At 45.9% G+C, this 210,373-nt stretch overlaps 46 protein-coding genes and 1 pseudogene across 47 annotated transcripts in view; 26 read left to right on the top strand and 21 right to left on the bottom strand.

Moving 5' to 3' along the window:
* ART4 (ADP-ribosyltransferase 4 (inactive) (Dombrock blood group)) overlaps window positions 1-3,067 on the top strand; it is a gene marked incomplete at both ends in the record, with an annotated part of 7,076 nt that extends 4,009 nt beyond the window's left edge. The window contains 5 exon segments of the mRNA XM_079532926.1: window positions 603-654; window positions 1,607-1,610; window positions 1,613-1,872; window positions 1,876-2,332; window positions 2,979-3,067. Coding sequence (XP_079389052.1) covers window positions 603-654; window positions 1,607-1,610; window positions 1,613-1,872; window positions 1,876-2,332; window positions 2,979-3,067 — 862 coding nt within the window.
* A 639-nt stretch (window positions 3,068-3,706) lies between these two features.
* Window positions 3,707-4,528, bottom strand: LOC306944393 (uncharacterized protein C12orf60; the record flags this gene model as incomplete). Its single annotated transcript, XM_079532896.1, has 1 exon — window positions 3,707-4,528. The coding sequence occupies one exon, from the start codon at window positions 4,526-4,528 to the stop codon at window positions 3,707-3,709; it is 822 nt and encodes a 273-aa protein (XP_079389022.1).
* Window positions 4,529-7,423: 2,895 nt separating this feature from the next.
* Window positions 7,424-8,101, top strand: SMCO3 (single-pass membrane protein with coiled-coil domains 3; the record flags this gene model as incomplete). The annotated part of the gene is made up of 1 exon (XM_079547932.1): window positions 7,424-8,101. One exon carries the CDS (start codon window positions 7,424-7,426, stop codon window positions 8,099-8,101), a length of 678 nt encoding a protein of 225 aa, XP_079404058.1.
* A 3,915-nt stretch (window positions 8,102-12,016) lies between these two features.
* WBP11 (WW domain binding protein 11) lies at window positions 12,017-20,463 on the top strand (the record flags this gene model as incomplete). Its single annotated transcript, XM_079549743.1, has 11 exons — window positions 12,017-12,080; window positions 12,906-12,937; window positions 13,450-13,543; window positions 13,743-13,939; window positions 15,066-15,199; window positions 15,724-15,923; window positions 16,684-16,878; window positions 17,492-17,593; window positions 18,233-18,544; window positions 19,151-19,333; window positions 20,030-20,463. The coding sequence occupies 11 exons, from the start codon at window positions 12,017-12,019 to the stop codon at window positions 20,461-20,463; spliced, it is 1,947 nt and encodes a 648-aa protein (XP_079405869.1).
* A 2,058-nt stretch (window positions 20,464-22,521) lies between these two features.
* Window positions 22,522-22,983, top strand: LOC306958113 (histone H2A-IV; the record flags this gene model as incomplete). Its single annotated transcript, XM_079549531.1, has 1 exon — window positions 22,522-22,983. One exon carries the CDS (start codon window positions 22,522-22,524, stop codon window positions 22,909-22,911), a length of 390 nt encoding a protein of 129 aa, XP_079405657.1. The 3' UTR covers window positions 22,912-22,983.
* Window positions 22,984-24,783: 1,800 nt separating this feature from the next.
* On the top strand, window positions 24,784-25,440 carry LOC306953069 (histone H1-like; the record flags this gene model as incomplete). The annotated part of the gene is made up of 1 exon (XM_079543906.1): window positions 24,784-25,440. The coding sequence occupies one exon, from the start codon at window positions 24,784-24,786 to the stop codon at window positions 25,438-25,440; it is 657 nt and encodes a 218-aa protein (XP_079400032.1).
* Window positions 25,441-26,541: 1,101 nt separating this feature from the next.
* LOC306958135 (histone H2B 1/2/3/4/6) lies at window positions 26,542-26,922 on the bottom strand (the record flags this gene model as incomplete). The annotated part of the gene is made up of 1 exon (XM_079549559.1): window positions 26,542-26,922. One exon carries the CDS (start codon window positions 26,920-26,922, stop codon window positions 26,542-26,544), a length of 381 nt encoding a protein of 126 aa, XP_079405685.1.
* A 3,465-nt stretch (window positions 26,923-30,387) lies between these two features.
* Window positions 30,388-30,699, top strand: LOC306958070 (histone H4; the record flags this gene model as incomplete). The annotated part of the gene is made up of 1 exon (XM_079549472.1): window positions 30,388-30,699. One exon carries the CDS (start codon window positions 30,388-30,390, stop codon window positions 30,697-30,699), a length of 312 nt encoding a protein of 103 aa, XP_079405598.1.
* A 799-nt stretch (window positions 30,700-31,498) lies between these two features.
* Window positions 31,499-31,909, bottom strand: LOC306951099 (histone H3.2; the record flags this gene model as incomplete). Its single annotated transcript, XM_079541515.1, has 1 exon — window positions 31,499-31,909. The coding sequence occupies one exon, from the start codon at window positions 31,907-31,909 to the stop codon at window positions 31,499-31,501; it is 411 nt and encodes a 136-aa protein (XP_079397641.1).
* An 828-nt stretch (window positions 31,910-32,737) lies between these two features.
* On the top strand, window positions 32,738-33,148 carry LOC306945496 (histone H3.2; the record flags this gene model as incomplete). Its single annotated transcript, XM_079534217.1, has 1 exon — window positions 32,738-33,148. The coding sequence occupies one exon, from the start codon at window positions 32,738-32,740 to the stop codon at window positions 33,146-33,148; it is 411 nt and encodes a 136-aa protein (XP_079390343.1).
* Window positions 33,149-34,029: 881 nt separating this feature from the next.
* LOC306958219 (histone H4) lies at window positions 34,030-34,341 on the bottom strand (the record flags this gene model as incomplete). The annotated part of the gene is made up of 1 exon (XM_079549660.1): window positions 34,030-34,341. One exon carries the CDS (start codon window positions 34,339-34,341, stop codon window positions 34,030-34,032), a length of 312 nt encoding a protein of 103 aa, XP_079405786.1.
* A 7,469-nt stretch (window positions 34,342-41,810) lies between these two features.
* On the bottom strand, window positions 41,811-42,200 carry LOC306949815 (histone H2A-IV; the record flags this gene model as incomplete). The annotated part of the gene is made up of 1 exon (XM_079539846.1): window positions 41,811-42,200. The coding sequence occupies one exon, from the start codon at window positions 42,198-42,200 to the stop codon at window positions 41,811-41,813; it is 390 nt and encodes a 129-aa protein (XP_079395972.1).
* Window positions 42,201-42,548: 348 nt separating this feature from the next.
* On the top strand, window positions 42,549-42,929 carry LOC306948618 (histone H2B 8; the record flags this gene model as incomplete). The annotated part of the gene is made up of 1 exon (XM_079538271.1): window positions 42,549-42,929. The coding sequence occupies one exon, from the start codon at window positions 42,549-42,551 to the stop codon at window positions 42,927-42,929; it is 381 nt and encodes a 126-aa protein (XP_079394397.1).
* A 1,162-nt stretch (window positions 42,930-44,091) lies between these two features.
* Window positions 44,092-44,502, top strand: LOC306949229 (histone H3.2; the record flags this gene model as incomplete). Its single annotated transcript, XM_079539023.1, has 1 exon — window positions 44,092-44,502. The coding sequence occupies one exon, from the start codon at window positions 44,092-44,094 to the stop codon at window positions 44,500-44,502; it is 411 nt and encodes a 136-aa protein (XP_079395149.1).
* Window positions 44,503-50,373: 5,871 nt separating this feature from the next.
* On the top strand, window positions 50,374-50,685 carry LOC306948034 (histone H4; the record flags this gene model as incomplete). The annotated part of the gene is made up of 1 exon (XM_079537494.1): window positions 50,374-50,685. One exon carries the CDS (start codon window positions 50,374-50,376, stop codon window positions 50,683-50,685), a length of 312 nt encoding a protein of 103 aa, XP_079393620.1.
* A 247-nt stretch (window positions 50,686-50,932) lies between these two features.
* On the bottom strand, window positions 50,933-51,395 carry LOC306958134 (histone H2B 7; the record flags this gene model as incomplete). The annotated part of the gene is made up of 1 exon (XM_079549558.1): window positions 50,933-51,395. Exon 1 carries the CDS (start codon window positions 51,311-51,313, stop codon window positions 50,933-50,935), a length of 381 nt encoding a protein of 126 aa, XP_079405684.1. The 5' UTR covers window positions 51,314-51,395.
* A 468-nt stretch (window positions 51,396-51,863) lies between these two features.
* On the bottom strand, window positions 51,864-52,175 carry LOC306957804 (histone H4; the record flags this gene model as incomplete). The annotated part of the gene is made up of 1 exon (XM_079549118.1): window positions 51,864-52,175. One exon carries the CDS (start codon window positions 52,173-52,175, stop codon window positions 51,864-51,866), a length of 312 nt encoding a protein of 103 aa, XP_079405244.1.
* Window positions 52,176-57,212: 5,037 nt separating this feature from the next.
* Window positions 57,213-57,602, bottom strand: LOC306953619 (histone H2A.J; the record flags this gene model as incomplete). Its single annotated transcript, XM_079544581.1, has 1 exon — window positions 57,213-57,602. The coding sequence occupies one exon, from the start codon at window positions 57,600-57,602 to the stop codon at window positions 57,213-57,215; it is 390 nt and encodes a 129-aa protein (XP_079400707.1).
* A 333-nt stretch (window positions 57,603-57,935) lies between these two features.
* On the top strand, window positions 57,936-58,316 carry LOC306948629 (histone H2B 1/2/3/4/6; the record flags this gene model as incomplete). The annotated part of the gene is made up of 1 exon (XM_079538282.1): window positions 57,936-58,316. One exon carries the CDS (start codon window positions 57,936-57,938, stop codon window positions 58,314-58,316), a length of 381 nt encoding a protein of 126 aa, XP_079394408.1.
* Window positions 58,317-59,667: 1,351 nt separating this feature from the next.
* On the bottom strand, window positions 59,668-60,333 carry LOC306957139 (histone H1.10-like; the record flags this gene model as incomplete). Its single annotated transcript, XM_079548523.1, has 1 exon — window positions 59,668-60,333. The coding sequence occupies one exon, from the start codon at window positions 60,331-60,333 to the stop codon at window positions 59,668-59,670; it is 666 nt and encodes a 221-aa protein (XP_079404649.1).
* An 11,526-nt stretch (window positions 60,334-71,859) lies between these two features.
* On the top strand, window positions 71,860-72,171 carry LOC306945267 (histone H4; the record flags this gene model as incomplete). Its single annotated transcript, XM_079533982.1, has 1 exon — window positions 71,860-72,171. The coding sequence occupies one exon, from the start codon at window positions 71,860-71,862 to the stop codon at window positions 72,169-72,171; it is 312 nt and encodes a 103-aa protein (XP_079390108.1).
* Window positions 72,172-73,468: 1,297 nt separating this feature from the next.
* Window positions 73,469-73,879, top strand: LOC306957787 (histone H3.2; the record flags this gene model as incomplete). Its single annotated transcript, XM_079549101.1, has 1 exon — window positions 73,469-73,879. The coding sequence occupies one exon, from the start codon at window positions 73,469-73,471 to the stop codon at window positions 73,877-73,879; it is 411 nt and encodes a 136-aa protein (XP_079405227.1).
* A 3,482-nt stretch (window positions 73,880-77,361) lies between these two features.
* On the bottom strand, window positions 77,362-77,772 carry LOC306955155 (histone H3.2; the record flags this gene model as incomplete). Its single annotated transcript, XM_079546396.1, has 1 exon — window positions 77,362-77,772. One exon carries the CDS (start codon window positions 77,770-77,772, stop codon window positions 77,362-77,364), a length of 411 nt encoding a protein of 136 aa, XP_079402522.1.
* Window positions 77,773-79,478: 1,706 nt separating this feature from the next.
* Window positions 79,479-79,790, bottom strand: LOC306946835 (histone H4; the record flags this gene model as incomplete). Its single annotated transcript, XM_079535936.1, has 1 exon — window positions 79,479-79,790. The coding sequence occupies one exon, from the start codon at window positions 79,788-79,790 to the stop codon at window positions 79,479-79,481; it is 312 nt and encodes a 103-aa protein (XP_079392062.1).
* Window positions 79,791-87,499: 7,709 nt separating this feature from the next.
* LOC306957115 (histone H1.03) lies at window positions 87,500-88,177 on the bottom strand (the record flags this gene model as incomplete). Its single annotated transcript, XM_079548491.1, has 1 exon — window positions 87,500-88,177. The coding sequence occupies one exon, from the start codon at window positions 88,175-88,177 to the stop codon at window positions 87,500-87,502; it is 678 nt and encodes a 225-aa protein (XP_079404617.1).
* Window positions 88,178-93,348: 5,171 nt separating this feature from the next.
* On the top strand, window positions 93,349-93,660 carry LOC306951713 (histone H4; the record flags this gene model as incomplete). The annotated part of the gene is made up of 1 exon (XM_079542241.1): window positions 93,349-93,660. One exon carries the CDS (start codon window positions 93,349-93,351, stop codon window positions 93,658-93,660), a length of 312 nt encoding a protein of 103 aa, XP_079398367.1.
* A 1,013-nt stretch (window positions 93,661-94,673) lies between these two features.
* LOC306958110 (histone H2A-IV) lies at window positions 94,674-95,063 on the bottom strand (the record flags this gene model as incomplete). Its single annotated transcript, XM_079549528.1, has 1 exon — window positions 94,674-95,063. One exon carries the CDS (start codon window positions 95,061-95,063, stop codon window positions 94,674-94,676), a length of 390 nt encoding a protein of 129 aa, XP_079405654.1.
* Window positions 95,064-96,243: 1,180 nt separating this feature from the next.
* Window positions 96,244-96,654, top strand: LOC306957907 (histone H3.2; the record flags this gene model as incomplete). The annotated part of the gene is made up of 1 exon (XM_079549257.1): window positions 96,244-96,654. The coding sequence occupies one exon, from the start codon at window positions 96,244-96,246 to the stop codon at window positions 96,652-96,654; it is 411 nt and encodes a 136-aa protein (XP_079405383.1).
* An 811-nt stretch (window positions 96,655-97,465) lies between these two features.
* On the top strand, window positions 97,466-97,855 carry LOC306958083 (histone H2A-IV; the record flags this gene model as incomplete). The annotated part of the gene is made up of 1 exon (XM_079549486.1): window positions 97,466-97,855. One exon carries the CDS (start codon window positions 97,466-97,468, stop codon window positions 97,853-97,855), a length of 390 nt encoding a protein of 129 aa, XP_079405612.1.
* Window positions 97,856-98,859: 1,004 nt separating this feature from the next.
* LOC306946137 (histone H4) lies at window positions 98,860-99,171 on the bottom strand (the record flags this gene model as incomplete). The annotated part of the gene is made up of 1 exon (XM_079535093.1): window positions 98,860-99,171. One exon carries the CDS (start codon window positions 99,169-99,171, stop codon window positions 98,860-98,862), a length of 312 nt encoding a protein of 103 aa, XP_079391219.1.
* Window positions 99,172-108,863: 9,692 nt separating this feature from the next.
* Window positions 108,864-109,523, top strand: LOC306948503 (histone H1.01; the record flags this gene model as incomplete). Its single annotated transcript, XM_079538142.1, has 1 exon — window positions 108,864-109,523. The coding sequence occupies one exon, from the start codon at window positions 108,864-108,866 to the stop codon at window positions 109,521-109,523; it is 660 nt and encodes a 219-aa protein (XP_079394268.1).
* Window positions 109,524-110,514: 991 nt separating this feature from the next.
* On the bottom strand, window positions 110,515-110,904 carry LOC306948459 (histone H2A-IV; the record flags this gene model as incomplete). The annotated part of the gene is made up of 1 exon (XM_079538097.1): window positions 110,515-110,904. The coding sequence occupies one exon, from the start codon at window positions 110,902-110,904 to the stop codon at window positions 110,515-110,517; it is 390 nt and encodes a 129-aa protein (XP_079394223.1).
* A 344-nt stretch (window positions 110,905-111,248) lies between these two features.
* LOC306947261 (histone H2B 1/2/3/4/6) lies at window positions 111,249-111,629 on the top strand (the record flags this gene model as incomplete). The annotated part of the gene is made up of 1 exon (XM_079536530.1): window positions 111,249-111,629. The coding sequence occupies one exon, from the start codon at window positions 111,249-111,251 to the stop codon at window positions 111,627-111,629; it is 381 nt and encodes a 126-aa protein (XP_079392656.1).
* A 5,385-nt stretch (window positions 111,630-117,014) lies between these two features.
* LOC306958080 (histone H2A-IV) lies at window positions 117,015-117,404 on the bottom strand (the record flags this gene model as incomplete). Its single annotated transcript, XM_079549482.1, has 1 exon — window positions 117,015-117,404. The coding sequence occupies one exon, from the start codon at window positions 117,402-117,404 to the stop codon at window positions 117,015-117,017; it is 390 nt and encodes a 129-aa protein (XP_079405608.1).
* A 354-nt stretch (window positions 117,405-117,758) lies between these two features.
* On the top strand, window positions 117,759-118,139 carry LOC306958133 (histone H2B 1/2/3/4/6; the record flags this gene model as incomplete). Its single annotated transcript, XM_079549557.1, has 1 exon — window positions 117,759-118,139. The coding sequence occupies one exon, from the start codon at window positions 117,759-117,761 to the stop codon at window positions 118,137-118,139; it is 381 nt and encodes a 126-aa protein (XP_079405683.1).
* A 7,720-nt stretch (window positions 118,140-125,859) lies between these two features.
* On the top strand, window positions 125,860-126,537 carry LOC306953106 (histone H1.11L; the record flags this gene model as incomplete). Its single annotated transcript, XM_079543954.1, has 1 exon — window positions 125,860-126,537. The coding sequence occupies one exon, from the start codon at window positions 125,860-125,862 to the stop codon at window positions 126,535-126,537; it is 678 nt and encodes a 225-aa protein (XP_079400080.1).
* Window positions 126,538-127,181: 644 nt separating this feature from the next.
* On the bottom strand, window positions 127,182-127,571 carry LOC306948450 (histone H2A-IV; the record flags this gene model as incomplete). The annotated part of the gene is made up of 1 exon (XM_079538084.1): window positions 127,182-127,571. The coding sequence occupies one exon, from the start codon at window positions 127,569-127,571 to the stop codon at window positions 127,182-127,184; it is 390 nt and encodes a 129-aa protein (XP_079394210.1).
* A 354-nt stretch (window positions 127,572-127,925) lies between these two features.
* Window positions 127,926-128,306, top strand: LOC306947252 (histone H2B 1/2/3/4/6; the record flags this gene model as incomplete). The annotated part of the gene is made up of 1 exon (XM_079536518.1): window positions 127,926-128,306. The coding sequence occupies one exon, from the start codon at window positions 127,926-127,928 to the stop codon at window positions 128,304-128,306; it is 381 nt and encodes a 126-aa protein (XP_079392644.1).
* Window positions 128,307-129,700: 1,394 nt separating this feature from the next.
* Window positions 129,701-130,111, top strand: LOC306952588 (histone H3.2; the record flags this gene model as incomplete). Its single annotated transcript, XM_079543309.1, has 1 exon — window positions 129,701-130,111. The coding sequence occupies one exon, from the start codon at window positions 129,701-129,703 to the stop codon at window positions 130,109-130,111; it is 411 nt and encodes a 136-aa protein (XP_079399435.1).
* A 1,001-nt stretch (window positions 130,112-131,112) lies between these two features.
* On the bottom strand, window positions 131,113-131,523 carry LOC306958059 (histone H3.2; the record flags this gene model as incomplete). The annotated part of the gene is made up of 1 exon (XM_079549460.1): window positions 131,113-131,523. One exon carries the CDS (start codon window positions 131,521-131,523, stop codon window positions 131,113-131,115), a length of 411 nt encoding a protein of 136 aa, XP_079405586.1.
* A 1,384-nt stretch (window positions 131,524-132,907) lies between these two features.
* On the bottom strand, window positions 132,908-133,288 carry LOC306950151 (histone H2B 5; the record flags this gene model as incomplete). Its single annotated transcript, XM_079540308.1, has 1 exon — window positions 132,908-133,288. The coding sequence occupies one exon, from the start codon at window positions 133,286-133,288 to the stop codon at window positions 132,908-132,910; it is 381 nt and encodes a 126-aa protein (XP_079396434.1).
* Window positions 133,289-133,614: 326 nt separating this feature from the next.
* Window positions 133,615-134,004, top strand: LOC306958114 (histone H2A-IV; the record flags this gene model as incomplete). Its single annotated transcript, XM_079549532.1, has 1 exon — window positions 133,615-134,004. The coding sequence occupies one exon, from the start codon at window positions 133,615-133,617 to the stop codon at window positions 134,002-134,004; it is 390 nt and encodes a 129-aa protein (XP_079405658.1).
* Window positions 134,005-134,529: 525 nt separating this feature from the next.
* Window positions 134,530-135,213, bottom strand: LOC306945859 (histone H1.03 pseudogene; annotated as a pseudogene). The gene has a single exon. The product of its transcript is annotated as a histone H1.03 pseudogene (transcript).
* Window positions 135,214-148,837: 13,624 nt separating this feature from the next.
* APOLD1 (apolipoprotein L domain containing 1) lies at window positions 148,838-149,578 on the top strand (the record flags this gene model as incomplete). The annotated part of the gene is made up of 1 exon (XM_079539085.1): window positions 148,838-149,578. One exon carries the CDS (start codon window positions 148,838-148,840, stop codon window positions 149,576-149,578), a length of 741 nt encoding a protein of 246 aa, XP_079395211.1.
* A 7,359-nt stretch (window positions 149,579-156,937) lies between these two features.
* On the top strand, window positions 156,938-164,660 carry DDX47 (DEAD-box helicase 47; the record flags this gene model as incomplete). The annotated part of the gene is made up of 12 exons (XM_079549402.1): window positions 156,938-157,027; window positions 157,331-157,424; window positions 159,320-159,508; window positions 160,184-160,255; window positions 160,724-160,842; window positions 161,357-161,428; window positions 161,559-161,675; window positions 161,834-161,980; window positions 162,272-162,409; window positions 163,739-163,809; window positions 164,312-164,441; window positions 164,538-164,660. The coding sequence occupies 12 exons, from the start codon at window positions 156,938-156,940 to the stop codon at window positions 164,658-164,660; spliced, it is 1,362 nt and encodes a 453-aa protein (XP_079405528.1).
* An 18,954-nt stretch (window positions 164,661-183,614) lies between these two features.
* Window positions 183,615-186,397, top strand: LOC306958197 (retinoic acid-induced protein 3-like; the record flags this gene model as incomplete). The annotated part of the gene is made up of 3 exons (XM_079549631.1): window positions 183,615-184,539; window positions 185,557-185,609; window positions 186,305-186,397. 3 exons carry the CDS (start codon window positions 183,615-183,617, stop codon window positions 186,395-186,397), a joined length of 1,071 nt encoding a protein of 356 aa, XP_079405757.1.
* Window positions 186,398-202,502: 16,105 nt separating this feature from the next.
* On the bottom strand, window positions 202,503-206,725 carry HEBP1 (heme binding protein 1; the record flags this gene model as incomplete). The annotated part of the gene is made up of 4 exons (XM_079534156.1): window positions 202,503-202,674; window positions 203,919-204,099; window positions 205,959-206,097; window positions 206,648-206,725. 4 exons carry the CDS (start codon window positions 206,723-206,725, stop codon window positions 202,503-202,505), a joined length of 570 nt encoding a protein of 189 aa, XP_079390282.1.
* Window positions 206,726-210,373: the final 3,648 nt, after the last annotated feature.

Below are 210,373 nucleotides of genomic sequence, written 5' to 3'. Positions count from 1 at the left end.
GGTGGAAGATTGGCAGCACGCTATTAGGAACTGGGAGAAGCTAAAGAGGAGAGAGACATTTATGTTATCTCTGCCTCCAGATGGGATCCCAACCTACTGTGCATTTCTGGGTAGTCTTTATCAGAGCTCTGCACATCACAGACCGAAAATGACTTTCAAAACTATCAGCCAGAGAGTACTCTCCACCCCAACTTGACTTATACTTCTCAGGAGAGAACTGTCTTAGATCTCTCCAAGTCAGTTTCCTTCTTTTCGCAAGAGCAAGAGTGCAACATACCTTGGAATACAGAGAATCATCAAGGCAAAGGGCAGCTGCACTGGCTGAAGCTGGAGTGAAGAAACAACTCATAAAGTCTCAGTGCATCCAGACCCTTGTTTGTGGATTGTGTGCACACTTCTACCAGTAAGCTGACTGTTGGGCTTGATCAGGGACATCTGAATTGCTTGAAGACTCCACTGGGTGATCTTTGGTTAAAGAACTGTCACCAAAATTGCGGAGTAGAATACAAACTCCAGAACCCAAGAAAAAAGCGAGAAAGAAACAAATGCAAGGGTTCTCTGCTTGAGCTCAGTGTTTTTACAATGTCTTGGGAGGACTCCAGGACGTCAGTACTTCTGCTGGCCAGCATTCTGTTGCTGATCTTGCAAAGACTGGTAAGAAGAGTAAATACTGTGTTTTATTTGAAATGATGAAATCATTTATCCTACTGAAAAAAAAAAAATTAAATACAATCTTTTAGGAGCTTTGGATTAATTCTCGTGGAATTGTTCCTCTCCTTTTCCAGCCTGTCTCAGTTGAAATTCTGCCAACAGCAGTGTGCTGTTGTATGGGACCATACTGCTCTACTTACAACTTGTGAATTTTAGCTTCCCCTCAAAGAAATCACAGTATCATTAAGAAATAATTGGAATTCTCATATGGTTTGTGGACCAGACTGACTTTGGACGCTAGGAAGGGTATTGGATAATTAGTGTGTCCTTTCACAAATAAAATATATTAGAGATTATTTTCTTTTTATAGCACTGGGTTATGTAAAACCTTACTCATGTTTTTAATGTTTATTTACATGACAAGTCTATTTGGCCTCACTGAGACAGAATGGACAAATAAAAGTTTTGGCACAGAGCTGCTGTTTTCTCCTTACTGAACATCCTGCTCTGGAGCCAGAATATGTCCATGGGACATAAGACAGAAAGAAGAGATTCTCCTGTGAGATGTGTCCAGGCTGCACTGACATAATGTTCTTATTCTTTCTTTCTTCAAAATCACTCACAAACCATTAACAGAATATTGAACTTCATGCACTGTAGGTCTGTCCTATGGGCCCCATCCCCTTGACCTTTGAAGGGAAACTGTCCATAAGTCTTCAGTGCCATTGATCTCCATAAAATAAGAACTATAGCATTCTGGTTGTTATTTGCTGAAATGGAGCTTGAACCAAAGGTTGCTCATAAAGGGCTTGTCAAAGATGCCTTCTTTCTATGCCTTTGCTGTCAATAATGAAAAACTGAAGGGAGAAGGTAGGGGAAAGCCTGGCTTCCATTTACAGAGATATAGAAAAAATCACACCTATGATGTTAACTATCATTTGCTTTTGCAATACAGGCAGCATCCACCTTATGATGGATATGGCTCTACATTCCTTTGACGACCAGTACCTGGGTTGCGGAGAGCAGATGATGGAAGAACTGGAGAGGGGAGACTACTTCCAGAAGGAAATAGCTGCTAGTAAGAACTATTTGAACCTCTGGAAGAAGGCTCAGGAAGCTTTGCTGAAGAGCCCTGTAGGTCTCCTGAGGGAGATGCATGATAGTCACGCCACCGTCCTCATGGCTTACACCATGAATTCTTCCCTGCACTCTCAGCTGAACTAGGCCACATCCACAGCAGGAAGGTCTCCAGAGCATTACAGACACAACTTCAGCTACAAATATTTTCACTTTTACCTAACGACAGCTATCCAGATAATGAAGCAGTGGCAGAGCAGCAAGGATGGCGTGGGGAAACGTCACTGCTACCGGGTGCACAGGGGTGTGAAGGACTTATATATTGAGGCTACAGTTGGCAGCATGGTGAGATTTGGCCGTTTCACCTCCACTTCTCGCCTCTGGAATGAAGCCCAGAAATTTGGGAATGAAACTTTGTTTACGGTGACAACCTGCCTGGGAGCAGCTATGCAAGGCTTTTCTTACTACACGTCTGAGAAGGAAGTCCTCATTCCCCCTTATGAGATATTCCTTGTCAAAAACTTCTTTCGGACACAGCATGGCAACCGGCTCCACCTGCATTCCGTGGGGAACTACAGCAAGTACCGCTGCCAGCTCTTGGAAGGTACTGTATATACCCCTTTGAGCAGGTGGGATGCAGGCAGCCTGGTCTCCAGTAGCTCCACCAGCTCACACCAGATGTATCTACAGGGGGCCACCTGCTGCACAGCAGGCCTCAGGGCACTTTGCAGCCTCTGCTTATGTTATCTGCTATTGCAAGGATGCTGCAGGACACATGCATTGTGTCCCCAGCCTCCCTTAATGCAAGGGCAGATGAGATTTGCTGGCAACTTGAGTTCAGACACATCAGGCCTCAGGACTACGCAGGACTTTAGTGCAGTACTACTCTGCCAAGCTCAAATAAATGTAAACAAAACTACCCTGCTTCATTCCTGTTCTCCTTCCTATGGCAGAAGACAGGAGAGGTATTGACTGGCAAAACACACAGTATCAGTTTCCTGGCTAACGAGATAACTCTTCTGTTGTATGACCTCAGTGGGTTTGTTCCACAGCCCTGTCCTAAGAGTGCACCACTAATATGGGATCCTGCTTTTGTCCCTTTGGAATGAGAATTTTTGCTCAGCACTAAGCCAGAATAGTAGGTAGATTTGAGGAAATGCTTTTTTAGGGCAAAGGTGCTTTTAGAAAGGGCAGGAAGCCCTAGGCAGTCAAAGGAGATTTAAATGACTGCTCTCTCAACTTTCTTTCAGCTTCAAGAATCAAGAACAGTGGATCTACTGCCTCTGCCTCCATCATTCTTTTTATTGTAGTTGGCGTTTTATTGTGCTGGGCCAGGTAATGACTGACTCTCTGGCTACATCCAGAAATATACACTTGAATAACAGACAAGAAAAAACAGTTGGATGAACTGCTTGGCTTTCTGAGCATCTCCATGAAAGCTTGATGCTGCCATTCCATTGGAAATCCTGTGTCAATAAACACAGAACCTTAGAAACCTGAGAAATGCTAGCATTAGAAATGAGAGCACTTAGGGAATGTGAGTGTCTTTGTTTTTTGGGAGGACTGAAATGAGTTGTCGGACACTCAGTATTTCTGACGTCCGATATAGACACACGCAATGGCAGAGATCATCATGTAATTATTTAAATGTAGTAGCATGCTCTAGCAAACTGAACAGCTGCTGCTACAGAAATCCTGAAACATGTTTGCCTGCACAGTTTGAACAGATTTTATGATTATTATTTTACGATTAGCTTGTTTTGTATGTATATTTCACACCACATTTTTGTTTCCTTTGCTTTACCATTAATTGCAAATAATTGATTGACAGAACTTTATTATTATTCCTAATTGCTCAGAGACACTAAGTACACATTTCAAAAAGGACTGGGAAGATTAGAAACAGCTGTCACAGGTATGTCTTGAATGTGTGCAGTCAAGCTTGCTCGAACTCCTTCCTATGTGAAAGTTAACAGAATCAAGGTGGACAAGGTTGGCACATTTGTGTCTCTTGCAACTTTTCTGTTATTGCTGGGATGCAGTTTTCAATCATTTTAACAAAGATTTGGAACGCTTCACACGGTGGCCTCAGCACCCTGCAAGCCTCCTCTAAGCAATCAGCTGCTACTTTCAGGCTTTTCTTTACGGACCTATGTCCTCGGAGGAGGGTCTGTATGAAAGCAAAAAGCGAAGAGTTGGAGGATACAGAACGAAGCTTGAGCTGTTGTGATGTTTCACCTGAGGAGGAGCTGTCTTCTGCAGTACTTGGTGTCCCATTCTGTTGCAGCATCTTAATGATATCAGCATAGTCCATGAGAAGTTCTGATACATGGAGGGATAAAGCAGGCGAACTCAGTAACTGCTCCATAGCAGACTCGACTGTGCCAGGGAAATTATCATGTTTTAACAACACTGCAACCAGTGCGCCCAAGATACTTCCTATAATCCCCTTATAATGATCATAGATATCTTTTACTGCAGCCATTTTTTCCTGTAGAGAGATGATGCGACCGGTAATTTTAGCACACAATCTTTGCTTCATGCTTTCCTGTACATCTCTGTCTCTTGTTTCCATTGTGGCTTGCATCTCTTTTAAAGCACTGACAAGGAACTGCAGGTTCTCTTTAATGCTGAAGTTTTCTTTTACTGTCATGGTGGGGAAGTTGGTACCAAGCTGGTGATTGAGGATCTGGAATATTGTATTAGTTGAAGAGACATAAATGTACACTAATTCATACAGATTCTGGCAGGCCTTCAGCAGCCTTTCTTTGTCACTGCTAAAACCGAGGTGGGCTAACATTTCTGAAGGAGGTGTCTGGCTCTGAAAAGCAAACAGAGGAAATACAGGTGACAAAGAGGGGGAAATACAAATATTTTCAGCTAGAATGTCACATTTTTGAAATCAATATTACAAATTATCAAACCACCTTACTCTCCCCACAAGACCTCAGTGTTAGAAAAAAAAACAGAAAAAGCTCTTAGTCAACCTTACCAAAATGGACAGCAAAATACGGTTTCAGAAGCTGCAGGTGTGGTTATTCTTATGGATGCAGGAGTTCTGAACCTGACCCTCAGCATGTCATCTGAAAAGCAATAGTAGAGGAGATGAAATAGCAGATGAATTATTTTCACCTTTGATATTTATTGGTAAAGTTGTCTAAAGTTGTCTAAGTCCTCTCAAACAATCTACATTACATCATCCTCAGAACTATAATCCTTCAGTTTGCATATAGTAGTGGGTATACACAAAATTAAACATATTGCAGGAGTCTTCACATGTCCTACACTTTGGGCTTTTTTTTGTTGTTCTGAGAACAGTAAGTTATACCATCCCCTTACAGCAATGGCTGTAGATTCTTCTGCCATAGGCAGATGGATTCATGCTGTCCCTATTCTCTTCAGGAAAAAAAGGCCTTTGTTAGGAGGACCTAACAATTGTGAACTAGTGTGAAATAAATTGTAATGTGTTAAAATTAAAAGGAAAGGAAAATGAGGAAGAAAATGAGGAGAACTCAGATAAACATCACATAATAAAATCAATGGCTAACAGGCAGGCAGCAGGACCCAGCTGAAGCCCAGGCTCTGGATCCCTGACTCATCACATGCCGCTGGAAACCACCAGAGAAACACAGTGGAAACAGGATGAGATCACTGCCCTGTACACATTCAGCTGTTTGAAAGAGCACTTGGGCACAACCAGGTAGGCAGTCTGAATGTTTAACTCAAAAAGCCTGTGGGAAAAAATATGCCTGGAGTTGGAGAAATAGACAGAAATATGGAAATGTGTGTGGCCTGTCTAACTCTAAAAAGTGAATGTGAATAAAGCGTCAATGTGAAGAATAAGAGATAAGTTACGTTTAAGGGACATAAAATCAAAAGAAATCATTGGAAGCTGAAAGAATCATGCATAAAGAATAGATGCTATCAGTATTCTCCATAGCTTTCTAGTAGGTAAAATGTTCATTGAAACGCTCTTTCTCTTAGAACATTTTGTCTTTGCAGTTTGTACAAATGGGGATTAACAAATGATCTTTCAACCTAGCATCAGCAAAGTGGAAGGTATTAATATCACACTGAGCCAGAGTACAAGCCAACAGCATCCCAGAAGCATGAGGAATCGTACCTTGAGCTGGCAGGACTTTTTGTTTCCCTAAGTCAAAACCTTTTACTGTATGTAACCTTTGCTTCCTCTAGCCTTAAGAAAGATAAGTTAAAGAGCTTATTCTCTTAGCAGAGCTACAAGGTAAGTGTCTGAAACAACAATGTACTGTGCAAAATACTGTGGGAAAAATCATGAGAGAACTGGCTTGTAGTTCAACACTAACACTAAAAGTTGGCTAGAGGAGTGTTAAGATCATTCTGCTTTTCCAAATGATCTTGCTGGGGAAGATGTGTTTAGTGAAATACAGCTGGGATCACAGTTAACTAATAAGACAGGAACTACAAAGGAAAAAAATGGCACAAATGTATCTTTCAACAAGAAAAATCTAGCTAATCTCCCACACTTGATTATTTGTAGCTATAACTCTGCTGTGTGGGCACTGAGAACAAGAAGAGATTTATCTTGGAAATGTCTGAAAGTGGCTCAATAAAAGTGGTTTGGAATAAAAGGGTTGAGAAAGCAAAAGCATCACCAAAGAAACCAATCATCCTACTCATTCATTGTTTGGCTCCGTTGCAAAGTAAGATGCATGTGCTAAAGTCAAAATCATTTTTACTTTGCAGCTGGTGATGGCTTAAAAGATGGCACAGAGAGGGAGTGTGGCTGCATGAGCAGGGCAGACCCTGCAGGTTGCTGCCTGCTGCTCCAAGGCAGTCTGTCCTCCCAGGCATCCTGCAGGAGTTGACATGGCACAATGAATGTCAGGCAGCTGCCTGTAGCTGCTTGACGTTTGGCAGTGTAAAATCAACAGGGTCTTCATGGTATTATTAAGGGATGTGATTAGGAATACTGAAGAAAGAAACAGTGAAGGGAGAGGGGCTACATACCAAGAAAGAAAACACAGTAGGTGTTGTTTGCAAGTGATATGGGTAGAGATGGGTTTGTTATAGACAATTTTGCTATTTTCTATGAATTCCCAAATGTGATTTAGCATGCATATAAAGTTCCTATATTCCTCTTGAATGGGATAAGAAATAAACTACAGTGGCTTAAAAACACCCTCATGCTGACACAGACTGCACAGTCATTATAGTCATTTAAAAGTCGGATATCACTAATGTCACTAAAAAAAAAGTATTTCAACAGAAAAGTTTATCTAGAAAAGGTTTTTCATTTCCACACCTTATTTTAGTTTTTACTGACTAGATGAGCTTCTCCTGTTCTTTAGTGAACTAGTTCAGTTTCCTAAAGAGGGAAGACTCATGTTCATTTTACCTATCTACTAATTGCATATCATTTTACCAATCTACTATTGCATATGCATAATTGCATATTGTTAGCTGGCTTTGTTGCTCTGAGCATGTTCATAAGTCTCATAAAGTCCTTTTTGAATAATTTGGTTAAGGATACATAACAGTGTTTAAGATTTATGGATGTACAAGCTATGTCTTGGGATTTGATTTGCCAAGCATAAGAACTAGTGAGGCAGAGACAAAGCAGTCTACATTTCACTGCTTATTAAGGGATGGGATTATGGGTATTAAACAGAGCAAGAACCTTCTTTTCTCTCTTGAAGTAGTTTATTCCTGAAGAATGGCACTGAGTGACCTCCTTTACCCAGAAAACCCCAGGAGACGACAAGAACTGATCCATCTGCACCGGGAATTGCTTGACTGCATGTCTATGAATTTCCATGCAACAAATGAGCTGGCTGGAGTTTTGAATGCACACCTGGGGTGTACTATCACCCATATCAAGATGAGAGAGAGCAGCACTGTCAAAGAAAACTGTGATATTATCATTCAAGCGATGCGTGAGATTCAGTGTCAAGTACAGAAGATTGATAGTGACATGAGGGAGAAGCTGGAGCCTGTGCTGTACCAGAAGCTGTACGATATCAAAGAGCCTGAGTTGGAGAAAATTGCAATAGCCCATAAAGTTTTTTCCATTGTTCTTGGAGAAGTGACTTCAACTGCTGGGATGGTAGCTGTCAAACTGCTTAGCTCCAACCTTATCACTATCACTGTCTGCAAACTCGTCAGCCTCCTTGCGCAGATCGGGGCATCTGTTCTTGGAGGAATCAGCATTACCATCCTTGGGCTCGGCATGGAAATGATTCTCCATGCCATTCTGGGTGCTGTAGAGAGGAATCAGCTGCTGGCAGCTGTGAGGAGCTATGAGGAGCACCTGGCTGAGTTTAAAGAAGCATCAGAAAAATACCAGTGTGCCATACGTGAAGTGACTTCTTTGGTCAGACATCAAGTTCAGTGAATGGAAAGGCAACACTTTAAATACACGGCACTTTTTCTTCACCTGTTTTCCAGAATGGATTGTAGATGAAATGCTATTGGTACTACTGACAGTAATAAGCACTGCTGGAGCAGAAGTGGTGAGAAAGTACAGTTTTTCTCTTCCAGAGTTTCTCCATCAAAATGACATCATAACAGAAGAATACGATTTCAGCAAAACAACCATATAATCACCTGAAGAATTTACCAGGATGGCTGTTACCATGATCTCTTGGTGTGGATTTGTACTAAATCTGACAGGCTGAATTCCCCATTCATAGAAGCGCTTACAAGGACTAGCTAAAGCACATGTAACTCCTATTTCCTGTGCCTTCTTGCCTGAGAAGCCAGCCAGAGATCTTTATATAAACTCTAATGCCAGCAGATTAACAGGTAGAAAAATCATGGGTCTACAGGCCCAACAGTTGAGAGAACCCAGCTGTAGTTCTCCTGATGTATCTAGCTGTGAGAAACATCATGTTATCAGTATTGTCCTGCTCCTGCCCGCTCACAAGTAGATGCTTCTGTGCACACTGGCTACTTTGTTGATCAAATGGCATTATATGCTTACACAAGGATTTGTAAGATTACAGCCCTATTAATGCGCTAAATTTACTTACAAGAGCTTCACGAGTCACCAGTGTGGGACTGCCAAAAATACTCTAATCCTATATTTCACAACTTGCCACCAAATGGCCTTATTTTGCAACCTTTCAGAACAAAGCTAGAAGCAAGAGCATGATTTGCTGTCAATCTCTGATTTGCTGTGGTTTGCTTTTTTTCTTTGAAAAAAAAAAAAAGTATATATATATATAGAATTAGGAATTAATAAAAATATATCTAAATATTCTCAGTGCTCTCTTTCCTGCACTTGATTTTTTTTTTTAAATTATCATAAGAAATCAATCTCAAATCAAATCAAGAAAAAAATATTGAAATCCTTCATTATGGATGCAGATTATAAATTCTTCATACATGCTTGTTAACATTCAGCATCAAATGCTGGTTAGGTAGTGCATGCAAAAATGAAGAGGCGGGTGAGATTACATCAAGGAAGCTGTCCACTGTCGTCTTCCAATCTGTTTTGGTGTTGTGTATATATATATATGCATATATATATACAACTTTTTTTTTTTTTTTTTTTTTTTTTTTTCCTACTATTCCCACTTTATTATTTCTTTTTTCCTCTTTTGTTTTCACTAACGTGGTAGCCACTAGATGGCAATGCAGCTGCTGGCTCTCAAGAGACAAAGTTCAAATGCCAGAGAGGCCACTGCTGAAATGATAAAACTGGGACCAGCACAAGCCACAGGCTGGGCAGTGTGACCCAGGAGAGGCAATTTAGAGGAAGCAAAAAAACCCTGCCTTACCAAGACATAAGCTTTTGTGTTGACTTGGTGACCCAAAGCATCTTGTTTAATGTGTGATGTAGCCTCACTCTTGACCTGCACAGCAATCAGTTTAGGGGCAGCTGTTCAGAGGCAAGAGGCTGTACAAACTGTCCAGCTGCAGAAGCAGTGCCATTTTGAGCGTTGCAGAGGCAGGAGTTCCTCATTCCTGCTGTTTTCTGTGTGCAAATCTACACTCTAACTTAGGGAGAAAAAGAATGAGCTCACTACGTATCTCTGTGAGATTGTCAGCCACTGCTGTAGTAGAAAAGTGGAGTCAAACAGAAGCAAATCCATTGTACTTTTCAGAGAGCTTACCCACATTTTCTTGAAAGCAAATTCTAAGCAGTGCCAGTGGAAGCAGGATACATAATGAAGAACCTAAAAATACAGTTTCTATTCACCTTTTGATTGATCCTTGATCCTGCTGGGCTTAGTGGAAGGATGACTTCCTTGAAAAAGCAGGTGCCTGAGATGTCCTCATGTCCATAAGATGCTGAAGGTGCTGGAGCCCAGCAGGAGGGAACCTTTCCCTCAGCGTATGGGGCAGAAGGCCGTGAGCCCACAGAAGCCTGGCCAGAACCCCAGGGAGCTGACCTCACAGTGGGGTACAGCACCTCCCACCCCCACAAGGGAGCCCTGAGGTTAAAAAGAAACACATGCTCTTTTCCCCTAGTCCAGCAAAAAAAGAATCTATGGGACTTGCTGATATCACTGGCAGTTGTGTAGTATATTTTTCTACTAGTCAGCAGACATCCCTAGGAGAAAGCAGTTGTGGTCGTCATGGTAACGCTTTGCCCGAGCTGAATATTGCACAGTGAGAGACCCAGCCTCTATGTGGAGCGGGCAACCTGCAAAGGCTCAGCAAGCTCTCTCTCTCCAGTGATATGGCACTCGTCAAGGATGCTCATGGTGGAGGTGTTCCCACCACATCCCTCGTGTATTCCCTCCCTGCTCTGCGTGTGGACGCAGAATGAAGAATTAAATCTGCATAGTACAGACGTGTTCTACATAAGCACAACCCCAATGAAGAAGGCAGCCAAAACGAGGCACTGCTAAGCAACCAACTGCCTCATGTGGCTGCTGAAGGTGTCAGTAAACATCACCTGCTTCCTTCTATCACAAACCAAAGACAGGGACAAGATTTAAATTATTTCCATTTATTTCTCACAGCATCTATTAAACAGTGAAAAAGTCTCACAGCAATTCAGATTCTTCAGAGTTTTATTTCCCAACCCTCCCCCAGACCGCCGCCGTCCCGGCAACCCCCGCGCGTGCCAGAAAGGCAGCGAGATCATAGAGTTGGCGCCGTGCTGCACTTGTGCTTTTACGACAGTCGTGCTTTACGACGGTCGTGCTTTACCGCGGCGCGCCACTCCGTCCCCGTTCAAGATGGCGGCGCAGCAGCGGCGGGTAGCGCGGTGGTGGTAGAGGCCGCGGCGGCGGGAGGGAGCTGAGCTGCCTCGCCTTACCCCGCCGGGCCGAGTGGTGAGAGACAAGGGATGGAGCTGGGATGGGGAAAGGGAAAGGGAAAGGGAAAGGGAAAGGGAAAGGGAAAGGGAAAGGAAGCGGGGGGAGGAAGGCGGTTGGCGCTGCCGCCTTCTTCCTTTCCCCCAACATCCCTCGAGGTGGGGAGGCCTTCGTGTGCTTCACTGGAGACTTTATGCCTCGCTCCCCAGTGCTCACGAAGCATACGTTGGGTCGGTTGATTTTTTTCCCTCCTCCTTCACCGGTTATCTTGTGCGGACCCTCCTTTTTTGCCCTAAAAGGATTTGGGATCAGGGTTTGAGAACGTTTTTCTCTTTGAGAAAGGCAATGCCTCTGACTGTAGTTCAGCTATTACAGTTGACTGTAAGTTAAAGAAGTGCCCAAAGGTGCGAAAGAACTCTTTATTAGAATAATCTTTCCTTTCTGGTCATTGTGATGCAGCTTGAAACAGATGCAGATTGAGATAGCATAAGGGTAGTGGTCTGTGAGGAGAAAAAGAATGCGTACAGAGTGCTTCTTGATGGATGTGGTGGTTGATGGTTGGTAGGGGAGAAGTCAAGGGCAACCTAAAAGTCTAGGAGGAAAAAGGATATATATGGGAAACATTTGAAGTAGAGGTATCTTAGGCGATTAAGTGGAAAGCTAGAAAGGCTCTGACATGCTTATGTTATGGAAGGATACAATAAGATACAAATTTATTTTTCTAAAAGCAAGAAGCTTCCCAGTTCAAGTCATGAGGTGAAGAACAAACTGACTTGTTTAAAGTCTGCACTTAAAGTAGTTGTATGTAAGTAGTTAAGTGGTACTTAATTAAAATAGGATGGTTTTGATGTGAATACCTGAACTTGTGTAGGATTTGATGATCTTAGAATACTTGAGGTTTTCTTTGGTTTGTCAACCTACTCATACAAAGAGGACGAATAAGCACATGTGTCCTACTTATGCATAGGACCTGAAATTATGGTTATCTTTTCCAGGTCTTTTTCAGTTGTTTTATTTTGAAGCAGAAGAAAAAAGCCAAAATGGGGCGGAGATCTACATCATCCACCAAGAGTGGGAAATTCATGAATCCCACAGATCAGGCTCGTAAGTACCCATAAAAACTAAGCAAAAGGGAATGGGGAGTCCCAGGCAAGCAGATAAAGATCTTTCTCTGAGGATAAGATCATCCCTTCTGTCTGGGAACTGAGTTTCCCAAGCCCAAAAAGTACTGTTTCCATTTTGGCTGTAAAAGTTTCCAAGAAGGCTACTAGCTTGCATGCTGTTGCTGTTCTGCACTATCTTTCCCTTAATTTTTACTGTAATTATCAGTGTTCTGTAGTTTTTATACTTAACTATTGGCTGAGCTGCTCCTTGAGGTGGAGGTAATCTACTTGAGGCTAGAATTTATGGAATGTCACATTTTGCAAAGGCTCAGTTTACAGGAGGGGGTTTTCCCTTTTTTGTAACATACTGCATTTTCAGTGCTACATAGAAACAGAAAAACCAGACTTCCACTGTGAGCATTTTTTGTTTCAGATGCATGTTCAAAGCCTGCATATTTTTAAAAGGCATTGTTTCTTGTTGACGCTACATTTCAGCAGCAATCTTTTACAATTGCATGCATCACTGTGCCTTTTTTTTGTCTCTTATTCTTTTCAGTATAAAAACATTGCTGCTTCTAGAGGCCTGAAGACTGCTATGCTGCATTTTCTTTCTACATGAAACATACAAAATAGATATCTATTTCATACTGTGTTTGTCTATCAGTGGGAAGATGAGCTTTAAAATTTCCTTTTATTTAATGAAAAATTCAAAATGAATGAACTGTTGAGAAATTGTGCTTATCCCGAAGAAGGAAAGGTTGTTTGCGGATTTGAGCCACTGTTTCAAGTTTTTTTTTCTCTCTTTCTTTTTCTTCCCTCTCTCTAGGAAAGGAAGCTCGGAAGAGGGAACTAAAAAAGGTACATAAAGAGATCTGGAACATTTACTTGGCATTCCCTGTGCTTTGCATGATGTTTGTGATTATAAAGGGCCACGAATGGTGAATAGACTACAGTGTTTCAGTTGATCTTGTAAAATTTAGTTAGGAATATACTGTCCAAACAGTTAAGAAAACACAGACAGAAATCTGGATTTGAGTTAAAACAAAACAAAAAAAACCTTTATGTATTTGTTGGCATGATTCATTTTACTGTTTTTGTCAGTTGATTTATTTTACTGATTGTATGTGTCTTCATTGGAATGTATGAAGTATAGAACCATCTGTAAATAGTGAGATAGTGGAATTACAACTCCTAGAAGTTTTGAATATCTCTCCTGCTGATTTGTGCTGTGGTTAATATCTGCAAGGCATTTTGAGGTGCCTTTTTCTTTTTTCTATTAGATTGGGAGTGTTGACAGAGGATTATTTAGCAAAAAGCTTTTCTTTCTCCTGTGTCACTTTTCTGATCTCCTTGATTTCTGATCTTCTTAGAACAAAAAGCAACGAATGATGGTACGAGCAGCTGTACTGAAGATGAAAGACCCAAAGCAGATCATCCGGGACATGGAAAAATTGGATGAGATGGGTGAGCAGGGGAGGTACTGGGTGTTGAAGATAGCTGTCAAACACTGAGTACTGAGTGTGTAAGTGACTTATAATTGGTCTTGATGCGGAAGACTTCCTGAAAATAGGAACTGAAAGTGGTTTGAAGTTGTTTCATTAATTGTGGTTGTGGAGTAGAGTAACTTCTGAATCTTTGGCTTGCTCTTGCTGTCTTTGATTAGAGTTTAACCCAGTGCAGCAGCCACAGCTTAATGAAAAAGTGCTAAAGGATAAACGCAAAAAGCTCCGTGAGACTTTTGAGCGTATCTTACGGCTCTATGAGAAGGAGAATCCTGACATCTATAAAGAACTCCGCAAGTTGGAAGTGGAGTATGAGCAAAAGAGAGCACAACTCAGCCAGTATTTTGATGCTGTCAAGGTAATGCTTTTAATGTTGAGGCTTGTAACTGTGTACTGTGTACTCTTCATTTTCTCTTTAGGTGCAACAGTTTAAAAAGGGGTCTTTATAAGAGAGCAGTATATATTTAGTTAATATTAAGCACATGTACTAGGTTTCTTAGTAACTCCAGTTAGAGTATTTCAGTGAAGACAGTGTGGACGATGACTAGTCCGTATTTCTCCCTCTTACATAGATTTAATTTAATAATAGATTAGATTAAAGGAAAACTTACATTGCAGATCGATATTGGGATCTATTTTCTGTATTAAGGAGAGAGAGAGAGAGCATATGAGTGTGTGCAGTTGGTATTTCTGTTAAATCTTGTATGGGGACTGCTAAATCATGGCCTGAACCTCTGACCACCTGAGATGAGCAATGAGTCAGACCTGGGAGCACAGGTGAAGGCAATTCACCTGTGCAACTGGAAGGGGTGGAACCTGGCTCCACCTCTCCTAGACCCCATTTAAGAGCTGACTACCACTGGGGAAGGATCTCTTTTGGAGATCACTCCCCCGGAGTCTTCTCAGTGAGCCCAGGACAAGGGTAAGCTTTCCATCCTTCCTTCTTTAGTGTGATAACCTTTTTGGCCTAATTTTCCTGTATATTTCTTAACTGTAACATCCGTACATGCATTGATTACACAAATCTAGATCTGGAAACGGTTATTTGTCATTCATTAAGGAACTTTCTGTGAAATTGTTCCCAATTGTACAGAAAAATATAATGTTGCACACGTGCAAGTATTTTAAATTTTCTTTTTCTAGGGCATGCCGAGCCTATGATTGAAGTTTTTTGGATGCTCAGGAGGTGTAGGCATACTTGCCTGCATTTTTTTTTTGTTTTGTTTTGGGGATAGAAGGTTTAAAGCTGATGAAGATGTGGTTGGGTTTGACTGAAAGACAAAAGCTTTTCATGTGTGCTCTGTGTGTGTGATTTGTTTTGTACTGAAAGCATTTACTGCAGCATTGACTGCTGTAAGGCAGCATGCCCGTGTAACAGATTTTTGGCAAGTGATGGTAGGTCCCATGTGCTGAGTGTTCTTAAAGGTAATAAGGCTGTACAGTAGCTTCTGTGGAACTCAATTATTATTTTATTCTTCCCCCAGAATGCTCAGCATGTTGAAGTGGAAAGTATCCCTTTACCTGACATGCCTCATGCTCCCTCCAACATCCTTATACAAGACATTCCCCTTCCTGGGGCCCAGCCACCTTCTATCCTCAAGAAGACATCAGCCTATGGGTAAGAGGAAAAGGATGCTTGGAAGGGGGGAAAAAAAACAGGAACGCTTTCTCTTAGTATGAAAGAGCTGGGGTTGGAAGCAGGAGTAATATTGAGAAGCAGAAATTGGAAATTCTGTGGGAGTGAATTGGTTTTTTGTGGTTTTTTTTTTTTTTTTTTTTCTGTTTTGACTAAAAAACCTCAATCTTTCCTTCCTATTAGACTTTCTGTTTAAACTGATTTGGGTAGTATTTTGTACCTTTTTGTCTTTCTGTTTACTGATCAAACTTAAAGCCCTGCCTCATTGTTTGAACGTGAATACCCCTTGATCTGTCAGGCAGGCTTTTTTTTTTGTCTTGCTAGTATATTCAGTTTAAACTCCTAGTTTATTTGTGTATCTGGCTCTCAAGCTAGTACTAGTTCTTCCTATGCATGTATATATATATATTTTTTTTTTTGAGTAGAATAATTTCACCAACTTGTTGCATAAGCAATTTGTTTCTTGTTGTGATTTTTCTGGTTTTCATTTTCTGTCTTATTTCCAGACCACCAGTTCGTTCTATTTCTATGCTTCCTCCTCCTGGGCTCGGTGTTCCACGTTTACCTCCTGGCAGGAAGCCCCCAGGACCTCCTCCAGGACCACCCCCACCACAGGTCCTACAGATGTATGGTCGTAAAGTGGGTTTTGCTTTGGAGGTGGCTCCTCGAAGGCGAGAGGAAGACGTTTCTTACGGTTCCGAACCAGGCAAGGACTTTCCTGTCTCTTTCTGGGTTCTTGACCTCTTTGTTTTGCTGTGAATAGTACTGCTGTGAACATGGTGCACTCTAGATAAGGTGTTGTCTGGATAATGTGAGTGTTTGTACTACTTGAAGAACTCTTTGAGTGATTTGCAATCCTGAGGTGATTCCAATATATTTCATAACATTTGCAGTTTTGTTGTTGAATGTATTTCTAAATGCTGTATTTTTTAATTTTAGCTTGCAGATACTTTTTCGTTATATTGGGTAAACTGAGTTTTCCCATGTAGTCTTAGCGAGGCTGAAATGTGTTTTACTCTATTTTTAAGGAGATAGTGTGTGTATTTGCAGAGAAAGTAATCTTCCCCCTGCCCCCCACCTTACATTAAAACCCGAGAAAACAAACAAAAAAGGTAACACCAAATCTGAGGATGCATTTTTAAACAGTTACTGTATTTTCCATAGAAACTTCTACAAATGGGAATGTCAGCCTCACTGCATACCAAAAAGGACTGAAGTATTTCTAAGGGGGAAGTTGTGTAATTCAGTTCCCTTCACTTATTTACTGTGCCAGTTAATCAACTGTTAATAGGAAACCTTACCAATATGCTCCCCAGAATACATTAAGAATGTGTTAAATAGCAAATTTTGACAATACGTTCACTCTGTTGCTAGGAAGATTTTTCTTACTATGATCTTATAATATTCTGCCTTTCACACCAGCGTGCTTGGAGTTCATGTCTTTCTTAATACTTTGCTTTTCACAGGGCAGCGAGGGCATGATGATGATATGTCCAGTACAAGTGAGGATGAAGGCTATCCTGAGGATATGGATCAAGACAAGCATGATGAGAGTAGTGATGATAGTGACAGTGATAGGTCAGATGCAGACAGTGAAGGTGAGGACTTCCCACATCGTGATAATGACAAGGAGAGGGAAGGTGGAGAAGAAAAGAAATCAGGTATGATGGGAATTCACGGACTGGGCTTTTGAGTTTTCAGAAGAAAAGTACTACTAAACAGTGTTTTGTCTGTTCTCCTTACTGTGGGGTAGGGGAAAAAAGTAGTCTGTTTAGCCAATGACCTCTGTTCTAGGTCACTTAAATTCCACCTGAACAATTTTATTAATGAATGGAAACTACCAAGAAGTTCACTATCTGAATGTGCAACATTTTTCACCTGAAGCATTGAAATAGCAAAGGACTCCATGAAAAATTAAGGCTTACTGTAAAATATACTCACTCTTTGGTGACTTGAATAGTACTTCTGTGATGGCTGCACTGTTAATGCTTTTGGATGATTTCTCTTGATTGTTTAAAAGGATTCCAATTGACAGAAAATCCTAGGTTACCAAATCTTGAGAAGATTGGGAAGAAGATGGCTCTTAACTCTTATTTAGGAGTATCATTATGTCATAATGATGTATTTTCTGTGTCAAGTGGAAGACTTCAATGTATTTCATACACACATTCATTTTTGTGTTTTAATATATGTGTATTTTATTTTTATATTTACTGATTTATTCTGTTCCCTCTGCCTTTTTTTTTTTTTTTGTCTGTGCTTTGCTTTCCCCAGGTCACAGCGTACGGTTTGCAGACATGCCTGGGAAATCACGGAAGAAGAAGAAGAACATGAAAGAACTGACTCCACTCCAGGCCATGATGTTACGAATGGCAGGTGGGTGATATGCTTCCTCTCAACGTATCCCTACCATTAGATTTGCAGATAAGGTTTCCTGGTGAACTTAATTTGCACAATTCCGTTTTATAGAGGTAAATGCACTACTGCCATGCTGTAAAATCTACTAAGAATGTAAAATGTGGTTGGTTTTAATTTAGATTATTATTTTTAGCCTAGTGTGCTCAGCGTGTAATCTGCAAGGTTCAATACTTCCTAAAAATATCCTTTTGAAGAAAGGTATTAACCCACAGAGTCCAGATTTTTCATTTTAAATAGACACAAAGACACTCATGTATTTTTTTGGGGGGGAAGGAGAGGAAAGGAAGCTGGGAGAAGATGGGTTTCTTAGAAGTGGTGATTATGTCTAGTTTGGGGGCTAAATATAAAAAACAAACAAACAAAAAATGTATCTCCCACAAACTCAAATAACTGGTGTTCAGATTTATTAATAGAAGTTTCAGTACCCCCAGGAAAGCAGAACTATGTAGTACTTTTTTGCATTTTGTGTGTATTAATATCATCAGTTTTCTTTCCTTTGAGGTGAACTTTTCCTTTTTTTTTCTTTTCTTATTTAGTGTTTTATGTTGACAAAGTTGATACTTGTGGACTGATATTTATAAATGTGTCTGCTTTCAGGTCAGGAAATCCCAGAAGAAGGGAGAGAAGTGGAGGAATACTCAGAAGAAGAAGAAGAGGAGGAAGATGACTCAGAGTCTGAAGACACATCACAACAGCAGCAGCAACAACAGCAACACAGTGAGGAAGCTCTTGCAGAGACTGGGTCATCTACTGCAGCCTCAACTCAGCAGCAGCAGTCTTCACAGGCCGTTGCTTCGGGTCAAATACAGGCACCTCCTATGCCTGGGCCACCTCCACTAGGACCACCTCCAGCCCCTCCACTGAGACCCCCAGGGCCACCTACTGGCCTTCCTCCTGGCCCTCCACCTGGTGAGTATTTAATTTGATTTGTTTTGAAGAATGCAGGCTCTTAGTATTACAGATGGTTTATCGGTGTCGGGGTTATGAAGCTGCAGGGCGTATTACACATTAAGTACAGAAGCCCAGTGTGGTATTTGCTGAGACCTGTGAGGTTTCTTCCATGGTCAGTCTGTGGTTTTCTTAATGTCTTCCCCCAGTTTTGTTTCTGACATCCCCTAGAAGGGGAACCTCAAACCTCAAAGCAGCTATTTTCAATAGAGTGAAATTACTCTGTACTTCTCAGGCCAGAATCACAGCCTGAAGAGACTAAAATACTTTCATTTCTAGCTGTTTAAGTTCGGATAACCATACTTTATTCTCAATGTTGTTTCAATACATGGGGAAAAGCCTTTCTTGAAGATGGAGAAAATATTTGTATTTGAATATAACCAAGAAGCTTTCTTGGTTCTACAACTGTTGCCTTTTCCTGAGACATCTTAGAAGATTTGGTTTAATCAGGCAGCTGGCTAGTGTGAGAACACCTCTGAAGTTCCTGTTGAGAATCTTCAGTATTAGCAGGTGGGATTGTTCTTGTATCCACGAACCTAAGTTCTTCTCCTACGTGTATGCTTTCAGGAGCTCCTCCTTTCCTGAGACCTCCTGGTTTACCAGGACTGCGTGGGCCTTTACCTCGACTTCTACCACCGGGTCCCCCGCCTGGGCGACCCCCAGGCCCTCCCCCTGGTCCCCCACCTGGTCTTCCACCAGGCCCTCCTCCACGTGGACCCCCTCCTCGCCTGCCACCTCCTGCCCCCCCAGGTAAAGTGCTGTGCTTCGGAGCCAGCTTTTTCCCTACTTTGTCTTCCCAGTTCTCTATGATGTTTGTTTTGGTGATCAAGGCAGTATATCTAATTGGAGTATCAGATATTCCTTTAGACCTTAAATAGTTCCCTACTGCCAGTTTGCCTTCGTTCTTGTATGTGCAGCTAAAGGTATGCCCTTAGGTTCTTTCTGGTTTGCTCCTTGATGCCATTTCTTTATAATAACAAATAATTCCATACTGCTATGCATATTTTGGTAGTGAGAGATCTGGCACTTTTATAATAAAAAGTTTCAGTGTTTAAACGTGTGCTGCATTGTTTTTGAACAGGAGATAGTGTGTTGTGATTTTTTTGTTTTGCTGGCTAGTGCTTCTGATTTTGAAATTCCAGTGGGATAAATCATTAAGGAAGCTTTTTAGATTTTAACTTTGAAAATTGAAGGAGAGCAATACACAGGCTCTCGTGGCTTCCCAAGTCTGCTGAGCATTTTTCTTGTCTTAATTCAGCTTCCTTCTACCTTCTTGTTGGGAGCTATCAAGTGGTGCAATACTTGTCCCTGTTTCCCCTTCTCTAAAGCCAGCGGCTCTGCACTTTGTTGACAATCTTTGGCTTTGTGAGCCTGTGCATTATTTTTGTCCAGAGATTTTAGGAATCCCAGGTAGAGTCAGCTCACCTTTTCTCTTCTTCTTTACAGGTATCCCTCCTCCTCGCCCAGGCATGCTGCGGCCACCTCTGGTGCCTCCATTAGGACCTGCCCCGCCTGGGCTTTACCCACCAGCTCCTCTTCCAAACCCTGGTGTTCTGAGTGCCCCACCCAGCTTGATTCAGCGTCCCAAGGCGGATGACACCAGTGCAGCCACCATTGAGAAGAAGGCCACGGCTACTATCAGTGCCAAGCCACAGATCACTAACCCCAAGGCTGAAATCACTCGCTTTGTGCCCACTGCCTTGCGAGTGCGCAGGGAGAATAAAGGGGCCTTGGCTGCCTCTCAGAGAAAACAGGATGATGAGCCTGCTCTCCCGTTAACCAAAGCTGCCCCTAAGGCTGGATCGTCTGCCCCTATCTCTGTACAGACAAAGGATGATGTGTATGAAGCCTTCATGAAGGAAATGGAAGGTCTTCTCTGACCTGTCCCAATCAGCTTTCCTGCCCTCTGAGCACAGATCAGGCCACCACAGAGGAAGAAGGAGAGGTCTTTCTGCAAGCAATGAAAGGGCTCACATGACAGGGAAAGGTTCCCTACTACCCATAGGTTAGCTTGCCAGTATGCTCTGAGTAGAGACTGCTGCAGGTGAGGTGCAGCCAAGTATTTCCTTTCAGAGCTAGCGTGTCCACTTGGAGCAAGGGAATTACAGTCAGTAAGGCAACTCTGCTTCCCTTGAGTCCTCCCAGTTCCTTGGAGGAGGTGATGGTGCTCTGTGGAGGGGGCATAGGAGTTGGGGCTGACTTTGCTCTTCCTTAATCCTTTCACATCCTGAATGCTCTGGTGAGGGTAGTGGAGCCAATTTTTAAGGAGCCAGAAAAGCGTTAGCAGAATTTCATACACACGTGGTTGTCCAATTTTTATTTTCTGTACTGTTCCTTTCTGTAAATATTTTATAATCCTGTTTTGTTTTGTTTTTAGTTGCAGTGAGATCAATCATCTTTCTTCCGGGGTAGTCAGGGCGGTCATTTGTTGCGTATACTGTACACTGGAATTTTGCACCCTGTCCCCTTAACCGTCATCTTGATGGCTTTTCATTGGCAGGGGAACCTTCATTTTGTCTTGTGAAAGACAATAAATATTCAGTGTATCAAAATATTGGCTTCCTTGTGGTATATGTAAATCTAGCGTATAGGTGGAAAAGAAGGTGGTTCTTATTTTCTAGTATTAAAAAATGTTTTACTTGAAATACTGCTTTAGTTCCATAAACTATACTGACAGAGTCAATATTCCAGAAATCGTTGCAAGAAACAAATACTTGCAGTCTGCATCAAATGGGAACAAAACTTATTGGGTTCTTGTAGACAAAACCATTGTTAGACCTGGGGGATGAGCTGTGTAGGCAGTAAGACTTTCCCAAATGCTTCCTCAGAGAGGGAACTGCGTTTTCAAAATACTTAAGTTCTGTCTGAAGCACTGAATTTGAGCACAAGATTAGGAATTGGTTATTTGTGAGAGTGCCTTTATCTTTTCTTTAAAAAGGCAACAAAATGGGTACTGTTACGAGAGCATAGAAGAGAGTGGGAGAACTTTTGTCCCTGTTCAAGGGCTTACACTGAATGACTTCTAGTGAATGATTTCTATCCAGACTGGTGGCTGAATATATAGGACATAAATGCTCCTGTTCTTAGTCAGCCAGACTGGTGAATACCTCAAGCAATACCTTTAGTTGGCTGTAAGCCTCAGGCTGATTATTAATGACTCAGCCTTACCCTTTGATTTTGTTTTCCTGGATTCTGGAAGCAAGCAGAAGAGCTGGATTTGTCTATGCAAAATCCTCTAGGGACTACTCCATTCATTTTCTGCAAAGGGTCTGAAGCCAGGCAGGGCACTGCTGCATCCTCTGTGATGCTCTCCTACAGGACTTCTTTTTTGGATGAACTGCAAAGGTACTGTATGTGGAAACCAGATGCACGTAGGGCTGACGCTTTAGCAGAAAGACCCTGTCTCTGATTCGCCTTAAGCTAAATCAGTGCGGGGGGGGGGGGCTTCTCTTCTTTGCCTTTAGTGCAGATCTAAGTGAAAAGAGCACAAAGAGGTGACTTCTTCCCATTGCTTTTACCAAAGCAGCGAGAGCTGGGGCTGCTCGTGCTTCAGTCTATTCATTCACGTCCTCGCCTGGCTCCTCAGCATCGTGCAAGCGGTGGGCGATGGCACGGAGGTCAAATCCAGAGCCGCGCGCTGCTGCCAACCCCGATATCAAACCGCTCGGAAACGACAGCGAAACCAATTGCCGGGGACGCCACGCCCACCCCCGCGGAGCGCTGATGAAATGGGGGTGCGCGGAGCCGGGCAGCCGCCCGCCGCCCATTGGGTGGATTTGGATCCGCGGCGCCATTGGTCAGAGCGAGAGAGAGAGCGCGCCAGCCAATCGGAAAGCAAGCCGGGCTGCTTCGGGAGGCTATAAAAGGGGAAGGGGAGGGAGCTTAGCAACACGTGAGTCGCGTCAGCAGGGCGGTGGTTGGAGGTGCTGTTAGGAGCGATGTCTGGCCGCGGGAAGCAGGGCGGGAAGGCGCGCGCCAAGGCCAAGTCGCGCTCGTCGCGGGCCGGGCTGCAGTTCCCCGTGGGCCGCGTGCACCGGCTGCTGCGCAAGGGCAACTACGCGGAGCGGGTGGGCGCCGGCGCCCCGGTGTACCTGGCGGCCGTGCTGGAGTACCTGACGGCCGAGATCCTGGAGCTGGCGGGCAACGCGGCCCGCGACAACAAGAAGACGCGCATCATCCCCCGCCACCTGCAGCTGGCCATCCGCAACGACGAGGAGCTCAACAAGCTGCTGGGCAAGGTCACCATCGCGCAGGGCGGGGTGCTGCCCAACATCCAGGCCGTGCTGCTGCCCAAGAAGACCGACAGCCACAAGGCTAAGGCCAAGTAAAAGCTGAGGAGTGATCCTACGTCCAAGGAACCCAAAGGCTCTTTTCAGAGCCACCCACTTCCTCGTAAAGGAGCTGCAGATCTCAAAAATATTTGTGTTGGTTTTGCTGCTAAAAGTCAGGTGTTAGCATGAAGATAGCATATTAGGTTAAACACTAGGTGTGATAAAATAATTTACTTAAAGTTGGATGTGTGCTAGAAGACCACAAAGTTAGATTTTTTGTTAAAAGAATCTGTTTGGTAGGGGTGAGAAAGGCAAAATGTTGAATATTGCTGCAAGAACCATCAGCAAGGTTTTTCCAGTCTCTGTCTGAAAAACAAAGCTGAGAGCTCGCTGGTCCCCCTGGGGAGCTTGGCCTGCCCCAGCAGTGCCTGGAGGCTCAGTCATTTCTTTGGGCACTCCAAGTTAATTTTTAATGCAGGTCTAAGCTGTGCCTCTACTGCATTACACCTGGATGAGAGCTGTGTGAGCTAAGGAGAAATGCTGCCAGCTTTGGCTGCACTTTATTCACACCAATGAACATTGTAATAGAGATGTTGAGACAGAAACAGACATCACCATTCATAGGTCAGAGAGCACATTTTAATAAAACAAGAAATTACAGGAAGCAAAATGATGTTACGTTGTAGTGCCACAAATGGTTACAGGTGGCTGTGGGAAAAACAAGGGTTGCAGACAGCAATGGAAACAGCGCGGAGAAATAGAATGAACACTTTCTGATATGGGGAAAAAAAACAGAATTGGAATGAGCACTTTTTGATATGAGAAATTAAATGCGTTTATTCCATGGCCTTGGTGATGTCTGCCAGAGGCTCTCCCCCTCCTGCTGGCAGAGTAACAGGGCCTGCAGAGCTGCAGATGCTTCTGACACTGCTTCCAGGGTGGGAGATGGGCTCTGCATGGTAACTGTGGGGTATGCAGGGTGCACTCTGCAGGGAGAGCCCTGATGACAGTGCAGGGGAACGGGGAACCACCTGCTGCAGCGTCTGCCTTGGTCACGCTGACTCAGATGTCCACCAAACCAGACCAAAATAAAAACACATCTGAGGGATGGAATTTGGAGTACTGACCGCAGTGATCAGTGAGATCTGCTCCCGTGTCAGCCCCTTGGCTGAGCTGCTCAGTGCCTCTGTGGAACAGCAGCAGGGATGGATCCCTGTATGCAGGTGCACCAGCAGTGCAGTGCAGTGCTCTGAGGCCATCTCCTCCCGGGGCAAGAGAAGTCCTTCAGGGGATGTCAGGCTGCTCCTCACCTTGCAGCATCAGGCACTCATTTAATTGATTTTTATTATTTTCAATGGGTTAAAGGACTGGGGACAAAGGAGCTAATTTCTAATCCATATTCAGTGCTCTGTATGAGCCTGTGTTACTTCCTCCTCTTGGAAATCAATTTGCGATGAAAATAATGACTCCAGCTCCTGGGTTTCGGCTCAGATTAAGAGAAGACCCTTTAAAGAACAATAATTCATTGCTCTGGGGGTGCAACTTCCCACGGTGCGGATTTTATTTAGAAGGAAAAACAAAAGTTTCTGTCTCCCGAGGTCTGCCCAGGTCCAGGACTCGGGGTTTATCGGCTCTTTTTTAACTCACCCTTCGCCTCTCCGGAGAGAAACTCCGCCCGTGGCAGCAGCAGCCTTTGCCCTCCGCGCCGCTGTGACTTGGGGCGAATAGGTGGCGGAAATTGTAGAAAAAACGCGCTTTTTCGCCTCTTAAGAAACACAAAATGAGCGGGGAGAAGGGAGCTCTGCGCCGTGCGGCGGGGCGGGCTCTGCAAAGCACCAATCACCGCGCGGCTCTGCTCTATAAATACGAGGCCGCCGACTTGCTCCAGGCCCAGTGGTTCCCCCCGATCTGTGGACGACGGCAGTCACCATGTCGGAGACCGCGCCCGTTGCCGCGCCTGCAGTGTCTGCGCCCGGCGCCAAGGCGGCCGCCAAGAAGCCGAAGAAGGCGGCGGGCGGCGCCAAAGCCCGCAAGCCTGCGGGCCCCAGCGTCACCGAGCTGATCACCAAGGCCGTGTCCGCCTCCAAGGAGCGCAAGGGGCTCTCCCTCGCCGCGCTCAAGAAGGCGCTGGCTGCCGGCGGCTACGACGTGGAGAAGAACAACAGCCGCATCAAGCTGGGGCTCAAGAGCCTCGTCAGCAAGGGCACCCTGGTGCAGACCAAGGGTACCGGCGCCTCCGGTTCTTTCAAGCTGAATAAAAAGCCGGGCGAGACCAAAGAGAAAGCGACTAAGAAGAAGCCCGCGGCCAAGCCCAAGAAGGCACCGGCCAAGAAGCCCGCGGCTGCTGCTAAGAAGCCCAAGAAGGCGGCGGCAGTGAAGAAGAGCCCCAAGAAAGCTAAGAAGCCGGCGGCTGCTGCCACCAAGAAGGCAACGAAGAGCCCCAAGAAGGCTGCCAAGGCTGGTCGCCCCAAGAAGGCTGCCAAGAGCCCAGCCAAGGCAAAGGCGGTGAAACCCAAAGCTGCCAAGCCTAAGGCGGCCAAACCCAAGGCAGCCAAGGCAAAGAAGGCAGCAACCAAAAAGAAGTAAGATGACAGAAGAAATTCGAGTCTGCTCGTTTAAATAAACCCAAAGGCTCTTTTAAGAGCCACCCACTTACTCTCAAAAAGAGCTGGAATGCTGCGGGAACCGCGGCGGCACAACTAATCATCTCAGTTGCGGAGATTCAGATTTGGGCGCGCTAGTTGCAACTCACACGGGAGATAAGAGCCCCTTCCGTTATGGGCTACGTGCAGTTCGGGAGCGAGGCGCCAGCAGCGGCGCTTCCCAGCCGGGCGGGGCGGAGCGGTGCCAACCTCGGGCTCGTACTTGGGGAGGGGTTTAAAGAACCCGCGCTAGGCTGTCATTGGTCCGCTTCAGCACCAACCCCCTCCCGGCACCGCCCCCGCTCCCGTCCCGTACGTCTACGGAGCCGCTCGCTCGTCCCCGCCTCATCCCGCCCCCGGGTCCCGGTGCGGGAACCGCCGCCTGCGCGGCTCTACGGCTGCTTTTGCCTAGGGGAGAAACAGCGTGCGGTCCTTCCCCGTCCGGTGATGGAGTGCGCGACAGGGGAAAGGGAAAAGAAAGCGCTGCTGATTCGAAACAGCGACGCCTCAGGGACTGTTTTTCATCCGTTTATTAATGAATTAAATAGGGAGAAGTAAGATTATTCTTTAAGGGTGGTCTGCTACAATGTATGTAACGCGAACTTTTTTTTTTTTTTTTTAACAGAAACGCCGATTTTCTATTAGGAATGCATTTCTAGAGTAAGTAAAAATATTCTTGGGATAGCTTTTATCACAAGAATCAAAAGCAAAACGAAGCACTCACCTTCCCGACGAGGTCCTGACAGCAGAGAGCAGCAGTGGCTGCTGCTGGAATACCGTGTACCCTGCTTCAGCAATAGCACAGTTACCGAGCAACCCCGTTAACTCCATGAGTTGCTACTGCTCAATTAATTCGGAACTGAGACCTCCAAAATGCTCAGTTAAGCGATTATTTTTTTTGTTATTTATACCTCAAGCACTCGCATTCGTTTCACTCTATTAAAAACCTACGCTACACCCATCAGAAGTAACACAGCCCTTTTACTAGAATAAATGGTGGCTCTGAAAAGAGCCTTTGGGTTAAAATCGAGTAATCCGCACCACTCTACTTGGAGCTGGTGTACTTGGTGACCGCCTTGGTGCCCTCGGAGACCGCGTGCTTGGCCAGCTCGCCGGGCAGCAGCAGCCGCACGGCCGTCTGGATCTCCCGCGACGTGATGGTCGAGCGCTTGTTGTAGTGCGCCAGGCGCGACGCCTCGCCGGCGATGCGCTCGAAGATGTCGTTGACGAACGAGTTCATGATGCCCATGGCCTTGGACGAGATGCCCGTGTCGGGGTGCACCTGCTTCAGCACCTTGTACACGTAGATCGAGTAGCTCTCCTTGCGGCTCTTCTTGCGCTTCTTGTCGCCCTTCTTCTGGGTCTTGGTGACCGCCTTCTTGGAGCCCTTCTTAGGGGCGGGCGCGGACTTGGCCGGCTCAGGCATAGCTACTCCTCGACAATCCTTTCGGCGCAGCGGAGTGCCGGCTGTTGGCACTGCTCACCTCTTTATAGGGGCTGTATGCAAATCTACGGCCTTCGCTATCTGCGTTCTGATTGGATAACGGAGCCCGTGACGTATCGCTCCGTACGAGCAGCTCTCTAATTGGTCCATCGCAAATCCCACTGCTACTGGCTAACAATTGAAATCCCATCAACCAATCACAGTGAGCTCTTTCAATCTCAGCTCAGCGGCGAAGCTCGGCCTCCATCCGCGGCTAGTGTGGGTGCAGCCGGGGCCGCGCTGTGCCTCCCGCTGCCTGGGCGGGGGTAGTAGGTACAGACAGCAGTCTCCGAGGGGAAAACAAAACAAAACGCCGGGATAAAGCCGAGAGTTTTCTCCACCTTTTTTGTTTTCCCCTCATCAAAATGAAATATACCTGAATACTTATGGAATAGCCTACACTCACAGCAGCTACAAATACATCCTGAAAAAGTATACTGGCTCTGGCATGGTCATCTTTGTTATGTGTTTTAAATGAGATCTTCTGACCTATATGGCTTGGTTTCCAGAACATTAAATAGGATGAAAGCTCTGATTTAATCAGCAAATTGAAAGAACATTGACTTTTTTTTTTTTTTTCTTTTTTTAAACTGTAACAAATATTGGATTCATTTCTTTCAAAGACAAAAAATAATCAGTAATGAAACTAAATCTGGACTTATAACTGAGTTTTGAATTCAGCATGAATCAGAAAATCAAGCCCTATTCTTGCTGAAGTTATTTCACTACCCATGAGGAAAATACAATTGTTTAAACTGGTTGAAGTGATTTTGTGGTGTGTAGAATTCTGATGTGCTTGTATACACACACACGATGACAGAGAAAGTGTTATGCACTATAGTTGTAGCCTGTATTTTCAGAAAAATCACACTTACATTTTTTTCTTTAAATTGTTTTGTACAAATATAAATTTTAACTATAGACTGATCTTTGGTAAAGTTATAATAAATTTTCAAAATAATTTATTTCTGATTGGAGCTAGGACTACAACACAGTTCATATCATTGCTATAATAATGCCTTTTTCTTTTGCTACCTCTGAGTCCATTCAAAGCCTAGAATTTCTGGGTATCACATGAGACAGTTGGCATAGGCCTACAGAAGAAACCCACTTGGCATACCTAAATGGAGATGAAAAGGATTAAACTGTGAAAATCACAACCAAGCTTTATTCTTTAGGATTTCTAAAGTTTTCTAAAAAATTCTGATGAAAACAACACAACTGTTACCTTTTCACACTACGGCCCATTTGAATACCTACCTCCTCACATGTATGCCTTTCTTTTGGCATAAAAATAATGCAGGAAAGCACTGAGATCAGCTCTGCCAAGCTGTGGCTGCTCTCTGAGCATCTATGAACTCCTCTGTGGTGCAAACATGGCTGCGCCTTCACAGACCAGTATACATTGGGAGTGCTAAGGGTGGAATAGCAGGAGAGAGCTCTGCACAAATGCTGCTGGACAATACTCTTATTCTGTGGTCTCAAGTCAGAAATACAGTTCTGTCAGTGTCTATTGCCTATACACCTGAGCATCATCTTGGAATTCAAGTTTACCTTCCCAAGACCAAGAGCTCCAGAAAAAACGAACAATCAGAGTCCATTAATTTACAAGTAGAGACAAAAAGACTGAAGTGCAGTGACAAATGTTGGAGATATATCATAGAATGGCTTACCTTGAAGGAGAACTCAAAGCCCACCCGGTCGTACCCTGTGCCGTTGGCAGGGTGACCCCACCAGCTCAGGCTGCCCAGGACCCCATCCAACCTGGCTTTGAACCTCCAGGGATGGGGCACCCACAGTTTCTCTAGGCAGTCTGTGTCAATGCCTCACTGCCCTCTGAGCAAGTTATTCCCCAACAGCCAATCTAAATCTCCCCTCTTTTAGTTTAAAGCCACCCCTTCCTTGTCCTATCTCCATCTACCCATGTAAAAAAATACTGATCTACTTTCTGCTTATAAGCTCCTTTTAAGTTTAGGAAGACTGCAATATGGTCACCCTGGAATGTTCTCTGGGCAGAACTAGCCAAGCCTCATCAACCTGACTTTGTTTCTGAACTTCATTTCATTTAGTTGAGCGTATTTTCATCTTGAAATACAAAGACAACAACCAAGATGTTCTGGGGACTGTTACAAAATAAGTAGATATTGAAGAGGAATACCTAGTACACAGCATCAGAAGTTATTAAAATATTGGAGAAAAAGCACACCTTAGAATCACATTTTAAAAGCCTACTTATAAAGTTAACGGTAGCAACTATACTTCAAGAGCTTCTGACTGAAATACGAAGCATAGCTCCATTACTCTGTACATACGGCCATTTACAGGGGCAGATTTTCTATCTTGATAAGATGCCATAGCTCACATTTCCACATCATGAAAAAACTGTTGCAGACAGATAGACAGACAGAAGAAAAAGATGAAAGAACAAAGGGGCAGTGGGAATTTTTCAATCATTTTCAACGTTAAGAAATGTTTACTCACTTTAGGTCTCAAAAACTGAATAAGGTGATAAAATTCATTAAAGTGGTGTTTTTTAAAAATGCAGAATAAAAACTATAGAAATAAAATCACAAAAGGGATAATTTGGGAGGCTGTGGATCAACAGAACACAGCTACTTGAAAAGAGAAAACATAGAAGTAACCAATATCACATTCTCAAAAGGACATGCAACAACCCATTCATTTTAATGGGTGCGTATAATGAGCCCCAAACCTCTGCCTTCATCAGCACATCAGTCCTGTAAACAAAGCCCCAGTATCTTTCGGTGAGACATAGACAAGGCAGAGACAATAGATTTAACCCAATCTCTCCTCCCAAAAAGAGCGGGCACCACAAACCAAAAAAAGGAAAAAACAAACAAGCAAAAAAACCCCAAAAGATGTGGACATAATGCTGCTGTGCCTTCCCTAACAGCGACGGATTTGCACCAGCGCAACCCCCCAACTGTACAAGCACCGCGAAATGGCGGCGGCGGAGCTCCGGGGAGGAAATGGGAGCGGCGCTCCGGCCCCGCCGCCGCCGCCGCCATTGGTTGGCATTTGCTGCAGAGCCGCAGCCGGCGGCGGCCCGCTCTCACGCCGACAACAGCGATGGGGAGCCAGGCAGCAAGAGAAAGCGAAGAAAGGCAGACAAGCAGCAGCGAGGCCAGACCGTAAAATCGACTCCGCAACGCACAGAGACGGCCAGAAGCGATAACTGGGCCGACCGGAGACACGGAGCAACACCCGCCCTCCGCCCAAAACCGGGAGAAAGACCGCAGAAGGCCCCGCCCCCTCCCCGCCGCGCCCCGCCCCAGCCCTCCCATCCCCTCCCCGGCGCAGTCCTCAATCAGGTCGGACCGCCGGCAATATAGAGGCGCGCCGTCGGCCGTTCCCGCCACAGCTGCTGAGGAAGATCGCTGTGTGATCATGTCTGGCAGAGGCAAGGGCGGGAAGGGGCTCGGCAAGGGGGGCGCTAAGCGCCACCGCAAGGTGTTGCGCGACAACATCCAGGGCATCACCAAGCCGGCCATCCGCCGCCTAGCGCGGCGCGGCGGCGTCAAGCGCATCTCGGGGCTCATCTACGAGGAGACGCGCGGCGTGCTCAAGGTCTTCCTGGAGAACGTCATCCGCGACGCCGTCACCTACACCGAGCACGCCAAGAGGAAGACGGTCACGGCCATGGACGTGGTCTACGCGCTCAAGCGCCAGGGACGCACCCTCTACGGCTTCGGCGGCTAAAGTGATCTGACGTTAGACTGTGCTTTTAAAACACCCCAAAGGCTCTTTTCAGAGCCACCCACGCTGTCAATAGGAGAGCCCTTATCACTGTGTTATAGTAACGTTCTCACTTGAATTCGTGTACAAGTCTGTCTACTTTTACGTCCAGGTAACGTCCCTTAAGTTTCTTAGTAATGGAATACTTGGGAAGAGTAGTAAGGGCTAGTAGTAACGAATTTAACAGCCTTCTTGGAGGATGTAGGGAACAGATCCCGGAGATCGGGACCCTGGTGAAAGGTGCTACTGGCATGAACAGCGTCTAAACCAGGGCAGCCTCAGGCAGGAGGCTCATGAAGTGCTATTTTTTTCTCCCACCTTTAGGTCCGTTTTGTGCTCGGGGAAAAATAGAGGAAGGAGTGGAAAACGACCGTCAGTGCACGTAGCACCCCAGGGAAAAGAGGGAGGGGCAGGTCCCTGAAGAATCTGTTTAGGTTACCCCTCCCTCCCCCTGCTGACGATGAAACCTTTGCTGGCGTTGTCCAACCCCGAACTCACCCCCCTTCCCTGTCTTGGATCCTTAAGATCGTGAACCTCGCGAGCACTGCCTTTAGAAGAGCAGGGGACTCTAAAAAGATGCAGCTTAGAACTCGAGACTTTCCTCAATTTCCATTTCTCAATAATCGGTTCTGCTAAAAGCACCAAAAGGAGCACTGGGCACAGAGTGTGCATTCGCCACCAGCACAGTGATACAGCGCTCCCCAGTGATAATATGGTGGCTCTTAAAAGAGCCTTTGGGTTTGGCAGAGAAAGGACAGCGGCCTCAGGCGCGCTCCCCGCGGATGCGCCGGGCGAGCTGGATGTCCTTGGGCATGATGGTGACGCGCTTGGCGTGGATGGCGCACAGGTTGGTGTCCTCGAAGAGCCCCACCAGGTAAGCCTCGCTCGCCTCCTGCAGCGCCATGACGGCCGAGCTCTGGAAGCGCAGGTCGGTCTTGAAGTCCTGCGCGATCTCGCGCACCAGGCGCTGGAAGGGCAGCTTGCGGATCAGCAGCTCCGTGGACTTCTGGTAGCGGCGGATCTCGCGCAGCGCCACCGTGCCGGGCCGGTAGCGGTGCGGCTTCTTCACGCCGCCCGTGGCCGGCGCGCTCTTGCGGGCCGCCTTGGTGGCCAGCTGCTTGCGGGGCGCCTTGCCGCCCGTCGACTTACGCGCCGTCTGCTTCGTGCGCGCCATCTTCCACAGCTGCCTTTCAACCAGAGAAGCACGCCACGCCCGCACGGCTCTTATTTATAGTAGATGAAACCCCGCCCATTCGTCTCTGATTGGTTAACAAAGCAATGAATTTTATTGGCTAACTCTAAGCCTTCCGCAAGTACCAGGCTGCAAAGAAGCTTGTAAGCTTTTTAGCATTAAGTATTTTCGATTTTTTTTTTTCCTCACCATAACCTTTTCTGGTTAGCTGTGGCGCCATAATGTAGGATATTTGCTTCTAGAAACACGGACTTGTATGACAGTTTTAAGGTTGAAGTGGAAACAAAACCTTTGACTTTTTAGTAAGCCTTTCCCTAAACTGAACATGACATCAGAAAGCAAGACACTTGGTAGTCTCGGAGTAAAAAACAAAGCAGAAAAAGCCATCTTTCAATTACAACAAGGCTTATGACTTTCTGCTTGATTGATGACTAAAAACGAAACAAAAGAAAGTCCTGTAGGCTTGTTTTCACTGCATGCTAATATCCTGCTTCTTCTACAGGTTAAATGAGGGGTATAAGAATGCTGTTTATTGCTGAAGGTGGCAACGAGGAAAGACAGCTAAGATAAAAAGAGAAAAAGTTTTATGAACCACTGGAAGCCGAAAAGTGAAACGCTGGGTTTTAACTACCGAGGAGTAGCATTCAGGACAGCAGGGGTTTAACGCGGGATTTTCAAATTGACCAATGATACTTGTCCTTTCTTCAGCCAATGGCAATGCAGCGATAGATATAAAAGCGAGTCTGGAACACGCAGCAGCTCAGAGGTTCTTGGCGGTTTCTCTGTGCAAGAGCAAGGGAGATTTGTGTGATGGCGCGCACGAAGCAGACGGCGCGTAAGTCGACGGGCGGCAAGGCGCCCCGCAAGCAGCTGGCCACCAAGGCGGCCCGCAAGAGCGCGCCGGCCACGGGCGGCGTGAAGAAGCCGCACCGCTACCGGCCCGGCACGGTGGCGCTGCGCGAGATCCGCCGCTACCAGAAGTCCACGGAGCTGCTGATCCGCAAGCTGCCCTTCCAGCGCCTGGTGCGCGAGATCGCGCAGGACTTCAAGACCGACCTGCGCTTCCAGAGCTCGGCCGTCATGGCGCTGCAGGAGGCGAGCGAGGCTTACCTGGTGGGGCTCTTCGAGGACACCAACCTGTGCGCCATCCACGCCAAGCGCGTCACCATCATGCCCAAGGACATCCAGCTCGCCCGGCGCATCCGCGGGGAGCGCGCCTGAGGCCGCTGTCCTTTCTCTGCCAAACCCAAAGGCTCTTTTAAGAGCCACCATATTATCACTGGGGAGCGCTGTATCACTGTGCGGTAGTGCACTACCAGATAGAGATCGAGTACTGATGTGCCCAGTGCTCCTTTTGGTGCTTTTAACAGAGCCAATTATTGAGAAATGGAAGTTAAGGAAGGTTTCGAGTTCTGTGTTGCGTTTTTTTCCCGTTCGCAATTTCTGTGTGTGGAAGATTGGTTTCAGTTACTGTCTCGTGCCAGAAGCGGCGTAGTAGGGGGGATAAGGGCGGGGACGGAGAACAGTGTGCGGAGTTGTAGCCTGAAGGAATGTGGGGGGGAGGGTAGTCAGTTCGAATGGGCCCTTCCTCTTCCCTTCATCTGAGGTGCTATGAAGCGCTTAAGGCCGTTTCTTCCCGCGCTCGGAACAGCGCTGATAGAAGTGCTGCCATTTCGTGAGTCTCCCGCCAGAGGCTGTACGCTGCAGCCGCGGGCTCTGACGTGATTCTCGGAACAGAACATCTGTCGCCAATGCCCTGGTTTATCACGTGACTGCACAATGTTCTCGGACCTACCAGCGGCCATTGGCTGGGGAGATGTTGGACGGGACCGGAGCCGCCTATTTCTCCTACGACCCCCCCAATGAACCGCTTCAGGGTATGATTCTCTACAACTGTTCCCTAATGCTTTTTCCAGTGTAATGAAGTCACTTCATCTTTGAACAACTTATTACACACAGGGAACACGATGAAAACAACGAAGCCCCCAAGCTCAACTATCATCACTCGACCGCAGTGATAAGGGCTCTCCTATTGACAGCGTGGGTGGCTCTGAAAAGAGCCTTTGGGGTGTTCTAAAAGCACAGTCTAACGTCAGATCACTTTAGCCGCCGAAGCCGTAGAGGGTGCGTCCCTGGCGCTTGAGCGCGTAGACCACGTCCATGGCCGTGACCGTCTTCCTCTTGGCGTGCTCGGTGTAGGTGACGGCGTCGCGGATGACGTTCTCCAGGAAGACCTTGAGCACGCCGCGCGTCTCCTCGTAGATGAGCCCCGAGATGCGCTTGACGCCGCCGCGCCGCGCTAGGCGGCGGATGGCCGGCTTGGTGATGCCCTGGATGTTGTCGCGCAGCACCTTGCGGTGGCGCTTGGCGCCCCCCTTGCCGAGCCCCTTCCCGCCCTTGCCTCTGCCAGACATGATCACACAGCGATCTTCCTCAGCAGCTGTGGCGGGAACGGCCGACGGCGCGCCTCTATATTGCCGGCGGTCCGACCTGATTGAGGACTGCGCCGGGGAGGGGATGGGAGGGCTGGGGCGGGGCGCGGCGGGGAGGGGAGGGGAGGGGGCGGGGCCTTCTGCGGTCTTTCCCCCGGTTTTGGGCGGAGGGCGGGTGTTGCTCCGCGTCTCCGGCCGGCCCAGTTATCGCTTCTGGCCGTCTCTGTGCGTTGCGGAGTCGATTTTACGGTCCGGCCTCGCTGCTGCTTGCCTGCCTTTCTTCGCTTTCTCTTGCTGCCTGGTTCCCCATCGCTGTTGTCGCGGCACTCGGTGTCGGCGTGAGAGCGGGCCGGTGTCGGCGTGAGAGCGGGCCGCTGCCGGCTGCGACTCTGCAGCAAATGCCGCTCCCATTTCCTCCCCGGAGCTCCGCCGCCGCCATTTCGCGGCGCTTGTACAAAGGTGCCCAATCCCCCCCCCCCCCCTTTTTTTTTTCTCTCATGGGTCCCTACTGATATACTACTACTTTATCTTTAACATTTTTCTGAAGTAATTTTTCGGTGCTTTTCCATTGATTTATCGTATTTACATTTCATTCTTTGTTATTTTTCATCCCCTTCTTTTGAACTCAACTGTATCTCGGATACTGTGAGACTTCTTGCTTCTTCCCACGTTTTCAAATTGCTCTGCAAGAATGTTCTGAAAAGCCATTAAATCGTGTCTACTTTGTTAAGTTGTGTTGCATGAGACTGCATATTTTTCTTACATCCCATAGGTTTTTTGGAGTCTTTGGGATTTCCATTAAGTTTGGAAAGTTACATACATATTATGTAATTTACCTATTAGTAGATTTAGTCTTGCTTAATAATTTGATTTATAAAATTTGAGAATAAAAGTATTGATTGATACATATTTTTCCCCTCGTTTGCTGTTTACAGAATAAATGCAGTAGAACAGAAAGCTTCATAATGTTTCTGTGTTGAGTGTATTGTTCCCCACCTATCATTCCTCTCACTATTTCATATCCTATACTTTTCCCTGCATGTGGTCAGCGTGTTTCTCCCTACACTTGTGCAGGCACAAAATAAATCTTTTGTTCTTCATGGCTGCTGAAAATATTTCTTTTTCCCATCTCACGTGGTATAACTCTTTTCAATCATGACTGACTTGTTTGTTTCTCATTGCACATCTTTTTTTTTAATAGCTTTTCTTTCATTAACCTAATAACCTTGAACATTTTAGATATTATTTGTACTTCAGGTACGCATGTTTCCAGGCAAACATTTTCCTGCACCTGTTTTGAGTTAATGGGAACACGTGTCTGCACCACAACCCACCTTACCCACTTTTCATACCCAATGTGGCTGAATGCTTCTTGGCCAAATGGTTGAAATCTCTTTTAGCGTCAGTTTCTTACTTCTGTTTGGTTCATTAGAATCCTTTTCTCTCCTCTCTCTTCTGAACATTAATTTTGTGTATTATTTTCTTTTTTTCAGGAAGTTTAACCTTTTCTTAATTTTGTATTCTTCTTCTCAGTATCAAATTTCCCTAAGGAAATTGCCAACTTCTTATCCTTGTCCACATTTTGATTTTGACAACCAAACTGCTAACAACAAAATTCATCCCTGACTTACAATAACTAATTAAACAAAACAAAACACAATAGTTCAACTACTAATGCATGGATTTTTGTTACAATCAGTTTTAAACAATCTGTGCAGATATGATAGTTTGATAGTACTGTGGAGGGATGTACAACAGATTGCTGTATTATGCAGTTGAATAACTTGAGAAGTATTTTTTGTTTTTCTTATTTGGGAAATTCAAGTTTTGTCCACCCAATTGTATCCATACACTGTGACATGAAGTTTCTGTTTTTGCTTCAGTAGGATGTATGTGCACTGTGTCTTTCTTTCACTGCCAGCTGTAGTTGCAGAATATAAATGAATACTACTGATGTGTTAGGACACTGCTTGCCGTAGCTAAAGTCAAACCAAAGGGAAGGGCATACTCCCTACTTACAGGAGCTCCAGTGTCTCAGTGTTCTGAAAAGCAGAATGCATTGCTGAGAAACCTGCATTTATCACATTTTGAAGTATCGCTTCACCTTGTCTTTGTTTTATCCCACAGCCTGTGTTTATCTTTTTCTCCTGGTCGCTCGTTTGTGTGGATTTTTATACTCATAAAACCAACAAATTTCTATTAAGCTTATTGATTACTTTTACAATTAATCTTTTCCTATTAGCTGAGACAGAGTGGAAGGATGATGAGTGCTGTTCTTTTCCTCCTAATCTTCCCATGTGACAACCAACATTTCAAGGAGACTTAAAATGAGGTGAAATTAAAAACTTGTTTTCTTTCCACAGATCTACTTTGAGGTTCTGAGGAAACTTGTTTAGGTGTTGCCTTCAAGGAGGTAAGGATCTCCTAGGAGATTTGTTCTCATATGTCTTTTCAATTTGTTTGGAGAATTAAAATCAACTTACACAGTCTTTGTAGCGAGTTGCTGTTTTATAATCAGCTGAGAAAACTGTTATAGAAGAGTTGCAGTCTGGAGATGATGGATTTGCCTTGCACTAAGGTAGAAGCTTGTGATAAATGTGCTACAGTGCTTTCCTGATAAATCTGTCAAGGAAAGAAATAAAGGCTGCAGCACCTTCCCAGGGAAATGTGAATGTTCTCAAAGTATAATCACATTAAATGTGGAGGGCCAAGTAAACATGGAGATCAACTTTTGCCTGAAGTAACAATAACTGTGATGAAAAACACCGCAAAATACCTTAATGCATGCAAACAAACAACAACTATGTCAATTAAAGAAGCACACAAAAAAATTAATGTTCTGTGAATCTCAGTGGAGAACCAAAGATGTCATTCTCCCTGCAGACCATCAACCTCCACCTGTGCACAGGTCGTCTTCCATGGAACAGATCTGCAGGCAAGGGTGGTGGTTACCCCTCACTATAAAAGAGAATCCTATATGTTGAACCTGGGAGCTCAGTCATCTCCTAGATTTCTGCTAGACTGAGTTTTGGTCAGCTCAGCCCTTGTTTCTGTTCTCATTCAGGTGCAGAATCCTGATGGACCTGGTGCATGGACTGACTTCTCCTTATGAGTCTGTTTGTCTGTATGGGTGCACAACAGCATTTCTTCTCAGGTGAAAATTTACCTTTGGCCTCTACCTGAAGCTGTGTGCTGAAGACCTTCACTGCTACATTCTAATTAATTTCCCTTCAGGTGAAAAATGCAAATTCTTATGCCATGTGGATCATGTCAGCTTCTACCACAAGGATTATGCAATCCATCTCTGGTAGGTACTTACAAGCCTCACTAAAATCTCTCTGTGCTGGTCTGTCTTAATAGTTCTTTAGGGACTGCATGATGATCTCAGGGGTCTTTTCCAAACTTTATGATTCTTAGATTCAAAACGTGCTCAAATCTAATATGACAATTGCTGTTGGAATTCTCCCCGTTCTAAAAAGCCTAGAAACTTCTCCAATGTAGCTGTAAAGTCCTTTAGCATTTGGCAGCCTTAACAAAAACAGCAGGTGTCTGGAACCAGTGAGTTGTGTGAACTTCATTGCCCACACAGACTGAAGGACACAGTTCATAGAAGCACTGGGTTGGAAGGGACTCTTAAAGGCCATCTGATCCAACTCCCCAGCAATGAACAGGGTCACTACCACTAGGTCAGATGCTCATAACCCTCCCAGGCTGACCTTGGGTGTCTCCATGGATGGGACATTCACCACCTCTCTGGTCAACCTTGTCAGTGCCTCACCATCCTGACTGTGAAAAAAAACACCAAACAACCCTCTTTCTTCTATCCAATCCAAATCTTTCCTCTGTTAGTTTGGAACCACTTCCCCTTGCAAACCCTGCAGAAGAGTCTGTTCTCTTGTTTCTCTGCATGACCTTTACAGCATTCATATCTTGGGCTCTCCAAACTTGAGGTGCTTTGGCGGTTACTATACGCAAAAATGTTCAGCTTCTTTAGACCATAGCTTTCAGTTTCGCTGTCTGTCCTCCCACCCCTGGTCCCTGATCCTTCAGATGCATAATGCTGCTATATTTCACCATCACTGCAACCTACAGGTTGATCATAATGAAAGCATCCTGTCGCACATGCAAACCATAGATGGTGATCTGTTTCTTCAATGCTCCAGAACCACTGCAAGGAAACTCACTGTCAAGGATCGGCAGAAGAGGAACAGAACGCTCAATGTAGGATACTGTATCTCTGTACCATTGCAGCACTGTGTAAAATAGTTACAGCGTGAGTGCTGTGCCTGTTGGATGGAATTTTGTCTCCACTGACTTCTTCCAAATGAAGCGCTGAAGGTGATGAGCGAAAAGGTGAGGTTGGCTCCATCTCTCCCCTCTACAGAAATGACTCCTGAAGAATGCATCCGCTTGCATAATGGTGACAACTTTGTAATGCTGAGGTTAAAGAATTATTGTAACTTTCAAACTTCCAGGTTGGTCTCTGGTGCTGTCACCTGCCATCCTATGTACATTCTTGAAGGTTTAGTGTGCAGTCAGGCATTGAGTTTTCTCGTACAGAAAGAACAAGGAAGAAATGCTTTGATGAGAGCAGGCTCTTTGGAGAAGTGGTTTATCAGGCAGCTTGCACTGCTATTCATTCCCAGCTGTGGAGGCCACGGTAAGAAAACAATATTTGGTAACAGGGAAAAGTGATAACGCTGATTGCCCCTTGGCTGTTTATCCCATACAGTAGCCACAACGTAGAGAAACTGCAGATTAAGTAACACCGACAGCCAGTCCCAACAGCACTGGAACTATTCAGAGAGAATTTTTTGAAGATGCAAAGAGTGAAGAAAGAGGCACAACGAATCAGCTGCATTTTACATCACTCAGCATTTTTGTTGCCATTGCATATGTTTTTAATCAGCCGAGATAACTGTTACAGAAGCAGAGCTTTTTTATTTTCCATACCAATGCAGTTTCTGCTGCACTTGTACAGCTGTAAAGTAACTGGCTCTGAGACACCAATCTCTCCATTCATATTTCATGAATGTGGGCATCTCAGCCTCTGAAGTTGTGTGAATGGAGTCATGTGATTTTCTTTCATGTTTCCCTATGTCTAATTTGATCGTGCACTATGTACCTGAGAGTAATCAACAGCAATGTCAGTGACTTGTTTTCGTCTCCTTTGGTGCCTAAGCAGTTGGCTTTCAAAGGAGCTTGAGCAGGAATGTACTGATGATATCATCCAGGAAGTTTCTCCACATTACACCAGATTTGAAAATATTTGTAATTGATTATATTTTTACTTACAGAAAGGTAATACAGGAAAAGGAAATCAATATTTATGTGAAGGGGCTTGAGAGTAGCCTATGAAAAGATTGATGAGCATTTATCCATTGCATAAAATGTCACAGTCACAGAGTCAAATAAGTTTTACTCAATTTAGTAGAGTTACCCTCAACAACAGAGAATTCATTCTCTCTCTCTCTCTCTCTCTCTCTCTATCTCTCTCTATGCATACACATATTTGAATTAGGCAAATGATCTCACTTACATACTTGGTAAATACCACAACCCAAAGGAACTTTTCCTCCTGAAAGGCAGTAGAAAAAAAAAATCATACCTGCATTTAAGACCATGAAAGATGGCTTAGTAGCACAGAAATTTGGAAAATATGCTCTCCAGAGGGGTCCCTATTACAGAGTAATCAAGCAACTTTTTCGATAAAAGTGTGCATCTTTCTGAAGGAAAAGACTAGTCATATGTATAGTCTATATACTATTGTCACTGTGATACTTAACAGAAATGTGAATATTCCTTTATTACTTCACTGTTGGTTTTTTTGTTTGTTTGTTTGTTGTTTCTGTTGTTGTTTTGTTTTTTTTTTTGTCTGCATTCTAGGTAATGTTTATGTAACTGTGTGTAGTTTCTTTTCCTTTTTTTTTTATTTTGACATAATTTCAATTATTTTCTTTATGAAAGAAAACAAAAATCTATGAAGAAAGTACAGGGACTGATGCAACAACAGGTTGAATAACATTCTCTGAAGCCAGTCTATCTGAGAGAAAGCATCACCCAGGTGAGCACATTTGAACAGAAGGTTATATTTTGTGTGGACTCAAGGGTCTAAAGACTTGGTGTGTTTGTGACATGACATGCTTTTGTTCCATGACTACCAACACCTGTGATGCACTCTTCTTAAACCAAAACATTCCTCTTTTATGTAGAAAAATGTTTGATATGTAGCACTATGTTTTGACCCAGGCACACTCCCATCATTCAGCAACCAAAACACTGGTGTGCGATTAACACTGTTTTGGCTGAAACTGGGATGTTTAAATAAATAGCATTTTTTAAAATGCCATGAAAATCTGTGGCACAGAAAGCAAGAACAGCTGGAAGGAAGCCAGGCTCTTTACCAGGCAGAAAGATGGCTGTAAGGCAGAGAACAACACATCAGTTGGTGAATAACCCTGACCAAGCAGAAATAGCTTTTAGTGAAGATGACAGAGATTACGTTAAGAAATCATAGCACGGAGCTTCTGCTGGGGGAGACGTGCAGCGGCCACTTTACTTTCCTTCCTTGCCCTATTCCTTGGGAGGTGCCTTCTGAGAACAGAGATCCCGAGCCCCTAGCAGCAGTCTCCAGATGGCCCCTCCTACGGGCACAGAGCATAGGATGGCTGCTAGGCTTGAAGTGGCCAAGTAGAAATGTAACGATCTGGAGGGCAGAAGACTTGCAGAAAAACCCAGCGGAGCGTGGAACAGCCACCCATAGTATCATAAGAAAAGACAGCCAGTAGTGTCCGGTTCAGAGCGGTGTATGAAGAGCCTGTAAAGTGCATAGAAAATTACGCAGTGAGGGAAAGTGCAGCACATTTATTACGAACTCGTGATCCACCGTCACCTTAATGTTTCTGTGCCCATTACCACCCGAGCAGCCTATGCTGTACTTGGTAAACACACTTGCGCAAGGGGTGGAATGGCAAGAAAACACCACCCCGCCCACAGGGCACCGGGAACCGCTTTCCGCGCGGACCCAAACGAGATGCGCGCAACCTCCGAGGCGGTTCAAAAAACGCGCGCTCCGCTCCGATTGGCCGCCACAAGAGAGGGGCGGGACTTTGACCCTTGCGAGTCGCGCGGTGCGGGCGCGCCGCCTGCCCCGCTGCTTCCAAGCGTGGGGCAGCGGCAGGGGAGGCGGGGGGCAGATACCGGCTGTACTTCATCAGAATCTTTACTTTTATTGATTTTCAGTAAAAAGTAACTGTAGCTTCCAAGCAGAATAGACTTATGTTATCAATAATGAGAAGCTGGCACTTGGTGATTGCTATAAATACGATTCTAGTTAGAGTCAGTTTCCAAAGAAACAGCAAAGCTGGTATTTACACTGACGTGTTCCTGCTCTTTTTAGGAAAGTGTAGGTGGCTCTGAAAAGAGCCTTTGGGTTGTTTACTTTCACAGCTTCACTTGGCCTTAGCCTTGTGGCTGTCGGTCTTCTTGGGCAGCAGCACGGCCTGGATGTTGGGCAGCACCCCACCCTGCGCGATGGTGACCTTGCCCAGCAGCTTGTTGAGCTCCTCGTCGTTGCGGATGGCCAGCTGCAGGTGGCGGGGGATGATGCGCGTCTTCTTGTTGTCGCGGGCCGCGTTGCCCGCCAGCTCCAGGATCTCGGCCGTCAGGTACTCCAGCACGGCCGCCAGGTACACCGGGGCGCCGGCGCCCACCCGCTCCGCGTAGTTGCCCTTGCGCAGCAGCCGGTGCACGCGGCCCACGGGGAACTGCAGCCCGGCTCGTGATGAACGCGACTTGGCCTTGGCGCGCGCCTTCCCGCCCTGCTTCCCGCGGCCCGACATATCGCAGTCTGCAAGTCAGCCAAAAAATAATCGACAACGCAAACTAGACGCCAGGAGAGTCGGAAGAATTCAGGAGTAGCTGAGTACCGTCCTTTTATCCCTTCCTGCTGGGGTCGTGCGGCACTTTTGATTGGAGGAGACGGCGATTGTGGAGTTAGCCAATGGGAACAGCGATAGAAAACCGACCAATTGAACACCGCGAGTGATTTTGACGTCACGGTCCAAAGATGTCCAATGGGAAGGAACGACCTCGAATCCCCTAATTTGCATACCGCCTCTATAAGTAGGGGCTGCGGCGCCATTGTACCTGCGTCAATCCTGCGGTAGAGGCAGTGGCGGGCGTGTGCGATGCCGGAACCAGCGAAGTCGGCTCCTGCCCCTAAGAAGGGCTCTAAGAAGGCGGTTACTAAGACCCAAAAGAAGGGTGATAAGAAGCGTAGAAAGACAAGAAAAGAGAGCTACTCGATCTACGTGTACAAGGTGCTGAAGCAGGTGCACCCCGACACGGGCATCTCGTCCAAGGCCATGGGCATCATGAACTCGTTCGTCAACGACATCTTCGAGCGCATCGCCGGCGAGGCGTCGCGCCTGGCGCACTACAACAAGCGCTCGACCATCACGTCGCGGGAGATCCAGACGGCCGTGCGGCTGCTGCTGCCCGGCGAGCTGGCCAAGCACGCGGTCTCCGAGGGCACCAAGGCGGTCACCAAGTACACCAGCTCCAAGTAGAGTGGTGCGGATTACTCGATTTTAACCCAAAGGCTCTTTTCAGAGCCACCCATGCTTTCAGTAAAAGAGTGGTTCACAGATACGTGGTGGTGAGTGGTGCTGCTATTTCATATTGTCTTTGGTTGTCAGAGTGGGCTGATCTGATTAATGATGGGGAAAAAAAAATGCTTACTGCTTATGGTTCACATGTTAAAATCTGAATGTGGTGGTTTTTTTACATGACATAAAGGGACCGCGTAAGAGAAATATGTAGATTTTATGATATTCAAATCAATTTATTCGCCTAATAAGCATTCCTCTGACAATCATTTCAATTCCAAATTTTAAGCAGGTAGAGGCACATACATGTGGATGTTGTCTTTCTGCTTTGAAATAAAGCAGCCTTTGTTACAACTACAGTCCTATGCTGCATTCACATCATTCCTATTGACGTCCCCACTAAGCACTGTCACCTTTTCCCAGGGACCTGGTCGTGGGTAACAGTAGTTGTGTGACCCAAAGAGTCTCCATGGAGACAGCGCTGTGTTCATGACTTCTGCTAGACAATGATGCTCCATGTTTATCATCTCTTATGTAGGGCTGTGCAAATGGTACTGGGTATTACTTAAACGAGTCGGAGTTTTGTAATGATGTGGCGTAGTTTGCTTTCCTCTCTAAATAATATAACAGAAGATTGGCTGGATACAGAGGGGTTCATTAATCTAGTGCACACAAATATATACATGTATTATATACTATATACATGTATTTAAGAGAAAAAGTGAGAGAAAAAGAGAGCGGCTTATGAAATGCGGGTGATAAGGAGAAGGCTGGTTTCGGAGAGAGCCTTTCACGCAGGCGCTCGCATCCTGGCTGCGGGACAGATGGCCGTGTTCCGATATGCTGACGGAAGGCTGCGATCGCGCCGCTCCCCGAGAGCTTCGCCGCAGGGGGGGAAGGGCACAAACCGAGGGCGGCGCTGCCTGCGGAGGGGCGGGGACAGCGGAGCGGGAAAGTGCCGTTACCTGCGGAGCAGCGCGGGCTTTTCAAATCCTGCCTCTGCCCAATGGGGTGGCAGTCTCCACTCCAGCCAATCAGAGCGCGCCCTTGTCTATAAATACGGGGTCTCGCAGCCGCTTCTGCAGAGTTTCCTTTCTCACTGCCGAGGGGCTGTTTGGGGAAGATGGCGCGCACGAAGCAGACGGCGCGTAAGTCGACGGGCGGCAAGGCGCCCCGCAAGCAGCTGGCCACCAAGGCGGCCCGCAAGAGCGCGCCGGCCACGGGCGGCGTGAAGAAGCCGCACCGCTACCGGCCCGGCACGGTGGCGCTGCGCGAGATCCGCCGCTACCAGAAGTCCACGGAGCTGCTGATCCGCAAGCTGCCCTTCCAGCGCCTGGTGCGCGAGATCGCGCAGGACTTCAAGACCGACCTGCGCTTCCAGAGCTCGGCCGTCATGGCGCTGCAGGAGGCGAGCGAGGCTTACCTGGTGGGGCTCTTCGAGGACACCAACCTGTGCGCCATCCACGCCAAGCGCGTCACCATCATGCCCAAGGACATCCAGCTCGCCCGGCGCATCCGCGGGGAGCGCGCCTGAGCTCGTGGAAGAGAATCTGACTATCGAAAACCCAAAGGCTCTTTTAAGAGCCGCCACAGGGCCAGTAAAAAGAGCTGTAAACTCTTAAATCTTTTGAGGGTTTACTGCTGCACGTGTTGCGGGTAGCCTTTTGTTGACCAGTTTCTAAGGTAAGTGCCAAGGGAAGTATTGCCGTGTTTTTAAGAGGTTGAGAGGGAAGTTTGTGCCGATTAAATGCTGCTTTGTCAGTGACGGTGTGAAGGTCCATTGGTAAGAAAAGCTCAGTTTTATGGATCTAATGAATAGACTTGCTTTCCTGGTACCATTGGAAAAGGTTTAGAGAACTTTGATAAGCTAAAAGCAAAATGCCTCGCTTCTAAAAGCCGGTATTCCTTAACGTAATGGTCGCTTAAAACGGTCACGTATGTTTAAATGCAATTCTGTATTCACTGTTTCCTTCCTCGATTGCAGTATGTTGCAAGTCAAGTATGTAGTTCATTGCCTACGTTATTCTGTAACTTTTATTTCCTTGTGCTCAAAGCGTTAAGAGTTTATTAATCCTACAGTTAAAAACAGTGCCTTTAATTGTGAAGTAGCACAAAGTCCAGTTTTCGTAGCTGCCCATTCCTGCATGGGTGCTTTGCCACACATAGGCTGACCATTCTTGTAAGCAAGTCCCTCTCGTCAGTCTCTGGCCCTACTGAAGTGCTTTTTACGTTTGAATCCAACACAACAATTCCTGGCAGAGCATGGTACTCAATGACTCCCGTACACCTACATGTGTAATGAGGTTTCTGCCTGACTGCCACTCTGCCATGCAGCTCCTTCACATCCTACCCAAAAGTCGTATACCTGTTATAAAAAACACAATTTCCCAACCCATTTCTAATTTCCTGTTGCATCCTGTGTTTCTTGCTTAACACAGCACAGCCCTCCTTATGTCCATGTAATGCTGGGAGATCCCTGCTCTGCCTGATCGAATTGGTTCTGCAGTGCTGCATGGAAGTAGGTGAGATGCAGTTCTCACTTCTGTGAACGAACACAGACGAGGAGGATTGCTTGGAGGGAATAGATATTTTTTCAAAGCTTCATGCAATAAGTCATGGGTTTTGTGGTGTGGTTTTTTGTTTGTTTGTTTGTTTGTTTGTTTGTTTTTCCCTTCTGTGTAATTGCTGATACATTTTGTTTCAGGAAATATTCCTTCCTCTGTTTCAGGAACTTTGGGCTCTGCAGCAAAATCTGACCAATCACATTCCTCGGTGCTCCATTTTCTTTCCTGTTTTTTTCCTTCCTTTCAGCCATTTTCTGTTTTACTCAGCGCAGTAACCTGGGGGTGGGGGTGGGGTGGGATTGTGGGGTAGATCTCAGAGTAACACTTTGGAAAACTTGATCAGATAATGAGCAGTTTCATTATCCCCCCCCATATTCATTGACATAAGATCTGTGCTTTCTGAACAGATTTATATATGGTTTTTTTTTTTTTCGTGGATAATTCCTATCATGCTTGTAGAAGTGAACTGTAGCAAAACGCAATGAATTTCCTGTTTCTCTCTGTTATACAAAGGGATCCATTAGTTACCAAAATCTCTATCAGAATGTATTTACAGTAAATTCCATGGTAAGACTGAAGCATGGCAAGCAGAGTGCATTTCTAATGTGTAATGGACACTGAGTATGTTATACAGGCTGCATAAACAGTTACATTTTAGTAAGAGTTTGGGCAAAAATGATAAAAATGATGCTTTTTTTTTTTTTTTTTTTTTTTTCTTCTCCCTTCTTTTGTGTGTTTGAGGAGAAGGGAAGCTGGGTTTTATTGACTGGGATTACTTTGAGTCTGATTCTGAGAGTTACATTTCTAAATAATAATAAAAAATACTTAACACTTGAGCAGTTGACAAGGAAGTAGACATGCAAGGGTTTTGCAGGAAGAGTAAAATCATATGATCCCTGGATTTGCAATTCCTGGGCCTGAAAAAAATCTGGTATTTAACACAGAAAGGCATTGATGACAATAATAATCTGTCAGAGATTCTGTCTCCAGAAAATCAAACTGGCAGTCAGGAAAAATTTACTGCATGGAATTTGAAGTCTGTAACAACTGCAGTGGTGATACCAGGAAGCACAGCAGGCTGACTGCAAATCTCCAGTGAGCTTTGCTCTTTCCTCCTTACATAAGTGATGAATCCTATCAGCTTGTGTGTGATGCTGATTTAGTAAGCTGTAAAAGAGCAGTAACAGATCAGACAAAGTTAGGATAAAAATACATCTGCTCAGTGCAATACTTGGCTGAGAGAAATCCTGGCTGTTTTGCCACTCTCTGTGAGTGGTCCAGAGCCCTGCTGATATGATGAATTAAATCACTGCTGGGATAAATCAGTCCAATGGGCAGCATCACCACTGAGGCCTTCCTGGTGAATTTTTTCCACTTTTATTAGAAATGTATAAGCTCAGATTATATAGATATATAGATATATAGATATGTATTTATTTATATATAGATATTCGAATCAGCCATACTTCAGGTGTTTATTAATTTAGAAAAAGCTCTAAACAAAAGCTTTTTCTGTATGAAAAGAGTGGTGGGTTTTGTTTTTGTGTTTTTTCTTTTTTTAACTGAGCATTGTAATGTAAAATTAGTGCAAAGGGTGGTATTGTTTCTCTCCAAAGAATCAGAAGTAACTTCAGCTGAGTGGAAGCATCTTGTAGATTGTAGATGTAACAAATATTGAAGAGGTGCAATATAGGCTGGTTTGTTTAGCTATGTACTGTGCTAAGTCTGTGCTGAAAGTGCTGATGCACACGTGCAGATGAAATACAGACAAAATATCCAACAAGTTGTTAAGTTTACCATATATCCTGCTCTCAGCTTTCTTTACGCTTTATCCCAACTCAATGTTATGCATCTTTGAGGGTTCCAACATCTTTGCATACCTGCCCCATGTCATGAATGTTTGAGAAAGTTATGAGCATCTTGTTCTCTCCGCATTTTTGCATGTTATCCTGAGCACAGCACACATCCAACAAAGCTGTACAAAATGCTGTTCTGCAGTAGCATCATCCTACGAGGCATCTAAGGAGGAAATTGTTTCAGCAGACATCAGAGATAACTTTCAATAAATGTTGAGCTTTAAATAAAAACTGCAGGACTAAGATATATTCCCATAGATTAGCATCTATCCATGCATTAGTATAGCATGGATACAACCTTTTTTTTTTTTTTTTTTTTTTTTTTTTTTTCTTCTTTCCACTAATTAACATATGATGTCTTTTGAAATTGAATGTCATTTTTCTTTGTTGTGCCAGTTTTGATCTTCCCATCAGTTCTGAGCAGGGCTACACAATATAATTTTTGTTTTGTTCATAAGGAAAACAACAGTTCCAGAAAACAAACTATGCTCATTTACATGAACTTGTTCCTTTCCAGTCCCTGCAGAGATGGTTTTAAAAGTTTGCGAGGGGTAATGACACAGGTGCCAAAGGAAATGAGTGGAACATCAGTGTTTTTCTCCCTGAGACTACTGTGATAATCTCAGTGCAAGACAAGACAGAACAGAAGCCTCACCAGACAAAACAACTCTGCATCCAACGCTAGAACTGTGGTTGTTCAGTCTGGAGAAGAGAATGCTCAGGGGAAACATTATTCCTCTCTACAACAATCCAAAAGGAGGCTGTGGTGGGGAGGGTTCAGCCTCTTCTCCCAGGTGACAGTGAAAGGCCCAGAGGGAATGACTTTAAGGTGCTCCAGGGGAGGTTCAGATTGGATATTAGGAACAGTTTCTTCTCAAAAAGAGTGGTGCTGCAGTGGCACAGGCTGTTCAAGGAGGTGGTGGAGTCACTGTCCCTGGAGGTGTTACAGAATCCTGTGAATGTGGCACATGGTTGGTGGGGATGGGCTGATGATTGGACCAGATGACCCCAGGGCTCTTTTCAAATCTAATGATTCTATAAATCTGGACAATTTATTCTTTGCCCAAATAGAAAGTTGTGCTGTTAATAAACTTCATGAAGTTGGACAGCCCTGGGAATTGCACTAAGACCACAGAAGAGACATTTGAGAATACACTGTATTTGGAAGACTAGAGTACTTCCAGTTGCTGCTACTTCGTATCCATCTGCTCCCCCCTCTCCTTCTTCCCTCCCTTCCTCCCTCCCTTCCTTCTTTTTTGTTCTTTTAAACCACATCTTAAATAACATGTAATAGTTACCATTTACCAGATACTTAATTGAAATTACAGTTTAAACTTTCCTGCAACTCCCAGTACTGCCCTGGTATGTCTGCAAAACTCCACTCCCCTGCTGCAGCTCAGATCCCACCTCTGTCCCCTGCAGGGGTACAGCAGAGCTCACACAGCTCCCTGAGATCCTCCCAGGAGCTCCTCCCGGTGTTTTGCTGCTGTGGAGAAGGTGATTTCTTATCTTCTCTCTTTTCTGAGGCACATTTCCATCACTGCTGCATGAATGTATCACTGTTACAAATGGCTTCATATACCTTGTTCCACTCTCTTGGCAATGTGGGAGCATTGTCATGCAGAAAAGCTGTATATGTTTCTTTACAAACTCTGTGGAAGTTATATTTTTTGAACAATTGGACTGAAAAAAAATTATATATATTTATGTATATATATATATATATATTCAACTACAGCCAAAATTCTCCCCTCAAATCCCATTATTGTGGTTCTACAGTGAGATAAATATTTTCTGTGTTGGGCAGTAAGTTCATTAGTTTCTGTAAGTCATCTTTACCCATCAAAGTCAGTAAAATTAAAATAATATAATACACTTCTGTATTTTATTGCTAAGTGCATGCACACGCACACACACACAAAAGCAGAAAAAAAAAAACACAAAAACATTACTGTATTAATCAGCGTATATTTAGTGAGGAGATAAAGGATGTATGTGGTAATGTTCTGAAAACTCTCTGCCTCCCCTCACATGTTAAGGAGCAGAGCGGCACGGGGCTCTCGTGTCTTCAGCAGGAACAGCCCTGAGAGAAACGGCTCCTCTCACACTGCGATCCCTTCTATCTGGGAGGGGGGTTCTGGAGGCTCTGTGCTTTACTCGCTGCGGCCACGTACAGGTAAAAGTATGACAGGTATATAAATGCGTGTTATATGCTGGAAAAAATACCCATCGCGTTCTAACCCACACAAAGGAAATTCATAGAACATTTGAAGAAGAAAATAACGTTTTTATGCGTGGCTAAGGATTTCTGTCCCTTGGTCTCTTAAGAAATACATAGGATTCACTGACAGGAAGAAGCCGAAGGGCGAATAGGAATGAGCTGGCACAGATTAATGAATCTGAGAGATAATTCTTTCCAGAAAAGCATTAACACGCGTTCTTAAAGCATAACGTGAGGCAGCCAAAGCAGAACAGAAGCCGGAAAGGACGATCAGGGGCGGGGCGGCAGCGTGGAGTCTGATCCCCGATTGGCCAAATTTTGCCGCAGACCCTGGGGCAGCAAAGGCGGGGAACGGGATGGGGACGGGAGCGCCGGACCCCGAAGCGCGACTCCCGCAACAGCCCCCCGTGGAGCCCAGGATCCATCATAGAATCATCACCCTCACGGGGGGGGGGGGGGAGGAAACGGGAAAGGAAGGAACTGGGTGGCAGCTCAAGCCCAGCTGATCCTGGCCGGCGACAAGCACAGCCGGAGGCACGAACTGGGTGAAGCACCTTGGAAAAATAGAACCCTGCCGCCTCGCTGCCACCCGTCCGCGGGAAGCGCTCGCTGGGGCGCGCGGGTGGAAAGGGCGGAGATTGCGGCTGAGCCCCGCCTCCCTTCGCCCGCTCACTGCAGTTCTCAACCAGGTCGGCTCCCGCGCCATATAGCGCCACTCGGCGGAGTCCACGGCGCGCAGTGTGGTCTGCGGCGGGAGTGGTAGTATGTCTGGCAGAGGCAAGGGCGGGAAGGGGCTCGGCAAGGGGGGCGCCAAGCGCCACCGCAAGGTGCTGCGCGACAACATCCAGGGCATCACCAAGCCGGCCATCCGCCGCCTGGCGCGGCGCGGCGGCGTCAAGCGCATCTCGGGGCTCATCTACGAGGAGACGCGCGGCGTGCTCAAGGTCTTCCTGGAGAACGTCATCCGCGACGCCGTCACCTACACCGAGCACGCCAAGAGGAAGACGGTCACGGCCATGGACGTGGTCTACGCGCTCAAGCGCCAGGGACGCACCCTCTACGGCTTCGGCGGCTAAACACCCGTTGCAAACCTAACACTGTTAAAACACCAAGGCTCTTTTCAGAGCCACCCACACATTCACAACGAGAGCTGTTTATTACTCAAGCATCATTAGTGAAAAAAAAAAAAAGATCTTGCTAATTTGTTCTGTGTAATACAGCTCTTGTCCACAAGAGGGGGAAAAAAAAAAGCCTGCAATTGCAGCTCTTTATAAGAAAACTTGGGGGCTCTGAAAAGAGCCGTTTGGGTTATAGTTTAACACCTTATTTGGAGCTGGTGTACTTGGTGACCGCCTTGGTGCCCTCGGAGACCGCGTGCTTGGCCAGCTCGCCGGGCAGCAGCAGCCGCACGGCCGTCTGGATCTCCCGCGACGTGATGGTCGAGCGCTTGTTGTAGTGCGCCAGGCGCGACGCCTCGCCGGCGATGCGCTCGAAGATGTCGTTGACGAACGAGTTCATGATGCTCATGGCTTTAGACGAGATGCCCGTGTCCGGGTGCACCTGCTTCAGCACCTTGTACACGTAGATCGAGTAGCTCTCTTTCCTCGCTCTCTTTCTTTTCTTGTCACCCTTTTTCTGGGTCTTAGTGACAGCCTTCTTCGAGCCTTTCTTGGGTGCTGGAGCGGATTTTGCTGGCTCAGGCATCCTTAAAAGTTTTTTTTCAAGCTCTTCACTGCAACTCAGCAACAGTGAAAATGGCGCCTGCCCCTCTATTTATAAGGGTGTTATGCAAATGAGAGGATTGTAATCGTTCCATTCCTATTGGAGTAAAAATTATGAACGTAATTACAGACACTTCCGCTTGTTGTCGTCACGGTTTTCACAACATATACACAACCATGCTCGATAGACAGGGCTAAGTCTATGTTGCTTTAACGAGCAAAAATATTTATTCAGGCTCATGGAATACTTGCTTAATTCTGAAATTATTTGAAATATCAGGATTAGGTAAAAAATGTTTAATTGTTTATGAAATACATTTGCAACTTCTAACATCTCTTGTATCTTCTTGGCTATTTTTTCTGTACCACTTTATGATATACTTATGATACAATTGGGATTTCTCGGGGTATTTTAACAGCACCATATTCACTAAAATTAACATCAGCAATAAACAGCTCTCGTTGTGAATGTGTGGGTGGCTCTGAAAAGAGCCTTTGGGGTGTTTTAACAGTGTTAGGTTTGCAACGGGTGTTTAGCCGCCGAAGCCGTAGAGGGTGCGTCCCTGGCGCTTGAGCGCGTAGACCACGTCCATGGCCGTGACCGTCTTCCTCTTGGCGTGCTCGGTGTAGGTGACGGCGTCGCGGATGACGTTCTCCAGGAAGACCTTGAGCACGCCGCGCGTCTCCTCGTAGATGAGCCCCGAGATGCGCTTGACGCCGCCGCGCCGCGCCAGGCGGCGGATGGCCGGCTTGGTGATGCCCTGGATGTTGTCGCGCAGCACCTTACGGTGGCGCTTGGCGCCCCCCTTGCCGAGCCCCTTCCCGCCCTTGCCTCTGCCAGACATACTACCACTCCCGCCGCAGACCACACTGCGCGCCGTGGACTCCGCCGAGTGGCGCTATATGGCGCGGGAGCCGACCTGGTTGAGAACTGCGGTGAGCGGGCGAAGGGAGGCGGGGCTCAGCCGCAATCTCCGCCCTTTCCACCCGCGCGCCCCAGCGAGCGCTTCCCGCGGACGGGCGGCCTCTGCCCGGCGCTGCCCCGGGGCTTTGCTTGCAGCCGGCGTTAGCCGGGGCCGCACGCTTCCCTTGCGGGGGTCGAGCTGCCTTCTTTTTCTCTCCTTCCCTGTTTCCTCCTCGCTCGCTGTGAAGGCGATGTCTCCGGGTCACCTCCGCCTGCTGTCGCGTTGGCCGCTGTCCCACGTTTCACAGTTCGGCACCGCCGTCCCCGTCCCGTCCCCCCCTTTGCTGCCCCGGGGTCTGCGGCAAAATTCGGCCAATCCGAGGTCGCGCTCTGCGTTGCCGCCCCGCCCCACCGACCGTTCCGTCTTCCGCTCGTCGTGAGCGATCCCAGCGACGACTTCCCGACCACGCTCTTTGTTTGCTCTGTCCGTGGCGGTTTCGCGTTTCTTTTGTCTTCTCCTCGGGTGCTCAGCACTCCGTGGAGGCCTGGAGGACCTGCCCCGAGTACTATGCGTCTCATATTCACGCAGAACTGCGGGAAGGAGCACGGAATGAGGCCCTGAGGGATCCGGAGCCGTCCCTGAGGTTTTAGTTGAGAAATACAGCGAGCCTGGGCCTCGCAGGGCCAACCTTGGCATGCAGCAGGGACCCCCGCAGTTGAGCACCCGTGGGCGGGGCGGATCGCACGTCCCCGGGCTACTGGCAGCCACCGCACACGTCTTGTCCGGTCACACGGGTGGAAGGAGGGGGAGTCATTGAAGATCTTTGCTGCTCGCATGTGACCAGAGACGAGCAAAAGAAGTCGTGGCACACATTTCCAGAAAATGTCCATATGACGCAGTATAAAAGGAACGGTAACCAAATGTTTTTCCTTGAGCTGATCAGAAGGTTTGCTCTTCAGCATTTCTGCTAATGAACTCGGCATACATGTTCATCTTACTATGCATTGGACAACATTCACCAGGAAGTGAATTAGTAGAGGAACATTTGGGAGCCTATTGTGGGAATTAAATGTTGTTTCTGCATTACAATTTTTATTTCATGATCTCCGCTATCATAGTTCTTTTTGGGAGTCCTTGTACTTAACCTGGGGAAGATCTCTGATAAGTTTACATCACTTACACTCTAGACGAACCTTCCCAGGAACGCACACTCCGTATATAGGTGTATACACGTATATTTTGTCATACACACTGCAAGAATATCTTGCACGAGATCAAACCAGAGAACAAGTCATGGCACGCCCGAGGAAGCGCCTGAAGAGACATCGGAAGGCCTGGCATCATCGCCCCAGTGCTCTTTGTTTTAACGATGACTTTAAAGAAAATCACCATATCAATAGGACAAGGAGAGCACCGAGACATGTTGGAAACAACAGGCTGGCTACTGACTGACACCAGATAACAAATAAATTAACAAGTAAATAGCAAATGTAAACCTTCTGATAAGATTGTGAACCTGGAGTACCCAGCCATTGGGGAAACGGGAGGGGGGAGGCAAGGGGGAGAAAACAGGGTATAAAGGCTGTCATTATGTGTCTATAGGCGCGCTGCTGCTTGCGGGACGCCCGCCATTGCAATCGCGAATAAAATCTGCTTTTATCAGAGATACCGTCCTGACAAAAATTACTTGGTTATTTCCAACGCTATGATTTGAAATGTGGTTGCAAATATTATTTTACACAGTCAAAAACAATGGCTATGACACTTAACATTTGTACTCTTAGCATATGGCACATGTCAAACATTTCAGTCTTTTAAAATGATCAAGTTCTTTTTAAGTTTGTATAGATGTCAGTGTAATTTAATGTCTGAACTGGATTTACAGCATATGGGCCACATCTCCAGTACATCTGTTGGCAGAATCTATTCTCTAAATTCAGCAGGTAATGTGATAGAGGTTTTCACATTGCAAGTTGAGGGTATCCAAAGTTGTGCAAGTCTTTTTTATGTTTTATTGCTGTTACAGCAATTTGAATTCCATTTTAACTCAGAATGTTTGTAAATAAATCAGGTGAATCTTTGTGACTGAGCAGAACAGACTCCAGATGCTCACACAGCACCCACAGTGCCTGCGTGGCTACAGTCTGCTCAGTTCTTTGTACCTGAAGCTCCACGTCTAGACTTGTTCCTTAAAGCAGTGGAATCAGCAGTTAAAGCTACTGTCTGAACACACAAGGAATCCCAAAGGAACATCAGGAAACATTTTTTTTCAAAACCAGTTCTTCACAGTTCTTACACAGTGCAGACTGAGTGTCCCCATGTACCTTTTTCCTCTAGCAGTAGTGGAACAACTTGAAAAAGAAAAAATGATTGCAAAAATCATCTTCCAAAGCACATTTGAGATACCTTCATGTCAGGAGCCCCTGGCAGTGGCCACAGATGGGTGTTTTTACTGCAGCCTGAGGGTGGCGTTATGTAGATCAATGTTCAGGATCTCACCCTTGGATTACATTAACAGCATTTTGCTCATGAGTTTTGACCCAGTGTTTGGAGTAAAATGAAGGAAATATTTGCACAACTGCCCTGTTAAAAAAAAAATAAAATTCTCCAACATTTCAACTGTGCTTTACTGAAGACAGAGGCCCTATTTCCTTGTTAAAATATAAAATGAAAAATGGAATCATTTATTGCATTGTAGAATTATAAAGGTTGGAAAAGATCCTCAGTATCATCAGTTGAACCATCCAGCTACCACCAGTATCTCCCCATGAAACCAGCTGTTGCGTTGGGCAACACTTCAGCATGTCTGCACAAGAAATTGCACCAGCAGTTGAGAAATAAAATCAGTGCATCAGTGTATTATGCACAAACTTTGATTACTACTTTCTTGAGCTTACCTGACAATTTACATATGATTGTATCTATTACAATAGGAACCTGCAAACTGAAAACATGCAAGATTTATTTTTCAGAGTGCTTTACTCCATGTGTAGAAAATCAAGGTGAAAAATGATTTTTAAAACATCATTTGTTTTTAAACATTGCCATTCTAAGACTTGATACATACAGAGATAGTAGCAAGTTACCCTGAAATGTAACTCTGACTTAAAATGCTCAGAGGAGAATTTTGTTGTCTTTGTACATCCCAAGTTCTTGAGAATTTGAAGGTGCACCGGGACCCAGAGCTGCAGCTAACAGGGGCACCACAGGGTAAGGATTTCCTCTTTACTACAGTTTATTTTTTATGCAAACAAGAGAAAATAATTGTTTTAACTTTGCTACATCTGAAAACTGCTGCTCTTTAATCATTGGAGGCTTGGCAGCACTCGGGTCACTCAGCCAACTTACCCCAGAACTGCCTGACCTACAGGATGTGGAGGTCTGACCCCCAGTGTGGTAGCAGTGTGAGACTCACAACATTACAGCCCCTGGTAGCTAGGAATGAAAACAAAGAACGCTAGGAAGCAGGAAAAAAGCATCCCAGAAGGTGAAGCTCCAGTTGCAGAAGTGAGCAATGCACTGAGTGAAATCCACTGTGCTTGGAATGAAACTATGCAGATGAGACTGTGAGTTTTGCAAGGTGTGCTGGGCTTACCCCCACGCTCAGAGCAGCAGAGACCTCCCTGGTGGTGCCAGCTGGTTGCCACAGGCAGGACGTGCTGCATTCCCACAGCTGGATGCAGCGACCTGGGCTTTCTGTGACATTCCAGTTCTTTGTTGCAGGTATTGCAATCCATCAGAGATGCACAGATATCTGCCCTGGAGACTCAGCATAAGAAAGATGTGCTTGGGAAAACAACCACCTTTGCAATTCTTCAAGAGGAAAAATAAGCGCCTGGAGATATTTAGCAGCAGCTAATTAGGATGAATAATATAACTTCTTAAAAATGTATCAACTTTACTTTTATCCACTTACAAACAGAACCACAAGGCACAGGTGAGGTCACCAGATGGGGCCAGCCTACTGCACCATCCAGCTCTTCCATTATGCCCAGAAAAACAATCCCCAACCACTCACTTCAACTACAGAAGAGCCCTACCTAGAGAGCTTCTCTGTTACAGCAGGGGTGTGCTATAGGTGCTGTTTTCTTCTTTCAAAGCAGCCCTCTTCCTTGGAGGAAGTGCTGTGCACATGGGAGCTGCGGCCTTGTTTGCAGTCATGAACAGCTCCAGGGAACACCCCAGCAGGAGGAGTCAGACAGCCTCTCAAATAACACACATCAGCAAATCAGGGGTGCTTCAGCACAGTGCTTTTGGGTGATACTTGTATCTGCAAATTCCTATCGTACTGCCTAAGGCTAACTGACCTAACAGGAGCAACTATGCAGTGAGACCATTTAAAATACCAGCAGATTTGAAAATCCTGTTTTAAATAGAAACCTGCCAGAGCTGCACAGTTTTCCTGAAAGGAAAAATGCTACAGTTGATGCATCTACTGAGCATATCAGAGTAGTTCAGGATTCAGACCAAATTAAGTTATTCTCCCTACAGCGTTTCCCAATTTCTTTCTAAATGAGTTCAGCTACAGGACAACTTTCAGTATTAAGATCAAGGCCTACACAGCAACTTCGGAGCATTCATCAATTTATTTTCTTACTTCAGTTACACATCTCATAGCTAATACCCATTATCTCATCATAAAGCTATGCTACACAGTATAACAAAAACCGTTAATGTTGAGCAGATGAAACATTAATAAACAAATATTCTACTGTTTCATTATAAGTCAAACACTAGAAGTCAACGTAATTAGTTTTTCTTCAGCAAAAACAGGTTATAAAAAAAAATAACTGAAAACATAAGCCAGAAATTTTACTCAATGCATTAAAAACAAAGGCAGTACAGATGAAACACTTAACATGAAAATACTTCCTTAAAGGAGCAACTCAACTCTTTTCTGAGAAAGTGGGTGGCTCTGAAAAGAGCCTTTGGGTTATATTATGTTTTCAAAAACCTAACCGGCTTTACTGGCTGAGATTATTTGCTTTTAGCCTTATGACTCTCAGTCTTCTTGGGCAGCAGCACGGCCTGGATGTTGGGCAGCACCCCACCCTGCGCGATGGTGACCTTGCCCAGCAGCTTGTTGAGCTCCTCGTCGTTGCGGATGGCCAGCTGCAGGTGGCGGGGGATGATGCGCGTCTTCTTGTTGTCGCGGGCCGCGTTGCCCGCCAGCTCCAGGATCTCGGCCGTCAGGTACTCCAGCACGGCCGCCATGTAGACAGGAGCTCCGGCACCCACCCGCTCCGCGTAGTTACCTTTCCGCAGCAGCCGGTGCACGCGGCCCACGGGGAACTGCAGCCCGGCTCGTGATGAACGCGACTTGGCCTTGGCTCTAACCTTCCCGCCCTGCTTCCCGCGGCCCGACATGGTACTGCTGCCAACGAGAGCTTACAGAACAAACCAAGCCAGAAACAATACAGAGGAAATCATACTGACGCAGGCGCTCGTCCCCTTTTATCCCTTCCCAGGGCGGGAGTAGCGGCCGCTGATTGGCTGGAATCAACAATTGTGAAAACAACCAATGAAACACCGGATCTTATTGCAACCAATCAGAAACAAAGAAACAACCCTACATAAAGGACCAATCGCATTGCACGAATTGGAGCCTCGGTATTTGCATAACAGCCCTATAAATAGTGGCGCCGCAGCCATTTTAGATGCAGTTCGTTTTTGCGGTGGTTGGGCAGTTGTGCGTTTGAAATGCCTGAGCCGGCCAAGTCCGCGCCCGCCCCCAAGAAGGGCTCCAAGAAGGCGGTCACCAAGACCCAGAAGAAGGGCGACAAGAAGCGCAAGAAGAGCCGCAAGGAGAGCTACTCGATCTACGTGTACAAGGTGCTGAAGCAGGTGCACCCCGACACGGGCATCTCGTCCAAGGCCATGGGCATCATGAACTCATTCGTCAACGACATCTTCGAGCGCATCGCCGGCGAGGCGTCGCGCCTGGCGCACTACAACAAGCGCTCGACCATCACGTCGCGGGAGATCCAGACGGCCGTGCGGCTGCTGCTGCCCGGCGAGCTGGCCAAGCACGCGGTCTCCGAGGGCACCAAGGCGGTCACCAAGTACACCAGCTCCAAGTAGAGCGGTCCTGATCCTCACTCTGAACCCAAAGGCTCTTTTCAGAGCCACCCACTCATTCAGTGAAAGAGCTTTAATACAACGTGTTTTTGTGTCTTGTGTGTTTGGAAGGTTAAATAAGATGTGATTATTTTACCTGGAGAATTCCTACTTGATTCTAGGTTATTTAGGGCGAACAATAAAGATCTATCTCCAGATTCACTGGTCAATGCTTTGTGGTGTTAAACAATTTCAGGTATGATTAATTTGTTTTGTAAGCATTGTGTGTCTTATCCAATAAACACAAGTAGTGTGTTTTAACTTTGATTTTAATAGTTGTAGTGCACTAATACATCACTCAAAGAATATCACCTATCTTTCAATAGCTCCGCTAACATTCATTAGAGGAGAAAATAAACAAGTAATATTTTTTTTGCGTAATCGGTCTTACCGTGTCTCTGAGCTGAAATTTTGGCTTTGAGAGGAGAACGATTACCCCTGCAGATCTGAGAACAACGATACGAGCGACGGCGCGCTGTAACAGACGCTTTCGGAGCGGAGCTGTCCGGCGGCAGCGCTCCGAGCCGATTTCGCAGCGCGGGCTTTTTGAATCTTTCCAGTCGTCCAATAAGCGGCCGCGGTTTCTCCCATCACCCAATCAGAACGGGCTTCAGGCAGAGCCGGGCCTCCCAGGCAGCCCCGCGCCTCTCTGCGTCCGTCCGGCAGCGGCCCCGGTGAGCTCCGTGAGCGCCGCGCCCAGCGGTGGGAGAGGGAGGGAGGTGGCGGGCAGCGCGCCTATCCCTGCCCTCTCCCTGCGGCTCTAGCAGCAGTTTTGTGAAGCTGTGCAGGAACTAAAAAAGTCCCCCGCTGAGAGGAAAGGTCATTGCCAAGGACGCGGAGGAGCCGTGCCGGAGAGTTGGCAGCGCCTGTCCCTAAGAGGCGTGGCGGTAGCGCGCAGACTGTTAGGACCGCATTGTCTGAGTTAAAGCACCGAGAGAGACCTGCATGCCCCAGAGCGATACCCACCCCAGCAATCCCTTTAACACACGCACCTCTGTCCTGCGTTGCTCAAAGGCAGCCCGAAGAGAGGTTGCTTTTTTTTTTTTTTTTTTCCCCTCCTCTCCTCTCTTTCTCCCCCCTCTCTCCAGGGAGCGCAAACTTTATTTTTTCCAGCCCTATGCTAACCACGTTCCGCAGCTCAGAGTCCTGCTATTTCTGCAGGCGAGCATCCCATCTGATCGCGAGTAAAAAATGGCGAATCGAGAGCTTCGCTGCAGGCATGGAGGTCACTGTCCGAGTGTCTCAGCTCTTTTTCGGACAGTGGTGGGTGGCTCTTAAAAGAGCCGTTGGGTTTAAGTATTTCCACATCAATACTTCACTTCTTGGCCGCCGCCTTCTTTCCCTTGGCTGCCTTCGGTTTGGCCGCCTTGGATTTGGCAGCTTTGGGCTTCACCGCCTTTGCCTTGGCCGGGCTTTTGGCAGTCGCCGCCTTTTTGGGCTTGGCAGCCTTGGTCACCTTCTTCGGGCTCTTGGCCGCCTTCTTGGTGGCTGCGGCCGCCGGCTTCTTGGCTTTCTTGGGGCTCTTCTTCGCCGCCGCCGCCGCCTTCTTGGGCTTTTTGGCTGCGCTGGCAGGCTTCTTCGCCGCCGGTTTCTTGGGCTTGGCCGCGGGCGTTCTCTTCCTAGGAGCCTTCTCCTTCACCTCTCCCGGCTTCTTGCTGAGGCGGAACGAGCCAGAGGCGCCGGTGCCCTTGGTCTGCACCAGGGTGCCCTTGCTGACGAGACTCTTGAGCCCCAGCTTGATGCGGCTGTTGTTCTTCTCCACGTCGTAGCCGCCGGCGGCCAGCGCCTTCTTGAGCGCGGCGAGGGAGAGCCCCTTGCGCTCCTTGGAGGCGGACACGGCCTTGGTGATCAGCTCGGTGACGCTGGGGCCCGCGGGCTTGCGGGCTTTGGCGCCGCCCGCCGCCTTCTTCGGCTTCTTGGCGGCCGCCTTGGCGGCGGGGGCCGCGACAGCGGGAGCGGCGGCGGGAGCGGTCTCCGACATCGCGGCAGAGACTTCTTCCTAATCAAAAGAAAGTAATTGGGCTACAGTAACCCCGATGCCTGAATTTATAGCGAAGCGGTGATCTGTGATTGGTGCTTTACAGAGCCCGCCTAACTGTTAGCCAGGAAGAGCTTTCCGTCCTCCGAGTCTGTGTTTCTTCGGAGTTATAAATTCGTATTTTTTGAAAAATCCCGGCTGCGAAATCACCCCGCTTTCTTCGGGGGGTGAAGGGAAGACCTTGAAGCTTCGTTCTGGGGAGTTTGTCGCCGCGGGCATCCTGGACAAGAGCAAAAAGACGCGTTTAACGTGCCGTCCTGCATCCGGGAAGACCCTGGGGAAGGCGAACTTTTGTTTTTCCGTCTAAATTAAAATAAAAGCTTTCGTCAAAAAATCTCCCCCGTAGCGCAGATTTGTTCTTTAGGGGCTTTTCTGCGGAACAGGATGGATACCGAGGGGGCAGCTTCAATACTTTTGTCGCAAATTGAGTTCAAAGAGAAGGAAGTAACACAATTTCGTGTCTGAGCTTTGAATATGGATAGAGAATCGCCTCCCTGAACCGTATCTTTAACTATTAAGAATACGGTATTCTCACAAAATTCTGTGTTTTGAGAAAATAAGATACATCCAGTGGAACTGATGTGCTAGAACTTGTCACTGTTCCTCGTGTTTTGTTATGTTCTGAGAGGGAATGGTAGCATTTTGATTTATTTTTTTGTTTTATTTTTGGAAATCACTTCTGTATACAAAAAACAAAGCTGTTTTTGCCTCGTTAATAAAGTCGAAATAAGCTGCAAGCTCGATGTTTTGTCCTTTACAGTGCACTATATTGCTGTTCTTAAAACTTGCAAAAGTCAGAAGCAAGAAGTAAGGGGAAAAACGTCCAACACATTTATATACACGAAGATGTGTCACATTATCCTCAAACATCACTGGAACAAACTGAAGCCTCTCTTCTCCCCAAATAAATGTAATAATATGGAAATCGACCTCTGAGAACAGAACGACTCATACAACATTTATTTACATATATTTGGATATAGGCTTGTTTTCCCACCATAAGCTTTATAAAATCTGTGATTCTCAAGAGAAAAAAAGAAGACATCCGGACAAATCCTCATAATATAAATGCTCATATAGCGACATAATTTTCAGATAATCCTCATAAGTAAAAATCAGTTTTGATTTTCACTTAATTATTGTCTCACCCAGTGACAAATGAAAATAATTCTGTTTGCTCATTAGTTTAAATATTGAATAGGATTGATTGCAATATTTTGGAGCTGATCAGAATTCAGAAGCCTCAGCTGGTTTCTAATTAGAAAGCAGACTGAAATTTATTCCTTCACTGAAAAATAACAAATTAATCCCCAAATGATTGTTTTTGTCCCACTTTAGAAATAGCTACCATGTAAAACGTCAGTGGGCTGTTATATGAAACAACATCTCTTTTAGCACTGATGAATCTGAGATTCGTGAAGATAAATAATACTCTGCAGAAGGCCTTGTGTAGTTCCAGTGGACCAGTGCTGAAAATACCACTGAGTTATTTGCACCATTAAGTGGTTTTAGTTTAAAAGAAATATACCAAAATAGCAAGGAGTAGTGAGGTACAACAGAATAGCCAGAGTGTAAACAATGAACTGTCACTGCTTTCTCTTCTCATGTAATTCCATTTTTATTTTGTCATGTCTGTATGTATGCCAGCTGGCACATTGAAGGAGAGGAAAGTAAAGGCAGAGAGGAAGGGGAGATTCTGGCTGTTCAGTACCCCACTGCTGAAGCCAGGCTGGAAGGTGCCCTGAGCTGGGCTCTGAGATCTGCCACACTTTTCAGGTGGTGTCATTCCCAGGTAAACAGCCAGGGCAAATCCACAGTAGCCATAAAGCTCTGGGCAACTGCATGAGAGATGGGAATAAAATTCTGAGAGACAAAAAGTTAGTTGCTAGAAAAGGAGATGATGCTTATTTCCCAAAAAAGTTAGATGGAAATTTCTCTAAAACAGAATCAGTCTGCAAGTGATAGAGAGAACAGAGCTGGGAAGGGTTGTCAGGTGTGTGGGTCTGTTTGATGTAAGGCACTCTTCTGGGCTGCAAGTGCAGGCAGTGGTGGTGAGATCATCTGATCTGACGGATGTTGGCTTCTCCTCATTTACTTCTCAATGGGTTGATATACATCCAAATGTTTTTTAAACTTATCCCTCCATCAAGTGCTGACTGTTCTGAGTTGCACTTCTGAAATTCCTTGTTTTTCCCTGGCAGTCTGAGACACCTGAATACAGACCAGTTGGTTGCAGTTGCAGTTCGCATCCAATGCTGAGCTGTCAGCATCCCTCATCCTGCCTGTTCCTCAGGCATCAGATCTCCCCCAGTCTGCACAGAGCACACCTGGCCTCCTTTTTCTGATCACTGAGAAGTTTCCTGGTCTTGATTGCTATTTCTGAGAAGTTTTTAAAGAGTGGAGAGTGGGCCTTTGGAGTTATGAGGTGGTGTGAATAGAGCTTTTTCCTTGTCCTTTTTTCTTCTTTTTCTCTTCTTTTTATTCTTTCTCTTTTTCCCTTTTCTTTTTCTTTTTCCTTTTCTTTCTCCTTTCTCCTTTCTTCTTTCTCCTTTTTCTTCATTTCCTTTCTCCTTTCTCCTTTTTCCTTTCTTCTTTCCCTTTTCCCTCTTTCTCTTTCCCCTTTTCATTTTCATTTTTTCTTTTCCTGTTGATTTTTCCCTCCCTTAGGTGTGGAATTGAATTTCTCTAGTTAATTGGATAAAACTCTGAACAATTTTCAAGTTTGCTTTTCTGTAAATAGCTGTCAAGAGAAAAACTTGATAATTTTTCTTATTGAGACATAGGGGTCCACATGGAGGAAAAACGGATTAGACATCTGACGGATAGGGGCAGATTAAACACACAGAATACAGGAAAATAACATGAATAAGTTCAAGACTACACTCATTTATTTGTATTTACTCTTCTTAGCATGTTGAAGACCCAGAGAAATTGTTGATTTTTAATATAAGTATCCTATTCTTTTGACGAAGGATATTTTTGCATGCATTCAGGTATCTACTCTTAACACTAAGTATTAAAAATATATACATATAACAAGATCAAGAAACATCAGTCAAGTTTTTGCTGTGAGGCAAGTTTGTTGCCAACACTGATTCAACAATTGCAAAGTTTATATAGTAAGGAAGAATTAAGATGACAAAATGCCATTGGTAAAGAAGTCACATGTATTGCTTGACATATACACCTCAATAAAGCTGAGAAAAATATGTCACCAGATGTTCCAGTGTTAGGGCATCCCGTGTCCTAATAAATGTATCTATTTTGCCTTCTACTCTATTACCTGCAGCAACACAACAGTTTAGAAGGCTGAGAAAAGCATTTTTCTATTTGGTATAGCTAAGAAACCTAGTTCTAAAAACATGCCAAATAATTTGGCCCATACTGGAACAGCCTGTTGATGTCATTGAGATAGATGGAAGTACTTTGTTTTCTATCTCTAGGAAAATGAATGTAAGAAAGTTCTCTTACAGCTGCATTGTCAGACGGCCTCTGCTGCTGCTTTTTTTCAACACACGTACATTGCCACAATGTTGTTTCATCCTTGCATTCAGGAATGATTTTGGCCTCTGCTACATTCAAAGCAGGATAAAAGAAAACAAATGAAGAAAAAAAAAATTATCATTCTTGTCAGTCAAACACAATGGAGTGATAAATATATCTAGAAGTAAACGTACCCTTGAGGTACATCATATTACTGAGTTCTTAAGGGTTGAGATACAAAAGGGATGTTCCCACAACGCTCTTCCCATCATAGAAGGGTCTAGTAGTCTCCATGCTAGTTTTCCTATTTACTTAGGTTCAGCAAAGGAGGATTGCTGTGAGTGATGTGAAGACTTGAAAGTAACGACAGGGATTTGTCAGACTGCAGTGATTTTACGATCACAGAACAGTGGAATTTGGAAAGCATCTCTGCAGATCATTGAGTGCAGTGCCCAGCATCGAGGCATGGCCAGCTAGAGCAGGGAGACATTACAACCTCAGTGGGCAAACTGTTCTACTGTTTGACCACCTCTACAATAAAACTTAGACATATTGCTTAAGTTTTAGTAGAATTTCCTGTGTTTTGTTTGTGCCGATTTCTTCCTGTCCTGTCGCTGGGCAGTTCTCATCAGTGCTGAGTGGAGGGAAAAAATCACCTTCATCAGTACTGGTTTGGAATTCGTACTTATCCATGTTAATTTATGAATCCCATATACAGATTAATGATGAATTGCACTCCTGCCATTTTTATTTATTTATTTATTTATTAATTTATTGGTTTATTTTTACTTCTGGTCATTAATTACAATTAGCTTCAGAAAAAACGTTACCTCTCACACAGTTTTATTTTCAAGGCTTGTGAAGACCAGTTTGAATTGCCCTGTCTTGTCTTTGTGGTCATGGTGTCCATGAGTGTAGGACTCTAAAGGCTAGTTGGAGTCATGGCAAATCTTCTATTTCAAATAGGAATACAACCCTAAGCCCCTAAAACCAGAGTACATCAACAGGTTGGTGTACATTTCTTGTATAAGAAAGGCAATAATGCAGAAAAATGAAACAATGCAAAACAAAAAAATGGAGTGATTGAAGTGCCAAATCAGGATCTAGTGGATTCTTGCATGTAAGTAGCTAAAAGAAACACAGCAATGCCATTCTCCTATCTGCCATGTTTTCTAGGCAGCAAAAATCATACTGTCCTTTTCATGACTGGAGATCCACCTGGAAAATATGGAGCAGAAATCCCCACATAACTATGTTTTGTTTCTCTATATCCATCAATGAATATTATTGCCATTATTATGTATAGGAATCTGATTCATGAGCAGAATTTTGTTCTACTGGGGATATAATTGTAGTCTTGTTTGCAGCAGCAGAAGAGGAGGAAGTACATAAATGAAGGATACATGTGCCTACTATACTATATACTATATAACCCTTACTATAACTCTCACTAAGTGCCTGGAAAAAGAGAAAAAATTGTTGGTCACAACACGGATTCCAGAGAGACAGATTACAAGTACTAAACCATTCAGTGCTGTAAATTGACACTAGATCATCAACACACAGCATCCACATCCTATCCCTTCAGTAGCAGTGAGGATGTGTTGTTCTTAGGTGCCATTTCATAAAATATCATGCTAAATGAAAGGAATGCTGAAGGCTAACCTTTGGTAATACTCAGTAGATCCAGATCTACACCCTACCTGAAAATCACTGTTACTCTTAAGGTGTCTAAATAATATGAGCAAGAACCAAGCTACAGGGCCACAGGCTGAGCATACCCCAGGAAAGGAGCACTTTGTAACCATGTCAGCCAAATTCAAGGAAGATATAAAGCTACTTGCTCTAAAATCAACTTTAGAAAGACTCTCAGTCGAGAATGGAATATTTCCCTACAGCTAACTGGTACATTGCAGATTTTATCTCCATTTCAATTTTACTTAATGTTGGGAGTTTTCCTAAGTGTAGGAAAATATTGTAACAGGGAAACTTTGGCTACCACAAAACAAACACATGCACAGTGATAACAAAATTTTATTTGAAATTTTCTAATTGCCATTTATTAAATTAGAATGCCATGTCAAGCATTCTGCAAGAGTCAGTCTTTGGTCTGATATAGTTTCATTATTGATTTGAATAATAATTTACAGAGCATATCTAGCAGTGTTACAGGGGCCAACAAGAAATCTAGAATAACTGAGGTTTGAAAGTGAAAAATTCTTTGTAAACTGAAGATATTATCTTCAAAACTGTGAAATTCACTTGGAAAGAAATGTGTCAGCTTTAGGGTAGCAGTTTACTAGCACTTGGAATGATCTGCATCTTCAGGCTATAACTATAACCTGTAATGATATAGATACAACTTGATAACAAATCAAGGGAGGAAATAAGAATTAAGGGAGGAACATAATGATTATGTCTGCAACACAAATTAAGAAGATCTCCCACTGTTGTCAGGAGTGTGGTTTCACTGTGTGTATTATGCCTGGCTTTTGTACTGAATTACAGCTAGTAAGAAGTGGGGGAAAAAAAGGAAACATGCAGGAGAAAGCAACAGCAATTATCACAAGACTGGGAGCTACTCCCTGATAAACGGGCACATACAGCTGGAATTGCCTGACTCAAAGAAAGGGCTGAAAAATTAATATTCCTTCAAAAAGGCTTGCACCATTTAAAGGAATTGAATTATATTTGCTCCATGAACATTCCTGAAAATAGAAGAAAATAGAAGAAAATATTTGCTGCAGTAAATTAAAAGTAAGGGGTAATTTCTAAAAACAAGTGGAGTGACACACTGGGAGATACAGCTTGAGAAGACTGTGGAGTTTCCAATGATCAGTGACACTGAACTAACTGTTACCAGATATAAAAAGGGTATAATTTTGATAGTGAATGGAGGACAGCAAAATTGCTGATGCTTTGATACTTGTCATTGTCTTAAAACCACAGACCAGAGAAAATCTGTGTGAGCGAGGGAGGGTGCTTAATGCACTGCACTTTGCATTCAGTAACATTTTTTGGAATAGTCTCCCACAGCACTTTCATTTGAGATCTCATCTGGGATCCGGGGGAGTAGAGGCAGTTCAGCAGGCCGTGAGGTACTTGATAATTGGCCACAAAGTAATACGAAAGCACGGCAGTTGACAACCTAGAGAAGAACAACTCATAGATGATTAGAATTTACAAGGGCTTCATACTATTTGACTGTATTCTGTAATGTCCTAGGTGATAAGACAGGCTGTACCCTTAGCATATGTAGAAGACACTAAGTTAGGGAAGGTAGGGAGAGCAAAAATTAAGATACTCAGTTCAAAGGGACTTCAGTAAACTTGAAGATTCAGCCAAAAGAAATCTCATGCAGTTTGTTATGGAGAAATGCAAATTTCTGCACATAAAACAGGACAACTGTTTTCACCAGCATGGGCTAGGAAATGACAGGCTTGAGCTCCCTGCTAAGGTTAGGGTCATCTTTACCAATTGATGGATCTTCAAAGGGATGACTGTTGCTCTGTCCAGAGCCTATGAATAAATAGAACCCTGCAAGCAGCTGAGGTTTCAAGTGAAACATTTGGTCTTCCAACAAAAATATTACTGAAACAGAGACAAAAGCACAGCAGTAGTGTCTGGAGACACCGACAACACACGTCACCATTTTACAGACTTGGCTTCCTCCAGAAACACACAGCTCAAGACAAAATCAAATATCTTCTAACAGGAATGTGAACAGTAGGTTTATTTCTTTGAAAACTATGTCCCAGAAAGGCTGCTTGGGGGACAAGTATTTCAGCTGCTCTTAAGTACTTACGACTCTATAGGAACTGGCAGTGTTCAAAAGAAATGCTTCTTGCCCAGTGCATCTCTGCAGGATCCCAGGCGAGGAGTGGGACTTGAAAGCCTCTGCTGTGTTGCAAACGTTATTCTTGACAGACTTCTGTAATGTTATTATTGCTTAATGCATCAATGTATCAGGAGGCCTGTGTGCTTCAAATACCCCTTTGGAAAGCAAAGTAATAATTTAAGGGAAGCAGCTAAGTGTCAGCTGAGTTGTTGAGCAGCTGGGTTGCTGCCTCTCTGAGTGCAGGACCAGATATGAATGGTGTGGTACAAATCTCTGACCTCATGGGTCACCCTGCTCTAAAATCACCTGCAGGGACATCAGAGAAGCCTGGTTCTGGACTCAGCCCTTTGCTTCTCCCTGTGGGAAGCCTGGAGTCCAGGGAAGACAACATGGGCAAAGCAGTGCTCTGGAGCCCATCCTCAACTTACTGCCCTGTCTTCTCTCTCCTGTTCTAAAACAGCTTACCTCAAGGAACTAGGTATTTATTATCTTCCCAACACCCCAACACTGGTCTAGGAGTTCCTTCAGCCTTTTCCCACATTGCTACTCAGCTATACCAGCTATCTAGGGAGCCCATCAGCACCTGCCCTTGCCTCATTAGCATGGGGAGAACTGCTAGGCTGCCAAGTGGCTTGTGACAGGGGAGAGAGAGACCAATGTATTTTAGCTTCTAGTCTGTGTGTGGTGTGTAGGGGACAATACCTTTGGAAGCCTCCTCCTGTCAAGGTAGATATCAGACTCACAGTGTTAGGGTGTGGGTGCCAAGGACAACATTCCTTGGGAAATACTTGTGCAGTGGCCCTTCCTGCCATCGCTGCTGGAGACCAAAGCTGTGATATCATCATTTTCCATGAGGAAATGGCAGACAGATCCTGCTGGTTTGCAGAGGAACAGAGCAGTAACTCAGACAGCTTACACTTACTCTTTTGAGGGCAGCTGGCATGGCACAAAGGAAGTGAGAGGTCTTCTGGAAAATTTTGCCCATGTGGATCATTTTCTGATGTGTAAGAAGCCACACACTGTGCAAAGCAAATGGCTGCCCTCAAAGGTCAGCACAAGCTGCTGGACCATGCTGGAGCACTTTTCTTGCCCCGTTAGAGCCTGTGTGGTTTCTAGACATGGCAGCAAGAGAAAAGTTATCAACAATCCAAAGCAGCCCCATTTCTCATATCAGAAAAAGGGCGACTGTAAACACCATAACCTCAGCTTTGCAGTGTGGCACAGAAAGTGGAGTATGTGTGCATGGGGATACAGACAATGAGGACTACTGGGGTAGATTTAGACACCTGGATTGTATCTGGTGTGTTGTTTGCAGTCGTATCTACATGTGACAGGTTGCCATCCACCACATTTCCCTGCAGACAATGTCCAGCACTCTGTAAACATTTTCTTTTAGATATCCCATGTGAGAAGAATTTAATATTTACTTAATTACATGAGATACTGACTTAAGAGAGTTATGCAGTTATTTACTGAGATCACATCAGAAACACAATATATCAGTTGTGATACAGCTGAATATCATTGCAAACATGATTCTCATTACAGGACACTGTATACTCATAACAGCAACCGTCCTCAGTTACCCAAAAGGAGTAAGCTGTTTGTTGCCTCTGGCCCATTGCTCTCTTCAAAATTTGTTCTGCATGTTGTCCAGCTTCTATAACTTACACTGGGCTGGACCACATATACATTGTCACTTCACACCCTCCATGATGCCATAGCAGGAAGAAAATAATTTTTTTGTCATGATCTGAGGGAACCTGGTGATTCACTGACAGTTCTGTCTTATTTTAAACCAATTACTCTCCAGTCTCCCTGGTGTTGACATAAGTTCATCTTTCTTTACCAAGGTTCATTAGTTTTCTTTTCCTCTTCTCCTCTCTGTTATGAGGTGGGCTGGTCTGCCACAAGTGCCCGAGTTCTCACTTCAAGGGAAAAATCTGTTTCATTTCCCCAGATAGCCCAGATGAGATCGGATATGTTTTCAGCATGGCTGATAACAGGAGCATGGAGCAATGCAAAGTTAGGGTCTGTATGACCTTTTTCATTCACAAAGAGAAGATCACAATTCCATTTTATTCCCCTTCATAACTGACAGATAATATTTCAAGCAGAGTACGAAGTAGAATCTGTTCATGAGTTGTCAGTGCAAGAATTACCAATTCACCAATACTGCTAAAACACTGCAAACTGCTAGTTTGAAAAGTACAGACAGCTTTCCAGAAGATTACTCATGCATGTTTCTACAGTATAATGTCTGGCAGTATTTTGTTTTTTGTTTTTGTCTAATATTGATTTGAGATTTGATATCTGAAATTCCATTTGCATTTCATTAATGATTTTGTTCCTAACGTCAGGATTAATGGATAACTGTCTATTCTAATTTGTAACTCTAAGGTTTCCAGTACAGATACAAATCCCTCCAGAAGTCCTTTCTAGTGCAAGACTTTAAACACAAAGAGAAAACATCACATTAGTTCACTACAGGATGAAGAAAACCGATGTATGAGCATGGCAGCCAAGAACTTGCAAATGTAATCCAAAAGACGACTACAAAGATCATACGGACAGATAGGGGTTGTTCTCAATGCACCAGAGTCATTTGCCTCTGCCTTGCAGAATTAATGTCTTGAATACATCTTGTGAATATTTCTTCAGTATATGTATGTACTAAATATATATTTTTTTAAGTGGCAAATGCTACTGCTAGAGCACTGTCACTACCAGGTATTAGCGGGGGTTGAGGAGCAGAGAGGGAAGACTTCTGGAATACAGCATTCTGCTGCTAATGAGGAACTTGTAAGTAAGGGAAAAAACATCATAACTAACTTAGAAACAAAGAAGCAAAACAGTTCTTTAGAATACAAACAGCAGCAGATACGTGGTAACTCCTCCGACATAGAGAAAGGATGTTTGAGGAAGACTGCAACAAATCTAAGGGGATTTAGATTATGAGAAATTATACGATTACTTAGAAGCTAGGCATTACTCCTCATCTGTGCAACCAGAGGCATAGTTGTTAAAGATAACAGAAGAAAAAAAAAAGTGGATGCCTCTAATAAGTGAACTACAGCAGCTGAAAAGGACATAGAAGTGATACTGACCATGAAAATATTTTAGGGTAGTGTAAGAAACAATTTTTTGAATTGTTTCTTGAATAGTCAGGATAATTATCTCCAATTTTAAGTCTAACACTTCAGCAAAATTTGAACAAAAACCTCCTTCAGCTATGCGGCAGAATTAAATTCCTTTATTGTTGAACAGAGTGAAGTTGAACAGTTCAGGACCTAGCAGCTCAGTAAATGATTTATGTTCTAATTGTAGGAGAATTTGAAAATAGTATGTTGAAATTATACTTGAGAGGACAGAATAAAATCAAACTTGAGAGATGATAACCCCGTTCTTACAAAACCAAACAAATGAGCCAAACTGAAAAGTGGTAACAATTTAATATCAATATACCTATCTGAAAAATCTCCTATTTTATCTTCAGATGAATATAAGCTAATAGACTCAGACTTGCCTGTGTAAGAAAGGAAAGAGTATCGATTTCCCTATTTTAGACATAGAAATCAAGCAATGAAAAGTGTATTTTAGAAAATCTGACAGCACAAATGTGCGAAGTCCGCCCAAGTGCAAGGGCAGCATAACAACATTTCAAAACACTAAAACTTCTGAAAAAAAGTTTATTAAATTCTAGAAACATGGAAAAAAAATAAAAGGAGAAAATAATAAATAAACAACAGTGAGAAAATATTGGGAATTTAAAGTAATTCAAACAAACATGGGGTGGTACAAAATAATAAAATAAAGGACATACTTGTAAAAGGTTTACACGAATACTGATAAAGGAAGGAAAAACACTTTCCGATTCTTAGGACCATTTATTAAGTCGAGAGTATTCACTTGAGAGGGTGTAATCCTTACAGCCCAACTCAGCGTTTAACTGGGGGCGCTGCGTCATCACCCGCCATGCGGGAGGCAGCAAAAACGGCGGGAAGGCTTCCCCCTCCTTCTTGCGCCAGCGCGCGCGCGCGCGCGCGCCCGCTCACCGCAGTCCCCAATCAGGTCGGCTCTCGCACTACAAATATCCCCGCTCCCCAACAGCCCCCACGCATTTCTTCTCGGTCATCGCGGTGCTCAGCATGTCCGGCAGAGGCAAGGGCGGGAAGGGGCTCGGCAAGGGGGGCGCCAAGCGCCACCGCAAGGTGCTGCGCGACAACATCCAGGGCATCACCAAGCCGGCCATCCGCCGCCTGGCGCGGCGCGGCGGCGTCAAGCGCATCTCGGGGCTCATCTACGAGGAGACGCGCGGCGTGCTCAAGGTCTTCCTGGAGAACGTCATCCGCGACGCCGTCACCTACACCGAGCACGCCAAGAGGAAGACGGTCACGGCCATGGACGTGGTCTACGCGCTCAAGCGCCAGGGACGCACCCTCTACGGCTTCGGCGGCTAAAGTGATCTGACGTTAGACTGCGCTTTTAAAACACCCCAAAGGCTCTTTTCAGAGCCACCCACTTACGCTGGAAAAGAGCTGTGTCCCTTCAACCTAGTCATGACTTTATACTAAAACCACTTTTTCACAACTTTGATGTGTAAATAGTTTGCTAGGTGGACCTGTTAAGATTAAAGTACTAAAGTAGTTACCTGAAACTGCGCTTCTCTATCAGATTGGGGATCGTCGCTCAGAAGTGAAGAGAATATATACAACCATATCAACAGCCGGATAGACAGCTGACGGCTTTAGCGCTTGCTTCACCGAGAAATTTGGTTAAATCGCGGGAGAGGCTCTTTGAGCTCCCTGCCGGGGCAGGCACCGGCGAAGCCCTAAGGGTCCGTTCGAGGTGCTGAGGGTGTAAACAAGGCATGTCGGGGCGGATTCGTATTCAGATCGCTGTGTTCTTCACAGGGCCGTGCGGAAAGGCGGTCGGGGGAAGAGAATGGAGGAGGGGTTTGGGCACGGCTGCTCGTCTCGGGAGCATACACTTCTAAATACCGAAATGATACTAATCTCCCAATCGTACAAAAACGCCTCGTATTCTCAGCGTGTGTTTTAAAACTTAAAAACGTATTTCAGTGTAGAACTGCTGAAGGCAGTGCAACTCCTTGCATCCGTTTTCCCTACGCCGTTTCCTTTCACCCGAAACAGCATCTGCTTAAGTGCTTTCCAGTCAAGAAATGTGCACGGCACTCTTTGTCCTGTAAGCAGTTCCCAGACGCTGGGAGCACCGTTCCTTGAATCGCAGCGACCGGAAGGCACCTTGGTACCACCGTGTGCTGCTTTGGTACTACGACACCAAATTCTCTTTATGCAACCGGATCTGCCAGGAGTGAGTTCCTGCCGAGAAACCGCTGTATCGCATTTATAGCCAAAACTCGAGTACATACGAGCCGAAATAAAAAGGATGTCCGTGTCTCATGCACTCGAGACACAGCAAGTAGAGGTTCATCTTTCCTATGTGGGGGGGAACTTTGTGCAGGTTGTGACCCAGTATGGCAGTCGCCGCTCGGACCGGGCGCAGCTGAATACAAAAGGAGCGCCTACAGAGTGGGGGGAAGGTGAGCACCACTAGCCGGTAACGGAAGTGGCGCGCTTTCTAGGCGCACTTTTTGAATTTGAAAGCATCCAATAAAAACGGACTCTCCAAGCCAGCCAATCAGAGAGGGGCGCATACTATAAAATCCGCCACGGACTCAGAACGCTACCATTCCTCGGCGGTGCTCCTGAGTGGTTACTCGGCTGTGTCGGAGCGATGGCGCGCACGAAGCAGACGGCGCGTAAGTCGACGGGCGGCAAGGCGCCCCGCAAGCAGCTGGCCACCAAGGCGGCCCGCAAGAGCGCGCCGGCCACGGGCGGCGTGAAGAAGCCGCACCGCTACCGGCCCGGCACGGTGGCGCTGCGCGAGATCCGCCGCTACCAGAAGTCCACGGAGCTGCTGATCCGCAAGCTGCCCTTCCAGCGCCTGGTGCGCGAGATCGCGCAGGACTTTAAGACCGACCTGCGCTTCCAGAGCTCGGCCGTCATGGCGCTGCAGGAGGCGAGCGAGGCTTACCTGGTGGGGCTCTTCGAGGACACCAACCTGTGCGCCATCCACGCCAAGCGCGTCACCATCATGCCCAAGGACATCCAGCTCGCCCGGCGCATCCGCGGGGAGCGCGCCTGAGGTCGCTGTCCTTCCATCTTTCATCCCCGCACCCTAAAGGCTCTTTTAAGAGCCACCACGTTGCCACTTAAGGGAGCTGTGACACTGCTTACTAAGAACTGCATACTTCAGTTACATCGTCTTCAACTTTATTTAAGGTACTGTAAAGTTATGGGACTGCTTTATAGAAACTAGTAGTCATTTTGTGTTTCTTACATCTTCCCTATGGATGGGTGCTGGAAATTGTGCAGAAAAAGTGTTTATAAGTGCCTCTAAGGAGCATTCTGCTTTCTCTGTAAGCACTATTTATACAATACAGATCTTGAGGGGGTATGTTTTTTTTTTTTTAATATGTGTAAACGGTATTAAGTGATGCATTAATTCGGGCTTCGACACATCTGTTGCTAAAATATTAGTGTGAGAGCTATATCATACGGTAGGTAAAAGTAACCTTCCACATTTCTTTTATTTCACTGCAAATTGGCCCTTTGTCTAGTTTTAATGTCCGCTGCAGGAGTTTGTACTTCTAAGGAACATTAAAGGTAGGTATTATTTGAGTTTGCATATAAAATAACTAATTTAATTTGTTTCAGTGTTTTCTTTATAAATGCATTCAGTCGTTGCTTGTGCTGGGATACAGTCAAAAACTTAATGCTTCAATAAATGTGTAAGTGTTCTAGTGGATAAAGCAAAATCACTAATAAAGGCTGGTATTAGGGACAACTAGGATATTCAAGTAATCTAAATTGCTATTTATCTTTGATTTATTACTTGGAGACCTGAATAAATTGGCCTGAGTATCTTTCAACAGGGGAACTTGGAAAAAAGAAAAAAGGAGGGGAAAAAAAAAAAAAAAAAAAAAAAAACAAAAGCAAAGAAGACTGAAACAAGAGGAATACAAGTAGGAAGACAGGATCAATATTTACTAGATTTTAGTTCATTCATTAGACTTCTGTAGACAGAAAATTGAAGTTGATATTGAATTGCTTTGGTTTCCCGTTGCATTGTGCTCAGTTTTGCAGGCGCAGCCTTTCAGTATCTCGGTGAACTCATGTTTCTGTTCATTCACAAATAAAACATTTGGACTCCCATGACTTTTGTTCTTAGGGTGTCTTTTCCTCTGCCTTTGATAAGTGTGGCCTATCCCACATGCTGCTGTAATGTTATCATCCATGTTGGTCTCCAGTGAGAACATAGTTATGTGAGGATGGCGTCTAGGGAACCCCACAGTAAGATTCACGGAGTGTGGTGTTTCAGAAATAACATGGGATATAAAAGAGGCCAGGGACAGGACATATTCATAGCATAACCATAGATACAGAATCACAGAATGGCCAGGGTTGGAAGGGATCTCAAGGATCATGAATCTCCAACCCCCTTGCCACACGCAGGGCCACCAATCTCCCCATTTCATACTAGACCAGGCTGCCCAGGGCCCCATCCAATCTGACCTTGAGCACTTCTAGGGCTGGGGCATCCACAACCTCTCTGGGCAGCCTGTTCCAGCACCTCACCACTCTCACAGTGAAGAACTTCCCCCTGACATCCAACCTAAACCTCCCCTCCCTCAACTTAAAACCATTTCCCCTGTCCTGCTGTTATCTACTCTTTCAAAGAGTTGATTCCCCTCCTGTTTGTAGGCTTCCTTTAGGTACCAAAAGGCTGCAATGAGGTCACCCCACAGCCTTCTTTTCTCCAGGAAATACAAAGGGGAAGGAAAATGGCAAATGGTAATGCCTGGTTGTGAAAGCCAGACAGGGATGTAGAACATACATACAGAAAACTATACTTGTAGATACGTGTGTGTATATGCATATTTGTACGTATGCATTTCCTTCACTCAGTATCCCTTTAACTTTTTCTCAATTCCCTCTGTCCCAGCATGAAACGGATTAGTCATTTTGTCTAACTCTGCCCTCTGTGACTCCAGTGTTGCTATAAGGGATGATCAATTTAAAAAAAAAAAGACTTTATCTCTTCATATGTTAACACCTGAGGAGCAAGGGATGAAAATCTGATAAATGGAAACTGCTCCTGTTGGAGTAACATACAAATAGTGTCCACAAGTTTAATTTTAAAGGATTAGATATATATCTGACTATAAGACTATGGATAGTAGGCTACATAATTTTTGTTTTTATTGTTCCATGTCAGGAACAGACTTTTTTTCTCAGCTGGAATTGCTTTGTAGCTAGGTACCACTTTGAGGTTAGCGAAGGTTAAAATGTTTGAACACACAGAGCTGAAAGTGATGAGGGGGGATCACAGTATGAATAAAGAGCACATTGCTGGACAGGCACTGCTGCCTGGCATGGTGCAGGCCCAGGCACTGCGTGGAGCTATCAGACAGCAGTCAGTGGAATCCACTCCCAAAAGTGGATATGGAAATTATTCAGCGTGTGTATGTATACGTGTGTGTGTATGTAGATATGCGTGTGTGTATACACATTCTGTTTGAAATAGAAAATCAAAACATAGCTTCTCTGTCTGTTACAGAGATCACAGCCATTGCACTCAAAGCTTGGTGACACTGTAGCTCTGTACTTCCATTGCAATTTAATTTCAAAATAAGATATCTGCAATGCAGGTATTAACTGTTTCGAGGAGCTTCATGGGACAGAATGGAGTAAGAAGGAACAAATCAGTGCTCACTTGGGGCTGCTGCCTACTCTGTATGCTGAGCAACATGCTGTCCTTCTTTTCTCATCTGTTGGAATGCTGACTCTGATGATACAGCAAGCAGGTCTGAAGGAAAATGCAAATACCACAGAGAAACTTCTGCTGGCAAGAGGTGACTGCTCTAGAAACTTTCAGCATTCCTTATCTGTTCTGTACCCTCACAGCCCAGGTACAGAGCACATGCTTTCGAGCCATGGGAAAACACAGAAAATTTCCCACATTCATGGCAAAATTCCTTTTGCTCCCTGTTGCAAGTCTGAAGCCTAATTTTTAACTGACACAAAACCTTGTTAGATTGGTCCCTCTTCTGTGTGTGATAATGGAGATTCAAGCAGAAGTCCTTGTACTGAAGATGTCCTTAACTGAGAAAGCTGTATTTACCTTAATATGTTATCCTAGAATTCTAACTGCAGGGATCTGATTGCTCAGAACTGTATCAGCCCCTGTATGAATCCTGATTACTACCTGTGCTAGCAAACGATCGAGTACAAATATATATACTGATTACTGGCAAAATATACAATTTACAACCCGAGACTTTTATGAAACTCCTACTGAAAAACTTTACATCCTCAGTTTACTCAGGAAATTTGTGAACTATGATTAACCGTAGACATTTCAGTGCAATGAAAACTGTATAAGGAGCTGGAGCTACAAATAAAGTACTGGTATGTGAAACGAAGAGTTCAAGGATTAAACATCTCAAACACAGAGAACAGTGCTTCAGCTCTCCTTACTGTGCATGGAGTGGCTCTTAAAAGAGCCTTTGGGTCTGTGTGGGCTGCCTCGGCCTCTGCCAGAAGAGAAGGGGGATGGGCTGCGCCTCAGGCGCGCTCCCCGCGGATGCGCCGGGCAAGCTGGATGTCCTTGGGCATGATGGTGACGCGCTTGGCGTGGATGGCGCACAGGTTGGTGTCCTCGAAGAGCCCCACCAGGTAAGCCTCGCTCGCCTCCTGCAGCGCCATGACGGCCGAGCTCTGGAAGCGCAGGTCGGTCTTAAAGTCCTGCGCGATCTCGCGCACCAGGCGCTGGAAGGGCAGCTTGCGGATCAGCAGCTCCGTGGACTTCTGGTAGCGGCGGATCTCGCGCAGCGCCACCGTGCCGGGCCGGTAGCGGTGCGGCTTCTTCACGCCGCCCGTGGCCGGCGCGCTCTTGCGGGCCGCCTTGGTGGCCAGCTGCTTGCGGGGCGCCTTGCCGCCCGTCGACTTACGCGCCGTCTGCTTCGTGCGCGCCATCGCGAACAACCCCTGTCCTGTCCCCTGATAACGGAGACGCTGAAAGCAGCCGCGTAGCGCGGGCTTTTATAGAGCTTCCCCACCTCTGATTGGGCGACTGAAAGCCTCCTCCTGATTGGATCGCTTGAAAATCCCTGTCTGCGCTCTAGCAGGATAGAATTGCGACTGCCGGTAATCCCCACTAAATCTCGGACCTCGGTGCACGGCGAGGCACTGGCCCCGTTTGTGATACTGAGGTCACATCCGGTCTTCTCCGGTTTCCCCTCTACCCGAATTCGTGACAGCTTAAAAGCCGTGTGGAGGCTGGAATTCACGAGAATTTCTCGAAAAGTCATTTGATTTTAATAGTTTATATTTTCTCCCCCCCTCCTGCTTTTTTTTTTTTTTTTTTTTTTTCCTTTTTTAAAATATGTTTATTACATAAACATATGTAAAGAATAATTAGAAGAAAAAGACTATACAGTTCTCCTTGTCTCCTCACAGAAATAGGCACATTATCCACAGTCTCAAAGAAAAGATCTCCCAGTTCCCCTCAACTATCAGAGACAAATTGTGTAACTGAAGTTTGTAACTGAGTGTGATATAAACAGTAGAAAGATGAACCATGAACCTTTACTGCTATTTTTTTCACACTAATTTTTGCAACAAAAGTCAAAATGAGTGCTCACAGCCATCAAGCAAAATAATGATTTTGAGAACGTTCAGAGAAGCGACATCCTGGAGCCATGAGGAATGTGTGAGAGCTATGCAGCTGGTGCTGCTTTGTCTGTGCTGGTGAGCATTGAAGCTGAGGGAAAGCCAGAAGTGGCTGCGAGCATTTATTAACAGTTATTTATGAGCAGAAAATGGTTATAAGTATTTTTAAAATATAAAACAAGGGGGGAAAAAAGCACAACATTTTTCCTGTTATTTCCCTTTGATCTTCATAATGAAAGGTGTAAAGCTACAGAAATTAATGAACACTCCAGCATAGTGAGGAAGAATTCTGTGACAAAATCCTGTTGGTAGGTCCTTTTATTGACTGGAATCATTGTTACAACACCTTGCCAGGAACATAGTTTTCATTTGTGTTTTCTTTCTGTAAATAAAGTTCCATTAAGCATCTAATCTTTAAATAGTTAAAAAACTAATCAACAAAAAGCAACTCACTTATTCCAGGTTACAATGAAGAAACAATTCATTTAGGATTGCCATCAGAAATAAAATACTTAAGTTGCATCAGCTTCTTTTTTTTTTTCCCCCTCCCAATTATAATGCATCTTTTTTTAGACTCGCATATGCTGATCCTCCCCAAACAGCGATTTGCAGTCGGTTAAAGGAAGAATTCTTAGATTAAGTACGGTGTCATTACTATTTCAGATTGCAAGAAACTCTGTGAGACCTAAAAACAGAAAGGAAATTAATGTCTTGCTAACATACTTTATTAGCAGGGTGCTCAGTATTTATTGGGGAAGATAAGGAGTAAACTAAACTCCTCTGGGCAATCTAACTTCACTACTAGTAGTAGAATGCAAAGCATTACATGGTAATTACCATAAACACTTGTGAAACAGTAACAAGATTCAAAGAAATTACTAAGTAACAGCAACTTCGGTAGGCGGCCTTCCAACAAAAAGGCAGCATCACAGCTCTTTTTCAGCGTAAGTGGGTGGCTCTGAAAAGAGCCTTTGGGGTGTTTTAAAAGCGCAGTCTAATGTCAGATCACTTTAGCCGCCGAAGCCGTAGAGGGTGCGTCCCTGGCGCTTGAGCGCGTAGACCACGTCCATGGCCGTGACCGTCTTCCTCTTGGCGTGCTCGGTGTAGGTGACGGCGTCGCGGATGACGTTCTCCAGGAAGACCTTGAGCACGCCGCGCGTCTCCTCGTAGATGAGCCCCGAGATGCGCTTGACGCCGCCGCGCCGCGCCAGGCGGCGGATGGCCGGCTTGGTGATGCCCTGGATGTTGTCGCGCAGCACCTTGCGGTGGCGCTTGGCGCCCCCCTTGCCGAGCCCCTTCCCGCCCTTGCCTCTGCCAGACATACTGAGCACCGCGGTAACCGAGAAGAAATGCGTGGGGGCTGTTGGGGAGCGGGGATATTTGTAGTGCGAGAGCCGACCTGATTGGGGACTGCTGAGGAAGGGGCGGGGCTCGGTCTACTTCCCGCCTAATCTGCTTTCTGTGGGCTCATTTATGCCCCGCTTGCACAAAAATTGTTTTCTTGTGAGTTTTCCTTCTTGGGTCCTAACCTTGCTTTTTCATTTAAGTTGACTATCTGGCTCTATTATTACTATTATTACTATTGTTACTTGTTATTATTATTTTTTGTTTTGTTTTTAAAATTTTGTTCAATTAGAACCAGACCTTGATCTTGTAACAGTTTCATGATTATTGTATCTCTGAAATTTCTGCTCCATTTCTTTATATATCGGTATATATTATTTTGAAATACGGGTCTGTATTTCATCTTACAGTTTCACTTTTTTTTTTTTTTTTTTTTTTTTTTTCTTACAGTGTTCCTTTAATTATCCAGTAGCACCGATTCTTACACATGGTTGTAATGTTTTAAATAGCTGCTCCTCAGAGGTAGTTTTTGTTTTTGTTTTTTAAAGGAGCTTCTTTCAGCAAAATCCATCCAATAGCATTTCTGACAATTGATTTCTATTTCCTTGAATTTATTTACAATCTCAATTTCCTTCATTTTCTGAGCTTCTGCTCAAGGAGAGTGTGACACAAAAAGTACATTAATCAAGACAGTTTAATTCTTACTTGCTATCGTTCTTTTTCTTTTTTCTTTTTACTTTTTTTTCTTTTTCCTTTTTTTCCTTTTTTTCTTTTTTTCTTTTTTTCTTTTTCCTTTTTTTTCTTTTTTTCTTTTTTCTTTTTTTCTTTTTCCTTTTTTCTTTTTTTCTTTTTTTCTTTTTTTTTCTTTTTTTTCTTTTTTTCTTTTTTTTCTTTTTTTTTTCTTTTTTTTTCTTTTTTTTTCTTTTTTCTTTTTTTTTCTTTTTTTTTCTTTTTTTTTTCTTTTTTTTTCTTTTTTTTTCTTTCTTTCTTTTCTTTCTCAATAACTAAAAAGTTCTTTAAAAGAATATACAGAACTTTCCATTTCTGTGGTATTGTAAATATCCATGTGGCTGTTTTTAGAGATGGAAAAATTAAATTCCTAACAAAGGTGTTTTTATCCTTTAAGGGAAGGTGTAGACCTCTTCTGATTTCTTCTGGGATGGAAAACGTTCTGTTACAAACAAGAAACTTCAACAGCGATCGTGGCAACAGTCAATGAGTATTCTGCTTAGGAGCTGAAAACGATTCATAAAAGCTGAAACACATTGCCACGATTGAGTGTTTGCTGCCCTCTCGTGGACGTTGCTTTACTGCTCTCCCTCTCAAGCTGAGCGGCTTCATGCTTTTTCCCCTCCCTTCCCATAGAGATACAGTGTAACATTTATCTATGAGCAATATACATTTTTTGTCCTTCATCTTCACTCTTCCCTCCCTCCTTCAGTGTGCCTGGCTTCTCTCAATCCACAGCTTTTGTGTCAGCTTGTTGGGTTTGCCACACAATGTTTAAGGCCTAAAACAAACTTTCTGCCACACCAGGCAGAATACGGTGAGTACTCGAGTTAAAGGATTAGTAGATATATCAGGATTAGCTTTCAACAGGAATATTTATTGTTACTTGTGGTCCTGTTGTGTTTGCAGCCTGGCGCACGTTGGTTGTGTGGCTGTGTCAAGCCAGGGATCTATTCTTGTGTTGCTGCACACTGACCCTCAGCTACTGTCAGTAAATTTCTGGGGGACACAAAGGAAACAGGGGCAAATGGGGGTCCCAGTTGTTGAGAATTCGAAGAGAAATAAAAACTAAGAGGTTTTAATAGAACAAAACAGATTTATGAAGAGAACATGATTTGTTAGCTTGTGACAGCAGGGGAATACTCTTTCCTGTCATCTGTTCTCAAGGTGTGTATGCATTTTCTTATCTGGCCTTTCATATTCCTCTCTGATCCTGGCAACTGTAGCACAATAAATATCACAGTGAAAAGACTTTGAGTTTTTTGAAGTTTTGGTTCTATGCAAAATCCTAATTATTGCTGTCCTAGTTTTTCTTCCATGTTTGTGAAGAGAAAATACATCTGAAACACAGCTGCTTTTATTGAGGCTCCCTGCCTCAAGAGCGCACAAAGTCTCCCCTCACTAGGCTGGTTCTCAAGTTCTCAAGAGTAATGCAATTTCTAGGTTGGGAAGAAAAGTATAAATCATCTTCCAGAAGCCAAGAACAAAGTGACCAAAGGCAGCCAGCTATAGAATGGGCACAGAGTCCTCCAGTGAACAGTGGAGAAAACAGAGAAACACGAAAGTGGCAATGGCAATGTATGCTTTTACTAGGACAGCTACATACATGTGTGATTATTCAGCATGCAAGTACAAAATAATATGCTGCTTTGGCTGGCTAGTGACAGCATACATTGGCTGCCGAATGAGATTAGGAATTGTTTTTATGGCTACTGCGGGCCCTGACATTTGTTTGTTTTTATTATGTTTTGTGTTTGAGGAGAGTGAAAAAACTCTTTCTATTTTTCTACACTTCTTTCTTTCCACAGATCCTGACAGCCATTCCTGAGTCATTGTAAAGCAAACCCTGCAGTGCTTGGGAAGATCTAGAATAGGGGTTTCACTGACAGAACACCAGCATCAGCAGACCACCAGCAAAGTAAAGAACACATCTCCCATCGACAGAGTCCCCCATAGACAGACCTGGCACCTCTCAGTTCTCAATTGGGTGCATTGTGATCTGGGCTGTGAAAAAGAAACTTGTGGCAGATATTTTGCAAAGAAATGCTGTTGTGTAATCCTGTTAATTCAGAGGTGTCTGGGTGACAAGTGGCTGCAGCTGAACTCACGCTGAGCACAAAACTGGTTTTGATCTCACTTCTGCTTTCAGGGTTCTCTACAGGGTCTACTACCCTCACCTTCCTGTCCATGCATAACATCTGCACAACTCAGCTCCTTCCTTCTGAGAGCCTGGAAAATTAATCTTGGATTGTATGCATCTATTCTCCATTTCTTCAGGGTGGGATACCACAAAGACTTCTTTTTTTTTCCCCGTCTTTACTCACCTCAGGTTGCTCGCAACCTCAGAAGATGTGTGAAAACAGCATATACATATTTTACAGAGTTTTGTGTAATCTATCATCATTTCAGCATTTATCAAAACTCCAATTTTCCCAAATCAACATGAAAGATTTTTTGTGTCAGTGTTGCAACTGTCTTTACGTAAAAATCTAGCTAACTGTGTTTTCAGCCTCAGCCTGGCTCCTCACTAAGCAGGGGCCTTTCTTTGCTGACTGATAAACCAACTCCTCTTTGGTTACCAGTGACTCAGCTCACAGTATGAAATAGTTGCACAGAATCAACCAAATCAACCTGATTCCAATCCAGTTCCCAGGTCACAATTATTCACAAAAGGCAAAATGTTATTTTTGCTTGAGATCCTGAGGCTCCTAAAATGTGGCATCTTGTGTTTCAGGCAGAAATATTCGCGTTGCTTGGAGTCTGTAGCACAAGGAAGTGTCAGTGCTGTGGGGGCACTGTAGAAATCTAAGAATCTGTGCTATCTTCCATTCATCTCAGAACAGACATTGTTAATCTGAGCATACAGCCTGTATAAAATCTGCAAAAAACATAATAGATATTCCATGGCAACTGAAATGTCCTGACCTGGAATCGAGTCTTGTACGAATCCTATTCCAACAATCCTATCCAGCATCCATGTTGCAATCCTATTCCAGCAGCCCTGGTTGTGATAGTAACCCTCTGGAGAACTTTCTGCTCATTGGTTCTCACAAAAGGATACAACTAAAAGACAGAGACAAGGACATCATGGGCAAGGAAACATTCTGTGAAGCAAACTTTCCCAAGGACTAGAAACTAAGCAGATCATCAGCATTCTAAGAAAAGAAAACAACAAAAATCAGTAATTCCTTCTGTTTTTTTGATGGTTGTTTAATATTACTTATTTATTTAGCCAGTGGATAAGCACTTTTCAGTCTGTCCTGAATAGTTTGCTCCTCAAGGTCAGGCTGGACCAGCATCTGAGCAACCTGATCGAGCTGTAGGTGTCCCTGTTCATCACAGGGGATGTGAACAAGATGACCTTAAGAAATCCTTTCCAACTTTAAGGACTCTATGATCTCAGCACGTGGCTCATCTTGGTTCATGCAGAGCTGAGCTTATCTCTTCCTGATTTCCCCAGTGTCACAAAGCAACTTAACACAATAAAGAAAATAAATGAATGCCCAGATGTCCAATAAAGGTGCCACACAGCACAGTGAGATGTGTCCCATCTCCATGTAACCACAAGCAAGAGAATCAAACCTTTGCTTGACAATTTGCAATTGGATAATTGAAATGACAGGAGTATCCCCTAATTTATTTATTAGGATATCTGTTTGCTTTGTGTCCAGAATAGGAAACTGCTAGGAAGCCAGTGTGGACTGCTGAAATTGATGTGGGGCCCTGAGATTCACATGGCAATCCAGTCCTGTGGCAAGGACTTAATGGTTTAAGACAATCTATTTTTGAGGAAGAGGGAGTTGTGCAACACCTGTTCCCATAGGTAAGATAATCTGACAGCCCCACAGCAGCAGTGCACAGGCCGAGGGAAGAAGAGTGAAAACAAATTGTTTCACGATACTGGCTGAAACTGCAGTGGTGTGATTGCCACAAATGTATTACACTGGTGCATGCATGCTCATTTTTCTCAGGTAGCTCTTGCTTTTTGCTACTGCACTCCCTGTTTCCCATTGGGTAAAGAAACAAACCAACAAATAAGCAAAAAAACAACCCCCCACACAACAGTTTTCAGGCAGTACTTATACTGTTCTGTCCAACTCAGCTTTACACAACGTAACAGAATAAGTGTTTTCTTCTTTGAATTAAGTCATATGATTTTGCAATTTACATTGCCACAGAATATAGTAAAATAAAGAATATACTGATGCAGAATATGAAGCAAAAGTTCTCAGCTCCATCCCCTGCATGACCCCTTCCACAGCTGGTTTAAAACACACTCAAGCTAATCAGTAGAAAGACAGCTAGACAACTAGACAAAGCATGAAGAACAGCTAGACAAAGGGTGAATAATTAACTTTCTCAGGTGCGCTTGCATGAATAGACAGAGACAGCTGATCTTTAGTTAAGAAATTACTTGATGTGAAGTCTTTAAATGGAACATTGTGTTTTCTAGCAGAGTGCAGAGCATGACCACCTGAAGACAAACACCTGAAACCAAACTGAGAAATGGAGACTAAGAAAGAAGATTGTGCTGATGAAATAATTTGTTTCGGACTTTATGAATGATGGATTATAAGAACTTGAAGAACTCAGTGGAAACTTTTGTAGACATTAAGTCCTTTGTATCACTATGTAAGTGGTCATGATGCATGAGTTGGTTGTTGTCCACTGTGGTGCTGACCCAACTCTGAGCTGTCTTGAATAAATCAGCAAAGCAAATGCAACCTACTCTGCTGTAATTTCTACCTTTTATACACAATTTAACAGATTACTATATACTTATCTAATATTATTGTCCTTGTACTCTGTCTGCTGGTTCCTATACAGCTGATGCACTCAATATTCCCGCATAGCCACACAGTTCCTTTATTGTGCTGTGGAACTTTTAGATTATTTGGCAGCTGCCTCCATCCAAGAACTGTGAAGGCCATTTAGCTGAATCCACAGCTGCAGACTCTTTTCCTCTAAAGGTATCTTAGACTGGTACACCAAACTCAGGCCGTGCTCCATCACCAGTGGTGTTCAGTCACTCCTTAATCTTCTAAAACTTATCTAATGCAAAGATATCTGAATTCAATAAATGTTCAAACTGGATTTTCTTAAAAATCAATAATTATCATTTGACACGTTCCCTCTTAATTTTTTTATTTTTTTATTTTTTTTCTCTGAGGAAACTCCCTAATCCCTCCTCTGGGCAAATAGAGATGATAGGTGACAGCACACCAACACAGAACCACTGCCATTTAGCCCAACTCATCTCTCAGGCCAAAATTTTTTTCCAATTCAATTAGCAGGGTGTGTAATGCTGTTTTGTCCATCCTGCTGCAACTGCTTGTTTTTCGCTTTTTCAGGCTCCAATACAAAGTAATAAACTGACCATTAACATCACATTTGCCACAGCACTGTACCTGTTGTTTGAACGTACTCAGCCAAAATCCACTTCTTTTTGACCATGTGTAGAGAGATGGAAAACCACAACTGACCCAGTCTCATTGGGTCAGCGCAAATAGTTGAGGTAAAGCCCTTAAAAAATTGGTGGGTGTGACAGCGAGCAACTTCAACTTACGGTAGCTGTGAGTCTGTCAGGCGCAGCTCCACCCCAACCTCTGGATCTCAGCTCAGGACTTGGAGCTGTCAGTGAATGGTGAACCAGCCCAAAAAGCTCAGGGGAAAAGTAAAACAAGGAGAGATGCACGTGTGGGTTTGTATGTTACGTAGAAGAGGTCATAGTTCCCAACAAGGACCAAAACTGCGTGCTAGAAGGACGTGCAGAAGAAGCGTAACAGCAACGGTTGAGGAAGATATCTCAGAAGCACAGTCTCTGTTTTGAATTCATTCCCCTTTAGTACAGGAATTTCAGACATTTAGACTTAAAAAACAAACAAACAAAAACAACGGCAAACAAATATCTGCAAATCCGGTCTAACAATTTTTCCTCCAAACTGCAGCCCCCCCACTGTTGGCCAGTCACTTCGGATATGTGGGCTAACGAGCTAAGACCAATCCGTTTTATTGAGAGCTAAGCAGATCTGCGAAATTGCTTCCTCACCGCTGAGGAAGCAGTAGTTACGGCGCTACGTATAGAAGAAAAGCAGCCGCCCCGTTCTTTTCCTTCTCTCCGATCAACCCCCAGGCACAGCTGAGAGCACGGAACACTCTAAACACGGTCGAGTCGCCCGCATAGGGGTGAGGCTGGGTGCAGGCAGGGGTGCTCCGAGCCCCACGAGCTCCGCCTGGCCTCCGCTGGTGGCCGTACGAGAACCGAGCCCTGCGGCTCTAAGGGCAAAAGCTTAAGCACCGAAGCGATGCGGAGAGTTCCAGGAGCAACTCCCGCACTACGATTTCCAGAGGAGAAACGAGACTCTTGGGGTCTTAATCGCACAGGGAGTAAAATAAGTCCACACAGAGGAGGCAATCACGCACCCGTTAAGTTCATACACCTATTCCGCCGAGCGAAAAACTTGAATTCCTGCCCGATAGAACAGAGACGGAGCGCCTGTGCAACTCGGAAACCCCGCGCGCCCCAGAAGCTCGCCAGCCGCAGCCAATGTTCGCGCAGCGCGGGCTTTTCGAAATCCGCCGCGATGGGGAGAGCAAAGAGCAAAGAGCGCGCCAACCACGGCGCAGCGCCGGAGCGGCGAGCGCTGCTGGGACTCTGACAAACCCTCCGGATTCGCTCCGGTTCCTACAGCCGCCGTGAGGCTCCTCACAGCGCGCCGGCTCGGACGTGGTGCAGTGAGCTGCTGCGTGGACAGCTGCCCGGGACACGGGGGAAACGGAGGGAGGGAGAGAGATCTGCACCGCGGTCTGACGGGCTGAAAAAGCGAGCCTCCAACCGCACACACAAAGAACCGTAAGAAACAGCATTTCAGCTCTTTTTGAGAAACTATGGGTGGCTCTTAAAAGAGCCGTTGGGTTTTATCTGCCAAGCAGAGGAGAGGGATTTTTTTCAGGATATTTACTTTTTCTTGGGGGCCGCCTTCTTTGCTTTGGCTGCCTTCGGTTTGGCCGTCTTGGGCTTGGCAGCTTTGGGCTTCACCGCCTTCGTTTTGGCTGGGCTCTTGACTGCCACCGCCTTTTTGGGCTTGGCAGCCTTTGTCGCTTTCTTGGGGCTCTTTGCTGCCTTCTTGGTGGCAGCGGCTGCTGGCTTCATGGCTTTCTTGGGGCTCTTCTTCACCGCCGCCGCCGCCTTCTTGGGCTTTTTGGCTGCGCTGGCAGGCTTCTTGGGCGCTGCCTTCTTGGGCTTGCCTGCGGGCGTTCTCTTCTTAGGAGCCTTCTCCTTCGCCTCTCCCGGCTTCTTGCTGAGGCGGAACGAGCCGGAGGCGCCAGTGCCCTTGGTCTGCACCAGGGTGCCCTTGCTGACGAGACTCTTGAGCCCCAGCTTGATGCGGCTGTTACTTTTTTCCACGTCGTAGCCGCCGGCGGCCAGCGCCTTCTTGAGCGCGGCGAGGGAGAGCCCCTTGCGCTCCTTGGAGGCGGACACGGCCTTGGTGATCAGCTCGGTGACGCTGGGGCCCGCGGGCTTGCGGGCTTTGGCGCCGCCCGCCGCCTTCTTCGGCTTCTTGGCGGGAGCCGCTTTGGCCGGGGTCGGAGCGGCGGCGACATCGGGCGCAGCAACAGGAGCGGTCTCGGCCATGGCGCCTCCTGCGGAGCTCCACGAACAATGGCGCGGCCGCCGCCGCCGCCCCCTTTATAGCAGCGCCGCGCGTGCTGATTGGCTGGCCCCGCCGACCGCCGCCGCTCCGGTTGTGTTTCTTGTCGGTCCAAAAAGCTCTTTTTCCTTCAGAAATTGACCGTCCGCGCGCCCAGTTCCTTACTGGGACGTGAGGGGACGTGGGTGCCGCAAGCTGGAAGAGTTACCCGTTAGAATGAGGAGAAATAAGGGAAAGAGATCCGAGAAACTCCGCTGAGTGGAGCCGTGGTGACCCTGGAAGAGGGAAACATTCTATTTATCTTCTAAATTAAAAGTATCCCTTTGGATAAATCCACACAGCCGGCATGAAACCGTGTACTTCAGAAGCTCCTCTCCTGATTCGGGCAAATACCGCAGTGGCTTCAGTGTCTGATCTCAGCTTAAACGCGTTTGAAAGCTGAGCAAGTAACACAACACAGCCCCGCGGCACGGGCTCGGCTCCCGCTCCCCTCTGCGAACACAGCGTCCCACTCGGCGCCCGCTCGGCCCGCCGCTGCTCTCCCGGTGTCGGCAAGCAGAGGTGGGCACCCTGGCAGAGGGGTGAAAGCCGACGTCTCTTTACGTCTGCTTTAGTATTTTACGGGAGCAAAGCACAAACGAGCCTCTCCCTGAGGGCGGATGAGCCTGTTAGAGCACTGCCAATGCATCCTGAAAGGCTTGCTTTGTCGGGAGACCCGTGAGCTACCATTGTAGTACACCGTCTTTTGATCTTAAAACCCAGACGTCTTTGTATCGCGATTTATTAAAATTCGTTGTGAAAATAGAATCTGGGACGTAATGAAACTCACACCATTTCAAGAGCTTCCCTTCCCCAGGTAGATCCATATTAAATAAAACCGATTAATTCTCAGTTTCCACCTTCAAATTCTCCCCTCCCTTTTCAATAGCTTTCTGCTTTCTTTTTTCAGTGTGAACCACTGACAGGCATGTCTGTGATAACATTGTTGCACACACTGGATACAAGGCCATCATTAGTTGCTCATGCTGGTGGAGCAGATACATTCCGGGCTCCAAGAAACTGAAACAGAGTAAAGTGAATGAGGTCACAACTCAGCGTCACAGCAGCCTGAGTAAACAGATGCACAGCTGTCTTTGAGAAATTTCACACTCTTTTAGCTGAAAATGTCCATCTCTGAGAAATAACAGGAACTACATCTCTACAGCATGTCCTGGTAAATGAGAGATGGGAATATCAAATGACCTCTGTGAATAATTTTAAATGAGTTTTTCTTGCGGTCACTCACAAGTCAAGAAGCAAAAGCTCTACATCAAACTGTGGATCTGAATTATTCCAGTGATTTTACATCTTAATTTTTATTCTCTGGAGGTTAAACGAGGAAAGAAATACAGGGCTGGGTGAGATACCCCAGAGAGTGCACTTTGGCCTGCAAGATGAAGGTAACTGTGTTTCAGCTGCAATAACAAGCATGACAGAAATGTTAATGTAAGGTTGCAGGATTGCCTATTGTGTGAAAACAAAAATTGGAAAGCATTTTTTATTCTGATTTTACCTGATGCTTATTTCTCAAAGTGCGGAGAGTTGAGGCCCTTAGTGATGAGACTGGAGACTGACTCAGAAGTGCTGACAGTAAGGAGAAGGTTAGCTGTAAACTAGTAATGGAGACCCTGAGGCCTGAATTAGGGACACCATGCAGAACACTGTAAAGCAGTGAGAAGTTGGAGGGAGGAGCAGCTGCTACCTGGGAGTTCAATCCAGTCTAGTCTGTCTATCCATCAGGAGTTGAGAGCTTGCACTGCTGATCAGCAGGCAGTATTGCTGTTATTGTGCATCAGTCAGCAGGTGGTGAGTGACTGCATTTAAAAATCCATTTTTGTTTCCAGATTTCTCTTCTTGGTAAATAACTTTGACCTCAGCCTGCGAGTCCTATTTTGTTACTAATTCTCTTTTTCATTCTACTCGGGAGGGACTGAGGGGAGTGAATGAAAGGCTATGTGGTAGCTGCCTTCCAGGTTAAACCACAACAACTAGCATATTGTATGTAATAATTTCCCCTGTTTTTCAGCATAATCACCACCATCAGCCACCATCACCATACATTTCCACCAGTGTTAAACAAGAGCCTGTATGCCATGCCCACAAAAATCTGTACCAGTGGAGGTGACCCACCGTTGCTGCTGTCATCTGTCCTTCTGCTGTCACCTGTCACATGCAACAAAATGTAATGGAATAATGGTGGGGAGGTTCGTCTTCTACTGCCATATCACCATCTCTGTCTCTGACATCACAGGCCAGCATCATGAAACAGGAAGCATTACTTTGAGAGCAGCCATCACACATCTCATGTCCTCCCAGGGACAACGGCATCAAGGTTTTGTAGCTTTACAGTGCATTGGCATTTTTATGTATCTGCTTCTTCCCTCTTTCTTTCTCTATTTCTTTCAAACTTCTTGCACTAAATGGCATTTTTCTGTCAATTCCCTGGACTCGTACAGCAAGGAAAATCAGTTCACATTCTGCCTTATATGTCACACAAGCAGAGGAAAGGTATAATTGCACACGGATTCCTGGGATTGGAAATGGGATATTCATTTATTACTTTTATTATCATTACATTTTCTACACTTAATTAGAAACTGGAACATATTTACAGTTTTGAGTAGGAAGTCTCAAAACCATCAGTGCTTCATATAATATTTTTTTTTACATATGAGATTACCCCCATCCACTGTGTTAGGAGCTTATGATAAGATGGCTGGGTATATAAGGCTCCAGTTCTCACTGGAGAAAACATTATGAGCTCTTCTACAAATTAGGTTAAATTAAAGGAAAAGAAGAAGAAGAAGAAGAAGAAGAAGAAGAGGAGGAGGAGGAGGAAAAAAAGATAGGTGCTGAGTGTTATAGAAACTCTTGGATCATTTATTTTTCCCTTTGTCTCTTTACTCAATTACATTTTGCACTGGAACATTCAGGTATAGTATGCTACAGCTATCCAAGTATTCCAAGCATATTTTAATTTCTCAGCCACTGTAGGTTGCAATTTAAAATTTCAGGCATTGTAGAATATATTACAAAGCAAAGAACTTATGTATTAGCATAACAACTTAGGATAGCTACAGTACGAAGGCTTCCCCAGGCTTTGATCTTCCACTATTTCAACTGGCAGATGTTGTATTTGACATGATCATTCCATTTTCCTTCCCTTCCCATGTAGAATAAAGAAGTGTCAATGGAAATTCTGAAATAATTCGTGAAATTATTATTACTTTCCTTCCAGGAGCAAGACCTTTTGATAAAGGTCTAATGGCTGCAGCTGAAGCTTGCTCTGTAACACAAGAGTGGAAATGAAAAGAAGGAACAACATATGCTTAACCCACAGTATATGTCTAAGAATAGGTGTAAGTTAGAAATAATCATTTTCCAGTTCTCAGTTTTGGAGTGAGAAAGAGCACTTTTCTAAATATCAGATTAGAACTCCATCCAGAAGTGTAACGTTAGGGCATTTCCCTTTCAAAACTCCAGTTATGATGCAAGAAGACAAGTTACAATGCTGAAGGAAGCTGAGGACACTTAGGAAACTCCTTAATGTTCTTTGAAATGCCTCTTCTTTTCCTAGAAATGGCAAAAATAGTATATGGAGTTCTCCAGCACAAATGATACCAGTAAACCCAATACCTAATATGGTATAATTGGTCAAAGTTCTACTGCCTACTTCAGCCCACCCTGTTAAGATGCTTAGCAATCAGGAGAGCTTCCATCCTGACTTAGTAGCTTGGAATACATGAGTTAACTCCCAAGATTTAGGGAAGGGTGCGTACCAGCAATTTCAAGTAGATACCTTGTTTTCTAAAGCTCTATTTATTTGAAAGAGTTCTGGGCCATAGAAAGACTCAAAGGAAAAGCCAGTCTTTTTGTAATCTTTTCTGCCTTTGTTGCCACTGGGGTTACATTCTGACATTCATTTTGCAACTGACAACCACATTTCATGTCTTGGACAGCAGACCCCGCTGTTGAAGTGTACAGAGATCAAATTTGTGCATGCAAGTTATAAATCATAACTTCACCTCTATCTAAAACTATTTGTGCACAAATTCACTGCAGAGAAAAATAAACCACAAGTCTATACAGTAAAAACTGTTTTGTGTTTATTGTTTAAAAAGGAAAGAAGCTAAGAAGAATATTGTGTAAACAAGTGAAATTGGAGATAGCCTAAGAAGCAGAGGAGAAATCACTAAGAAAATCTACAAGAAGTACATTCAGAATTCACAGACATTTAAAAGCACGCATACGGTATTTGAGCCTTTAAAAAATCTATTGTTAAAAATTACTGGTTACGATTTATGCAATTTATCATTTATTCTTAGATATTTGGTTGTTTGCAAGGGACTGGGGGCATACGCAGGCCTAATGGCATTAAAAAAAAAAAAAAAAAAAAAAAAAAAAGAAGGGAAGAAAGTCACGCTGTTCCTAGGGATCAGTAAATTAAATGTGTATCAGGCTCTATATATGCTGTATTGACATCTTCAGTTTGTATACACTGTGCCCACCATCAAAAAAGCAACACATGAACAGATTAAAGACTTGGTGCTATTCTAAAAGGAAGAAACAATTAAAGAAGATTCCCAGTGGTTTGGCATCATTTACAGGAAAAAAATCCTCACCTAGGAACTACAATGTAATTTACACACAACTATTGATACAGGAATGCTGAAAATATTGGGATTCATGGAAAGCTCTCAAGAAAGTAACGAGAAGCAATAGAAATATAAAGTGAAATATATTCTTCAGGTAGTGTATTCTACACAGGAGAAAAATAAATAAAATAAAATAAAATAAAATAAAATAAAATAAAATAAAATAAAATAAAATAAAATAAAATAAAATAAAATAAAATAAAATAAAATAAAATAAAATAAAATAAAATAATAAAAGGATGAGAAAAACAGAATGTAATGAGCAACGTGAAACGCACGGCAGAAGGGAAAAGAAAGACAGCCAGGAGGAGGCCCCGCCCGCCGGGGAGGAGGACGCAGTTGGCGCTCCCGCCCCCGCCTGGGGCCGCGCCCCTGTTCTCAATCAGGTCCGACTCCACACCATAACACACAGGCGCGCCGCGCCCGCTCCTCACTGGTGTCGGAAGGCTCACGGTCGCAGCATGTCCGGCAGAGGCAAGGGCGGGAAGGGGCTCGGCAAGGGGGGCGCCAAGCGCCACCGCAAGGTGCTGCGCGACAACATCCAGGGCATCACCAAGCCGGCCATCCGCCGCCTGGCGCGGCGCGGCGGCGTCAAGCGCATCTCGGGGCTCATCTACGAGGAGACGCGCGGCGTGCTCAAGGTCTTCCTGGAGAACGTCATCCGCGACGCCGTCACCTACACCGAGCACGCCAAGAGGAAGACGGTCACGGCCATGGACGTGGTCTACGCGCTCAAGCGCCAGGGACGCACCCTCTACGGCTTCGGCGGTTAAACTCGTCTCCGATTTCGGCAACCCAAACACGCTTTCAGCAACCCAAAGGCTCTTTTCAGAGCCGCCCACTTGGTTCCAACAAAGAGCTGTGTCACCTTGCCTACTGTGCCGGGAATTTTTTTGTTTAATAGTTTCGCTCTTTTTCCTTCGCGTTTCCCAGCTGCGTTCTCAGCTCTTCGCTTTCTGTGTCCGGACCGTAGAGCTGCGTAGCTCTGCTGTCCAGCGCAGGATTAGGGTTAGTCGCGGCGTCCTTCCGTCCCCCTGCAAGCTGCTCCACTGCCTTGGCTTCCCCGCAGGCAGGCGCTCACCGGGCAGCGTTCGGGCTGCTCCTCGCTTCAGGGCGCGCTATTGACTTCCGAGCTCGTTGCTAGCGACCGGATCAGACGCGTGCTGGGGTGCCAAGGGCGAAGCCAACGCCTCCCTTCGGCGCCGCGCCCGAAAAGGCAGAGAGAAAAGAGAAGCAGAAGCGGGTTCGGCCCTGACAGGAACCTGTCCGGGATTTGGGGGAGGGGTAAAGAGGGAAAAGGCGGCTATTCCGCTTCCTGCCGCCCGTCCGCAGGGGCCGCGTACGCGGGGCTCGCGGGGCTCGCGGGGCTCGCGGCACGGGGCGGAGACCAACGGCCGCGCGTTGGCCGCCCCTTTCTCCCTAAACGTTTCTCCCGCCCTTACGAAAAGCGCGAGCGGGGCCTCCCGCAGCGGCTGCCGCTCGGGAGCGGGACGGAGAGCGACTTCAGCGCAGCGCTTGGGGTTGCGGTCGGGACACGGCAGCGACGCCGAGGAGAAAACTCGGGGCTCCCCGACCGCAGCCCATCTCTGCGCCGGAACTGCGTGGCTCGCACGGGCAGAAAACACCCCAGCCAGCGCCGGGAATACCCCGGAGCCACCCGCGCCAACACACCACACAAGCACTCATCGAGTCGTGGCATTCCGAGCTCTTTCTCGAGACTGTGGGTGGCTCTGAAAAGAGCCTTTGGGTTTCACTTCGCTGCTTTGCGCGTTTCCGCGGGGCCGGCTCACTTGGCCTTAGCCTTGTGGCTGTCGGTCTTCTTGGGCAGCAGCACGGCCTGGATGTTGGGCAGCACCCCGCCCTGCGCGATGGTGACCTTGCCCAGCAGCTTGTTGAGCTCCTCGTCGTTGCGGATGGCCAGCTGCAGGTGGCGGGGGATGATGCGCGTCTTCTTGTTGTCGCGGGCCGCGTTGCCCGCCAGCTCCAGGATCTCGGCCGTCAGGTACTCCAGCACGGCCGCCAGGTACACCGGGGCGCCGGCGCCCACCCGCTCCGCGTAGTTGCCCTTGCGCAGCAGCCGGTGCACGCGGCCCACGGGGAACTGCAGCCCGGCCCGCGACGAGCGCGACTTGGCCTTGGCGCGCGCCTTCCCGCCCTGCTTCCCGCGGCCAGACATCGTCGATCAGTCGCTCAGACGCTCAACTACAAACTTCGCAGGAAATCAAAACACGCAACGACTGCCCGCGCTCCCCCGCGCGCCTTTATATCCCTTCCCATTGCGCGGCCGCCGGCTCCTGATAGGCGGAGCTGTCCTCACGGGGACCGAGCGGCCAATGGCGTAACGAATCTCGGCCCGACCAATAGCGACGAGCGCTTTTCCCCGCCCCGCCCCCGCGCTCTTCAGATAGCCAATGGATGGGCGGGATCTCCAGCAGGTCCCGTCACTGGCGATGCGAGCTCACCGGCAGTCGCACGTCCCGGTCCCGTCCGCGGGGTCTGAACCGGTCCTTTTCTCTCTGGTTTTTTTTTTTTTTTGTTTTGTTTTTTAAATCCCTTTCTTTTTTTTTTTTGCTTTTATTTTGTTCTTCCCCTCTGCTCTTGTGTTGTATGCTGAGGGAAACAGTGGCTGAAGGAAAGGCATATTTCAAAGTTTGAGCGATTTGTCGGGAGAGAGGGATACACGCACACTTATGTCTCCAAGAGCATGGAATTTCTGTAGTAATCAACTCCCCTCACAGGGCCCCCATAAAGCGCCCCTGGATTTTCCCCACTGGGGAACTTTACGCGATTGCTGAACGGTTGCATCATAAGGTCACCCCTTTTTCAGTATTTTGAAGAGGCCCCCAACCTCTCCTTTCTGAACAGCACATCTTAAAGAAAACCGCAGTAGTTACAAAAAGCCTAATGATCCACATTCCCTGAGTTAATGTATTCCCTGCAATCCAGTGTAAAAGCAGAATTGAAACGTATTTTAAGTACTCTTCCTTAAGAAAACTTAGTTTTATCATTTTTTTCTCTCACTACTGCCTTCACTATATAATGCATTGTTCACTGCTTATTGTCTTTCTTCTAAATAAGCATGAATGCTTTCAAGGTACGCGAAAATAAATCTTTGCCTCAAAAAAAAATATAGAAGTTCCTGTGTGCTTGATGAGTCACTGCAATGAGAGAACAAAGGCCGACAGTAGTTGCCGGTACGCCCTAAGGGCGGTTATTTTAAACTTCGAATTGACCAATGAGATTCAGCAGGTTTGTTTCGGCCAATCAGCACGAGCGATGCTGCTATAAATGGCCCCACTGTGCACAGCGGCGCTTATTTTGTAGTGTAGCATTTAACTTAGTGCTGCTCTTTGGCGATGGCGCGCACGAAGCAGACGGCGCGTAAGTCGACGGGCGGCAAGGCGCCCCGCAAGCAGCTGGCCACCAAGGCGGCCCGCAAGAGCGCGCCGGCCACGGGCGGCGTGAAGAAGCCGCACCGCTACCGGCCCGGCACGGTGGCGCTGCGCGAGATCCGCCGCTACCAGAAGTCCACGGAGCTGCTGATCCGCAAGCTGCCCTTCCAGCGCCTGGTGCGCGAGATCGCGCAGGACTTCAAGACCGACCTGCGCTTCCAGAGCTCGGCCGTCATGGCGCTGCAGGAGGCGAGCGAGGCTTACCTGGTGGGGCTCTTCGAGGACACCAACCTGTGCGCCATCCACGCCAAGCGCGTCACCATCATGCCCAAGGACATCCAGCTCGCCCGGCGCATCCGCGGGGAGAGGGCATAAAGAGAAATAAGCCTTGAAAGTTGCTTTTAAACACGTACTTTAATGAACCCAAAGGCTCTTTTAAGAGCCACTCCATCTACAACAAAAGGAGCTGTAACACTGCAATGTAACTGAAATAGATAATTTTATACCATGAAGCAAGTCTATCTGAGGTGTTTATATGCAAGCAAAGAACAGAAGGCTGGTCAATGTTGTTAGTATGTATATAGAACCATTAGCAGAGTGGCACCTGCTTTAGTATTTAATTTCGAGTAATTCAGTCAGGCACGGAAGTAGTGCTGCAATATTTTCTTCCAGGAAGGTTACCAGGAATGGTTAATGCTTGGAGGGGCTGTCCCAATTGTCAGACCCCTCTGCTCTCTCTGACGCAAATGCCCAACCTCCCCTTTTATTTCACTCTCCGACTCTCCCGTCCTCAGGCCTTCAGCAGCTGCAGTGCTGTTTCACAAGTCAACAAAACAGAAAGAAGGGAGGTAGGAAGAAGGTCCGGCGCAGCCACAAACGCTCTGAGAGGCTGCCCCATACGTGCCTCCAGAAGGACAACGCCACCTCCTCCCGCCCCCCCGGCCCATCCATTGGCTATCTGAAGAGCGCGGGGGCGGGGCGGGGAAAAGCGCTCGTCGCTATTGGTCGGGCCGAGATTCGTTACGCCATTGGCCGCTCGGTCCCCGTGAGGACAGCTCCGCCTATCAGGAGCCGGCGGCCGCGCAATGGGAAGGGATATAAAGGCGCGCGGGGGAGCGCGGGCAGTCGTTGCGTGTTTTGATTTCCTGCGAAGTTTGTAGTTGAGCGTCTGAGCGACTGATCGACGATGTCTGGCCGCGGGAAGCAGGGCGGGAAGGCGCGCGCCAAGGCCAAGTCGCGCTCGTCGCGGGCCGGGCTGCAGTTCCCCGTGGGCCGCGTGCACCGGCTGCTGCGCAAGGGCAACTACGCGGAGCGGGTGGGCGCCGGCGCCCCGGTGTACCTGGCGGCCGTGCTGGAGTACCTGACGGCCGAGATCCTGGAGCTGGCGGGCAACGCGGCCCGCGACAACAAGAAGACGCGCATCATCCCCCGCCACCTGCAGCTGGCCATCCGCAACGACGAGGAGCTCAACAAGCTGCTGGGCAAGGTCACCATCGCGCAGGGCGGGGTGCTGCCCAACATCCAGGCCGTGCTGCTGCCCAAGAAGACCGACAGCCACAAGGCTAAGGCCAAGTGAGCCGGCCCCGCGGAAACGCGCAAAGCAGCGAAGTGAAACCCAAAGGCTCTTTTCAGAGCCACCCACAGTCTCGAGAAAGAGCTCGGAATGCCACGACTCGATGAGTGCTTGTGTGGTGTGTTGGCGCGGGTGGCTCCGGGGTATTCCCGGCGCTGGCTGGGGTGCTTTCTGTCCGTGCGAGCCACGCAGTTCCGGCGCAGAGATGGGCTGCGGTCGGGGAGCCCCGAGTTTTCTCCTCGGCGTCGCTGCCGTGTCCCGACCGCAACCCCAAGCGCTGCGCTGAAGTCGCTCTCCGTCCCGCTCCCGAGCGGCAGCCGCTGCGGGAGGCCCCGCTCGCGTTTTTCGTAAGGGCGGGAGAAACGTTTAGGGAGAAAGGGGCGGCCAACGCGCGGCCGTTGGTCTCCGCCCCGTGCCGCGAGCCCCGCGAGCCCCGCGTACGCGGCCCCTGCGGACGGGCGGCAGGAAGCGGAATAGCCGCCTTTTCCCTCTTTACCCCTCCCCCAAATCCCGGACAGGTTCCTGTCAGGGCCGAACCCGCTTCTGCTTCTCTTTTCTCTCTGCCTTTTCGGGCGCGGCGCCGAAGGGAGGCGTTGGCTTCGCCCTTGGCACCCCAGCACGCGTCTGATCCGGTCGCTAGCAACGAGCTCGGAAGTCAATAGCGCGCCCTGAAGCGAGGAGCAGCCCGAACGCTGCCCGGTGAGCGCCTGCCTGCGGGGAAGCCAAGGCAGTGGAGCAGCTTGCAGGGGGACGGAAGGACGCCGCGACTAACCCTAATCCTGCGCTGGACAGCAGAGCTACGCAGCTCTACGGTCCGGACACAGAAAGCGAAGAGCTGAGAACGCAGCTGGGAAACGCGAAGGAAAAAGAGCGAAACTATTAAACAAAAAAATTCCCGGCACAGTAGGCAAGGTGACACAGCTCTTTGTTGGAACCAAGTGGGCGGCTCTGAAAAGAGCCTTTGGGTTGCTGAAAACGTGTTTGGGTTGCCGAAATCGGAGACGAGTTTAACCGCCGAAGCCGTAAAGGGTGCGTCCCTGGCGCTTGAGCGCGTAGACCACGTCCATGGCCGTGACCGTCTTCCTCTTGGCGTGCTCGGTGTAGGTGACGGCGTCGCGGATGACGTTCTCCAGGAAGACCTTGAGCACGCCGCGCGTCTCCTCGTAGATGAGCCCCGAGATGCGCTTGACGCCGCCGCGCCGCGCCAGGCGGCGGATGGCCGGCTTGGTGATGCCCTGGATGTTGTCGCGCAGCACCTTGCGGTGGCGCTTGGCGCCCCCCTTGCCGAGCCCCTTCCCGCCCTTGCCTCTGCCGGACATGCTGCGACCGTGAGCCTTCCGACACCAGTGAGGAGCGGGCGCGGCGCGCCTGTGTGTTATGGTGTGGAGTCGGACCTGATTGAGAACAGGGGCGCGGCCCCAGGCGGGGGCGGGAGCGCCAACTGCGTCCTCCTCCCCGGCGGGCGGGGCCTTCGGCTTTTTCGCTCTCTGACACCGCCCCAGGGCCTCAGCCTCGTTCGCCCGCTCCGTCCCACCTCCTCCCTTAACTTCCCTTTCCCAGCATCTTCCGCTTTGAGGGGGATGCGGCGCTCCGCCCTCGTTCCTCTCCAGCTCTGTGTCTCGATGAGGGTTATTCTTGTGCTTTTTTTTTACGTTAGTAAATTGATACGTTGAAATACTCTGATTACTTACCTTTCTTTGTTATTTTTTCTACTTAATATTTATATTGTATGGCTTTATTACTCTTATCCAGCTTTTTTAATTTCAGAGAGTTTTGTGATTTTTTTGTATTTTATTTTCAAATTATCACAAATGAAATGACAGAGAGGCCCACCCAATTTACTTTTTAGGCAGTCTAGTCTTGAAAAAATGACGTGTTTGCTTTGTATGGAATTACAGCTACGGTCTGATTTCACATTTCACTGACAAAATCTTCAGGGGGTCTGTTTTCTATGTCATATATTGCCCAAATTATTTAATTTGTAGTAGAATCTGGTGATTAGGCATTTCCTTTAAAAGATTTCATAGTAATATGACCCTTTGTTTTAGGAAATAATTCTGCTGCTTCTCGTGGACTGTGGTGTAGGCAATACTTATTCCTCTTTATTACGTGCACTGTTTTTCACCTGGGTACCCATCAAGACAAGGAGTGTGACTGGAGGTGAAAGCAATCTAATTTTGTGCACCTAGAACTAAAGACTTGAAATGTTGTCTACATCAATCTTGCATTTGTTTGTAAAAATAATAATGAACTACATACAAATAATAACCTGCCCATTAGTTTGGGTACATATTCATCATGAGTGCTATTCACTGGAAACAGTTTTTGTTGTTCATGCATACAGCCTAAATTATTCAGTCCTGAACTTGCTTCACAAATGAAGGCAGAAAGTTTTGAAGAAAAAAAAAAAAAAAAAAGCTTAGTGGCTGTTTTAATGTACACAGTGTGCATCCTTAGAGCAGTCTCTGGAAGGTCACTTCCCAGTGAGCCACTGTGTTTCCAGGTGACAGTTTCTCTGAAATACTGCATTTAAAACATCCTGCATGCTGTACGAGGCAAGTGTGGGACAGCCATTTCCCTCCAGTCTGATGCGGTAGCTTTTTGTCATTCAAGCCATGATGAATGGCATCCTCTGCATGGAGGATGGCCCATTTCCCTGCATAAGTGACAATGTTACAATACTTTGACACACACGAGCCTGAGAATATTAACTTGGGGTAACCTCTATAGACTTATGCTCACATATTGCTTGCACTTTGAAGCATCAAACCCAGTTTCATGTTTTCATCTCAGACCAGAGAGAAGTGTGAATCTTCTTCTAGGGCTTGTGTCCAACCAGTTAGTTTTATATTTCTGTTGCCCCTATTTTTTTTATGTTTTAATAACCAGTATATACAAATTAGAAAAGCTTTGTTACATATGTCAAACAACATATAAAATATATAATACATTGAATATTTTATATATTTTATATGTTGTTCAAGACAACATTCCTCTTCGCTCAACTAGATTCTCAGACTGTAGCATCACGATCATGATGAGCATCACCAACATAGAGCTGGAGAAGGCCCTCTGTTTTATTTCCTGTGTCTGAAGTGTTGTTTAAGATTGGGTCACAGGCATTCTGGTCATGTTTGAAAAGATTTTATGTCATTCTAGATCACTGTTACTAATTGGATGAAAGTTAGTCATGCGTATCAAATGGGCAGCAAAGGTGGCTACTTCAGCTGTGCACATATGTGAGGTGCCTCCATGGCTACAAAGATCTGACATCATTCTGACTGGATAAGCACTTTTTTTTCCTCCATGATTTCCTTTTGCCAGTGTACAATGCCAGTGACAACATTTCTCTGTTGCTCTGACGCAACTTCATGACTCTGAAAATCAAACATCACAACAGGTAAAGCCTACCTCAGTGTCTGCTGGTTGCCCTCACCAGGCTCCTTTTTGTAGCTCAAGGCCCCGGTGCAGCTGTGAGATCAGCACTGTTCCAATATGGAGAGTGTGACTGCAACCATGATGCACATATCAGTACCCAGAGACCGAGGAACGCCCACCAAAATGAAAGGCTCAGGGAGGTATTCATGAACCCTAGCAAGCCCTTCTTTCACTCATGCTGGCATTTAGTTCTTGCTCAGTTGTAGTGACTCCAAGAGGAAAGGTCTGTGCGAGTGATGAGATCTGAAAATATAATGGTGAAATCATTTTCCCCAGCATCTTGTAGCTTGCATATTTTATGTAAAGAATTTCTCTGTTGGGCCCTGAAGGCTCCTGATTTTCTCTGTCCTTGTCATTCCCTCCCCTTTCGGCATATGCTCCTCAATTTCTTCAACCATAAGGAAAGCTCACTCACTGTGCTCATTGCTACTTTATCCCACTTTATCTGCATCATAGAAGTAATGTTTTCCAGATATTGCAGCACACAGACCGGACCCTTAAATACATATAATTGGGACTCTCCTTGATTGAAGGGATATACTCCATGCAGTATGTATATATACCAGTCTCCCATTTGCCCATCTCCCACCCTCACCATTGCCATTCTTGAGCCTTTTGTTACTTGTCATGCTAAATCACATCCTGAAGCATGAGAAATGAAAGATGCTAAGACCCAAAGTGGTCAATGAAGGTGGGAGAAAAATCCACTTGAGGGTCTCTGGATATCCAAAAAACCACCAGGAGCTAAGGGATCATTTTGATGTGATATCAATTACTGTACTTTTTTTCATGGCCTCTGTCAACAATGGGATATTGGATCAGAGAAAAATTTAATGTGAATGACTCAGTTGACACAGTGCTGTGAACATCAGTCTCTATCTAGAATCCATGACAAAGGACAGCAGAATCTCAAGGCTGCCTTCTTCACCTTGCCCATTCATTTCTCCCACTTCAGGCTGAGGCCACCATCTGCAGAATCACGTTCTACCATTAAGCCCTGTGTTCTTCCTCTATTCCTTGCGAGTACACGATACTGAAGTTAAGGAGCATGAGCAAGTGTCTCCCTCAGCATCAGGCAATAACCGTCAACCCAGAAGGAAGGAAAAGGCAAAAGCACAGAGCTAAAATCATTTTCAAGAATCACCATGTTAAAAGAACAAGCACATCTTGTAAACAAAAAAGATAATAAAATTAATTGGTTTTAAGTACAAGAACCCTCTCCTCCTCCATTGTTTTTTATTATTATTATTTTTTTTCTTCCTTTACCTTAGTGTCAAATGCAAATAAATGTTTCTGGCCTCATGCAGTGATGCAGCTTACAGCAGGAACCTTTGCAATCTTTTCTGTACACTCAAGCATACCAAGGCCTTTTTCTTCCAAAGAATTAATAGAACAAGCAGCAACTAAACATCTACCTTCACTTAGGATCTGGTATCAGTATTTTGCTTAAATTATTTTTGTCTTTTTTTTCTTTCTCTCTCTTTCTGCACCCCCCATCCCTACCTCCTCCCACCAGAAGATGCTTATCAAAATGAACATGCATTAAATCTGAACACTTACCATAGGAATTACTCTGATGATCAGCAGATCCTCTTCTCAACAGCTGTGTGATGTTGTGACCATGCTCCCTTCCTTTCAGGTGCCTCCTATTGTAATTTGGGTAAATCCAAAAACCCAGCTGGCTTTTCTTTGATTACTGCCTCCATACAGCTGGAGATGGCTGATTCCCACTCCAACCTGCTCAATGCTGGACCTGTTTGCTGCTCTTTAGGCCAAATGTTAAGTGTTACTGACTTCTAAACTCAGTACGCAAGTGAGGCTTGTTATTCTGCTCCTCATTTCGTGTATAAACCAGCCACAATTTCATTGCTTTTTCAGTGTTAAAAACAGAAAGAAAAACAAAACATCCCACTACAAAAAGCTCTGTGTCAGGAAGGCAAAGATTTAAGCCTAATACATTTGACCTTTTCAGACTAGTATGCATACACTATGTTGCAGGCAAAATATAGGAAATCACAACATACTGGGCCTCAAACATGCCCTGTGCACATATCCCTAACTGCCTATGATGCCCTATTCCTGAGTTCCTAACAGTCTGACAGCAGAAGCACTCTGTGTCTGCTCTCATTTGCTAGCTGTGGGAATATAGGAGCTCCAGCCCTTCCTACTGGTGTTCCTATTAGTCTGGGTGATCTCCTAACCAGGGATAGTGCCCCTCTGGCAGCAGCACAAGGCTTGCACAGCTGGGAAGCACAGGCTGTAAAACATAAGCTACATCATAGCACTGAATACCTCTTCAAAATCATTTAGCTGATTTCTAATGGAAGAAAGCCAGCCTATGTTGCTGGCATCCAGGTGCTACCTGATGATAGTCCTGCTCTAGAATGGTGACACAAAGCCTTATCTGGAGTCAGGACCTGATTGACCCCCACACTTCTCAGTAAACCACAGCATGTGACAGTGTTTTGGCCCTCAGTGGTGGCAAGTGCCCAGGCTGCATTGTGTTTGGATGCCACTGTCACTGGTTGCATGACAAAAAAATGACAAAAAAATACACCCCATGTTTGGTCACGTCAGCCACCTGGGGTGGCTCCAGCCAGAGAGATCTCAAAATCAGAGGATCATTATGGTTGGAAAAAGATCATCTAGTCCAACCATCAGTCCATCACCACCTTGCCCACTAAGCCATGTCTTATGGACTATGGACCTGCTCTGTATGTGCGTACGGTCTCAAAGTCACCCCTTGACTTGTCAAACACAACTCTGGACGGACGTGAGGGAGCATCTAGGTCATGTTGTACCCTACTAGCACCAATGCAGCTCTTACAGCTCTTAACCACAGGGAGCACAGGCACACAGGTAGAAAAGGGTGGAGAGCAGAAAGTGTGCAGAAATGCCAGGGGGTTGTGGGGTGGAAGAGCGGGTTGCTCAGCATTGCTCTGTGTGGGCTGCTTGCTGCTCAGAGCAGTCTGGCTTCAGTGCTGCTGGAGAGACTGTTCTGAAGGGACAGTGGGTGGCACATTTTCTTGGTGGCATTCACTGATATTAAATGTGGGTGGAAGAGAGGCACTGTCAATCCACGTGGGAAGGATTTTTGGGAGAAGCCACAATTGTTCAAGCTTCTGTTAATCTTGTTTACCTGTCACAGACAGCTTGCCTCAAGGCCTGATATTCTCAGTCTCTGGCTGGTGGCTACATTCAAAGCATGCCAGGGTGGTCCAGAAGACATTTTGTCAAATACCTTAGTTTAGTTTTAGAAGACCAAAGTACTTTAAGACAATGATAATTCTGTTCTTTGGTAGCCAGCTGATATGATGTTCCCTTGACTGTCTGTGAAAAAAGTAAAAATGTGTCAAATAGTGAAGTGTGCGGGGGAGTTCTCTATGGTATGGAGCATAGTGCATCTTTTCTCCCCATTGCATCAGGAAAAACCTTTGATTCCAGATTTTTTGCTGCTTGTTTTCCCTTCCCCATGAAAAGAAACCTCTACTGCCATATCTGTATCTATTTGGATAGATTTGTAAATTTTCAGTTCCAAAAGGACACGGCATGATGATGATGAAGGGAGGCCTCAATAAGTGCCCCATCCTTAAACCAAAAGGAACAAGGAGGAGTGTGCAACATTCCAGGAAGCTGAATCTGCGGGGACAGTCACCCACTGCCCTACCCTCCTTGTCTTGCCCATTGCAGATGCTTAGCTGTACACTGACTTAAAAAGCTCTTGGTGGCCTCATTACATTTAGGAATCTTAACAACATCAGCAGCAACATTGATATTATGTAGGCAAAGAACTTCAACGAGTTTGTAGTTCTGTAGGTACCACTTTAAAATTGCTTAGCTAAGGGTTAAAAGCTGTTAAACTGTGCTGGCTGGTTTGTTCACAAGAGTTATTACATTTGTAACTTGCATAAGGGTGAAGTCACTGAGGGCAAGTTAGACATGGGTGTAACATTGTAATAAGAGTGTAATCATCATTGCAGGAAGTATTTGTACCTCGTACCGGGGAACATGTACATGGGAAAGCAGCACGTAAGGACCTTTACCTAAATCTCTCTGGAAATTGTTGTTGGAGGAAAGAGAGGGGCCAAACTGCTCAGGCGCACCCACTGCTGTTCCTCCAGTTGCCTGCAAAGAGCTGATCAGAGCGTTCTACACTGGTGGTAGAGCCATTAGCCGTGTTTGTGTGGTTAGCTCTCATGCAAACGCTTCCTAACAAAATTGCTTGAGAAGAATAACTGCTGTGTTACCTTGCTTTGTTGCACGTATATCTAAATATAACCCAGAGCTCATTTTCTGAGGAGCAAGTGCTGGCAGGTCCTGAGACACAGATGGGAATGTCTGATAGCTCTCAGGTGCTGCACCATCCCGTGGCTCAATTCTCCTTCCTTATGCCAGGAGGCCTGAACACGAAAATGCAAAAGTTGGACAGAGATGGGCACCTGGAGGGAAGAGACTTGCAGTGTTCAGATAGCAATCTTGTGCAGGTTTGTGATGTACTGAGATCTGCTGCACTGCCCAGAAGGTGGGAAAAACTGAAGTCATTCAGATGTAGCAGATATTACTCTCTCCAAGAGTATCTCTGGAGATTCTGATGTCATTCTCCTCCTCTTTTAATGAGGGAGGAAGTCTACCTCCCTCTGGTCTCCTCATTGGGAAAACCAAAATGCACGCCAGAGTCAATAGAGTGCTTTCTTGTTGAAGTCTTTCTGTGATGAATGATGACTGAAACACCTATGATGCCAAAAATAAGATTATTTACCTTTCAGACTTGCTCACCTAGAGCTGAAACTGTCATTCTTGCCTTCTTTATAATCCTTCACCACCTTTCTGCCTTGCCTGACTGCGTATTTCTGTTCCTTCTTCCCTACCTGTTCTGACTGTGGACAAAACTCTTTTTCTAACTGTCAAATGCACCTTAGCTTTCCAAAATGTTGGTCCTGCATGTTTTTCTTTCATGTGGAGAAGACATGTTCCCAGTATCAATTCTGCACGCTAAAGTTGTTTTCTACCTTCACTGAAGAGCTATTAGAAAAGAAAGGGCAGAGCTTATCCCTGTGTCTTGAAATTTCTGAAGTCACTTCAGTTTCAGAGTGATAAACCACAACTGTTGCAGATCAGACGCTGCTGTATATATTATTGGCTGCTTCTGTTGAGAACATAAGAGGGTAACAAATGCCGGGAGCAAAGTGGAGGGATCCCCCAACTGGGATGGTGACCATTGTAAACACTTCCATTTCAGCTACCAGTAAACGTGAATCAGGCCTCTGTGGAGCCACAACTGAAGGACGGAGTATTTAAATCTTCTCAAATAAAGGTGGCTGAAGTGAACTTATATGAATTCAAAATAAGAGTGAGCAGGAACAGTTTTCCTGTCACAGGCGTGTCACTTGTGATCTACACTTCTCCTCTGCCTGGATATGCAGTGAATTGTCCCAGTAGGTGCTAAGCGTTATCTCCTCAAAGTCCTGCTATGCACTGCTCATGCAATCAAGTCACTACAACATCTTATTCACTGATTTATGGGCACAAGTTAAGAAAAACATTTATTTTTTTACTTCACTTTCGACAGCTCATAAAGATATATCTTCAGTATCCACATTTGCGCTGATATATTTCAGTCTTGTGTCCATATCTAATGTTGCATAATTTTTACAAACAAGATTCTGAAAGCTCCAGTTGGATTTACCCTTCTATCCATCATCTTCCTGCTGTAGCACCACAGAGCTCAGATGCACTTTTCCTGCAACCTTATATTAGCTTTGTATTTGCCTCTTCTAGGATGAAAATTGTTGATTTTTTTTTTTTAATTTAATCTTCACATCATTTAGTTGTGACTTTTGTACTCAATGAAGCCCGATTTTGAGGAAAACAAACGTATTCACATTATATACATGCTTAGCGTTGATATCATAGAGGCTGTAAATAAAAAAAAATGAGGAGAAAAGAGGATTGCATTAACTTAAAACTATACATTCATAAAATCTGAAATCATGGTTGTTAATATCTGCATGAATTCAGTGTTTAAATTCCATGTTGGATCTGGTTATGTCGAAGAAAATGGGAGGGCAAGGTTGATTTGCAGTATCTGTGTTATTCTTAAGTAACCATTGAAGTCAACAGATAACATACTTTATAATCAGGTACAGATGCTGAAAAAATTATTCCAGAGCTCCATTCTTGTCAACAGATTTCATTACCTCCAACCAGACATCAGTATTGATTGAATTCTTCCTGGTTCTTAGGGATGAACTATGGCCTACCACTCCCCTAACTGAAACCCAGGTTATCACAAAGAGCTGTGGTTCTTGTCAAGAAAACAGTTCCTCCTTACTGTGACTGTAAAATGCAGGAGAAAGAATTAAACGGGCTTTTCTTTTTTCATCAAATGGGCCTTCCTGTTGTTCATTTTATCTTTCATTTTTCCTTACAGAGAGACAAGGAGATACTGCACTGGCTTTATTTAATTTTTTGTCTGTGTAAGAGGTTTGTTTGTTTGTTCTTGTTGTTTTTTTTTTAAAGAGTAATTTTGTTTAAGATTTTGTAACTATCACAGAAAATACAACAAGATTATACTCTCTAGGCAGTAAGAGCAGAAGTACATAAGAGCTACATTAGGCCATCCACATCTTAACTGACCAGAGAGACAAAAGTAATATCGTTAAATATAACCAGAAGTTTAGAAGGCTGCTTTAGTTTAGAAAGCTGCAGTTTGGTAATACGGGGTACTGTGAGATTGTTTACTGGAAGTAGAAATACAACATGGAAAAAAGAAATATCGATTTACTTAATAACTGGTACAGAAATTCACATGAGAAACAAACAAAGGAAAAAAGCACAAGGCAGCAGGGGAAGTTTGCCTACCCTCTAGTGAAATTTCAGGAAGACAAAACAAAACAGCTACATCTTTATGAATTCACAGGCAGTAACAAATTGTTTACAGCTCTATAATAAGAGTAATAGGAGGTGGTATGAGACACTATTTCAACAGAGTTTAGCGTTTTAGGAGGTAAAACACATGGCCAAAGGAACCGGTTCTTAATCCATATTCAGAGCTGAGAGGGGAGTTTGTGTTACTTCCTCCTCTTCAAAATCAATTTAAACTGTCAAAATAGCTTTAAATCGTCAGATTTCGATTTTAATCGCAAGAAAACCCTCTAAAGAATAAGATACAGTGGTTGCTGTAAGATTTCTGCAGAAAGAAAATTTTTAATTTGCAATGAAAAACAAAAGTTTCTCTCTTCAGAGGTCTCTCCAGCAGCAGCACACGGGATTTATCGCCTCTCCTTTAACTCAGGACGCGTGTCTGCGGCTGGAAACTCTCCCGAACGCAAGTACCTGCTCTTCTCCTCCCTCACCGAGGAAACGGGGCGATTCGGTGGCAGAAATTCCGAGGAAAATACACTTTTGTTAGTCCAAAGAAACACAAATCGAGCACACCGAAGGGCTCCCCGGCCGTGAAGCGGGGCGGGCTTAGCAACGCACCAATCACCGCGCGGCTCCTCTCTAAAAATACGAGCATCTGACCCGCGCCAGCCCAATTGTGTTCGCCTGCTCCGCGGAGGACTCCGCCGCGATGTCCGAGACCGCTCCCGCCGCCGCCCCCGATGCGCCCGCGCCCGGCGCTAAGGCCGCCGCCAAGAAGCCGAAGAAGGCGGCGGGCGGCGCCAAAGCCCGCAAGCCCGCGGGCCCCAGCGTCACCGAGCTGATCACCAAGGCCGTGTCCGCCTCCAAGGAGCGCAAGGGGCTCTCCCTCGCCGCGCTCAAGAAGGCGCTGGCCGCCGGCGGCTACGACGTGGAGAAGAACAACAGCCGCATCAAGCTGGGGCTCAAGAGCCTCGTCAGCAAGGGCACCCTGGTGCAGACCAAGGGCACCGGCGCCTCCGGCTCCTTTCGGCTCAATAAGAAGCCCGGGGAGGTGAAGGAGAAGGCTCCTAGGAAGCGAGCGGCTGCTGCCAAGCCTAAGAAGCCGGCGGCCAAGAAGCCCGCGGCTGCTGCCAAGAAGCCCAAGAAGGCGGCGTCGGTGAAGAAGAGCCCCAAGAAAGCCAAGAAGCCGGCGGCCGCAGCCACCAAGAAGGCGGCAAAGAGCCCTAAGAAGGCCGCGAAGGCTGGTCGCCCCAAGAAGGCTGCCAAGAGCCCGGCCAAGGCAAAGGCGGTGAAGCCCAAAGCTGCCAAGCCCAAGGCGACCAAACCCAAGGCAGCCAAGGCGAAGAAGACGGCAGCCAAGAAGAAGTAAGTTATCCCAGAAGAGTTCCTGCTCTACCTATTTTGATATCCAACGGCTCTTTTAAGAGCCACCCACACTTTCCCTAAAGGAGCTGAGGCACCGACGTCGTCAGAAACCTGCAGCACGGATCCAGCAATTCGTAAGTCGTCAGAGGTCAATTGCCTTTTCCCTTCCGATTACTGAAACCTAACGAGCACGGTATTACGCGGCGGCTTTAGGGAAGTGTAGACTTTGTATCTTTTGCCGAGTAATTGGTTTGACTACCGTGAAGAAATGTTTTATAATGATTTGATAAAAATCGGGTGACACTTTTTTAAGAATATATTTTTTAACAAAAGTAATGGATTTCCCAGGCGCAAGCTACTACTGAGCCACGTCTAATGTATTGTGTTGGTCCTTTTTAAGGTGTCTCTTTAAATGCTTTTATGTGTTAGGGGAAGACGTGAGATTTTTCTTACTGACGCCATAACAGCCCCGAGCTCTCGCATCTCTTTTGTTCCCGCTGAGACATAACAGCAGCTTCTGCTGTTGGAAAAGCCCGCCCTGGCCGAGGATTGGCCACGAGGAGCCCGGCCCGCTGCCCCTTCCCCCACCCACCGCAGACCCCGCCTTGGGCCCGACGCTTTTGGCCGCGTCGAAGAAAGGAACAGGCGCGGGGGAAGGAGGGGAGGGGACAGGCGGTGACGGGGGCCCCCGGAACGCATTGGTTTCCTTTAGCGCGGTATACGAACTGAAAGCGTAACGGTGCGTCTCGGGAGAAATTCCTTTGGGAGAACACTTTGGCACGACTTTGTTAACGGAAGCATGGAAAGCGTTGCTATTATTACCCAACAAATAATATTGATAATAAACATAAAAGAAAAAAAAGTACGGCTCGAGTAATTCATACATCTGCACAAACTGTATTGTGGATTTCTGAGCTCTCCTGTGATGCTGTGGGTGGCTCTGAAAAGAGCCTTTGGGTTGTTCTCTCCAGACCGTGCTGCCTCTGCCTGCTCTCTCACTTGGCCTTAGCCTTGTGGCTGTCGGTCTTCTTGGGCAGCAGCACGGCCTGGATGTTGGGCAGCACCCCGCCCTGCGCGATGGTGACCTTGCCCAGCAGCTTGTTGAGCTCCTCGTCGTTGCGGATGGCCAGCTGCAAGTGGCGGGGGATGATGCGCGTCTTCTTGTTGTCGCGGGCCGCGTTGCCCGCCAGCTCTAGGATCTCGGCCGTCAGGTACTCCAGCACGGCCGCCAGGTACACCGGGGCGCCGGCGCCCACCCGCTCCGCGTAGTTGCCCTTGCGCAGCAGCCGGTGCACGCGGCCCACGGGGAACTGCAGCCCGGCCCGCGACGAGCGCGACTTGGCCTTGGCGCGCGCCTTCCCGCCCTGCTTTCCGCGGCCCGACATCGCAGCGGCTGAAGGCTCGGACCGCAACCGAGCGACGAATACAGCGAGAGACCGACGGAACTCGGCTACGCTCTTGCTTAGGCTCCTCGCCTCTGCGCTGATAGGCTGACGTCTGGGTCCGTTGTGGGCAGCCAATGAGAAGGCGAATCGAATTGGAACCAATGAAAAACAGTTATAGAGGAGGAAAGGGGTGTTCTCGAGGACTGACCAATGAAAGAGTGCGAAAGGGATACTTCTCATTTGCATAGAGGAGCTATAAATAAATGGGCTACGACCGCTTCCTTCCCATTCGGCGTTTCGTTCTCGTGTTGGTGTTTGTTGCTGTGTGACTTCTTTTTGTCGCTATGCCCGAGCCGGCCAAGTCCGCGCCCGCCCCCAAGAAGGGCTCCAAGAAGGCGGTCACCAAGACCCAGAAGAAGGGCGACAAGAAGCGCAAGAAGAGCCGCAAGGAGAGCTACTCGATCTACGTGTACAAGGTGCTGAAGCAGGTGCACCCCGACACGGGCATCTCGTCCAAGGCCATGGGCATCATGAACTCGTTCGTCAACGACATCTTCGAGCGCATCGCCGGCGAGGCGTCGCGCCTGGCGCACTACAACAAGCGCTCGACCATCACGTCGCGGGAGATCCAGACGGCCGTGCGGCTGCTGCTGCCCGGCGAGCTGGCCAAGCACGCGGTCTCCGAGGGCACCAAGGCGGTCACCAAGTACACCAGCTCCAAGTAAGCTGTCTCCGTTTCCCGTACCTGAGTTGCTCGACCCAAAGGCTCTTTTCAGAGCCACCCACCTTGCCAGAGAAAGAGCTGTAATCCTGTCGGAAAGCAAGTAAATAGCGTAGTTGTCAGTACGTGTTTCTTCTTTACATCTGCAAAATCCTTTCTAAAAATAATTTCTGTAAATAGCATTACCTGCCAATTTTGTTTCAGAAAATATATGTATTTCCGTTATCTGCAATATTTGTCTTAATTTTTAATTACAATTTCGTTGTGTTTTGTTGTTTTCTTTTTTTCCTTCTAGGTGAGACTCCATTCCCTTCCCTCTTCCTCCCCTAAGTCTTTGTCTCGTTTGCACCCTTATCGTTCATCACATCCCAATCAATACCTCTCCGTTCGGGTTTTAAGAGTTCCTGCAAACCGAAGGGACAAGAGTGCTTTTTTACATCTCACATTGCTGACAGAGACTCGTATCTGTTTTATTGATCAGTTAAACTCCATCAACGGTGTTTTAGCTGCAATATCGACATCAGCCGCTTGAGGGTGCCTCAGTCCCAACTGTTACAGTTGAAGCGAGGTGTGTCCGCGGTGCATGAGAGTGTAAAAGAATTTTGTTATTTTACACTTTCCAATAAACTGTCACTATAGCCCAAGCCTCTGTATTTAAAAGTGTGGTAGTTAATTAAATGGAAATCCTTTCTAACAGTTACTTCAGCAATTTTCTTCTGTATTTGTGATTTTTTTTTTTCCCAGTAACTTGCACAGCTTGTCCTGTTATAGGAGAGACTATTTCCCCTTGTAAATGCACAGTGAAGATGAATATTACTTAGCAGGTACTTCACCTTTTCAGTATTTGTAGCTCATTAATTTAAGTACCGAGAACTGCAGAAGTAGCCACTGTGGGCTGACCTGTTAAAGCACACAGAATCACACAGAATGGCCTGGCTTGGAAGGGACCTCAAGGATCATGAATTCCACACCCCTGCCACATGCAGGGCCACCAACCTCCCCGTTTAATACTAGACCAGGCTGCCCAGGGCCCCATCCAGTCTGGCCTTGAACACCTCCAGGGATGGGCATCCACAACCTCTCTGGGCAGCCTGTTCCAGCACCTCACCACTCTCACAGTAAAGAACTGCCCCCTGACATCCAACCTAAATCTTCCCTCCCTCAACTTAAAACCATTTCCCCTTGTCTTGCTGTTATCAACCCTTTCAAAGAGTTTACTCTCCTCCTGTTTGTAGGCTCCCTTTAGGTACTGAATTATCAGCCTTGAAGTCTTTCATCCAAGCCCTTGGTTTTCCAAATATCTACCACACTCTTTGGTAATTAGACATTGCTGCAAATGCAGAACTGAGCTGTTAACACCACCTCCTAAAATGCATCTGAATAATCCTTATCTCCAAGCATTATGCTGTGGCTTCAGCAACACTTGGCTTCACCAAGAGCTGCAGAATGACTGGACTCGAGCTTTCCAGCACTGACTGCATGTGGTGTTTGAGTACCGGTACAGAGACATCACTAAGTCTTTATTATTTTAGTCACTGATTTATCAACATTTATTTCAGCTTGAGGCTGTTGTGGGAGGTCTCTGTTTTGATTTCTGGTCACTGATGCTGGGATCCATGCTTCCTTCTCCCCATTCTCCTGCAGTTTCATATTGCGCTTTGAGATCTGCTCTCAAAATATCTTAGAGCAAACAAACAGCTTTCACTTTCTGCACCCCCCCCATACACTATACTCTATACACAGTACTTAAAAATATGAATAAATACAGTGCGCTCCAACCTATAAGTTCTTAGATAATGTAATATGTGGGGGGTGTAGAGAGGGAATCTAGAAAATATCTAAAAATACTCATACTCTGAAAGTGGTGATGCTCATTGGAACCATTTGTCAGAAGCTATTACACTTAGCAGTGTGTTATATAAAATTCAGATTCAGCCGTGCTGGCCTAAAAAAAAAAAAAGATAAAGGTGCATTCTATCCCTCCAGCTCAGGAATGCACAAGTATTATCTCAACCCTTCTTCTATTTGCATGCTGGGTGCTTCATCTGTGGAGCTTTCACATACATTGGGTTGGACAATCTTAAAGGTCCCTTCTAACCCAAACCGTTTTATGATTCTATGAAATTCCAGATAATCTTCCTCTCTTGCAGGCTGTTTCAGCATGCACATTTCTTACTCAAATCCTAAAAGTCATCAGCACAGAAACTATTGATTATGTTTTCTTCTTCCAACCTCAGTACAATATTCCAGTGTGAGTACAATCTCAGATACTGCTGTGCACACAGCATTCCTCTGTGGACACACACACACACCCCATCAGATCTGACTGTAGCACCGTCATTGCTCCGTCTCTCGGTGCTGAGACCCCAGTCACTGCAGCGGTAAAAACCAAGTACCATCAAAAATGTTGTGTGCTTGCTTTTTTTTTTTTTTTTTAAACCATTCATAACAGCAGTAAGAATTAGGCTCAGCAAGAGTAGCAAACAATTTTATCTCCATCTGAGATGGAGACCATCTGAGGAGAGTGTTTCATGGGATAATATCCAGCAGCCGATATTCCAACACAAACATGTCTATCAGATCAGTGCCAACATTTCAAGCCCAAAACTCATCACATTCAAGGGGATCTTAGAGGCATGGGAATGTTAGCCCTACAATTTAAGCTGTAAGATGAAAGGAGAAGATCAGGATGGGGTGAAGGAGGGAAGGGAGGGGAGTCACTGAATCACAGGAGATAAAGAAGTACACACAAGTTTCTAGATGAAGCAAAGACGAAGTGAAGGGCATCAGAGTTGTCTACAGGAGGTCACAGGTTTGACAGCACTGCAGTCAGAGTCATCTCACAAACGTTTTACCTGACTAACATTTGGAATTAATGAAAACACCACCATTAATATAAAAATCACACAATAGTGCATTATACCATCTGTTATATTCTTTACAGTTCTTTACTATTAAATCCAAAGCAATTTCCATTGTCTTCTGTAACACATTCTACTCAGAGAACACTTCCTATGAACCAGAGAGTGGAGCAAGTTCACATAAATCATCCTGGGAATTGCTATAAAGCACAGCCTTCAAAAAGGCCGTTGATACTGTGTGTTGTGTACTGTCAGTTCCTACCTTGAAAAACCTGTCTTTGTTCACGTGAACAGAAACACACAGTAGGTTTATTTTTTGTTTACATGAACACATTTGTCATTTTAATCAGTCAATCATGTACACTGTGCTTTGTGCCTGTAGTGTGTTATCAACCATAAGGTATAGCAAAGAATGATCCATGCAGTTAAAAACTGCCATTATCTTGTTTTTCATTTCCATAGTCTGTTACAGTCAAGCAGTTTTGGAAAGATGTTACTTACCTAGCCATACATGCAGTACATTTTATATTTGTCGGTCACTTACGAGTTAAACTGAAACAAAACCACACAGTCTGTTCTTTGCAAAAATGAAATGCAGCATCTGGGTGAACAAGTAACAGTAACTGCTGCTCTGCTTAACTGACAGCACAGGAAGATGATTCAGATATTATACACGATGATCAGTGCCAAAGATCCGATTGAGAAACTGAACAAAACACTTCTGTAACTACTTTATTCTGCTTCCTGGTTGGTTGGTTTGAGTCAATATTTGCTCACCCACTTCTCAGCTCATATTATTTTCCAAGTTGCCAGAAATTACTTATTATTAAACACAGTGCAAATTATTCAAATTATTGTTATGTTAAGCAACTCCCATCTTTATTTTCCAGTTTGATTACAAAAGAGTATACTTGAAAATAATCTGCATTATGAAAGCATAATTAATAGGAAGAGGGAATCCCACTGAAAAAACCCTTCTCCTTGCCCAGCTCACACACGTGGGATAGGAGAAGAAACATGACAAAGAGCAGCAGCATCCAGTTCCCTCAAGATTGGGTCACAAAACCAGAGGCCTACACAGCTGCAAAGCACCCTCTGGAACTCATCGGGTGCAGTACTACTTGTTTTATTCATTTTTAATGTATTTATTTTTGATGGCTGCAAGTAACTTGCTGTACTTTGTGGCCCTTTCTGGTGCCACTCTCAGAGTGGTTTCAAAAATACTCACTCATGATGCTGACCTTTAACCAAAAAGTTAATTCCATTTCCTTTTAACAAAATTACTCTGGTAGCAATTCTGCACATATACTCATTTTAAAACTGGAGAGAACAAGGAGTTTATATATGAGAGGAAAAGCAAGACAGCTCAGAATTCTCATCACCAGCAGAATCCACAACTGTTTGTACCACTGTTTGTGTCACCTGTAGATTTTAGTCTTGACTCTTGAACAGTACTGAAAACAAGCAAAGGCCACGGAATTATGGATGAACACTGAACTACAGAGAGAGCAGGAGAACCTGTGCTGCTGTTATACAGCATCAGAGACGTGAAGAAACATACACCTCTCCTATGTGCACTGCACCCACTGCTCATTTCCCACTGCTCATTTGACAGCAAGCTGCAGCTGCTGCTCCCCCAACAGCCTCAGCTGTGAGACAGTTTCTTCACCTTTTACCCTTGGGACACAGCAAGACTTGCATTTTTAAGTCCACCCAACTCAGCATCATAGCAAACAGGCACCTGGGCTGAGCTGGCTCAGAGAGGTCTATTTGTCCACACCAATTTCATGCTCAAACTTTCAGATGCTGCTGTTTGAAATCACTGATACAAATCTCCCAGAAGCAAAATCGTCACGTGGGTGTCACACAAGTTCAGTTCCCACAGGAAAGAACAGAGGTTGATGCAGCTCAAATCCTACAGGAATACCTCATGTCATGCAAAGCCTCATAGAAGAAACGATATAAATTCTGCTTCAGGTTTAGGATAGCAAATACTGATTGCAAATTATGAACTAAGAAAAAGCAATAGTGAAAATAGTGAAAAGCAAACTTTGAGGTTCCCTAAAAGGCTAATAGAATCGATCGAATAGATTCACTCGAAAGACAGCCTCATGGAGGCAAACAGACCTATAGCAGCTTAGATACCGCAGGTAGGAACGAAAAACCCACGGCCCACTCTGCCAGGAAGCACCGCCCATTCTGCCTGTTACAGTGCAGCGCAGCTCCCGGAGAGCGGCGGTACAACTCCGCCTGAGCAGCCACTGCCGATGGAGGACTAGAGCGCACACCGTGGCTAACTGCGCCGCCAGCACTGCCCTGCAAAGAGCTGCGCGCGGCTTTGCATCAGAGCCGGCGGACGCTTGTAAAGGGCTGCACACTAAACGGAAAACGTAAATATAACGTGCGTCCCATCAACGCCCACAGGAAAGATAAGAACTGGAAAAAGTGCATCAACTCTCTTAAAGAAAAAGTGGGTGGCTCTGAAAAGAGCCTTTTGTGCTTGCGTCTGGATTTGTCGTAAGTTGGGCTCACTTGGCCTTAGCCTTGTGGCTGTCGGTCTTCTTGGGCAGCAGCACGGCCTGGATGTTGGGCAGCACCCCGCCCTGCGCGATGGTGACCTTGCCCAGCAGCTTGTTGAGCTCCTCGTCGTTGCGGATGGCCAGCTGCAGGTGGCGGGGGATGATGCGCGTCTTCTTGTTGTCGCGGGCCGCGTTGCCCGCCAGCTCCAGGATCTCGGCCGTCAGGTACTCCAGCACGGCCGCCAGGTACACCGGGGCGCCAGCGCCCACCCGCTCCGCATAGTTGCCCTTGCGCAGCAGCCGGTGCACGCGGCCCACGGGGAACTGCAGCCCGGCCCGCGACGAGCGCGACTTGGCCTTGGCGCGCGCCTTCCCGCCCTGCTTCCCGCGGCCCGACATCGCAGCCACTCGCTCCCACGAAGAAACCAACAGCTCGCAGCGAAGTGCTCTCCGCCCGCGCCCGCCCGCTTATATTCAGTTCGGGCGGAGCGGAGGCGCGCCGCCTGATAGGCTGAGCGGGAGGCGCAGTGCGTGCAGCCAATGGGCGAGCGAATCGAAGCGCCTCCAATGGTGAAGCGCGTGTGGTGGTGACGTCACAGGGCCGAACTTACCGCCAATGGCAACGCGGCGCTGCGGAGCTGCTGCTTTGCATAGCGCCGCTATAAAAGCGGCTCCCGCGGTCGGCTGCTTCAGTTCGCTCCCTGCGAGTGTAGTGGTGGGGTGTTGTTTTTGAGTGCTTGTTTGGTGTTCAGCATGCCCGAGCCGGCCAAGTCCGCGCCCGCCCCCAAGAAGGGCTCCAAGAAGGCGGTCACCAAGACCCAGAAGAAGGGCGACAAGAAGCGCAAGAAGAGCCGCAAGGAGAGCTACTCGATCTACGTGTACAAGGTGCTGAAGCAGGTGCACCCCGACACGGGCATCTCGTCCAAGGCCATGGGCATCATGAACTCGTTCGTCAACGACATCTTCGAGCGCATCGCCGGCGAGGCGTCGCGCCTGGCGCACTACAACAAGCGCTCGACCATCACGTCGCGGGAGATCCAGACGGCCGTGCGGCTGCTGCTGCCCGGCGAGCTGGCCAAGCACGCGGTCTCCGAGGGCACCAAGGCGGTCACCAAGTACACCAGCTCCAAGTAGAGCGGTCCTGATCCTCACTCTGAACCCAAAGGCTCTTTTCAGAGCCACCCACTCGTTCAATGAAAGAGCTTTAATTACTGTGTTCTGTTGTTAGGTGTCTTGTTTGCTAATGTGCTGCATGTGTTTTGTATAATTATATTCGGTACAGTTATTTTTCTCTTAATTGTTCACATAACTAATGAGTCTCCGAGTTTCCTGAGCTTTTACATCATATGTCAGATTATAAGTGTTTTAAAAGGGAAAAAAAAAAATGCCAGAACGAAATAAGCTGGTCTGGATAAACGTTCCGCAGGCTAGTTTTAGCGTTTAGAGGTGTTAATAAAGCCTCAGACGAGACCATTGACGAAGCTTTTCAAATACAAATCCTTGTATCTCAATAGAGGCACTGAGACCGCGGCGGTCGCTGTTTCGGCGCTTTACCCTGCAGCCCGGGGGCTGAGTCACGCCTGCGTGTAGCGAGCTGATTCGAATGTCGCCGTCCATTGGCTAGAGAGACGGAGGTCAGCTCCCTGACCCTGACGTCATTGAGTGCCGGGAGGAGCCCGTGTCGGGGGTGGGGGGAGGTTCTGCAGGGAAGCGGTCGGAGGAAGCGGTGCTGGGGCGTGGGGTGCCCACGCGGTGCGGAGCTGCCTGCTCGCGCAGCGTCTCTCAGAGCCGAAAGCCCTTCTCCCCCCAGCCCGCACGCGGGGCACTTTACCCAGCAGGTGATCTCCTCCCACATCCGTCACTTTACACGTGCTCAGGCTGCACAGGCAAGACGCTTGTCGCCTAATTAAGATGGATACACAGTAGTTAGCGCTCGTTGATTTTTCTGCGTGATCCTTAACGGTACCAGAGCAGCTTCATAGGAGTTCATCGTGATGTTCAAAAACGGTGTGAATGACTTGGCATGATGTGGAGATAAAGGATGAAAGCCCCTCCTTTCCTCAGTACTTTGACCACTGTCACCTGATAACTGGCAGTAAACTCGGGACCTTCGGTATTTACTGCAAAATCCTCTACAAATCTGCATTCTGTTTAGGGAAGGTTGTTATTCCTAGATAAGCAGTCCATATGGATCCTGCAAGCAGTGTCTCAACATTCCACAAGCTTTGAGAGGGGTACGCTGTACCCTGCTAGGGTTGATAACGAGGTCAAAGTGCTGATGCGAATCTTAGTCAACAGCCCATATTTTTTTTGTAAATAAGTTCTCGACTGTATATAGGACCTGGACTTTGTAATATGCAATCTTTTGCCTTGATAGCAACTCGCAGTGGAACCTCATGACACTAAAAACCCCTTGCAAGGGTCTTATATTTACCTAGCACGTGCGTGGCATTAGATTTTAATATGATATATTAGATTTTAATATGTATATCAATTCTCAGAATAGGTGGGAAATTTGGGGAAGCTGTATGGATATTCACGTTTGAATGTATTTAATGTGTGCTTCTGCTCATGCACTTGAATGTGAGGAGCAGTGACTGCTGCTATAAAGTAATGTCAACTTTCTAACCTGACTTTTGGGTTAGCGGGTTTCATCCCCTTGGTGACAATTTTTCACTGTTACAAAAAAATATTCTACCAATCAGCTTAACCCTATTGCTTGCATATGATCCATACCCTTAGGATTATTGTTATTATTGTAATCATTATTATCATTATTATTAAGGGTAAGAAGAAATGTAAACCCTCTTCTCGTTGCAGGTATGCAATTGTGCCCTTTCTGCCACTTACTGTTTACCAAACGTTCCCAGTAGACATTAGTGTGTATTGACTAGGAAAGAAATCTAAGGGAAAGATGGTGGGAGACATCTGGAATTCACACCAGAAGGTTCAGTGAATAAATACCAGGCAGTATAAACCAGTTTTCCTTTGGGTGTTCCTTATAAACTTCACCTGGCAGTTACAAGCCCAAGTAAACAAGAACGTACCCGCCACCCAGATGTGCCTTTGTCCATATGTTGTGTTTAACTGGATGGAAATTGGAGAAGGAAGCTGAATTCACTCCTCAGCGGGGGCCTATCAATCTGATATCAGAGGAAAAGGGAACTTAGCTGAGACAAAGAAAAAAAAAATCACACCACTGAAAGCAATGGTTTTAGCACCCTTTTCTTCTCCCAAAGCACAGCCTTCCTGCAGGAGCAGTTCACAGAGACACCCTCACTGTGCATGCCCCTGAACTATGTGCGCCTTCAGATCCTATCAGAGAATCGGTTCCCTGAACACCAATTGATCTTTGGAAGATGATTCTGGGGCTCTGGTTCCATGGAATGGAAAATCCGGCCTTGGCCCTGCAATACAGAGCAGATTTCACTCCCAGTCTGCTTGTAGGTCTGTGTCAGAAGAGTCTCTGTTCCCACAGGAACATATGCTTTCTCACATGGAAAACATCCCACAAGGCTAGGCCCTTCTTCCTCCCTTCCATGATATGCCCACTGCTGGAATAATATCAAGGCAGGTTCCCCTTGAGCCTCCCTTGTAGATGACCTACTGCTTACTTGGAGTGACTCACTTCAGAATTGCTGCTTGGGTGAATATTGACTGCAAAGTATCACAGGTGTAATCAGAAGTGCCTTTCAGCCTCTTTTGTCTTTGCTTCCTCTTTCTTTCACCAATCCTCCCTCCCATCCACCTCATCAATCTGATTGTGCCTCCTGCTCATGTTTACAGTAATCTACACCCAGCACTCTCCCACTGCCACTCCTCCTCCTGGGAAAGGATCATTTGTTCCTTATGGCACGACAAGCAATGCCTGAAGTTATTGAACATGTAACATCCACCTCCTTCCTGCCTCATCAAACACCTGCTTTCTGTCTCTGGGTTGTAGTTCTGAGTTATAGCAACTCAGCCAAGAATTGTGCTGAACTTCATCATGGTAGGCCTAGGAAGACAGGAGAAGTTTGTAGCAGATATTAAGAACCAGAGAAAACATTTCATCATTTCTCTGTCCAGCTGAACAAAGAGCAGATACCACTCTCCACATCCTGCTCCAATTGTCTGTGTGCAGTCACACAGGTGTCAATCTACAGCAATGAAAGGAAAGAGAGTGGCAGAAGTGTCATGGTGGTATAAATTGGTGATATCTTAAGGATGGACCAAAATACCGGGGGATTTGGGAATCAAAACTGAGCAGCACTGAGTACCTGCCTCAAGTACCCAAACATCAACAAGACGGTTGGCAAAACCCTGTCAGAAAGTGGACTTCTGGTGGCCCCACATCTTCTGCTGCAGTGGCCCTACTAACAGGTAAGGCAGCCAGTGAGAAATCCTGAGCCACGTTAATAGAAAGCATCACATAAACTACAAATGCCCCACTGATCTTGCTGGTACCACTACCACAACCTCCTTCTGAAATGCATAGGTTTCCCAACCCCAAAATGTCTGGGAAGGATACATGCATACCAGCTTTTCAGTCTCATTTCCAGTGCTGACTTTGCAGTTTTCTTCTGTTCTTTCAGCACAGCCTACAAGGAGGAAGGGCAGCTATGATGTCTTCCCCATCCTGAAGCACTACAGTTGGTGGCACTCTTCCCATCTGTGCAGCACTTCTTTCCAAGACTCATTATTTCCTACCGGGCATGTAAGTAGCAGCTCAACCACCTCACCTCTCTGCACTGCCAACAAATGTAGGAGACCATATAGGACAGTTCAGCTCTCAAGAAGGTGTGTAATTGCACAACTGTCATTTCATATTTCACCCTGATACAATCCATACCCACTTTGCCGCATCTACCAGGCAGAAGTCGAAGACAGCATTTTGTTCTCATAGTCTTGAGGAGCAAATGAAAGCTTGACCACGCAGCACAGCACGTTTACTGAGGCTGTTTGTGGAGTGGACAGCCCAGAAGAGTGTCTTCTCTGAACAGATCCACAGGGGAAGGAGCTGCTGTCTGCAGGGTGAGCAGCAGCAGTCCAGGCATGAGGTGCCAGGAGATCTCCAATTACGTGTGCTGCAGCAAATAAACTATCTTGTTAATGTGCCATTTCACATAGAATCACAAAATCATTGAGTTTGGAAAAGACCTCTAAGATCGAGTCCGACCATCAGCCCTTCCCTACTGTCCCTGTTAAAGCATGTGACTTAAGGGCAGAAAATGGAAATCTGTGTTTGAAGTTCTGTTCACGTTTACCGAAAACAATCCTGAACATTTGTCTGAATGCCTGGAAATATTCAGTGTACTGCATCTCAGTGATTCACAGAATTTCCATACTACATTTTCTCCTGGTCTCCGAAGTGCTATACACATTTTTCAGACATGTCATATGCTCTGCCTCCTGTGACCCTCCCACCTTATTAAATGAGTGAGGTAAGTGGAGAGAAAGAGTGATGAATGGCTATCTCCTTTCTACCTGAATCCACATTCACTACAGGCAAAATCTCTTTTTAGTAAAGCATAAATTTACATGTATAAATTAATCAGTACAGTAACATTTTCATACATGTTGTATTTATGCGATATTGAAGCATTAAGTATTGAACATGACACTTTACACTGACTGATTGATCTGAACTGATTCTTGGAATTACACCTTAGCTGAGTTTGGGAGCCTTTAAAAACTAAATGGACTGGAATGAGAAAGGAGCTATTTCTGTTCTGTTTTGCATCAAACTAAAACTGAATATTTGGATTTGGAATTTTTTTTCACAGGGAAATAATTTTAGGAACATTAAAGAAGTCTATATGGATATTTCTGACTAGATAATGTAATTTTCTGCCTGATGTCTACTATGCATCTGATTGTAGATTTCTTACAAAAAGATGCTAGTGATCTATATGGGAATTTAAAATATCTATGAATACTAAAATACCTCTTATTATAAGGAAGAGTCCTACACTGGAGACTGAGCTGTAAGCAGTAGTAACACTTTCCAACTGAGAAATAGATTTTTTCTCTTTCGTGTAACAATGTGTTATTATTCAGAACACCATCAAAAATCCATTTTTAAAAAACTGCCTCTACCCATGACAGAAGATGTCCTAAAGATCATCCCAAGTCAAGCAGATTTGCATTGCCATGAGTGACTTCATGACGTCATTTATTTTTTTGTATCTGGAGCACAGAGAAGTCAGAATTGACCTAATAGGATACCACACATAAGAAGTGTGAATGAAATACAGCATCGATACAGATGGTAGCTCTAAATAACCTCACCTCCTTCTCTTGTTACACTTTCACAGCATCGATACAGATGGTAGCTCTAAATAACCTCACCTCCTTCTCTTGTTACACTTTCACATGTGATGTTATTGTTTCTTGCCTTATGCAGACAAAAGCCACTCCAGGACACAACCACATCTCTTGGAGGTTTCTCACACTTTAATTGTACCCAAGTCATGGTAAATCAGTGCTGCTGGCAAAATCCTTAGACTGTCTTCACTACTGCCATAAACTTCACAAGAGTTTGTGTGCTGTATTACTGCAGGGAATGCAGAAAGAAAGAAAAAAAAACAACCACAAATGACTGCATTTTCATAACAGGAAATAATCCCTCGGGTCTCCTGTCCTTTCCCACATTGTACTGCATACTTCTGAACAATTAATTCTACTATCTGACCCATCCCAAGATAATTATTTTATACATATTCAATTTATCCCACATCACAAAATCCTACCTTGGTAAAAGGAAACCCTTTCCCCCCCCCACTGCCTTCCCCATGGTGGTTCTGATCTGCCAACAGCTCAAACATGAGCTCATCTGTGATTGTGTGCATTGTGCCACTCTCTGACCTTCTACCAGGGGAAAAGAAATGCAAGTCAGCAGAATGAGCAAAGCTGTCTCAGAAATCTGAACACGACAAGAAAAGAATTGTCTGCCGTGGCCTCACTTCTTTGTTCAGGCAGTTTCTTCAGCGACATACAAAAGGTTAAAAAACAAAACCTGCTGCCAGCAGGATGAATGCTGAGGGCAGGAGACACTATGCTGAAGTTGTAAGTTATGTCCTCTCACTGAGGCCACAGAGCACAAAATAACCTACCACTGCATCCTGTCCTCTCACCGTCCTTGTGCTCATGGTCTCTTCTGCAACAGCATTTAAGAACTGGAAGGCAAAGTTGGCTCTATTTTCTGTTTTCGTCAGGATCTCACAGCCTCTCATCAGATCCTGTGTGGATGGATCCCATCTGGATCTTGTTTCTACATGTCTCACCAGAGGGGAAAAAAAAAAAAGTGCTGTAAGATGGGAGACTGTAGCTCTGCTCATTACATATTCAATGTCCTGTTTCATGTTTTCCTGAAATACAGGATTTTAATAATAGTCTATATATAAAATGAACATGTATAAAATGAATTATAGGGGTCAAAGCAAAAGAAACAGATCTCTCATTATGAGCTGGACAATATTAAGGCTCACAATACTAATTTTGGCTATAGAGCTCCAGATATCAGTTTGTAGAGTATAGGAGTGCTGAGAAGGAGAGGAAACAGCAGATAAAAGTAAATGAAAGGAAATGTATTCATCACATCTATAAAGTTACCAAATACTGTGCCGTACTGAAGTTTAAATTAGAAAGATACAATCAAATGCAAAATAAAGTTTTCCCAGGTTATGTAAGAGCATTTCTTCACCTGAGGGGAAAAAACAAAACAAAACAAAAACACAAATCGAGCAGTTAGGACAAGAAGTATTGAACAGCTGTATCATAGCATTTCCTCTCTAGCATTGCCCTCAATTTCCTGCTCCAGTTTACCTTGGCAGTGCTGAGGAGAGAATTGTTTGATCGCCTACTGGATTTATACTGTGTTATTAAAGAAGTCCCTCCAGCCTAACCTGCAGTTCTTTCCATGCAGAAAACAAGCATATCTTACCTTGGTTATTTTTGCTCAGCTGCCGTATTTGACTGACAATATGCCCTTAACTATAAAAATAATCACAAAAGTAAACACTTCATCTTAAAATATGAACACAGGGATTAATGTATTCGCCTACTTGGATTACTCAAAAGAATTCTTTTGGGAGAAAGAAATGTAAATATGATTAATTGAAATGTTAGTACAAAGATGAAGAAAGCTGAAGAAAGCAGAGGAAGAACATCTGTATGTTCTTGTAAGACGACACTGCTGGCTAATTAAACTGATCTGGTATTCATTTAACTATTTCTGGTGAAAGACACATTATTTCTTCACTTTTTATAAGCTCTGTGCAAAGCCGTATAGGGCACAATGTCCAAAGGTTTTGTTATTTTTAAGAGATGAAACCGTGTTACCGGGAAGCAGCTCCAAACCCAGCTGCAGAGCTTGGAGGAAACTTTGTGTTACTTGCTTCTTTTCAAAGCTAATTTAAGCAAAGAAAATGACTCGAGATTATCTCCGTTTTGTACTACATTGATAAAAAACCGTCTCAGGAACACGAATCCGATGCCACTGTGGCAATGCTGTCAGAAACATAATTGCAATATAGAAGTAAAAATAAAAATCTTACTGTTCAGCTCTTCGCACAATCCCCAAACTCAGAGATTACAGACCGGTATGAACATCATTTTACATCTGAGATAAAAGAAACTCCAAAGGACAAAACTACCCTCACTCCCCAGCACCGTGGTTAAGAAACCGAGCGCCGCGAACACCAATTTTTACCAAAATCACACTTTTTTGAGAAGGAAGAAACACAAGCCGAGATGCAGCGCGCCGGGCGGCGGGGCGGGGAGGACTCCGCAACGCACCAATCAGCGCCCGCTGCGCTGCTATAAATAAGGGCGCCTCGGCCGCAACCGCCGGTCCACACCGCGCAGCTCCAGCATGTCTGAGACCGCACCGGCACCCGCTGCTGAGGCAGCGCCCGCCGCCGCCCCGGCTCCGGCCAAGGCGGCCGCCAAGAAGCCGAAGAAGGCGGCGGGCGGCGCCAAAGCTCGCAAGCCCGCGGGCCCCAGCGTCACCGAGCTGATCACCAAGGCCGTGTCCGCCTCCAAGGAGCGCAAGGGGCTCTCCCTCGCCGCTCTCAAGAAGGCGCTGGCCGCCGGCGGCTACGACGTGGAGAAGAACAACAGCCGCATCAAGTTGGGGCTCAAGAGCCTCGTCAGCAAGGGCACCCTGGTGCAGACCAAGGGCACCGGCGCCTCCGGCTCCTTTCGGCTCAGTAAGAAGCCCGGGGAGGTGAAGGAGAAGGCTCCTAAGAAGCGAACGCCAGTGGCCAAGCCCAAGAAGGCAGCAGCCAAGAAACCTGCGGCTGCTGCCAAGAAGCCCAAGAAAGCAGTGGCAGTGAAGAAGAGTCCTAAGAAAGTGAAGAAGCCAGCAGCTTCCGCCACCAAGAAGTCGGCAAAGAGCCCTAAGAAGGCAACCAAGGCTTCCAAGCCCAAAAAGGCGGTGGCTGCCAAGAGCCCAGCCAAGGCAAAGGCAGTGAAGCCCAAAGCTGCCAAGCCCAAGGCAGCCAAACCCAAGGCAGCCAAAGCAAAGAAGGCAGCCCCCAAGAAAAAGTAAACCCCTGACCTGCTGCTTTTCAACCCAACGGCTCTTTTAAGAGCCACCCAAGATTTCCCCAAAAGAGCTGAACACATTTTTACTCAATTCTGTGATGAAATGTTATCAGTTTTTTAATTTTCTCATGCAAGCACATCTAGTACATGCTGAAGGACTTCAAAGGCTTGTAATAGCATCAAAAATTGCCTTAAATATTTGCAGTAACGTAGGGGGCAGTTCACGCCTAAAGAATCACTTACAGATTAGTTAGGTATTTAAGGAGCTGAAGTCTATTCTCTTTTAAGGGAAGCACAAACATTATATAGCAGGCACCTAAATGCTTTTGTAATCATATTTGACTATGGGAGAGGGAAAATAAGTCAAAGGCAGGGAAAGAATGCTTGTGTACAGCCAGACTAAGCTAAGCAAATAGTACCAAACATAGGGAAGATACAGGGAAATAAAAAAAGTACTAACACGGTCACAAAGAATTAAACTTAAAAAATAGGTGCACTAACGAATTTAGTACCACCCTTCCAAAAAGAAAGTTAAGTCATAGACTGCAATTAATAAATTAAGAAAAAGGAATTTAGCTCTTTTTCCTGAATTTGTAGGTGGCTCTGAAAAGAGCCTTTGGGTTTCTCCACACACTGTCCACAGCTTTCTCACTTAGCCTTAGCTTTATGGCTGTCGGTCTTCTTGGGCAGCAGTACGGCCTGGATGTTGGGCAGCACCCCGCCCTGCGCGATGGTGACCTTGCCCAGCAGCTTGTTGAGCTCCTCGTCGTTGCGGATGGCCAGCTGCAAGTGGCGGGGGATGATGCGCGTCTTCTTGTTGTCGCGGGCCGCGTTGCCCGCCAGCTCCAGGATCTCGGCCGTCAGGTACTCCAGCACGGCCGCCAGGTACACCGGGGCGCCGGCGCCCACCCGCTCCGCGTAGTTGCCCTTGCGCAGCAGCCGGTGCACGCGGCCCACGGGGAACTGCAGCCCGGCCCGCGACGAGCGCGACTTGGCCTTGGCGCGCGCCTTCCCGCCCTGCTTCCCGCGGCCCGACATCGCAGCCACTCGCTCCCACGAAGAAACCAACAGCTCGCAGCGAAGTGCTCTCCGCCCGCGCCCGCCCGCTTATATTCAGTTCGGGCGGAGCGGAGGCGCGCCGCCTGATAGGCTGAGCGGGAGGCGCAGTGCGTGCAGCCAATGGGCGAGCGAATCGAAGCGCCTCCAATGGTGAAGCGCGTGTGGTGGTGACGTCACAGGGCCGAACTTACCGCCAATGGCAACGCGGCGCTGCGGAGCTGCTGCTTTGCATAGCGCCGCTATAAAAGCGGCTCCCGCGGTCGGCTGCTTCAGTTCGCTCCCTGCGAGTGTAGTGGTGGGGTGTTGTTTTTGAGTGCTTGTTTGGTGTTCAGCATGCCCGAGCCGGCCAAGTCCGCGCCCGCCCCCAAGAAGGGCTCCAAGAAGGCGGTCACCAAGACCCAGAAGAAGGGCGACAAGAAGCGCAAGAAGAGCCGCAAGGAGAGCTACTCGATCTACGTGTACAAGGTGCTGAAGCAGGTGCACCCCGACACGGGCATCTCGTCCAAGGCCATGGGCATCATGAACTCGTTCGTCAACGACATCTTCGAGCGCATCGCCGGCGAGGCGTCGCGCCTGGCGCACTACAACAAGCGCTCGACCATCACGTCGCGGGAGATCCAGACGGCCGTGCGGCTGCTGCTGCCCGGCGAGCTGGCCAAGCACGCGGTCTCCGAGGGCACCAAGGCGGTCACCAAGTACACCAGCTCCAAGTAGAGCGGTCCTGATCCTCACTCTGAACCCAAAGGCTCTTTTCAGAGCCACCCACTCTTTCAGTAAAAGAGCTATGGCACTTGATAGTTGTTGGTACACTGTAGTTTTTGTGTTTTTAAAAGAGCAGAATAAGCACAAGTACGATGTTAACTCGCTGAGAGTACTTACTTGCTTTATGCAACATTTTACAGTATTTTCTGGAGAGCATGTTTATCTCAGACTGGTAAAGATGCCTTTAGTCTAATGAACTGTCTTGTTTGTGGGACACTACCGACCAGTACCGATGTTCTTAGCAATGGTTGAAGTGCATTTTTGTGTAAATGATTCCTACATTTTCTCCACTTGCACGAGTGAAAATCTTGTCAATTGGGCACCGCTAAGGCATGGAGAATGTAAGATCGCTGTAGGAATATTAACAAAGAGTTTAAGGGATAAAAGCAGCACCATCAGTTTTCTTTCAGGAGAGAGAAAGCCAATGGGGTTATTTCATTGTACTGTTCCTTCGGTACTGCGCCGCTCTACCCATGGCTCCGAGCACAATGTCCCCCACGGCCCCGATCCTCAGCTCTCACCTATTCTCCGCAGCCCCCACCGCTCCGCGTTGCAGCTCCAAGGAGGGACGGGACGGGACGGGCAGGAGAGCGGTGCCCGCGGGACTTGTAGCGGTCGAGGCGAGGCGGACCTGAGTGAGGACTGCACGCCTCTCCTCGGCCCAAGAAGGGGGCGGGGCAAGGACGCGGCAGCTCTAGGCGGTTCTTGGACGCGTCTCCCCTTCTCGGAGGAGAGCGGAGCCTTACCGAGGGCGGGTGTCGGAAGGCGGGGTCGGGAAGCAGCCCGGCAACGCTCGCACTGCGCGAAGCGACGGCTGCGACCCGCGCTTGGAGCGGTGCTGCCGCGGCCCTGAGCCAGTAAGGGGCTCCTCAATAGCAGCGAACACGGACGTGAAAAGCGGGCTCTGACTCCAGCCCTGCTTCTGCTGGGGGGGGAGCGGGGAGTAGGCAGAGTCTGAGGCAGGGACAGCGGGACTGCGCTATTCTCCCGTCACGCTCTACGCCGCTATTCGTGTGAGGCGGCTCTCAGATTTCTCCTGAAACAACGGTGGAGCCGGCAGCGAAAAGGCGTCCGTGGTGGGCTGGCTCAGCGCGGAGAAGAACGGGCGGATTGGACGAGACGGGAGGGGAAGGGCTTGGCGGCTTCAGCTGCCGAGGGGGCGGGGCGGGGCGGGGTTCCCGCCCGCGAAGAGCGGGCTTTTCGAATTGCCAGGCTCGGCCAATGACAGACCGCCTCCCGGGAGCGTCCAATCGGCAGCGAGCGTGCGGCTATAAATACCGCCGCCGCAGAAGGCTTGCCGCTGTACCTTTGCCGAGAGCAGGGAGTGTACTGTCGAGTGCTGTGCGATGGCGCGCACGAAGCAGACGGCGCGTAAGTCGACGGGCGGCAAGGCGCCCCGCAAGCAGCTGGCCACCAAGGCGGCCCGCAAGAGCGCGCCGGCCACGGGCGGCGTGAAGAAGCCGCACCGCTACCGGCCCGGCACGGTGGCGCTGCGCGAGATCCGCCGCTACCAGAAGTCCACGGAGCTGCTGATCCGCAAGCTGCCCTTCCAGCGCCTGGTGCGCGAGATCGCGCAGGACTTCAAGACCGACCTGCGCTTCCAGAGCTCGGCCGTCATGGCGCTGCAGGAGGCGAGCGAGGCTTACCTGGTGGGGCTCTTCGAGGACACCAACCTGTGCGCCATCCACGCCAAGCGCGTCACCATCATGCCCAAGGACATCCAGCTCGCCCGGCGCATCCGCGGGGAGCGCGCCTGAGGCCGCTGTCCTTTCTCTGCCAAACCCAAAGGCTCTTTTAAGAGCCACTCCATCTGCAATAAAAGGAGCTGTTGACACTTGCAGCTAGTCACTAAGTGTGAAGTGCTTAGTTGTGTTGCTTGTTTCTAAGTGTCTATGTTTCTTCTTTCTGCTAGTTACTTTGTTTCACTATAAAAAAAGTATCTTTTACACTGAATTGTATGGGAAAAGTGGTTAAAGTAAATAACCAGTTTGTGATACCCACATGCAATAATACTAGCTCCTTACAGTATTGCCTCAGCATGAAGAATAGGGGCTACCTTCTAGTATGTAAACAAGGCTATCTTTTGGCATGTAATTAGACTCGGATCTGTTGCAGGTATGAAAGGCTTGTCAAGAGCTTGGATAATATGCCCTAGGAGGAGAGACTGAAAGAACAGGGGGAGTTCAGTCTGGGGAAAAAAAAGGTGCTTACAGCAAGAGCAGGGCTGATCTCACTGCTGACGGGTGACAGGATGAGGGGAAATAGCCTCAAGTTGCAGCAGGGTAAGTTTGGATTTAGGTTGGATATCAGGAAAAGATTTAAAGAGAGGGTTATTAAACACTGGAATAGACTGCCCAGGCAGGTGGTTGAGTCACCATCCTTGGATGTGTTTAAAATGTTTGGATTTGGTACTCAGGGACATGATTTAGTAGAGGGCTGCTAGAGTTAGGGCAGTACAGTTAGGTCATGGTTGGACTTGTTGATCCTTAGGGTCTTTTTTAATCTGAGTGATTCTGATTCTAAATGGAGTTTTTTAGTTAACAGATCTTGAATTTTAAATGTGAAGTCAGCACAGCACCCCGTGTGATACTTAAAGTTATATTTTGCAATATATAAAGACATTTTGAATATTAAAAAAAAAAAAACAGAAAATTGCTGCATAGCATTTCATTATGAATCAGTGTCAACAGCTCCCTTTATTGCAGATGGAGTGGCTCTTAAAAGAGCCTTTGGGTTTGGCAGAGAAAGGACAGCGGCCTCAGGCGCGCTCCCCGCGGATGCGCCGGGCGAGCTGGATGTCCTTGGGCATGATGGTGACGCGCTTGGCGTGGATGGCGCACAGGTTGGTGTCCTCGAAGAGCCCCACCAGGTAAGCCTCGCTCGCCTCCTGCAGCGCCATGACGGCCGAGCTCTGGAAGCGCAGGTCGGTCTTGAAGTCCTGCGCGATCTCGCGCACCAGGCGCTGGAAGGGCAGCTTGCGGATCAGCAGCTCCGTGGACTTCTGGTAGCGGCGGATCTCGCGCAGCGCCACCGTGCCGGGCCGGTAGCGGTGCGGCTTCTTCACGCCGCCCGTGGCCGGCGCGCTCTTGCGGGCCGCCTTGGTGGCCAGCTGCTTGCGGGGCGCCTTGCCGCCCGTCGACTTACGCGCCGTCTGCTTCGTGCGCGCCATCGCACAGCACTCGACAGTACACTCCCTGCTCTCGGCAAAGGTACAGCGGCAAGCCTTCTGCGGCGGCGGTATTTATAGCCGCACGCTCGCTGCCGATTGGACGCTCCCGGGAGGCGGTCTGTCATTGGCCGAGCCTGGCAATTCGAAAAGCCCGCTCTTCGCGGGCGGGAACCCCGCCCCGCCCCGCCCCCTCGGCAGCTGAAGCCGCCAAGCCCTTCCCCTCCCGTCTCGTCCAATCCGCCCGTTCTTCTCCGCGCTGAGCCAGCCCACCACGGACGCCTTTTCGCTGCCGGCTCCACCGTTGTTTCAGGAGAAATCTGAGAGCCGCCTCACACGAATAGCGGCGTAGAGCGTGACGGGAGAATAGCGCAGTCCCGCTGTCCCTGCCTCAGACTCTGCCTACTCCCCGCTCCCCCCCCAGCAGAAGCAGGGCTGGAGTCAGAGCCCGCTTTTCACGTCCGTGTTCGCTGCTATTGAGGAGCCCCTTACTGGCTCAGGGCCGCGGCAGCACCGCTCCAAGCGCGGGTCGCAGCCGTCGCTTCGCGCAGTGCGAGCGTTGCCGGGCTGCTTCCCGACCCCGCCTTCCGACACCCGCCCTCGGTAAGGCTCCGCTCTCCTCCGAGAAGGGGAGACGCGTCCAAGAACCGCCTAGAGCTGCCGCGTCCTTGCCCCGCCCCCTTCTTGGGCCGAGGAGAGGCGTGCAGTCCTCACTCAGGTCCGCCTCGCCTCGACCGCTACAAGTCCCGCGGGCACCGCTCTCCTGCCCGTCCCGTCCCTCCTTGGAGCTGCAACGCGGAGCGGTGGGGGCTGCGGAGAATAGGTGAGAGCTGAGGATCGGGGCCGTGGGGGACACTGTGCTCGGAGCTATGGCACTGCTGGGCTGTACGCAGCAGTTGCGCGGCCCCATTTGTTTTCCATTTCGTATGAATGAACGCTCACGATGACGCCGTCCATATTTGAGCCTTTTGATCGTTATAACCGCACCGTAATATTGTAGCGTCTGTGCTTCACTGTTCCTCTATTAATGCGGCTTTTCAGTAGTGTCTCCGAGTGGGAGGGAAAAGAGTGGTTGCAGATCGAAAAAGCAATCATCCCAGAACTCACAATGCACTTCAGGGATTGATGTAGAGTTATTTGAGACCTTAAAAAAAGCCATAGTTAAGTGCAGATTGCCCTCTCTGGTAGGTAGGGAACACTGCTTTTTTCAGAAAGATAAAATGCCCAGCTACTAAAATACAATACCACTTAAGTGAGTATTGCTTCTATTCAGAAAAAGAAAAAAAAATAACAACTACAAGCTATTTTTAGCACTTTAGCTCTTTTACTGAAAGAGTGGGTGGCTCTGAAAAGAGCCTTTGGGTTCAGAGTGAGGATCAGGACCGCTCTACTTGGAGCTGGTGTACTTGGTGACCGCCTTGGTGCCCTCGGAGACCGCGTGCTTGGCCAGCTCGCCGGGCAGCAGCAGCCGCACGGCCGTCTGGATCTCCCGCGACGTGATGGTCGAGCGCTTGTTGTAGTGCGCCAGGCGCGACGCCTCGCCGGCGATGCGCTCGAAGATGTCGTTGACGAACGAGTTCATGATGCCCATGGCCTTGGACGAGATGCCCGTGTCGGGGTGCACCTGCTTCAGTACCTTGTACACGTAGATCGAGTAGCTCTCCTTGCGGCTCTTCCGCCTTTTCTTGTCGCCCTTCTTCTGGGTCTTGGTGACCGCCTTCTTGGAGCCCTTCTTGGGGGCGGGCGCGGACTTGGCCGGCTCAGGCATTGCGATAACAACCAACTAACGCACCAAGTGAACTGACCACAGGAACGTTACTTTCAGCTCCGTTCGCCCCCTTTTATAGTCCCTTTATGCAGATTAGGTTGCAGTCCTCTCAGTTTCTATTGGCTGAGATAGGCCCTTTCGCCCATAGGTTTTCGTCCTTAATCACCATTGGTTAGAATACGATCCGAGCCCCTATTGGCTGATTTCGCTAAATCGCTTTCTGAGCCTATCGAATCACGCTCATTTTACTGAGAAAGGATATAAGAGAGCTGTTGGATTGCTGTTACTTCTGTACTTCTTTCGCTTTTGACTTTTGGGTTTCTGCGATGTCGGGCCGCGGGAAGCAGGGCGGGAAGGCGCGCGCCAAGGCCAAGTCGCGCTCGTCGCGGGCCGGGCTGCAGTTCCCCGTGGGCCGCGTGCACCGGCTGCTGCGCAAGGGCAACTACGCGGAGCGGGTGGGCGCCGGCGCCCCGGTGTACCTGGCGGCCGTGCTGGAGTACCTGACGGCCGAGATCCTGGAGCTGGCGGGCAACGCGGCCCGCGACAACAAGAAGACGCGCATCATCCCCCGCCACCTGCAGCTGGCCATCCGCAACGACGAGGAGCTCAACAAGCTGCTGGGCAAGGTCACCATCGCGCAGGGCGGGGTGCTGCCCAACATCCAGGCCGTGCTGCTGCCCAAGAAGACCGACAGCCACAAGGCTAAGGCCAAGTGAGCCGGCCCCGCGGAAACGCGCAAAGCAGCGAAGCGAAACCCAAAGGCTCTTTTCAGAGCCACCAACAAATTCAGGAAAAGAGCTTCGATCTCATTACGTTTAATTAAAATGACAAAGTTAAAAAAACAAAAAACAGCCGAAGCTTAAAAGCGAACGCCTGCCATTAGCACAGGAACCACCGGGGTTACTTCTCCCCGCCGGCACTTCCCCACGCCCAGCGTATCCGCACTGCGCTCCCCGAGAGCGATGACAGCCGCGGCACAGCCAATCCGCACGCAGTGCGGGCCGTTCAAAGCTATCGCAGCGCTGCTTCCAAGCGGCGCAGAGGTGTCGCGTCCGCCACTGTCCGTAGCCCGCTCCGCCCACCCCTATCGTAAGGAATGAAATGCGTTTCTCAGATCTTTCTCGGGAAGCGCCCAAGAAAATCGTTTAACCCGTAATCCAGCTCCTTTTGAGAAATCTTGGGTGGCTCTTAAAAGAGCCGTTGGGTTGAAAAGCGGGTCAAGAGTTTTCTTCCATAAGGGTTTACTTCTTCTTGGGGGCCGCCTTCTTTGTCTTCGCTGCCTTTGGTTTGGTTGCTTTGGGCTTGGCAGCTTTGGGCTTCACTGCTTTTGCCTTGGCCGGGCTCTTGGCAGCCACCGCCTTTTTGGGCTTGGAAGCTTTGGCAGTTTTCTTGGGGCTCTTTGCTGCCTTCTTTGTGGTGGCAGCCGCTGGCTTCTTCACTTTCTTGGGACTCTTTTTCACTGCTACTGCTTTCTTGGGCTTCTTGGCAGCACTGGCAGGTTTCTTGGCCGCCGGCTTCTTGGCTTTAGCAGCAGATGTTCTCTTCCTAGGAGTCTTCTCCATGCCCTCTCCCGACTTCTTACTAAGGCGGAACGAGCCGGAGGCGCCGGTGCCCTTGGTCTGCACCAGGGTGCCCCTGCTGACGAGGCTCTTGAGCCCCAGCTTGATGCGGCTGTTGTTCTTCTCCACGTCGTAGCCGCCGGCGGCCAGCGCCTTCTTGAGAGCGGCAAGGGAGAGCCCCTTGCGCTCCTTGGAGGCGGACACGGCCTTGGTGATCAGCTCGGTGACGCTGGGGCCCGCGGGCTTGCGGGCTTTGGCGCCGGCCGCCGCCTTCTTCGGCTTCTTGGCGGCGGCCTTGGCGGCGGGGGCCGGGGAGGCGGCGGGCGCTGCAGCAGGAGCGGTCTCGGCCATGACAGCAGTGCGAGCAGCACTAGAGGCGGAGGCCGCAGCGCTCCCATTTATAGCAGCGCAGCGGGCGCTGATTGGTGCACGCCGCCCCGCCCCGCTCCGCTGCTGCTCGGCGCTCGACCGCTCAGCTTGTGTTTCTTCGGGGAGAATAAAGTGTGTTTTTTCTACTTTGTCTGTCACGAAATCGTTCTTTCTCTACATCTGAGGGAGCGTGGAGGGGTCTTTTTTCACCTGTGGTTGTCTTGTTCTAGAAAGAGTTGCGTTCGGGCGGAAAGATGACGATAAATCCCGTGTCCTGCAACCGAGCGGTCCTTCCGAGAGAGAAAGTTTTGTTTTTCTTTGTAAATTATATGTTGTCCTTTAATGCTAGCGCGAAACAACAAAGTCGGCTTCAATCTCCAAAGGGTCTTCTTTCCCCCTGCGTGGGAAGCGGGCAGCCAGGGCCTCGCTGTTCCGAACCACACGGCTCCAAATCTGCCAAGGTAGCACAGCTGCCGGCTGCGGTGTCTGCGCCCTGTCCATCCCGCTGCAGTCTTCCGCCACTGTGAAAAGCTCCGTTGGGGATATTTCTCCCCAAACTTCCCAAACTACAATTCCAAGCGTGTCTGTGTGACATAGGAGACAATGTACAGCTTATGCACCTCCAAATGGGAGGCTTTCTCTGTAACCCTTAGCTGCTGTTAACGTGGTATGGGGCTCTTTAATGATAATGGCTGAACAGGGACGTGAAGACCAAATGGGAAAACGTTTGTGTCAAATGACTGAGATGCATGGAAACCTCTGGCACACCGAAACAGGCCACATAACTAAAACATGCAGTGCTTTTTATGTACAATATGTTGGTGTGATTCAGTAACTTGGAAATAATGGACAGAGTGCATCTGCAGGAGATGTGACAATGCCACTTCATGCATATTATGATGCCAGAATAGGAAGAAAACTCTCCATCTTTGCCCACTGCTCACTCAGCAGTTGCAGTCAAAGTCAGAGCAGTCTATGTACACAGAACCTTTGGCTGCAGCATGCAGTGATCCAAAGCTGTTTGGATCAAAGCGTGCACACTTCCCTGTCAGCTAACACTTTGTACGTATTTCAGTACTTGACAGGATTTCCTCATTCATTTATCTTGAAGTTTGCCCTTTCACAGCTCTTACCCATCATATTGCTGCATTTCTGCCTAATGTGTACAAATCGTTCTTGCATGATGCTGACCAGATGCTCAGCTCCATTGTTTCAGCAAAATGGAAGATATGTGACTGGGAAAAAAATAATAACAACACACTCCCTTCTGCCATTCCACCACAGGGAAGGTGAATAGAAATCTTTGTCTCTCCGACTTCTGCTTTCTCTCTGACCCTTCCTCATCACTGAAGTTTCCCAGCTGAGAGTTGTCCCTCAGGCAGGGAGGGTGGCTGAGATGGAAAATCCAGCAGATCTGGAACCTGCTTTGGCAGGGGGGTTGGACTCGATGATCTCTGGAGGTCCCTTCCAACCCCTACAATTCTGTGATTCTGTGATTCTGTGGATGTTGGCCTTTCAAGCTGCACTAGAAGCAGGGTGGCTCATAGAGTGATATTCCCCAGGGAATTTACAGTGGCAACATAACCATAAGCCAGATATACTTCATGTGGCAATAGGGGACATAGAAAACTGAACAGTGAAATTGGTAGTGTCTCATAAAGCTCCCCAAATCCAGGTGGATGAATTCTGCTCCATCACATGAAACCCTGTGCCCTCTGAAAACTAACCTTGTTACAGATTCCGCAAGATTAACCTCTTTACATTCACTAACTCTTCTCATATTGTGGTTCCAGTGCTTGGGTTGAGGCAGAAGCCTTTCTACCCCACAGTAAATCAGTTTCCTTCATTCTCTGCAACTCCTGTTTTGCAAGAGCAATAATGCAGCACAATAGAAGATTTTTCTCCAATCTGTAACTTGATCTTCTTGAGACTGCTTTCCTCTGGGTGTTAAAAATCTTCCACACACACAATCTGATGGAATACAGTGTGTGCCTAAAACCTATATAGCAGTGATAACTACAGTACCCACCATCTTCAGGGGAAGAGCCTCTCAACATGTGCCAGAGCAACACTGCAGCACATTGCTGCGATCCTCACTCCACTTTTGAAGCCACTGACCTCCATCAGTTTATATCCATCAAAAAAGGCTATTTCTCAACTCAAAACAATTTTTGTAATCATTTTGAGAGCTTCTGCTTGCTTGATTTTTTCTGATTATGTGTTTACTCCATGATTCCCCTTTTACTGTTTGGAAGGCAATATATTCTCTGCACAAGCAAGCAGCAAAGCCATGATGTTAGGAGGGAAAGCGTGTAAGTGCCAAAGAACACCAAAGCATTCAAGACAAGGTGAATGCAGCACTACTTCATTCAATAGTAGTAGTGAAAGCACAAGGACAGTGACTTGCCCTCCTGCCCCATGTACAGCTCTTCCCTGTGCGTGATTAGCAGCAGAGAAGCTGGAAGTTATGTACCAGAATTTATCACTGTAGTCATATTCAGTCTTAATTAGGATATGCAGAAGCAGTACACATTTCCCTGCAATGCAGGCACAAAAAAAGAGCATATAGAGAGGATACTTGCTGGAGAGATTCTCCCTCCCTCCCTCCTCTTAACCATTTGCCATCACAGTTACAGCAAGCTCTACTGCCTCAGGTTAGATGAGGTGACCATCAAGAAATAATATAAATGCCAGAGCTGTTCTATGTTTGTTTCTGAGCACTTCTGAGCATTGTTAGTACAATCACTGTGAGGCAGCTCAGGCTGCAGAGCAAGATCCGAAAGCCCATTCAGAGCACTTCCAGCCAGTCTGATATAGATTGTTACAACCAATAACATATGCCTACTAACTTTAAAGAAAACATATTGCAATTCAAACCAAATTCAAGCCTGCAAGATAAAGAAGAATTGCAAGATAAGGGCAATTTTCCATTTCTTTTCTTGTCTCTTTTATGTTACTTAACCTTGTGCTAGGTGATGAAGCATAGAGACCACCACCACTGACATCACTGGTCCTAGAGAGACCACTTTACAGAGATTCACTATTTATGCATTTCTGCACATACCCAGGGTAATTCTTCTTGATTTATTTGCTTCTCTTCTCCCCTTTCTTTTAAGTTTTTCACTTGCCATTCATGTTTAAGCACACTTCTTGTTTCTACACCTTCCAAATAAGCAGATGCCACATCTGCTTTAGGGGTGGGAGAACTGAGAGTCACTTGTCCACGCTTCTTAGAAATTAAATTATTTTGATCCTCCAACTTTTGTTTGGCTCAGATTTTCCACCCTCCTCCTGTTGAGTCAACATGTGAACTCTCACCATTTCCTGAGAGTAGGAAAACAGTTCAGAGATGATTCATTTAATTTGACAGCAAAATAAATAAAACAAATAATACAACAACATTAAAAAAAAAATCCAATTAATCAGTTTGCTTATTTTCATTTCCAATTTGTTAGAAAGTTCAGCTCTCTCCTGTGCACACACAGGTCAAATGGGGATGTGAGTCCACAGGTGGGGGTGGATCAGGGCATGAGGTAACATCTCACAGACACTCAGAATGGTTGAGGTTGGCAGCACCTCTGGGTCTCTCTACCCCAAACTCCACTCAAGCAGGGACACCCAGGGCAGGGTGCACAGGATCATATCCAGATGGGTTTTTGAGTATCTCCAGGGAAGGAGATCCTCCAGCCTCCTCTGGGCAGCTGGTACCAGTGACCTAAGTCTTTTCATATCCACAAGCAAGTCGCAAAGCCCTGTGGGGGCCAGTAGAAACAGCTATTCGCTCACTAAGGCAGCCAGTCTCACACTTGTGGCTGCTTCATCCTGGGCTTTCCTTCCCAGCCTGTCCAGAGCAGAAAGGCCACAGCAGTGTGTGCCTGGCTGCTGAGATAAACATCCCCCTCCTCTCCCTGTGCTGATGATGTTCCCTGCACTTTTCCAGGAGGCCACTGGGATGCAGAACCTGCAAAGGAAATGAGTGGATTGGCACCCATGTCCAGCAGCTGAAGTGCTGCCCTGAGCTCAGTGTAAAAATAACTACTGACATCACAGGGGCTGGGCAAGAAGACGTATTTGGAGAATGGTTGAAGGAGGATGGATACTTCTAGCAGGTTCTTTCATCACCTTCATCTTGAGCATATGACAGAGCTCAGACCCTGAATCCATTTATCTTTCTTGTTCCTTTTCCACTGGACACCACTATAGTTTTCCAGTGGTGGCCAATTTCCAAGAGTTTTTAAAAATTACCAGTGAGCAACATTTATAGAATGGCTTAGGTTGGAGGGGACCTTAAATGTCATCTAGTTCCAACCCCAGTTCTTTCCCTCTTTCTTCCTGGTATATGTTGAAATGAGAATTTCCTGTGACAGCTGCTCTATGCAGTGAAAAAAAAAAAAAGAAAAATTTTGTTCCAGAGATTCCCATTGGTCTACTGGTACCTCTTCACCAATATATGTAAAGAAAAAAACACTGTGGCCTCAAAGACCAAATCAATGCTCCTCACATCAAGCCTCCGAAAATCAGCATGAAACACACTTAGAAATAGCAAAGCCTCAACCTCCTATTGTGACTGAGCCCAGAGCAAAGAAATTTAAAATCACAGCCTGATTAATGCTACTAAAGCTGTGCTGGGTCACAGGGCGGCTTCAGGAAGCACTCACTGAAAATACTGGTCACCTACATTCATCACCTATCCATTTAGCAATTTGTTTCCTTGTGAATCAGAAGGGTTTATGCTAAGGTGACTCTAAAACTCATTGAGTTTTCATTAAATATTGCTGCAGAACAGCCAGAAAGTATCAGCTGCCTGCAGCTTCGGGTTGGTACCAGAGGTGCTGGATTCAAACTGATGTTATTTTTGAATGTACATCAGGAAATGCATCAGCCTCCATATGCTTCCTGAAATATGAAAGGCAGTGAGAAGTAGGTAGCCTGATTGCTAACACCTCCTTACAGCCTACTGTGCTAGAGAGAAAAAGTCCCTTACCATGGAGGAGATTTTGGAGAAAGTGACTGTTGGTTGTTTTTTTTGTTGGGCTACCTCATAACAACTTAGCATGTGAACAGCTTACTACGGAACTGCTGAAGAAAAAACAGTGCTTCAGGTGCAATACTTCTTCCTTCAGCCTCATTACAGAATAAGGATGCTCATCTTCTGACACCTCTCTAAAGAAGCACAAAGGGGAGCAAAATACTTGCTTTCTGAGCTTTGATCCAGTTCCCCATTCAAGCAAGGGTCTATGACAAGAGGCCATGTCCATCTTCCCTGCCCAGTTCCCCTTCTTCCAGCCTGCAGAGCTGCATCAGATGTGAAAAAGTTTTACTAGAGCTCTAACATTCAGTACAAAATGCTGCCACCTGATCTGAACAGTCACTCAGTCTCAGATGTGCCAGAAGTATGAAATAAAACCAGCTTAGAAATGAGCCCAAGAACACTCCAAGAGATGTCATTGTTTATAAGCTTAGCCTCATGGATTTGGATTAAAATCTGAAGTAAGTATCAAGAATTTGTTTTGTTCTTAAAGGCAGAATCCACAAGCAGTCTCCAAGGCAGCTTTGTCAAATTCAGTACCTGCTCCCAGAGGTACATACATTTGGTGGCAGGATGCTCAGGGTGCATTGCTGTGGCCTGTAGCACATCCTTCTTGCACATCTGGCCTAAAGCACTGCTAACAGCCACCTTCAGCTGGAGTTCTCTGTACCTAACATGAAGCACAGATCACAGACAAGCTGCATTTATTTTATCCACAATCTGTTCCATTTCCCAAGCTTCCCACCATACCAGCCTACATGGGATGTAGGAAGCAAGCTGGATTTTTCCTTTCTTGCACCTTCTTATCATAAATATACATCCATCTATCCAACTATCCCAATTATTACTTCTACACAGCAATCTGCACCCATTAAACAAACAAACAAGATTTTTCAGTGTAGCTAGCAGCATTTGGTCTCTAAAGATGAAGAAGATGGAGCAATTAATAAAATCAAATATAAATTTCGATTGATCGTTAAAGCGAGTGGTTACAAGTCCGTTTAGGAAGGGAGGAACTTGCTAAATAGGAAGGTGCCACCCTCATACTGCTGCTTCCCAGCATGGTTCTGTGGCTGGGAGCAGGGCTGGGCTGTCTCATTGCAGCGAGAAGAACATCGCGAGAGACAAAACAGGTCTGGGCTGCAGCACTGGATTGTTAACTAAAAATACTCCAGTGTGCACTTTCCTGCATGGCTTTGTGATCCTGCTGCCAGACTTGTTCCTGCATCTCATCTCTAACCTGAAGAAACCTGCACAGAAACCAGCGCAGCCCGCACAGCCCTTGGTTCCATTGTCCAGTAGGATACCGTTGCTGTAGTCACCTCAGGGATTGCCAACATCTGGCTGCTATGCAAATGAAGTCATTTGCAAGCGTTCTTAATTCTCATCAGCCCTCCTCAAAGCAGGGATAGAGGGTTGCAAGGGTCAGCAACAGGCAAGGCACAGGGAGCCAGAAAGTGGATGTAAAGAACATCCCAACAGCTGGATACACCTCCCCTCCTAACACTGAGCTCCGCACAGATGTTGCAGCAGTACCTGCGTGAGTGATGTTTAGGAGTTACAGAAGGAAACCTTTCCTAATACCTCCTCCATATATTGCATCGTCAGAGTGTGCAGCTCCAGGCTGGAAAGTTCTGGGGCTTTTGGAGGTGGAGATGCTCTGAGCAAAAGCATCCTTGCTCCCAGCACCCCAGCAAAGGGTGAAACAGTGACTCTGCCCTCCTAAATGCAGCTCTGATACCTCTTGTGTTATTCCCAGATTCTCAGCTTGAATGAGGCCTCAGGTTCACATTGCATGTCTGCTGGTAATTCACTGATAGAAAACCTTCTCTAAAAATACAACTGTACCAGCATTTTAGCTAGCTGTATTGTCTGCAGAGCCCATCGTCTCACTGTTCACCTCTTTTTTTCAAGTCATTTAGTAGCCGTGTTCTGTAGCCCAGATCCTAGTGCAGACTCCTGCAGGCTTCAACATTGACCTTTTCCTATTTAAAGTCCTATGCTTTTTTTTTTCTTTTTTTTTTTCCCAGTCTTTGATCTCATATTTATCCATGCTTGATTTTCCCTTTTATCTTCCTGCTGAGTTTTAAGATCTTTTCAGAGAGGCTTTGTAAAAAGGCCTTGGAAACTCAAGCAAATCACAATGACCAGGTCACACTTCTCCACATACTGGATGACCCCATCAAAAAAAAAAACCCTCCACTATGTTTACAAGGCAGGACCTGCCTTCAAATGCTGAAACTATGCCTATTTGATTGAAAAAGCTGTGTTTATCCAGGAGGTTATGCTGAGCCTTGTTACAGCTCCACTGGTGTGGCTGGCATAGCCACAGCTGCAGCCCTGTGACCTGACAGGCTCTTAGGCAGGGCTTTTGCTGCTGCAACAGATGGAGGATTTAGTAATAGCTTTGATTTTTTAACTAGTGACTCATCTGATCCCTTGTGGGATGGCTCAGTTATATTTTATCCACTAGAGTTTATATTGTACTTTTTAGTGCAGACACACCTGCAGCTTTTTGAATGATGTTTCCTTACCCTCAGCTCACTCTGCTGTTATCAGTGCCTTTTCAAGCCTTTCTGTGTTAGTGGCATCTCTGCCATTGCCTCCCTAGCATGATCAATCACTTCAGCCATCTCCATCCACCTGTGAAAACTTAATACTCCCAGCTGTTCCTTTGAGTTTCTTCCTGCCAGGTTAAGGTTTCTAAAGAGCCTACCGCATCAGCATCTTTCTTTAAAGTAAGGAAGGAGATAATTTCCACTTTTTTCTCTGAATTGACTTGAGTGAGGTTCACGAGGTTGTCTTTATGAGTCTGGATGACCCAACTGGCTTCTCCAAGCAAGTAGCAAGAGGCACTATTTGGTTGTTCAAAATGCTGCGATCAAACACTAGTAGAGAGACTCATGGAATCACAGAACTGTTACAATCACCTTGTCCAACCTCCAGCCCATCCCCACCATGCCCACTAACCACATCCCTCAGTGCCACATCCACATGGTTCAGGAACACCTTCAGGGATGGTGACTCTACCTCCTCCCTGAGCAGCCTGTGCCACTGTAGCACTGCTCTAAGAAGAAATTTCTCCTCATTCTCTAAGCTTTTTTGCTTCTTGGGATGGTAAGCATTTTAGTAAGCATTTGTAAACATTTTTTAGTAAGCATTTTTTTGTAAGCATTTTTTAAAACTGCACGTTTGCACACCAAGAGGTCATTTGATCTCGCCCCATCTTTATGGCTTCTGCTCATGTTTTTGGGTGTATCTGCAGATGCGCGGAAGTATATTCTCTCTCAGATTTCCTTTCCTCCCTTCCACGTTCTGATCAGGAGACGTTAGGAAACAGGACAAACCCACCTGAGTCAAGAGCTGCTGACCATCTTCATTCTCTCTTTAAACTGTTTCAGAGACATTGGGCAGCAGAGTGCACAGAATGCATCTGAACCAGGAGCCTGGGAGAAGTGCTAGCTGTATTAATAAAGGAAGTGTATCTTTGAAACTCTATCTTCAAATGTCACGCTGCAGTTGCTCCAAACAGCTTCAAAATAAACACTTCTGCCCTACATCCCTCCTGCTGGAGAGAATGAGAGCAGAAAGACCGGTCTCTTCTGCCAAAACTCACTGGAAGGAAGAAAGCACAAGCAATTAAACATCCTTCCTTCCCCTTGATTGTCATCTGCTCCCACAAAATGCATTCAGGGCAGATTTTGCATGGGTCTGGCTTCTGCCCATTTTGAGAGGATGTGGCTAGATGGGGAAAGGGTGGAGCAGAGGGACCATTTTTGGCTAGGACATTTGTGATACACCAGCTGTACCTCTTTCTCCCTCCAACCCCACCTCCTCATGGGTCAAGAATGAGGGGACTGCAACAGCAGAGGGATTTGGATGAAAACATACAGCAGAGAGCACTGCTCAGTGAGGGTCCCACCAGTCTTGAGGTCCATGGTAGCTGAGATTCACTCACAGCCCCGGGACTTTTCTGGTGACTCAGCAGATGTCCTCACATCTGGACAGCTGGGATAATGGTGCTGAAAGCCTTTTACTACCTAGGAGGGACTCAGGGAAGATGCTCCTCTCTGATCCTTCTCCCAGATGGTCTCCCCTCCTGGCTGGGGAGGTCACCATACTATCAGTGGGAGAAAAAAGCATTGCTTACACCAAAGGGATGCTTGTGAGTGTGTGAGCAGGGACAAAGACAGACCACAGCATGCTGCAGTATGCTCCCTAGGAAATAATGCTTATTTTTCTAATGAACATTTATTTTTAAAAATCAAGTTGACATTTTAGCAGTCTTTCGGTATCTAAAGGGGGACTGTAAGAAAGAAGGGGATAGAGTTCACAGCATGGACTGCTGTGACAGGACAAGAAGAAATGATTTCAAGCTAAAAGAGGGGAGATTTAGGCTGGGTATAAGGGAGATGAGGGTGATGAGGCACTGGAACAGGTTAGACCAGAGAGGTGATGGATGCCTTGTCCCTGGAGACATCCAATATCAGGCAAGAGGGCTTTGAGCATCCTGATTGAGCTGTAGGTGTCCCTGCTTATTGCAGGGGAGTTGGACCAGGTGGTGTTTAAAGGTCTCTTCCAACTCAAACTGTTCTATGATTCTATGATTATTATCTGTAACTCTTCGTGGAAAGTCTTTATTTTCTGGATATGCATCTTGTTATTGGGATGGGTTATGGAGAAATGTTCTCCTTGTACAAAAGAAATACCACATCTGTCAGCTGCAAACCCTCGCCAAAGCTGATGGGCTGCAATTCAAGCACGTGTTTGCTGAAACAAAGGGAAAGGTTGAAGCACAATTTCCCTTGGTGTCAAAATTCACCTTCCTGTTAACATGTAATCTGTACAAAGTGTAACTGACAAAGATTGCTTATTTAAGAACCTTCAAAACAATGCTTTCTCTTTCCAAGTCTGTGACAGGTTGAAGTAGCTCTTCAATGCTATCAGTTTTTTAAGTTAGTGCTCAGTGTCATGCAAGTCCACTCTGATAAAACACTTACCATACTGTTTCACAGTCATTTTAAGATGGTCCAAAACTAAGCTCACACAAAAATGAACAGCCTCAGCATTCTCCTCTCTCTGCCTGCAGCTCCACAGTCTTCTCTTCTTTAGGTCAGCTTCAGCAATCAAGTGTTTGTGCAGCTTGCAGTTCCTCTTCAGTGAGCAGGAGTGTCACTCTAACCCCATCACTCTGACCACTTTATCCAGGCCACATCCTTTTGTAGGCAAAGCTGTCAGGCAAGAGCAGGCAGCAGAGGAGGGGATCCTAGTGACCTTTCCTTCTGGTCATCAACTGCTGGGCAAGCACCTTAGGGAAAGAACAGTGCCCATGGTTAAGAAATGGCAAACCACCAGAAGATCATCCCTTTTGAAGGTCTGTGCATGGCTTTCTCTACTCAGAAGGGGTAAGAATGGAAATCCAGAGCAACCATCTTGACTCAGAGCCCAAGGGAAAAGCATAGAGCTGTGTCAGGGGAGGGTCAGGTTGGATATCAGGAAAAAGTTCTTCACCTAAAGGCATGGAACAGGCTGCCCAGGGTGGTGGGCATGGCCCCAAGCTTCCAGAGCTCAAGAATCGTCTGGACAATGCTCTCAGACATTGGATCTCCTTTTCGTGTGGTCCTGTATGGAGCCAGGAGTTGGACTCAATGATCCTTTAAACTCAAGAAATTCTACAATTCTATGATTCTTTGATTTGCGATGGAGCTGCTTTCCTTTTATGGGCTGGAGCTCTGCTCCAGCTTGCAAGTAGCACTGCTGCTTTGCAGCCAATTGCAAGCACGGTTGTCCCATAAAGCCAGGATTTTGAAAGTACACTGGCCTTGAATGAAGAAGCTGGCTGGTTAATGCTCTAGATATGGGAGGGGAGAAGCTTCAGTCGTCAAGTAATTGGTGGCTTGTGCGCGGAGTAAAGTCAGTTGCTATTTCAGGGAAAGGAAAGGCAACTGCTCCCTGGAGGGAATGACTGCACTAGCTCAGAGCCAGGAATAGGCTGAGATTTAATTTTTTTTTTTTTTTTCCCCCTAGACTTCAGGAAAAGCGAACACACAATGTTCATTCGCAGGGATCGTTTCCTGAGCATGATGTGTGCTTGCTGTCCCGCAGGTCACTTTCCAGTGTGTCACATCCTTCTGCACAAGGGAGAGCAGGAAATGGCAAACTCCCAGTATGAGGCAAAGCATTCCCACTGCAGCAATTGGTCCATGGGAGCTATAAATTGGTCTCCTCCAGAAACAGACCAAAATTTGTCTGTGGGGAGGTCAGCCAGAAACTAAAGGTAAGTTTCTCTTTTGAATCTGCCTGAGTAATGCATTAGGAAAGCATTTAGAGTTTAGTTACAGATTGGGACTAATGTATACATTATTTCATAACGTTTAAAAAAACTATTTATTACTATTTAATAATTTACTAACTTAAATAGTAATTAATTTATTTATTAACTTAAATAGTAATTAATTACTATTTATTAACAAATAGAATTTGTTGTTTACTATTGATAGTAATTTAATTAAAAAGCTATTGTTGGGGGATTTTTCTCTAAGAGCGGGAGATGGCTTTATCTTCCTTTTTGCTGGCATAAATCTGTGCACTCAAAAGACACGCATTACTGTAAGGCTGATGTTATATATTAAATGACTGTTCTACTAACTGTGCAGTGAGATGGCTGCTGGCATTACCAGAGACTCTTGTCCATGAGAAAATCTGCAGAACAAGATGTTAAGAAGGAATCAATGTATTTAATAATCTGTTGCTAAGTCATTGATGATGTGCTCATTGCTCATTTTGACACCAGTACCTATTAGGCTTAGTTTTAGTCCTTGTGCCTTCAGCTCAATTTCTGAGTACAGAGTAAAAAATAAGAGGACACTGCCTCCAGCTAAGAAAAGCACACTGTACTGAATGGCTCAAATAGCCCAGTGATGAGAAAGGCCTGAGAGAAACTGGAATGATTGTTCTGATTACGGGCAGAGGAAGCCCTAAAGGATTCTGTCTGAAATGGATTAGTAAAAGCAGAAAAGAAGAATGACAGCAAGAATTATTTATTTACACTCTTTAGGGTGGAAAGACTCTCAATGGTAGATGGCTTTTTTCTTCTGGAAGACAAGGAGTCTGCAGAATGAAAGCCCTGAGGAACTAAACCATACAGTGTGCCCAGTGTGAGGGATCAGGCCACTCTGGTTCATATAATAATGAGGAATTAGAAAACACATCTGCAGTAATTAATATTTACACTTATCTGGGCCTGGGTCAAAATCTTTCTACTACGGAGTCTCATTGTGGTTATGAGGGCAATATGGAATGTGACCAGCTTCTTAGATCCATGGCTACATCTTGTTAAACACAGAGGCAATGCAGCCTTGTATATGGTGCAGTGGTGTGGAGAGCACGAGCACTGCTGTCATCAGACAGCTGGTGATGCTGCGTCCCTCCTCTTGCTTCTTATGCCTCAGTTGCCATCCAGGTAAAACAGGAATAAGGATGCTGGCTTCCTTTATAAAGCACTTTGTAACCTTAGAGCAATTTGAAAATGCTCACTGGAACATTTCCTTCCATCTTGGTGAAAAAGTACAGAGAGAAAAGAGAGATCACACTGCTCTGAAACCCTGAGGATTCACCATCTAGAAGGCAGACATTACCATAGCCAGCACTGTTCTCCCCAGTAGTCCCCCAGAAGTGTGTACACAGAAAAGGGGCTTGCTATTCTGATGTGCCCTTCATGGAGTTCTTAAACATAGTCCATGGACCTCTTAACGCATGGTTCATGGGCCTCCCACCACTGAGGATTCACACCCATAGGCTGGACTTAGTACTGCAAAACAATGATTCCCATCTTTGTTTGGATCCTGACGCCAGGTTACAATAAGAAAGAAGTGGTGCAGGTCCTTAAGTTATTTAAGCATAAAGAGAGGAAGGATGTTCACAATTGCCGTCTGAGGCATTTTCAGCTCGTAGATGGAAAAACTAGACCTTGACTCCCCTCAGCAGCTTCCCTCTGTCCTCCTTTAGTGGGAAAGGACCCCTAAATAGCAACCTAGGATCGGTGGTTTTTATCTCCTCAAAGTCTGGACTTTCCTGTGAAATATGCTCTTGAATATTATAAAACCTCTGAATCCCATCAGGAGGACACCACCATGTAGTTCTGGCAGCATTACTGCACTGGGTGCTGAGTCACTTAACCTTAATGGAATTTATGTCCCCTGGATTGGAAGAAACATTTCATGTTTTCACAGAAGAACACCAGTAGCCCTGACCACAGCCCTTAAGACCATAGAATCATAGAATGACCCGACTTGGAAGGGATCCATAAGGATCATCGAGTTCAACTCCTATATAGATATTTTAATGTACCCAAGGATGACAAAAAACTCCAAAGTCAGAATAGAGTAACAAAGCATATGTGTGTGTACGTGTGTGTGTGTGCGCATGTGTACGTGAGCATGTGCATGCGTGCAGACAGCAAACCTTCCAAGCAGTAGAGCGAAGAGAGAAAATTGGCTGGATGCCATCCTTGGGATGGAGGTCAAGGTTGAGCAAGTCTTGTGCTTTTTATATAAATCCCAACCCATCTTCTTCTTTTTCTAGGCAGAGGCCATGGAGAGGAACGGTGCTGCCCATCCCCAGGCGCCAGACCCCACGCACCACTTCCACAGAGCGCTGCTGGATCAGCGACGGAGGCTGCGAGGTCAGATTGCTCACCTTCACAAGGCAGCTCTCAAAATCAACAAGCTTCGCAAAAGATCCCTGATTGCCAACATCAGTGGGAGCTCACTGACAGCCGTGGGAGCAGTCACGGCCATCGTGGGATTGTCTCTAAGCCCAGCTACACTGGGAGCCTCCCTCCTGGCATCGGCAGTGGGTTTGGGCTTAGCCACTGCTGGAGGAGCAGTCAGCATCACCTCCGATCTCTCTGCCGTGCTCTGCAATTCCCGGGAGGTGAAGAAGGTGCAGGAAATTGCAATGACTTGTCGGAAACAGATGAGGGAAATCCTCAGCTGCCTGGAATTCCTCCGCCGTGTGCAGGGCCCAGGGGACCCCAAGCTTCTCCAGTCAGAGAAGAGAGCATCCATCTCCCTGTATAACTCTGTCTGCTTCATGGTCTTCTGTGGCTCCCACAGCTTCCTTGTGCCAGAATACACAAAAGAGGTCACAAAAGTGAGCCAGGCCATGCTGAAGGCCAAAATCCAGAAGCTGGCTGCCAACCTCGAGATCTGCACCAGAGCAATGGACGAAGTCTGTGAACTCCTTGAGTCCAGGACAGAGCTTTCCCCACAAATGAGGAAACTCAACTTGGGTGCTAGAACCACCGCTGAGACCCCAAGACTATCCAGTTGAAACAGCAATTGCCCTGTAATGAAACCAGGCTTGAAAACACTACGTAATCGTCACCATTAGCACTGCTACCTGTTGCTGTTGTAATATTGGTGGTGCTCATCCACATAGATGCACACATCTCTTGTGCCTTATTTATATTTGAACACAAACCTCTTCCTGATATCAAGACAGAGTTACACACACACACACACACACACACACACACACACACACACAGATATACCCCACTGCCTCACAGCAGCCCCCTGGCTCAGGGTAGATGTCATGATGGACATGAGGACTACTGGGTACATGGCAGCAGATTCCAGAGCCAGAACACAGGGGTAGGTGGCCATTCCTCAGTTCCATGTTTCCTCATCCATCTCCATGACTCTGCTTCCTCATGTAGCAGAAAGAAGTAGGTCAGCAGAGTGATGAAATCCCTGCAGTCTTGGGGCTGACAGACCCTGCTCTGTGGATAACTCATGAATCTATGAATGCTGAAGGGGCTGTGATACCCTCAAAGAGCCAGCAGCCACCAACTTCTGGTAGAGTACAGCCCTATTTCCAAAGGTACATCTGGGAAGGCTGTTGAAAGGAGCAGCCCCAGATATGACAGACTGTGTGGATGGCTCAGTCATCCCAGGGTGAAGCAGAAGAGCCAGAAACTGTTATCCTTTATAAAGAAACCTCTCCAGGATAAGAACTGTGATGTTTGTGTTCTATTTATTTACGTGAGATGTTTTCAAAGTTTTGATATTGTATTTTAAAGTTTTGATATTTTATTTAAGTATTTTGTTTTCCTTTTAAAAAGAGGTCTCTGCTCCAAGGGAGTGCAGCTGTTCTTAGAGGCAAAGCAAGTCTGTGGCAAGTGAGAGCAAGTTACAAGTTCTTTGGCTGTGAGGGTAAGTCTCTGTAGGAAAGGGAAAGATGAATGCTGATAGTTATAAGACAGATGAACTGTGGTTAATCACTGACAGATCTTAGAAACCAAAACAGGGAGATGGGTCAATGACCCTGGGACCAGAGCCTGCCTCAGGAGACTCTCTGGGGAGAAGAGTCAGTATAACTCTTGGAGCACGGAGGGAAGAATATGCTGGTGTTATGCTCTGAGCTGGAGACTGTCTGAGAGAAAGCACACCTGAGAGGTGATAGTGCTGCTCTCTGTGCAGTCAAACAGCCTGTGAGACCCACACCGGTTGTCTGGGGAGGGAGGAGGCAGCACGCACAGAGCTACACATATGCTTAGCAATGCTTCCCAGGGAAGGCTTCACATCAGCAATATATATACACTGGTACTAATAGTCAACAAAGGTGAAGAAAAGGAGGATGATTCAGGGTTCAGAGCACTGAGGAAGCAGGAGGAATGACCTGGACTCAATTTCGAGTGACTGTCCTGCTAAGGATGTCCTTTGTGATTTTCAGCACCTCAGTGCCTCAGTTCTCCATGCAAAAATGGGAATAGTAGCACTTCTCTACCTCGCAAGGATGTTTCTGGGACAAATATTCTGAAGTGCTCAGGTGCTGTGGTGGTGGAGATCATGTCAGTACCTGGAAGAGATAGAAAGAAGAACCCCCAAAATCTAGCTTGAGACAACCAGAGAACTTAATGCAGGGACAATTCCACCCCCATGAGTAGAATCCAAATAGTGAGGGGAACTTCACTTGGGGTTTGTGAATCAAAATGATGAAGAAGATGATTTGCAATTCTATCGCACCGAATAAACTCTTGGGAAGGGCTATACTTCAACTCACAAAGCTCAACTCCTTCTCAAGCTGTCTCTCCCTCTCACAACTTCAACATGTGTTTTGATGTGTAAAACAAAAGCTTTTGTCCCTCAGAATGTGACTGAGTTGTCTGTAATGCCCATGCTTCTTTGCTGTAAGGGGAAAGTACACTGCTAGTTCAATTAAATGAATATGAAGTACTTTTGTGTTAGTATCTCTCTGCACACCTGCATGTGATCACTTTCCTGCCCTTGCCTCAACCACTCAATTTCAACAATTTCAACAATGTGTATGAGTGTATATATTTGTGTCTTTGTGAGTGCACATCCTGGTGTGCATGCTGGCCTCTGACACACACACATCTCAAGGTGTATATATGCAAGTACATGTGTGGTTTTGGGGTGTGAACTGCATGCTATGCAAAGGCAGGCCTAGTGCAACATTTTTCTTAGTGCTCCAACATCTCATGAGCCAGCTCCACAAGGATGGTTATGACTTCACCATTCTTTCGAGAAAGATGTTTTCATCACAGACTATTTCTCCTACCTTCTCAATTTTCTGGCAATGTCACTTTTGTCTGTGTACCACTATACAGGGAACAACATAGAAACAACAACACAGCTCTGAATGAGCTGATCCGAATGAAGAATATGAAGTGGACAGCTCATTGCTTCATGAGGGCTGGTTTGCTTTGCTCAGCACAGCCCTGCACTGTTTCAGCAGCTAAGGACAAATGAGAGACACTTTTACTTCCATTCCAGCTACATGACCAAAAAATCCTGCTTCTGTTCTGTTTTTTTCCTAGGTTAATCCTTCACTTGAGGTCAGGATATGTGTTGTTGTGCAGTGCAGATGTGAGAGTGTGACAGAACCTAAGGTACCATACTTTGCTGGACAGGTCTCATTCCCTTTCCACTTAATGGCTTGATTTCAATATAGAATTAAAAGCAGCATCTAGGGGAAATGCCTTACATAAGCAGCTTTTCCACAGTAGTTATTTACTCTTCAAATTCACAGATATGCTGCTTGAACCCTTCCTTCAGTAGCTGGGCTTGGAGAAGTGTGTGTGTTGATCATTAGCCTGGGCTGGCAGTTATCTTGTTGACACTCTTACTCTCCTTTTATTGAAAATGCTGCAGGGAAGAATGATCCAATGACAAAGCAGTAATACAATAACCATTTTAATGCAAACTCCCATAGTATGAAAGCATAATAGAAGTTATTTATAGTAAAGGAGTCTGAACAGAGTCAGGGTATGAGGATATGCCAATAGCCTCTCACTAGGCATCCTGATGAGTAGATTGAATTATTTATCATCAACTGTGATCTATTACATACATTGTCCATCTTGTGTTAGCGTGCATCGCTCATGAAACAGAATCACAGAATCATAGAATCATTAAGGTTGAAAAAGAGCACTAAGAATATCCTGTCCAACCATCAGTGCAGCCTCGCCATACCAAATAACCATGTCCTTAATGCCACATCCACATGTTTCTTGAACACCTCCAGAGATGGTCACCCCAAAGCTACCTGGGCAGTCTGTTCCAATGTACCACCACTCCTTCAGAGAAGAAATTTTTCCTAATATACAACCTGAACCTCCCCTGGTGCAACTTGAGGCCATTCTCTCTCCATTACTTGGAAGAAGAAGCTGACCCCCATCTCTCCTCATCCTCCTTTCTGGTCACTGTAGGGAGCAATAAAACCTCCCCTGAACACCTCTTCTCCAAACTGAAAAATCCCAGTCCCCTCAGCCGCTCCAGACCCCTCGCAGCTCTGTTACCCTTCTCTGGACACGCTCAGGGCTTCAATGTCATTCTTGTAGTGATGGGCCCAAAACTGAGCACAATACCTGAGATGCAACCTCACCACTGCTGAGTACAGAGGGAATAGTTGCTATTACATCTGAATTAAAATTTGCCCATGCATGTATGTGCCCACACTGCACTTCCTACAGAAGAATAAGCTTTTAACATGCAGTAGGGTTAGGAATGTGCTTGTTCAAAGGCCAAGACTGAAATCCCTGCAGTGAAAATGTTGAAGTCCAGTGTGACTTATGGTGCCCTGTTTTGAGAAGCACAAAAAGAGAATCATCATTCAGAAGCGATACATTTTTTATCACACACAGGGATTTTCTTGAGAGTTTAGGACAGTCAGAAACTTTCATTCAAAGCACATTTACTAACAAAATAGAATTACCCAAACTGAAATGTATCAGAATAGATGGTGAAGTGATCCCCCTGCCCCCACCAGATCAGCACTTACCGTATTATCTGAGAAGCAAGCTCAACAAAGAGTGAGCGCCTTCCTGTCACATCCCTAACTCCATTTCCTGAGGCATCTCACAGAAAGGGCTCATGTCTTATGTACTGGCCAGGCCTAACCTTTAGCACTAAAGATGAACAGCAAGCTCATGGTTCAAACTGTTATAGTTTTTTAGCTGTGTGGTCATAGCTAGCGTCTACACTGAGTGTTTTCTTTTTGTTTGTTTGTTTGTTTGCTTTTAAATCACTGCTCCTGAGCACAGTGGGATGCAGCAAGTTCATTTCCACTGCTGCCCAGTGAATTGTTCCAGGTTTCCTTTCCTTTCCCTGTCATGCAGAGAGTTTGTTCGGATTTCCTCTAACTTTCCTCATTGTTCTGGGAGCAGAGGAAATCGCACACTAGGAATCCAGTGACAGATGCTCATGAACGTCAGCATTTTCATTGTGGGCACACCCAGTTTGGTTTCCCGAGTGGCAAGAGAGATGGAGGTCTGCTCACAAATGCTGTCACAAGTTCTGTTTTGTCATCAGCTCTGCTGTCTCTTCCAGGCCCAAGCTCTCTGACATGTTAACATCCATTTTCCATAGAGCAAAGGACATTCACCTAGTTGTGAGGGTGCCCTGCTGCACTCAGTGTTGGGACTACAGACCAGAGAGGCCACACTCGACCAGATGGACCAGATGGAAAATAGGCAGCTCAGGAATGACAGTTATGACATATTTTCCTCAAAGGCCACTAAATTCATCATTATTTCCACCTTTCACAGGTTCCCTGTTTGGTCAGCAACAGCACCTATCATAAGAGGTGGGGAATGCTGGCTTCCATTCCCAACTCTCATTCCCTCATTTTGTGCTCTATTTCTACAGTTAAGTGTGTTTTGTTGTTTCCAGCTCTTCGAAGTTGTGAAGGCAATGTCACATCCATTTTTAAGAAGGGTAGAAAGCACAACTCAGGGAACTACACACCTGTTAGCCTCACCTCAGTGCAGGGGAAGGTCATGGAGAAGATCCTCCTGGAAGCTAAGCTAAGCATATGGAAGAGAGAGAGGTGATATAGGATAACCAGCATGGCTTCATCAAGGGCATCAACTTGATCAACTTAGTGCCTTTCTTTGATGACACAACTCAGGCATGTCCAACCTGTGGCCAGCAATGACCAAACATCAGTATGTGATCAGCACTGTTTGAGCTGAAACTGGGACACAGGGAAGGCACAGCACAGTACTAACTCAATTTGTGGCAAATCATAGAAGCATCATAGAATCACAGAATCTTAGAATCATAGATTCGTAGAATGGCCTGGATTGAAAAGGACCTCAAAGATCACCTAGTTTCAACCCCCCTAACAGGAGCAGAATCACCAACCACTAGACCAGGCTGCCCAAACTCTATGCATTTTGTTACATTGGCTAAACACATTCTTGTGAACATACAGCTCTGCTTTCTGTTTTGCTAAAAGAATTTGAGAATAGACTGTAAATAAGAAAGAAAAAAAAAAGTTATATTTGCAGTTCTATTTTCATATGACATGAATATGCTACCTATGAATTTTCAAATGGAATGTTTAGAGTTGCAATCAGATAGTCCACTTAAAGTAAGATCTGATTGCATCTCTTTACTAGACTTACTGTAAGACCTCTCTTACCAGAGAAAAACATCTCTCACTTCACATCCATGCCTTATTCATGTCATCGCTATTTGGTAGTATGTGCCAAATACGTTTGTGAACAATTCTTATAAAGGATGAAGTATAAGAGTAAAATTTCACAAAAATCTCTGATGAGCACCTTGAGAATTCACTAAGAATTGCATCTGCTTCCATTGAACCAGATAGATACACTAGTTTGACAAAATAAAGTCAAATAGCCTGCTAGTTTTATGGTTCTTGTGCCCTTTTCTTTTTTTTAATAAAAATACTAAAGAATAAAATCATTTTGTTACTTATATACATTAACCATATAACATAGTCTATGAGATCTGCTCTGAAAATAATGCCTCCTATTTTGTCGTGTTAGCCCATGATATCAGAGGCAAATGTTAGTGGTATAGTAGTAGACATTGAACCTTCTCACCAATATCCCATTATATTTTGTTGCTGTGTTTCAGATGGCAGTGGAAAGGCAGTTTGGCATATTGGTGACTAACATGGAAGTGTATAGGAAGAAAAGATTTTTCATTGAATTCCTCCATGCTGAAAAAATGGCTGAAAAAAAAGTTGAATGGGTGCCATTCTTTGATGTTTGCTGAATGCCTGTGGAGACCAGACTGTGGATATGTGAATTGGTGGGTGGTGCATTTCAGCAGTGGCGACAGCGACAGTGGGTCACCTCCATCAGAGCAGGTTTTAATGAGTGGCATGCAGACTCTTGCTCATTGCTGACAAAAATGTGTATCTAATGGTGTGGCTATGCTGAAAAATAGTGTTTTGCAGTTGAGAATTTGCTCTATCAAATGGTGTTATTGTGCTCTTTGTATTGGTTGTAAATTCCATGGGGGCATTTATTTTGATGTGGCCTACATATACATGGCCCACAAGACAATTCCTCTCTGAAAGATTGGATACCCATGGCATAACTGCACCAATGGACAAAAGAACCACTGATGTAGCCTGTCTGAACTTCAGTAAGATCTTTGACATGGTGCCTCACAACATCCTTCTCTCCAAATTGGAAAGATATGGATTTGACAGGTGGAGTGTCTGATGAGGAACTGGTTACGAGATTGTACCTAGAGAGTGGTGGTCAATGGCTCAGTATCTGCCTGAATGGAGATCAGCAATGAGTGGTGTCCCTCAGGGGTCAGTGCTGGGATCGATGCTCTTTAATACCTTCATCAATGATGTCAACAGTGGGATCAAGTGCACCTCGGTAGCTGGTGGATGACACCAAGATGTGTGGTGTGGTCAACGTGCCTGAGGGACAGGATGCCATCCAGAGAGACTTGGACAGGCTGAGCAGTGGGCACAGGTGGACTTCATGACATCCAACAAATCCAAGGTCTGCACCTGGGTCGTGGCAACCCCCACTATCAGTACAGGCTCGGGGACATAAGGATGGAGCACAGCCCTGCATAAAAGGACTTGGGGTTACTGCTGGGTGGCAGCTGGACATGAGCCAGCGGTGTGACCTCACAGCCCCAGAAAGCCACCCTTACCCTGGACTGCAACCAAAGAAAAAACCTAATCAGTTTATTACTTCAGGCACGACCCGCGCTGCCAGAACTCTGACCGCGAGTACCGCCACGCGGCGGCATCACAGCGCCGTGACGGACCGCCACACAATGGCGGCCGGCTGAGACTCCGCGCCCGGCCCCGCCCCTCCGCTGCGGCCCCTGGGAGACTACAGCTCCCGGCGTGCCCTGCGCCGCGCCGGAGGGACGGTCCAACATGGCGGCGGCAGGGGAGCCGGGGAAGGCGGCCGGGCTGGAAGCTGAGGAGGTGCCGGTGGTGGAAGAGGCGCGGAGCTTCAAGGACCTGGTGAGGCGGAGCTGGGGCTCGCTGCGGTCCGCGCCGCTCTCGAGAAGCATCCGCCTGCCCTCGCCTCGGCAGATGAGGCCTGCGGCGGGGAGAGGGGAGGAGCTGCCCCATGCTCGGCGGAGCCGCCAGTGCCGGTGATGGGGCGACCACGTGCGCGGATGTCGCTGCGGTGCTGCGCGGGCCCGGGTTTGGGGATTGGCTGTGATGGAGACAAGCTCGACTGTGTTACAGTACGTATTTGATTGGTGACTTCGTTCGTTGCTCACTGATGCTTTGTTTCCCACTCTTTTCGATGATACTCAGGGAGTGACGGATGTCCTGTGTGAAGCTTGTGACCAGCTGGGATGGAAGGTACCAACGAAGATTCAAGTGGAAGCTATTCCTGTGGCTCTGCAGGGTGAGCAGCATGTTTCCCATCCGTAGTGTGGGGATGACTTCCCCAAAAACTCTGTGCGAATCCATTTCGCACAAACTGAGCAAATGAAAACGGTCTGGGAGTGTTAGCTGACAGCTGGCTGAATGTCAGCCAGCAGTGTGCTCAGGTGGCCAAGAAGGCCAACGGCATCCTGGCTTATATCAGCAATAATGCAGCCAGCAGGAGCAGGGAGGTGACCATCCCTCTGTATTCAGCACTGGTGAGTGCCCACACCTCAAGTGCTGTGTTCGTTTCTTGGCCCCTCACTACAAGAAAGATGAGGAGGCCCTGGAGCATGTCCAGAAGAAAGGCAACAAAGCTATGAAGGGTCTGGAGCACAAGTCTGATGGAGAGCGGCTGAAGGAACTGAGGTTGTTTGTCTGGAGGAGGCTTGGAGAAGACTGAGACCTTAACACTCTCAGCAGTGACCTGAAAGGAGGTTGTGGGGAGCTGGGAGTTGTCTTTTCTCCCAGACAACAAAGACAGGACAAAAGCTTATGGCTTATGTTGTGCCAGTGGAGATTCAGGTTGGATATTAGGAAAAAGTTTATTCTCAGAAAGTGGAGAGCAGGCTGCTGAGGTAGGTGATAGAGTCACTGTCTCTGGAAGTGATCAAGAAATGCATGGATGTGGTACTGAAGTACATGGACTATTAGGGGCATGGTGGGGATGGGATGATGGTTGGATTAAGTGATCTTAGTGGTCTTTTCAGCCTTAATGATTCTGTGAAGTGGCAGGGCTGAGGCCATTTTCCCATCTTCCTTGTGGAAGTTCTGTATATAGAAGTAATTTTGATCTTTGTTCTTGTGTCCTTCTCTGATGGAGCTGGAATGTTAATTTCTCTTGTAACATTGCCTTCAATTTCAAGCTTTCACATTAGTGCGTAGGTTCTTGTCTGTTCACTATATTGGATAGTTTTGGCACTCCATGGTAAATATAACTGTTCCCAGTCTTTTGAGCTACTAGTCAGCATCGCCTGTGGTCTTTCTGAACTACACAGGGGTATGCTGGACACTTCTGGCATGCTTGAGGCTGTGCCTCTTCTGTTAGAGATCTAGAGAATTTGCCTCTGAAGTTGGAGATGCCATGAAATCAGATTTCTGGAGAAAGAAATAACAAAGCCACAGTGTCTTTCTGTAAACGTCCTGGAAGACTGGAAAATACCTTACTAAATTTAGCAAATATTTCTACTTCTAGAATATCTCTTATTCAGAAAGAGTCCATCAGACAGAAGCATAATGTAGTGACACTGGTTTTAAAATGGAAATGGCTTTTCATTGCCTGCTATGTGCTGGCGCTTAACTGTTGTCAGACTCTTTTAATACATATAGAAGATTCTCTTCAAAAGCAAAAGAAAAGATAACATTCCTGAGTTTTCTTTGGTTTACAGCCTGTTGGCAGCATGTTCTTAGCTGTTGGAATTTAGCAAGTGAGAATGAATCCTACAGATGAATTCTACAGTGTTGCTTTTTTTGGGGTAGGGCACTTCCCATCCTAATGTTTGCTGGCTGCAAGCAGATTTGATTATTGTTTTCATCTACAGCATAAAATACATTGTGGCTTTTGAGATATAAGAACACTGTTATGTTACCCGGAAACATAATTGAAAAGAATTAGGAGTATAACTTATAATGTACAAATGAAGTTACACTTTAGAATTCTCTATAGATGTTTTGAAATTTGCGGTTACCTCTTTCTGTTTTCTTTCACCTTTTTTGTTTCTTGCCCTTTTTGGGGGAATGAGGGAGGGGATTTATTGCTGAGGCTATTCTTCTTATTCTTAGCGAACTCCTATGCTTTATTGCACAGTTCTTTGAAATCCACTGTATTTAATACAGATTTGTAACACTTTTTGCTCTCCTTGCTATGCCTTGTAGGCAGAGATATCATTGGACTAGCAGAAACCGGCTCTGGGAAAACAGGAGCATTTGCTTTGCCAATTCTTCAAGCACTGCTGGATGCACCTCAGCGATTATTTGCTCTTGTCCTTACGCCAACAAGAGAGCTGGCCTTCCAAATTTCAGAGCAGTTTGAAGCTCTTGGGTCCTCAATTGGTGTCCACAGTGGTAAGTAGCCTTGTGATACTGGAATATTTTTGTTTTGAAGGCTTGAAGATCAGCTCCCGGAGTACAAAGGAAAGAGTAGACAATGGTTGTATGGAGGGTTGAATACAAGGTGTAAGAGTTTTGTGATGCTGATATCAGTTACAGGAGAGAAACTACTGTTAACTGTGTGGTCTTCCCTTATGGATAACTGCAGCTCTTCAGCATTTAATGTCCAAACTGCTAAAGATGGAATAGTGAAGAATCTCCCCAGCAGTAAGTTTGTATTGGTGTTACATTGCATAGAGCTCTGCTGTATATGATGTAGTTTAATCTTTCCCACAGACAGTCTGTTTTTTTTGTTTTTGTTTTTTTTTTTAATATTTGCTGCTGACATAGAAGTTCTTGGGATATTTTAAGACTTCTCAGATTCTGAGGTTGAGTTAGGCTGCAGAGTAGACTCTGCCTCTAGCTCTTCAACTGTGACAAAATAAGTGAGGCTGGTAGGGGCTTCAGTGTGTGGCTTAAGAGGCCTGGAATGGTCAGGCATATGCTAAAATAGAGTGAATTCTCATAAAGAAAGCAAAATTTTCATTTGTGTAGAGTTGTGCGTGGCAGGGAGTAAAAATAAGCACATTATTCTCTAGAGGTTGGCTGGTGATAAACAGAGGTATTCACTGTGCTCTGTTTGTTCTGCAGCGGTTATTGTCGGTGGAATTGACTCAATGTCTCAGTCTCTGGCCTTAGCCAAGAAACCACATATTATAATTGGTAAGTCAATATACACAAGGTATGGGGTATGAATATAATTAGATTACAGTCATCCAAAGCGTTGCAGAAGCTTTTGTGTCTTTGGGGTAGCAGGAATACATCCTTCATTTGTTGAATCTTGAGATGTTAATGTTTCTAAAATGGGCCCCAATAGCCTTGCTGCCACGAGCTCATTCCATAGCATTCCTGCTGGATTGCCTTTATCTCTCCTGAAGTATTCAAAACCATGGTCTCATTCTTAGTACATCTCATCTGCTGTCTGTTTTGCTTCGTGGGAGTGGGGAGGATGGGCATTCTTCATGGAGCCTTGTCTTACTTCAAAACACTTCAAGGATGAAATAGTGCTTATCTCAAAGCAACCTACTTATACTCACATTTGGTGAATAATTCATTTCTGTAACTGATAACTCTTACTTCTTTGGGTCTTTGGTTTTAATTCTTAACTGGCTCTCTCTGACTCCCTTGTAGCAACTCCTGGCCGTCTAGTGGATCACCTTGAGAACACCAAGGGCTTCAACTTACGAGCTCTGAAGTTCCTAGTGATGGATGAAGCTGACCGGATCCTTAACATGGATTTTGAGACAGAGGTAGAAATGTGCTGAAGGAGCTTTTTGGAATGCCATACAAGTCCCTTTAAATCATTACATGCAGTCATGTAGAAAATGCAGTTCTGAGGAAGTCAGTGGCAACTTGTAACTAAGATCTCGTAATTGCATGGAAGCCTGTAGTGAGAGCTAAACCTAGAGGAGTTCTGCAGAGTACTAGCTAGCAAGTAAGGAGGCATTTTGTCTGTGAAGTCAGCTGGTTCCTCTGAAATGCCTGACATTGTGTTCTACAATAAATGTCAGTCATGTGCACCCTGCTGCAGGAATACTGCTTGTTTTTTATACTGCTGTTTGACTTCTGGAGTCTGTGCTACTTAACTATCAACAAAGCATCAGCCCAAAGCTTCCCATGAGAAAGGGGAAACTTGTGCCTTCTGTGAGCTAAAGTTGCATGAGTGCATGCAGCACTCTTCTCTTGGATGGCTGTTATATTTGGAAGACTAATGTCTTGACTGCTGTTGTACTCAGCATTTCTCTTTCCATTTTCCTTCTGCAGGTAGATAAGATACTGAAAGTGATTCCTCGAGACAGGAAGACGTTCCTGTTTTCTGCCACCATGACCAAGCAGGTGAGAGGCGAGTACTTTCCTTTAATTATTCTTTCATCAGGCTGTACTGTCAAGTAGACTGTCTGATGTAGATACAAGGACAGAGACTTTGTCAGAAGCTTGTAGTATTGATTTACTTTGATCTTCCTAGGTTCAAAAACTCCAGCGCGCTGCTCTGAAGAATCCTGTTAAATGTGCTGTTTCTTCCAAATATCAGACGGTTGAAAAGCTACAGCAGTACTACATTTTCATCCCATCCAAATTCAAGGTATCGCCGCTTCTTCTGTTTCTTTCCTATTCTATGTCTAGTCTTACTATTCCTACATCTGCAAAGTATTTTCTCTGCCTTTATAGTTAAATTACTCTTTATGTAGCATATTTTATTATTTTTTTATTAATTTCTCTTTTTTCCCCCTCTCTTTACAGGATAGCTACCTGGTTTATATTTTGAATGAACTAGCTGGAAATTCTTTCATGGTATTCTGTAGTACGTGTAACAATACTCAGAGGACTGCACTACTGCTCCGTAACCTTGGGTTCACTGCTATTCCTCTCCATGGGCAGATGAGTCAGGTATGGGCATATCTCACAGGATGGACTAGACAGGAAACATGTCACTTGGAAAATGGACTATACCATACTGAGTCACAGCTACCTTGCAGAAGCATTTCACAGTTAGTGGACTGGACTGATCCATAGATGTTAATCTAATGTGGATGCCATTGCTGATTTGTGTAATTAGAGAAGTGAGATTTTTCTTTTTGAGTGGTTTCTGCTACAGTTCATCCCTGTCAGTATTTCAACAAGAGCATATTAACCAGAGTGAACATTCTCTCATTTCCTTTCTGTCCACCCCTCTTCCAGAACAAACGCTTGGGCTCTTTAAACAAGTTCAAGGCAAAGGCACGGTCTATTCTGCTGGCTACTGATGTTGCAAGCAGAGGTCTGGATATCCCACATGTGGATGTGGTGATAAACTTTGATATTCCTACGCACTCTAAGGTAAGTAGTCTGTGTGCCAGCTGAGGATCCTCTATCACCAGGAAGTATAGTGTTGAAGCTAGGCAAAGGAAGAAAGACAACTTTTTCTTCTTTTCTTTCATTCTGCTGACGGGGCATGTAGTTCACTCTCATGTAGATGAAAAGAAGTTGTTTGGCCTCAAAGACTGAGTTGATATCTCAGTTTGAGTGGCCTGATCTGGGTTGCAAAACTGAAGCCATAAGAGAAGAGGAGAAATGAGGGATGTTCTTTGTCTTGGTATTTCTGCTCAAGAGTGTTTTGTAATACTGCATTGAACAGATTACAGACTTTTCAGAAATAGTTTTAACATAGTACAGGCTTCAAGTAGACATCTGTGTTCCTGCAATCCAGGCTTAAGCTGTGTTTAAAATATAAAATTATCCCACATGCTCAATTGATCAAGAATGGTATCTTTGATATGTTCCACTTCCATATCACAGATGTATAGCAAGCTGAAAAATGTGAGTTACTAGCTTTCTTCTTTGTAGAAAGCATAGTATTATCTTGTGGATGTGGCCTTGCTCATAAGCTTGGTTTCAGAAAGCACACCATTGACATACGCTTCAAGATTTGCTGCTATTTCCTGTATAGATCAAAAGCACCATGCACTGCAAACAAAAAAAAAGGTGGCTCATCCTTGGAGAAATTGATTTTGTCATTATGGAAAGGCAAAAGTTAAAGTTGGGAAGCAGCCACATGAATGACATCATTACAGTTTTTGTGCACCTCCCTTTCAGCTTACTGTGTCATAGAACATGTCCTGAGTGTTCTCATGATTTAGTGATACCCACAGGTACTGCCAGTAGCATGGAGTGTTTTGACTTCCATAATGCAGTATAAAACCTGGAAAACAGCCCAGAATCATATAAACGGAATGCTCTCAGTGGAAGCTTCCAAACTGTTCTCGTTCATTCTGCCTTTCATTGTGCATGTCTATGTCCAAGACAGGCTAGGTAGAAAACTAAATCCTGAGAATGAAGGCAGAAGCATTGGCTTGATTTTATTTTCAGTATTAGCTTTCTGAGGAAGTGATAGTTCCATTAGCATCCGTGTCTCACAGCTTCTGTCCTAAGGTCTTGAGTAGTGGTCTTTTCTTTTAGAAAGCAAGCAAAGATTGAAACCAAATACACACTTCCACAAGCCAATGTCTTATCAAACTTTTAATACTGCATACAGTTAGTGTATCAAATCCTGACTCTTTTCTCCCCGTAAAGAAAGAAACAATCATAAGGGTGGATCTGCCCCAACTCTTCCCCAAACTCTTTGCGTGTTGTGTATGTCCTATCGCTTATCAAGAAAATTGCTTTCAGGATTACATTCATCGTGTTGGAAGAACAGCTCGAGCTGGAAGATCTGGCAAATCAATCACATTTGTCACACAGTAAGTGTTTAAATGTCGCAGACTTATTCTTCCCAGTTGTCTTTCAAAGCAGAGTGCATTGGCCTCATCCTTGATGAGAGGAAAATACCGTGTTTCATTTTGAGGGACCAGTTGGATTTCTTTAGTGAAAAAGGAGAGCATTCAAAGTTCAGGTAGGGGAGAGAGAAAGATCTAAGATAAATTCTAGAAGCAGCTATGCAATTATTGGAACTATTTGTTTATAACTTCACTGCATAATATGTGTACATTTTTTTTGTAATAAGTGATACAGGTTAAATAGGTTTTCGTGTTTTTATAACTGCTGAATGAAGTCTGTGCCCAGATACTTCTCAGGTAAATCAGCAAAGCCACCCTGAAGGATGACATTATTGGGATGTATCTAAGAGTTGCTCTGCACTAGCACAAGCCAACAAAATATCTGCAATTAGGGGCAGTGTCTGTGGACAGAGGTAACTATGAAGGCGTCCCGGTTGGGCTGGTCCAGGCTAGCATCTTTTTTCAGGTATGACGTAGAGCTGTTTCAGCGCATTGAGCACCTGATTGGCAAGAAGCTGCCAGCATTCCCCATGCAAGAGGAGGAAGTTATGATGCTAACAGAGCGTGTGGCTGAGGCCCAGAGGTTTGCTCGAATGGTGAGTGGTGACACTTCATCCTTGTGTACTCTCAGTGCTGGTCTGAATTTCCTTGTCTGCCTTAACTCTTTAATCAATCTCTTGATTGTATTGCAGGAGCTGAGGGAACAGGGAGAGAAGAAGCGATCTCGGAATGGTGATGATGATGATACAGAAGAAGCTCTTGGTGTAAGGAAGAAGGTGGCAGGTGGGAAAAAGAAGAAACGAAAAGCCTTCTAGCTCAGTGTTTGGACAAACTTTTACTTTCCTGTTTATGGCTACACGAGCTTGGCAAAAATAGTCTTCACAGCCATCTGCAGTGGATTTTTTTCAGAACTGCTTAATGTTGCATTGGGCAGTCAGTCTGGAAAAGGCCTAAAAGATCTTCCTCTCTTCTGCTTCACTGTTTACTGACTGAGCTTGGTCATTGTGGTATAATGGTGTCAGTCTTTCAGTGAAGCCAAGTTGTCCCTTAGGGAATGGAAGCCTGTATGGTATGGCCCAGCTTATCCCCAAAAAGGTGGGTGCAGCTTTCCCATTGCTGCCGCCTCTGTCTCAGTATCCAGAATCACTGAGTACCTCTGGGATCAAATTGGATTGCCAGAAGGAAGAGATGAGAAAGCTTAAAGAAGTAACCAAGTTTCCACTGTACATCTATGATGATTTTGCCTTACTGAAAGGACATGTGATTCAGAGAACTCCAAATATAGCTTAATTTTAAAGCAAATTGGTTTTATTTGTATTGTCACTGACCTGTTTTGCTTATTTCTAATATCAGCTCTACCAGAAGGTTTTGCTCTTACATCATTCTTACTACTGATTCAGATGTCACATAAATACCTTGAGTGGGTCAGGTGAAGAGTGATCCAACAGAGAGAGCCTGTTCTGGCTGGTTGGACTGTTCACAGCCTGGAATTCAGTTGAGAGTATGTAACGATTGGTAAGGCCAAGGGTAGGTCTGCATTTGGTGGCTGAGGTTTTTTTTTTTGTTGGTTTTCTTTTGTGGTTTTGCGATTAATTCTTGTAATACTTACAAACTAACACAAGAGGGTAGTATTTACATAGAAAAACAGCCCATGAGCTGGGTGACAGACAAACAGGTTTTGAAGGGGTTCTTTTGCATTGCCCTGTTTATTCCTCTGGTAGTTTTTCTGTCTTGTATCGAGTTCAGAGTCTTATCGACTTGCAAAAATGGAAGAAGTGTACTTCACTACAGGCTAGAAGGTTAATGCTAGTTCCCATTGGCAATAAATTTTTTTGCACTTGCCACTTTTCTTGGGCAGGAGGTAGGTGAGAAGCTGCTTCATGATCATTCAACACAGAAATTTAGTGCCCATCAGAATAAAAAAAAACTTGGACTTTCTGCTTATGAAAGACGGTGTTCAAAATTGTATTGTTTAAGGTGTAAATGGAAATCAAGAACTACTGCAATACTGAAAAATGGCAAAATTGGTATTTCATAGTATTAGCATGTATCTTAATATACATTTATTCTGGTCAGAATGTTCTTATACTTTTGAGGCAAGACATTCTAGAAAAGGTGGGTTTTGACTAAGCTATTTTGAAATAGAGGCAACATGTATTATGTTGTCTTTTCTCTTAATGAGGAAGAGATGTACTCACTGTTGTGAGAAGTGTCTGTGTCCTCTGTCCTTCTTTTCTAGTAGTTTACTCAAATTTTCCAAATATTCACTTTCAAGTATGATAATTCTAAAGCAGTGTAGGCTCAGTGGCACATACATAATGCTACAGAACTCAGGTCTGTTGACAGCTGAAAATATTCTTACAGTTGAGGAAGAGTGTGCAAATCTTTTATTGATCTTGCTGCAGAGAGGCAAAACGACAAAGTATATTAATTCTGCACGTGCCTTTAGTAGTCATTCCCTTATGTAAGAGGAAATAGCCGTAAGATAAGAAAGTAAAGAAAGACAGGGAGCTGTTAGAGAGGGTCCAGAGGAGGGCCACAGAGATGATCAGGGGACTGGAGCACCTCCCCTACGAAGACAGGCTGAGGGAGCTGGGCTTATTCAGCCTGGAGAAAAGAAGGCTGTGGGGTGACATCACTGCAGTACCTAACAGGAGCCTACAAACAGGAGGGGAATCAACTCTTTGAAAGGATTGATAACTTCAGGACAGAGGGAAATGGTTTTAAGTTGAGGGAGGGAAGATTTAGGTTGGATGTCAGGGGGAAGCTCTTTACCATGAGAGTGGTGAGGTGCTGGAACAGGCTGCCCAGAGAATCTGTGGATGCCCCATCCCTGGAGGTGTTCAAGGCTAGGTTAGATGGGGCCCTGGGCAGCCTGGTCTAGTATGAAATGTGGAGGCTGGTGGCCCTGCATGTGGCAGGGGGGTTGGAGATTCATCATCCTTGAAGTCCCTTCCAACTGCGGCCAATCTGTGATATACCAGAGATGAGAAAATAGAGGAATTTGAGTGAGCATGAGATGCAAATGCTGTGGAGCAAGGGAGCTCTCAACTGCTCTTCTGGTTTGCAGATAGTTGAATGCAGTGATTCACAAACTGAACAGGATTGGACCTGCTATCAACAAACAAAGATTATACCTCTCTGAGTCCGTAGTCTCTTGATGATAAGCCTGTCAATAATATCCTAGCAATGTAACTTAGGTGGCAAACAGAGTCAACCTTATAAAGTGATGTGAAGGGCAATTTTACTGCTGGAGGAGGTGGGACAGAGTCATTCTTTCTGGAAATTGCTGATGCTTAATTGACAGGGCCTCTACTCATTTGTTGGGTGGAAGATTGCATCAGCAGGGAGGATCTGTCATGACCCTTCTTGGGATCAAAGGTCTTCTACTGGCAAGAGTAGTGCAGGAGAGTAGTAGTTTACTCCTTATAAAAAGGATGTAGAGTCACTCCTTGAGTCACCCCTGGACAGTTGGCCACCTCCCTTTGGGTGGCACGACAAACCGTAGAAGTCCTTGGCACAAGAAAAGCAAAGGTCTGCCGCCACCCACATTCTCACTGGTGCCTCGCCTACCTGCTACAGGTATGCACATTCAATTTCAACCAAAAATATCTCAACAGGTTGAAGTGACAGGAAATAGTTTCATACCGTGAAGATGTTATGAGGGTTGGGCTGGAGGGTGTTTGTATAACTGAAGTAGGATAGGGAGTGTCTAAAGATAAAATTTAGTCAAAACATCTCACATCCAGACTAAAGGAAAATCTGTAGATGGTTTAATGAGACATGAAGGGAGAAAAAAGAAGAAGACCTGTCCCTCTGGATAATAGAAAACACCAGTACCGATATGTGTTTGGCTTCGTGCTTCTGTATAAGAACTACTGCCAGTGTGTTTATTCAGTCAGGTGGACACTTAGGGGGTAATTCTGAAGCACACTTCTGTGAGAGCCTCTCAAGCCTCTGCACATCAGAGAGCTGAGGTGAAGGATTAATCTTGGTGCCATAAAGCAGGATCAGGCTAGAACAACCTGCCAGTTTTTATAGTTGAAATTCAAACAGTTCAATAAAAATCGTATTCTCAAGATACCTTCAGAAGAGATGTTTGCAGTTTGAAACAGTTCTGTACTTCCCAAAGTCGATGACATGATTGTTTATGTGCTTGTAATGATATAAAAAATGCTTTATAGTTTTGATTTCTAATGCTGCACAGATGTCTACGTCAAGCAGTAAAGAACGGGGATATTGTGTCTTTCAATTTAATGTTACAGAGACAGCAGAGGTGGGAAGAGCCTTTGGGGAGGAAGAGTGAAATTGAACACTGGTGTCAGGGATGAAAGTAGTGTTGTGTGCAGACCTATCTGTAGGAAACCAAAACTGGAGTTTCCTTTTTTTTTTTTTTTTTTGTTATTCTGCATAAATATTGAGAGGATAGCTGCCAAAAGGTAGCATTCTTTGCAATTCCACCATGGTCCAGAACATGAAGTGCGTTCTATGATTGCAAACCCCCTGAAATAGAGATGACAAAGAGAGTGAGCTGTATGTGATAACATTCTAGCATGAACCATTTATCTGTGCTTTGAAGAGCCTTAGTTTAGGTAGGAACTCTGAGTAAGAAGTGATTGGGAATCTGGAAGGACTGTTTATGAAGTGAAGCTGAAATTAGAAAACATTCACAGTTGTGCCAAGCACAGGAAAAAGGAAAATATCCAACATACTTAAGAGCCATTGGAAGTACTTGAGGAATGAAATTGATTGCATGACTTGTGGAAGACAGAGGCACGTACCAGGCATTTTGATCTTATATAAATATTAACTCTTGTATAAATATGAAGTTGTGGTCTGCCTTAGGTAGCATGTGAGGAGCTTCTGTGAACATTTGAGCAAGTAATTCTTGTAAATGTTGCAGAGCAAACAAATACTGTAAAAATCCAGTTTTGGTGCCAGAAGTAGTTATGTAGTCACTCTGGATTCTTACTGACTCTTTTCTAAATACTTAGCAATTCATTTTGTGGAAAAACTCTCAATGTGTAAACTCAGAGAATCAGAATATGAGTTTCTGACATAGAAGCCCAAGCTTTGGTTTAACCCCTGAACTTTGAGGAGAAAGAAAAAAACAAAGTTGAAAGAAGTTTTCTTAGTCTATAGATGATTTTTTTTCTCCTAATCAAACTATGAAAGCTCCCAAGTAACTACTTAAAAGGAAGAACAGAGGTTGTTTTCCCTTTGGTATCTGAAAAGAATGGTTTTTCCCTCTCTGGTCCAGGGACAGATACAGCTATGCTAGCGGTGCTGTATCTTCTCCTGATAACCATCCTGTTGTCTCTTGGAGTTTGTTCAGTGCTTCTCAGGAATTTATCTGGAAGCCTGAAGCTGGGCTAACTGGAGGCTGACACAGAGTAATTCAGCATGCCCAGCATGCATACAGCAACATTTTCTTTGCCTTCTGTGCTGGGGGATCATCATAATTGCAGAGATATACTTGCTGCTTCTCTGCCTTTTTGAAATAAACTCCAGAGATAAGGCTGTCAGAAGTTTCTTCCTTCCATTACACACTGAGCTTGGTATTTCCAAGTATTCCTGAGGAATGGGAGACACACTGTGGGCTTTCTTTGCCAAAAGGGTGAATACTTAATCTTCCATTCAAATCCTTATAAAGGCAGAGATAGAACCCTGTTGACAGGCCTCTAGTTGGCATATTTCCATGTGGACTGATTTAAATTCTCTTTATCCTCGTTAAGATTTTTCACACACAAATATATCTTTGTGCAAAGAAAGGCAAAGAGCAAATCCTGCTCTGCAAGTCATTTGTGTGAGGTAGAAGGGAGGATTTCATGATAAGATTGAATTGATTTGGTTATGCTGGCTTTCCAGAAGGGAATGATTCCTTTGTGTGTTTTTCTTGTCCTACTGTTCATTCTGTTAACAGAGTTAAAAATTAAATCTCTTGGTTTTGACCTAGGAAAAGGTCTATGCACAACGATGTTGGAGTCACAATAACAACTTCTTCCCTGGAGTCACAGTGTAATTGGGGTGCAGGATCCCTGGAGCAAGCCTGGGAGAGAAGCTTGTTTAGTTTTATTTAAAGCAACAAAAAATAAGGAATGGTAAATTTGCCATTGATGGCTGGTTTCCTATTGCTGCTGTTCATGTGCATGCATACAGCTGCTTATCTTTGTGTATTCCAGAGGCTCTGTATGGTTGTTAACGACAGGTCATTCCAAAATACAATCAACAGCATGAAGCAGATGCCCTCATAGACTCCACCGGCAGAACGTAAACAGTCAGTTTTCCTTCCCTCCAATTGCAGATCTCAAATGCCTCTTAAAGATTCTGCAGATCTATGGGCAATTTTCCACTAGATACTCAAGTCCTGTAGGTGTTTCTTTGTTTAAGGCTTTCTGCACCCTTTGATGAGGACTGCTTTAATATTAACTTGGAATCTTGGAGTCACTCTTCCAAATATCAATAAAAGTTTAGGTGAAAATGCAAAGTTGTAAAAAATACAAACAGAGTATTGGCTCTACTGTCCAGAATAGATCATCTATAATCATTTGTTACTTTGTTATCTATGTAATGAATATCAGAAATAACTTGCTAGTCTACACATACTAAGATCAAATTTAGAGAGAGCCTCCCTTCCACCTGTTTGGTGGTCTGGTGCAGCCAGGCTTGCTCTTGTCAGTCAGGTTTGTAGTGGGTCACTGCAAAGTGTTGTTAGCACACTGGCCCTTTGGTTCTTCCAATGCTCTCAGTCAGATATGACAACTTTTACTCTGGTTAAATTGCCTTTATGTAGTTCAAAAGATGAATTTTTGAAAACCCCCTCCATGATTTCTGGGCTACCTCACTTTGAAAATGCCAGTGCTTCTTTTGCAAGTCAGATGCTACCATCTGGTCTGCCCTATAAATGGCTCTTTGTGGTTAATGGGGGCTCTCCCTCCCCATCACTGTGTGGTTAAGCTGATGCAAGGACAATTGCTGTAATTATGATCTCTGCTCTTTTTGTGAGTATGTGACTGCCATGTTCCTTTGAAAATCCAACTTCAGGCAGTTGTGGCTCTTTTGAATTCAACAGAAGCTGCTTACTTTAAGAAAGATGTGGTCGGTGCAAGGCTCTGTAGCCTCCAGCTGTTGATAAATCTGTTGTACAAGGGAAGGGCACCTTGCTGGCAGGCATAGTCTCAGTGAAATCCTCTTTATCTCATACACACAGCAGAGGTTCTGAGGGTTTTGGTTTGTTTTGTTGCTTTGTGTGTGTGTTTTCTTTTCCTTTTTTTTTAATTAAAAACAAAGCAAAAAACAACAAAAAAACCCCTTGGGAAGCTGTTTGCTTGTTCTTTCTTGGCAAGGAAGACAGAAACCCTCAAGCAGCAGTATTTGTTTGTCCTGTGCCAAGCAGGACACAGATTAGGTCCTTAAGTAGGACCCTCCCTTGCCATGTTCTTTAGCCTCACTTGCCTGAGCCAGGGCAGCCTCCTGGTGGGAGGGCTTAGCTGTGTTGGCCATGTCAACCCTGCACTTCTCTGATGAACTCCACAGAACTGTGTGCTACCAGTTCGTGTAGTTGGTGCTTTCCTTCTTTCTTCTGAGGTTAACATCCAAAAATATGCTGAAGTCTGCAGGAAGGGTTGTCGTGCAGTGGTTACTGACATGTGAAAATGGAGGGATAAAGATGACTAGTGAGAGAGAAATTTTTCACAAGCTGGATGCTAAGTTGCATAGAGCTGTTACTTCTAGATGGGGAAAGACCTTTTGGAAGCAGAAATGTGAAGCCAACCATGGCGAGGAGACTTTGTCTTGCTTGAAGTTGTCTGACTTTCAGGATCTGGACATTCATCTAATTGGCCTTACACTGACTGTACAAATGTGTAATTTTCTGCCTGCTTTGCTGAAGTAAGATAACTGCACTAGAAGCCATGGTGAGCCTTAAAATGAATCTTGGATTGAAGGAAATTGCTGATGAATGTGTGCACTGCCCCAGATCCAGCTTAACTTAGAAGCGTTCGAGGTACAAGCCAGGGCAGCCTGACGTAGGAGGCTGTACTGGAACCTCCAAGCAGGTTAGCCTGCCCGCTTACCTCAGAGAAATCTTACTGCCTAGGTGAGCAGAAAGTTGCAAGCTCCACTTTTTTTGCGCTGTCTGCAGGATTTCATCACCACCCAGTCCTCTCCCACTTTCCGATCAGATAAAGCTGACCAAGGGACTCCACTAACCTTTGGAAGCATTTGGTGACGGAGATCCCGGGTGGTGCTGCCATGTAGGAACAGCCTGGAGCCACCTCTGCCATAATGTAAGGAAGGGAATTTCCTTGCATGGCCTGGGGCAGGGAGCTCCTCCGCCCACAGCTCCCAGGGTGCAGCTCCTTCCCTGCCTTCCGGACTCAGTGCACGCTGGCTTATTTGTTCCAAGGGTTTCATGTAATTAGCTGGCACCCAAGTGCTTTGCTCCTGGAGCTGGCACAGGCCTGCTGAACTCTGCTGAGATCTTCTCTGAGCAGGATTTCATCATGATTGGTGTGCCCCAGAACATGATGCCTTTTTTGAGCTTCCAATAGTTTGAGCTTTTTTGGGACATGCCCTCTCCTTGCTCTCTTTAGCTATCCCTACATGTCTGACTCCCTTCCTTCACCACAATAGCCTCATGCATTCATCATTTGTTTGTGCCCTTTTCTAAGCACCTGTTGCACCCTGCCCTGCTTGCCTTGCCTCTTGTAGGCAGATCTCTAAGATACTCAGATACTCAGCCAGTTCTTTGTTTTGCCGTTCACATCACACCATGATGTGGTCCTGCAGACACTTCTTGCTAATAGGCATAATAGGTAGATGCCTGCCTGGGCCATTTTCCTCCAGCACTCCCTGTCTTGCGTTTTCCAGGGTGTGGGGAGATGCAAACTGTCTCAGCAGTTCCTGAATTGTTCTTCCTCTCTTGATGGCAGTGTAGGAGACGCCTCTGTGCTTTGAAGCCTCTTGCCAGAGGAGTTTACTTACAGCCCCATGCAGGTGGAGGTTCCCTCATTGCACAACTGCAAGCATATCTCATCTAGTCATGATGGACTGAGATCTGTGTTTATGGATGCTGTAGAGTTTAGAAGATATAAAACAATAAGGTCAATGAAACAAGGCAGTAGAAACTATATTGCCTGGGCCCACCGGACCAATCTCCTCATGCTTGACAGTGTGAAACTGCTTGTTAGAAAGAGATCATTCATTTATTGTCAGCAACTTGTCTTAATCTGTTTGGTGAGTAAGGAAAGGGATGGTTAAATAGAGGGCAAACCTATCAAAGTTTTCTGCTGCATTGAAAGAGCAAGATACATCCTAAACAGTAGAACTCAACAGATTCATTTATCTCTGCTTAATAAATACAAATGACTAGATAGGAAAGTCAGATTTCAACTGGCCAGCAGAAGTTTTAACCACGTGTACAGCTAGATTAACCACTACCGAGATTCGGGATCAACTGTTATGTAAGTCCAAACGTTTTTTTAATTGGAAATGGGATAGCAACAGATGCTGTTTGCTAAAGAAAGCCAACTGTCATGTAACACATCCAGAATGTGTGTTTTGTTTGGCAGAATCACACGTGGATTGTCACTTTCCTTTGCCTTTACCTCTAGGGAAAAACATGCTGCTAATCAGACAGGTGAATCATTATGAATTGGATTTATTTCTTACTTGGGTTGTCACATAAGAACAAAGCCTAACATAATGCAGTTCCAGTTCAGCACAGCTTCAGATCCACTGAGTGATTTCAGTTCTGGCTGAAGGAAAGTGACCATGAGATGGCTTGTCAGATTGTGGCTGGCTCCTTAGAGCAGGATAGACTGTGTAGGCTGTAAAAGGCTAGTGTGCCAGGTCATAGGGTTAGTGGTGATTCATCAGCTGCCTCACTGCAGAATACCACTGAGACGCTAATTCCTGTAGTGTAAGATCTCATGGTAACTGCTGCCTTTACGTGCATTGTGGCCCTGTAACCTTAGCCCATTCCACGCATGATGCCATATGCCACATGCCAAACAGGTCAGAGCCAAAATGTGTGGTGATTCCTTTTGCCTTTTAAAAATGTAAACACAAAGGTGATGATTTTTCCGTATGGTTAAATAAGCCACCTAGCAGGTCCCATAGGCGTGGTACTGCTTACTCTGAAAACATGGTGGTGATTCCTGGTGCTTAACAGCAGCTAGGTGTTACCTTGGGGTGAGATCCTGTATGTGACCATGGCTTCCTGGAAAAGCACTTCAAAGCCTTTCCACAGGACAGCTGTTCCCTTGCCAGTAGACTTTTTATTACTACAAACAAATGTCAGTTAGAGTGGTTTGTTAATAATGAGCAAGGAAAGGATTATCAGGCAATGCAGTGACTGTGAAAGAGGAGCAGAACCTGCTGTGGGAAGGTCGTAGCTCCGTTTGCCCTATCACACACACACCAAGAGCAGTCCCTCATCTCTCTAATGTTTTGTTGGATTGCTTCTATCATTAGCTGAAGCTGTGTTTGCATTTCTAAGAAGGTTAATTGGCAACTACACCTTCAATAAATTAAACCTTTCCCTGGAGTATGACTGTCACTAGGGGGGATGTCACTTTGTTTATCAAACAGAGCAGTCCAGGGCTGCTGAGTCTGGAAAGAAGCAGGAAGCAGGGAGTCCAGAGAGTGAGTTTAGTTGTTCCTTAGTTGAGGTTATTGGTCCAAATTGGACAAAAACAAAATCCATCTGGCATGTACTATCTTTCTCCACACTGCATGCCAGAAGCCTTGCAAACCTGTCTTCTCCCTGCTAAGTCCTCTCTATTTGACTACTAATAATGACAGGATATTTTTGTTCTTCCCCCTAGCTTCAGGGTGCTCCTGGGCTGTCAGGAAGTTTGGAGGAAAAGTAATTAAGGCCAAAGAAATGGCAGCCTGCCTTATCTCCCTGGTTTGGATATCCTTTCCTCCTTCCAGTCCTGGGCCCAGCACCAGACTGGATGTTCCCGGAGTGGGGAGGTTTCTATCTGATGTTCACCAGCATCGTGTTGTTTTCTAACTCATCACTGCTTATTGTTTGGGTATGCCTGTGTAAATGTGGCATGTTTGCAATGTCTTTCATGACCACCAAGGACAGGAAGGCGAACACACCGGTGTGATAGCAGACAGCCCCAGTTTTATCTGGAATGCAGGCTTTAGGTGAAGCAGAAGCCATCCCAGCAGCAGGAGGTCCCACCATCTGGTCTGAATCACCAGTGGAAATTTCCTTTTGAAGTTTCAAAAGAAGGTTGGATTTTTGGTGTGATGAAGAGTGCACGTACTCCTTGCTGTATGAGCTGCTCCTTGCATTAGGCTGCATATGCTAGGAGGTGGTCTTCCTTTGCATATATTGGAAAATATAAAACACTGAGTGAGAATTCTATGCACAGATTGCAGCACCCTCCAGTCAGCTCTCCCCGTGAGATCTCCACTCTTTATTATGATAGAATTAAAGAGAGAATAATGAAATGGATTAGATTAGGACCTCAGCTCCACTTCTCAAGTACTTAATCTCTCTGGCGAGGATTCAAATATATGGCCTAAGTGCTCCATCTTTACAAAGGGCAGCTACTGCATTAAGCAGCATTTATAGAGTGCAGATCAAGAAGAGCTCCTGCCCCGGAGGAGCATATACTGAATATCCTGCAGTGAATTTTTAGGGCAAAGCACTTTCTGTGATGTTGCTGCTTGCAACTGTCCTCTCTCTCCTAGCCTGCCTGGCTCCTGCTTTAACCAACCCCTTCACCTTACAAATCCCATGTTGTATCTATTTTTAATACCTGTTGCAGTGGTAGAGGCAGTAGAACCACAGGTGTGCAGGGCTGGGTGCGGCTGCTGCTACCTGTGCATGCCTGCGTGCAGGAATGTGTGTCTGTGCACAGCGGTGTGCCCAGCAAGATCAGCTGCAGTGAGAGGCAGCATTTCACAGGAGCAAGCAGCTGATGCTGGAATGCTATCACAGGCACACCCATTTAAACTTCTGCCTCAGTTAAACAGATACAATGGGGTACTGTTTCCCCATGCTTTTTCTCCCAAGTACAACTATTTGAATATGTATCATGATGTCATCGATTTTAACGCTGCTTAACCGGCAAATGGAGAGGCATGCATAAAGTAAACATCACTATGGCCCCTGGGGAGCTTAATGTCAGTCAACGTCATACCAGAGGATTGGAGGTACATGAAGCATCAGTTGTCATCAGCAGGTAGGACTGGAGGAAACACGAAGAAAAATCTTCACATCAGTACAACTGATTTCTCCTGGCAAACGTTGTGCTGGGAGATTCATTCAAGAATGTGTTATGGAGCGAGGAGTAAAACGATGAGCTGTAGTCCCAAACCTCCAGCAAGGCAGTATCTGAGGCACTTTGGGGCTTGTATTGTCCTGGAGGTCAGAAAAGCTGCCCACTGGCCTTATAGTACAACATAAAGACTGAACTATCCAGAAGGGAAACTCCATCTCCAAGGCTGTTACCAAAGCTGTGTGTGTTATCAAATACATTAGTTACAACTTCTTGGAGCCTGCTTGATTTTCCCATTGATTTTAAAAGGTGGCTTTTCAGTAGCTTTGCAAGAGGTGACGTTGGGACTGGTGACATCCAGCCATCACAGTCTGCCTGTCACGGGGACCTCTTCCATACTGCAAGAAAATCTGCAGGAGCGATAGCCTATGAACCAATTGTCCTCAATTTTACCTTTCATTTGTTCCTTATATTTTTTCCTTGCTGTAACTCATTGCCTTCATGAAGAATCATGTCATCAATTACTGACTAGCTTTGGCTGGATAGCACACAGACAGAAACTGCTGACTGATCCCATGGTTCTGCAGCCAATAGCAGATTTGTGCACAGCCATATCACCCAACAGGATGTGCCTGATTAAGAGTAAGCGTGTAAATGTAGTGGTATTTCTGATAATTTAGCCAGGAAAGGTGACAAGTTTATGCCAGGTATTGGGATTTTTTTTGCTGGCTGTTGTGGAGGTACAGATCAGTACCAGCACACTGATAGAAAAATAAAACCTATCAGCAGGTTTTGTTTTGTTTGTTTGTTTTATGAAGTCTGAAGTGGGAGGAAAAATTGGTGTTGGATCTCAGCTTTGTTTTATGTCATTGTGGTGGTGTTTGATAAGGTAGCTGGAGCTTCAAAGCAGAATTTTCTGTATCACTGAGCAAAGAGATTTAGTGTGCAACCTGATTCCCAGGAATGCTTCTTGCACAGAAACAACCCTCTATGGAGCCTCTTAACCAAGCCACTGCCTCTGATTCCAAGGCAGAAGAGCTGTCTTGGAAAACATGTCGCCAACAGCGCCCATGCAATGGCAGATCTAACCATCTCCCAGTGTGCACTGGCCTGAATATTTTAACAAATCCTCTTGCCCTTTTCTTGTACAAATCTCTTATCTTCTCAGAAAATGAACCCCTCTATACCAGGAATCCAGGCATTCAGAAGCCAGGAACAGAAAGAGATTGACCAAACCCAGCTCATTTATAGAAGGAAGTTTCTGAGAAGGAAGCACCAACCAGCACTCTCTGCCAAAGCAGCACATCACTGTTATGTATTTGAAACACTTATTTTCTTACTGGAACTCAAAATGGGGGAGCAATACATGCAGTTTGGAAGAGATGATGGCTGCAAGTAAGTAACAGCTCTGAAGAACGCTGCCATGAGTTTTTTTCCTTTTTCCTTTTTCCTTTTTCCTTTTTCCTTTTTCCTTTTTCCTTTTTCCTTTTTTCTTTTTCCTTTTTCCTTTTTCCTTTTTTCTTTTTCTTTGAAATCATTCCTTTCTTGGTGTCAAGTGTTTCAGGTCCAAAGGAAAATCATTCAGTGTTTAGATGGGGTTTTTGGTAAGCCTTGAATACTTGCTTTCAGAACAAGAGCATGGGGAGTTCATGGTTGGGAACCCCAGCACAAAGTCCAATTTGTGAGGAGGTGGCACCCAGAAATGGCAAATGCTGCCTTTGTCTTTGCACTGGCTAAAGAGGGGGTGCTCTGAGCTGACTGCTTGGTCTATCACCTCTGGGCCATTTCTCTGCCCCATGACTATTTCCAAGGGTGTTGTACTGTTTATTTCTTATTTGATTTAAAGACGGAGGAAATGGAAGGGGTAGGACAGGGTGGAGGCTGTTGCACTGTTAGCACAGCATGAAGGAGATTACGTGCTGGAGGTGGGATTTTTCAAGGAGAGAGTTTGTTGTGTTGTCAGTGTACTGAACAGGTAGCTAAGCAGAAGGAGTGACAGTATTCACAGTGTAGCCAATATTACTGACCAAAAATAAACACATTGTTTAAACATATCACAGAACACCGTGCACTGTCACTCCCTAGGCGTCTAATTGCTTTATTACTTGGTTTAATGAAAGTTACAAACTCACTCTCCAAAACTCCCAGACATTCTCTGTCCCCTGGAACCAGCTGAGGTGAGAAAGGCCACAGTGCTCTGCCCTGTGCGGGTGGCTCCATGCTGCAGCTGGTGAAACCTGGCTGGCCCCAGGCTGCAGGGTGCTGTGGGCAGCACCAGACATTGGCAACCCAGGATCAGGCAATGCCAGTAGTGAGAAAGGCGAAAGGAGTGGAGCCAACACAGAGGGAAAGCCCGGCTGCTACTTCCTCTCATTCACCAGCAGCCAGCTTATCTGTTCAGGGACATGGTATGGCTAAAGGAAGTTAATTTGCTACTGTATCGTAGAATCATAGAATCATAAAGGTTGAAAAAGACTGCTAGGATCATCTAGTCCAATCGGCTGCTCATCAGCACCATGTCCCACAGTGCCAGGGAGTGGTGGAGTCACCATCCCTGGAGGTGTTCCAGAACCTTGTGAATGTGGCACTGGGGAACATGATTAGTGGGCATGCTGGGGATGGCTGACAATTGTACTAGATGATCCTAGCAGTCTTTTTCAACCTTTATGATTCTGTGATACTGTGATCCTATATGCCAACCCCATGCTGGTAATTGTTACTCTACAATACCTTTTCATATTTGTCAGTGCTGATACATCAGAACAAAGTCTGTCTGGTAAACATCCTCATCCCAATCCACATAAACTGGATATCTTAGCTCTGAAATAGCCAGTGGAACCTCAGAACTCCATTGAAACACTTATTCTTAGTAAGGTGATTTGAGATGCATGAGTATATCCAAAACATCCGCACAAGGTTGCCAGGTATTTCCGAATCACAAAATCATCTAGATTGGAAAAGACCTTCAAGGTATGATACAGAAGGTATGGAAAACCCATGAGCAGCTGATAGGAGCCAGGCAGGGTATCTTATGGCGTCTCAAATGAGAACTTAGATACCCAGCTCACAACTAGTGGATGTAGACCAGAGCTGCTTCTCTACTGCCCTCACACTGCATGAGGGCCATGAACACCACTTCTCATGCTACCAGGAGCCAGCAGCACTTGGACTCCTGGGTCACTGAGGATGGCTCTTACAAGTGCAGCCCCATGCATTAATATCTTGAAAGCACAGGCTGTGTTTAATGACTGACTCACAAGGATTTCTGAAGCGTTCTAGAAAATGTCAGTGTTAATCTTCTTATCTTTTCTTCATTTTTCCCCACAAACCTGATGTAATTTGACACACTGATTTTATGGGTTTTTGTGTATCTGTGTAAACACAAGGAAAGTAGCTAGCAGTCCATAATGTGCTCTGACAAGATGCAAATAAATTGGCGAGTAACTGGTGACCTTTGAAAGCTTCTGAGGATTTCTTCTTTGGCCAGCTGGGTCCCACTGAACCAGTGCTAAACTTGTCTCCATCGCCCCTTCCTTTCCACCTCTCATTTTTTGCAGCTGCCTCCTTCTTTGACTGGCTCACGGAGCCAGGGACCTACTTAAATGATAAGATTATTATTATTATTATTATTATTTTAAAACCTGGTATGCCTCTCTGCAAAAAGCGTCATGATTTTACGGTTAAATGAAAGTATGAAGGACATGAGGATCAGCCCAACCCACAGTTATGCACCAAGCACTGCCATTCACTGAATGAGCCAAGAGTTCTTGCACATGCTTCTAGTGCATGTACAAGAGAGGAAAAGCACATTTTTACGTGTTTTTGTGACTATCTCTGTGTGTGACATTCAGAAACCTGAGATAGCATCCCACATCCAAAAGAATAAGGACAAATGTATAGGTGAGATAACCACTGATAGGCAGACCCCCGGCATGGGCATGGAACAGGCTCCCCGGGGCAGTGGTCGTGGCCCCAAGCTGTTGGAGTTCAGGGAGTGTTTGTGTAACACTCTCTGACACAGGGTCTGATTTTTTGGGTGGTACTGTGTGGAGCCAGGGGTTGGACTCGATGATCCTTATGGGTCGCTTCCAACTTGAGATATTCTATGATTCAATGATTTTTTATGATTTACAGCCACTCCTACAGTGCTGGCGAGGATCATATCCTTCATAGGGTGGGAGGGATTTCTGAGTTCAGGGCTTGCAGGCCCAGATGTCAATTCCTTAATCAGAATGATAAAATATTCCTGGTAAGTAACATTTGAAGTAGCAGACAAAGTCATGACCCTAATGAAGACACACCAGTTTCATAAGGGACTGTCCCGATTAGTGTATCAGACCAGAGGTACAATGTCGGGCAAGGGAGAATTTGTCATTGCCATCTCTTTGCTGTTTGTGGAGCACTGTGGATAAGGTGGCTTAGTGCTTGGAGGAGCTGTGCTGCTGTGAAAGGCAAGCTGCCCGTGGGACAGCAGCATGTGAATCTTCCTGCCTGTGGGAGCAGTGAGATGATGGGATGTGCACAGACTGTGTTGCAGCAGGATCCCGGAGGAAGCTGTCTTGAGCTGGGCTTGCAGGTGCCCTTGTTTCATGTGCTGTAGGGTTATCTTCATCCCAAGACCTCCATTTCCATCTCACAAGCACAGGTCAGAAAGCACACTCGTAGGCGTAGGACTTGGAGTATGTAAGGGGCACGCTGCTTTTCCCAGCCATGGTCCACAGGCACCAGCAGCCAAAGGAGCCTTATCAGACGCCTGGCTGAGCAGACTCAGCCAGACCTGGGCTGGGGCAGACAGAGGCTCTATCCCCACCCTGTCACAGAGGTGACTGCCCTGCCGACGTCAGGAAGTCTGACTTCATTTCCTGGCACAGGGACCATATTTTCGTAGCAGCGTCGGAGAGGTAGTGGAACTGGAATAGGCGTGCTTGGCCACACCTCCGCAACCATCCAGCCTTTAAAGCTCCCAAGGAGCGTGAGCGCAGGGCTGTTTCTCCGCTGGGTTCACAGGAGTGGAAGTGGGTGTTACTGGTGTGCTAAGAGGTAGCCTCTTCCAGACGGATTCTCCCTGCTGCCTTCTCAGGGCAGGATCCACCAAGGTAATTCCAGACAATGTCCTGCAGGATCCAGGGCAGACCCTTGCTCTGGGGTGGGATGGCAGCAAGACCTCATCCATGAGGGTGGGAGAGGAGGGGGCATGGGGTGTCACAGTGAACAGAGCCAGCCCTGGCTCCAATTTGAGACAGGCAGCTGGAGCCGGGGCAAACATTCCTGGGATGTGATTGAAATTTTCTGTTGGATGGGCATGTTTTATGCAAAAGCATGAATGAGAGAGGAGGCACAGCCTGGAGGGAGAAGAGTCAGCACTACAGTGAGGACAACAGTTCGGGGTGAGCTGTGACGTAGATGCAACAGCATGAAGTTACCACAGCACGCGCTTCCTTGCACAGACTGCAGAAACCCGAGGAAATCCCAAGGGCTCATGCAGGCGCTAGATGGGCAAGCTCTGCTTCTGGGAAAAGCAAGACAGGTCAGAGCCTCTTCGTGCCCCGAAGGACATCCATGCTAGAAAAAAAGAAAAGGGTGTAGAGATCAGTGCAAGTGGCCCAATAGTTCAAGACAATGAGCTTTTATCCTTCTTATCTGCTACAATCGTAATTGCCTCAGTCAGGACCTGCAGCGGGGCTGTGCTCTGTGCTGCCCTGGGATCCCTCCAGCTGTCACTGACCTGTATGTGTCAGAGGAGTGAAGAGATAAGCTAATCTGATCAACAGTAACTTTCTGTGGGTAAAATTGCAGCTATCTAGTTTTTCCAGAATGTTCATTTTTGATTTTTCACAAATGTCCAAATAGCTCTCAGCTATTTGTGCGAGTGTTGTTCAAAAATCATTTGTGAACAATGATCTTCAAACACTCCTGCATGCATTGTTCACCAGCTCTGTTCTCTCCATGAGATTCCAGCATGCTTGCATATTTTGCATTTCACTGCAGGCAGCTTTTTGAAGAGCTGCACATCTCCTTTAACATGGTGATGTTAAAAGCTGGAAATACATTCCACTATTTCTAATTAGGTAACATTGAGGGTTATGTGAGGCTTGAGAGTGATTCAGTGATGTTTTCCCCCTTTGTTTATCCCTTGGTTGGGTCAGATGCCATTTACTGAGGACTCAACCTCCCCTCCCTGGAATCTGTCTTTTGAACTAGCCTGGTAATTGAAGTATGTTGTTCTGGATGGGGGGGAATCGAAGTAAATGGCACAGGGAGAACAAAACACTAAATTTTGCAAGATCAACTCGTTTTTTCTTTGTATGTCAGAAAAGAAAACCCTTGGTTTTCTAGTGCAGGTCACCATTAAAGAGAGATTCCCTCCTGTTTAATGCTGACATTGTATTTAAACCTCCATTCTGAGAGATTTTAGAGTCTAAGTCTGTCTGACTGCATAATTTGGCACCTCGAAAGCACTACCTGCCTTGGGATCTAAATTCATTCAGTGCCGTGCAGTGTCCAGCATCCTTATGCAGTGGTGTTTGGATGTGCTTTAGGCTTAGAAAGGATTCAGCAACTTAATCCCCTGAGGAAATGGGCAGGGCTCAGCCAAATAGCCCTGTGATCCCCTGTCGAGACAGCCTTACCTCAGGCTTATTCAGCCAGCACTTAACTCTTCACGATGAGACAGCAGGAGTGTGCTAGGTGTGTTGGAAGACCTTGTGCATCCTTGGCTCATGGGCTCCTCAAGCAGTAACTTGTTCGGTACTCCTCATGCGGTGCCATTGACATGTTGGTTCTCTAGCCACACAAGGCAATAGACTGGGGAGGGGACTGAGATGTCTGGGATAGTTGTTTTTGCTGTGCTATCCTGAAGAAGGACTGTGTGTTTGTGGCTAATGGTTGGTTTCCTGTATTTGCTGTTCAATTTGGAGTGAGAGGAACTGTGCTGGAGGTATCCAGGTACGCTATCTGCAGGGCCTTTCACTCATACCGTAAACCAAAGCCACGGGTGTTTCAGAGAAAGTAACAGAAGGAAAACAAGATGAATAATTTCCTGTTCTGTAGTGCTCACCTCTGGAGCTCACTGGTGCCAGGTACTGATGTTGTTTAAATCCAGCAAAAGGGTGTAAATGTGACTATGACTAACTTGCCCTTGTATCACCTGGGACAAAAGTGACAGAGCAGTTCAGCCTCTTTGCCCCATGAAAGAGCCTCACTTTCCCCTGCTGCCTATGCTGCCACGACATTGCACAACCCCAGGCATGGTGCGGTGGACTTCCAAGGTGAATCATCACCTGCTGAAGGGTTTGGCTTGCTCCTGATAGAGAGCCAATGCCAAGCAAGGAGATGGCTAAGCTGCCACAGCCACATGTCTTCAGCACTGTGGTGTCCTTGCCCAGTGAGGTGGGAATGGATGTCCATCCTGCCTCTCATTCCCCACTGCTGCAGCACCCAGGTGGTTGATCCAACAGCCTATGCCTTTTATATTTCCACAGCTTTGAGGAAACATTTCTTTGTGAAGTTGCTCAAGAAGACATCAAGATGACAACACCACCTCCTCGAGGTTGCGGCAGCATCCATGCTGACTATTACCTACTTTGTGACATGAATCAGGCCTGGGGGATTGTCCTGGAGTCGCTGGCTGCAGCTGGAGTCCTTGTCACCGCTTTCCTCATCTGCTCCCTCTTCTTCCTCATCTGTAAAATCCAAGATAACAGCAAGAGGCACATGGTTTCCATCTATTTCTTCTTCCTCTTAGGCACACTCGGCATTTTTGGCATCACTTTTGCCTTCATTGTTAGAAGCAATGACAGGATTCGCCCCACTCGCTTCTTCCTGTTTGGAGTCCTCTTTGCACTCTGCTTCTCCTGCCTCCTCACCCATGCCTCCAATCTCGTCAGACTAGTGAGAGGAAAAAAGTCCTTCTCCTGGCCAGTGTTGCTGCTACTAATTGTTTCCTTTGCTCTGGTGCAAGTTGTGATCAACATTGAATACCTAGTCACCATGATGGTAAAAGATAGAAACACTTTTTTGACTATGGGTTCAGAGGAGGCCAACGAGGACTTTGTCATGCTTCTGATCTATGTGCTCTTCTTGATGGCTTTGACCTTCCTGGTTTCCATGTTCACATTCTGTGGGCCGTATAAGAGCTGGAAGAGACATGGAGCACACATCTTTGTCACTGTCCTGTTCTCCATTGCCATTTGGGTTGTGTGGATCACTATGCTCACAAGGGGCAACCAATCTTTAGGGAAAACTAATTGGGATGATCCTGTTGTGGCCATTGCTCTGGTGTCCAATGGATGGGTCTTCTTGATAATGTATATCATCCCTGAAATTTGTTTCCTCACTGCCCCTCTCAAGCTGGGGGACTACCCTCCAGAAAATGACTTCTGCCAACCCACGTTCATAAAGCAGGCGGCTGGAGTGGACAACCATGCCTATACCCAAGATGAAATTGTGCCAGGTATGATGAATTGATTGACTGCACTTTCCCCAGCCCTAAGCACAGATGCACCTCTCACAAGTTAAAAAAGGTAGAAGAGCTAAAAAGAAAAGAGCTTGAAAATGATGAGTAGTTTAGAAGTAAGAAAGACAGAAGTTTAAGGCTGATGAAGAAATGCAAGTGAAAACGAATTTTCAGACAGACAAAGGAAAAGAGTACAGATCGGAGCAGAAGCTGCAGATGTGTAGGAGGAATGACTGAATAAGGGACTTCCTGGGTGTCAGGGCTGAGATGTAATTCCCTATGACTCTATTAGGTCTGGAAAGCTCAGATAAAAATTCAGGAAAGTTTGTTGTTGTCTCTTAGCAATGCTTCAGCACTTGAGACTTCTCCAGGTTATACCTGGGAGATTTTTTCTTCCAGTTCTGACCTTGTTCCCATGATCCATTAAAAAAAAAAAAAATTAAAAAAAAAAATCCATCACCCAAAAAGGAAGCATGGAGGTCTTTTTTACTGTACAGATCTCATACAGTTTTTGGAAAAAGCAAAAGTTTTTATCAGTTGAGGCATCCCCAAGTTATGTGTAGGAGGTGTGACTGACCTCCCAGTGAATCTGCTCTTGAGATCACATTTGCCCCCTGCAGTCAGACATCCCAGTCTGTTAGAGAGTAGTGGAGAAAGGGTGTGATCTCCCAAGGAATACTGCTGAGGGGGTCTGGTACATGCCAGTGGGAGGGATTTGGCTGGAGATGAGGGTGGTAATCATGAGGCAACATGAGGTGATCTAAACTCCAAGGCCACCTCTGTCCTGTTATTTACAGTACCAGTCAGTTCTGCTTTCACATGGAAATATTCAAGAAGAAACTCACCAGTGGATTTTAATGCATTCCTGACTGCATGTTGCATAGAGTTTGGTCAGTCTAAAAGCAGCTGCTAATGTGAGCCACGGGCTGTTTAAGTCTCCCTCGACGTGCTATTTCCAAGCTACCATGTAATAATAGTTCATGAAATTTTCCCCCATTTTGTTTTGTGACTTAGGAAATAAGGAAGGCACCAGCTACTCCCCGTACTCTGCTCACCTCCAGATGAAGGTAAGCTCACAGCCCTCTGATGCAGGCTTCTGTTCAGGGGCTGACTAGAAGGGAAGGAGAGGGGGCAAAATCAGATAGGTCCAGAGCAGTCTCTGCAGAGGTAGGTGGATGCTTCCCATTGGATCAGATGATGCCATGACACTGCACTCATGGAGGTGTCTGTGGCTGGGAGGAGAGAGCTGCTGCTTGCCTCTGAACATGGGAGGTGGGAGAAACCCCGAGGCAAAATCTCAGGTGATAGTTTTCGATATATATTGATTTGACATTGCGTAAGAACTTCTCTCTTGGAGCAGGGTTCCTGCAGAAGACTGTGCCCTTTTCTCAGTAGTCTGTACTTCTCTCCCCAGCCGATGGCCTGAATGTATTCCCATCAGCTGTCAGACTGCAAGTTGTCATGCAGATCCAGAGCGGCAGTTTGTGTCACCCTGTGTCACGCTGTGTGCACTCACCAGTCCTCCTCCAGCACACAGCCTGGCCAGATCCAGCAGCTCACACCATGTTCTCCCATGTCCTCTGGTGACACATCTCAATAACTGGTTTGCCATACCAGGATCCTCTTCTACAGTGTCATCAGTCACGCTCTTGAGAAACCTCCCGTTCCATTTCTCCCTTCCCTGTTTTTTTGGTTTTTTTTAGCTCTATTCTATTACTTTTTCCATCTTTTAAAAGTAAAAACTGCCTCGCTTCCTTTTCAGACCCTTGACGCAAAGAATGATTTCTCCCTCCCTCGGGCCAAAGCCCACCCGAGCCCATACCATGACTACACTGGTGGGAAAGGCCCCATGTAGCAGCTGTGCGGGGAGCAAAGGGACTAAAGGCCACTCAGTGACAGTGCTGATCCCACAGAAGAGACAGACTCAGACCCACACTGGCAAGGCTGACAACGAGAAGCCCTGTTTTCCCTCAGTTTTCCCACCAGCACCCCTCTCATTACTGGAAGACACCTCTCAGAAACGGCTGTGGCAATCGTTTCTACGTGGGATGGAGCTCATTCTGGGAAGAGCATGCCCTGGCCTATTTCCAGCAGGAATGCTGCAGGGCTAGAGCAGCAGGAAGTTCACCAGCTGGGCCCATGGCCTGCTCTGTCCCAGATTGGCCCACATGTCTGCCTGAGCCCCACATCTGTCACGAGAAAAGGAGCAGCAGCACCAGCGCTCCGTGTCCCAACTGCTGCCCACCTGCAAGTACACTGTGGGTACCAGCATTGAAACACCCCCACCTCTTTGCCCTAACACATTTTCTGATTTGCTCTTGAGTATTACTCGCCTCCCCAGCTCCGACCCCTGACCACACGCTCCAGCGGAGCACCCCCAGGGCTTGCCATACCCCACAGACCCTCCCGACCACCCCAACCTGTGGGATCCTGCAGTCAAAATCACTCTTCTGCAGCTGCCTGCAATATCCCCAACCCGAGCTCTGCCTCCTCCCGAGTGTTTCTGCGGCATTATCACCAACATTTCTCAAGCAGCCAGGTTACGGAGGATTTGCTTTGTCCCAGGGATGAGTGCACACGAGCGTGTGCACACGTGCCCGCCCATGTGCTGCAAGGACTGCGCCCTACAGAGCTGAATCACTCCGCATCCTGCTTTGCATTCAGCAAATAGCTTACTGTGGTATTTCGTATACAGACACACAGAGCTCTCCAAGTGGGTGTGTGTGGTATGCTGGTGTCTGACACAGCTATGTATTTATTTAGTTCTTTGTATATGGGATATTTAATTAATAAAAACAACCTGACTTTGAGAGACCGGTGTGGTTCCTTGGGGGTAGGGTTCCCCTTACAACTGGTGTGTTGGCAGCAGCACCTTTGGATATTTGCATTACTGGGAGTAGGAAGGAAGCTTGTAGATATTTCATTGAGCCTGTGAAAACACATTTTTGTGATGTGCTGCACACAAATAACATTTTATTTGGAAGCAGAAATGCACCTTGGCCTTGAGGCAATATAATAAGGAGGGATGAGAGATACTATGGGCACTCAGTGCAGGGGACAATGATTTTTGTGATTAATTGATTGTTACTGTGAATGCTGCTTTGCAGAATTGTTCTTCCCCACTCTGTGGATTTACGGTATATTTCAAAGTCATTTTTAAACCACTATATGATGGCTCAAGTACTGACCTGCAATAGTTCATTACTGAGGTGGCTTCAGGTGAGGGCTGATTTAACTGCCAGAAGATCTCAGTGGTACTGGGCACAGGCTGGGAAGGGATGGTGCTGCCCCACAGATCTCCAGGGGAAGCTTTTTGGGAAAGCAGCAGTTTCCTTTTTTCTTATTGTTGCTATCCAACCCAGATGGCCACTTAGTCACACACAGTGCCCTGTAATATGTAATATCAAACTGGTGGGGCAGGATGGGCCAGTCCTGAAAGAAACAAGAGTGTGGAGGAGGCATTATGCTGGGCTTTTTTTAGCATCTGTAGGTCAGAGTGTCACAGGAGAAGGGTAAGGAACAGCAGCGTCACCACGACCTCTCCAGGGTTCCATGCACCTGGGCAAATACAGGCACAAGGGGTGTCGTAAGAATTTGGGGCAGAGCGCAGGGCAGGTGATGTTGGGGAAGGACCTCACTGTTCACAAGCTGTACCAAAAAGCTCCTTCTCCCAGCAATGGATGACATACAGCACTCCCTTTCCTCCCTCCTTTATATATCACTTATGCTGCTGCCTGCTTCCCTCCCTGTTTTGATATTCAAGACGTAGCATGTACAGGGTGACTCAGGTTGTGCACAGAGCGGGTGTTTCTGCTGCCCCTTCTTGTTTCAAGCCCTTCTCTGCATTTTATCAGAATCGCAGCTACACAAAGGTTTTGGTCAGGTGGGACCTCGGGAGTGATCCAGCCTTGAGCAGGTCTCACTTGAGAACCAGACCAGGTTGTGAGGGCCTTGACCAAGTTAAGCTTTGACTATCTCCAAAGATGGAGATCTGATTATTCTCATTTGGACATTTTCTTTGTGTCTAATCAGAATTTTCCTAATTGCAGCTTGTGCCTGTCACCTCTTGTCCTTTCTGTGCACTTCTAAGAAAAGCCTGGCCCCATCTTTGGTATAGACCTCATTTACTTAATAGCCAACGGCAACCGGATCCCCCTTTGCCTTTCTTCTCTGAGGCTGAGCAGCTCCCTGGGTCTCTCATTCTGGTGATGTGCTCCACCAGCCACCAGATATCTCAGGGGGCCTCTGCCAGACATGCATCTTGCTCAGTCTCTACTGCAGAGAGAAGACAAAACCAGGTACAGTACTACAGATACGGCCTCCCAAGACCTAACTAAAGGAGAAGAACCACTTCTCTCACTTTGCTGACATCACCCTTACTCATGCAGCCTGGCATGTTCCTGGCCTAAATTGCCATGAGCACACATCACTGGGCTATCACCAGTTAATCCCATTGCCCTGGAGGAACTTATATGGCTATAAATAGTAGGAGCTTTTCAGTCGTGAGGTTTCATCTCTAAGGCAGGTGAACAGAGGCCAGAAGCAGCAACCAAGGCCAACTGTGAGCTGAGAGCTGCAGCTGCCCCTCCTGGTGGGACACCAGGAAGCCCAAGGGTCCCTGCTGGCATGTGACATCTTTCTCACGGCAGAAGTCAGAGAAGACATGTTCCTCGTCATCAGCAAGCCCAGCACTTGGGAACCATATTGTCAGCATCACTATACCTGGGCTGGGGTTGGTGAGATGCTGAAGGCTTTCTGTGTTTGATGGATCTAAGCCCTTCCTAGGCTACCAACCATGGGAACTGTCTCTTGGAGAGGAGGGGCCCTATCCCACTCCAGCCACCCTGATGCCCCACGTGGGCCTGAGATTGCTGCTGTTCCTTCTCTCTGCCTGCAGCACACTCACCCTTGCGCACGCAGCACAGACCTATGTGGGATCCTCTCCCTCCCCGAAAGTCAACATGCCAGGTGACTTGCTCCACCTTTCTGGGGAATCTGGTGTTTGCTTTGCCTTCACTATGGTGACAAGTGGAGTACTGCGATACCTACAAGGAGTGCTCTTTTCTGTGAAAAGACTTCTGAAGTGCCAGGTGCCAGGCAGGAGATGCCATCCTGATTTACCTTGTCTGGAGGGACCAAGTGCCTCTTCAGAGTCAGCCAGGGCTCCACCTGGTGAGGAGCTTCTCAAATCAAACCACTAGCAGGTACATATGAGGGAAAAGCAAAGGTTGTGGCTTACAAAACATGCATGTTGTTGTCTAATAATTTATTCAGGAGTCGAAACAGAATGCCTTGCCTCTGACAGAATGTGATGTCTGCTGCTGTTTTCCTCCAAAATGATCTGCAATGAATCTCAAACGCTGGAACAGAAATGCAAATAAGTGCTGAAAATAGTGGATGAAATAATAGAATCACAGGATCCTTAAGGTTGGAAAAGTCTCTAAGATCATCTAGTCCAACCATCAGCCCATCCCCACCATGCCCACTATCATGATCCTCAGTGCCTCATCCACACGGTAATGGAATACCTAAAGGGATGGTGACTCCACAGCCTTCCTGGGCAGCCTGTGCCACTGCTGTACCACTTTTTCTGAGATGAAATGTTTCCTAACATCCAACTTGACCCCTCCCTGATGCACCTTGAGGCCATTACTTCTCATTCAATCACTGTTAGCTGGGAGAAGAGGCCAACTCCCACCTCTCTACAACCTCTTTTCAGGCAATTTTAGAGTGATAAGGTATCCCCTGAGCCTCCTCTTCTCCAGATGTATAGACAAGAGAACAAAAGGACCCAGGCAGTGTTTTTGACTCAGTGAACATACCTACCTACTGGGGAAGGGGAGAGGGAAAAAGAAAAGGAAAAAAATAAAGGGGAAAAAGAAAACGAAAAAAAATAAAGGAAAAAAAGGAAAAAGGAAAAAAAAAAAGGAAAAAAGACAAGAGAGAAAATTAAAAAAAAATAGAAAGAAAAAAAGAAAAAGGAAAAAGGAGGAAGGAAAAAGGAAATGAGGCAGGGTGTAGAGGCTGCTCTTAGGTCTCCAGTCCTGAGGGCGCGGCGGCGAGGCAAGGGGCGCAGTGACGATATACGGCCGCACGGTGGAGCTGTTGCTTCGTGGAGCCGTCCCCGGCGCGGAGGCGAGGGCTGGGGAGCCGGGTCTGGGGGTGCTGGCCCGGAGGCTGGGGGCGTCTCCGCCACCGTGAGACTGGAGGAACGCCAACACGCCGGAGTGCTGCCTGTGGTTAGTTAAATAAGATAAGGGACGGGGCAATTCTCGTCAGGTTGGCAATGCAACTCATTGTAGCTTTCATACTAAACGTGACAAAAAAAAAAAAAATAAAAAAAATCGTGGCCTTTCTTTGAACTTTAGTAAAATTTGGATTTTTTGTTTCAGAATTATTTAACTTTAATTTTGATTTAATTATTTGGCTCGGCATCTTCCTATAAATTAAAATAAATAAATAAAAACCACACACCAAACCTCAAACCTTCCAGCCTAAAAAGGATGATTTTTTGCTGTGGCATTTGGCTTGCTTTACACAATGATACAAAAAACTCCTGTGAACTTGTTTTATTTTGGGCACAGTTGTTTTTTTTTTGTTGTTTTTTTTTTTTGGGGGGGGGGGGTGTGCGCATGATTTTTCCTGAATGACAGATCTATCTGGGAGTTTCTGGCAGCGTGGTATGCTAGATGTGGCACTGAGGGATGTGGTTAGTGGGCATGGTGATGGTGGGCTGGCGGTTGGCTGGATGATCTTTGTGGTCTTTTCTTACCTTAATGATTCTATGGCGCTGTTGGGCTGTGAGTCTGGTGGGCCAAGGTGTGCTCACCCACATGTGATCACGTCTGTTCCACAGTAAAGTCTCAACCTGCAGCAAAGGTAGCTTTATTGTCAGCACTGTTCAGAGAGAGATTGCAAATCTGGGCTGAAGTGCAGCTCTAAACACGATCTGAAAGGCTTCTTCAATAAGATGGCCTCATCACTCCGCGTGCATCCTTTGCCATGCAGTACAGCGCAGGGAAAGGCCAGCTCCAAATCCAGACCTGCTTTGGCCCCAGACTTGTTTGTGACATGTGCACAGGAGACATATTACTTTGATGTATTCAAGTGCCTCTGTGGCTGTTAAAGTGTGTGCTTTCATTCTGGGCCACATAGTGCAGCACCCAGAAAATGGATCTGAGAGACAAGATGTCAGCCAGAAGAGATGGAATCTACCAGCAAAGAACTACAGCCAGAGATGGTGGACATTCCAAATGCTCAGCCCTGTACAGTTGCACCACACAGCCCGGCTGTGGTACAACTGTGCTGGATGAGGATGGAGCACGAAGTATTCTGCAACCAAGGCATTACTGGGAGTTCACACCAAACTGGTGCTTCATGTCTTGTGGCCATCAAAGTTTTTAATCCAGCAGGAGTCCCAGTGCCAGATTTATCAGTGTGAGTGCCCTGGTTCCGGCTCCAAATCATTTTTTCCAAACTTCGGAGTCAGGAGAGGTAGGAGGAAAGGAAGGGCTGCTCTGCAGGTTTCATTATGCATATTGCCTCTCTTTTGAATAGCATTTGTCTTCATTGTCTGACAGTAGTTTCTAAAAGTGGAAGTTGCTTTACTGAATGAATGTGAAAATGTTGGAGGAATCTTTATGCTCCTTTACAAGATCCCAAAGAGATGCACCTCTTGATAGTGTTTCTTCTGATTACTCTTTCATGGAGCACTCTACAAGTAATCAGGTAATCAGCTTTTGGGGCATGTTCTACCTCCAACTGTGCATACAATGTTCACTCTGAAATTAATAAAAGCATGATGATGTATTTGAAGTGAGAATCTGGGACAAAAAGTTAAAATTCTTGCTTTTAAAATCACTTATGAAAGTTTCTTTGACTTCAGTTCTCACATTAGAGTTATCTGTGTGTCTAGAGCTGGAAAGAATCAGTTTTATGGGTATATGTGTCTTAGCAACCTCTTGGGAAACAAGAAACATAAAAACTGATTATGTTTTATAAGGGAGTTTGGAAGTGTGTCACAGAATCGTAGAATCAGTTGAGTTGAAAAGGACCTTTAAACGTCATCTGGTCCAACTCCCCTGCAATGAACAGGGACACCTACAGCTCAGTCAGGGTGCTCAGAGCCCCTCCAGCCTGACCTTGAGGGATATGCTGCTGTTTAACCCCATGTCTTCACCACCTGTTCTGGTCTGGGGGTTGAGGAATTGGTTGTGATTGTTGGGATGGTAGTCACACAAGTAGACAAGGCACTGGGCTCAGGTTTGTGTTGGTGACCTCAGGTCTGGCATTTGTCAGTGCTCCTCTTGTGTGGTTGGTGCGCCTGTGGCTTCTACTAAGGGACATTTCATGTGTTTGTCTTCCCATGCTGGTGTGACAGGGAAAGGCTGTTTGGTCTTCTCAGGGCACAAGGCTGAGGGCAGATCATCTCTCCATGCCTGGGTGCCTGTCACCTCATGCCCAGGTGCAATGCTGAGTGCCAGTTGCACTCACATTCACACCTGGGTTGCTTCCAAGCAGGGCTCATGGTATGGAGCCCTCATTCTTTTCTCCACACTGAAGGCACTAATGAGCAAGTGGTCTTAATTGTGAGCTGCACATAGCACAGATTTTCTGATTCCTTTTCTGTTTTCCCTTGGGATTAACTCCTGTCGCTGGGAGCTGACATGTGAAGTCAAGCAGCAAAAGGTCTCAGATCTGAAACTGTCCTGATTTCTTTGTAAGGTGGCAGGAAGAGGGACCCGGTGGGGAACTGAGCGGGGGCAGCCTGTGTCCTGCTGTAGTAGCTAGATGAAACAAGCACGAATTTCCCAGAACAGGCTGCATGCCTGACATTTCTGCTGTGTAAAATCTCCCAGCAGTAGCACGCTGCAGAGATTTCATAAGAGAGAGGAAGTCACGAGCTGGAGGCACTGGGTCGAGGGTGTCTCTGTCTGAGAGAAGCTCCTGTTTCCATCTCATGAGCCAGATCAGGTCCATGAACATAAGCAGTGAGCAGAGAGTGGGAGCACCTCCAGCCCTGCAGGGTGACCTCCTGTCTGTGAGCTGGGATGCTCCCTGCACCCAAAGCGTCCATTCCCCGTTGCACTGTGGCCTCCTACTTTGCCTCTACCAAGGCGTGGGGAAGGCATTGCTGGGAGGTACTCCTGTCACCTGGGCTGACAGCAAGCATTCATCATCTCCAGTTTTCTTTGAGCATCTGCAGCACTGCTTTTCCTATCTCAGCCCTTTCTAGCTCTGCAGGCGAATTCCCAAAAGCGCCATGAACTAACTGCACTTCCTAAAGGTCTGAAGAATGAGGACATTATTTACTTTTAGCTGGCGATGGGCATCAAATAGTGTGAAAGAAACACACTTCTCAGCTCCATCACTATCTGAGACCAAAATAACAGATAAAAGAAGAAAATCAGTGGGAGTCATCATTATATGGAGTTGCCATGGAAATAGCATGAGAGAACTTGGAGGAGAGCAAGTACACCGTGTCTCCAGGAGGGTATCAATCCCCTGCTAGCCTCACGCCTTTTTATCACATTATCAGGCAATATTTCTTGATTTAGCAAGAGGAGGGAAAACATCACAGCACTGTTCTGACATTTTTGTCTATCTCATGGTTTCTATGACCAAGACCTTTGTGACCCTTCGAGAAGCAGAAATGCGAACTCCGATGCTGTTGGAAAGTTGTCCTGGAAACCATTCGATAATTTCAGTAAGATGGTAAGAGGGATGCCATTTCCCCAGAAAATATTTATTGGATTTTATGGACTCGTGTGAAAAAAATAAGGAAAAAAAAGAAAAAAAAAAAGAAAAGAAATTTTTTGTAATGTACCATTCTAAGATTTATTTTTCAAAGAAGAGCATCACATTTCATTGAAAGTGTTTTTTAGTGCTGATTTTAAAGAAAAGCATTGATTGCAATTTAAATGATCTCCGAGTTCAGTAGAGCTGCCGCCTTGTGCTGTTGCACCACTCTGGAAAACTCATTTAACTTTCCTCTCTGTCACTGTATCTTGCTGTTAAACTGCCCCATCAGCTCCCAGCACCTGCAACTCGTTCTCCACCCCACGGTTACACAATGGGCTCTTTTCTGGAGGGCACATAGACAGAGGAGAGAGACCATGTGCATCATGCAGATACGTGTCCCCAACTTCTTTCAGACTCAGAAGGGCTTTGTCTTCTCTGCAGCAAAACCAAATCCACCTCCCACAGCAGTTTGTTCCATTGGTGGCAGCTGTGGCCACCTGACCTGTAATAATCTGCCACGTGGATATTGGCATCCTACTGCTTTTGCATGCTGGTCTGAGAGTGCGAATAACTGAAGCCAGTTTTCAAATAAAACGATGGCTCTGTTCTATGAGGTCTTGCATTGATATGTGCTGTACTATGGCCCCAATGTTGCAGTATTTTTTCCTGGATGCCTCCTCCCTCACCCCTAACGCCTACCGTTCCTCAGTGCTTTGTCTGCTATGTAATGTGGCCAGGCACCTTTAGAGACAAAAAAGGTACTAGGGCAGCAGGAAACCCTTTCCATTTGTATCTGCTCCCTCACAGCAAGGCCAAAAAATGCAAGGGAAAGAAGAGATGCCCAGAAGCTTCCAAGCACACAGGCTTACTCCTCTCCTCACCTTTTCACCCACTGGTACAGAAGCTTTGTCTCAACGTCATTGCTGCACAGGCAAATGCAATGAATAACTGGGGTCAGGAAGCAGAGTCACAAGAGGGAAAGCTGAAGAGCACCATCACCACTTGATCCAGTGAGGGCCAGTTCAAGTCATGACCAACCATTGCCCTTAACTCTGGCCCAGAGCTATGTTTCAGCCACTAGATTTTCATCACATTCATGTCACTTGCAAACTCTTTTTATTTTTCCCCTAAAACTGTCTTAACAAAAAGAAAGGAGGAACAGCGAGAAGAAAGGTCTGCTCTGACATCTGCATTTCTCAGACAAAGGTGTTACCTAAGTTATCTAAGATGTGGTTATCTAAGATGCTACAAGCAACCAAGATATCTCCTTAGAACAAAACTTGTGGGCTAAGTTCTTGTTGACTGTTTTGTCTGTTTGCTCAGTGCCAATTTAAGGTAAAATTATGCATGTAATTTTATAAATGCTATTTATAAGACTGAATACAAATTATGCATATTTTGTAACAAAATGGATCCATTTTTACCCTTATGAAATGACAACTTCCAAACACTGAATCCCAGAGAGGCTATTTTTATGGCACTTGGTGTTACATTTGTTGCTGAGTAGCAGTTCTCTGTCTATAGCCATGGGAATAGACATCATTTTTAGCACGTCATAATTCTGGGGCTGGATTTGTTCCAGAAGAGTTCGTCATAACAACAGGCTGAGCAGTGGCTATTTATGATAAATCAGCTTGTTCACTGTGGGATTTTGGAAAACAATTGTATTTCCCTTCACATCAGAACTGTCTGGAGAGCCCCAATCCCTCCTGCTTGCTGCATCTCCCAGGCCTAGGAGCTGAGGCCTCAAGGAAACCCTCTGGTGGTAACACTTGGAGTGGGCATCTGAGGAGTGAGGGTGGGACAAGGCTTCTCTTGTCCTGAAGGTGAGGTTTGAAGGTAGAGGAGCAAGGATGGTCAGACCAACAGATACACCTGAAAGGAACAAAACTGCCCCTGTGGCACTCCACGTGCCTGAAACCATAACTGCTTTTGCCAGTTTTATGGGCTCCAAGCCCTGTTTCCCCATTCATGTCAAACGCTGAGTCCACAGGATGGCCTTCATCATTTTCAAAGGAGCAGGGCAGGTTCCCAATTGGGGGGTGTTTCAGGCTGGGTTCCCAAGATGCAGTATCTCATAAAATCAGGGTTTATGTTTTCCTCTCCCCCCAGCAAGAAGCAGTGCTCGGAACAATCTCAGAGCTCAGGATCAGTCCTCCCAGGAAGCAGCACTGAGGGTATCCTCGAAGGAAGAGCACTGCTCTCCACAAAGGTGTACCCCGAAGTCTTGTGCAATGCAAATGGCAACACAGCAGGAGCAGGGCCATTCTGGTGTTTTCCCATGTATTACCCCATTTCAGTAACTAGTCCCAACTCCCATCCCCTCCTGAGCACTCTTGACTAAATAATACCGCAGTTCATGGGAGACATTTCAATGAAACAGCACATGACGATTTGGAAAGATGCTCCCTTGCAGAGCTGACTCATAAAGAACACTGAGAAACGCAGTGATTAAACAGCTAGAAAGATCTTTCAGCAGAAAAAAAAAGGAACATGTCCAAAATTGTCAAGCCGTACGTTGCTTTTTATTTCTGTACTTTGCTTTGGGTAAGAGTTTCATTTGTCTCATTTGTCTGAATATGATGCATGTCAGATTTCAAATCCTCTTCTCTCTTACTAGACACAACATTTAATTCTATTACTCTTGTTCTTCATCAGCTGCGTGGGAAGGTGGATGAACTCTTTGTCTTGTGGAAGAAGATGTTTCAATTGCTTCTTCAGTCTCCAGTTAGGAAAGACCTTAAATTCAACATTAGGGATACTGGAAAAAAAAGAAAAAAAGAAAAAAAAAAAAAAAAGAAAAGCCTGGACTGGCTTGGAAAGCTCTGGAAAAATACTCAAAGGAGAACAGTTGCCATGGCAATGTTTCTCCAATTTCCCTTGGGATGACAGAAATACATGTTGCAGACAGCTCTCTACCCACTGCACACCTCATACAGATCCCAGTGCTCAGGCACAGACCAGGCACAAACCCACTGAGCTTCCAGGTCCAGGCACATGCAGGGTGGTACAGCTGCTCACCAAGGGTTTCTTCCTTGGTTCTTGGCCTGCAGAGCAAGAGGGGTCGTTGGGGGGCACGCAGCCTGAGGTACTCAGCTGTACTGGCTCACAGGGTCCTGGAGAGGTAGAAGGGCCACAGCAGGGGATATAAACAGGCACTGACTTGAATCCCGTGCTCAGTGCATGGCTCTGAGTTGATCCACACACTGGAGGATCCAAGTGCTCAAAGATCCTGAAGCACCTAAATCCCAGCTGTGTCTTTCACAATGTTTCATTTCCATTTTTACCTTTGAGAAATCTCCACCTAAAATCCAGGTTCCTGAACCCAATTTTTTCATCTGGGTTCCATAAGAGATATGTCTGAGGCTGCCCCAGGATCTAGTGCCACCAATCAGCCAGACCCAGAGCTGTATTCATTAAGAAGAGCGCAGCTCCTTCCACCTCATTCACCCACGTTTTTCCTCGTGGAAACTGGGATGTGGGCAGGAACAAGAGCCAGGAAAGCTGCATGCACCCAACTCTCACCTGGGCATGGACTGAGGATGTAGAATTAGACACCATTTCCAAAACCATTTGCACTGACCCATCTTCTGCAGCAGCTCCCACAGGAAACTAGGAAAAAGGCATCTGCCGTGTCCAAAATGTGTCCTGCGCTACAGATTCAGCTGAGAGCAAAGCAGAAAGATTATGAATGAGATGACAAAACCAGCCTGCTGCTGGCATCGGCACTGAGCAGACTGGAAGCATTTCATCTATTACTGTCAGAGAAGTCACTTTTGTCACTGATCCTGCTCCAATAAATCAAGTTGCCAAGCAGTTTTATGGAGGCGTTATACATCCAAAGCCACTTAAGGTCCCGTTAAAAGAGATGCATTTCTTTTTTAGCTGAAGTGCTGTCACAGAAGAGACTCACTGTTCAGAGAGCTACTGTAAAAGAGGCATCATTGTAATTACAGCAAAGAGGGACAGTGTGAGCTACGATCCACCATCTACTTCCCTTGTTCTATCGCTTTTGGGCAGCCTTGCAAAGCTGAAAACTTGCTACCAGAAGCACAATAGCTGCTCCTGCACCATTTGCCATGGTAATTGATGAAAATGGTGAAATAATGATGTTACTTCTACATTCACCATAAATCAACCATCCCTTCGAAGTGACTAGAGCACTGTAAATCTGCCCAGATTTATAGGGACAAACTTAACCAATTAGCTCTTTTATCAGGGCTGCCATCTTCTTAATGCAATGCTAGATATACCTAGGTATGTATCTGCAGAAGTGCTTATTTCCAAAGCTAACAAAGCTATGATCATAGCAGACTTAAAACCTTGGTCTGCATATGTTTACCCTGTGGCTGTGTTTATATTATCAAGTTCTTCTGTGACAGCAGAAGCTGACTGATACATCAAAGCATTGGGTCTGCACATGTACATGACCTAGATGCATACACACACACATAAACACATGCACATACAGATATGCGTATATGTAAGTATGTATGATTCAGAGGTTCAGGACAGATGGAGACTGCTCCGTCCTAGAGCTCTCCTGCCCCAAGTGCATGAAGCTAATGCTTTTAAACTTGGTTTTGTTGAAACGTGGCTGTCCTCGTGGCTGTCCTCACTGCCATCACAGCACTGCTGCGCACTGCATGGGGCTCACCACACTGCTAGCCCCATTTATAACCGTTTGAGTGCAGGCACCGATGAAGATAAAAAGCATTGCAGCTATCAGCTCATTAGCAGCACTGCTGCTCCTTACCTGGTAGGCAGAGATAACCCCTAGCCTAACCTCAGCTGCCCAGGAGGCAGCGCCAGCTGCTGCAGAGAGCCAAGGGTTGCAGGAGAGGCATGACAGGAGAGGACAGGCAGATGTATGACCCTCGCTGTGCTCACCCCATGCACCCAGATCCCATCAGGCAGCTCTCCAAGGCATAGAAGCATCAGTGCTGCCTTTCAATTTCCCCTGCTCTGTCTTCTTGCGTCCATGCTGGTCTTGGGTCAAAAATCCAGAGAGCACCTCTGGCTTGGTTAAGCTGCTGGTCCCAGCAAAATGAGTTTGTTGGAGTGCCTCTGATGACAGCGGAACATCTGGCTGTCCAAACAAACGCTCACCTAGTGACAGAGCCATACGCAAGAGCTGGTGGCCCTGCTGCCCACTGAGCAGAATGTCAGCCTGCTGGAAACCCTCGGCCAAAGAGTATTTCTGCCCTTCTGCACACAAGGAACTCCCTGCCAAAGGATGAGTATAGTAAGCTTACACAAAATTAAATGGACACATGCATGGGATAAAGTTTGTCTAGGTCTAAAACACCTGCAGTAGCAAAAATCACTGAGCCACATCCTACTAGTCATTCATTATGCCATATATTGCTGACAATAACTTCTGTGATTCTGTACTAGAGACTATTTAGAAATAGTATCAGCACAGAGTTGCATTTATCCTGCATTCTGTGTCAGGTTTCCTCTACTGCCCATCACTGGAAGATATATGGACCTTTGTGTAACAACACATAAAACGATTCTAGATGTGGCTGGACGTGGCTCTGGGCAGCCTGGTCTAGTGGTTGGCAACCCTGCTCATGGCAGGGGGGTTGAAACTAGATGATCATTGTGGTCTTTTTCAACCCAGGCCATTCTATGATTCTAAGATTCTGGACAGAGGGCATGTTGAAAATCACAATCATGAATATCTGCCTGAATCCCAGCCCTAGGAACACACAAGTGAACACAGAGCGTTCCTCACGTGACACCCCCAGGTGACACCCCAAAAAAATTAGTAAGAGTTTTCCAGTGGCTGAAAGCCACAAAAAATCAGCTTCCATCTCACACAGTCAGATAATGCAAGGCCACACCAGGATAGCAAAAATAGCGATTTATTGAAGAAAGCACTATGACTTCTTACAGACGTGAGGTGATTAATATCCCAAACTGGCAATTTGAAGTCTTCCAAGTCAACAGCTCCCACTAAGCTCACAAAGTCAATGATCAGCAAAAACTGTAACTCACATTATTGTATTTATTTACTTAAAATTCTAGAGAATGCACACAGAACACAGGCATCTTAGCTTGTATAGAAAAGGCCGTTAAGTTCGCATAAGCTTTTTGATACCAATAACACTGTTTATGAAACTTTATCCTGTCTGCTCAATGCTAAAGGCCAGCAGCAGAGCTGCAGAGGCAGGGCTTCCAGAACTGGTAGCTATTGGGTCAGATGTCCTTGCTTTTTGTTCAGAAAGTGTGTGCATGTTATGAAACAAAAACACAATAGCTTCCTCTGTACCACACTGCTGAGATGTGCATCTCTGTACATATCAGATTTATTACTGATCTTTCCAATATCTGAGACTTCACAGCATGAATTTTGATAAATTTCAGGATTACAATCATTGTAATATATCTGTATCATCAGTAGCCAGAAATGACTATATCCATAGATAGTCTATAGGTGACTTTCAAAATCAATTCAGGAATGCATAAACAGGGCAGAACTACATCCCTCCATTCCACACCCATGCAGATAAAAATAGTTTGTGGTAAGTCAGAAAGGCCTTTGCTTCTTAAAAAAGTCATTCACAACTTACCACGTTTCCTGAACTCCCTTTGTTTCCCTTGATTTCCTTTTGATTTCTTTTCTCTTGTGCTGTAATAATTAACCATGGCAAACAGCTTTTTCCTTGCTTTTACTAAGTCAACTAAGTCAATCTAGTAGTCATCTACTTTTGCAAGTCCTGACCAGCTGCTGTTGCATACAGGGAACTGAAACTCTCTTGTGAGATCCACAGTGAAGTTCTTACATGGCTCAGCAAAAGAGAAAATTAAAAAAAAAAAAAAAAAAAAAAAAAAAAGCAAACATCAGAACTTCAGGTTTTCTCCTATTACTGATTTGTTCTCAAAAAAAAGGCATAGGTCACACAGCTCAACTGGCCAGATCGCCAGACACCATCCGAACAATTTTGTTCAGCTCCAGCAGGAAAATGTCTTTTGGAGAGCACCTGAACCCTGAGGCACTTTAGCATCAGAGGGGTGCACTTTTTAGCAGAGCAAGGAATTGTACAAGTATCCATAGTGGCACAGTGCATGTAACCATTACAGGCATCCTGCTGTCTGCCTGGAAGAGCTGACAGCTAAAATGCTGATTTGATGCTTACCAAGGAAAGACTGACAGTGTCCTAATACAAGACCCATCCTTAATATTCTATCTGAAGTTTCAGAAAGACTGCTCAGTATCTGATGTAAACCCATCTTTTCAAGAACAACCAGGCTTTCCTCCTTTAAAGACAGCTGCTCAGAGTAGCCCTTTTGAAACTCACTTCATTTAAGGAGATGTGCACTTGCAGACATCCCACTAGATGCTCATCATTCATCAAATGCACCCTCAGATGACAAGTAATAGGTACCTGCTTTTTCACAGTCTGCATTTTTCTAATTCAATTAGAATACCACATGCATTTCAACTTTGGTCCTTGTGTTGGCTAGTTTTAGAGCAGTAATAGGAAGGTGATGAAATGGTCTTGGGGTCTTACTCATCACACTGTCCAGCTGCTAGCTGAGATCAGAATACAAGGCAATCTAGAATGTCCTACTTCAAACAGAAGGGACAGCAGCAAACAGAAATCTTCCTCCAAATAACTTTTTCCAGTCAGATGACAAAAATGTTGCTTTCCTGCACACTATAAGAAAACGTAAAGGATGCTTATTTTCACTGCATTGTTTTGGTAGCAATGCTGATGTCCCTCATGTCCCTTTACATTGTTTTTCCAATTGCACAGATGCTTGCAGCATCTTATTGCTGCAGCAAGCTCAAGATGATAAAAAAACACCTGTATGCACTCTCATCATATTTCCCTGCCTGCTTCAGGTAAGACTAATAGCCTGCCAGCACTTGGACGTGACTCCTGTCACGAACCAGTCCTGGTAACTGATTACTTCAGCTGCCTCAGCATTGAACTCTGGGAGCATGAGGAAGATAAAAGCAAGTCACTGTGAGATCATGAGAGTCTGTGATTGAGAACTTGGTCTGCAATGAAGGAGCGGGATCATCAGGAGAGTGTGCAGTGTTCTTTCTTCTAAAATGGTTAGTCCATAAAAGACCAAGGCATGGGTATGAAAGGAGAGGATAATGGCTTTCTGCCTCTGCCTAACTGTTAGTTCATTTTGAAGAGAAGACAGACAGAGTATGGGGAGCCTATCAGTGCAAGGCAGCATCACTGGGATCCAGACGCTCACTCTTTTACAAACCAGACCTCATTGCGTCTCCCATAAGGCTTCATAGGAGGGTCATAACCATTGCAGAAGTAGAAATCCTTGCGGTATGCAGCTTCACTTCCCAGAGCGGTCTTCAGCTTGGCAGCGTAGTTCACATAGTCCACCTCTTTGGCATAGCCACCAAACTGCCTGTGAAGAAATCAAAAGTGCAGAAGAGCTAAGCAGTCCTGCAAGAACATGGAAATAAAGAGAACAATGTATAGAACAATGTATTTAGGAACTCATTTTGATCCAGGTCCTGTCAGGATCCACTGGTGCAGGCACAACTCTTTGGGAACCAGCACACTTTATTTGCCACAGATCAGTAGTCTCAAAGGTTACACAGCCTGGGCAGAGTTGACAGATCCCACACAGACCCATGTGTATCAGTCACTAGAATGGGCCTGCCCTTTGAATGAGTGCCATATCAGAGGAACAGTTTCTCAGAGCATAAAGTTATCTCTAAGCCAGCTCAGACCACAATCTTTCACCAATGCTGTCAATAAACATGTTCACTGGGGTGTGAACAACCACCTCCTGGAAGCAAGATTGAGGGACGGAGGAAAAAGGGAGTCAGGGCATAGAGATACTAGCATGTGATAGCCTAGAACCCAAAATGTTTTATGCTAATCTCCCACCAACAGAAACTGTTTCCACATCAGCCTACACCTTGTGGCCCTGCCTTAGGGCCAAGGTTTGAGACAAAATAGCTCATTACAGCATTAGCAGCCCACACCTGCAGCAAAGGCCAGCTGCAGTCACAGGCACAGGATGACCCAGCAGTCTCTGACAGTTCAGTCAGCAAAAAGGTTGAAGAGTCAGGGGTACATCCCATGGTAAAGAGCTTCTTGCTATTGTGATGCTAACTGAAGTTCAGCTTAAGCTGGCCAACATCCAAAGACGTTCTTCAAGCAATTTGAAGCAATGCAACGGCTGCTTGTACCCCTGATGGCCTCCGGTACTTAGGTCTCAGCTGATTCCTATAATCTGGTGGGAACCACACTAAGGGACATACTCAATGACTAAGAATCATCGTGATCCCAGAAAATGGGGAAAACGATGGTTTTCAGAGATTATAAATGACTCAGCCCCTTCATACTTACCCTCCCCAGCCCTTCACCTCTTCTAGTGAAACAAAAAAGCCTTTCAGGGCTAACCCCTGCACTTATTTTCTCAATGATAAAAAAAAATCCATATTCCAAATCTGAGCAGAATTAACCATGACAAGAAATGACATAAACCATGTGCCTTCACGGTCTAGAATGATCCCCCTACCTCCTACCACGTGCATCCCTTGTCCCGGAAGTCACCAGTAAAATCAACACTGCCCCTCACAGCACCCTAAAAACCTCAGCACTTCAGAAGTCCTGGAAATCCCAGGATCTGTTCCTTACGTGGAATAAATGGTCATCCCTTGTCTCTCTTCAATCTTAATGCTTTCATCACTAGGACAGGGAGGACTGGCTTGAAATTGGTTCGGGATTCGCAGATAGACCTTCACTTTCTGCTGTAAGGAGCCATCTTCAGCAGGAAAAGCAGTGATGGAGACAGGAGCAGTCATGCCCATTCCAGCACCTGAAAGAGAGGTGGAGAAATTACTCCAGAAGTCCAGGTTCTTGGGAACTCAAAGCATTAACAGGGCTCAGAAAAGCTAATTTTGGTTTAGAAGGCTCCTCATTGTGATCTCTTTGCACAATCCAGCTGAGAGAGTGGGGTCCTTCGAGGTACGCAGAAGAGCTTTTAGGCTTTTCCTTGCACCAAATCTCTCTCTCTTTTGCTTTCTATATAGGGATCTTGGGAGCTAAGGGTCATCAGTAACCTCTGGATGGCTCTTCATTAATGGTCCTGTTTTTGTGGCTCTCACTACATAGCTCACATCACCAAAATGATCTTTTCTGACAAATCACCTCTAATACAACCTACAGTTTTCTGATGCAGTGGCATATTTGTAACTGAAATATTATATATATGAGTATTTACAACATTATCATCTGTACTTAGTGGTTAAGCTACAGTCAATACTGGGTGACAGAAACTTTCTCCTAAACCCTTCCAAATGCTTCCAGAGATCCAACAAGTTCCAATGCCCCAAAACTCAGAGACAGTCTGGCTTTCAGGAGCACTGTCCATGTTCTCCTCTAGTCTGTACTGTAGCAACATCACACCTCTTGTCTGTTTCTAAGATGTACATGGCGCTCAAGAACATTTTTCTTCCCTTTTTTTCTTTCAGCAGTAGTGAACCTACAACCTTCAGGATTAGGCACTGAAATGGCCAAGACCAAGACATCCTTCTCATTTATTTATTTTACACTCTGATACCATACCTTTCTCCAAACCATGTTATGGAAGGTACCTTTTCCTCTACAGCAACAGTGATCATCACCTTTCTGAAACTGTAGGGCTGTAAACGCCCGTTCCTTTCCCACTCAGCTTCTATTCCCATACAGATTATATAACTCCTTCTACCACATGCTTGAGAAAGGTATGAAAGTCAGAGTATATGCTTTAGATCTCTGTGCTCTTATCATCCTGTTCCGGGTGATTACCGATGCACATACTTTAGTAAGCTGAGAATTAGAGGCAATCACCTGGAAATGCCATTATAAAACGCTGCAAAGCACTATTAAAAAGCAAGCTCACTGTTCATTACCCTGTCATGAATAAAAATCACCAGAGTATACAATAAAAACTCAAGGTCATAAAAGTCATCTAGTTGCCTACAAGGGCAGGTTTTCTAGGTGTGATCACAGAACCGAAGCACTCCAGTTACCCTGGATTTCTTTAGCTACCTTCATACAGCCTGCAGGCTGTGACGAGCACGTGTGTGCCTGTCCTTGCAAACCTCACTGCACTCTACAAATTCCTGAAGGGAGGTTGTGATGAGGAGGGGTTTGGCCTCTTCTCCCAGACAACAAACAGGACCCAAGGAAATGGCCACAAGTTGTGCCAGAGGAAGTTTAGATTAGACATAAGGAAAAACTTTTTCTCTCAGAGAGTGGTCAGGCACTGGAATGGCTGCCCAGGGAGGTGGTGGAGTCGCCGTTCCTGGCAGTGTTCAAGAGGCATCTGGATGAGGAGCTATGAGATATGGTTTAGTGCTTGTGGTAGCAGTGGGAATGGGAAGGTTGGACTAGGTGATCTTGTAGGTCCTTTCCAACCTTGTGATTCTATGATCACCCCAGCGGCAAAGTAATGCAGACCTACTTAAAAAAACAATCTTTGCAATGTTATCCTCAGAGAGGGAAGAGAGAGGAGTGGACTTGCAGCACGACCTGGCTGGACACCTTATCCTGTAGTTAAGTTGATTGCTCTCACTGAGGGACCATGCTCACCCTAGACCTCTAGTGATGGGGCCACATGGGCTGCCGTAACACCAGCTCTATCAATGGGGCTCCCATTTAGCAGCCACTACAGCTGCCCAGCGAGCATCTCACCTTTGTCATTGCTTCCTCCAACATACTTGAGGAGCTTCAGCGCTGCTTCCTTCGAGGCTTCATCGAAGGGCTTCCCTGTCACCTCCACCACAGCAAACTGCCCACCTTCACACTCCCTCTCCTCGTAGCTGAGCTGCTCCTGAGAGAATTAGGATGTTTAGTCTGGAGGAGGTGCAGGTGAAACGTTATTGCTCCCGCTAATGACCTGAAAGGAGGTTGTGGTGAGGTGGGGGTCGGCCTCTTCTTCCAGGTAGCAGTGATAGGATGAGAGGTGATGGCCTCAAGTTACACCAGGGGAATTTCAAGTTGGATTTTAGGAAAAGTTCAGAAAGAGTGGTTCTGCAGTGGCATAGGCTGCCCAGGGAGGTGCTGGAGTCACCATCCCTGGAGGTGTTCCAGAACCGTGTGGCACTGAAGACAAGGTCAGTGGGCATGGTGGGGGTGGGCTGGTGGTTGTACTCCGTGATCCTAGTGATCTTTTCCAACCTTAGTGATTCTGTGCTTCTATGACGGCGAAGGACGAGAAGGAGAAAAAGAAGAAGCTGTTCCCACCCTTCCGAGCCCGCGGGCAGGCACTGCCCCACACCCCGTCCCGGGCCGCTCAGCCGCCACCGAACACCGAACACCACCCAGCTGCGCATCCGGCAGCCCCGAGCTGTGCCCCAGCGGCTGCCCGCCCCGCCGCCTACCTTCTCCCCCTTGCTCAGGACTCGGTAGGGCCACGTTTCCACCGTGCTCAGCAGCGAGTTCTTGATCATGCCCAACATGTTGCCGTCTGGCCCGGCCCGGCCCGTCACTCCCCGAGCGAAGTGGGAGGGTCTGAGGGCGCCACCCGCAGCGCGCGGCATGACCGCTAGGGTGCGCCCGCGGGCCACGGCAGTGACCCACAGGGTGGAGGGGTGGGGGAGGCCGGGCGGTGTGTATCGCCGTGCGGGCACGGGTGTTCGTCTGGGGGAAAGGAGGAAGCTGGGGAAGGGAAATATAAGAAAAGGGACGCGCTGACAGAAGTGTGTAATGCTTAGCGTGTATCCTTAAAGAGCGGAAAATAAAACGGTAAATGTGACATTAAAGCATTTCCCTCTAGAGACTTGTGAGCAGATGAAGCAGTTTGAGCGGCTGGACGTGACCATCTGATCCAGCTTGATGCGGGCTGTCACACAGTGAGTGACAGGAGCTGCTATCAGTAGCGACAAGGCCACAGATCTGGTCACTTATTTACCATTTGTATAATTTCATTCACCGTTACGCAAGAAGTCCAAAATCTGTAATCCATGATGCATGTTGCAACTCACTTCTGGCTGTTTGTTTCTGGGGGAAAAAAAGTGAATTTCTCTCTTTAGATGGGGAGTTTTGACAAAAATACCAGTGTGCACCTATCTGTGTAGGAATAGGTGGGCTGGGTCAGACCAGATGTGTACCTTGCCCAGTCCTTTGCCCTGTGTCAGAATTTATAGGTGAACATATATGTAGAAAGTAAAAGCATGCAGTGATTGGGTATGGCCTCGCAGCTCCAACCATCCATGACTGAGACTTCCCTGGGCCAGAAATCCTGTCTTGCTGTTTCACGTAGTCCCGGATGGATTTTATATAACTTCATACAATTTCTGATTGCCTGATGAGATGCTCATGTCTGAAATACAAATAGATAATGAAAGCTGACATTTGTGTTGTGTTCTTCCTCCACATAGGCCAAGGTGGGTAGTATTCAGCCTTGAGGAAAGTGCACAAAGCAGCCTCTGGAGGGAAATGTACAGCTGATGCTGCAGTGCTGCCTCGTGGCTCCGAATGCAGTACAATGAGGAAGAGGTTGATGGGGTCTTTCTCTCCTCTTATTCCCTGTTATTTGGGTAAATATATTCTGAAATCAGAGTAGTCTGCATTTCCTTAGAAATTAACATGAAAGCTTTGCCTGCAGAAATTATGATGAAGGCTTTGACTGCAGTCATCATGAAATGGCCGAGTTCAGGATCCATAGAGGATCCTTAATGTATAGCAAGCTCATTGCACGGGACTTTAGGAGACCAGACTTTGGTCTCTTTGGGGATCTATCTGCTTGCTAGAGGACTGTGGGACATAGCCCTGAAGTGAAGAGGGGCCCAAGGAAACTGGTTGATATTCAAGAATCACCTCTTCCAAGTTCAGAAGCAATGCGCCTCAACAAAGAGGAAATCAGACAAAAACACCAGGAGGCCTGCATAGATGAACAAAATGCTCCTGGCCAAACTCAAACACAGAAAGGAGACCTGCAGACAGTGGAAGCAACAACAGGTAGCCTGCGAGGAATGCAGAGAAATTATCCAAGCAATGAGGGATCAGATTAGGAAAGCTAAAACCCTCGTAGAATTAGATATGAGCAGGGACATCTAAGACAAAAAGAAAAGCTTCTGTAGGTATGTTGGTGACAAAAGGAAGATTAGGGAAAGTGTGGTCCCTTTCTGGAAGGAAACAGGAGACCTTGTTAGGAAGGCTTAGTTACTCAGTAACTTTTTTCCTCAGTCTTCATCAACAAATACTCTAGCCATGCTGCCCAAGTCACAGAGGCAAAGGTGTGGTCTGGGAGAATGAAGAGCCACCACTATATGAGAAGATCAGGTTCAAGATCATCTAAGGAAGCTGCAATTGAACACCTGATGAGATACATCCGTGGCTCCTGAGGGAAATGGAAGATGAAGTTGCTAAGCCGCTATCCATCATATTCAGGAAGCTGTGGGAAAATTAAGTTTGCAACAACTGGAGAATTTATACATGGGAAATATTTACCAGACTGTTTCATGCATCTCATACGTCTCCCCCACTCCTTACTCAACTCCTTGATCCCAGCCACAATCTTCCTGTGTTACTTCTAGTCCATCTTGAAGGATGTCATATAAAACTAGATGCTCCACTTTCCCTCTTGAAGGTATTGTAGTGTCACTGAGCTACTTTCCATATGCTCAGGTATTGGGAGAACTTAAAAACCTAGTCTGCATACTAACTGTTTATAGCGAATGTGTCTGCAAAACAACAATCTGACCAGATTACCCCACAACCATTTAGACATAATCAATTCCTTATTTTTATTCTCATAAAGTGCTTAAAAAATAGTTTATTTTTCTCTCTGGCCTTTATACCTATGTTTCAACAGATTGCAGGCATGCCATTAGCTACAGCACTGGATGGAAATCTCTGTATTTTGCCTTTAGAGATCTTTAGAGATCTGAAAAGTAAGCCCACTCTTTCCTTTGTTCAGTTCATAACTTGATTTCTGCACCGTTGTTTTTTTGTTTTTGTTTATTTTTTGTTTTTTTTTTGTTACCAGTTTTACTACCAGGAAAGCGAAGATGAGCTGAAAGCAAAGTATACAATGTACACCTGAGCTTTGGGAGTATGTAGCTCTTCTTTTTCTACAGATCTTAATTGTGCTGAAGGATATGGAAGTTGATGTTTGCATGTGGGGAAGATACTCTGTGAATAAGACATCAGCTGAGTTACCAGCCAGACATCAATTGGATTACCGGTGATTTCACAGAATCACAGAATCACAGATCACATTTCTGGGACTAAGCTGTTTCCAAAGCTATTTTGGAAAATCTTTGTTGACATCTACTTATACCACTAGGTACCAAAATTGTTTTGGAGAAACATCACCTGTTTTCAAAGGGTCTTGGCAGAAGTCACTGTGATGCCGTTCACAGTGTTGGAAGTTATGGGCTTATCTATTGCATAATGTTTTTGGAGCCTACTTGCAGGTAGCCAAAAGAAAGCTAATTGAAGAAGGTAGGTGTTCAGCTTTGGTCCCAAAAATCTGACATATCATCACTCTTGAAACAATACGCATAGTTCAAGGTCATCCAACTCTACCCACTCTCTGAACACATGAATGGGGCATTCTTTGCGTTGGTGGAGAATAGGTTAAGGCTATATTTTAAAACATGACTTTCTCTCCCCCTCCTTACCCAGCTGGAAGTGCAAAGCACTAATCTATCTTCCTACATTCATCCGGCATTCAGCACTTTTGAAGATTGAATTCCTCAGCTGTTTCTGACAGAGTGCTGTGAAAATAGGACAGAGAAATTCAGCTGAACTTTTTAAAAAAGAGCTTACCCTGGTAAGCAGAAGGAACGACAGCATAACCTAAAGTTATTCACACTGAAGTAGACCAAGTTTCTCAACTTATTTTGCATAGGACACAAAGCAACCATCGCTGAAGACCAGGTCCAGGTTTGACTTACTGACCTAGGCTTGAAATAGAACAACAACAACATGCAGAAGTTCTGGTCTCCTCAGTAAAGTCATCTTGTATGTGCTTTAGTTTATTCTGTTTAACAGTGTCCCAATGAGAAAGGCTTAAGCAGGTGCAAAAAATAAAGGCTTTCCTTTTTCTGCTGGTAGAGAGTTAATTCCTCTGAAGTCTCCTGCGCGCAGGTAACCTTCTC

The sequence above is a fragment of the Tetrao urogallus genome (assembly GCF_951394365.1).
Source record: "Tetrao urogallus genome assembly, chromosome: 1".
Classification (NCBI taxonomy): domain Eukaryota; kingdom Metazoa; phylum Chordata; class Aves; order Galliformes; family Phasianidae; genus Tetrao; species Tetrao urogallus.
This window is presented reverse-complemented; position numbering and strand designations above follow the sequence as displayed.